This window comes from Schistocerca nitens, chromosome 4, assembly GCF_023898315.1.
Source record: "Schistocerca nitens isolate TAMUIC-IGC-003100 chromosome 4, iqSchNite1.1, whole genome shotgun sequence".
Lineage (NCBI taxonomy): Eukaryota > Metazoa > Arthropoda > Insecta > Orthoptera > Acrididae > Schistocerca > Schistocerca nitens.
The window spans coordinates 318889194-319170321 of record NC_064617.1 but is presented as its reverse complement, the minus strand read 5'-3'; the positions used below and the strand labels follow the sequence as shown (position 1 = coordinate 319170321).

The 281128-nt window shown below is 41.0% G+C and overlaps 3 protein-coding genes across 10 annotated transcripts in view; 2 read left to right on the top strand and 1 right to left on the bottom strand.

The window, feature by feature from the left end:
• Positions 1-50059: 50059 nt before the first annotated feature.
• Positions 50060-184432, bottom strand: LOC126251756 (sialin-like). Of its 3 annotated transcripts, XM_049952372.1 has the most exons (11): positions 184378-184432; positions 184130-184258; positions 149394-149605; positions 145977-146210; positions 126198-126282; positions 119171-119385; positions 109881-110033; positions 104989-105121; positions 93378-93619; positions 82940-83060; positions 50060-51023 (listed from the first exon to the last, which is right to left on the bottom strand). In XM_049952372.1, the coding sequence occupies exons 2-11, from the start codon at positions 184146-184148 to the stop codon at positions 50902-50904; spliced, it is 1536 nt and encodes a 511-aa protein (XP_049808329.1). In that variant the 5' UTR covers positions 184149-184258; positions 184378-184432; the 3' UTR covers positions 50060-50901. The 3 variants fall into 3 exon arrangements, with proteins under 3 accessions (XP_049808329.1, XP_049808328.1, XP_049808327.1); XM_049952371.1 differs by having other exon boundaries at positions 184130-184409; XM_049952370.1 differs by lacking the exons at positions 184130-184258; positions 184378-184432 and adding an exon at positions 172950-173194.
• Positions 184433-216327: 31895 nt separating this feature from the next.
• LOC126252276 (uncharacterized) lies at positions 216328-217278 on the top strand. Its single transcript, XM_049953149.1, has one exon. It carries the CDS (start codon positions 216328-216330, stop codon positions 217276-217278), a length of 951 nt encoding a protein of 316 aa, XP_049809106.1.
• Positions 217279-251072: 33794 nt separating this feature from the next.
• The window catches only part of LOC126252999 (zinc finger protein 143-like), a 129631-nt gene continuing 99575 nt past the window's right edge, over positions 251073-281128 (top strand). For 5 of the 6 annotated variants that reach the window (XM_049954035.1, XM_049954032.1, XM_049954034.1 and 2 more), the window contains exon 1: positions 251136-251180. The gene's annotated coding sequence lies outside the window, so the exon portion shown is untranslated. Of the gene's footprint in view, positions 251181-281128 lie in introns of all 6 variants that reach the window. The other variant, XM_049954033.1, reaches the window with a different exon arrangement.

The following is a 281128-nucleotide window of genomic DNA, read 5'->3' as shown; positions in this document are numbered from 1 at the left end:
TATTTATTTATTATTCAACCTGATCTGATTAGGGTCGTCAGACCGTATCTTACATCAGACCAGGATTTCACCAATACAATACCATTTTTACACCATCGTTTCCTGAGAAACAACAGTTTAAATATGACAAATAGTATTGAAGATATTTGAATGTCTGAAGAGGGAATGTGAGTAAATAAGGCTGACTATTACGTAATGAAATTAACTCTGACAATATTTGCACTAATGCAGCTGCTGCCACTAGTAGTGATAATATTATGAACAGCAATAATAATAATAATAATAATAATAATAACGACAATAATAAAAATAACGATAGTGGCAGGTATGAAAAGAATTTATAGGCATACAAGACAGATGTTTTCTGATATAACGAGTTCTTGGGAAAGGGAATTTGAGAAGACTGCACTAGCTAAAAATGCTGGGAAAAGAGGAAGATCTGGTTGGGAAGAAGGATGTAAAAGAGTAACAAGTGTGAAGAGGGGCAATGGTAATCATTATCGTTGCTTTAATAGATATGCCATTAACTGTCTTCTGAAGCTGGAGAGGAAACATCCAAACGAAAACTGCAAAAATAGCTGCACTATGCCTCTTAAATTAAGAAGGCTGATGTGCTGTGCATGAAAAATGCAAATATTATGGAAATGGAAGGAGTAGGAATCGAGAACTAACATGATACTAAAAAGTGTTCCATGTTTACCTTGAACAGCAGTATGTCTACTCCCGTGTACACTCATGAGTTTATTAAAATCGTAACATCATACTGACCCACAGTGCAGATACTTGATTGCTCCAATGGGTTGTCAATGCCTGCAAGTCAGAAATTGTTCCAGCACGCAAAATGCGTAGTCAGCAAGTTCAGACTTGCTGATGTCATTTAAGGAATTGTTATAGTTCACTGAACCGACTTAAATGAATTGTCTAGAATCAGAGCTAACTAACAAATACGTTGTGACGAAATTCCAAAATAATTTATAGAAACATCGAGCAATTTTTTAAAATATTTCGTCAACCATTAGTTATATCAATACCCTACATCCATAATGTAAGTAATGTTTGATTGTGGTAAATAATGTGGGTCTCATTAAAACACTCAACAACTATTGTAACTGTCCAATAAAAATTATCCTCTTGAATATGTTAATCAGAATTATTTTAAGTCTCAACTCCATGTAATTGCACTTCATCAAGAATCAGTCATTTGCTTTCATTTTTATCAAAATTCATCCATAGTATAAGTAGTATGGTTATGCACTGTTGTTAATTATGATCAATAATGTAGCATTACTGAAGCATCCAACGCCGATGGTCGTTACTGTCCAACGGTAATTTCCACTTGACTACGTCTATCGGAATTATTCAAGGTCTCGACTTAAAGTAATTGTAATTCATTAAGTATCAGTCATATCATTAACCTACAGCTGCAACGTAAGTAGTGTGATTGTTGCTTATCGAAACATCCAACACCAAAAATCGTAACTGTCTCACAAAAATGATCGACTTCAATATGTCTATCAAATTATTTAAAAAATCGACTCCACATAATGCTAGTTCATCAGGCATTAGTCATTCGCATTCATATCATTGTCCATCATCCATGATGTAAGTAAAGTGATTCTGAAGAGTTGCTGGTAGTGATAAATAATATAGCAGTATTAGAACATACAACACAGTGATAATCAATAAGGCCAACATCAACTATTCAGAATAGTGTTCTTCAATTTAATTGTAGTAGCTTGTTGGCTTGTCTGTAACAGTGACTACAGAGATAGCAGTCTCTGCATGTTCCAGTGTGTCTCTTGAGCTACAATTCATAAGTCTCAATGTCTGTCGGCTCTACTTGAGGCAGTCGGCCACATCTCTAATGCATTCTTTCAAATGCAACATGAGTGCTATTGACGTCTTTAGAATAAAAAAAAAATTCTTGAGGCTGCCTTATAAAATCGATTCATTACTGAATATAAATCTTTATTGCAACTCATTCATATCAAACAGTCTATAATACAAATGTGGAAATACTATAATGTCAATACCTTTACGCAATTTGACAGATGTTTTAGACATCGAACACTGAATTATTGATGATATCTTTACATACAGACATTTTAGATTTAATGCATCATTTCAGATAACACTGATGTAAAAATGGATTTGAGAAGTATGTGCCCTTTTACATGTTAATATCAGTTTATCGTCAATGTTGGTAAAGGTACTCTAACTTATGACATTGAAAGTAATGAAAGTGTAAAGCATAAAGGATCGTCAGAGATTAAATTTGCTGGTGGGTCAAAATTTTAGATACAGTGTTTCGATAAATAATACAAAAGAGGAAATACTGTAAGTTGCACCACTACTGTCTCAGACTGTCGTTATAATCAACGAGCAAGAAATTAAGGAACTGGAAAAATAATTGGCTATTGCGAACTGTATGAATGCTTTAATGATGCAAAAAATTGAAGCTATGAAGAAAATTAGAGAACAGGGCATAGCTTTCATAACATCTGTTCTTTAAAATAAACATGAAAGCATAAGGACGTAAAACTGTCTCAGGGTTATTCACAAGAACGTGTTTGGTGTCTACAAAAAAAAAAAAAAAAAATGACACTTGGAACTCAGTCGACATAGAAAATACCCTCAATTTGAGACTTTTATCATCAAAATCATGTGCTTATCGGAGGGGAAAGATCTTCAAAATCGAATGATTGTTTGGGGAGAAGATCCTTTGCCCCACCGATTAACACTCCAGAAAGCGACAAAACAGTTTAAATGTCAACCTATATTTTAATGGTGTTAGGTTTAGTTAAAGCTAGTCCAGCAATATTTCACCAAAATAAAGCAATCGCTGTCCTAAGCTTTGACGAAAAGAACATCAACAGTAGTGTGAACCGCAAATCATCCTACAATATGATGCCTTGGGCACACAACAATGTTCAAGTATCCATGATCTGAAGTTTATTTTTAACATGAGTGCAGATAATACATTTTACTTTTGAGGCCACAAAGGCAAGCACTGAATTGCAGGCAATTATAACAAAATTTGAAGCATTTGGGGTTCCATGTTTTCTTTATTAAATGTAATACGAGAGCGAAAATTTCCAAAGTGTGGAAACCGTTTATCTTCAGCTACTGCGTGTTTTTCTAGTCCTGTGGGCAATAAAAGGGAAAAAAAGCTATGTCTTTTTTTTTCAATGTTCTGCATTTACTGATACTATTTTGCAACCATTCTCTTGACAAGAGGAGCCCCCTGCCTGATGGTACCAGGTTTACGAAAACTGTAACAGATCTTCTGGAGCACCAAAGATATAATCTGTCTGCTATCCACCGAATACCAAAAGCTCACCTCGGTGTCAGTGGATGTGCGTGTCACAATGGTTCTACAGAAAGCTAGTGAGGGAAGCTCCATCGAATTTGTGAACAACGTTTTCAATATGCTGAACTGAGCTACACCCAAAATTAGAAAGCACCACTAAGAAGTGGGTGAGGCTCAACCTCAGAAGTTAGGAAAATTCTCTGAAGAGATTAGAGGAAATTTATCCAAATATGAGAGTAGCGAAAGAAACAGTCTTAGCGTTTCAGACAGGATTTCTCAATTCCATTAATTAACTACGAGGGTTGGAACTTAAACAGTGGCAACTAATTATTAACAACCGATACAAAAGAGTTACATGTTTGCATCTGTTACTGTACTTCTAAGTAGTCACCAGCGTTGTGTGGAACCCGTTGCCAGTGATGTAGAAGGCGTAGTATACCGTTAGCAGATCCTGTTCTGTTGATGGTGTGAATGGAGCGGTCTACTGCCTGTCGAATCTCTGGAACAGTTCTGAAGCGAATGCCACGAAGTGGTTCCTTCATCTTCGGAATCAAATCAAAGTCACAAGGACTTAAGTCCGAGGAGTATGATGGATGGTACAGTACTTCCCAGTCCCTGCGACCGAACAGAGCAGCCACAGCTTGCGCTGTATTCGCCCACGCATTGTTGTGCAAAATGATGGGTGCGTTGCTCAGAAGGTGTCGCCGTTTCTTTCGCAAAGCTGGTCGTAGGTCATGCTCCAAAAACGAACAGTAATACTGTGCATTGACGGTCTGTAGTGGAACATAATGCGTTAGGATAACACCATCACAGTCGTACTCGAGAATCACCATAACTTTCACCATACGGGGGCTCTGACGCACTTTCGACTTTCGTGGCGACCCGTAATGACGCCATTCGTTGGCTCGTACGATGTGGCCCATGTCTCATCCAGTGTTACGATACGGCGTAAGAAAGCCTCTCCTTCGCGCTCACAGCGCTCCAAGTGCGTCTAAGCAGCATCGTAATGCATGCATTTCTGCATTTCCTTCAAGTCATGAGGAACCCATCGTGATGCAATTTTTCGCATGCCCAGGCGTTCCTTCGGGATGCGAAGCACAGTCGTATGTGCTAATCCGGTTTGGTGGGCGAACTCACGAATCAGATGCGTTCAAATGGCTCTGAGCACTATGCGACTTAACTCCTGAGGTCATCAGTCGCAAAGAACTTAAAACTAATTAAACCTAACTAACCTAAGGACATCACACACATCCATGCCCGAGGCAGGATTCGAACCTGCGACCGTAGCGGTCGCTCGGTTCTAGACTGTAGTGCCTAGAACCGCACTCTCACGAATCGTATGGCGTCGATCACTGTTCGCTAACGCGGCAACAGCATGCACTTCTTCTTCAGAGACGCTAGGACGACCTGCCCGACGCATGTCTACCACAGTTCGCCGACCTTCGTTCAAGGCATTTACCCAACGTGCCACTGTTCTGTACGGCAATGCCGATTCCTCGCAAGCATCTTGAGGACCTTGATGACACTGTCGTACTGCACTGCCTCTAGCACACTCAATCTTGATCCAGCTCCGTTGTTCCAGTTTCTAAAACATAGTGACACCGTTACGTTAGACCGCTCGTTCACAAGTGACTGTGTTTCCCTCGACTATGCGCACGCCGGTGACGTGGAACGGGCGAGTCCATTTACTTGTAGGTAAGGTAGGTATGTAAATAACGTGTGCTATCAGCGGCAATAGTAGATTCCATTGCATAGTGTCTCCACAGTAGTGTTTCCACTATTTAAGTTCCAACCTACGTATTTCGTATTTTCACGTATGTGGAAATTGGCGAGGCAACGTGCATACTGACTGAATTAAAAATTTGTTTTCCAGGATTCATTGTCTTGGTGTGTTTTATAATACCGTCCTCCTTTAAATGTGAAAAACAGAATTAATCAACTCCTACAGACTGACAAAGCGAGAAATATACACTTGTGTGAAAAAAAAACGAGGAAGGATGAGAATTTTATGTCAATTGAACTGCACGTCATAAATACTGGTAACTTGTATGGCAAAACTAAAGATGAAGATTACTTACTTTGAGACTGGGGACTTGGTGATTCAGTAGGCCCGGCAATGACGTTATTAAAAATGCCTTAAAATATCAAGCAGGATACATCATATTATAGTGCGAAAATAACGACAATTCTTCAGACAATACAACTGCAAAATGTCATTTCAGCACAAAATTAACAGAAAAACAAAACTTTATAACAGTACGTAATAATAATACACTGAAGCGCCAAAGAAACTGGTATAGGCCTGCGTATTCAAATACAGAGAGATATGTAAACAGGCAGAATACCGCGCTGCGGTCAGCAACGGCTGTATAAGACAAGTGTTCGGTGCAGTTGTTAGATTGGTTATTGCTGCTATAATGGCAGGCTATCCAGATTTAAGTTTAAACGTGATGTTATAATCGGTGTACGAGCGATGGGACAGAGCATCACCGAGGTAGCGATGATGTGGGGATTTTCCCATACGTCCATTTCACGAGTGTACCGTGAATACCAGGAAACTGGTAAAACATCAACTCTCCGACATCGCTGTGACCAGAAAAAGATCCCGCAAGAATAGGACCAACTACGACTGAAGAGAATCGTTCAACGTGACAGAAGTGCAGCCCTTCCGCGAACTGCTGCATATTTCAATGCTGGGCCATCAACAGTGGTAGCGTGCGAACCGTTCAACGAAACATCATCGATATGGACATCGGAGCCGCTTGCCCGCTCGTGTAGCCTTGATGGTTGCACGACACAAAGCTTTACGCCTGGTCTGGCCCGTCAACATCTACATTGGACTGGTGATGATTGGAAACATGTTGTCTGGTCGGATGATCCACGTTTCAAATTCTATCGAGCGGATGGACGTGTACGGGTATGGAGACAACCTCGTGAATCCATGGACCCTGCACGTCAGCAGGGCACTGTTCCAGCTGGTGGAAGCTGCGTAAGCCAAGCGCAAATTGAGGCGCGTATAGCACGTGTGACGTGACGCGACTCTACAGAGCAACACTCACGCTCCGTTCATGTCGTGCTGGTCTGGCGCATATTGCGACGCGTACACACACTTCGCACGCGCCTATTGGCGACGCTCTGCGCTGACAGAACCGAAGCCCGCGCACCCTGTTATCTTACTCAAAAGATTTTACAGAAACTATTCACTGAAAATATTTGTTTCTTGCCTTACTTTGTGTATGTCAGCTTCGTGGCAAAGTGCCCATCATCTTGCTAATGATCATGATTATTGTGATGTACACATTTCAGTAAGACACTACGCAAAACTCAAAAAGTTTGCAATGAAAAATAGGGGTCGCTATGATTTTGCGTTTGGTGCGATTTAAACCATATGTTTCTGCGTATGAAATTTAACTAACATGTTGAATTTTTGTTTAGACTTGGGAGGAGATCTCTATCTGTCTCCGATCTCGAGAAAATGGATCCTATATAACGCATTCACTCCCGATCTCACGCCCACGGGAATGAATTAGTCTTACATCCCTCACATCTCCTAAACCGAACGAGACATTTAAATGAGATTTTGGCGAATCATGGCACACAAGGACGAGAGTACTTTGTCAATTCGTAAGCACACTGAACTTTCTTATCTATGACGATATGTCAGAAGTTGTACTTTCTATTTTATTTTTCTCATTCCAGTGACTGTAATTCTTGGAGTTATCGACAGCTAGTGAGACACGAGTTTATTAGTATGAAAATAAATATGTAATTTCTTCTCTTATGCAACCACAGACCGACACAATGAAGTTATTCGTAAGCTATTGAGTTCTGTGGTCGCCAATTACTTGTTTACTGAGACACTCTGTTTCAGAATTCTGTCACAACAGCTGCTGCAAAAATGACTTTGTGCACCTTACATCGTGTTTTAGCAAAAGAAGTACTATAAAAACTGTCAACAAGACAAATGTAACCATTACTCGTAAATGGTGATGCTTCTTCCAATGAGAAAAGGATAACAATTCACACAAAAATAAATCGCCAGTTATCTTGGAATTCTGGTTGAATTTCCATTGAATTGTTAACACTGAGCGACTGGAATGGAAACTTACTAAAGGATTTTATTACTGTTCTTCATCTGATCAGTATCAAAGTAATGACGAGCATATCCTTCAGGCGGAATGACACAAACATGCCTGATGCTGGTTACTCACCTATGCCTTGCCAAGCTGTCAGTAGGGGGACAAGGGCGACACCACTCCACATTACATTGTTGCGAAATTTCTTCAAGATGGTGGATCCAAGATGGCGGCGATAGATGGGGCAATGTTGCAATGTCGTCATCGTGGGAAGTTCAAATTTAGGTGGGAAAATAGGTCGATTGAGCTACCTCCACAAACCTATCCCCTCCTCCCCTCCCCTCCCCTCAACCCCCCTCCCACCAAGAAAATGGTGGGAAATTCAAATTTTGGTGGGAAAAAGGTAAATTGGGCTACCTCCACTAACCTAAGTTGTCCGACCACCACCTCCTCCTTGGAATTGATGGGAAAAGGAATCAGTATGTGCTGAGTTGCTGGATAGTATGGACATAAATATTTTGCTAGCAGTGTTTATTTAAAAAATTTGAGTTGTTGTAGGCAGTAGCTCCATCCAGTGTGTCCACCATGAGGTCCAGAGTCCTACTGATCTAGTACACAGTACTACCACCAGAGGGACTGCCGTCCCATAGTGGTCTGGGGAAAATGTTGGGAAAAGGACTCAGAGTCCAGCTGCTGAGGAGAGGAAGGAGTATACTTGTATTTATTTTTTCAGTGGCAAGTTGGACAACTTATTTAGGGATGGATTTCACATAGCATATTTATTACACTGATACAAAACACTCACCCTGATATGCTTGGGGTCACAGCAAATAGCCTAAAGACCTGCAAACTACGCATAAATGACCGAAATAATGCAGTACACTGATGTACAGACACAAAAACAACTCGTAAATTCTCAAAATAATGCTTGTAGAATGCTATGCAAACATGCTCACTAATTACAAACCATCGAAATAATGTCATGCACAACCAACAGACCTATTCACAAAATAATGCAACATCCATGTCCACTACTAGTGAAACCGTCAAAAAATAATGCAGCAATAAAGCTATGTAAAAAACATGCTCACAACGCTTAAAAATCCAAAAATAGCACAGGACAGAAACACTCATTGCACATAAAAAACGTTTTCGAACTATCATTAAGAAATTCAACCACAAGCTATCAGCGAACTGTCAACTAGAGAGGCCCCAAGGCCCTCACACTGGGCACAAGCACGTCTGTCCAGCCTAAGAGATACCTCTGGGCTGTGCACATGTGTTTACCGTTGCTGGTGCGATGATGCATAGCCTTTGAACCTGTGGTCCACCAAAAACCTAATTGCTGTGCGACTCACCACTGCAAGTGCAGCTAAAAGGTTCTCAATGTGATATTGATGTCAGACGTCTATGTAAATAAGAGCCAAGTCTTCCTCTGGACATGCTATAGAAATCTTTTGCAGTGCTTCCCAGAATTGCACAGGATGCATTGTTCCTAGAAAAATTTGAGAAGTTGTATATGGACATGTTTTTGCGCTGGACCACTATTCCCTCCAATTTAAATTGTTCGGTTGACTGCTTCTGCACACATCCTGTCTTTATATGGTTGAGAGAACATCAATTGTTGTGTGCGCATCTAGCAGATGAAAGACAGGTGGAAGACATGTTTGCTGTTTCTCTAGACATGAGAAACACCTTAATTGAATTTGTAAATTATAAGATGATTTGGAATCTGTCATATCACCAACATCGGTATACGCAAGTGGAAATATCAGTTTTCTCTATTTTTTTCGAATTTTCATGTAAAGATCTTCACAGACGGGTAAGTTTCTAGTTACTCAGTGGTTTACACCATACTGCGCCTTGATAAAGTTTTGAGTTTCTAGAGAAATACTTTCCAGTCTATACCTTCGGAATTATACTGTGCAAGCGATTGGTAGCATACTGCTATGTGCTGGATATGGAAAAGTATCGCGAAAATGTTGTGGTAATCAGGTAAACCCAAGTGAAAATACGTGGTCGTGATGCCTGGGTGTTGTGTGATGTCCTTAGGTTAGTTAGATTTAAGTAGTTCTAAGTTCTAGGGGACTGATGACCATAGATGTTAAGTCCCATAGTGCTCAGAGCCATTTGAAAATACGTGGAGATCGGTTTCACACTGAAATATTCAAGCTTCTGTCATCAGTGGCAGAGCAGTGCAATTGAGCAAGTGTCTTTCTATATTTGACGATCTGTAGACCAGTGAAATAGGGCGATCTGTACAAAATAGTTTTGCTGCTGAAACTCTCATCTGCAGAAACAAAAGGCAGACAGTGCTCCCTCAGTGGCAGCAGTAGTTTGGCGAGTAAATTCAGTAAGAGCCAGTCAGAAAAATCCATTCATTCACAAGACATTCTTTGCGCTGGGACGTCAGAGCATCTACATAGCTGTGTGAACGTTTACCATTTCACAGATGTTTGTTGAAAGCAGGACGTCACGATTTCCAGAAAGGGTAGCATGGAATGTCTAATTAGCAGCATCAGGAAGAATGCATTCGGTGTTATTCTGAGCTATTTTCTTAAACAGCTCCTGTTAGGGCAAGAATTTCGATGCAGACAAGCAGAGACATCACAAAAGCTCCTACAACAACAACAAAAGCTATCATTAACATTTCTGTCACACTTTACGATTTCTGTGAGGGGTTGATATGAGATGGACGAGGTCTGTCGTTAGGAGCATCAGGAAGAATGCATTCGGTGCTATTCTGGACTATTTTCGTTAACAGTTTCTGAAAGCATTGCAAAAGATTTCTATAGCACATCCAGAGGGAGACTTGGCTGTTATTTACATAGACATGAGCCATCAGTATAACACTGACAGACTCTTAGCTGCGCCTGTGCAAGTGAGTTGCTACACCAAACATCTCTCGCTTGGCAATTAGGACTCCACTGGACCCACAGCTCTGAAAGCTATGCATCAGCCACAGTAAACATGTACATGGCTAGACGCGTCTCGCATGTCCCGTAAGGATAGCTAGCAACAATGCATCTTGTATTATTCAGGGAAGCATTGCAAAAGATTTCGATAGTGAGTCCACAGGTAGACTTGGCTCTTATTTACATAGACATGTGATGTCACTATAACATTGAGAACATTATGGCCACAGTTGTGATGGTAAGTCTCTCAGTAATTAGGTCTTTGCTGGACCACAGGTACCAAGGCCAGCAATGGTAAACATGTGTGCGCAGCCCAGAGGCGTCTCACAGACCGGACTGACATGCTTGCGCCCAGCATGAGAGCCTTGGGGCCTCTGTAGCAGGCAGTTTGCTGATACAGTATGGTTGAATTTGTTAACAATAGTTCGAAAGCGTTTTTTTCTAGCAATGAGTGTTTGTGCCCTGTTTATTTACGGCAGTTTAAGCATTTGACCATTATGCATGCATTATTTTTGACAGTTTCATGAGTAGTGGTTGTGTCTGTTGCATTGTTTTGTGAACAGGTCTGTAGGCTACGCAATGCATTATTTCGACAGCTTATAATTAGTGAGTGTGTTTGCGTAGTGTTTTACAAGCATTATTTTGATAATTTACAAGTTGTTTTTGTGTCTTTACATCAGCATACTGCATTATTTTCGTGATTGACGAGTAGTTTGCAGATCTGTAGGTTATTTACTGTGACCCCAAGCACATCAGGATGAGTGTTTTGTATCAGTGTAATAAATATACTATGTGAACTCCATCCCTAAATAAATTTTTCCAACATCTCACTGAAAAAATAAATAAAAGTACACTCTTTCCTCTCCCCAGCAGCTGGACGCAGACTGAGTCCTTTTCCCGCCATTTTTCCCCAGACTGCAATGGGAAGACAGTGCCCTCTGGTGGCAGTACTGTGTACTAGGTCAGTAGGACTCTGGACCTCATGGTGAACACACTGGATAGAGCTACTGCCTATGTCAAGTCAAATTGTTTAAATAAACACTGTATGCAAAATAAAGAGTTACATCCATCCTATTCAGCAGTGTAGCACAAGCTGAGCCCTTTTCCTGTCAATTCCAAGGGAGAGGTTGTGGTCAGACAACTTATGTTAGTGGAGGTAGCCCAATTGACCTTTTTCCTGCCAAAATTTGGACTTCCCTCCATTTTCTTCGTGAGGGGGGAAGGGGGAGGACGGAGGAGGTTAGATTAGTGGCGGTAGCCCAATTGACCCGTTTTCCCACCAAAATTTGAACTTCCTGCCATGACATCATTGCGACGTTCCCACATATAATGCTGTCGTCTTGGATCCGCCATCTTGAATAAATTTGGCAACAGTGCAACATGGGGTGGTGCCACTGTTGTCTCCCTACTTCTGACACTATGTAATTCGCGAATAAAATAATTGTTACTGATAAAAATAAACAATTGATACATGGCGCAACACAATGGTCAGTGTATCGTCAGCAGCTGAAAATAATGCATGTGACAGGAATGCAGAAGCTAGCCAAGTGTGCTTTGTGAGAGGAAGAGTTCACGTCATTCGAAAAACATTGTCATGAAAGCAGATCTCCCTTTGTCAACATACATTTCGACAAAATAAATATATCAAATCACAACAGTCTTTCAGGATACTCATACTTTCGGAATAATACCGACCACTGCTTCATTTGTCTAGCCTGTTGTGTAATTAGTTTACTAATGCTGACAGTGTGTATGCAACCACTGAAATGGTTTTTCTCGTCACGACGAGTCGATTAAAGCATCGTCATTCGTGATGGCTTCTCGACTGTTTCAAGCTTGAAGTGGAAATGGGATGTCCACATATACGTAGTATAAAGTCTCTTATTACATCCATATCCAAATAATGATAGTTAAACTTGTGTACTTCGTATCTTGGGCGCTTTTTGCCAGGATCACGAAGGTTAGCAGTAACATAAAAGAAGAAATTTCATGTTTATTTTCATACTAGTAAGCTCTTGTTTCGCTGGCTGTCGATAACTCTTAAAAAATTACAGTCACTGGAGTGAAATAAATAAAAAGGGAAGTACTGATATATAGATAAGTACTGATATATAGATAAGAAAGTTCCGTGTGTTTAAGAATTGGCAAAACACTCTCCTCCTTGTGTGCTATCGTTCGCAAAACTTTCGTTTCGATGTCTCGAGCGGTTTAGGAGATATGAAAGATGTTGCGAGCGTTTCATTCCCGCGGCGTGAGATGGGAAGTGAGCGTGCTACATGGGATCCATTTTCTCGAGATCGGAGGCAGATAGAGACCTCCTCGCAAGTCTAAAGAAATTTCATATGCAGCAACATATGGTGTAATACGCACCAAACGCAAAATCATAGCGACCCCTAATTTTTATTGCAAACTTTTTGAGTTTCGCGTAGTGTCTTACTAAAATGTGTACATCACGATAAGAATGGTCATTAGCGAAATCATGGGCACTTCGCCACGAAGCTGACATATAATGCTACAAGTAAGGCAAAAATCATATATATGTTCAGTGAATAGTTTCTGTAAAATCGTTTGAGGAAGATAACAGGTTGCGCGCGCTTCGGTTCTGTCAGCGCAGAGCGTCGCCAGTCGGCGCGTGCGAAGTATGGTGTACGCGTCGCAATATGCGCTGCGCCCGCGTGACTCGTGCGGCACGTGCGTGTCGCGCTGTAGTGTCGTGTCACGTCACACGTGCTATATGCGTCTCAATTTGCGCCTAGCCTAGTAACATCACTGGTAACATCACTGGTTCAAATGGGATCTGTGCGATGTTACAAAAACGCGCGCTGCGCTGCGTCGCGCCACACGCGCTATACGCGTCTCAATTTGCGCCTTCGCCACGCGACCTGGCCAAGGCGCGTGTCGCGTCGCAGTCGCGTCGCGGCGCAATTTGCGCCGTCCCGTTTGAACCTGTGAAGTTACAAAAATACGCGCTGCGCTGCGCCACGTCACACGCGCTATACGCGTCTGATTTTGCGCCTAGCGTAAAGCTAGGCGCAAATTGAGACGTGTATAGCACGTGTGACGTGAAACGACACTACAGCGCGACACGCACGTGCCGCACGGGTCACGCGGGTCCAGCGCATATTGCGACGCGTGAACCATACTTCGCACGCGCCGACTGGCGACGCTCTGCGCTGACAGAACCGAAGCGCGCGCAACCTGTTATATTTCTCAAACGATTTTGCAGACACTATTCACTGAAAATATATGATTTTTGCCTTACTTGTAGCCTTATATGTCAGCTTCGTGGTGAAGTGCCCATCACCTCGCTAATGATCATTCTTATTGTGATGTACACATTTTGGTAAGGCACTATGCAAAACTCAAAAAGTTTGCAATGAAAATTAGGGGTCGCTATGATTTTGCGTTTGGTGAGTATTACACCATATGTTGCTGCGTATGAAATTTAGCTAACATGCTGAATTTTGTTTAGACTTGGAAGGAGGTCTATATCTGCCAATCTCGAGAAAATGGATCCCACGCCCGCGAGAATGAAATACTCGCAACATCTCTCATCTCTACTAAACAGCTCGAGACATCGAAACGAAAGTTTGACGAATGATAGCACACAAGGAGGAAATCGTTTTGCCAATTCTTAAACACACGGAACTTTCTTATCTATATATCAGTACTTATACTTCCCTTTTTATTTATTTCACTCCAGTGACTGTAATTTTTTAAGAGTTATGGACAGCTAGCGAAACAAGAGCTTCCTAGTATGAAAATAAATACAAAATTTCTTCTTTTATATTACTGCAAACCGACACTATGACGTTTTTCGTAAGCTTTGGAGCTCTGTGATTGCCATTTACTTGTTTAATGAGGCACTCTGTTTCGGAATTCTGTCTCAATAGCTGCTGTGAGATGAGTCTGACAAATTACACTGTGACAAAGGAAGTACAATTAAACCAGTGACCAAGAGAAATGTGGCCGTTACTCACAAACGGTGCTGCTTCTTCCAAAGAGAAAAGTTTAACAACTCACACAAAAATAGATTGCCAATTCTGTTGGAATTTTGGTGGAATCCCCGTAACCCATCGTATTTTTAACACTGAGCGACTGGAATGGAAACTTACCAACGGATTTTATTCCTTCTCTTGATCTGAGCAGTATTAAAAAAATGACGAGCGTTCCTTCAGGCGGAATGATAGGCACGTGCCAGATACCGGTTACTCACCTACGGCTTGCCAAGCTGACAATATGTGATCGCGAATAAAATAGTTATTTACAAAAAATTCGACTAATCTGTCTAACAACACAATGGTTAGTGTATTGTCAGCAGCGGAGGATAATGCGCGCGACAGGAATGCAGAAGCTAGCCATGTGTGCCTTGTGAGTTGGAGTCCGAAAAATATTGTCATGAAAGTAGATCTGCCTTCGTCATCTGTACATTTCAACAAATTAAATATATCTAATCACAACACTCTTTTAGGATATTCCTACTTTCGTAATAATACCGATCATTTTCTTCATTTGTGTAACCTGTACAATTAGTTTATTAATGCTGATAATGTGCATGCAACAAGTGAAATGCTTTTTCTCATCACGGCGAGCCAATTAAAACATTGTTATTTGTGACTGCTTTTCGACTGTTTATAGCTTGCAGTGCAAATGTGATCTCCACATGCATGTAATACAGTGTGTCGTATTACATTTTTACATCCGTATCAGATTAATCACAGTGAGACTTTTATACTTCTTGGACGCTCTTTACCAGGAGCACAAAGGGATCACACCTGTGGAGATTATCCCTTTCTAAATTTTTGTAACAGATCGTACAGATATGCCAGCATACTAGGCAGCGAGAAGATAACCTTGTTTTACTTTCCTGCCTTGATTCTTAATTACACGATTTTATAATATTCCTTGCTTCCTTATTCACGACCCACTGTCCGTTCTTGCGATCTGAAAACATCGCGGAGGCATATGATTCATTCCAGCGCCCAATGGCTCATCAGTTACTGAAGTCTGCATTTTTCTTGACAGAAGAAAAGCAAAACAAAACAAAACTATACAGATATAAATAACAGAAAAGTATAATGTACTAAGAAAGCTAGAGCGTTTAAATGGCGAAGAACGAAACACTACCCTTCCTATGTGAGCATATGGCCGGGCTACTCTGCCGCTCCCCGCCTCAAATTTCCCACGGTGCTAGCGAGGCACGCGCGACGCGCGGCACGAGAAAATGTACCTCAACCACAGCGCCGCGCGACCTGGCGCAGGCGCGTGTCGCGTCCCAGTCGTGTCGCGTCGCAATTTGCGCGGTCCCATTCGAACCTGTGATGTTACAAAACACGCGCTTCGCTGCGTCGCGCCACACGCGCTATACGCGTCTCAATTTGCGCCTACCTATGTGGAGCAAAACGAGGATAATGCAATGCAGTCGAATTAAGTCGGGTGATGCTGAGGGAATTAGATTAGGAAATGAGACACTTAAAGTAGTAAAGGAGTTTTGCTATTTGGGGAGCAAAATAACTGATGATGGTCGAAGTAGAGAGGATATAAAATGTAGACTGGCAATGGCAAGGAAATCGTTTCTGAAGAAGAGAAATTTGTTAACATCGAGTATAGATTTAAGTGTCAGGAAGTCATTTCTGAAAGTATTTGTATGGAGTGTAGCCGTGTATGGAAGTGAAACATGGATGATAAATAGTTTGGACAAGAAGAGAATAGAAGCTTTCGAAATGTGGTGCTACAGAAGAATGCTGAAGATTAGATGGGTAGATCACATAACTAATGAGGAAGTATTGAATAGGATTGGGGAGAAGAGCAGTCTGTGGCACAACTTGACCAGAAGAAGGGATCGGTTGGTAGGACATGTTCTGAGGCATCAAGGGATCACCAATTTAGTATTGGAGGGCAGCGTGGAGGGTAAAAATCGTAGAGGGAGACCAAGAGATGAATACACTAAGCAGATTCAGAAGGATGTAGGTTGCAGTAGGTATTGGGAGATGAAGAAGCTTGCACAGGATAGAGTAGCATGGAGAGCTGCATCAAACTAGTCTCAGGACTGAAAACCACAACAACAACAACAACATATGTGGAGCATGTGCAGTTGGAGTGATATAGGACCTCTGATATGTCTAGATACGACTTTGACAGGTAACACGTGCTAAAGATTCTATCTAATCACCTGCATCTATTCATGTCTATTGTGTATTCCGACTGACTTGGGCAATTCCCATAGAATAGAAAGGAGTCTGTTACTAAAGAAATAAGAGAAATGATAGAATGGGGAATTATGAAGCTGCCCCTTTCACCTTACAGCAGTTCGTAGTTGGAGTGGAAAAAGCTGGAGGAAAAATCAGATTAGTTCTAGAAGCAGGGATATCAATAAAACCATAGTACTAGCACGTACCATACCAGAGAATCTGGAGGAAAAATCGAAAAAATTTCCGATGTAAAGTATTTAACATCGAGCGATTTAAAATCTTCGTACTGGACGATCCTATTTTCTGAATCCTCAAAGACATACTCAGCTTTCATTTTTTACGGAAGTAGTATGAGTGTTGAGCGTTTCCCTTTAAGCTCAGTGTGAGCGCAGGCGTATTCATTACTGCATTAGACGCACTATTACGCCCAGAATTCTTGGACAGAGTCACTATGTATGTGGTGCGGGTACCCTCCGTCATGCACATTAAGGAGCTTGTGGAGTGTCCATGCAGGTATAGATGTACACGTAGACTAATTCCTATAAGCAGCCCAGTCACGGGAAGAGCACATCGACATACTAGAGAGAGTTCTGCGAAATTCACAGAAGCAGGCGTGATTGCCAACTTAGAGAAATCGAAGCTTGGCAGAGAACAATAAAATTCCTGTTCTTAAGAACACATTAATTTCGCCCTTAGAAATAGTGCTTGATCCAAAAACGGATGTAAGCAATTGAGGAATTCCTATAGCAAAGAACTAAAAAAACTGATAAAGCCTTTTATAAAATTAGTATCATTCTTCCAGTGTTTCGTGCCATACCAGATACTCTACAGCGATGTATTATCGAGTCTATTACGCAAGATTGTGCCTTGGGTTTGGTCAGCGAAATCCCAACATCCGAATATGCAAACGATTAGTTCCAAGGCGCAACATGCATTCGTAACTATTAAACAGACATTGTTGAAATCAAACATACTGTACCATCCGAATATGTCAAACGATTGTTGTTTGGCAACGAATGCGTCCTCGTACGGTTTGAGATCATGTTTATTCCAAATAGAGGAAAAAGGTGATACTACAGAGATAAGAGTGATAGGTTTTGCAAGTCGTGTGCTTCAGAGTTTTGAACTATCTTATTCTCTTACCAAGCTGGATGCTTTGTCATCATGAGCTGTTAAGAAGTTCGATTTTTATATTTACGGTAAACAAGTTAAAATCTTCTGCGACCATCAGGCCCTGAGTTCCTTGCTCACCTGTAAACTGCTACATGACAGGTTGGCCTGGCGCGCATTGACCTTACGGGAATATCGGTTGCAGATAATGTATATCAAAGGAAATGATAAAGTGATTGCCGACGCATTATCATGTCTTTCACAGGGTTTATCTGAACTCACAGGGTTGATTGAGCAAGCCTCCGAGTACAAAATATTGTTGGTAAAAGACCAAGTATACAGACAAACGTTTTTGCTTGTGTGCAACAACATAGTGGGGTTGCAAAAACCTAGACCCTACTTTGAGTGATGTTAAGAAATTTATATCACAATATCAAACCAGTGGGTTGAGGGATAAGTACAATGTAGAATATAATGTCTTATTTTAAAGGTAGAGTGTAGACTCTGAGGTGTTGTGTGTGTGTGTATTCTGCAGTCGTGTGTAGAAAATTATATCTGGTATACACACCTCACCTGGGGGCATGCAGTCATTGGAAATCGTGTGCAGTCATAAAATGATATTGTCATGTCCCTAATTTAAGACGCCGAGTACAACAAATCGTGAGAATCTGTGATATTTGTCAAAAGGTAAAGCATGTAAATAGGTCCTGCAGAACTGATCTACATGCTGTAGTCCCCACAGGTCCACTACGGCTAGTTCTGTAGATGTAACTGGATGTTTACCCAATGCAAGTCGCAGGTAAAGTATATGTTACCTGTGTGTGACACGTACTCTACGTATATAAAACTCTACCCCCTTAAAATCTTTACAGCGGGTCCTATCGTCAACAATTTCTTGAAAGAATGCATATCTAAGGTAGGTAAGCCAAAGGGCATTGTCTCAGACAATGTGACATACTTTACTTTATCACACTGCCACCCGGAATCAAGACCAGTGGAACGAATACTTAAAGAGTTCAGTAGATTCATTAGATCCTGTATTCCTAACCAGCACAGTAAATGGTTAACTTATGTAACTGTTTTCGAAAGAATACTATATAACCTAACTCGTGCTTCGATTGACTACACACGAGCAGAAGTAATGTTAGACAGAGGGGAAAGAAACGAGTGTCTTATTCCTTTACCTCGATTGCCATGACCGGCAAGAACCAAACAATAGACATTAGAAGATATTTTTTGGGAATTTAATGAAGTGTGCTCAGATTAGGAAATAAAATATGACAGATGTGTGAGTAATGAACAACAATTTCAAATCAACGACTTAATATTACTTCGGATCTACCCCAAAACGTCAGCCTCAACTACGAAAAATAAGAATTGGTAATCTCTAGATACCGAATTATATCCATCAAAGAACCTTAAAATATGCATGCAGTTATACGTGAAAAACGCTTAAAATTGCAGGAAGTGTCGAAGTATGCAAGATTAAATAACAGAAAAATATGGTAGTTACTGCGTGCATTATATCTCAGAGTCGAACCTGTGCATATCAATTCGAGGAAGAGCGCCGGACAAGCAAAAAATCGATACATTTAGAACGCTGATATCATTTTCTGAATACTTTCTGACAGAGGTTAGGAAGGGGGCTTTCCTGGGATTATTTTCTAAAAATTTGCAAAATGGGGACGCCTACCGTGTTTCAAGAATTGTTCCTTCTTTGCTATTCTTGTCGGTAACAAGCAGATACGATGCGAATGAGTCACAGCGAAATAGTCCATATTTACAGGGCCAACTTTAAGATATATCGCACGCAGAGTGGCACGCTCAAAAAATTCCGTAATATTTTATTTAAAAAACAACATACAATCATGATTTTTTTTGAACAGCATTAACTTTTAATTAATGCTATTGGACCAAAGCATCATTTACAATTTATTTTACATTTTTCTACTATTGCAAACATGAACGACCAAATACGGTTCCAACTGTTCGGTACTAAGATTGTGTCTTCGATCACTCAAAACATTTTTATAAGCAGAAAAGGACCGTTATACATCAACTAAGGTAACTGTGCAGTATTTGAATTTGGGTGCTATGTTGGCAGTTATTGTTTCTGGTAAAAGTTCACCCATCCTATTAACAAAACTATCAATTTGGCACAAGGGTAAAAAGCTTGAGTTATTGTTCAAAATGTTTACAAATTTTTCTTTAAGTTTTCTTGGGAATACCTCCTCCGGCAATGAGGAGTTCACTAGAATAATTTTATTCATTAACTGAATAGACTCATTCAACGCCAAGCCTTGAGTTTCAAGGTTATTAATGCTTTCAGGTACATGGGAAAAATGAGTGCTAATCACAGCAATGTCATTTTAATTCCGGAATCATTAAAAGCTTCCTTGCACTGACAAACTGCCAAAGCCTCTGCACTGCCGAAGCCGTTTGCTACCCCTCTAATGGCCTCTAAATATTCATTGTAGAACAACACATCTTCGACCCACGTACCCCAGCGAGTTACCACTGGTTCAGGAGGTAAAGGCACATTAGGTAGTTTTCCTTTGTAGATCTTGATGCGAGCAGGATCCTTTAGAAACACACTCTTTGTGGATGAAATCAGTTTATTTACATTCACAAACGGGGAACGTACTTCTTCAGCACGACGATGAACCCCACGAACAAAGCATGTCACATGAATCAAATTGTGATCAAATACTCGGAGGACTTTTCCTGCTTTGATGAAATAGAAAGTATCATATGAAATAAACACAAACACCCTTTCATTTTAAGAAGACTCTGGAATTATTTTTCTAATACCCTCATTCACAAATCTTTTCAAGTTCTTTGCAGGCCGCTAAACAGGAAGAAGAATGCTCTTTTTTTAAAGCACCAAGAATTAGATTTGCAATGTAATGGCCACAAACGTCTGTAATTCCGTCAACTGAAGTCCAGATAATGCTGTCGTTGAGTTCATTGTGTATTTCTTCCAGAACATTTACGTAAGTTGTCGGTATGTAATTTTTACGCAATGTTGATTCACCTGGTATATTTTGATTTAAGCAATATTTGCGCAGGAAGCCTTTCAGGATGGTGTTGGTAAGTTTGGGAAGAGGAATATTGCTTATAATGAATGCTTCACATCGATCCACGTTAAACCGACTTGTTTGGTTACCTTTGGACGAAACCCTGCCACTGCACCTTACTGTTGGCAGAAGTTGTTGTCGTGGTCCTTTGTGTGTGTGTGTGTGTGTGTGTGTGTGTGTGTGTGTGTGTGTGTGTATGAATTCCTAACGGACCGAACTGCTAAGGTCATCGGTCCCTAGACTTAGACACTACTTAAACTAACTTTTGCTAAGAACAACACACACACCCATGCCCGAAGGAGGACTCGAACCTCTGGCGGGAGGAGCCGCGCAATCCGTGTAATAGTGCCTTAAACCCCGCGGTCACTCCGTGCGGCCGTTGGTCATTCTTCTGCATTCCTGCGATATGAAGACTTGTCTTGACATGCTAGTCTATTTGTAACTGTTTTTGTACCAAACGTTTTTCTCGCAAACCCGACAAAATATAAAACAATTCCATCATTCGTAAATGTTTCAGGATGATCTGCTATCCACGAAACGACATTTCTTTTTTCGGATGCCAAGGCGCACAACACCTTACACACTACACGCTGTAAATACGTTCAACTTTGTACAAGTAAATAGAAAGCTAAACTGAAACAATGAACGTGCGACTGCAAGCTTGCGTAGTTTAATTTAATTGTTGCCGACGTGCACGGTATGATAGCAGAGGGGATTAACAGGGGGCGCGGGGGCAGGAGCATTACTCTGTCTGTCTGTTCCTGTTCCTCTTCTACAATGATTTCGCTAAGCAGTGGCCTCTCGGTTAGCGATTGCACGCAGTTCTAGGTGGTGGGCAATCTGTGAGACACGAAAACTAGGTCGAGCTGGAGACAGCACGTCAAAATTTTAAAAATGTTGTAACCATAGAGCGGAAATATGCATCGTCACTAGTTTTTAGTTAAAATATGCAATAACTGGTGGAAAATAGCCAAATATGCATATGCAACATGCAAATGCATATAACCGATCTCTAGCAATCTCTATATGCAGGGCCTTACGAGATAATCAGTACCCCACAGGGGAATACTTATTTACTAGCTGGTGTAGAAGGTAGTAAACTCAAGGGTTTACACCTGTACAAGGATTTGAAGAAGTATTCACACTGATGGCATATATATATAGTAATTCTAAGTTTGAAGTATAGTACTTGCAAGTAACGTTATTATGCTCAAACCTGATTTTGTGTAAGAATATAATTATGTTGCTGTCAATATGTTTTAATAACATGTATTGATTATGCAGACAAGTTTGCACTGCATTCTGCAGTATACTAATGAATATTCAATTGAACATACTATACAATTTGGAGATACATAACTAAATAAGCTTTAAATAGAGTAATTTTCTTAAAAATCAAATAACTTCAGTAATTAGATGTATTGCTATTATAATTTTTTTGTGTTTCTATAGTGAATATTTATGAGTTTTTTGTATTTTATGTAATAATAGTAGAGATGGGGACGACTAAAGATAATAACTTATCAGAACAAACTTGATGGGAAGAATTAGTACAGAATGCACCATCAGTGGTCTCTGTACTCTCGCTTGAAATTGAAACCGTATAGGTGTGCTCTACATATACAGCTGCCTTGTTGAAGCCCTGTTTACAGAAACTTCTTCTGTAACTCAGAATCGGGAAGCTTGTTTTGACTTACCTATATGAAAATGCACTGCCGTCCTCGAAAATGTAATCTCAAATGAGAACAAGTAACCATTTTCTTTCGATAAACTACAAATGAAAGTCAAACGCTATTATAAAGTCAGGCCAGGATCTGCAAGCCAGATCCAGTGATCGATTACTTGAAATGACGTGACATAAAAGAATTAAACAATGTATACTACTGTTTCATATACACACCTGCATGCAGAAACGTGTTATACACTCTCTTGAGTAAGAGTCTTGTGAAGTGCACTTTCTTGTAAATTTGTGAATATAGAGTACGCTAATATGAGCTTTGTAAGGAAATGTGTTTGTGTCTCAAAATCGCGTCAAAAGGATGCTAACCAAGACTCCACAAACAGTGTTTAGTGAACATGGTGCTATATTGGACGTTTTCTGGGACACCGTAATATGAGCACAATGAAAATGACAACCTTGGTTTCAAAGTTGTAGTGAAGTAACATTACGAAATGTATGGACAGTGGTTTGATGCAGGAAGTCCGCGGTCATTTCTTTTGGAACTGTTTCGAGTCTGGTGCAGTCAACAATTAGCACTTTCAGACAATAATAAATAACCACCATACGTTTTTCCACAGCGTTAATGTCAGAGCCAGCAGAGAGTGTAATGCCGTATTCTGCGATTATTTCCTGCACGCGTCTAACGGAGCACTCCAACATAACCAGAGTACCACCAGGCGTGAAAGAGACGACGCAACACATGCCATCTACGCCAGCAGCCAAGCAGACAAACAGCTGAGTGTCCTGGATTCGATGTCGTGCTCCAGCCAGGCGTACTCCACACCACCTGCAGCACACTCTCAACGATGCGACGAGACAACAACAGCCACCTCGGGGACCAACTACATGCGGCGGAGAAGACTTTCACAAGAGTCAAAGTTTGTAGTAAATTTTCTGATCCGAACAATGAAGAATAATTTGTATATAACGGAAACTACAAAAACTATTCAAACATAACCATAAAACTTGTACAACTTTACAACAAGACTATTTCTTCATGCAGTACTTATGTAAACGCTTTACTAACACGTTTTGAATGCTTACTCCATGAAACTAAGTATTTCTTAAATTTTCTACATAGTTCAAAGTAAAACCTAGAAGAGAAAGTAGTACGGGTACAGAAGGTCACGGCTGTGGTTTTCTTGGGGTTCCCATTGACCTTCGCCCGAATGGGGAAGCCATACAACAATATATTGTCCCAGGCAAGTGAATAAAAATCTGTATCCATAATCTATCACGTAAGAAAAAGCAGCAATAAATCTGCCGTCCACCAGCAATAATCATAATGTAAATCTTTCTAAAGCATGACATTAAATGAATGTAACAAATGAACTTATATGAATTTAAGCTGATAACTTGAAAACTGAAGCATAACTACGGACACTAGTGGAACAATGACGAGAGTACCGTAGTGCAGGTACTCTCGTGGAATGCCAGTAACAAACACTAAAAATTTGTGCCCTTAGCATTCAAGGAGGCCAAATAGCGTCTTTATATCAATATGTAACAACAATGTTTTTTGCAAGTGAAATGAGACGTAGAAAAACTACGAGATAAACTCGTGTGACTACAAAATGCTTAAGGACAGTGTTTTATAACTAAAAAAATAATAGTTTAAAAATCTAAGACAATAATGATATATCTGAAAAATAAACGATATAATTGTAATGATAACAGGGGTCTTCAACCGATTTATATATGCAAAGATTCTCTCTCGCGCGCGCTCCCTCTATGGTTGTCTTCCGAAGCGTTGTTAAGTACGCTGCAAAATTATCCAGGTCTGGAATGTAATGTAACTTTCTTTACTGAGCTGATATCAAATAGATAATATGTTGAAGTGTGAGTTGAGTTTTATCTGTGGAAGTTAATCCCAGTTTTCAGAATGATAGCATTGTCTGCAGCGGAGAGAAAACAACATCGCTGGAGCTATCCATTCCGCCGCCATTACGCGTCACATTTATGTAATTTTCATTGTTGTTTCAAAGGCGTGTTACTGTCAGCACCGATTATTTAATAATTTTTCTTCTAGCAAAGCTAGAGACCTGGATCAGGCAGTTTAATGACGAATTTCCCAGTCATTTTAAGATATTGTGTGTAATTAGACCGCGGGCTGAGCTACGTATAAAGGAGGACGAGATTCATTACAAAAAGTGAACAGTATACTTGACCCGCACGTTGAAATGCAGAGTGGCAGCTAAAAGCTTATTTATTTTCACGAATGATTATCAATGTGCATTTGGTTGTATTTTAATTTGTTCGTGAGATATTGATCGTATGTGGCTTAGAATCCACATAGCATTGCTAGATAGTTTTTACTGTTTTACCAATTGTAGCAGTATTACGCCACATGTAGACAATTTCTCTGAAATATTAATAACAGTCTTTAATTAGCATAATAATGCCAAATTGAAATAACATATTTTCAAAGAATATACTAAACCTAATTTAATGTGAGCACGGGCTCATTAAAACTGGATCAGCGTGGGCTTACTTCCCTATCACCCGGGAGGTCTGCTACAGTATCTGAGCTCTAAATTATTTGTACTTCTTTTCGTGGAACAAATATTCCCCATTGTAGACACATATGAGTCGTTATCAACTCTCTAATGTATTTAAGGTTTGCCGAATTGGAAAAGAAAATCATTGATTTATATGTCAGAACAATAATTTTTAATCCTCATAGCATATCTCAACAAAAGAGATAAGTGGGATGGGATACGATGAAGTGGGCTTCGACAAAAACAAGGCTTCTGCGGACTGCATTGTCTTCTGCACCACCAAGTTAAATTTTTTTGTGTCAACACTACAATGTACATCTTGTCACCAGTCTCATTACATTCTCGGAATATTTATCAGCCCAAGCACAACACAAAATTTGTACGCGTGAGTGATTATCATCGACAGCTATGTCTGCATGTTAATAAGGTTTTACACCATTTATAAACACGTTTAACGCTTTCTATTTGAAAATTTATCTTCATTTCCTCTTTCAAGGAATTCCATTAAACAGATGCTCAAAATGGAACAGGAAAAAGAAAAGCGAAAAACAGATTTAACGACCGGACTGGCACATAGATTCAGGTACATTACTCAGGTAGTTTGTTTTCTTTTTCGTCTGAAATGCTTTCTTTTCTTTAAAAAAAATAGGCAATTCCCCATTCACTTGTTGCTTCTAAAACAGGAGGAATTTGAAACAAATTACTTTTTGTTCCACGTTGTAGGCGTTTTCCGACAACGAAGTTGGAGTGACGATCGTAGCTGAATCTCCTGGAGTATCGGTTTGGTAATACATCTGTTCGAGTTATAAGAAGGAAGGAACATTCTATTCAACACCCCGTCCACATCGAAGTCATTAGAGACGGAGCACAAGCTCGGATTGTGTCAAGGATGGGGAAGGAAATCGGACGTGCCATTTCAAAGGAACCATCCCTGTATATTCCTGGAACAATTTAGGGAAATCACGGGAAACCTAAATATGGATAGTCGGACGCGGGTTTGAATGGTCGTCCTCCCGAATGCGAGACACGACTGCTCGAGTTCTGCTGAAGATAGCTTCGTATAGGAGCTCCTGGAGTACCAGCTTTGGCAGTACCCCTGCTTAGTAATTGTTGTACCGTGACTCTAGCTCACCCTGAGCGGTAGAGACTAATTCTTAAATGGTGCTATGCTGCTGACTTACTCAGAAACATTTCCACATTTTATAAGACCTAGGGGACCCAGTATTGGAATTTAAAAGAGCTTTGTGGGGTTTAAGACCATACCAGGAGGAAGGTATAGATAACATTCCATCAGAGTTCTAAAATCATTGGGGGAAGTGTAGAATGTATGAGTCTGGCGACATACTATCTGACTTTCGGAAAAATATCATTCACACAATTCCGAAAAATGCTAGAGCTGACAAGTGCGAGAATTATCGCACAATCAGCTTAACAACTCATGCATCCAAATTGCTGGCAAGAATAACATACAGAAGAATGGAAAAGAAAACTGAGGATACGCTAGATGACGATCAGTTTGTCTTTAGAAAATGTAAAGACACGAGAGAGGCAATTCTGACGTTGTGGTTGATAATGAAAGCAAGCCTAAAGAAAAATCAACACACGTTCATAGGATCTGTCGACCTGGAAAAAGCGTTCGACGATGTAAAATAGTGCAAGATGTTTGAAATTATAAGAAAAATAGGCGTAAGGTATAGGGAGAGACGGTTAATATTTAATATGTACAACAGCCAAGAAGGAATAAGAGTGGACGACTAAGAACAAAGTGCTCGGAACAAACAGGGTGTAAGACGGGGATATAGTCTTTTCCCTCTACTGTTCGACCTGTACATCGAAGAAGCAATGATTGAAATAAAAGAAAGATTCAGGAGTGGAATTAAGACTGAAGGTGAAAGGACATCAATGATACGATTCGCTGACGACATTGCTATTCTGAGTGAAAGTGAAGAAGAATTACATGATTTGCTTAACAGGACGAACAATCCAATGTGTACAGAATATGGATTGAGAGTAAATCGAAGAAAGACGAAAGTAATGACAAGTAGCAGAAATGAGAACAGCGAGAAACTTAACATCAGGATAAATGGTCACAAAGTAGATAAAGTTAAGTTCTACTACCTAGGCAACGAAACAACCAACGACGGACGGAACATGGATGACATCAAAAGCAGACTAGCACTGGCAAAAAGGGTATTCCTCGCCAAGAGAAGTCTACTAGTACCAAAGACCGGTCTTTATTTGAGGAAGAAATATCTGAGAATGTACGACTGGAGTACAAAATGTGTGTGAATTCCTAAGGGACCAAACTGCTGAGGTCATCGGTCCCTAGATTTACACACTACTTAAACTAACTTATGCTAAGAACAACACACAGGCTCATGCCCGAGGGAGGACTCGAACTTCTGACGGGAGGGGCGCGCAATCCGTGATATGGCGCCTCAAACCACGCGGCCACTCCGCGCGGCTCTGGAGAACAACACTATATGGTAGTGAAACATGGACTGTGGGAAAACCGGAACAGAAGATAATCGAAGCATTTCAGATGTGGTGCTACAACCGAATGTTGAAAATTAGATGGACTGGTAAGGTAAGGAATGAGGAGGTTCTGCGCAGAACCGAAGAGGAAAGCAATATGTGAAAAACACTGATAAGGAGAAGGGACATGATGATAGGACATCTGTTAAGACATGAGGGAATGACTTCCATGGTACTAGAGGAAGCTGTAGAGGGCAAAAACTGTATAGGAAGACAGAGTCTGGTATACATCCAGCAAATAATTGGAGGATATAGGTTGCAAGTGCTACTCTGAGGTGAAGAGGTTGGCACAGGAGAGGAATTCGTTGCGGACCGCGTCAGACCGGTCAGAAGACGGCTGAAAACAATAATAATAATCCCGTTTTAGGCGTTTCCCCTGTAAGAAAGTGGAAGGATTGGTAAGGGCTCTGGCAATACATCTGCTCGAGGTTTGCTGTACAATAACTTTAGCTTATATTGAGCGGTGCAGACTGATGTTTGAATGGTAATATACTGTTGATCTATTCAAAAACATTTCACAAGTTGCGCCAAATGTGCCGGCCGTTGTAGCCGAGCGGTTCTAGGCGCTCCAGTCCGGAACCGCGCTGCTGCTACGGTCACAGGTTCGAATCCTTCCTCGGGCATGGATGTGTGTGAAGTCCTTAGGTTAGTTAGGTTAAGTACTTCTAAGTCTAGGGGACTGATGACCAGATGTTAAAGTCCCATAGTGCTTAGAGCCATTTGAATTTTTTTGCACCAAATGTGGTACCAAATTCCTGTACTTCTCAACAAGAGTAGTATAAAGAAAATGTTTTATGTTTCACGTTTTAGCCGTTTCCATAGTATCGATGTGGAAGGGATGATCGTATAAGTAATTCCTTTGGCCGTACATCTGCCCGAGATTTGCTGTAAACTGGTTTTACCTCTCCTTCAGCAGTAGCACCGTTTGATTGGTACTCTACTGTTGATCTATTCATAAATATTTCGGCAACTGCATCAACTGTGGTGCTTCTCAAGCGAGAGCAACATGAAGAAACTGTTTTTGTTTCACGTTCTAGGCGTTTCCACAGTAACGAATTGCAGGGGATGATTGTACCAGAACTTGGTGGAATACCGGCTTTGGTAGGTCGTCTGCTGTACGGTGACATTTGCTCACCTTGAGCAGTAATGACTGACATGAAACTTCCTGCAGGTTAAAACTGTGTGCCGGACCGAGACTCGAACCCGGGACCTTTGCCTTTCGCGGACAAGTGCTCTACCAACTGAGCTACCCGTGCACGACTCACGCCCCGTCCTCACAGCTTTACTTCTGCCAGTACCTCGTCTCCTACCTTCCAAACCTTACAGAAGCTCTCCTGCGAACCTTGTAGAGCACTTGTTATCACTGTTAGCATTCAACCGCGATTCTTATACATATTTTAACAACGCGTTTCAAGAGACAATGCTCTCATCATCAGGTTGTAAAATCTGTGTCATGAAGTTAAACGGACTAAAAAGACAAAATACCATCACCAATAGTTGGTAAGTCCATAGAGTAAAACAGAATTAAAAGTATACTGGACTGTGGGTCCTCGTCTTACATTGAAGTTGTTGACACTAGTCAATGGCCGTCCCATAGCTACCAAATATGCTGTCGACTGCGCCGGCTCGGGAGCTGTTGTGGACTGACGTGCCTAGGTGTTGTGGCGTGGTTACAGCCGTGTGATTGACGGTAACGCTATGCTATTGGGCGCCTCATTTCCTTATTGCATTGGTCTGCCATCGTGAGCCTCTCGCAACTCCGTCGTTGGCATGCTACAAGTTTAAAGTCGCATGCCTGCCCTAAAATAATTCTAAAAACCCGCTAAAAAATCTCATTTCTTTAAAGTTATCTTGTACAAGTAGGATATTGCTTTGTTTCTTTTCATGGATAGCTATCTCGAATTCCTCTAGTAAATCAAGTTTCCTCCCTTTCTTTTCTACATGCAATATTTCTACGTTGTCTTCTATGCTATTAAGGGGATGGCCTGTTTCATATATATGGTTCGCAACAGCTGATTTGTCATAATTTCCTAACCTGAACGCATCTTTATGTTCTTTATACCGGATCGCGAATGATCTTCCTGTCTGCCCTATATATTTTGCATCACACGTTCTGCACTGAATCTTATAAACTCCCGATCTTTCAAACTTATTTCTCTTCTCGCCAATATCGTGCTTAAGGCTATACCTCACTAGGTTATTAGTCTGAAAAGCTATTTTGACATCGTATGGCTTAAAAATATTTGCTATCTTTTGTGAGTCTTCTCCGTAGTATGGCATCGTGATAATTTTCACTTTCTCTCCATCAGGTTTATTCTTTTTGCGCTTATTACTTTTCCGTAACAGTTTTTTAACCATATCTATTCGGTAACCGTTATTCATCGCTATTCTCTTAACGGTATTAATTTCAGTCTCCCTATCTTTTTCACTCATAGGTATATTGACGGCCCTATGCACGAGACTACGGAAAGCAGCTTCTTTATAAGCCTGCGGATGGCATGAATCATTCGGGATCACGGCATCAGTCGTAGTTTGTTTTCTATAAACGGAGAACGCATGTTTGTTGCCCTGCTTTTTTATATTCAGGTCCAGGAACTGTAAACAATTGTCAGTTTCATACTCCACGGTAAATTTTATTTTATTATGTGCGTCGTTGAACTTTTTTACTATTTCCTCAATGTCCTCACGGGAACCATCGACAAGTAACAGAGTGTCGTCTACATAACGTTTGTAATAAACAATTTTATCCATAATGTTATCGTCAGAATTTAGAACTTTATCTTCAAGATCATTGATAAAAATGTCCGCCATAGTTCCTGAAATACTGGACCCCATGGCTAACCCATCGTCCTGAATATAAAATTTGTTATTAAACGTAAAATAATTAAAACTTGTAATGAGCTGTAGGAGTTCAATAAATTCAATTGTCTCTTGCGTTGAAATTTTACCGTATTTCAGGAAATTTCTCTTAATGATTTCTATAGTTTCGTTAACCGGAACACTGGAGTATAAGTTCTTAACATCCAACGAAACCAAACGGGAAGTGTCAGTGACTGGCGTATCTTTAATTTCACCTATCATGGTCATACTACCACGCACCGAATAATTATTCTTATACACGTAAGTCTTTTTCAGAATTTGGTCCAACATTTTCGTTATCTTATATGCTGGACTATTTCGACCGTTAACGATCGGACGAACCGGATGCAGATCTTTATGTATCTTCACCTGTGATCTTAATTTGGGGGCCGTTGGATTCATGATAACACATCTTCTTTTTTCGGCTTCTGTCAGCAGGAAGTGCGTGCGTTTAAGAACATTTTTTAGTTTAATTTGGAAATTGGCTGATCGTTTGAAAGATCGTTTGAAAGATCGGGAGTTTATAAGATTCAGTGCAGAACGTGTGATGCAAAATATATAGGGCAGACAGGAAGATCATTCACGATCCGGTATAAAGAACATAAAGATGCGTTCAGGTTAGGAAATTATGACAAATCAGCTGTTGCGAACCATATATATGAAACAGGCCATCCCCTTAATAGCATAGAAGACAACGTAGAAATATTGCATGTAGAAAAGAAAGGGAGGAAACTTGATTTACTAGAGGAATTCGAGATAGCTATCCATGAAAAGAAACAAAGCAATATCCTACTTGTACAAGATAACTTTAAAGAAATGAGATTTTTTAGCGGGTTTTTAGAATTATTTTAGGGCAGGCATGCGACTTTAAACTTGTAGCATGCCAACGACGGAGTTGCGAGAGGCTCACGATGGCAGACCAATGCAATAAGGAAATGAGGCGCCCAATAGCATAGCGTTACCGTCAAGCACACGGCTGCAACCACGCCACAACACCTAGGCACGTCAGTCCACAACAGCTCCCGAGCCGGCGCAGTCGACAGCATATTTGGTAGCTATGGGACGGCCATTGACTAGTGTCAACAACTTCAATGTAAGACGAGGACCCACAGTCCAATATACTTTTAATTCTGTTTTACTCTATGTACTTACCAACTATTGGTGATGGTATTTTGTCTTTTTAGTCCGTTTAACTTCATGACACAGATTTTACAACCTGATGATGAGAGCATTGTCTCTTGAAACGCGTTGTTAAAATATGTATAAGAATCGCGGTTGAATGCTAACAGTGATAACCAGTATAACGACAACTGCTACCTCGACTCCATAATGGATTATATCAAATCGTTAGTGTCAGGCGAGACATTGAGGTTAGTGTATAAATACAAAAATTTAAGACGTAAGGTATTAAAAACTGCCGCAAACATAAACTTTAATAAAGAATGTGTTAAGAATCATGTTATCCCGAATTACGTGAAGTTGAAACTTCGTGATTGCAAGTCATGGGCGGGACGACTAGCTGTTGAAAAAGCAAAAAAGTTTTGGATACGCGCAGAAATTAAACATCTGTATAAAAAGAAAGACTTAATTAAAAAACAAATAGTTCAAGCAGAGACTAACGTCAAGGAAATATTACCGATGAACGTATGGGAAGAGGTTACATGTAGACTTCACAAAATACTACAGAAGGAGTTTATAAAGAAAAAAGAAAAACAAGATAAAAAACTTCGTAAATTAAATAATAACACGCGCGAAGACGAAAAAGATCAACAACAAAGCCTTTCGTCTTTAGGCTTTTACCCACGGGTGGTTAACAAAACGGATATTGTATTTGATAATACAGAAGTAGAAATGTTAAATAAGGCATTAAAGTTTAATATTGAGCCGTCATTTAACAAGAAGGTCGCGAAAGAAGTAATTGCCCTCACTAAAATGACAACAGAAATTGCTAAATTAAATAATAATGAAACAGGGCATCCATGAACCTACTACGGTGTCGTAGCAGGCGGAGAGGTGATACTCCGACGTGGCGCGTCCCAGGTGGCGGATAGGGGGGTCCTCACCGGTTTACCGGCGGACTTGAGCGAAATAAAATAGCTCTCGCGGACCAAACACTAAACAACCTCTACGGCTAACAACCGCAGTCGTAACTCGGAGCTTGCTCCATACAAGGTTGACTACCTTTGAAAGTCAAACATGGAAGGAAATCTTTCAAGGAATAATCCACCGCTTGGCAATAACCAAGGAAGACTGCACTCGGATACGGTGGGCAGTCACCTGAAAGATAACTTGGATGAGTCGGAGCATCTGAAAATACCCAAAACGGACAGACGACCAAAACTCAAGACAGGACAAATAAACTACATTGCGACACACAATATAAATTCCCTCATACAACCAGGCAAACTCAAAATTCTGACGGATGAAATGGATCGCAATGGAATTCTCATAACCGGACTTCAAGAAATGAGAAATACCGATCAGGAGCCGATAGAATCACAAGGATATAGGATTTATAAGGGAATACCAGGGAAAAGAGTCATGAAACAGTGTCCACAATTTGGAACAGGATTCGTGGTGAGCCTGAAAATAATAGAGTCCATAATAGAATTTAAAGCACAATCTCCCAGGCTCTCGACATTAACTCTAAAAGCTGCAAATAAAATATACACAATAATAAATGCCCATGCCCCGACAAATGATAAAAATAATAAAAAAGAACACAGAGAAGAGGTAGAAAAATTTTGGGAGCTCTTAGATCAAACGACGAATAACATTAATAAAAATCACATCAAAATTTTAATTGGAGGACTTCAATGCCCAGTTAGGAAGGGAAAAGAGATATAGAGACATAATAGGGAAATGGACAGCACAAAGAAGAACAAACAAAAATGGCATAAGACTAGTGGAATTTTGCAGAAACCATGACATGATCTCAAAGTCGACGTATTTTAAGAGAAGACCAAGTAAACTTAAAACTTGGAAACATCCAGACTGGAAAAAAGGAGAATGGCAACTGGACCATGTCTGCATGGATAAGAATTACCACAAGGAAATTTACAATGTGAAAGTACTGAGAGGGACAGATACCGGATCAGATCATTACATGATAAAAATTAAAATTAAATTAACCCCATTAGCAAAGAAAAAATCCCACCAGAAGAAGAAGAGAACCTATGACCCTCATAAACTGATACAAAATGAGGATTATGAAGCACAAACCAGGGATATAAAAATAACAGATGATCTGGAAGAAATAATTCCCAAATTGAAACAAATAGCTGAACAAGTTGCCCCTATAAATCCAAGGAAAAAACACCAGTGGTGGAACGATGAATGTGATGAAGCAGTGTTGGATCGACACCAAGCTTGGTTAAGGCATCAAAATGAAAAAACAGAAAAATCATATTTGGAACTCACAAAACAAAGGAAGACAACACAAAAAATAATAAGGAGAGTTAAACGTCAGTACCAAAAAGATATACTTCTAATGATAGAAACAAATAGTGAAAAAACAAACTCAAGAGACTATTACAAAATATTTGGCAGACAATTACAAAGATATGATCCTCCAACATTAATGTTAAAAGATAAAGATAATAACCTAGCCCATAGCAATAGTAAAAATACAGAAATTCTAGCAGAAACATTTAACAAGTTACTAAATTGTGAAGATCCCCCAGAACTTCTTCAGATAAACACAGAAACCCCAATTAAAACACCAGCAGAAAATACAAATCCACCTACAATTAATGAGGTCTACAGAGCTTTGAAAGATCTCAAAAACTACAAAGCAAGTGGAGAAGATCAAACGTTTGCTGAACTTTGGAAATATGCAGCAGAACCAGTAAAGATAGCATTACACCAATGCATAGTAAAAATCTGGAATGAAGAGAAATTACCAGAAAATTGGACTACTGCTGTAATACATCCATTACATAAGAAAGGAGAAAAATCAAATCCAGACAACTATAGAGGAATTTCCCTTTTGGACTGCACGTATAAGATCATGTCAAGAATACTATACAACCGCTGTAAAGATCAACTAGAACTGGAACTGGGAGAATATCAAGGAGGATTTAGATCCTGGAGAAGCTGCCCAGAACAGATAATCACCTTGAAGTTAGTTATGGATGTCTACAAAAGAAGGCAAAAACAACTAGTCATAACCTTTGTAGATTTCAAAAAGGCGTATGATTGCATCCATAGATCTTCAATGATGAAAATATTAAGGAATTTTGGACTTCATCCTAAATTAATAAAAATGATACAGTTAACCTTAACAAACACCAAATCCAAAGTAAAATTTAGAGGAGAAATATCTGAACCATTTACGGTTAAAACAGGGTTGAGACAGGGAGATTGTTTATCACCATTGCTATTCAATTGTGCTCTTGAATATGTAATGAGAGAATGGTACAAGGAAAATCCTATGAATATTAAAATTGGAACTAAGAAAGATAAAATAAACCTAAATTGCTTGGGATTTGCTGATGACCTAGCATTACTAGCTAATAATATTCAGGAAGCCACGAAACAAATAACAAGCTTACAAAATATAGCACAAAAATTAGGACTCCAGATATCATTTGAAAAGACTGAAATAATGGTAACGGATCCACTTGTAATAGATCACATCACAGTGAATAATAGGGAAATTAAAATAGTGAAACAATTTAAATACCTGGGTGAAATTATAACACATAAATTGGACGAGAAACCTTCATGGCGAGCAAGAACTAATAAAATGATAAAAGCTCAAAAACTAACATGGTCTACGTACAATAAAAAATGTCTATCAATTAAAACAAAATTAAAACATTACAAGTCGGTCGTTCAACCAGAGGTTACATACGGAAGTGAAACTCTTTTTAAAGTCACCCAGAAAAACAGAATTGACAAAATTTTAAAAGTAGAGAGAAGAATTGCTAGAACATGCATAAATAAGAAATATCAAAAAGCTGGGCAATGGCGGATAGTTCCAAATGAAGTGGTATACAGAGAACTGGAGCCCATCACTGATACTATACGAAAGAAAAGGATCTCTTTTTGCGGTCACATTCTGAGGACACCAGAAACCAGATTATCAAGGAAAATTATTCAGAAACTCTGGAAGTTGAAACAACAAGGAGGATGGCTTAAGGAAATAAGAGAGGATATGGAAGAACTGGAAATAACCCTGGATGATTTGCAGAACAAAACGCCAAATTTAAAGAAGTTGAGGGACACAGAAATAAGATTTAAACCAAAAATTGACAAACGACATACAATGAAAAGGGTATTTACAGATAAGGAACGACGAAAAGCATCGGAACGAATGAAGAGATACTGGGCCACTCGGAAGGGGAAAATACCAAAGAAGAGGACCAGAAATGATTGACTGAAGTGGTCCAATGAGGCCGTAAAAGCAAAAGAAGATGAAGAAACAGGGCATGTCGGTCATAAGCTACATAAAATAGTAAAAAATGAACTAAATAAGAGAAATAGTGTTAATCATAAGACTAGAGCAGACCGACTAACTATCGCTTCTATAAATAAAAAGCTTAATGAAGTGAAAGCTATTACCACGAAAGCGGATAAGGGGAATACGGTCGTAATATTAAAAGAGGAGGAGTACGTTTCGAAGACCTTAGCGTTTTTTGTCGAAAATAGCATTACGGAAATTCCGAAAGACATAACAGCCAATTTCCAAATTAAACTAAAAAATGTTCTTAAACGCACGCACTTCCTGCTGACAGAAGCCGAAAAAAGAAGATGTGTTATCATGAATCCAACGGCCCCCAAATTAAGATCACAGGTGAAGATACATAAAGATCTGCATCCGGTTCGTCCGATTGTTAACGGTCGAAATAGTCCAGCATATAAGATAACGAAAATGTTGGACCAAATTCTGAAAAATACTTACGTGTATAAGAATAATTATTCGGTGCGTGGTAGTATGACCATGATAGGTGAAATTAAAGATACGCCAGTCACTGACACTTCCCGTTTGGTTTCGTTGGATGTTAAGAACTTATACTCCAGTGTTCCGGTTAACGAAACTATAGAAATCATTAAGAGAAATTTCCTGAAATACGGTAAAATTTCAACGCAAGAGACAATTGAATTTATTGAACTCCTACAGCTCATTACAAGTTTTAATTATTTTACGTTTAATAACAAATTTTATATTCAGGACGATGGGTTAGCCATGGGGTCCAGTATTTCAGGAACTATGGCGGACATTTTTATCAATGACCTTGAAGATAAAGTTCTAAATTCTGACGATAACATTATGGATAAAATTGTTTATTACAAACGTTATGTAGACGACACTCTGTTACTTGTCGATGGTTCCCGTGAGGACATTGAGGAAATAGTAAAAAAGTTCAACGACGCACATAATAAAATAAAATTTACCGTGGAGTATGAAACTGACAATTGTTTACAGTTCCTGGACCTGAATATAAAAAAGCAGGGCAACAAACATGCGTTCTCCGTTTATAGAAAACAAACTACGACTGATGCCGTGATCCCGAATGATTCATGCCATCCGCAGGCTTATAAAGAAGCTGCTTTCCGTAGTCTCGTGCATAGGGCCGTCAATATACCTATGAGTGAAAAAGATAGGGAGACTGAAATTAATACCGTTAAGAGAATAGCGATGAATAACGGTTACCGAATAGATATGGTTAAAAAACTGTTACGGAAAAGTAATAAGCGCAAAAAGAATAAACCTGATGGAGAGAAAGTGAAAATTATCACGATGCCATACTACGGAGAAGACTCACAAAAGATAGCAAATATTTTTAAGCCATACGATGTCAAAATAGCTTTTCAGACTAATAACCTAGTGAGGTATAGCCTTAAGCACGATATTGGCGAGAAGAGAAATAAGTTTGAAAGATCGGGAGTTTATAAGATTCAGTGCAGAACGTGTGATGCAAAATATATAGGGCAGACAGGAAGATCATTCGCGATCCGGTATAAAGAACATAAAGATGCGTTCAGGTTAGGAAATTATGACAAATCAGCTGTTGCGAACCATATATATGAAACAGGCCATCCCCTTAATAGCATAGAAGACAACGTAGAAATATTGCATGTAGAAAAGAAAGGGAGGAAACTTGATTTACTAGAGGAATTCGAGATAGCTATCCATGAAAAGAAACAAAGCAATATCCTACTTGTACAAGATAACTTTAAAGAAATGAGATTTTTTAGCGGGTTTTTAGAATTATTTTAGGGCAGGCATGCGACTTTAAACTTGTAGCATGCCAACGACGGAGTTGCGAGAGGCTCACGATGGCAGACCAATGCAATAAGGAAATGAGGCGCCCAATAGCATAGCGTTACCGTCAATCACACGGCTGTAACCACGCCACAACACCTAGGCACGTCAGTCCACAACAGCTCCCGAGCCGGCGCAGTCGACAGCATATTTGGTAGCTATGGGACGGCCATTGACTAGTGTCAACAACTTCAATGTAAGACGAGGACCCACAGTACAATATACTTTTAATTCTGTTTTACTCTATGGACTTACCAACTATTGGTGATGGTATTTTGTCTTTTTAGTCCGTTTAACTTCATGACATAGATTTTACAACCTGATGATGAGAGCATTGTCTCTTGAAACGCGTTGTTAAAATATGTATAAGAATCGCGGTTGAATGCTAACAGTGATAACCAGTATAACGACAACTGCTACCTCGACTCCATAATGGATTATATTAAATTGTAGAGCACTTGCCCGCGAAAGGCAAAGGTCCCGAGTTCGAGTCTCGGTCCGGCACACAGTTTTAATCTGCCAGGAAGTTTCATATCAGCGCACACTCCGCTGCAGAGTGAAAATCTCAGTCTGGTAGTAATGACTGACGTTTGAATGGTACACTACTGTTGATCTACTCAGAAACATATCGGCAACTGCAACAACTGTGCTATTAAATTGCTCTTCTTTCTGAGACATCAGCAGCATGATAAAATATTTTCTCTTGTTTCCCGTTTTACGCGTTTCCGAGGTAATGAAGTGGAGGGGATGAATGTTGCAGTAGTTCCTGAATTACCTGCTTTCATAGTACATCTGCTCAACATTCCCTGTACAGACACTTTAGCCCAGTTGGGCAGTAGAGATCGATGTTTTAATGGTGCTCTACTGTTGACCAACTCATCATTTTGGAAGTTGCACCAACCAAACAATGAGATTTCTTTTGCTTCTGAAGCATAAGGAGCATAAAAAATCTGTTTCACGTTTTCGGCGTTTCCCCGGTAAGAAACTGAATGGACTGGTCACAGCAGACTCTTCTGGAATAGTTGCTTTGGCAATACATCTGCTCGAGCTTTGCTGTATGGTGACTTAAGCTCCTCTTGGGCAGCAGTAACTGACGTATGAATGTTGCTCTGCTGTTGATCTTCTCAGAAACATTCCGACAGCTGCATCAACCATGGTAGGATATTACTATTGCTTCTGAAACATGAGCGGCATGAAGAAGTTGTTTCTTGTTTCACGTTTTAGGCGTTTCCACAGTAACGACGTGGAAGGAATGGCCGTAACAGAAGCTGCTGGAGTACCGGCTTGGCAGTACATGAGCTCGATCTTCGCTGTACTGTAGCTCTAACACCCCTTGGGCAGTAGTGACTGTTATTTCAATGTTGCTCTAGTGTTGATCCACTCAGAAACATTTCGGCAGCTGCACCAACATGGTACGCAACTGCTGCCCTCAGAAACATGAGCAGCGTGAAAAAAAATTGTTATTTTCTTTCATGCTTTAGGCGTATCCACGGTAACGAATTTTAAGGGAAGATCGTAGCAGTAATTCCTGAAGTACCAGCTTTTCCATTTCATCTGCTCAATGCTTGGTGTACAGTAACTACAGCTCCCCATAATTAGTAGCGATTGACATTTGAATGGTGCTCTACTGTTGATCAACTCCAAAAAATTTAGGCAGCAGCACCATATTGCTATTGCTTCTGAAACGTTAATAGCATGAAGAATTTTTTTTTCACGTTTTAGGCGTTTTCACAGTAACTGTGTGAAAGAGATGATTGTAGCAGTAGTTCCTGTAGTAGAACCAAACCACCATAGTACGAATTGCTGTTGCTTCTAAAATAAGGCAACATGAAAATATTTTTGTTTCTCAAAAATGGTTCAAATGGCTCTGAGCACTATGGGACTTAACTTCTGAGGTCGTCAGTCCCCTAGAACGTAAAACTACTTAAACCTAACTAACCTAAGGACATCACACACATCCATGCCCGAGGCAGGATTCGAACCTGCGACTGTAGCGCCTAGAACCGCTCGGCCACACCGGTCGGCTTTTGTTTCTCGTTTTAGACGTTTCCACAGCAACGAATTCAAAGTGATGATCATAGCAGACACTCCTGCAGTACATGCTTCGGCACTGCTCCTACTCGTAGTTTGCTGTATGGTTACTTTAGCTCCTCTTGGACAGTAGTGATAGGCGATTGAATAGTGTTCTACTGACGATATACGCCGAAACATTCCGCCAGCTGCACCTGCTGTGTTACAAAATTGCTGTTGCTCCTCAAACTTGAACAGCATATTGAAATTTGTTTTACGTTTTGGCCGTTTTTACAGTAACTATGTTGAAAGGATGATCATAGCAGTAATTCCTGGGGTACAGAATTTGGCCGTCCATTTGCTGAAAATTTGCTGTACAGACTGTAGCTTCCCTTCGGCAGGAGTGACTGACGTTTAAATGGTGATCTGCTGCTGATCTACTCAGCAATATTTCGGCAACTGTACAAACCATGGTAGGAAATTGCTGTTGCTTCTGTAACATGTGGCCAATGGCCTCGCCGCATTGATAATATCGGTTCCCATCAGGTCACTGAAGTTAAGCGCTGTCGGACTTGGCTAGTACTTGGATGCGTCACCGTCCAGGTCTGCCGAGTGCTGTTGGTAAGCGGGGTGCACTCAGCCCTTATGAGCCCAGTTAAGAAGCTGCTTAGTTGACAAGTAGCGGCATCGGTCACGAAAACTGATAACGGCCGGCATCATGGTGTGCTGACCAAATGCTCCTCTGTATCCGCATCTGGTGACGCTCAAGGGTCGAGGATGACACAGTGGCCGTTTGCTACCGTTGTGCCTTCAAGGCCCGCTCGGATGGTGTTCGTTATTTTTTTTCTGAAACATGTACAGGATGAAATAATTATTTTTGTTCCACATTTTAGGCATTTCCACGTCTATGAGCATAATACATGACAGTGGCAACCATGGTTTCAAACTTTACGTGTGTGAAACTACTGGTAAGTGACATTACGTAAAGTCTGGACAGTGGTTTAGTGCGTACAGCCCACAGTCAGTTCTTTTGGAACTGATGGCACAGTCCTCGCCAGCAACAGATGCGTCGGCGTGAACAATTCAGGATCGCGGAGCTGAATATTTTCCAAATTGAGATTGCAAACGAACAGTCATCAGTAGACAGATGCTAAATGGGTGCCCACTTGCATACGAGGTGCGACAATAAAGTAATGAGATTGATTTACTTTGCAAGATGTGGCAACCCTGCAGGCTTGCGTAGGCATAATATCTTTGACCTTGGTCTATAAGCTGCTTCTAGTCCAAGTGGCACATCGATGCAACAGCTCAGTTGTGAGTTATGCCGTAATAAGTTAACACATGTTTGTGTCTCTTGTCACGGAAATGGAACCGCATAATATTGCGCAACGGTATGCCATTTCTTTTTGCGTTAAATTGGGTGTTATCACTGGTGATGAAAGTTGGTTTTTTCAGTACTATCCAGAGACAAAACATCAAAGTTCGCAATGGTGTTCAAAGGGATCACCCAGACCAAAAAAATCTCACATGTCAAAGTCAAAAGTGAAAAGTATGCTTGTGTGCTTCTTTGATTCCAAGGGAATTGTTCATAAAGAGTGGGTGCCTCCTGGACAAACAGTTAACCAATATTACTACAAAGAAATTTTAGAAAGACTTCATGAAAGAGTTCTTCGTGTTCGTGCCAACATTGCTGATAATTGGATTCTGCATCACGATAATGCGCGCCATCCCATACTGCTCTGTCAGTACAGCAAGTTTTAACCTCAAAACAAATTTCAGTACTACCACAGCCACCTTACTCCCCAGATATAGCTCCGTGCGACTTTTTTCTATTTCCAAGAGTCAAAACGGCGGTCAAGGGATACCATTTTCAAACAACACAAGGTGTCCAAAAATCTGTGACGTGGGTCTTGGAGGGTATTACAGAAGATGAGTTCCAGAAATGTTACCATCAATGACAGAAGCGCTGGAAATAGTGTGTGCAATCAGAAGGGAACTACTTTGAAGGAGACAACACTAAACTTGACTAAAACGGTAAGCAACTTTTTTTTCACATTAGTCTCATTACTTTACTGTCGCACCTCGTGTAAACTGTTCGTCTGTTTGTTTATTTATACGCAAGATGCAAAACTATAATCAAGAACTGTGAGATAAACTTACCACAGAATGTCAATATACAAGACTTACGAACCCGTGGCACCCAACTCAATTAAAAACTTTCAGAACTAGTCCTGTACCAGACAATAATAACTAACCACGATGCGTTTTCCCCACAGCGTTAATGTCAGAGCTAGTGCAGAATATAATGGTTTACTCTGTGTTTATTTCATGCACGCATCTGACGGAGTTGTCCACCATAACCAGTTTACCGACAGGTGTGAACGAGACGACGCAACATGTGACATCTACTCCAGCAACCGAGCAGACAGCAGGTGAGGGTCCTGGATTCGATGCCGTATTCCAGCCAGGCGTACTCCACGCTACCTGCAACACATTTAATGTGCCCTTCGTGAAGCAAAGCAGGGAGGTGGTCAAGTCGACTTGCAGTCATGGCACGCGGGGGCTTTCTGACAACATGGATCATCGGTTCGGGAGCAGCAGACGGACTTTTGCTTCGTGGATCCAGGAAAAGAAGTACGGCAAGAAGCCTAATGTTGTCAACTGCTGTGTGGTTTTGGCTACGACAGTTAATGGAATTTTTGCCTATTATGACAAATGCAGTCTTATAGCGCAGATGAATGTTGGGGCTGTTCAAATTTAGTTATCAACAGATCACAATTTTCAACTACAACAGGCAACTGCCAGGCCTATGTTTGTAAAGTTGTAAAAGTTTATTTTATTATTGTCATGGTAAGTGAAAAGTTTCTGTCTTGATGTTGCATTCACTGTTACGTTGCTCTCACTTACTCCGCCCAGCAGTGACTAACGTCAGCTGTACTGAGGATTCTTGCTCCTTGTCGGTTGCCTGTTTAGCGTTAGCTATGATGTCGGCTTTTGTTGGGTATGTTTTAGGCTTTGCTGTTCTACCAGTATGCATAAAAAAGGGATCTTCCCGAGGCTCATACCTTGGGTTCTATTGGTGATAGAAAGGTAGAGTGAAGTGTTTTTGATAGTCCTTGAGCTACGGATCACTTGTATGCCCAACTGAAGGATCGTCTTATAGTAACTAACCTACAATACAGGGTCAATTTTTGAATTTTACACACTTCCTCCAGCAATGGAGCAAATCAGTTGGTTCTTTTTGCATTAGATGCGGTCTACGGTGCGCCTTAAGTGGTTTATAGAGACACCATTCACTTTGTGGACAGTTTCTTAGAAAATCCCAAAAAGGCATTTTCCACCAATTGTTTGCCGTCAGCAGCGGATATCTAACAACTAACCACATAAAACTGCTCAAATTTTGACGGTATACTCTCTAGTTATTTATCTAGGAGCGCCTTCTTCGCGTTTTCAAAAATCTTTACCCGTTATCGAGATACACCCCAAAAACATGATTTTTGGATAACGAAACCGAGCCGTGGATTCCAAGACGGCTATGCGGAGCAACCAGCTGTACTTTTTACGAGACATTTCTAAGATGCCGATCTCGAACAACTTTTGAAAATTTTCTTGATATCTTTATCCGTTTTCTGGACACAGAGTTTCAAAGTTACGCTACCTGTACACGTAAACTCCGGTATGAGGTATAAAGTGGTTTACAAAGTGACATAGTACGGGGACATATGCTGTGAAGTGTCTCCGTTATCGTCAGAAGAGTTCTGGGAACTTCAAGTTGCAGAACATGCAACATTTTTGTGCACATAGAAACAGATCGCACCAGAAATATTGACCCTTAGACAATGTGTATGATAGTGTATTTTAAATACGACAGTATGCCATCTTCGGCACTGTATAACATTAAAACACTTGATAATGGCATTGTAAAGCCGAAATCATGATCGTCTAAATGTAACACTGCAAATAAAAAAGAGACAGTCTAATGGCGGTACTGACTTTAAAGAAATATATTATGACTGTGGCCCCACATTATGAAAAAATTATTAAACAGATCGCAGACGTCAGGCAGTTAGCTTGGACCTCGGTCAACATAACCTCATTCAAACAATAGTCAACTTGTGTCTGCATCATAAAGTTGATCTTGATTGAAAATGTCAGTTAACGAGCCTAATTCTCGTCATTTGTGGGAGGTGTTATTGTTTTGTTTCAATATGAAGAAAACAGCGGCTGAGTCTCTTCGAATGCTCTCAAGTACGTATGGTAAGGACGCTATTAGTGAAAGAACGTGTCGTGGGTGGTTTCAACGCTTCAAGAACGGTGATTTTAAGGCCGTAGACCGGCATAGTGGTGGAAAGAGAATGTTTCCGAAGATGCAGAATTGGAGATTCTGCTGAGTGAAGACTCGCGTCAAACTCAAGAAGAATTGGCACGATTAGTGGGAGTGAAACAGCAAGCCATTTCAAAACATCTCAAGGCTATGGGCATGATTCAGAAAGAACTAACTTGGGTCCCGTGTGAGCTGAAACGAAGAGACGTTGAACGGCGTTTGTGTGTTTGTGACCAGTTGCTTCAGAGCCAAAAACGGAAGTGATTTCTACATCGCATTGTGACCGGGGACGAAAAATGGATTTAGTACGATAACCCTAAATGCAAAAAATCATGGGGATATCCCGGCCATGCTTCCACGTCGACGGCCAAACCGAATATTCACGGCTCCAAGATCATGCTCTGCATGTGATGGGACCAGCTCGGCGTCGTGTACTGTGAGGTATTAAAACCATGTGAAACAATCACAGATGCTCGTTATCTAACGCAGTTAATGTGTTTGGGCAGAGCATTAAAAGACAAACGGCCGCAATACAGCGAGCGGCACGATAAAGTGATTTTGCAGCACGACAACACTCGACCCCACGTTGCAAAAGAGGTCAAAACGTACTTGGAAACGTTAAAATGGGAAGTCCTATCCCACCCGCCGTATTCTCCAGACATTGCTCCCTCTGGCTATCACCTATTTAGATCAATGGCGCAAGACCTGGGTGACCTTCACTTCCGATCTCATGAAGAAGTAACAAATTGGATCGATTCGTGGATCGCTTTAAAACATGAACAATTTTTTCCACGCGGGATTCGTACACTGCCCGAAATATGGGAGAAAGTAGTGGTCAGCGATGGAAAATACTTTGAATGATACATGTGTAATCAATTTGTCTCTTTAAAGCCTCAAATGTTGGGGAAAAAACGGCGGAAGCAAAGCTGTACACTTGTAAGTAAACCGTCAAAATATTATTGACCCATGAAGTTCTTTTCATATGAATGACATGCCCTGCTACAGCAGGCAAAAAAAGTAAAGCAGCTGAAAAATGCTCCTATTGGATCACAAAGAAGGCTAATATGCTCCTGTTTGAAAGATTGACTGAAATGTAGGGTGCCACCTGCTTCATTCTATCTTCTTCAGCACCTTCAAAAATTTTACAAAAAATTGCGTGTGCAAAATATTCGTGCTTTATTGTGCTGAGACAGAAGTAGACTCTAGCAGTGGAAAAGAGACGGAAAAGTAATAAATACTCAAACAGAAGATAATAGACAGTGATTGTGGGATAGAAAGAGCGAAGGAGACGATGGCAGCGTGAGAGAAAGAGAGGGACACAGTGGCAGTGGAACAGAAAACTGCCAAGAAAAGAATGAAGAAGGCAGTGCCAGTGGGAGAGGAATCAAGAGAAGGAAAACGTGGAATTGGGAGAGAGCCAGTGATAAAGAGTGACAGTCTATGGCAATGACAACGAAGAGAGAGAGAGACAGAGAGTGAGAAGAGAAAGGAAGGAAGAATTGAGATATTAGCAGTAAGAGAGAGCAACAGGGAGACAGTGATAGTGAGGATAGGACAGAACGAAGGAGACTATGGCTATGAGACAGGAGGCTGTGCCAGTTAGGGAGACACAAAGAGATAATGACAATGAATTGGGCTGACTGAGTGAGTGAGAATGGGCACGTGGTAGTGGATGGGTATGAGCGACTTACAGCCATGGACTAGCGGGTGTGAGCGCATTACATTTACAGGAGCATGTGGGAGTGACACGTGTGTTAAGCGTTAAAAAGAAGGTGAATATGTTAGCATGCCAAAATTTTTGAGAAAATTCTTAAAGCTGCTGAGCAGGATAGAATGAGGCAGCTGGTATTCGACGTTTCAGAAGTATATTTTCAAAAATGGTTCAAATGGCTCTGAGCACTATGGGACTTAACTGCTGTGGTCATCAGTCCCCTAGAACTTAGAACTACTTAAACCTAACTAACCTAAGGACATCACACACATCCATGCCCGAGGCAGGATTCGAACCTGCGACCGTAGCGGTCACGCGGCTCCAGACTGTAGCGCCTAGAACCGCACGGCCACTCCGGCCGGCAGTATATTTTCCTTTGTGTGTTCCGATAGGAGCATTTTTGTGCTGGTTGATTGTTATGTGTTTTCTTGTTCTCCTTATTCTGTTGTTTAATTATTTTGGTACAGTATTTCTTGTCTCCTTTATTGTAAAGTTGGTGAATTCAAAGGTGCACAACAGTTTGTTGTGTCTTCTATTGTGTTAAACATTAAAGTTTGCTTTTTGGTAAACTGAATGCTGAATATATTACTTGTGTCATCTTGTGTATGCAATTGGAGTTGTTGAAATGGGCGAATAAGTATATTCAAAAATTATTCAGGATTTACGCCCACACAACACACAATCACTTGCCACTCCACAGTTTTCTGCACCATATTTTGTACAAGAGCTTAAAAAAAATGTTTCGTTGCCACCACTAGAGATTACGTTGACCCTAATGAAACTCCTGTTGAAAACGTTAGCCAAAAATAGAGAATTTTTCAGTTATCTCTGTGAAAGTTTTGGTTCCACCTGAGATTCGAACCAGTTTCAACCTTGTATCAAAACTGACTGCGTGAGAGGGACGGTTGACTGTATTTCATAGAGGCTGTTGCTAAATTTTTGAGTAATAAAAGGATTCATTACGTATTTCTGTTGTAGCTATTATGATGGAAAAGTTCAAAAAGACAGGCTATTTGGTGCACTTCAAGATTCACTTTTTTTATAGTCACCTTTCTTCTTCCTCGGAAATTTGCATGCTGTCAGTGACAAACAAGGTGAACACTTTTATAAAGATGTCATAGTGATAGAAAGACAGTATCAGGATTGCTGGACTACCAATACGGCGAGAATCGGCTGTTCGTCACTTCAACAACAAATGTAATGGGCAATTAATTTGAGTAAAAGAGCAATATTAGTTGTGAAGATGGAAAGGCAATATAAGCCAGCGGGCACATAATACAGAGTGGTCCATTGATAGTGACCGGACCAAATATCTCACGAAATAAGCATCAAACGAAAAAACTACAAAGGAGGAAACTCGTCTGCCTTGAAGAGGAAAACCAGATGGCGCTATTGGTTGGCCGGCTAGATGACGCGGCCATAGGTCACACGGATATCAACTGCGTTTTTTTTTTAATAGGAACCCCCATTTTTATCATATATTCGTGTAGTACGTAAAGAAATATGAATGTTTTAGTTGGACCACTGTATTCGCTTTGTGATAGATGGCGCTGTAATAGTCACAAACGTGTAAGTACGTGGTATCACGTAACATTCCGCCAGTGCTGACGGTATTTGCTTCGTGATACCTTTACCATGTTAAAATGGACCGTTTACCAATTGCGGAAAAGGTATATCGTGTTGATGTATGGCTTTTGTGATCAAAATGGCCAACGGCCGTGTGCTATGTATGCTGCTCGGTATCCTGGACGACATCATCCAAGTGTCCGGACCGTTCGCCGGATAGTTACCTTATTTAAGGAAACAAGAAGTGTTCATCCAAATGTGAAACGTCAACCACGACCTGTAACAAATCTGATTCCCAAGTAGGTGTTTTAGCTGCTGTCGCGGCTAATCCGCACATCAGTAGCAGACAAATTGCGCGAGAATCGAGAATCTCAAAAACGTCAAAATCGCAAAAACATCGATTTCACCCGTACCATATTTCTATGCACCAGGAATTGCATGGCGACGACTTCGAACGTCGTGTGCCACTGGGCACAAGAGAAATTACGGGACGATGACAGATTTTTTGCACGCGTTCTATTTAGCGACGAAGCGTCATTCACCAACAGCGGTAACGTAAACCGGCATTTGCCACTATTGGGCAACGGATAATCCACGATGGCTGCGACAAGTGGAACATCAGCGACCTTGGCGGGTTAATGTAATGTAATGTAATTATGGGAGGAAGGATAATTGGCCCCCATTTCATCGATGACAATCTAACTGGTGCAATGTATGCTGATTTCCTACGTAATGTTCTACCGATGTTATTACAAGATGTTTCACTGCATGACAGAATGGCGATGTACTTCCAACATGATCTATGTCCGGCACATAGCTCGCGTGCGGTTGAAGCGGTACTGAATAGCATATTTCACGACAGGTGGATTGGTCGTCGAAGCACCATACCATGGCCCGCACGTTCACCGGATCTGACGTCCCCGGATTTCTTTCTGTGGGGAAAGTTGGAGGATATTTGCTATCGTGATCCACCGACAACGCCTGACAACATGCGTCAGCCCATTGTCAATGCATGTGCGAACATTACGGAAGGCGAACCACTCGCTGTTGAGAGGAATGTCGTTACACGTATTGCCAAATGCATTGAGGTTGAGGGACATCATTTTGAGCCTTTATTGCATTGATGTGGTATTTACAGGTAATCACGCTGTAACAGCAGGCGTTCTCAGAAATTCACAAAGGTACGTGTATCACATTGGAACAACCGAAGTAGAATGTTCAAACGTTCCGTATTTTAATTTAAAATATCTACCTGTTACCAACTGTTCGTCTAAAACTGTGAGCCATATGTTTCTGATTATTGCAGCGCCATGAGTCACAAAGCGAAAAAAGTGGTTCAAATAAAACATTCATATTTCTTTACGTACTACACGAATATGTAATAAAAAATGGGAGTTCAAGCTAGACAAGTTTCGTTCTTTGTAGTTTTTTCGTTTTACGCTTATTTCGCGAGATATTTGGCCCGGTCACGATCAATGGACCACCCTGTATACAGGGTGAGTCACCTAACGTTACCGCTGGATATATTTCGTAAACCACATCAAATACTGACGAACCGATTCCACAGACCGAACGTGAGGAGAGGGGCTAGTGTAATTGTTTAATACAAACCATACAAAAATGCACGGAAGTATGTTTTTTAACACAAACCTACGTTTTTTTAAATGGAACCCCGTTAGTTTTGTTAGCACATCTGAACATATAAACAAATACGTAATCAGTGCCGTTTGTTGCATTGTAAAATGTTAATTACATCCGGAGATATTGTAACCTAAAGTTGACGCTTGAGTACCACTCCTCCGCTGTTCGATCGTGTGTATCGGAGAGCACTGCAACATACATCGCGTTTCTACAGAATGATCTGCCAACGTTGCTCGAAAATGTCCCACTGGAGACGCGTCGACGTATGTGGTATCAGCATGATGGTGCAGCTGCACATTCCGTAATTAACACTAGGCTGACCCTTGACAGGATGTTCGACGGGCGTTTCATTGGACGTGGAGGACGCATAAATTGGCCAGCCTGTTCTCCTGATCTTACACCTCTGGACTTCTTTCTGTGGGGTACGTTAAAGGAGACTGTGTACCGTGATGTGCCTACAACCCCAGAGGATATGAAACAACGTACTGTGGCAGCCTGCGGCGACATTACACCAGATGTACTGCGGCGTGTACGACATTCATTACGCCAGAGATTGCAATTGTGTGCAGCAAATGATGGCCACCACATTGAACATCTATTGGCCAGACATGTCGGGACACACTCTATTCCACTCCGTAATTGAAAACGGAAACCACGTGTGTACATGTACCTCACCCCTCATGGTAATGTACATGTGCGTCAGTGAAAAAGACCAATAAAAAGGTGTTAACATGTGGACTTAATGTGCTGTTCCAGTCTCTTCTGTACCTAAGGTCCAACACCGTTCCCTTTGGATCCCTACGTAATTCGGTGCTCTCCGATACACACGATCGAACAGCATAGGAGTGGTACTCAAGCGTCAACTTTAGGTTTCAATATCTCCGGATGTAATTAACATTTTGCAATGCAACAAACGGCACTGATTACGTATTTGTTTATGTGTTCAGATGTGCTAACAAAACTAACGTGGCTCCATTTTAAAAAACGTAGGTTTGTGTTAAAAAACATACTTCCGAGCATTTATTTATGGTTTGTATTAAACAATTACGCTAGCCCCTCTCCTCACGTTTGGTCTGTGGAATCGGTTCGTCAGTATTTGATGTGGTTTACGAAATATATCCAGCGCTAACGTTAGGTGACTCACCCTGTATATATATCGAAGAAGTATTTTAATGTTTATACTTCAACAAAAGCCTTTGTTCACGGTGGAAACTTCAACTTTTTTTCAAATTATTTTGCTAATTTTATAGTTTATTACAAACTCACAGTGTCACATACATTTACATGATACAAAAAAAAAGTCAGACACAGATTCAGTGCCCGAAAATAGTGACGTGAAACTATTACCTGACAGAAAGTAATAAAAGAACACTTTTCGTTGACCTGTGGTGTTAGTCTGATTACACTGTTAGCGACGAACCACTAGAAACACCCGACAACTTTAATAATCTTGGAATAACTGAGGGAGGCGAGATAAAATTAGTTGTACGGGAAGCACATGCCAGACCGATTTATTAGAAGATTCCTTACGGAATGTAATTTTCCCAAGAGAGGGGTAACTTACAGAACACTCGTCAGTCGGTCTCTTAACATATAGAATTAATAAAGAAGACGGAGAATATACAAAGAAGATGAGAATTCCGTTTCACCACAGGTTTGTTTATGTAGGGCAATAGCGTAACAAGCGTACTCATGCGACTTGAGTTGCAGATACTACAAGATGGGCATTGTGCTTTGCGGGGAGGTTTACTGCTAAAATTCCAACGTACAAGTATTACTTCCCAGAGAAATGACCGTCACTCAGAAATTCGAGTCATGCGGTGTCTTATCATAATCGCTCTTCCCGCTCTCCATCCGCAGTTGGTATAGGAGAGAGTTGAAACGGAAGTGGTAAGCTCAAGCACACTTTTGGTCTGCGGAGGAGCTATAGGTGTGGACACTGAAAACAGACCTAAATGGAGAAGGCCTTTGCAGGGAATGTCAAACGGTTGGTGGCATTGACGATCTCCTTAATTTACGAAAATAGAATATAAGTGCCTTATATGCGTGCATGTCTCTCTTAGAGACTCAGTGTCCAAGGAACGGACCCTACGGTATAACAGTTCTCCGATGACCTCTCTGTGTTACTTCTTCGTCAACCGCTTGCATCACTCCTTCATCAAATGCGGTGTTCTCGATTCCCTCACTGGTGTTCGCTTTGCGTGCTCTTTCTGAAACAAAGAGAGACAAAGGATTTAAACATTATGAAACTCTATATGAAGTTTCACTACACATTTGTTGCTAATTTTGGCAATGTATTCATCTGAAATACAATTTACTGCTGTGATCGAGTTCGATAATATTATGTTGATATCATGACCGCTACTCCTGGCAAGAAAAGTCAACGAAAATATTAGATAACATATAAATAGAGGAAAAATGGGAATTACTGATATGTCCTTCTGGTGTACTCGTCTGTTGAAATTCGTTGAGACTCGAGCTTCTACATAGTTCGTATAATATTTTTGGTGTGATGTAGTATTTTCCATCACAAGCATTTCTAGGACATATTTGCGTTTTTCATTTGACCTTCGATATTTTTGTCGTTATGATAGGAAATATTATCCTGATTTTGATGTATTGAACAAAGCCCATCTTACTTGTAGATAACAAAAGGCAGTGCCGAGTGGAAAGTAAGATCACTTCTGAGTATTCTTTATTTTAGTTTAGTAGTGGAGCAAAGGCATTTTAGGAAGCCCTAAACATTAGTGTCGTTTATGGCAAAAACAATTTGTTCTTTCAAAGAGAGTCTCATTCTTGTAAGTGATAAGCCACGTTCAGGAAAATGTAAACACAGAGAACGTTCCATAAGTTTGAAATGTATGTCCTACATGGTTGAACTGAAAACGACAGAAGTTCACTGCAGAGCATTTCTGCATTTACTCTTTTATCTCATAAGAAATTTGCACAAACTCTGTTTCTTTTTATCGTATTATGAACATGTATTCTGCCTCATATCTTTCTCCGATCGTTAAGTCTGGAAACCAATGCAGAAACGTTCCCATCAGACTAAAATTCTTTCTGTCCAACCTCCAACCCCCCGTCCCCTTCTCTACATCCTTTTCAGTAGCAGGAACCTGCCTCTGGAATGATATCCCTCACTACACCAGAGAATTGAATGACGTCTCCAGTTTCAAATGAGAGCTAATGACATATCTACTAAAACAACAATTTTAGGGAATTTGTGGTAAGTTCCTACGGGACCAAACTACTGAGGTCATCGGTCCCTAGGCTTACACGCTACTTAGTCTAACTTAAACCAACTTACGCTAAGGACAACACACACTCCCATGCCCGAGGGAGGACTCGACCCTCGACAGGGGAAGCCGCGCGAACCGTGGTAATGCTCCTGAGACCACGCGGCTACCCCGTGCAGTAAAACAACAATAATGACTGCCATTCCTCTATATGTATCCCCTACTTCAGGGGTTTCGACTTTGCGTCACGGCTCCCAGGGGCGTCACAGTCTTGCAGAAGGGGGCGTCGCGTGGTTTTATAAGAATAATGAATTGATTATTTACTATCAAATCGAAGTTCGTTTCCCCATCACTGCTTCAGTTTTAGAGCTTTGTGAAGCAAGAGTGTCCGCAGGTGGGTAACATGACCCAACCCATTTTGGTAAATTTTTCAACATCCTACTTACGCGAGGTAGGCTTTTCAGTATTTTCAATCACCAACACGAAAGACAGATCATAAACGAATGTAGAGAAAAAGATGGATTCCGCAATTTACAATTTTCTACCGAGATTTTAAGAACTGGTGATGAAGAATGAAGCTTATCTTTGCCAGTGATTTTATTGCAAGAATAAGATGTACTAACATTAAAAATTGGTTGAAATTGGTGTGTCAACTGTTCATAAAGCAATAAATAATCTTATTTATTTTTTTCGGAACGTAAGTTTATTTACCTCACAATTCCAGTGGAGTGTGTTATGCGAAAAGAACTGTGAGTGATTATGTTTAAATCAAGGGGGTCGTGGACCCAAAAAGTTTGAAAATCACTGCATTATCTCATCACAACTTTGTATCCTTCTTTGACACCAGAACGTCTTCATTTCCCGAAGTTCCTAGCGGGTGAGGTCTATCTGACATTTTTTTTTCCTTCGGGTCTCACTAAATTAAAAACTATCATTTTCGTACACACATAAATACGATCTTCTACTGTCACTGTTGTTATTACTACCACTAGGAGTATTATCGCTAGTAAGGGGTTGCTGCTTAAGTTCGTAGCGTTTATCCATGAACACAACAGATACCTATAAAGATACTTTAATTGTCAGTAATATATTCTCCTTCCCTATTTACAACAGTCTGCTAACGCTAGAGTAACTTTTCGATTACACGACTGTAGAAAACTTGTTTTGAGGCGAAGAACTCGTCGAGCCATGTTCGGAGCACATTTTCATCCGGAAAGAAAATTTCTTGAAGGTTGTTCGATAGAGAGCGGAAAAGATAAGGTGGATGCTGGATGACTTCCCAATTCAACTCCTGTATAGCTTTTTTTTTTTTTTTTTTTTTTTTTTTTTTTTTTTTTTTTTTTTTTTTTTGTATAGCAGAATGCGAGAGGGAGTTATCGTGGAGTAGCATCACTTAACGCAGTCTTCCTGGTCGTTGATCTTGTACTGCGTCTTCAGGACGTCTCAGTTGTTGACAATAAATGTCAGCAGTGATGGTTACACATCGGGGAAGCAATTCGTAATACACAATACTGTCGCTGTTCCACCGGACGCATAACATTATCTTTTGTGGATGAGAGCAGCTCTTTATACGGGGAGTTTGTGATTGGTTTAGGCTTAACCGTTCCTTTCTTTTCCTTATGTCAGCATAAAGACATCATTTCTCGTCACCAGCAACGATACAGGATACGAATTATCGGTGTTGTTCAAGAGTCAATTGATGACGAGCAAGCAGGGATGTACAGTCGTGGACAAAACGAGCGAGACCCCTCGCCTTTTCGTTATGCTGATCCGCACGGCTTTAAAGTCTGCTACACAGCATAACAGGCAAGGCGACGAAGTGCTACCAACATACTATGCGCAGGCGTGAAATTGACAAACTATCTGAACTTTTTTAGACTGTATTCCATAATTTGTAAGACTATATTAATGCTGATTAGTGTGTTAAATACAACACGTAAACATAAGACAGAACTGAAAGAAGAAACGCTAATTTGTATGAAACGGACGAATAAAAATGAATTTCAGCTTATCCAGATAACAGACAAAGAACCCCAGACCGTTACGAATTAGCAAAATATTATCCGCATTCGCCCGCGAAACGGTCTGTGTCAACGTTCAGACCAGTCATACTGGATTACCATTGCTGACCTACCATGAAAGTGTGCAAATTTAGCAATGCGTGAAGATTCATAACGAAATTCACTTAAACATCATTCAGTGCCACACTTAAGTCAATTCCATTATTGACAGAAGCGGAAAAAGGAGGCAGTATCATGTATGAAATTCTACAAGAGTGTCATATTGACATCCACAGAGCGCCAGTACAGAATAAAGGTAGCGATAAATCGTATTGGGTGCGCGAGAATTTCTTAAAATTGCTTTACTGATATTCTACCTGCCTCCATAGAGATTAGAACCGAAAACAAACCAGACCTTCCTTTCACTATGCTAGCAGACAACCTAGGCAAACAGCCCTCTATTATTACCCCAGACATGAACAAGCCGGCAATTTCGCAATAAAAATCTGCAGTTTCTGTTGCATAGAGCTTTCTGGACTCAAAAACATGAATTTTCTTCCTTTATGTCACCACTTATGCGACAATCATTCGGGATGATTATCGAAATAACAAATTACTGTTATTAGAGAGTAAATTTTGTAGGATAATTCTGCACCACCCCAGGAAATAAACGGCTACATAGCTGCCAAACGTATTCTGCATTGTTTCGAATTCTCCACTAGACTCGCCACAGCCAGAAAACGTTCATTAGCAGAAGTGTTTCTTAAGCTAGCTAGCAATGAGAATGTTCGTACTTCTAAAACGCGGTGGCATTAATACTGGGATGTGAATTACCACGTGTATAGGCAAATACATTCTATTTGCATTCCTGTAAACGTGATTTGGATCGAAAACGTAGCTACGACTAATATGCTTATGTATCGACAGCAACTAGAACATTTCGAATAAAGAGTAGCGGGTGTTATTTATGCGGCCCTCATCTTCAGTGTTTTCGTTGTTAGGATTTCGTCACCTAAACCGGTAAAAACGGAACCCTACTAGTCTCACTTTCTTGACCGTCTATCGGTCTACCCAACCCTTAAAACCCGTTTACCTCCAGAACGGGTGGACATAATAAGCGGAAATGTATCGCACTTCTTGCTGTAACCGGTCCCTTGCTGGTGTAAAAAAGTGAGCTTCTATGTCAACGCAATCAAAAGATACGACGGTTTATGTAAAGAAAATTTACGCGAAAGGTCAAAAAATGGCTTCAAGAACTATGCGACCTAACTGCTTAGGTCATCAGCCCCTAGACCTAGAACTACTTAAACCTAGCTAGCCTAAGGGCATCACAGACATCTATGCCCGAGGTAGAATTCCAACCTGCGACTGAAGCAGCCGTGCGGTTCGTCACTGAAGCGCCTGGAACCGCTCGGCCACCGCAACGCGGCGAAACCCTACTCACCTCATGTATAATGATAATATATACTGTCTAGTGAGGATAAACTGTATTCTCCAGCAACTCAGATCGTTTGATCACGGAACTTTTACGAAGCTACATTCAAACTTTGTCGAAGTCGTCTGCAATATCCATTACAAACACCCTAGGAACTTCGTATGCGATATCCACTTCTGAATACGCTGGCAGATAATGCAGTACTATAACAAGTAGGTGGGAACTTATTGTTATTGGTCCATGCATGACACTTTATTTCAATATCACTTTAACGCGCCTAGGTGTTCGTATATGGCTGAAATTAATGAACAAAAAGTAAATAAACAGTAAACAACTTCGATGTTCAGATCAAGTGAAAGTCACATGTCGTAATTACAACATAATTTCGTTGTTACATCTACATGACTACATCAACAGGATTTCTTTGCAATCCGGACTTACGTGCCTGGCAGAAGGTTCGGATTATTTCTCTACCGTCCCACTCATTAACAGTGTGCGGGAAAAGGGACTACTTAAATCTTTTCTTGCGAGCCTTGAATTACATTATTACTATGGTTTCTTCTTGTGTAAGTACCCTAGGAAATAATGTTTTGGCATTCAGAACATATGGTGGTGATTGAAATTTCGTGAAAAGATCTCGTGGTAACGAAAAACGCATATGTTTTCATGAATGTTACCCCAACTCGATTATCAAATCTGGGATCCTCTCTCCCCTATTTCGTGACATTACAAAGCGTGCTACCGTTCCTTGGACGTTTTTGCGTGCACAGTCAATCACGTCTGTCAAGGATATTATAGCAGTGGACGGACAAACGTAGTGTAGGCAGTGTTTTCAGTTGGCCTGTTGCGTATTCTTAGTGTGCGGCCAATAAAACGCAGTCATTCGTTTGCCTTCCCCACAAAAGTATGTTTTCGATCTTTCCAGTTTAAGTTTTACTGGGTACTGAGATGAACTGACAGTGCTTCGACTTGTGTTTTGTCATGTAACCGAAAGTTAATTATTGTTATTGGACGCAGCTTTCGTGTTTAATGTATTCCTCAGTCAACAACAGTAGACTCCTCGTACACCACACATAACTGTTTCAAAGTATTAAATTGTTACTGATCTTACCATGTTGCAGTGGTCATCTTAACTTGCCGTTTTGAAAAAAAGGAAAATATTTTAGCGAAATGTAGCAACTAAGAAGCGGAGTATCCAAACAAACAAACGTTTCCGGTTTAAGTAGTTGCAGTAGGTCTACTACACAGTAACGTAAATTAGGAGCAAAGTCCATAAGTAGATCCTCATCAGGAAAACCAGCCCTCATAATGCAAAGTGCAACTACAACAAAGAAAGTTTCCAAACATGTCAATGAGTAGTCGAGGAAAGTGGACGCATTCTGTCTACTGAATCCCAACGCACGCAATTTACGAGGGGGCACGCCAAGTGTCAGACCCCGATCTTGCTTTTAACTACGCTCATTGAAAGAGGGGACAAAATAAGCTTAAACTCTACCGCTTCTGAGAAAACGACGGTCAAAGTGTTCAATGCGTTGTTGCTATAGTGTAGATACCGCTTAGCGGTTAAGGATTCAACTGAAGCGGTGGCTCTGCGGCTACCATAGCGACTTCGGAACTTTGCGCTGCGAGTTCGAAACCCGGTTTTTCCTTTTTTCCCCCCTCACTCTCTGAATTATCTACGAATGTTTATTCCAATTTATGATGAAACACTGTTGTCGTTATTCGTCAGTTAATTTACTGTGTAAAGAAATAAGTTAAAAAGGGAACACACAGTGCGTAGTGGGGCGATCACTCTGTTGTAGAAATAATTCAGAAGCCAAGATCGCTTAAATACTGTCTACTGGATAACCGGTTTCAACACACTAAAGGTGCCATTATCGGATCTAAATGTAGATTAACATTGATAAACCATTTGGATATAACGATACATGAGGCAGACGAGATGATTTTATATCAGCTTGTCTCATTCGTTTATTATTTTTTTTAATTCATTAATTACACATAAAGTTAATTGTCGAGTAATGACAACATTATTTCAACATAAATTAGAAAAAAAACATTCGAAGATAATTCTGATAGAGAGGCAGGAAAATAAAATAATTAAAAAACCCAATATGGTCTCGAACACGGGAATCAATGCTAAGAAGGAACGACGGTAGCCACTGAGCCACCGCTTCAATTGCGTTCTCGGCTGCAGAAGGTATCTACACTAGAGCAACAGCGCGTTGATAACTTTGGCCGTCGTTTTCTCGGAAACGGTCGAGTGTCTGCAGATAAGCCGAAACACAAGTTCGCTTATTTTGTCCTCTCCTTCACTGACAAGGGGAGGCCGCCAATTGTGAAATTCAGATTCGATTCATACTGCGCATAATAAAAGCTCATGGCCAGAGGTGTAATGTGGCAAAGCACCAAGATGCACTTCTCAGCCGTTGTCGAGAAAATCGACAGTTAGAAGAAACCGCTGCGGTGAAATACTCTCTACGATTCATAATTTTCTACAGCGTCGTGGCGCAGCGGTAAGCGCTCGAGTTCGTAATCCGAAGGTCGGCGGATCGAATCTCGCTCCATGCAACTTTTTTTTTTTTTAGTATTTGTTTTTTGTAATTCAAATGTGTGTATAAACACACACACACACACACACACACATATATATATATATATATATATATATATATATATATATAATTCCCGGCAACAGGTTGCAACAATTATGCATATAATAAGTTGTTGAAAGTCGTTTGTCGTGGAAAAACTGGCGACTTCGAACATCATTATGTTTTCCGCAAACAAATTTGTATTTCACAAATGTTATTAATTGTCTTCATAATGTTAACCACGTATAGTTAGCGGAAGACGTAGAAACGATATTCCGAAACGAATACGTATAGCGTAAGTCAAACGTTCGAATTAGAATAGAAACCCCACGAACAAAAATTTGCTGTGGCAGGTATGAAATATAAACTCCGTTAATCGCTCGTTACACTTGAAGGACAGATGTTGAATGGGCCGAAACGAGCCGCCGCATAACAGCGTAGTTGCCTGCTAACTTCGAAAGAAGGTAGATGCGGTCCCTAGCACAACTTATAACACCGTCGAAAATCAGTGCGGACGTGAGAGCTTTGGTACACCCTGTTAAACAAACGGTAAAATGGAGGCGGTACAATTGGAGAGCGATCCGCCTTCACCAACACGCATAAGCAATTCATTAATAGTTTATATATATATATATATATATATATATATATATATATATATATATATATATATTTGAATTACAAAAAAATAATAATAATAAAAAAATATTGCATGGCGTGAGATTCGATCCGCCGACCTTCGGATTACGAACTCGAGCGCTTACCGCTGCGCCACGACGCTGTAGAAAATTATTAATCGTAGAGAGTATTTCACCGCAACGGTTTCTTCTAACTGTCGAGAAGTGCATCTTGGTGCTTTGCCACATTACACCTCTGGCCATGAGCTTTTATTATGCGCAGTATGAATCGAATCTGAATTTCACATTTGGCGGCCTCCCCTTGTGAGCAAAGTTTCGGGACAATTAGCCTATGACACTTGGCGAGTTCCCCTCGCTCGTCGAGTCGCTTCTTACGCCCGGCGAGAATTATGTATGCCTCCGAGTAAACTGCGCCACCTGGAAACACGGCGAGCGGGGATAAACACGTTTTCCTTCTTATAAGGCAACCCTCTACAGATAAAATTCATGAAGTGTTCTTCAGGTTGCCTCAGATATTTCAGAAATGTTTCTTGCGTCAGGCCTGCCGCATATGCAAAACGTAAACATTTCATTTCATGTAATATTTATCAGGATAAGACATGACAAGAGTGGACCAGTCCCTTCTGAGAAAAATTAGAGATTTTAAGTTGCTCCACTATGTAATGACACGGGTATGGGCTTGCGATCTCTCTTTTATGCCATCGATTTCCGTGTTACACATACTTGGCCACTGCGTTGTGGCTGCCATCGTGGAGGAGGCAGTCTGTTTCCTGCCAGCGCTGTTTCCGCAGCCAATATTAACCGCGACGAATCATTCAGTCAACGCTAAATGGCCCATCTGGCTGAGGCAGACAAGGGCGCTATAATAGAACTCCATGCAGAGGGATCTTCAAATGCCGACATAGCAAGAACTATGGGTCTTCACAAGTCGACGGTAGCCAGGTGGATCAGACGAAAGGAAGAGAGTGGTAACTTGAATGGGAGGCCTCATGGCCGTCGCCGCAAAACAACAGCAGCTCAGGATCAGCAGATACGCCGTTTCAGTGAGAACCACCCATTTGTCAACGCACGACAAATTCAGCAAACTTTGGGTCTCAATGTTAGCAGTAAGACCGTCACTCCTCGTGTAAGGGAAGGTGGACTGAGAGCAAGAAGCGCTGCAGTGAAAGAGACATTGACTGTTTCCCAAAGAGAAGCTTGCCTTGCTTTTGCTACTGAAAATGGCGACAAACCTCTCCAGTTTTGGAGGCGAGTGATTTTCACGCACCAAAAAGTTTTCTCTACGGCATCATCCGGAAAAGTACTAGTTTACCGGCCTAAATGTGCTAGGTATAATCGAAAATATATTTACAGTTGCCGAAGGAGTGGCAGGTTGTCGGTGCCGGCCGGTGTGGCCGACGGTTCGAGGCGCTTCAGTCTGGAACCGCGTGACCGCTACGGTCGCAGGTTCGAATCCTGCCTCGCGCATGGATGTGTGTGATGTCCTTAGGTTAGTTAGGTTTAAGTAGTTCTACGTTCTGGGGGACTGATGACCACAGATGTTAAGTCCCACAGTGCTCAGAGCCATTTGTAGTCGGTAACGGTATGGGCGTGGATATCGGCCGAAGGGTGTGGGCTCCTGTGGGAAGTGGAAGGAAGATTCGATGCGCGCAATTACATATCAATTCTGGAGAACGTGATGTTGCCTGCTGTGGCAGCAAGATTTGGCGATGATCAGATCATGTTCCAACAAGATCGCTCGTCTATTCATATGGCACGTGTGGTTAAGAGGCGGGTCGACGACCATAGTAATATTACTGTAACGGAATGGCCACCTAAAGGAGCTGACACGAATCCCATTGAGAATATCTGGGCAGAAATGGTCAGAGTAATACGAGAAAAGGGCAGTCACCGTCGACTCGCCGACAGCTTTCTGATGTGATTCATGACGCTTGGAATGAGTTACTTGAATCTCCTAGTTATGTGGCTCGAGTTGTGGGCTCAATGCCCAACAGACTTCGAGCTGTTGTGGAAGCCAAAGGAGGCTTCACCAATCAGCTGTTTCAAGCTTTGTTTCTTTCTTCTTCGTCTTTTTTTTTTTTTTTTTTTACTTACAGACGTATATTTTATATAATTTCAAGGAAACGCAGTAAATGGAATGTGGACTGATTTTTGAGGCTTCATTTTGTGACGGCTAAACAGTGCTGCATCATGGGACCCGCTATTTGTCCACATGTGGCTGAACATCAGAGGTGTAAAAAATTTTGAGGTGCCGAAGTTCTCTGGAAGAATAACGTCTTTTAGACAAGGAGATGATTTTTAGTTCATTTCATTTTAACCATTCACACTATGATTTGACATTCTAATCTTTGATTTCATTTTATTATTATGTATCTTTTCTCCAGTGAAAGTCAACGGTAGTAAGTTTCAAGATATGAAGAATAACTGGAAGTTTCTAATTTGTGGAAAGCGTATTTAACAGTTAATATTTTCGACAAATCTGTAGTTATAGGACATATTAAGAAGCGAGTCAAAAATGGCATTGTGGAATGATCAGGTTGGTCTCTAAAGGGTAACGACGATAAAATAGCAAATATGAACCTATGGGTAACAACTATTGTTGATGGTGAGGAGCCATAATCGATATGTCACTTTTCCGTAATTGTATTTCTGAAGTTTATCGTCAATCCTAGGACTGACACCGATACTCTGTTTTACGTAAAGAATACAACCTTCAAAATTTATTTAGCAGCGCAGAATATTAAATCACAGTTTATAGATCAGGAACCTAATCCAACTGCCTTTAATTTTATTTTCACGGATGACATTGAGACAGTAAATAACAAGAGAAATAAGAAAACTCTCAGAATCAATATAGAGAATTCAAGTATCATGTGAATTCAAAAGTTTGCTATAATAGCGATTAATTGCTTTTTACAGACCCCTTCATGCCTACGTTTTCCGTCAGACAGACAATGTTTGAAACTAGGACTAACGAGGTAAACAATTTTTCCACAAATTGTCAAATTGGAAGTCGGAGAGCCAGTTACATAAATTACGATGACAACAAACGTTTTTCAAGTAAACTGATCACAGGAGGCATCCAACGCATTTATTGTGAGTTACATGCACAGTATGTAAACTGGCAACGCCACCAACACACAATACCACTAACAAGGGAACATCCCCATCGCACCGCCCTCAGATTTAGTTATAAGTTGATACAGGGGATAGGCCTTGAAAAACTGAACACAGATCAATCGAGAAAACAGGAAGAAGTTGTGTGGAAGTATGAAAAAAATAAGCAAAATATACAAACTGAGTAGTCCATGCGCAAGATAGGCAACATCAAGGATAGGGTGAGCTCAGGAGCGCCGTGATCCCGTGGTTAGCGCACGCAGCTGCGGAACGAGAGGTCCTTCCGTCAAATTTTCCCAGGAGTGAAAAGTTTAATTTTTATTTTCAGACAATTATTATCTGTCCGTCCGTCCGTCCGATGCGAGGTAACCGCGCCGTAGTATGATGACGCTACACCTAAAAAACATCGAAAGACATGACGTCAGTCGACTATAGCGCACGGAAGAGAGAGTATTCCTGCTAATGAGGCTCCCTGGCTGGCAGTTAACTGTTCGCTACTTTGGACGAGAGTGCATTAAATACGTGCGATGCATTGCGTGGGCAATATGAATCCAGCAAATATAGCTCGTGACTCCAATAACAATGTCAATGAATATTTTCCGAACTGTAAGGCATCGGAAAGTTCCTTAAGGGATCGAACGATTGTCGAACATTTGTATGATTATTTCCTACATTTGTTGAATAACAGTACGTGTGGTGATGATTGTCTGAAAATAAAAAAAATCAAACAACTAACCCGAGGGAAGCCTTAAACCAACGACCTCTCGTTCTGCAGCTCCTCACGCTAACCACGCGACCACTGCGCTCCCGTGCTCAAGCTATCCTTGATGTTGCTTATCATGCACACGGACTACTCAGTTTGTTTGGTTTGAATATTTTTTTCATAGGTCCACACAACTTCTTCCTGTTTTTCGAATGATCTGTGTTCAGTTTTCAAGGCCTATCCACTGTGTCAACTTATAACTAAATCTGAGGAGGGTGCGATGGGAAGGTTCCCTTGTTAGCTATGAAACAACTGTAGCAAAACGGAGCATCCTCGTTATCCATGTGATGGATAAGACGACTAATTCGCAACATAAATGTCAATGTAAGCATCAGTTTCTGTTGGAACGTGCTTCCCGGACCAAATAACATACATTTCCTACGTCTTCAATGCGAATCATGTAGCAAATGTAATTTAAAGGACATAAAAATATCGAGTGAATTTACTAAAATAATTATGAACCACTTGAATTTGCATTCAACAGGCAATGTTCAGAAGTCTGGTGTAGGAGTACTGCATGCTCTAATTCGAAACAACAAAAATCAACAGAGTAACTATTATTGAACGTCATCAGGTCACTCATCGAGCATTCCTATGCAGTACTGTTACTGGTGACGTGTTATGATGCCTTTATCGTTAACTTCCTAAGAAGAAATGAAAGGCTGAGCCCCACCAAAAGACGTAAACTCGAGGAAAGAGTTGCGTGAACATATTATTTTACATCTGATAAATCCAAAAGTGTGTTTTGGGCTACGAATTCTGCCCCCAGGGTGTGTGCAACACAGCTGGGATTTGTTGCCAACAACTGAGACACCTTTCGGTCACAGTGTAAGAAAATCGAGCAACAAAACTACATCACCTGTGCTACTGCATGATAACGCACTATGTTGATTTGAGAAACAAAACTATCCAGGAGATTGATAGGAAAGTCGTCTCTCAGGCACATTTGTATTGATAGGGAAGTCCTCTCTCAAGCACTTGTCCCTCTCGTCATATATTTGTAAAATTTTACCTTTCCCACTCTAGATCGATCAACCGTCAAGGCAATTCATTTCTAGACGAAAATACTTTTAAAACTACTCTTGTTTATTGACATCGTTAGAACAAGTAGGTTTCTACAGGCGTAGAATTTGTAAACAACTTTAGCATTGTCATATCGTTTTAGATATCGTGAAAGAAAATTCTGCTGCTAATTAATTTCTCTTTGATAATTACTGTTGCGTTTAGTAAACTAATGGAAAATGCAATTAAAATATTCACTGTACTAATACAAACTAAAGTCAGCTTAATACAGAAACATCACGACGGCAGTCTATCTTAATAAAGCATTAAGTTTCTGTGAGACAATTGGGCTTATTTTAACACGAATTAGTAGGATATTACAGACTTTACACTTAGAAAAGATCTGTATTTATTTCATTTCCTGTACCATTCGTAAGTGTTATGAAAATGGGGCTTTTCATAGATAAAATTATGTATTCACAACAACAAAAAAATGTCGGCAGAAAACAAAAGTGGCATTATGAATCTGGCAGTACCGTAAGGTTTTCACTCTGACACTAAGAGTTACTGAAAGTAGCAAGAAGAATTTTGCTCGAGCGTTGTCTTACGATTCCCTTATTAAGTTTTTATCTGCCTGCTTGTAGCTGTGCTACAAAAGAATTAAAAATCTGGCTTTCAGCAAGTCTCGAAAGGCGAACAAAAGCAGCTTGCACCTGGTTACTAAGCATGTTACCTGGGGACTGGTTTTTTCTTAAAGCGGGAAGACATCCTTTTGTGGTTCAATTGGCAAATGTCAGTCAGACGTGTGACGTTAGTCTAAGCGTTTCGGTGTGTTGAATTTGTACCAATGATTTTTCTACACGTTTTTTCTGTCCCAAATAGAGTTGAAGTCTCCCATTAGTATTTTCACGTCATCTTGGTGAATTTTGCTCATGGTATTTTCGAGTGTGTTCCAGAATGTTTCAACATTGTCGGTGTTTTTCTTATTTTCGATGTTGGTGGGTTCAAATGGTTCAAATGGCTCTGAGCACTATGGGACTTAACTGCTGTGGTCATCAGTCCCCTAGAACTTAGAACTAGTTAAACCTAACTAACCTAAGGACATCGCACACATCCATGCCCGAGGCAGGATGCGAACCTGCGACCGTAGCGGTCGCGCGGTTCCAGACTGTAGCGCCTAGAACCTCTCGAACACTCCGGCCGTCGATGTTGGTGGGGACACGTGCATTGATGAGTGTATATGTTTTACTGGGGCTCTGAATGACCATAGTCATAAGTCGCTTGTTGACGGGCCAGCCGCGGTGGCCGAGCGGTTCTTGGCTCTTCAGTCCGGAACCGCGCGACTGCTACGGTCGCAGGTTCGAATCCAGCCTTGGGCATGAATTTGTGTGATGTCCTTAGATTAGCTAGGTATAAGTAGTTCTAAGTTCTAGGAGACTGATGACCTCCACTGTTAAGTTCCATAGTGCTCAGAGCCATTGGAACCTTTTGATTGTCGATCGGTGTGATTTCTTTGACAGAGTTGATAGATCGGTGTTCGAGAAATGCAATCCCGAAGATTGGTACGCCTTTCGTTACCTTTTGTTGTATTCTGCTCTTGAAGATGCAATGGTTTCCCTAATGCACGGTTTCATTGTCAGTTAGTCGTGGTTCTTGAAGTGCAAGGATGAGAATTTTTTGTCGGTCCATTTCTTTTGTGAGATTATTTAGTTTTCGTGTTTGGATCAAGGTATCGATGTTTACTTTTAAATGCATGTTTTTTGCTTGTAGGGAAATTTACCAGAGATCTTCGATATTCTCTGTCGTGCTAACCTGGACTCCCCAGAATCCGAAAATCCAACTGCCGCCTGTCGACAGCCGGGTTGTGTACCACCTGGGATAAAGTTGACTTTGCTTGCATAGTTTACGTTTGCTTGTGTTTCATTGGTTGTGCTTGGGTGATACCAGGACCGGACAGGACCAGAGGGTGTTGAAGCCTTTGAAAGCAAATATTTTCAGCCAAGCTCATTGAGCTAACACGGTGACCAGAGTAACGGTGATTTTCACTCAGACGTGTCTGGATTTTGCGTTCAACGGATTGAGTAGCCGTTCAGGATTGTGTTAGTATTTGGTTCACCCCTAGTATTTGATTTCCTCGGTACCACCCATATGGGGGAGGGTTTCCACTATCCGCCACACGCGATTATTATTATTATTATTATTATTATTATTATTATCGTCATTATGTCTCAGCAAATCCCATATGGTGTATCTTCCCACCACTGAAATAGATGTGTATTGTTCGATTCAGTATTTCCATCACATAAATGTGGTTTATAATTACGTTACATTGCTACTAGTAGACATATTTCTCACTTTTTCTTAGACAGTTGCTACCTGTTACTCCATCATAGGAATTTATGTGCGAAGCATTGTTGAAATACAGACGTTCAAATTATCCGATTTCTGTAATTTCATTTCGATACCAGATCGTTCTAATCGGATTCAGCCAGGTAGTCTTAATGTGGATATCCGACCACGACTGTCATCATATGATAGACTGTGTAAACCACATTCTTTATCGGACTGTTGAATATAGATCACTTATCTATGACAGGACCTGAATTCTTAAACACTGTGGAAAATAATAATCCGATGTGCTTATTACAAATACGTTATTCCAATATAAATATGTGAACTAACGAGATAACAGTTTATTTACAGGAGCAGAACTAATGTTCAAATGTTCAAATGTGTGTGAAATCGTATGGGACTTAACTGCTAAGGTCATCAGTACCTAAGCTTACACACTACTTAACCTAAATCATCCTAAGGACAAACACACACACCCATGCCCGAGGGAGGACTCGAACCTCCGCCGGGATCAGCCACGCAGCTCATGACTGCAGCGCCCCTGACCGCTCGGCTAATCCCGCGCGGCTACTAAAAGTATACTCGTCCACAAAACCCATGTGGACAATTATCTGATAATCGGTCAAGCTTTGCTTTGTCGCAGCTCTTTAGGATACAAGTCCATTTACTTTCAGGCTCTTACATACAATTCTTGCAATGCAAGGTAATTGAGAAAACTCATCCACTCGACGCCAACTGAGGAACTGACTGGTGCATGTGTTGTTCAACACACAGTAGTTGTCACCCTCACTGGAATCAATGAGTGTGTGCGTGTGTGTGTGTGTGTGTGTGTGTGTGTGTGTGTGTGTGTGTGTGTGTGTGTGTGAGTGAGTGAGTTTTCGTGTTAATGCACAATCTGAATCAATACTATTAACATCAGACAGACAACCGGGCATCAAATATGACTGTAAAGTATGTTAATGCGATGGGAAGTTACAAACTGAATTTTCACCTAACCCACGTCCTGCATATTACGTTAAGTAAGATGTATTAACTCCATAGTATCGTTAGCAGAGAGTGCGCTCTTGTTGTCGAGGCCTGCGACAAGCGCAGCGATCAGCACTGCCCAATGCCGCCGCGATTTGTTTATGTTGGCTGAGCGTGGACACTGCAGCAGACGCTTCGCCATAAACAGAAAGAAATCACCTTGGCTCTGACTGCAGTGAGCGGATATCACTGCCTGCGTGTTCTTATAGTAACCAACGTGAGACTCTACTCACAGGTGCCATGGAGCAATTGCAACGGGTATCATGTCATTAGTCATGAGAATATTAACCAGTGATGAAATGTCCACTCTATTTGAATCCTAAGAAAATAGGAACCTTCTCACAAAGGAATGTGAGGTGATATCAAAATTTATCCAACATACAAAAATTAACTGCAGGGCTTTCATGTATGCAGTAGTAGCACACAAGGAAATAATATGTCTTGGAAGCGTATATTTCATTTCCTCTTCTCATATTAACGTCCTTGTTTTAGAATGAAGTGAGAAAATTAACGCGAAAAACTTAAGTTCCTGAGAAGCATATAAGTCATTTCCTCGTCTCATATCATAGCTTTTGTTTTAGTATGAGAAGAAAAAATAAACAGTTTACGGCTCTGAAACATAATATGACACCAGATTCTTATCGTAGGCGCTATCGGAAACGCAAAAAGCAGGGAGCTGTCCATTCTTTTGTCCTAAAGAGCTGCGACAAAGCAAAGCTTGACCGATTATCAGATAATTGTCCACATGGGTTTTGTGGACGAGTATACTTTTAGTAGCCGCGCGGGATTAGCCGAGCGGTCAGGGGCGCTGCAGTCATGAGCTGCGTGGCTGATCCCGGCGGAGGTTCGAGTCCTCCCTCGGGCATGGGTGTGTGTGTTCGTCCTTAGGATGATTTAGGTTAAGTAGTGTGTAAGCTTAGGTACTGATGACCTTAGCAGTTAAGTCCCATACGATTTCACACACATTTGAACATTTGAACATTAGTTCTGCTCCTGTAAATAAACTGTTATCTCGTTAGTTCACATATTTATATTGGAATAACGTATTTGTAATAAGCACATCGGATTATTATTTTCCACAGTGTTTAAGAATTCAGGTCCTGTCATAGATAACGATCTGGTATCGAAATGAAATTACAGAAATCGGATAATTTGAACGTCTGTATTTCAACAATGCTTCGCACATAAATTCCTATGATGGAGTAACAGGTAGCAACTGTCTAAGAAAAAGTGAGAAATATGTCTACTAGTAGCAATGTAACGTAATTATAAACCACATTTATGTGATGGAAATACTGAATCGAACAATACACATCTATTTCAGTGGTGGGAAGATACACCATATGGGATTTGCTGAGACATAATGACAATAATAATAATAATAATAATAATAATAATAATAATCGCGTGTGGCGGATAGTGGAAACCCTCCCCCATATGGGTGGTACCGAGGAAATCAAATACTAGGGGTGAACCAAATACTAACACAATCCTGAACGGCTACTCAATCCGTTGAACGCAAAATCCAGACACGTCTGAGTGAAAATCACCGTTACTCTGGTCACCGTGTTAGCTCAATGAGCTTGGCTGAAAATATTTGCTTTCAAAGGCTTCAACACCCTCTGGTCCTGTCCGGTCCTGGTATCACCCAAGCACAACCAATGAAACACAAGCAAACGTAAACTATGCAAGCAAAGTCAACTTTATCCCAGGTGGTACACAACCCGGCTGTCGACAGGCGGCAGTTGGATTTTCGGATTCTGGGGAGTCCAGGTTAGCACGACAGAGAATATCGAAGATCTCTGGTAAATTTCCCTACAAGCAAAAAACATGCATTTAAAAGTAAACATCGATACCTTGATCCAAACACGAAAACTAAATAATCTCACAAAAGAAATGGACCGACAAAAAATTCTCATCCTTGCACTTCAAGAACCACGACTAACTGACAATGAAACCGTGCATTAGGGAAACCATTGCATCTTCAAGAGCAGAATACAACAAAAGGTAACGAAAGGCGTACCAATCTTCGGGATTGCATTTCTCGAACACCGATCTATCAACTCTGTCAAAGAAATCACACCGATCGACAATCAAAAGGTTCCAATGGCTCTGAGCACTATGGAACTTAACAGTGGAGGTCATCAGTCTCCTAGAACTTAGAACTACTTATACCTAGCTAATCTAAGGACATCACACAAATTCATGCCCAAGGCTGGATTCGAACCTGCGACCGTAGCAGTCGCGCGGTTCCGGACTGAAGAGCCAAGAACCGCTCGGCCACCGCGGCTGGCCCGTCAACAAGCGACTTATGACTATGGTCATTCAGAGCCCCAGTAAAACATATACACTCATCAATGCACGTGTCCCCACCAACATCGACGGCCGGAGTGTTCGAGAGGTTCTAGGCGCTACAGTCTGGAACCGCGCGACCGCTACGGTCGCAGGTTCGCATCCTGCCTCGGGCATGGATGTGTGCGATGTCCTTAGGTTAGTTAGGTTTAACTAGTTCTAAGTTCTAGGGGACTGATGACCACAGCAGTTAAGTCCCATAGTGCTCAGAGCCATTTGAACCATTTGAACCCACCAACATCGAAAATAAGAAAAACACCGACAATGTTGAAACATTCTGGAACACACTCGAAAATACCATGAGCAAAATTCACCAAGATGACGTGAAAATACTAATGGGAGACTTCAACTCTATTTGGGACAGAAAAAACGTGTAGAAAAATCATTGGAACAAATTCAACACACCGAAACGCTTAGACTAACATCACACGTCTGACTGACATTTGCCAATTGAACCACAAAAGGATGTCTTCCCGCTTTAAGAAAAAACCAGTCCCCAGGTAACATGCTTAGTAACCAGGTGCAAGCTGCTTTTGTTCGCCTTTCGAGACTTGCTGAAAGCCAGATTTTTAATTCTTTTGTAGCACAGCTACAAGCAGGCAGATAAAAACTTAATAAGGGAATCGTAAGACAACGCTCGAGCAAAATTCTTCTTGCTACTTTCAGTAACTCTTAGTGTCAGAGTGAAAACCTTACGGTACTGCCAGATTCATAATGCCACTTTTGTTTTCTGCCGACATTTTTTTGTTGTTGTGAATACATAATTTTATCTATGAAAAGCCCCATTTTCATAACACTTACGAATGGTACAGGAAATGAAATAAATACAGATCTTTTCTAAGTGTAAAGTCTGTAATATCCTACTAATTCGTGTTAAAATAAGCCCAATTGTCTCACAGAAACTTAATGCTTTATTAAGATAGACTGCCGTCGTGATGTTTCTGTATTAAGCTGACTTTAGTTTGTATTAGTACAGTGAATATTTTAATTGCATTTTCCATTAGTTTACTAAACGCAACAGTAATTATCAAAGAGAAATTAATTAGCAGCAGAATTTTCTTTCACGATATCTAAAACGATATGACAATGCTAAAGTTGTTTACAAATTCTACGCCTGTAGAAACCTACTTGTTCTAACGATGTCAATAAACAAGAGTAGTTTTAAAAGTATTTTCGTCTAGAAATGAATTGCCTTGACGGTTGATCGATCTAGAGTGGGAAAGGTAAAATTTTACAAATATATGACGAGAGGGACAAGTGCTTGAGAGAGGACTTCCCTATCAATACAAATGTGCCTGAGAGACGACTTTCCTATCAATCTCCTGGATAGTTTTGTTTCTCAAATCAACATAGTGCGTTATCATGCAGTAGCACAGGTGATGTAGTTTTGTTGCTCGATTTTCTTACACTGTGACCGAAAGGTGTCTCAGTTGTTGGCAACAAATTCCAGCTGTGTTGCACACACCCTGGGGGCAAAATTCGTAGCCCAAAACACACTTTTGGATTTATCAGATGTAAAATAATATGTTCACGCAACTCTTTCCTCGAGTTTACGTCTTTTGGTGGGGCTCAGCCTTTCATTTCTTCTTAGGAAGTTAACGATAAAGGCATCATAACACGTCACCAGTAACAGTACTGCATAGGAATGCTCGATGAGTGACCTGATGACGTTCAATAATAGTTACTCTGTTGATTTTTGTTGTTTCGAATTAGAGCATGCAGTACTCCTACACCAGACTTCTGAACATTGCCTGTTGAATGCAAATTCAAGTGGTTCATAATTATTTTAGTAAATTCACTCGATATTTTTATGTCCTTTAAATTACATTTGCTACATGATTCGCATTGAAGACGTAGGAAATGTATGTTATTTGGTCCGGGAAGCACGTTCCAACAGAAACTGATGCTTACATTGACATTTATGTTGCGAATTAGTCGTCTTATCCATCACATGGATAACGAGGATGCTCCGTTTTGCTACAGTTGTTTCATAGCTAACAAGGGAACCTCCCCATCGCACCCTCCTCAGATTTAGTTATAAGTTGACACAGTGGATAGGCCTTGAAAACTGAACACAGATCATTCGAAAAACAGGAAGAAGTTGTGTGGACCTATGAAAAAAATATTCAAACCAAACAAACTGAGTAGTCCGTGTGCATGATAAGCAACATCAAGGATAGCTTGAGCACGGGAGCGCAGTGGTCGCGTGGTTAGCGTGAGGAGCTGCAGAACGAGAGGTCGTTGGTTTAAGGCTTCCCTCGGGTTAGTTGTTTGATTTTTTTTATTTTCAGACAATCATCACCACACGTACTGTTATTCAACAAATGTAGGAAATAATCATACAAATGTCGACAATCGTTCGATCCCTTAAGGAACTTTCCGATGCCTTACAGTTCGGAAAATATTCATTGACATTGTTATTGGAGTCACGAGCTATATTTGCTGGATTCATATTGCCCACGCAATGCATCGCACGTATTTAATGCACTCTCGTCCAAAGTAGCGAACAGCTAACTGTCAGCCAGGGAGCCTCATTAGCAGGAATACTCTCTCTTCCGTGCGCTATAGTCGACTGACGTCATGTCTTTCGATGTTTTTTAGGTGTAGCGTCATCATACTACGGCGCGGTTACCTCGCATCGGACGGACGGACGGACAGATAATAATTGTCTGAAAATAAAAATTAAACTTTTCACTCCTGGGAAAATTTGACGGAAGGACCTCTCGTTCCGCAGCTGCGTGCGCTAACCACGGGATCACGGCGCTCCTGAGCTCACCCTATCCTTGATGTTGCCTATCTTGCGCATGGACTACTCAGTTTGTATATTTTGCTTATTTTTTTCATACTTCCACACAACTTCTTCCTGTTTTCTCGATTGATCTGTGTTCAGTTTTTCAAGGCCTATCCCCTGTATCAACTTATAACTAAATCTGAGGGCGGTGCGATGGGGATGTTCCCTTGTTAGTGGTATTGTGTGTTGGTGGCGTTGCCAGTTTACATACTGTGCATGTAACTCACAATAAATGCGTTGGATGCCTCCTGTGATGAGTTTACTTGAAAAACGTTTGTTGTCATCGTAATTTATGTAACTGGCTCTCCGACTTCCAATTTGACAATTTGTGGAAAAATTGCTTACCTCGTTAGTCCTAGTTTCAAACATTGTCTGTCTGACAGAAAACGTAGGCATGAAGGGGTCTGTAAAAAGCAATTAATCGCTATTATAGCAAACTTTTGAATTCACATGATACTTGAATTCTCTATATTGATTCTGAGAGTTTTCTTATTTCTCTTGTTATTTACTGTCTCAATGTCATCCGTGAAAATAAAATTAAAGGCAGTTGGATTAGGTTCCTGATCTATAAACTGTGATTTAATATTCTGCGCTGCTAAATAAATTTTGAAGGTTGTATTCTTCACGTAAAACAGAGTATCGGTGTCAGTCCTAGGATTGACGATAAACTTCAGAAATACAATTACGGAAAAGTGACATATCGATTATGGCTCCTCACCATCAACAATAGTTGTTACCCATAGGTTCATATTTGCTATTTTATCGTCGTTACCCTTTAGAGACCAACCTGATCATTCCACAATGCCATTTTTGACTCGCTTCTTAATATGTCCTATAACTACAGATTTGTCGAAAATATTAACTGTTAAATACGCTTTCCACAAATTAGAAACTTCCAGTTATTCTTCATATCTTGAAACTTACTACCGTTGACTTTCACTGGAGAAAAGATACATAATAATAAAATGAAATCAAAGATTAGAATGTCAAATCATAGTGTGAATGGTTAAAATGAAATGAACTAAAAATCATCTCCTTGTCTAAAAGACGTTATTCTTCCAGAGAACTTCGGCACCTCAAAATTTTTTACACCTCTGATGTTCAGCCACATGTGGACAAATAGCGGGTCCCATGATGCAGCACTGTTTAGCCGTCACAAAATGAAGCCTCAAAAATCAGTCCACATTCCATTTACTGCGTTTCCTTGAAATTATATAAAATATACGTCTGTAAGTAAAAAAAAAAAAAAAAAAGACGAAGAAGAAAGAAACAAAGCTTGAAACAGCTGATTGGTGAAGCCTCCTTTGGCTTCCACAACAGCTCGAAGTCTGTTGGGCATTGAGCCCACAACTCGAGCCACATAACTAGGAGATTCAAGTAACTCATTCCAAGCGTCATGAATCACATCAGATACCTGTCGGCGAGTCGACGGTGACTGCCCTTTTCTCGTATTACTCTGACCATTTCTGCCCAGATATTCTCAATGGGATTCGTGTCAGCTCCTTTAGGTGGCCATTCCGTTACAGTAATATTACTATGGTCGTCGACCCGCCTCTTAACCACACGTGCCATATGAATAGACGAGCGATCTTGTTGGAACATGATCTGATCATCGCCAAATCTTGCTGCCACAGCAGGCAACATCACGTTCTCCAGAATTGATATGTAATTGCGCGCATCGAATCTTCCTTCCACTTCCCACAGGAGCCCACACCCTTCGGCCGATATCCACGCCCATACCGTTACCGACTACAAATGGCTCTGAGCACTGTGGGACTTAACATCTGTGGTCATCAGTCCCCTAGAACGTAGAACTACTTAAACCTAACTAACCTAAGGACATCACACACATCCATGCGCGAGGCAGGGTTCGAACCTGCGACCGTAGCGGTCACGCGGTTCCAGACTGAAGCGCCTCGAACCGTCGGCCACACCGGTCGGCACCGACAACCTGCCACTCCTTCGGCAACTGTAAATATATTTTCGATTATACCTAGCACATTTAGGCCGGTAAACTAGTACTTTTCCGGATGATGCCGTAGAGAAAACTTTTTGGTGCGTGAAAATCACTCGCCTCCAAAACTGGAGAGGTTTGTCGCCATTTTCAGTAGCAAAAGCAAGGCAAGCTTCTCTTTGGGAAACAGTCAATGTCTCTTTCACAGCAGCGCTTCTTGCTCTCAGTCCACCTTCCCTTACACGAGGAGTGACGGTCTTACTGCTAACATTGAGACCCAAAGTTTGCTGAATTTGTCGTGCGTTGACAAATGGGTGGTTCTCACTGAAACGGCGTATCTGCTGATCCTGAGCTGCTGTTGTTTTGCGGCGACGGCCATGAGGCCTCCCATTCAAGTTACCACTCTCTTCCTTTCGTCTGATCCACCTGGCTACCGTCGACTTGTGAAGACCCATAGTTCTTGCTATGTCGGCATTTGAAGATCCCTCTGCATGGAGTTCTATTATAGCGCCCTTGTCTGCCTCAGCCAGATGGGCCATTTAGCGTTGACTGAATGATTCGTCGCGGTTAATATTGGCTGCGGAAACAGCGCTGGCAGGAAACAGACTGCCTCCTCCACGATGGCAGCCACAACGCAGTGGCCAAGTATGTGTAACACGGAAATCGATGGCATAAAAGAGAGATCGCAAGCCCATACCCGTGTCATTACATAGTGGAGCAACTTAAAATCTCTAATTTTTCTCAGAAGGGACTGGTCCACTCTTGTCATGTCTTATCCTGATAAATATTACATGAAATGAAATGTTTACGTTTTGCATATGCGGCAGGCCTGACGCAAGAAACATTTCTGAAATATCTGAGGCAACCTGAAGAACACTTCATGAATTTTATCTGTAGAGGGTTGCCTTATAAGAAGGAAAACGTGTTTATCCCCGCTCGCCGTGTTTCCAGGTGGCGCAGTTTACTCGGAGGCATACATAATTCTCGCCGGGCGTAAGAAGCGACTCGACGAGCGAGGGGAACTCGCCAAGTGTCATAGGCTGATTGTCCCGAAACTTTGCTCACAAGGGGAGGCCGCCAAATGTGAAATTCAGATTCGATTCATACTGCGCATAATAGAAGCTCATGGCCAGAGGTGTAATGTGGCAAAGCACCAAGATGCACTTCTCGACAGTTAGAAGAAACCGTTGCGGTGAAATACTCTCTACGATTAATAATTTTCTACAGCGTCGTGGCGCAGCGGTAAGCGCTCGAGTTCGTAATCCGAAGGTCGGCGGATCGAATCTCACGCCATGCAATATTTTTTTATTATTATTATTTTTTTGTAATTCAAATATATATATATATATATATATATATATATATATATATATATATATATATATATATATATATATATATAAACTATTAATGAATTGCTTATGCATGTTGGTGAAGGCGGATCGCTCTCCAATTGTACCGCCTCCATTTTACCGTTTGTTTAACAGGGTGTACCAAAGCTCTCACGTCCGCACTGATTTTCGACGGTGTTATAAGTTGTGCTAGGGACCGCATCTACCTTCTTTCGAAGTTAGCAGGCAACTACGCTGTTATGCGGCGGCTCGTTTCGGCCCATTCAACATCTGTCCTTCAAGTGTAACGAGCGATTAACGGAGTTTATATTTCATACCTGCCACAGCAAATTTGTGTTCGTGGGGTTTCTATTCTAATTCGAACGTTTGACTTACGCTATACGTATTCGTTTCGGAATATCGTTTCTACGTCTTCCGCTAACTATACGTGGTTAACATTATGAAGACAATTAATAACATTTGTGAAATACAAATTTGTTTGCGGAAAACATAATGATGTTCGAAGTCGCCAGTTTTTCCACGACAAACGACTTTCAACAACTTATTATATGCATAATTGTTGCAACCTCTTGCCGGGAATTATATATATATATATATATATATATATATATATATATATATATATATATATGTGTGTGTGTGTGTGTGTGTGTGTGTGTGTGTGTGTGTGTGTGTTTATACACACATTTGAATTACAAAAAACAAATACTAAAAAAAGAAAAAGTTGCATGGAGCGAGATTCGATCCGCCGACCTTCGGATTACGAACTCGAGCGCTTACCGCTGCGCCACGACGCTGTAGAAAATTATGAATCGTAGAGAGTATTTCACCGCAGCGGTTTCTTCTAACTGTCGATTTTCTCGACAACGGCTGAGAAGTGCATCTTGGTGCTTTGCCACATTACACCTCTGGCCATGAGCTTTTATTATGCGCAGTATGAATCGAATCTGAATTTCACAATTGGCGGCCTCCCCTTGTCAGTGAAGGAGAGGACAAAATAAGCGAACTTGTGTTTCGGCTTATCTGCAGACACTCGACCGTTTCCGAGAAAACGACGGCCAAAGTTATCAACGCGCTGTTGCTCTAGTGTAGATACCTTCTGCAGCCGAGAACGCAATTGAAGCGGTGGCTCAGTGGCTACCGTCGTTCCTTCTTAGCATTGATTCCCGTGTTCGAGACCATATTGGGTTTTTTAATTATTTTATTTTCCTGCCTCTCTATCAGAATTATCTTCGAATGTTTTTTTTCTAATTTATGTTGAAATAATGTTGTCATTACTCGACAATTAACTTTATGTGTAATTAATGAATTAAAAAAAATAATAAACGAATGAGACAAGCTGATATAAAATCATCTCGTCTGCCTCATGTATCGTTATATCCAAATGGTTTATCAATGTTAATCTACATTTAGATCCGATAATGGCACCTTTAGTGTGTTGAAACCGGTTATCCAGTAGACAGTATTTAAGCGATCTTGGCTTCTGAATTATTTCTACAACAGAGTGATCGCCCCACTACGCACTGTGTGTTCCCTTTTTAACTTATTTCTTTACACAGTAAATTAACTGACGAATAACGACAACAGTGTTTCATCATAAATTGGAATAAACATTCGTAGATAATTCAGAGAGTGAGGGGGGAAAAAAGGAAAAACCGGGTTTCGAACTCGCAGCGCAAAGTTCCGAAGTCGCTATGGTAGCCGCAGAGCCACCGCTTCAGTTGAATCCTTAACCGCTAAGCGGTATCTACACTATAGCAACAACGCATTGAACACTTTGACCGTCGTTTTCTCAGAAGCGGTAGAGTTTAAGCTTATTTTGTCCCCTCTTTCAATGAGCGTAGTTAAAAGCAAGATCGGGGTCTGACACTTGGCGTGCCCCCTCGTAAATTGCGTGCGTTGGGATTCAGTAGACAGAATGCGTCCACTTTCCTCGACTACTCATTGACATGTTTGGAAACTTTCTTTGTTGTAGTTGCACTTTGCATTATGAGGGCTGGTTTTCCTGATGAGGATCTACTTATGGACTTTGCTCCTAATTTACGTTACTGTGTAGTAGACCTACTGCAACTACTTAAACCGGAAACGTTTGTTTGTTTGGATACTCCGCTTCTTAGTTGCTACATTTCGCTAAAATATTTTCCTTTTTTTCAAAACGGCAAGTTAAGATGACCACTGCAACATGGTAAGATCAGTAACAATTTAATACTTTGAAACAGTTATGTGTGGTGTACGAGGAGTCTACTGTTGTTGACTGAGGAATACATTAAACACGAAAGCTGCGTCCAATAACAATAATTAACTTTCGGTTACATGACAAAACACAAGTCGAAGCACTGTCAGTTCATCTCAGTACCCAGTAAAACTTAAACTGGAAAGATCGAAAACATACTTTTGTGGGGAAGGCAAACGAATGACTGCGTTTTATTGGCCGCACACTAAGAATACGCAACAGGCCAACTGAAAACACTGCCTACACTACGTTTGTCCGTCCACTGCTATAATATCCTTGACAGACGTGATTGACTGTGCACGCAAAAACGTCCAAGGAACGGTAGCACGCTTTGTAATGTCACGAAATAGGGGAGAGAGGATCCCAGATTTGATAATCGAGTTGGGGTAACATTCATGAAAACATATGCGTTTTTCGTTACCACGAGATCTTTTCACGAAATTTCAATCACCACCATATGTTCTGAATGCCAAAACATTATTTCCTAGGGTACTTACACAAGAAGAAATCATAGTAATAATGTAATTCAAGGCTCGCAAGAAAAGATTTAAGTAGTCCCTTTTCCCGCACACTGTTAATGAGTGGGACGGTAGAGAAATAATCCGAACCTTCTGCCAGGCACGTAAGTCCGGATTGCAAAGAAATCCTGTTGATGTAGTCATGTAGATGTAACAACGAAATTATGTTGTAATTACGACATGTGACTTTCACTTGATCTGAACATCGAAGTTGTTTACTGTTTATTTACATTTTGTTCATTAATTTCAGCCATATACGAACACCTAGGCGCGTTAAAGTGATATTGAAATAAAGTGTCATGCATGGACCAATAGCCGGCCGAAGTGGCCGTGCGGTTAAAGGCGCTGCAGTCTGGAACCGCAAGACCGCTACGGTCGCAGGTTCGAATCCTGCCTCGGGCATGGATGTTTGTGATGTCCTTAGGTTTAACTAGTTCTAAGTTCTAGGGGACTAATAACCTCAGCAGTTGAGTCCCATAGTGCTCAGAGCCATTTGAACCATTTTTTTGGACCAATAACAATAAGTTCCCACCTACTTGTTATAGTACTGCATTATCTGCCAGCGTATTCAGAAGTGGATATCGCATACGAAGTTCCTAGGGTGTTTGTAATGGATATTGCAGACGACTTCGACAAAGTTTGAATGTAGCTTCGTAAAAGTTCCGTGATCAAACGATCTGAGTTGCTGGAGAATACAGTTTATCCTCACTAGACAGTATATATTATCATTATACATGAGGTGAGTAGGGTTTCGCCGCGTTGCAGTGGCCGAGCGGTTCCAGGCGCTTCAGTGACGAACCGCACGGCTGCTTCAGTCGCAGGTTGGAATTCTACCTCGGGCATAGATGTCTGTGATGCCCTTAGGCTAGCTAGGTTTAAGTAGTTCTAGGTCTAGGGGCTGATGACCTAAGCAGTTAGGTCGCATAGTTCTTGAAGCCATTTTTTGACCTTTCGCGTAAATTTTCTTTACATAAACCGTCGTATCTTTTGATTGCGTTGACATAGAAGCTCACTTTTTTACACCAGCAAGGGACCGGTTACAGCAAGAAGTGCGATACATTTCCGCTTATTATGTCCACCCGTTCTGGAGGTAAACGGGTTTTAAGGGTTGGGTAGACCGATAGACGGTCAAGAAAGTGAGACTAGTAGGGTTCCGTTTTTACCGGTTTAGGTGACGAAATCCTAACAACGAAAACACTGAAGATGAGGGCCGCATAAATAACACCCGCTACTCTTTATTCGAAATGTTCTAGTTGCTGTCGATACATAAGCATATTAGTCGTAGCTACGTTTTCGATCCAAATCACGTTTACAGGAATGCAAATAGAATGTATTTGCCTATACACGTGGTAATTCACATCCCAGTATTAATGCCACCGCGTTTTAGAAGTACGAACATTCTCATTGCTAGCTAGCTTAAGAAACACTTCTGCTAATGAACGTTTTCTGGCTGTGGCGAGTCTAGTGGAGAATTCGAAACAATGCAGAATACGTTTGGCAGCTATGTAGCCGTTTATTTCCTGGGGTGGTGCAGAATTATCCTACAAAATTTACTCTCTAATAACAGTAATTTGTTATTTCGATAATCATCCCGAATGATTGTCGCATAAGTGGTGACATAAAGGAAGAAAATTCATGTTTTTGAGTCCAGAAAGCTCTATGCAACAGAAACTGCAGATTTTTATTGCGAAATTGCCGGCTTGTTCATGTCTGGGGTAATAATAGAGGGCTGTTTGCCTAGGTTGTCTGCTAGCATAGTGAAAGGAAGGTCTGGTTTGTTTTCGGTTCTAATCTCTATGGAGGCAGGTAGAATATCAGTAAAGCAATTTTAAGAAATTCTCGCGCACCCAATACGATTTATCGCTACCTTTATTCTGTACTGGCGCTCTGTGGATGTCAATATGACACTCTTGTAGAATTTCATACATGATACTGCCTCCTTTTTCCGCTTCTGTCAATAATGGAATTGACTTAAGTGTGGCACTGAATGATGTTTAAGTGAATTTCGTTATGAATCTTCACGCATTGCTAAATTTGCACACTTTCATGGTAGGTCAGCAATGGTAATCCAGTATGACTGGTCTGAACGTTGACACAGACCGTTTCGCGGGCGAATGCGGATAATATTTTGCTAATTCGTAACGGTCTGGGGTTCTTTGTCTGTTATCTGGATAAGCTGAAATTCATTTTTATTCGTCCGTTTCATACAAATTAGCGTTTCTTCTTTCAGTTCTGTCTTATGTTTACGTGTTGTATTTAACACACTAATCAGCATTAATATAGTCTTACAAATTATGGAATACAGTCTAAAAAAGTTCAGATAGTTTGTCAATTTCACGCCTGCGCATAGTATGTTGGTAGCACTTCGTCGCCTTGCCTGTTATGCTGTGTAGCAGACTTTAAAGCCGTGCGGATCAGCATAACGAAAAGGCGAGGGGTCTCGCTCGTTTTGTCCACGACTGTACATGTGGCCACCAGCCGATTTTTGTGATTTTGGCTTAGAGAATACGGTATCCACACAACAGATTTTTGAACCCGCCCCCTTGGTTGCAATGTCACTCGATGGTCGAATGATCACGCTTAATCATATTTGCCTGTTTTCGAGTACGGTGATGTGGATGCATAAATGCGTTTTAACGATTTTCATGAAACCCCAAATATCTTCCTGAACGTGGAGAGTCACTAATATGAAAAAGATCTTCCTTAAAGCGAGAAAACCATTTTTTTGTTGTGTTCTGTCCAATGTCATTATCTCCGTACACGGCGGTAATGTTTCTGGCTACCTCCATTGCTGTCACTCCTCTACTGATCTCAAACAGAACAATATGTCGGAAATGTTCCGATTTCTCCGCTTGGCATTCCGTTTTGTAGCGTCCACAGCTGCACTCACTATCTCCCAATGACAAAATTACAGTACGTAAACTAAAACAGCAACAGCGAACAACACATAAAAGATGACAATCAATAAATAAACCCATAGCAACCGGAATACCAACATGCAGAACAAAAAAACACTACGAACGTATGCACCAACCTAATATTAATTCTATTCGTTCTTACCTGTATTACTAAGTACTAACCAGGAACCCGATATCAGTAGCAGGTTGACTATGTAACGGTTTGCAGTGTCAACAAAATATTTGTTTTCAATATTTCTCGTAATTATTGGCCAAATTTAAAATGCTGTCATAATCCGATCATTAAGAGGTATAATCTTGAGTTAAAAGTTTTAAACAATAGGACAAGCATTATCGTTCAAACTGTGTTTCTTGAGGCAGTGTAACTGATGGCGCGCAAATACCAATATTTGACACTGAAAGCGTTTTATGACTTCCAACAAGCTTTACACATAATTCCAAATCTTTACGAACTTTTTTTCGCCGCAACCTCCCAAAACGATGAAAGGAAAGAAGTTTATATCATAAGGGAAAGTTAAATGAATACTAGACAAATGGAAAAATAGCGAAGCAAACTGTTTGCTGTTTTAAAAGTGATACCATACCTGTTAATGCACTTATACCACTATGAGACAAGACGGTCAATGCCCTCATGAAAAAAATGTTTGCGGTTGTCTGCGGAACAATGATTGTACTATGGCGTCCACCTCTTTGTCCGAAGCAAATAGACGAATGACTTTTTTCAGTGATCCAAAAATATGGTATAGCGTGAGGAGAGATAGGGACTATATGGAGGACGTGTAAGGGCTTCCCAGCGAAACTTCTGCAGCGTAGTCGAAACAACGTTGGCGACGTAACATTGGTACACTTTTGGATCCCAGAAGACAGACATTCGTGGCCGTCGATATACTTCGGATGAAGAGGTGTACGCCGGCGTATAATCATGATTTTGTAGGAAACCACAAACATTTTTCCATGAAGGCGTTGGCTGTCTTGTCTCACAGTGTGGTAAGTGCATTCCGTAGGCAACTGCAATCATTTTTCCGCGAAGGTACTGACCGTCCTGTCTTGCAGTGGAATAAATGCATTACCAGTTATGGTGATAACTTTTGAACTAATAAACGCTTTCCTTATTTTCTTCCGTCTGTCTCACTTCCATTTGACTGCTCCTTATACACTTTCGCAATTCATGCACTAAAACTTCAGCATTTGACATGAAGTTCTAATTTATTACTTCTTTGCTATCGATTCTATTCGCAGCACAGTTTTCAGACGGTATCCACATATACCGCTGTATGTACCTGTAAAATTATATCACTGTACGACACATGTTTCAGGATATTTTACGTCATAAACATCGAGATGCGTGAAAAACTTGCTTTGCTTAGAATGGAGCGAAAAATAACAACACTATGTTCATCCAGTGTTTCATAATGAGAGAATTTAGCGACTTTCAAACTCTAAGCATAATTTCAAACCTTCCTAAACTTTTTCTTGTTTACATAATTAACATCAAATATTTAACACATTACCTCATTTGTAAATTAATCAGTGATTTTTAGCTGTTTCCTATATGGAAGTTCGATTCTTTAAGTAACTGTGTGTTTATTGGTTAAGTACTGTTATCTTGTATGCAAGAGGTACATTTAAATCTGGTGTCAATCAGTTTTTAATTCTATTGTTATAACTTCATTATCATGTATCATATTAAGATTATTATAATTCTTTAAGGGACTGTGTTGTAAAAAGTATTGTATATGTTAAAATCTGATCCAATGTAATAGAGGCTCTGAAAGCCCTTATATGACTAAGTTAAATAAATAAATTAAATAAAATATAATTAACTGTTTACTTTTCAGCACTTACCTGATGGTGGCACATTCCACGGCTGCTCTTCAGTCGTGGTGAACACAGCATAGATTAAGTACGACACAGTGGCCACCCCAGCCGACAGGTAGAAGACAGCATTCCAAGCTGCTCGTGTTTGCTGTAGTTACAAAAAGAAGGCTATACTTATTTTCTATTTGATGCATGCCGTCTCAAGATGGTATCTAAGGATCTCAAGTAATGCCAATATATGAATATCTGTCAGGCTCTAGGTTTTAGCTGGTTTTACATCATTCTGGCACATTCATAAATTAGTAAAATAGAAGTTACAGGCTTCATATTAACACAACATTATGTTCTAAATGCATTAATCACAATCACATCTGAAATATGGACATACAAGAACCCAAATGCCATCCAGCTGAAAAGCTTGTACCAGAAAACAAATCACAACTACATTATGAAACCCTTTGTGAAGGGTCAGCTTTGTAACTTGAGTGTTTTATGGAGGTGATAACTAGGTCAAACAATGAACATGAAGTTATTGTGTTATAGAATGAATAAGGAAATTCGGGACACAATGAGTAGATTCTCGATCGGTTAAGGCATCATTTCCGGTGTCAGATTACAGCTGATGCAATTGCACGAGTTATATCCAAAGACAACCAGTCCCCTCCCCACCAATTCCCCTCCTCTCTTTCCCACACTCCCCAGTCCTACCCCTCCCCTACCCCTACCTCTCCTATTCCCTCCATCTACCCCTCCCCACAACTCCCCATTTTTCTCTCGCCCAATTGCTCATCGATGTCATCATGCTCTTGGCGAATAGAAGCAGGGCTATACTGCTCTCAGGCAGTTTCTCATCATTCAATATCTATGCTATATAGTGAGAGGCCCATAATTAATTTGACACCAAATCTGGAAACTGATAGGACAGATTGTTAAAGTCGGAAGGGTATGCTATAAAATTGCCAGGAGGTTGGTTGCATAGGCACTAAAAGCGCCATATTGGAGAGACAGGCCGTAAAATTGGTAAGGCGATGGTAGGATAGGCAGTAAAATTGGCAAATTCGCCAGATAGGCCATAAAATTGGCAAATTGTCATGGCAGGTAAAATGGTGTGACCATCACCATCACATGTGTCTGGGAAGGACTAGGCATTCATGATTGACAAGTATCACAGTGCATTATTTAAACAATAAAGATTTTTAATCAATTGAAATCATGCTACAGTCTTGGAAATTAATATATATACTAATCTGAAACTTAGACTTATTGAAACAAAAGCCTACACAATCTGACATTTACTAAGAGGAGGAGTCCATGTACTGTGTACTTGTAAATAACAATTGGCAATTAGGATCTACAGTCACATCAGACACACACACACACACACACACACACACACACACACACACACACACACACACACACGAACGCAGACTTTCCTAAACACACACATACATACACAAATGCAATACATCAGGAGATATCACTTAGAAAGGAATGTGGGAGGCAGTATGCACCGTTCAGTGATCATTTATTATGGGATAACCACTTACACTGTAGCTCACTGTGGGGTAAAAATGGTACAAAGATTTTATCATGCCAACTAGAGTCCAGATCACACTGGCCAATGACTGGGGCTGCCCAGCATGGGTCACACATGGTGCACAATGTGTCCACAGTGGATGCTGGCTCAGTTCTGAGCTACAATACACACATGTCTTCCACAGAGGCAGCTCGCTGTCCCCCCCCCCCTTCCCACACCATAGCGTGACCACCAGCCAGCCACATAAAGTTACACAACAATCAGCATGTCTGTCGTCACTCTGTGCACCAGAGAAATTAGAAAAAAACTTATTTGACAACCTACTTTCATCTTAGTGATATGCAAACTGCATGGACTATACATGGTCAGAAGTATCTGGACATTAATACGAGGTCTGTGTAACGGTAGAATCAGATGCTGTGTTCCACTAGCACATTGCATGCAATCAACCAGTGCTCTCAGGTAGAACAAAAAAGATTCAGAAGGCATACAAATACAAATAACCTACCACAACTCGATAGCTAAGTAAATAAACTCTTGCTGTATGCCAAATCTACTTCATCCTTACATTATTAACAAGTGTATGACGCCATAGTTTGTCTTGAAATGAGTGTGTTGTCCTACCAACAGGATGATTATAATTTAATGATGTCTTCTTGTTGTCTGTAAGCACCACAGATCATGGCAACCTCCCAGTATTCCAAAACATATGTGCACATAAGAGAAGCACACACACACACACACACACACACACACACACACACACACACACACATACATGCACGAGCGTGCACACACACACACATATGCAGACACACACACACACACACACACACACACACACACATATACACACACACACACAAAGAGCAGGGTGCTGATCGCAAAACATTCAGTTTGTATCATCCATTAATAAGTGGTATGCAGTGTGCATATAGTATGCCAGAAGAGCGATACAGATGTTGGGCTTCCTCTATTGTTCGGCGTTTTGCCTATTTTTAAGTGATTTATCATAATTTTAGCCATTTTTTCGGTTTTACTATATACATAGTAATTTACATTATTCTTTCGACATGAATGACATAGAAGAAAAGTTGTTTTTTTGGATATTCCTCAAAGAGGTACACATTTGCAGCGTGTTGCAGAGATCTACAGTAGTCTGTACAAATACTTTTCATATCACATCATTTCGTCGAACGTCAGGGAAGTCTTCATCTGATAGTGCTCTCAGTCTGGCAGCCAGTGTGTGTCTGTCTGCACCTTATGGTTTAATATTCACCACCAGGTATTATTATTATTATTCTTTCTTCTCTCAGACGTTATGTCTGGTCAAAAATGGAAAGTGACGCGGACCTTGATCAAGCGTGACTTCCTTTTAACTGTACGGTATATGTTACATTGCATTTAGGAACTTTCGGGTAATTGAACATGTATCAATAATTACAGATTTCTGTAGTTGTATACAGGGTGTTACAAAAAGGTACAGCCAAACTTTCAGGAAACATTCCTCACACACAAAGAAAGAAAATATGTTATGTGGACATGTGTCCGGAAACGCGTACTTTCCATGCCAGAGCTCATTTTATTACTTCTCTTCAAGTGACATTAATCATGGAATGGAAACACACATCAACAGAACGTACCAGCGCGACTTCAAACACTTTGTAACAGGAAATGTTCAAAATGTCCTCCGTTAGCGAGGATACATGCATCCACGCTCCGTCGCATGGAATCCCTGATGTGCTGATGCAGCCCTGGAGAATGGCGTATTGTATCACAGCTCTCCACAATAAGAGCACGAAGAGTCTCTACATTTGGGACCGGGGTTGCGTAGACAAGAGCTTTCAAATGCCCTCATAAATGAAAGTCAAGAGGGTTGAGGTCAGGAGAGCGTGGAGGCCATGGAATTGGTCCGCCTCTACCAATCCATCGGTCACCGAATCTGTTGTTGAGAAGCGTACGAACACTTCGACTGAAACGTGCAGGAGCTCCATCGTGCATGAACCACATGTTGTGTCGTTCTTGTAAAGGCACATGTTCTAGCAGCACAGGTAGAGTATCCTGCATGAAATCATGATAACATGCTCCATTGACCGTAGGTGGAAGAACATGGGGCCCAATCAAGACATCACCAACAATGCCTGCCCAAACGTTCACAGAAAATCTGTGTTGATGACGTGATTGCACAATTGCGTGCGGATTCTCGTCAGCCCATACATGTTGATTGTGAAAATTTACAATTTGATCACGAAACTAAAATGACCTCTAACATGGAAATTAAGTGTTTCCGGACACATGTCCACATAACATCTTTTCTTTATTTGTGTGTGAGGAATGTTTCCTGAAAGTTTGGCCGTACCTTTTTGTAACACCCTGTATATAAGCTTGGATGTAGCTGTATTGCGTTGATGTACTGGTGGACATTGTGTGGTATGACTCCCGTAGTTGATAGTATAATTGGTATAATGTCAGCTTCATCCTGATGCCACATGTCCTTGACTTCGTCAGCCAGTTGGATGTATTTTTCAATTTTTTCTCGTGTTTTCTTTTGTATATTTGTTGTATTGGGTATGGATATTTCGATTAGTTATGTTAATTTGTTCTTTTTTTGGTGAGTATGATGTCAGGTTTGTTATGTGGTGTTGTTTTATCTGTTATAATGGTTCTGTTACAGTGTAATTTGTATTCATCATTCTCCAGTACATTTTGTGGTGCATACTTGTGTGTGGGAACGTGTTGTTTTATAAGTTTATGTTGTAAGGCAAGCTGTTGATGTGTTATTTTTGCTACATTGTCATGTCTTCTGGGGTATTCTGTATTTGCTAGTATTGTACATCCGCTTGTGATGTGGTCTACTGTTTCTATTTGTTGTTTGCAAAGTCTGCATTTATCTGTTGTGGTATTGGGATCTTTAATAATATGTTTGCTGTAATATCTGGTGTTTATTGTTTGATCCTGTATTGCAATCATGAATCCTTCCGTCTCACTGTATATATTGCCTTTTCTTAGCCATGTGTTGGATGCGTCTTGATCAATGTGTGGCTGTGTTAGATGATATGGGTGCTTGCCATGTAGTGTGTTCTTTTTCCAATTTACTTTCTTCGTATCTGTTGATGTTATGTGATCTAAAGGGTTGTAGAAGTGGTTATGAAATTGCAGTGGTGTAACCGATGTATTTATATGAGTGATTGATTTGTGCATTTTGCTAGTTTCTGCTCGTTCTATAAAGAATTTTCTTAAATTGTCTACCTGTCCATAATGTAGGTTTTTTATGTCGATAAATCCCCTTCCTCCTTCCTTTCTGCTTAATGTGAATCTTTCTGTTGCTGAATGTATGTGATGTATTCTATATTTGTGGCATTGTGATCGTGTAAGTGTATTGAGTGCTTCTAGGTCTGTGTTACTCCATTTCACTCCTCCAAATGAGTAGGTCAATATTGGTATAGCATAAGTATTTATAGCTTTTGTCCTGTTTCTTTGCTGTCAATTCTGTTTTCAGTATTTTTGTTAGTCTTTGTCTATATTTTTCTTTTAGTTCTTCTTTAATATTTGTATTATCTATTCCTATTTTTTGTCTGTATCCTAGATATTTATAGGCATCTGTTTTTTCCATTGCTTCTATGCAGTCGTTGTGGTTATCCAATATGTAATCTTCTTGTTTAGTGTGTTTTCCCTTGACTATGCTATTTTTCTTACATTTGTCTGCTCCAAAAGTCATTTTTATATCATTGCTGAATACTTCTGTTATCTTTAGTAATTGATTGAGTTGTTGTTTTGTTGCTGCCAGTAGTTTTAGATCATCCATGTATAGCAAATGTGTAATTTTGTGTGGGTATGTTCCAGTAATATTGTATCCATAATTTGTATTATTTAGCATGTTGGATAGTGGGTTCAGAGCAAGGCAGAACCAGAAAGGACTTAATGAGTCTCCTTGGTATATTCCACGCTTAATCTGTATTGGCTGTGATGTGATATTATTTGAATTTGTTTGCATATTAAGTGTGGTTTTCTAGTTTTTCATTACTATGTTTAGGAACTGTATCAATTTAGGATCTACTTTGTATATTTCTAATATTTGTAGTAACCATGAGTGGGGTACACTATCAAAAGCTTTTTGGTAATCAATGTATGCGTAGCGTAGTGATCTTTGTTTAGTTTTAGCTTGATATGTCACCTCTGCATCTATTATCAGTTGCTCTTTACATCCTCGTGCTCCTTTGCAACAGCCTTTTTGTTCTTCATTATAATTTTGTTCTGTGTTGTATGTGTCATTAATTTCTGTGTAATGACTGAAGTTAATATTTTATATATTGTTGGTAGGCATGTTATGGGGCGATATTTTGCTGGCTTTGCTGTGTCTGCTTGATCTTTAGGTTTCAGATAAGTTATTCCATGTGTAAGTGTATCAGGGAATGTGTATGGGTCTGCAATGTAATTGTTAAATAATTTAGTTAGATGTGAATGTGTTGACGCGAACTTCTTTAGCCAGAAATTTGCTATTTCATCTTTTCCAGGGGCTTTCCAATTGTGTGTAGAATTAATTGCTCGGGTGACTTCATGTTGCAAAATTATCACTTCGGGCATTTGTGGTATCATTTTGTATGTGTCTGTTTCTGCTTGTATCCACCGTGCATGCCTGTTATGTTGTACAAGGTTTGACCATATCTTGCTCCAGAAGTGTTCCATGTCTGTTATGTTTGATGGGTTGTCTATTTTAATGTGTGTGTTATCTATTGTCTGATAAAATTTCTTTTGGTTTGTGTTGAATGTTTGGTTTTGTTTCCTTCTATTTTCACTTTTCTTGTATCTTCGAAGTCGTTTGGCCAATGCTTGTAATTTCTGCTTCTATTCATCTAATTGCTCTATCGCTTCTTGTTGTGAGATTTCACCTAATCTTTTTCGTTTTTTGTCTGATATTTCATTTCTTATAAATTGTGTTAGCTGTCTGATGTCTTTTCTCAGTTTTTCTATTCTGATCTGTAGCCTGTGTTGCCATGCTGGTTTTGTGGGTTTCTTCTGTGTGTTGGTTTGTTCTGATCTCTGCCTAGTGTGTATATTTAGTGTTGTGAGTGCTCCTACATAAACCAGTAGTTGTAACTCTTCCATAGTTGTATTTTCATTTATTTTGTTGTGTATGATTGTGTTGATAGTTGTTATTGTTGTTTCGACTTGTGGGTTATTTGGTGGTCTATGCAAGAATGGTCTAATGTCTGTATTTGTGTCTTTGTATTCTATATACGTTAGCTGAAATTTTTCTTCTATATCTAACATGTGTGTCACTTCATGTTCTGTTTGTGCTTGTTCTGGTGGCCGTTTTAAGATGTCGTTTTCCTCTGATTGTTTAACTGATGTGTGGTGTTCTTTGTTTGTTTGCTCTGGGATGTTTGTGTCCATTACTGTATTTTCTTCTTCTTCTGATTGCACATTATTTTGTTCCAGTATTTGTTGTACTTGTTGTTTGATGTTTTCTAATTCTGACTGGGGTATCCAGTTATTTTTGATTATTACACGGATCTGATCAGCTAGTCGTTGTTCTGTTAAAAATTTTAATTCTGGGTATCTGGTAATAAATGTTGTGTATACTTGTGATCTGTATCCAGTTGTGTTGGTTCCTAGGTTTGTTGCTTGGTAATAACAGAACATGAGGTGTCGGTTAACTTCATCTGACCATCTCATCCTCTGTCTTTGTTTTCCTTCTAGAGTGGTTGCAGGAAGCATATCCTGCAAAACACCTCTATTTGGATTTAAATCATTTTCCGTGTGGCTAGCAGTGTCGTTACCATTGTGGACGGGCATAGGGTTCAAGCGTCGTCCCCGACCATGACAGCGCTTGTCCGAGGCTTCATTAGTTCTGTCCTGAACCAACTAATCACACTAAAAGAGGGGTTAGCCCTATTAGTGGTTTGTTCTTTTCGTCGCCTTTTACGACTGGCAGATCATACCGAATGCCTATTCTTTTCCCGGGCCTCCACGGGGTATTATTATTATTATTATTTTAAACAAACAAACACGATCTTGCTACAAATTGGAACTTCTCGGCGTTAAAATGAGTGTTTTAATGGAATCTTGTAATAGCTTTGAGTATGACACGTGTATTATCCATAAGTGCCATATTATTATTATTACTATTATTCTCATAAAAAGAACGGGGAAAACATTTTAGGCTCCATCTACACCTCAGCAAGGTTTTTAAAGCACTTACTGCATATGACTAAGTTGCATTTGACAGGCAGGGATCTAATGCAAACTATTATACACGGGAGATTTTTTTTTATTGCATTGATGAATGCACACTTGTATTCTCTCTTTTAAGATGGGGTATCCACGATGCAGCACACACAGTATAGTGTAATTGAGCTAGGAGTTTACAATTGGATTACAAGTACTATCAAATTTAGAAGCTATGACCAGCAGATCATATGACTGAATGCTACATCCTGGGTATTTAGAGTGTAAGATGTATGTGTTACAAACTGTCACTCTGCAATTTTGTCTACTGGGGGAATTCTCTCTCTGCCTACAGTTCTAGTCTTTTTCAGTAAATAAAAAATAAATCTGCTCTCTCTCTCTACGTATATTAACTGAAGTCAGCTGTTCACTTCTTTTTGTATGTGTGAGCTAGTCTCAGAAACTACTGTAGAAAATTTGTTACGGTCTTGATATTCCCAGAACCGATATCTTGCCAGTACCGGTATACATAAAAGCTAAAAATCTCAAAGATTCTTGATTCCCGACATGGATGAACCATCTACACACACAATTAAGTTTGTACAGAACCCGCAGTGCGCTAGTCCTGCTTGTACTTGGCCAACTATTAAAAAAAATCATGTCTGTGTTTCGAACAGAATACACTCCCAATATTGATGTCTACTGTATGTAAATTGAAGGTGGAGAGGGGAAAAGGAAAGGAAAGGAAAGGAAAGGGAGGGCGTCACTGATGTAGCTGCATTGGGACATTACGCGGAATCGGCGGCGACGAGTGAAAATGTGTAGGACGGAACAGGTTTCGAAACCGGGATCTCCTGCTTACTTGACAGGTGCGTCAAGCACTGCGCCATGCGGGACACAGCGTTATCGCTTCACGCGGACTACCTCGGCACACCTCACGGCCGATCCACACTCCTATCGAGCACCACCTATCCGCTGTCCCTGTCCATTTTCTCCATTACCTCTACTCTGAGATTCCCACAGGAGGTCGGACATACTTGTGCATCCGCACTGAAGAAAGCGGATCCATTGCCTAAAAGAACAGACACCACGCATTCATATAACTGATTGCCCTATCTGGGCAATAGATCCAGGCAGTTTATAAATGATATAAAAATAACATGAAGGTGGCCGTAGAAGAAGTCAAACTTCTTGCAATGACAATCAGGAAAGCGAGTCAGAAGTATTCAGTTACAAGGGGTCGTTAGGTGACAGACGTAAGGCTTATGAGAAAGCAAATAGGTAGCCGTGGACCCTGTTTGAAGAAATAATGAGTTTTACCAGACAATATTCAGTGACAAAGTGGAAAGAGTATTGGACGATCATGTTAAAAATTTAGATAACCAGCTTAAGCCTTTTTAGTAAATACTGGATGTCCGAGTTCGACATATTGTTATATAAAATGTAACAAATTGAGATGTAATTGAGATATTTATTGGCTGTTTGCTTCTACAATAATGGTAACTCAAAATTTTTTTATACGTCTAATACACCTCGATACTCACAACGTAAGTGGCCCAACAGATATCTAATCTGTGTTCCACTTCTCTCCAAGTGTAACATCTGCGATAGCTGCACGAATGCGATGACGCCGAGCTGCTAAATCACGAAATGGTATTTGATACACTTCATTATTGGTAAACCCCCAAGGAAAAAAAATCAAGTGGCGTAATGTCTAGGCTTCTACGGGACCAAGAAATCAATGGACTACCTCTCCGTGTCCAGCTATCTGAGAACTCATGATACATAAAATGCCTCACAACGTTCGCAAAATGGTATCGTACGTCATCTCGCTAAAAGATCACGTCAAGAAGAAATTGTAGCACAGTATACCGAACACCTTCTGCTATGAAGTTCATATGGCTACTGACGCGCGTTTACGTGAACAAAGCAGTTAAGCGCATACACATGCAGTATCAACTGCTGCAAACAAACACGAACCAAACCTGTAGAAGAAAAGTGCCAATAAATACTCAATTACGTAAATAAATATCTCAATTACAACTCAAGTTATTAAATTATATATTATTATACGTTTATCCTGGACAACCTATATGCTTTATTAAATCTAGTTTACAAAATGCAGAGCAACTGAAAGTAAAACATCTGTTAAAAATAACAAAAATGAAATCGGGTAAAGACTTTTACCGTAATTGTCTGTAAAGGCATAAGAACTCAACGCTAAGAACACCTGAATCCCAGACTTTGCAGCAAGCAGCAGGTTTGAACAAGAAAAAAGTTGACAATTTCTTCAAAAAACTACGTGATATGATGGACTAGTTAAAGTTTAAAAGGATTTACCATCAAAGTAAAACTTTTTTGCAACAAAAATGATTTTTCCGCACATTGCGGTTTTCATGTCCGATACAGTGCTCCAAAAATTTACACGACTGAAATGCAAAGGGTAAAAAAATATTAAAAAAAGTCAACGAACTATATTGTTATTGTACTGAGTTTTATAAATCTGTTAAATAAGATATTTTAATAGTATTACTTAGGTGAAGAATGTTTCAGTAAAATCTTCAGGAATTGTTATAATTTCTACACCCTTGTAAAATCGGATTGTTCTTTCCGAAATAGAAAATTGTAGTTCCAAGCGTAAGTTAAAACTCATCGAAAGCTTCTATCTCCTTCCATGTGATGGTATAGTCTTGTGAATCGGAAACATCTTCTTGAAATGCCATATGTTCTGTTTCACGTAAAGGCGCATATACTTACGTTGGTATTGGTGAAAGCACCAACGATGTAAGGGACTGCGATGCCCGTCAGATTGGCGAACATGTTGACGATGCCGACGATGGTGCCCGCGTAGTTGGGTGCGATGGCCTGCATGTTGAGGTAGGAGCCCGTGCAGTCGGTCGCTGTGCAGAAGCCGCTGAGCGCCAGCATCGCGATGATGATGGTGCTGTCACAGCCCACCAGCGCTACCACCACCATCGTAGCGGCGGGCACTAGGGTACCTGTATATTAATAGATGTGATTACAGAGCTGCAGTTGACCTCTGGCTTTGAAAAGTCGGTATGGTGTTAAACATGTGCTGTGAGCAGAGAGTCTAAGCGTCAGAGCATGGAATTAAGGACAGAGTGGATATCGAACTTTAGAGTTTCCCACGTCTAGAATCTCATTGATTGGGCTCGAATTGTCTTCAGTGATGAGCCCCGCTTCGAACTGAGTCTCGATGACAGCAAAGACCTGTCTGGAGATGCTCTGGACAACGATGGGAAGCCAAGCTGACTGTCGCCCACCATATAGGCCAACGTGTTATTGACTTTCTCAATTTTTGAAGCTCTTTCTCTTGACTAAATCATCTAGTTTTTTTCTGAAATTGTAGTCATTTGTTAGCCTGTACATGTACATCACATCTACCGATCTCCGTCGCGTTCGGATAATTCCTTCGTGGTGGGTCTTTGTATATACATAGTATAATTCGACAGGCGACGATTCAAGTGGGTGTTCAGGCCAGGGAACTAATGACAAAAATTGTTTTTCCAAGAGAACTGTGTCTTATGCCAGCACCAGGAAAGAAGCAACACTGAAATTCAATCATCTATAAAGCAAACACACACGGTGAAAATTATTGAACCATATGAAATAAAATCGTCATAACTTCTGCAAGGTGCGTTAGGACCTTCAAATTGTATGGTTGGCGGCGTGGCGTGATGGAAATTAGTATGCGCATTGTTGTTTGGTTTAGCAACGAAGTCCACTTTGATTTGGATGGGTTCGTCAATAAGAAAATTGGCACATTCGAGGGACTGACAATCCGCATTTCGCGATCGAGAAGTACCTTCACTCCCAAGGGTGACTGCGATGTGCAAACTTCAGTCACGGAATAATCGGTGCGACATTACTTGAGGGCACGGTGACTACCATTATCCATAGTAATCCTGATTTCGACAAGATGTGGTTCATGCAAGACGGAGCTCGACCCCATCGAAGGAGGAGAGTGATGTCCTGGAGGAGCACTTCGGAACCGCATTCTGGCTCCAGAGGGCACTGGCATGGCCCTCGATTGGCCGCCATATTCTCTGGATCTGAACACATGAGACACCTTTTTGAGGGACTTTATTAAAGAAAAGTGTACAGCAATAACACCAAAACCATTGCTGAGTTGAAAACAGCCATTCAGGAAATCATCAACAGTACGATATTCCGACACCTTAGCTAGTCATACAGAATTTCGCTTTTCGTCTAAGCCACATCATTGTCAATGATGGCAGCAAATAGAACATGTCGCAACGTAAATCTGAATATCTGTAGTGACGTGTACATGTTGAGTAAAGTGTGCGCTCGCTGCAGTTTGTAACTAATCGAGGCTTTTTCATATAGTTCAATACTGTCACCCGGTACATTAAAGACTAGACTGGATATGATGAAATATCAAATGAACTTCTAAAGGCTGGTTCACCACTCATCCGAGTTGTACTCACTCTCCTATGCATTGTGTTTTTCGTGGCCACTCAGCTTACAGACCTACACCTTCATCTATACTTTGTAATCTACGTCATCATGTGTGGCGGAGGCTACTTAATGAACCCTTTTCACTTTCTCCTCTCTCCCAGTTGCTAATGGTGTGCGAGAAAACTCCGTGTGAGCTCGAATCTCTTTAGTTTCACCTTCATGGCGATTTCGCGAGACGTGCATTGGAGGGAGCAATATGTTGGCTGTCTCTTTTAACAACGTACACTCTCATAATTTTAGAAGTAACCCACACCGTGTTGCACAATGCCTCTCTTGTACTTCTGTACCTACACACACTATGTGATCAAAAGTATTCGGACACCCGCAAAAACATCCCTGTAATTGACTGCTGGCCGGGGTGGCCGAGCGGTTCTAGGCGATATACAGTCTGGAACCGTGCGATCGCTATGGTAGCAGGTTCAAATCCTGCCACGGGCATGGATGTGTGTGATGTCCTTAGGTTAGTTAGGTTTAAGTAGTTCTAAGTTCTAGCGGACTGATGACCTTAGAAGTTAAGTCCCATAGTGCTCAGAGCCATTTGAACCTTGATAATTTTACAGCCATGTAAAATGAACTGGGTGAACCTTGCGGACCTCACTATAGGAAACGCATATGCCGTACATTCGTTAAGCCTATTGAAGGCCACAAAAATAATTTTCTTTTGAGAGAGGGACTGCTTTGAGTGAACTGAAGAGCAATGAATAATAGAACTACTCGTAGCTGGTTTTCTAAATATGTTAAAGTGAACGTTACTGTCCTGCACGAAATTTCCAGACCTAAAAATGAGAGTGTAAAGCCAGAGTGGTATTCTATCGTAAACTTAATCTTGGGGTGCATTTTTTTAAAGTCGTGTTGAAAAAGTTGCTGCTGCGCGTCGGTCCCATTATGCAAAAGTATGATGTCATCGACATATCTTTTGTAGCATACCACTCTTTGAAGGTGTTGGTGGGTTGAAAAAAACTGATGTTCAATGTGATTGATGTAAATATTTGCTATTATACTGGCAATTAGATTTGGAAATGAGACACTTAAAGTAGTAAAGGAGTTTTGCTATTTGGAAAGCAAAATAACTGATGATGGTCGAAGTAGAGAGGATATAAAATGTAGACTGGCGATGGCAAGGAAAGCGTTTCTGAAGAAGAGAAATTTGTTAACATCGAGTATTGATTTAATCTCAGGAAGTCGTCTCTGAAAATATTTGTATGGAGTGTAGCCATGTATGGAAGTGAAACATGGACGATAAATTGTTTAGACAAGAAGAGAATAGAAGCTTTCGAAATGTGGTGCTACAGAAGAATGCTGAAGAGGAGGTATTGAATAGAATTGGGGAGAAGAGGAGTTTGTGGTTCAAATGGCTCTGAGCACTATGCGACTTAACTTCTGAAGTCATCAGTCGCCTAGAACTTAGAACTAATTAAACCTAACTTAACCTAAGGACATCACACACATCCATGCCCGAGGCTTAATGCACTTTTATCTTATTTCTTGTAATTTTACGTAATTTTATTGTTGTTTTTTCATTTTAAATGTAAACTAGTAGTTCAAATTGTGAACTGCCGGGCTACTCTCCGTCAGCTCTTTTGCCACTCTGGTTTACCAATCTGCTACCTCGTTCGCATCCGCAACTCCCTGTTCTGCGCTCATAGGTAGCACACCGTGCCCAGTGCACGTCTACTGCGACGCTCGGGGCCCACAGCACAGTGTAAGTGTCCTGCTATTATTTGTATATTTCCCCACCCAGGCAGTCGTCCGTAGTACTGTCTAGTGTCACTTCCGCATTGACGTAGGTTTCACAGCACCTAGCCCGACAGGCGGTTTTGAAATGTTTTCTAAAAGTTTTTTTAACTTTTGTATTAATTTTTTTGTTTTTATGTGTGTTGTTGTGTGTGAAAATTATCTCCCGTCTCTTGCTATTTCCACTACAACACCTGAGGATGTACTTATAAGAGCCCGAAACCGGTCGTGCGAAAATAAAACAAATTTACAACTGAAGCGCTATTTTCAACCCCTGGCCAATTGAAATTATTTTGCGATCGACAGATTGCTCTGGTGTGGGCAGTGTTGCCGGTGTACACACAACCATGCTTCAGGAGCTGCTCGTGCCCACAAGACAGACAACACAGGGAGTATGTGGCGCTCAATAAAGGACTGCAATTGGACCGCGGCTGGCCCCTACCACTCGACCCGCAGAAATGTCAACCACAAAGTACTTTCCAATCGGTGTGTTGGACGCAGCAGTCAGTTTTATACTTGCTTGGCTCGTTTCTATTATGACAAGGTGCCACAGCTCAAAGAACTGTGACTGACGCCCGAACAACAGGGAACTTACATGCATTGAGACTAGGAAATAGTGCATTGATAATGGCTAAGCACTAGCCGAAATCTCGATTTGCCAAATAAAACCTGCAAAAAAGGACGACTGATAGCTGAGTTGTATAATTTATAACTCAGATCACAGTCGCTGAGCGCACCCACGTTCCTAATGGAAGGTAACCTGATCAATGTGTCCAGTCTGTGTAATACAACTTTCACTTCTGAACAAATTGTGAGTACAGTAATTATTTTCTGGAGTGTTTGAAACTAACTAGCTCTTATTTTGGGGTTGTCTGCATGTGCAAAAATCGCGAAATACAGCGAAAACAATAACACCAATCCAAATAGTAAACCCATGTTTTTAATACTGCACACAACTTGTTCAAAGTATTCGAAGTTAGTTAACACGTATCGTCAATATTCAGTTTCTCCAGAGCTGAACTAGAGCACATCGTGCATTTTCAGGTTCTTCTTTATTAAAAACGTACAGTTGTCACCGGGGATAGTTCTGTACCTGGTAAAGCACCTCTCCACATCATAGGATGTCACAGGATCGCATTCGAAGGTGGCGAGGTCACTGCATGCCAACTTCGGTTCATTGTCTTCAAACGTTATGCCGTTCCCACAAAGACTCACTAATTATGGACATTGTAGAGTATCCAGGATTCTGCTGAAGAATACCTTTCAATTTGTTGTTAACTTTGTCAGCCACATGACCACGAGCTCGACCCAACTCGCTCTGCACACGTTGCATAATATCCAGTGCATCACACAGTTGATTACCAGCAGCTTCTATTCTAGTGACAGCTTTTGATACGACTGAAAAGTTGGGGTTGATGTAGGTCAAGTTTCTAGGCAAGGTATCTGTCATGACCTCTTCCACAGTTCTGTTACTATATGAATCATCGCCATCAAGCTCACAAGATTGTCTTTATTTTGGTGTAATTGGTGCAGTAATACTCAGCAGCGTTAAGCCAAGAACACTATGTTGTAAGAATAGGCTAATGGGGAGGTGGGGTTGGCGGGGGGTGGGTGGTGGAGGGAGGTGGTGGGGGGCAGGGAGGCAGCGTAGGCATTTGTTCCGTGAATTGCCAAATGAAATTAATTTGTATACATGAAGATAATTTGATCATAACTCTTCTGCAACTCTGAGTAATGCTTGAGCAAGGCACTTAACGTACACCGTACAGGGGTAGAGGATCTGAAGCCCCTTGGCTGCTTTAGACGTATGAAGCACCATCCGCTACTAGCAAGAAACCGTTGTCTCCGTTCACACCATCCGGCCTCAGTAGCTTCACATAGTTGTCAAACAAAATGACAGTTGTCGAGTTCTTTAGTGTCTCGAGAACTTCACACGTCAGGAGGACCATTTCTCCAGGCCCGTCAGATTTTAGAATACCAATAACATTTGCAACATATCGCCAGCCCGCATCGGTGGTTTCATCTTTGGACACCCAGACCTTTTGGTCAGAAACTCTAATTCGTATTACGGTTAACATCTCAACATAGATTCATCTCGAACTGAATGTGTTGTGTGCTTCTCCAACAACTTGAATTCTGCAATGGGATGTTGTAAGACATCGCCAACTCACACAAGTACTTGAATAATGATTGTACAGTTGAAGATGGGCCTCTCTGCTCAAATAACAGTGTCTGTCTGCAGTCGCTTTCAGCACTTCTCTTCACAGAACTGCTGTGTTTGGCGGTATTACAGTGTTGTTGCACAATAAAGCGCTTTTCTGCACTACATTAATTTCATATAGTTTAGAAAATAATATTTCCCCGTCACAGCTGAAAAACTTCTCTCCTAAATCCTGAACAAAACCTTGCAACTTCCTGCTGTTGGAGCACTTAACTTTCGGTATGTTGAACGAGACTGAGTTTGTATTCAAGCAGAATAGCGTGACCACGTGTGCGATGTTCATTACGTCGGAAGCCGTGTTTGTTGGCTTTGAGAGCGTTTTGTCGACTCCGTGTTACAATGTCTTACGTAGTGAACCGATTATAGTACTACGCTGCTTGCCTACTAGTTCTGGCAAATAAGGCTGTCAAGTAACGGTTTTTTTCATTTGGAAAATATCGTCTGATACATTGTCATGTCAGCAATTTTTTCATATTCTTATTTTTATGTCCTGAAAGAAATGACTAATATATGCTTTTGTGGCAAAAGTTGGCCGAAATATGACCTATTATGGCAAAGCTGACCGAAATATGACCTATTATTACAAAACGTGTAAGTATGTCTTTATATGGTCAAAATATACATTTTTCTACACTGTGCGTGCATAAATCGTAATATTCAACCTAAAGTTGTCATACCCTTTTTCTAAATTAACTGCATAAGCGACCGCTCCAGGGGTGAAACGACGCGACGTAGTAGAAAATTATGTGAGCGTAATCTGTGACTCTTCAAATGTGAACTAATGTCTGTTGAAACAAATGATCTCAGTTTCCTTAGCGAGGGTTCTTGTCTCCCTCACTCTCTTCCGTTTTAGCTTCCGATGTAGACTCACGCTTTTATAGGAGGCGCGGTGTTTTTGATGTTTGCATATTTTATGTCAATATATCGGTTAAACTCTGATATGTTCTTGTTAAAACGAATCATTGTATCTACCTTGTCCTAATTCATATTTATCTGTTTCAGCATTAATTTGAGACGAGGCGACGTGGAAATCTTGATATAAGATGGCGCAATTGATCGGCCGCCATTGTAACAGCATACATGCAAATTTGCCTGATCAATCACAGAACCTGCCTTAGTACAGGACATACAGAAAATAGACACATAACAGTGGAGAGAGCAGCTCTCCGTGTATTTGACTCGCGTGATAGATACCCAATATGGACAGATGTCTACACCATGATAAACTTCAATACGTGCGCGCAGTTCATTGTAGTCGCTGCCGCAAACTGCTCGGGAAGGCGTGACAGTAGCTTGTTTCAGTAATCTGTTCACTTGGTCGCTTATTTAGAGGCGCGAACTAATTCGAGGTGATAATACGGAGTGGATGATTTTTCTACATGTTCTGGCATGCCTGCAACTACGCAATCGCGCGTATTAGGAACTGAAAATTAGAGAGACGTTCTATCCACTGATACGTGCCATTATACCGTTAGCGTTGTATTTCTCATGCAGTCATCTTCTGAAAACCTGGAGGTACTTACGAATAACCCTGTACGGTGGACAGTAAAGGTTCTGGAAATTTCTGACAAGTTACAGCAAAGTGCAACCTTAACAAGGCTTTTGACCGTGAGAGCTGTGACAGCCTAAGGAGTATTATACCTGAATGTGCATGTCCTTATCGCATAATAGAGGTAGTGAAAAGTCTTTAGAAAAATACACACATTGTAATAAACACATGTAGAAATCGGTTAGAAGAAATGGTTCAAATGGCTCTGAGCACTATGGGACTCAACATCTTAGGTCATAAGTCCCCTAGAACTTAGAACTACTTAAACCTAACTAACCTAAGGACATCACACACACCCATGCCCGAGGCAGGATTCGAACCTGCGACCGCAGCAGTCCCGCGGTTCCGGACTGCAGCGCCAGAACCGCTAGACCGCCGCGGCCGGCGGTTAGAAAAAATAATTACTAACCGAGGTGTTAGACAGGGGTGTGGATTATTACCCGCCCGTTTTAATATTTACATTGTCTTTATTCTTCGAAAATGGAAATGTAAGGTAAACAAAAAGGATTAAGATAACGAATGAGTAACACCTGAATGTAGGAACATGCGAGGCAATACGACCCAACGAGTTCCCATATAAGATAGGTTAAGGAAAGGCAAACCTACATTTATAGCCTTTGTAGACCTAGAGAAAGCTGTGGACAATGTTGACTAGAATACTGTCTTTCACGGCTAAAATACAGAGAACGAAAGGCTGTTTACAACTTGTACCGGAGTCAGATGGCAGTTATAAGGGCATGAAAGAAAAGCAGTAGTTCAGAAGGGAATGAGACAGGGTTGCAGCCCGTCCCCGATGTTATTCAGTCTGGACACTGAACAAGCAGAAAAGGAAACCAAAGAAAAATTTAGAGTAAGAATTAAAATCCATGGAGAAAAATAAAAACTTTGAGGTTTTCCGATGACACTGTAGTTCTGTCAGAGACAGCAAAGGATTTGGAAGAGCAGATGAACGGAATGGACAGTGTCTTGAAAGGAGGATATAAGATGAACATCATCAAAAGCAAAACGATGTCAATGGAATGTAGTCGAATTAAATCAGATGATACTGAGAGAATTAAATTACGAAATTAGACACTTGTAAATAAGTCTTGCTATTTGGGAAGCAAAATAACTGATGACTGTCGAAGTAGGGAGGATATAAAATGTAGACTGGCAATGGCAAGAAAAGCGTTTCTGAAGAATAGAAATTTGTTGACATCGAGTATAGATTTAAGTGTCAGGAAGCCTTTTCGGAAAGTATCTGTACGGAGTGTAGGCATGTATGGAAGTGAAACATAGACGATAAATAGTTTGGACAAGAAGAGAATAGAAGCTTTCGAAATGTGGTGCTACAGAAGAATGCTGAAGATTGGAGGGGTTACATCACGTAAGTAAGGAGAAGGTACTGAATAGAATTGGGGAGAAAAGAAATTTGTGGCACAATCTCACTAGAAGAAGGGATCTATCTGTTGGTAGGATACATTCTGAGACAGCAAAGGATCACCGGTTTAGTACTGGAGAGAGACCGAGAGATAAATACAGCATATTCAGAGGGATGCAGGTTGCAGTAGTTACTCGGAGATGAAGAGGCTTGCACAGGATAGAGTAGCATGCGGAACTGCATCAAACCACAACAACAACTTTGGTTTGCTGATGATATCGTTATTATTCAAAGGAATGAAAATTACCTCCACATGTCAGTATACCAGCTGAACGAAATATGCAAAAATACAACTGTAAAATTTCTAGTAATAAAATGAAAATAATGGCACTCCGAGGAAAATATCCAGTCAGATCAAAAATTGTTTTGGACAATTGAGTTTTAGAACAAGTCTCTCAAATCTCTTATTTAGGCTGTGCTATAAGTTTTGATTTTCACTCTGACACTGGAAATCAAACACACAAGTACCAAGCTGTCTGTGGTACCATTAGCAGAACACTGGGCCATAAAACATGAACAGAGACTATCATGAAATTCTGTAAAGTGATGGCGGTTCCTGGGTTATCCTAGAAAATAAAATTCAAACAGCAGACCTGAGGTTCCTAAGGAAGATGAAGGGCTACACAGTAAGATACATGATTAGAAATGAAGATATTAGAACATAATTAAATATTTTCAACATGAATGAAAAAATTCAAAAATATTGTGAAGATCGTAGACAATACCTCATGAGAATGGTCAGCAAATTCCCCAGAAGATCCTGAACCACAAGCCGAATGGCAAAAGAGATATTGAAAGACCTTGAAAGAGATGGGAATGATTTTGTTTCTGAGTTCGGTACAGGAAACATCTCAAGACTTGAAAGGAAGGTGGTGATGATGACGCAAGAACGGAACTCCAGTTTGGATGTTTCCCTCTGTCGCTGCACTCATTGCGAATTCACTTAAAGCTTTCATCTGTCACTGGTTCCTCCCTTCCACTCCTCCCCCCGGTCCATAGTCAACAGATGCGCTAAAAATATCTGCACTAAAGAGTAAAAAGTTTTCATCCCAAAGTCATCACAGAGACTGTCGCTAAGTTGGCGCAAGCAGAGTGGCGTAGTGTCGAGTGACTGGTGCCGTATTCAGGGGGAAGGCGGCTGAATTCCCCACGTTGCCATCCAAATTTAGGTCTTCCATTATGACTCTTCATCCATTAAGACGAATGCTGAGGCGGTTCCTTTGAAAGGGTATAGTCGATTTCAGTTCCCATTCTTAACAACTCCCAGCTTGCGCTCCATCTCTAAAGGTACCTCCACACCGAAAACCAACTCCAACAAACTCGGTTGACAACTGGCTTCAGCTTGAAATTTGACTTAATTTTCAACTGTTGTCAGTGGTTGTATGAAGTAGCGAGTTTGAAAAACTAGTTGAAAGGAGTTTTGTCTCGAATTTGTACTTTACAGTCAGTGAGAAAAACACGTCAGAATTGAGTGACTGACGTATGCACAGTACCGTGTCGTCTGCTTTGAATCTTTTTTGTGTTTATACAACGGAGACTCCTGAGAGATCCATAGAAGTAACTGTTCAGTTTTTATTAGAAACTAAACTTAGGAAACCTCTGTTTGATCATTCGGATTCAATAATTCTATGGATAAAATATAAGTGTAAGGCAGTGACATCTACTAAGTTCATTTCTGGTCTTAAAATATATTGTGGTTTCAGAAGGAAGTGCTGGTGACATATAGTGTATCTGAGTGTAGGTGCATGTATTTGAAGAGTTTCTGCAACTTACAATTTTTAATGAAAGATTGGCGTACCTGCCAGCTACTATGGTAATATAACACCTTAACAATAATTTTCTGTTCCTTACCTTGAGACAGTGGGATATTGTGAAGAAATTGAATATGTGTTACGTGCCAATAAATTTGCGTATTAATGTGTAAAGAATGTATAGATAGTAAAATAACAGTACTTACTTTTACAAAAAACTTGAGTACATTCACGGTAACTCAGCTCGCTCTAGGCACGGTTTCACTAATCGTAGCCAGTTACATTCAGTCAGAATACATTAAACTTTCTGACTGTCACCAAGTGCCAAAAATCGGTTATTACAAGAAGTGTTTGTTGGTGACACTGCAGCTATAAAATTCAACAACGTTGAATATGTTGTGCTTTACTAGCCTCAAGAGTTCTTCGAATCGTCCACAAGTCATTCTGACAAAACTCTTGAAACCTTGTCTGCGTTCAATACAGAGCTTCTCCAACACAGCATTAAAAGCTCCGTGAGTTTCTCTTTGTAACAAAAATCTTCTGGGGCACATGCGCATTTTGGAGTTGATTCTCGTGATAAACAATTACAGCAAGTAGTATACCACTAAGTGCTAATGCACCTTCACAGCCGGAATCCATTTTCTTTTCCGTAAAAAAAGCAAGTATGTGTATTTACAACAGTTTGAAACTGTTGTCGACATTTTGCAACAGTTGTAAGTTTGCTGAACTCTCAACCGTTGCATGTTTGCCAAACTTAACGATTGTGTGCTTCTGTTTGTTAGAGTTGGTTTTCAATGTCAAGATACCGTAATGGCCTCCTCTTTGATGGAATATTTTACCCAACTTTCCTTTCTTCCTTCGTTATGTCGGACTCTTCACTCTACGCCTTTTCCCAAAGAACATGAAGCTTATTTTGAGCTTCCAACTCCCGGTGGCCAAATTTAGAAGCACTACATCGTCAGGCAAATGCTACCTATCAGTGTTAACTAAATTAATTTTTTTTTCAAAAGGAGAAATGTGGTTGCTTGTCCTGTGCAAATATTAGTGACTATAAACAGAAAGTTCCAGAAGACTGAGACACAAGATTGTAAGTTGCAACAGACATGTTAATGTCCTATGTATACATCTGCACTGTTCTGAACATCGACGTAAGCTGTTACTGAAATCTGAGATTTTAGCCAACCTGTACTTACCTAATGCATTTATAACACGGAAACTCCAGATTTTGGACATGCACTCTTTCCGGAGCAGGAAGTCAGTAAACCACACAAAAGCCAAACTTCCAACACCACCAGTGATGTGAGGAATGGCTGATACGATCCCATTCTGTCGAAAAGCAGGAAAACAGAGCGTTATTATAGTTCCAGTTCTCAGCTAAGTAAAGAGTGTGTGCCCCATAATACCATTATAACATAAAAAGGCTGGTAATGAAAAAATAAGTTTTCAAATTTCTCGTAGAGTGATATGAAGGATTAAGAGGCTAAATGCCATTTATTCAGAAAAGTTGCATAATCGCCATTCCACGTAACTTTTACCACAGCTTACTCCGTATACCCACATCTCACTAACATACTGTAGGAGTGTGGCAGACCTTTTATAAAACGTATATTAATATTATCCATTATGAATATCTTTGAACACCGTGACATTATATTAAATGAATTATGGTTGTGGGAAGTCACTTATGTAACATTACTTTATTTACATTAAATAGTTTTTGGGGAACTCAGACTCATCCTCAGATGCGGCGTAGAGAGGGCGCAAGAGAGGGCACCTGCACCTCCCTGTCTCTCTGGAAGCTGGCGTATAGAATTTTTTCATACATTACAGATTTTCTTATGCTCCAAGAAATGACTGCCAATGTTCTAGACCGTAAGGCTGAAGAACTATATTATTACTTGATTATATTATTACGTGTACGACCACGGCCAGGAGTACCGAGGCTGTAAGAAGTGCTGCATAACTTATGTTTCTTTGGTTGTCACACGGTCATATGAAATTACTCCGTTTTTGTCGGTGGTGCAGCGTCTTTGTGCTGTACTGAACATTTGCAGGACAACCGCGCGGGGTAGCCGTGCGGTCTAGTGCGCCTTGCCACAATTGCGCGGTTCCCCCCGTCGGAGGTTCGAGTCCTCCCTCGGGCATGGGTGTGTATGTTGTCCTTAGCGTAAGTTAGTTTAAGTTAGGTTAAGTAGTGTGCAAGCCTAGGGATCGATGACCTCAGCAGTTTCGTCCCTTAGGAACTTATCACAAATTTCCAAAAAAAATTTGCAAGACAGTGTTGAACAGAGTCCTCAGTCTTTTCTGTGGCAATTCACGGTACCCGCTTCTGATGGGTAGAAGCCGGCGCAGGGTTATTCATTTTCACGTGGCACACCGTTGTACTAACCCTGAAGAATTCGGTCATGTTACAAAGTAGGTGTGCTTGCTTAATTTCAGCAAAGTCTTTTAGTCCAAGCATTCTGTGACAGCTTAATATTAAATTTGTAAAAATTACAACATGCACACAAAAAATATGAGCGTATAGGAAATTAAATTTTAAATAGAGTTTTTCTTTCGTTAAACTCGATCCAATATGGCGAAAATGGCCAAAAAAAGGCAAAGTTGCGAAAAACAGTTTTTCTTAAAGTAATGAACAGTAGCTCCGATGATTATAGCACAGGCTCTTATCAACCTTATAGTCTAAAGTATGCACGGCATTGTCGATTTTGTACGAAACTTTAATTTTTCTAGGTTCTAAGAAAATTTTGTCTTTTAAAATTTGCTATAAATACACTCCTGAAAATTGAAATAAGAACACCGTGAATTCATTGTCCCAGGAAGGGGAAACTTTATTGACACATTCCTGGGGTCAGATACATCACATGATCACACTGACAGAACCACAGGCACATAGACACAGGCAACAGAGCATGCACAATGTCGGCACTAGTACAGTGTATATCCACCTTTCGCAGCAATACAGGCTGCTATTCTCCCATGGAGACGATCGTAGAGATGCTGGATGTAGTCCTGTGGAACGGCTTGCCATGCCATTTCCACCTGGCGCCTCAGTTGGACCAGCGTTCGTGCTGGACGTGCAGACCGCGTGAGACGACGCTTCATCCAGTCCCAAACATGCTCAATGGGGGACAGATCCGGAGATCTTGCTGGCCAGGGTAGTTGACTTACACCTTCTAGAGCACGTTGGGTGGCACGGGATACATGCGGACGTGCATTGTCCTGTTGGAACAGCAAGTTCCCTTGCCGGTCTAGGAATGGTAGAACGATGGGTTCGATGACGGTTTGGATGTACCGTGCACTATTCAGTGTCCCCTCGACGATCACCAGTGGTGTACGGCCAGTGTAGGAGATCGCTCCCCACACCATGATGCCGGGTGTTGGCCCTGTGTGCCTCGGTCGTATGCAGTCCTGATTGTGGCGCTCACCTGCACGGCGCCAAACACGCATACGACCATCATTGGCACCAAGGCAGAAGCGACTCTCATCGCTGAAGACGACACGTCTCCATTCGTCCCTCCATTCACGCCTGTCGCGACACCACTGGAGGCGGGCTGCACAATGTTGGGGCGTGAGCGGAAGACAGCCTAACGGTGTGCGGGACCGTAGCCCAGCTTCATGGAGACGGTTGCGAATGGTCCTCGCCGATACCCCAGGAGCAACAGTGTCCCTAATTTGCTGGGAAGTGGCGGTGCGGTCCCCTACGGCACTGCGTTGGATCCTACGGTCTTGGCGTGCATCCGTGCGTCGCTGCGGTCCGGTCCCAGGTCGACGGGCACGTGCACCTTCCGCCGACCACTGGCGACAACATCGATGTACTGTGGAGACCTCACGCCCCACGTGTTGAGCAATTCGGCGGTACGTCCACCCGGCCTCCCGCATGCCCACTATACGCCCTCGCTCAAAGTCCATCAACTGCACATACGGTTCACGTCCACGCTGTCGCGGCATGCTACCAGTGTTAAAGACTGCGATGGAGCTCCGTATGCCACGGCAAACTGGCTGACACTGACGGCGGCGGTGCACAAATGCTGCGCAGCTAGCGCCATTCGACGGCCAACACCGCGGTTCCTGGTGTGTCCGCTGTGCCGTGCGTGTGATCATCGCTTGTACAGCCCTCTCGCAGTGTCCGGAGCAAGTATGGTGGGTCTGACACACCGGTGTCAATGTGTTCTTTTTTCCATTTCCAGGAGTGTAGATTATAACAGTTTTCTAGATGATTTTTCCCTTTTTTCAACAACATAAACACTGAAGGGCCACTGGAGCCGCCATGTCCTATCAGACTATAATAAACCAGTTACGAGAAAGGAACTTACAATCCAGACGTCCTGTTCTAGTACCCCACTTGACACGACAACATCTTGCAGCTCACCTTCAGTTCTGTCATTCCCATGTGCACCGACAACTTCGTCACTGGCGAATCGTGTTATTCACACCTGAGTCCAGATATCCTCCGACGCAACGTGATAGCCGTGTTCGTATACGAAGACCCGTAGCGAGAGGAACCTGCCAAAGAGTGTCCAGTAAATCGACAGATTTGCAAGGTTCTGTAATGTTGTGGAGAAACTTAAGTGTTGACAGCCATACGGATCCTGTCGTTGTCCATATTCGCCTTAACGTCAGGCAGTGCATCCAACAGATCCTGTTGGACCATGTGGTGGCTGCTGTATACGGTGGTGGCTCTGAATTCCTCCTAATGCCAGGACCCAGTCGGCGGGCATCAGTAGGAATGTGTTGCGAAGCCTGGACATTGAAGTAATGGAATGGCAGGCGGTGAGTCCCTTCTTACGCACGTGGTTGACAGACGTGTACGTGGTCGTCGTGTTCCACCACAAACTCTCGAAGAACTCCCATGGGCCCTCACTGAAGAATGTGAACGGATACCAGAGGGTGTCTGTAGAACTATATAGAGCATGGCACTTAGGCGTCAGGCTGTAAGAAGTGATCACGAAGTGCAAAGAAAAGCACCCAGGATGGCACGATGAATGATTTTTTCCACTTTTTCTTTAACTCAGTGTGTCATTTATGCTCTCTTAGGTGTAGATGCACTAAATACTGTCAGAAATCATTTATTACCAATGGATGTCATACGATTTCTATTGATTCAGCTGTCCTGTCTACCGCCTCCGCAAAAGTCTTCCTGGAGTGTGCATATAATGAGTAAACAAACCTCTCACACCTTAGAAAAGCATATAAGATGTGGGGCCTAAACTGTATTCAATAGTATGGTTTAGAGACTTCTGAAAGGGAGATGCTGATTACCAAAACAACTGGGTTACGCCTCGTTGCCAACTTCACAATTGTGATAGTCGGCATACCACAAAGAGCGGCTTTTTCTCCACCTTCCTTTGTTGAACCATACAGCAGCGAGTTCAAAACCATGAGAGTGGGAATGACTCACAAAGAAACGAAATCTACGCTCTATAATACAGTGTCTCGGCTTACACTTTATCACCCCATTGTGAGGAGGTGCTATTCCTTGAGCTATAGCTTGTAACTTTTATTAAATAGACTCGCCTTTCTTATATTTGGAGCAGGTTTAAGAAACATGCGGCCACCTGGTACGTCCAGCTGAGACGAGTGACAGAGGCGCCTAACTACAAAATCTTTGAAGGACTTACCAAGACCTCATCGGCAACTAATGTTTGAGGGAGGGGATTGAGGCACCAAATAATATGTCAGTAGTGTGGAAAAATATTCTCTAACCCGCGCTGCTTACATTCAAACTTCAACAAAATGTCAAATAAATGCTTGATGTCTGGGATCATTAGAACAGTGTAGGTCTAGAAGTTAACCAGTTCTGTGAGATGCAATAAGTTCTCTATGTCTCCTATAAAAGTGAGTTCTTGTATTATGATATATATCCTAACTCGCCAACTGGGTTACTCAGAAAACGCCACTCTAGAGTCTTGGACCTCTCTCCGCTAAGGTAAATTTCTGCGAACGTCCGTGAAAAGTATATTAGCATTATTCATACATTTTAAAACAGAGATCATCTTGCAGAGCGGAAACAGTACGATATATAAGTCTGTTTTACTCCGGGTCACTTTTTCAGTTATGGAACAAGTAGTGCTAGAACACTCACGCTGCGGATATCGAAGTGCAAGACTTGGGCGATGTACTGTGGCAGCGACGTGATGAGAAGGTAGAAGGTCCAGTCGAAAGTAACCATGATAGCGACGAGAGCCCAAATAGCTGGCGTTGACATAATGCTCTTCCACGGCACAGGTAGGTTCTTCTGCAACACCAAAGAAGCAACACACTCCACTGTCCGCTCCTCAGTAATGCTCGTATGGTTCTAAATTAAAGTACAACTGAACGATTTTCTGAGTTCTGGTTCAACGCATCGAGCACGGCAATGCAATGGTTAGCACAATGAACTCGGAGAACGGTGGTTAACAGCAAATGCAGGAATGGTTTCTTTGAATAGGTCGCGGCCCATTTCACCAATCAAATTTTGAATGATCTGAATAACCGAACACCACCCATTGGGATTTTTTGTGATCTCTCAAAGGCTTTTGATTGTGTAAATCATGAAATTCTGCTAGACAAGCTCAAGTATTGTGGCATGAGTGGGACAGTGCACAAATGGTTTAATTCGTACCTAACTGGAAGAGTGCAGAAAGTTGAAATAAGCAGTTCTCATAAAATGCAAAGATCAGCACATTCCTCATACTGGGGAACTATCAAGAATGGGGTTCCACAAGGTTCAGTCTTGGGTCCTTTGTTGTTCTTAATATATATTAATGACTTGCCATTCTATATTCATGAAGAGGCAAAGTTAGTTCTCTTTGCTGATGATACAAGTATAGTAATCACACCTGACAAACAAAAATTAACTGATGAAATTGTCAATACTGTCTTTCAGAAAATTACTAAGTGGTTCCTTGTAAACGGACTCTCACTGAATTTTGATAAGACATAGTACAAACAGTTCCGTACAGTGAATGGTATGACGCCATTAATAAATATAGACCTTAATCAGAAGCATATAGCTAAGGTAGAATATTCCAAATTTTTAGGTGTGTCCATTGATGAGAGATTAAATTGGAAGAAACACATTGATGATCTGCTGAAACGTTTGAGTTCAGCTACTTATGCAATAAGGGTCATTGCAAATTTTGGTGATAAACATCTTAGTAAATTAGCTTACTACGCCTATTTTCACTCATTGCTTTCATATGGCATCATATTTTGGGGTAATTCGTCACTGAGGAATAAAGTATTTATTGCACAAAAGCGTGTAATCAGAATAATAGCTGGAGTCCACCCAAGATCATCCTGCAGACATTTATTTAACGATCTAGGGATATTCACAGTAGCTTCTCAGTATATATACTCTCTTATGAAATTTGTTATTAACAACCAAACCCAATTCAAAAGTAATAGCAGTGTGCATAACTAACAATACTAGGAGAAAGGATGATCTTCACTATTCAAGATTAAATCCAACTTTGGCACAGAAAGGGGTCAATTATACTGCCACTAAAGTCTTTGGTCACTTACCGAATAGTATCAAAAGTCTGACAGATAACCAACAAGTATTTAAGAAGAAATTAAAAGAATTCCTGAATGACAGTTCCTTCTACTCCATAGAGGAATTTTTAGATATAAATTAAGAAAAAAATATAAAAAAATAAAAAAAACACACAAAAAATAAAAAAGTTGTTATATTAACCTAAGTATGTAGTTAAATTAACTTAATTATGTCATGTACTGGGAAATTTGACTCGTTCCACATCATTACGAAATATCGTATTCATGATCCATGGAACTAGTATTAATCTAATCTAATCTAATCTAATCTAATCTAATTTCCTCTCTCATCCTTCCATGACCTAAGCTCCTGCTCTGTTTCTAATGACCACTTTGTCAACGCGACCTTAAACTGAAATGTTGTTTTCTTATCCTTTCTGGTTCGATATGCGTAATTACCGATCATGTACACCATTTGAGAGGGACATTTCCGTGTGGTTGATTCGTTGCCGTTTTATGACACCGCAGCCCAACAGCGTATTTAAGATGTGTCCTCTGAGCTGCGGTGGAGGGGAAGGTGAGGGGGGGGGGGTAGGGGGAAGGGACTCGTGTTAGTTTCATGTTGTGAATGGTGACGAAACGGCTTTTGGATTTCACGTCACCGTAAATTCCTGTAGGTTAACTAGCTAAAAGTGAACATCCATTAGATGTGCCAGTTTTCTTCAGTGTAATATTGAATTTATAAATTTGCTCGGGAGAGCAGCATGAATTTCAGGCCGCAAAGATTTTTCTTTCTAGTAAGTGACGTGGAGGTGGGAGGAGGAGGAGGGAGTTGCCCTCCCCTGTCGCTGGCTATGTTCTCCCTCGCCGTCACCTGCGACGTTCAGCACTGATAGTTAAGGTGGAGCAGTTCGAGAGGAGGGTAAACAGTCACATTTCGTTCAGTCGGCTACATGACTCTCAAACCTGAAGAGCTATTAATTCGAAAAATGTCTAGAGGTATAATCTCGAGAAACCTAAAGACATGGTATTGGTTTAGGGGAAAAAGAAGCGGACATAGATAAATACGGTGGAAACAAACAGCCTTGTATGAGACATGCAAAGCCACCTGTTTCCGTATCCCTTACTTATGAAGTCATATCGACATTATAGAGACTGAAAAGCTACCGACATCGTTCCTGCTAAATGTAGAAGACACACTAGTTCCTTTGGTTTGCCAGAAGGCTCCAAGTTGTGTGTCTGTTTTTGAGTTATGGCGGTATTTTCTACCGTTGCCAATATTCTGGTGTAACAGTAAGAAAGTTGTTATGTGTTAAGAACAAGATTTAGAATGCCATTTTGAGTGCATTGTACGGAAAAAGGATTGGCAAAAGATTTGGGTTTAATATCCCAACGACGACAAGGCCACTAAAGGAAGAGCACAAGCACTGTATGGCCAAGGATGGAGGACAGGTCATCTTCAAAGGGACCTTCCCAGCCTTGACCTCAGTCGACTCATGTTAACCATGTTGTTGTTGTGGTCTTCAGTCCTGAGACTGGTTTGATGCAGCTCTCCATGCTAATCTATCCTGTGCAAGCTCCTTCATCTCCCAGTACCTACTGCAAACTACATCCTTCTGAATCTGTTTAGTGTATTCATCTCTTGGTCTCCCTCTACGATTTTTACCCTCCACGCTGTCCTCCAATGCTAAATTTGTGATCCCTTGATGCCTCAGGACATGTCCTACCAACCGATCCCTTCTTCTAGTCAAGTTGTGCCACAAACTTCTCTTCTCCCCAATCCTATTCAACACCTCCTCATTAGTTACGTGATCTACCCATCTAATCTTCAACATTCTTCTGTAGCACCACATTTCGAAAGCTTCTATTCTCTTCTTGTCCAAACTATTTATTGTCCATGTTTCACTTCCATACATGGCTACACTCCATACAAATACTTTGAGAAACGACTTCCTGACACTTGAATCTATACTCGATGTTAACAAATTTCTCTTCTTCAGAAATGCTTTCCTTGCCATTGCCAGTCTACATTTTATATCCTCTCTACTTCGACCATCATCAGTTATTTTGCTCCCCAAATAGCAAACCTCCTTTACTACTTTAAGTGTCTCATTTCCTAATCTAATTCCCTTAGCATCACCCGACTTAATTCGACTACATTTCTTATCCTCGTTTTGCTTTTGTTGATGTTCATCTTATATTCTCCTTTTAAGACCATATCCATTCCATTCAACTGCTCTTCCAAGTCCTTTGCTGTCTCTGACAGAATTACAATGTCATCGGCGAACCTCAAAGTTTTTATTTCTTCTCCCTGGATTTTAATACCTACTCCAAATTTTTCTTTTGTTTCCTTTACTGCTTGCTCAATATACAGATTGAATAACATCGGGGAGAGGCTACAACCCTGTCTCACTCCTTTCCCAACCACTGCTTCCCTTTCATGCCCCTCGACTCTTATAGCTGCCGTCTGGTTCCCGTACAAATTGTAAATAGCCTTTCGCTCCCTGTATTTTACCCCTGCCACCTTCAGAATTTGAAAGAGAATATTCCAGTCAACATTGTCAAAAGCTTTCTCTAAGTCTACAAATGCTAGAAACGTAGGTTTGCCTTTCCGTAATCTTTCTTCGAAGATAGGTCGTAAGGTCAGTATTGCCTCACGTGTTCCAACAATGTTAACCATCGAAAACATAATACGGGTGAGGGGGCGGCGATTTGAGCCACAGTTATCTTGAACGCCAGACCAGTCGCATAGCAATAGTCCCACCCGGACCAACGGCGTGGCCGTGGAAATAAACACACACAGGTCGTGATGACACAGTATCTTATACCACTTTGCCTGAGCTGAGGGGAAATTCTTCAATTAAATTGTCAGTATATGACATGGTAGCGATTTTATATAACTTGAACCTATACTAGTACTCCCATGATACTAAGCTTGAAAATTCCTGCCTAGGTTTCTAATAAGATCACAAAAGAGATACGTTGTTGACCACCTACAATCTTGTCACTTCATATTCTTTCTTTAGTTATCTCTTTTTTATGCTTAATGTTCTTGTAACATAAAACTACTTCGTCTTCCTTCACATGTTAGGCATTTGCCACTTATGTACTTTGTTCAGTGTCCCTATTGTCTATGGTTAGTTTCTATTTCATCTCCCCACATTCTTACTGGTCAACCTATTGGTCTTTTCTTTGTTGGAGTATAATCCGTTATTTTGTACGCATTTTATTTTCTTTCATTCTCGTGAAATAATCTCTGAATTTATTTATATACTCCTTGATCTTTTCGTTTATGCTTTTTTATGTCCTAGTTCTTGTCCGATTAAAGCTCATTGTGGGCTAAAATGAAGTAATGACTCACTCAAACTCAAGGCTTTAATGGCAATAGTTTAGTACAAAAATGCAAAACAGTTCCACATTGTATTATTAGAAGTACAAAAATCGTAATTTACGTTCATATTTGCTAAGGGAACATCAGCGGCGTCAGATAAACAATAGAACGCGTTTGGTGCATACATAACAAGCACATGCAAAAGAATAATTTATTCCATTTTAAATATCAACTTTAATATTAAAATATTTCTTTAAAAAGGTAGATTACATAGATTTCTAGATTTAAATCGTAGTGGCACAACAGAATCTGCACTCAATGAAAACTGACAGCATAATGCTCAATATTATGTTCTTGATAAATTAAAAACGTTATCTTTATTTTTTGCCCTATCGGTATCATGTAGAAGCTAATGTAATTAACATTTTGTAAAGTGCAGTTTTTAAAACCAGTAGGTGTCATTTTCTACCAACTGGCGGGAAAGGCTGCCGGAAATTAAAACTCATATCAATGATTCATTTAATGATATATATTTTCTTTTAAGATACAAGGAACGAAAATAAGCGTTTAACCAGAAAACCCTCAATTCTTTTAAGAATCCAACTCCCATGTATAAAACATCTTCAAACGTGTCATTACCTTGCAAGTGAGTTAATGTATTTCATACTTGACGTCAAGCATGTAAGTGAGAAAAACTTTAGAAACGGTTTGAAATTATTTTTAGTGTTCGTTGCAGGTCGATAAATCCGCTCATTATCAAGCAGTGGGTGGTTGGTTATTGTCTGGGTAATTTCCGCTTCGTTTCAAAGAAAAGCTAGATTTTCATGTATCTCAATGCTTATGACGTAATACCTGCAAAACAATGTGTCGTACTATGACATAATTTTACAGCTACAGTCAGAGATATATGTGAGTACTGTCTGCAAAACTTGTTGCGAATAAAGTTAGTCGTAAAGAAGTAATATATCAAAACGTCATGCTTGATACTGCAGTTTTAGTGCACGAGCAGCGGAAATGTGGTAAGCCATATTTTTTTTTTCCTTTCATTATGCTGTGGGGCCGGCCGGAGTGGCCGAGCGGTTCTAGGCGCTACAGTCTGGAACCGCGCGACTGCTACGGTCGCAGGTTCGAATCCTGCCTCGGGCATGGATGTGTGTGATGTCCTTAGGTTAGTTAGGTTTAAGTAGTTCTAAGTTCTAGGGGACTGATGACCTCAGCAGTTGAGTCCCATAGTGCTCAGAGCCATTTGAACCATATGGTGTGGGGTGGGGCGCGGGAAGGGGGAGGGTACCAGCGACAAAAGGTTTAGTAACGGTTTAAAATTTTGTGCAATATTTGTTGGAAGTTGCACTTAGCTCTCATTTTCTGATATTGGATTAATACACACTGCTTGATAGTTGCTGTCCGCAGCTCGTGGTCTAGTGGCTAGCGTTGCTGCCTCTGGATCACGGGGTCCGAGGGTTCGATTCCCGGCCGGGTTAGGGATTTTCTCCGCTCTGAGATTGGTTGTTTGTGTTGTCCTCATCATTTAATCATCATTCATGAAAGTGGCGAGATTGGACCGAGTAAAGATTTTCATGTATCTCAATATTTATGACGTAATACCTGCTAAACTATGTGTCGTACTATGACATAATTTTACAGCTACAGTCAGAGAACACTGGTAGCAGTTACTTCTGTAAAATATCTGGGAGCATGCGTACGGAACGATTTGAAGTGGAATGATCCTATAAAATTAATTGTTGGTAAGGCGGGTGCCAGGTTGAGATTCATTGGGAGAGTCCTTAGAAAATGTAGTCCATCAACAAAGGAGGTGGCTTACAAAACACTCGTTCGACCTATACTTGAGTATTGCTCATCAGAGTGCGATCCGCCCGCATCTCGTGGTCGTGCGGTAGCGTTCCCGGGTTCGATTCCCGGCGAGGTCAGGGATTTTCTCTGCCTCGTGATGGCTGGGTGTTGTGTGCTGTCCTTAGGTTAGTTAGGTTTAAGTAGTTCTAAGTTCCAGGGGACTGATGACCATAGATGTTAAGTCCCATAGTGCTCAGAGCCATTTTTTAGAGTGCGATCCGTACCAGGTCTGGTTGACAGAGGAGATAGAGAAGGTCCAAAGAAGAGCGGCGCGTTTCGTCACAGGGTTATTTGGTAAGCGTGATAGCGTTACGAAGATGTTTAGCAAACTGAAGTGGCAGACTCTCCAAGAGAGGCGCTCTGCATCGCGGTGTAGCTTGCTGTCCAGGTTTCGAGTGGGTGCTTTTCTGGATGAGGTATCGAATATATTACTTCCCCCTACTTATACCTCCCTTTCTCATCGGGAGGTATTCGAGCGCGCACGGAGGCTTTCCGGCAGTCGTTCTTCCCGCGAACCATACGCGACTGTAACAGGAAAGGGAGGTAATGACAGTGGCACGTAAAGTGCCCTCCGCCACACACCGTTGGGTGGCTTGCGGAGTATAAATGTAGATGTAGATGTAGATGTAAAGATTGGGACTTCCTACGCGCGCTGATAACCACGCAGTTGAGCGCCCCACAAACCAATCATCATCATCATTATCATCATCATCATCATCATTGATAGTTTCTGAGGAACAACCGACAATTGCTGCGGAACACCGGACCAATGACAGCAAAAGGAAATTTGGAGGGCAGGATGTGTTGACAGCAGCGAAGCCTGTGCACGAATGCTCTGTATGCATTCGACAGTTCATACAGTACTGTGTTTGACGGAGGTGATTGTAGAACCGGTTACTACATTTTCGTGTGATATGACAAGTCTGCAAGACGTCGTTTGAGTGTTTACGATCATGGAAGAGCATTTGGGCGCCTCGAAGCTGGTCAAAGTGTCACTGCTGTGGCCTCTGCAATGGGTGTGTTGTGTCCAAAAGTGTCATCTCGAGATTTAAAAAAGGCCCCTGAAGGTGGAAATGCTATGCAAAAGCATGGCTGTGGTCATAGATGTACCACCAAGCAAGAGGATCGATGCGTAGCCCTAGTGGCGAAAAGGAACAGACATCTCACTCCCAGGCGGATCACTGTAGCCTTGCAACCGCTATCAGTACACTCGTCTCTGGCAGAACCATTTCACGGCGATTAAATCAGGCAAGTTTCTATGCTCGGAAGCCTGTTTAATGCATCCCAACGCTGTCGTCGAGAAAGAGTTCGCTGGTGTAATGAGTGTGTTGGATGCGGTCAGCAACAGTGGTCCAGAGTGCGACGAATACTGCTTGACTGTGGCATGTGATTCTGGCCACCAGTTAGTGTGGAGAGAGACTGAGAGAGTGGAACACATTACACGTCTTATAATGTTTACGAACGTCAATGGTATGGCCTAGACGTTATGGTCCATCTGTTTTGTTTACAGGGGGTGGGTGGGGAGGGGGGGATGGAAACGGACGGTAGGTACCGGTTTTTTGTTTACGGACGACTGCGGCCGCTCACGCAGAACAGCTGAGGAGTCGGACGCATTGGAAAGTGAAGATATTGAACGTATGGAATGACCTGCGCACTCCTCAAACCAAAGCGCTATAGGCATTGAACATGCCTGGGATGCTTTTGGCAGACGTGTTTCTTAATTAACACCTCTACGCCGAACAGTGCAAGAACTGAAAACCGCCTTGGGAAAGAAGTAGTACAATATCCGCCGTCCAGCACGAATAACAGGTGTAAAATGTGCATTAATGCCAGAGGAGGACATATTCCTTACTGAGAGTCCGATATCGATCTTTATTTTAAAATTCTGACCTGTGTCAAACACGAACGTTATTTATGTCTGTTCCCTGCTTTCCCATATGATGTAATATATATAATTTTTCGTGATAAATATGCCACTCCACCTCTATTACGTATTACTGTATTTCATATCATCCATCATTGTTTGTGATTATTTCTGTCCAACAACGACTCTGTTCCTCTGCGACTGTCAAGCAATGTAGTGTGGGTAATTTGTATGCAGTCAGTTAAGCTGCGTCAAGACATAAACACAATTCCTAAGTCTAATACTTGTCTTCTGTGTTACAAGTTTGACATAAGATTATATCTCTTAATGAGTGGATTATGAAAGCATTCTAAAGTTTTAAATGCGCTCAATAATTATATAAAATATCGAAAGACTAATTTTTGTTGCCCCTGGTAGCCGTTAGGTAGGCAACTCGTAACTGAGGTTATGCACCGTTAATACATGGCAGTCACGATCTTCTTGACGGTGGTCTTGTTACAAGGCTGTCAAGAGTCTGCGAAAGTAGTCTGATTAGGATAACAATAAATACAAAAATAATGATGAAGTTCAAGAAAGTGGAGCTTTTTTAACTAACTTCAGACTTTTTAGTTGGTGCTTACAGCAACACAAGTACAGAATAGCGGGTGGTTCTTGAATTTGTGGTATATTTTTCTTGCAATTTCAAAAAGTATTTTTTAAAGAATGGAGTGGAACACCTTGCGGTAGCTCTCACTACTATCAGCCACCGTCACATACGACTCCTCAAGACCAGCGTCGCAGCAGGAAGACTACAACGTCATTTAGTAGTCACTTATTTTATGATACAAGAAGAGCTAGTGAATGGGTATGTTACCTTAGCAGCTGACCGTATCGTAGCCTTGATGTAGTTACGTTCGGCTGGGTCGATGTACGGGTGTTGCGACGGCGAATCCGCAGCCTGGGAGAACCAAGGCACGCACCACAGCAGTCCGACGCCTCCGAAAAAGTAAAAGGAAAGCGGCCACCCACCGACGGTCTCGCACAGGACGCCCGTCACCACCATGGATACGAGGGTTCCGATGAATATCCCTGTCGGCAAACAAATGTCGCAGCAGATCAGTAACAACAGGAAATATTCACTGCGCAATCGAATCAAGCGTATGATTTCTTAGACGTACTCGGTAAAGTCTTGTGGAACTACAAGGAACAGCCAGAAAGTAAGTTCCAAACGCTGTCAACTGAAGTACAGACAGTATTGACTCGATTCACATCCATTTCAGATAGCGAGGCACCACTCAATTAGGACGTCCCACACGTTATAACCACACGGTAACAGCCGCTTGACAAGCTCGTCATCCAGGAATCTGTTGCCACCAAGAGAAGAAAGAAATACGGGGCAAGATCGCAGACGATGGAAGGAAGAATTGTTTGACTGTTAGAATCACTAATGAGGTGTGGCACTATGGCTGCCGAATGAGGATGAGTATATCTGCAGAGAAAAATAGCGCCAAGTCTCACCTAGACACGTCCTTTGTTTTATATAGCACGAAGCAATTTTCACGGACTCCAGAAAATTCCATCGGCAATCTACTTTGCCAGAAAACACCAAGAACAGGCGCCTACGAATAGTGAGAACTGGTCTAACTCTGGTTTCCGCTGACGGAGACAAGTGGTTCCATTCCATGGGCTATCGTCTTCTGTCCAGAGCTCCTGAAATATCTACGTCATGTTCCTATCAACCATACTAGTTAAAAATTCGCCATGTTAACATTATGGACACGAGATACTGTTTGTTGAGTCAGTCGAATATTTATTCAGGATACAACACACAAAAAGCCATTTCAAACTCGCAACTACGCGTTTCGAGAGTCACGTTCTCCCTTTTTAAACCATCAAACCGACTTACTTGCATATGCGATGTACGAATCATGAAATGATGCTTTCATTTGAATAATGCTGTATGGCACATTTCGTCCGACATCAGACCTTTGGTGGTACACTACTTTTACGACATGTTCGTACGCTAGTGGCAACAGTTCTCATGCTACCCGTCTGAGTGCAGAAGCCAAGCCGTCATGTGTTGTGCGCGTTATACGGCAGAACACCGCTGTATACCTCTACTGTAGCTGACGGCAGCGTTCATCTCACACCCAGTAACAGAAAATGTGTTTTAACGTACTACACTCCTGGAAATTGAAATAAGAACATCGTGAATTCATTGTCCCAGGAAGGGGAAACTTTATTGACACATTCCTGGGGTCAGATACATCACCAGATCACACTGACAGAACCACAGGCACATAGACACAGGCAACAGAGCATGCACAATGTCGGCACTAGTACAGTGTATATCCACCTTTCGCAGCAATGCAGGCTGCTATTCTCCCATGGAGACGATCGTAGAGATGCTGGATGTAGTCCTGTGGAACGGCTGGCCATGCCATTTCCACCTGGCGCCTCAGTTGGACCAGCGTTCGTGCTGGACGTGCAGACCGCGTGAGACGACGCTTCATCCAGTCCCAAACATGCTCAATGGGGGACAGATCCGGAGATCTTGCTGGCCAGGGTAGTTGACTTACACCTTCTAGAGCACGTTGGGTGGCACGGGATACATGCGGACATGCATTGTCCTGTTGGAACAGCAAGTTCCCTTGCCGGTCTAGGAATGGTAGAACGATGGGTTCGATGACGGTTTGGATGTACCGTGCACTATTCAGTGTCCCCTCGACGATCACCAGTGGTGTACGGCCAGTGTAGAAGATCGCTCCCCACACCATGATGCCGGGTGTTGGCCCTGTGTGCCTCGGTCGTATGCAGTCCTGATTGTGGCGCTCACCTGCACGGCGCCAAACACGCATACGACCATCATTGGCACCAAGGCAGAAGCGACTCTCATCGCTGAAGACGACACGTCTCCATTCGTCCCTCCATTCACGCCTGTCGCGACACCACTGGAGGCGGGCTGCACGATGTTGGGGCGTGTGCGGAAGACGGCCTAACGGTGTGCGGGACCGTAGCCCAGCTTCATGGAGACGGTTGCGAATGGTCCTCGCCGATACCCCAGGAGCAACAGTGTCCCTAATTTGCTGGGAAGTGGCGGTGCGGTCCCCTACGGCACTGCGTAGGATCCTACGGTCTTGGCGTGCATCCGTTCGTCGCTGCGGTCCGGTCCCAGGTCGACGGGCACGTGCACCTTCCGCCGACCACTGGCGACAACGTCGATGTACTGTGGAGACCTCACGCCCCACGTGTTGAGCAATTCGGCGGTACGTCCACGCGGCCTACTGCATGCCCACTATACGCCCTCGCTCAAAGTCCGTCAACTGCACATACGGTTCACGTCCACGCTGTCGCGGCATGCTACCAGTGTTAAAGACTGCGATGGAGCTCCGTATGCCACGGCAAACTGGCTGACACTGACGGCGGCGGTGCACAAATGCTGCGCAGCTAGCGCCATTCGACGGCCAACACCGCGGTTCCTGGTGTGTCCGCTGTGCCGTGCGTGTGATCATTGCTTGTACAGCCCTCTCGCAGTGTCCGGAGCAAGTATGGTGGGTCTGATACACCGGTGTCAATGTGTTCTTTTTTCCATTTCCAGGAGTGTATAAAGCGAAATTAACACTGACTCGTGGAAAGACATTAAAAGGAAGAGAATCAACGATGGCAGTTTGAAGCACACATCAAGAAAAAAATTGCAATACCGGCGAAACAAACTCTGAGAAAAGAGAGGGGAATAAAGCTTTAAATAAATACATTTAATGTTTCTGTCTCTACGAGAAATTTTCGTAATGCAACAGAGTGATAAATATGTGCTGCAAAGAATAAAGCCCACGTCCAAAGACAAACATGTAGGTCACTAACTCGAACACAACCGCGAGCACAAACGAATGAAATAACTTATGAAAGACGTTCAGTAGGTAATATAACACATTTTCTTCTCGCTAATTTCGGTTGAAAAAATATGAAATTTGTTGTAGGACGTCGTGGAATATTCCCGCTTCAGTTTCTTTAGTTTCATGAAGTTCCAATAGGTGGCGGCTCCAATAAGTTGCCTTAAAAATGGTGCCTGTAAGGAAGGTGCGTTCCAAGCCCAGAGCTAGCATTGAGTTTCTTTTGATGGAAAACCAGAGCATCGCAGATATTCACAGACGCTTGCAGAATGTCTAGAGAGACCTGGCAGTGAACAAAAGCACGGTGAGTCGATGGGCGAGGCATCTGCTATCACCACAACATGGTCGCGCAAACCTTTCCGATCTCTCGCGAGCTAGCCAGCAGCACACATCTGTGACTCCTGCAATGTTGGAAGGTGCGAACATTCTCATTCGAGGTGCTCGACGGAGCACAATCAAACACTGTGCTACACAAATGGACGTCTCCTTTGGTAGTGCTGACACATGCGCCCACCAGTTGGGGTATTCAAAGTGAAACATCCCCTTTGAACAATTATACATGACTGTGCTTAAACTGACACACAATATTTTTCTTTTTTTTTCGCAACGCAATCTGACTTTCAGAAATCCCTACACAAGAATGGCCCTGACTAACATTAACCTATACCTTTCACAAATCACTTACCTCACAAAAATCTTCGTTACTCGAACTACTGCAATACAGCGAGCGCCACTACTGCCAGCTAAATAAAAGATTCAAACTACGGAAGGCACTAACTACTGATAGGCATAGTTAGCAAATGAAAGATTTTAATAGAGAACAAACAATGTATTTACCTTAATAGTCATGATATATATAGCAGTTCATGCCATCCAGTCTTACAAATTTCAAAACTCCGCCATTTCTCTCCCCACATCCACCACTGCTGGCGGCTCACCTTCAACTGCGCAACGCTACGCGCTGTTAACATCCATCTGCCCAACACTACAATGGCAGACAACAATGCAAACCAGCCACAGACTGCACAAAGCACAGCCAATGATTTTCATACAGAGGTGGCGTTACCAATAAAAAAAAAAACCTAAACAGCCTACTTGCATAGCCCCCATGCTCCCCACAAAAAATTTTACAAATCGTTTTGGGCAGTGGTCAATACAGATTTGAAAAAATTTTTCATATTTACAATAACAAAGAAATCAAATGCACACACTTATTGATACAATGTTGGTCAAAGTCCATAAAGACACTCCTGATCGTTCATCACAGTAAAATTGCAGTGTTTTTCTCAAAGTCTCAGCAGTAAAAGAAAATGCACATGGAAGTAGTGGATTTCCATGCAGTCTTGAAGAAGTAGCGGTGTCCTTCCAACGGAAAGATAGTGCTGACTCTCGACATGCAGACAGGTAATGGGCCACAACAGAGCAAACCCACAGCAGAGTCAGTCGAAGTTTTGAAGAATATTGGTAGGTAGGTCATCACAGAGCAGACCACTGTAGTCTTGTTAGAGATTACGGTATTGGTGGGCCACCAGAGGTGCAGACCCACTGCAGTCCTTGTAGAAATAATGGTGTTGGTGAGTCATCAAAGGTGTAGACCCACTGTAGTCCTTGTAGAGACGGCCAGCAGCCATCTGTTGCGACTGTGCAGGTGTACAATCACCATCGAAGAGTCTTGCGGACAATATAGAAAGTCCATAAACCACCACTTGTGCACTCACAAAAAAAATTTTTGAAATGTCTTTGGAACCAGCAATGCTGTTATCCAGTCCCTTGCTGAATTATCAACACACGTGCAAGCACTAACAGTCCCAACTTCTCACATACTGTGCATATATTACGACCAACAGAAACGTGTGCAGTGTAATGATACTTAATTTGAAGAACTGGTAACAATTACAATTTGATAACATAAAAATACAATAACAAAGGTACAAAATACATCATTAAAGAACATAACAATACAGATAACATTTGTAGTAACACAGGCTTTACAAAAGAATAGAAATAAACACATACTTCAGCAGTGTTACAAATATAAACACATAATCACATTCCTCATATAGCATCAGCTTATTGATCATAAACATACCTCAACAGCATAATACACATTGTCATCGTAATAATATCATAACATCTCAGTCAATTCTCAAAATCGTCGTAGCTTCCTCCAATAATTTCAAAACCTTAATAGCGTTGAAAAGTCATTATATATATATATATATATATATATATATATATATATATATATATATATATATATATATATACATCAGTCCATGATATCCAATATTAGAAATTTACTCTTTCTGATGGACACACGTCCAGATCGTCCGCTCCCAAAATTCCGCCATCTCTCCCCCCACATCCACCACTGCTGGCGGCTCACCTCCAACTGCGCAACGCTACGCGCTGTTAACATCCATCTGCCCAACACTACAATGGCAGACAACAATGCAAACCAGCCACAGACTGCACAAATCACAGCCAGTGATATTCATACAGAGGTGGCGTTACCAATAAAAAAACCTAAACAGCCTACTCTTACAAAAGGTAGGCATTGCGCATTGAGAGGCTGATCGCGACAATTTTTTATCGAACGTTGTCACAGGAAACGAAACATTAGTTCATCAGTTCGAAATGGAAACAAAATGGCAATCCATGGAATCGCTCAACATCACCTCCCCTCCAAAGAAAAAATTGAAAACCGCACTCTCAGCCGATAAAGCCGTGGCGACGGTCTTCAGGGTCTCTGAAGAAGTTATTCTGTTTGATGTTCTCCCTCATGCTGCAATGATCAACTCTAAAGTATATTGCGCTACCCTCAGAAAATTAAAGAACTGACTTCAGCGTGTTCGTCGCCATAAAAATACAAACAAACTTCTCCTGCTCCGTGACAACGCAAGATCTCACATAAGTTTGCGCACCCGAGATGAGCTCACGAAACTTCATTGGACTGTTCTCTCTCATCCACCCTACAGCTCGAATCTCGCACCTTCCAACTTCCATCTGTTTGGCCCAATGAAGAATGCACTCCGCAGGAAGCAGTACGTGGATGATGTGGAGATTTTTGATGCAGCAAGGCTTTGGCTCCGACATCGACCAATAGAGTGGAACCATGCGGGCACTCAGGCCCTCTCATTAAGTCGGCGTAAAGCCGTCGAGTTGAACCGAGAGCATGTTGAAAAGCAGAGTTTGTAGCCGAGGTGAATAATATGGTATATTGGAATTCTGAATAAAACCAACCTGCTCTCAGAAAAAAAAAATATGATGCATTACTTGCTGAACGCTCGTCGTACATCTGTTTCAAAATTTGGTGGACATCTCATATCATTTCGGTTTTTAGGCTCGAGTCTGTAATCCTAGTAACTGCTTTAAAAGTATATGTAAATACAGTACATAACCCGTGAAGTCAAGTTAAAGCAGTACTGGGAAAACAATGGTTTGAGTTACTATGAGCACTCTTTGCACAGGAGCAAATGAACTAGGTAGATGGAAGAAATCTCCGGTACACTGGACCAGGCTCAATGTGTGGGCGTTGAGGACAGTGGGGAAGATCCCAGATTACGTCTCCGTAGATGGGATGTGTTGCCGACATCCATTCGCCTATTCTGTTGTGTATGAGTATTCACAATATTAATGACACATCAAGGATTAGTAATTCAATAAAGTGAAAAGAATAACAGAACAACAACACAAGTATTGGGTGAGCAGCATCCCATCAACGACTTTGTCGTGCATCTGTGGTTGGCAAATAGATCATCATTTAGTAATCACTGAGTTTAACTCTCTAGAAAATATCCAGCAGAGCAACATTATGTTATTAGTTATACGACTGTGTTGCTGAAAGCACATATCGTCAACAACAATTTAATACCACATGCTTATGGGATATATTATGTTTACTGAAAGAAAGTTACAACACGGTTTGTTGACACTTAGGAAAATAACGGAATCCACGCTCCTTCACGCTTACCTAGGAAAATAATGGAAAACAGGCTCCTTGACGCTTACCTAAGAAAATAATGGAGAACAGGCTCCTTTCGTGGTCTGGTGCCCACCTACAAACAGTCGTCTGAATAGCTGGTATTATGCCACCCTGTAAACGAAAAAGACATTATTCAAATTTGATCTGCCCTAGTCAGGTAAAAAATGAAAAATAAATAAATGACAAAGATACCGTAAGATGCCGAAATGCTTTAATTGCATAATGGAGCTGTAGTGAATATAAACTACACAATTTGCTCTTAATGTGCCTGGCTTAATTATGATTTTCGTACTTTGAGATGTGAGTAAGAATGAAAGAGAGATCGAAAAAGCGAGAGAGAGACAGAGACAGAGAAAGAAATGATTTGCAGGTCCGTGGTAATGACAAGCAATCAGCAGCACGCAGTGCACATACAGTGTGTAAACTTTTAGATGGCAGACCTCTCCCTAGTCCTGAATCGGTAGAAGTCGGTAAACGTCAGGAGGCTTCGGTAGGCAGGCAGTTTCGACTGCTGCCAACATTATGTAGCTGACTGTGTTGTACAAGGTAGCCATTGTCGTCTGCTTCGTTATTGTTTTGCGCTGTACTGTTCTGCGTGTTTTTATTGTGCAGTTGTGCAAAACATTATCAAAATGAGTGAAGAGGCAGTTGCTGGCCCATCTCGGGAGTCGCCAACAACCCCTAACGGTAGAAGGAAACCAGTATTACGTAGCGATGCTCGCAAAATTATATTGCGTGCGATTGAATGCTGCGAAAGGGGAAGGGAGCAGAAAAAATTGCTTCACCCCATTTACAAATCTTCAGTGAGAGCTGCTACATACACAGGACAAAGCATGCGTAGCATTGGAAGATTCAAATAGTTTTCCAAGAATCATCCTGGCGTATCACCAGAAACGCCTAGAAAGAAAAGGTGAGTTTCCATTGCATATATTTTGTTTGCGATCACTTTGAAGGAGCCCCCTATTTCGTCCGAATTACCTCATATTTCATTTTTCCTTGCTACCATATTGCTTTGTATGGAAACACCACTGATTACTGTATTATTTCGAAACACATTCATATTACAGTACATTTCCAAATTCAAAACGCACACAGGGCAGACATACATACATTCATTTGTATATATAGAGATTGACAGTTACGTTATACTATATGACCTGTTTAAGTATATTTAAATTTTATAATTAATAGTTTAACATTGCGGGGGATGAAATAAAAAATTGCGAGCAGTGGGAATCAAACCCCGGTCCGCTGCATGACAAGCCTTTACCTAATCAATTGCACTACGCATGCAACAGTAACCTAACTGTTGAAACATTGTCTATTACTCTTTTCGGGCGTTCGGAGAACAACTCACCAATGTTTCATTGCAATCGGATGAATGGTTTGTGAGTGCATAGTAGACAAACATACATACATTCATTTATATAATTTACATGACGATTTCAGTTTCGTTTACGAACAACATTTAAAGCGAGTTTTACTTCCAAGCCATTCGTCTGCTTTCGTGTAAGCATGACGCGCAATTTGTAGTGCCAGCACTGCAACTGGTAGGCGTGCCTTGTCCCCCCTCCCAACGGCTCCTCTCCCCTCGCCAACCAATGCTTGCTTCCTCCTCTCCCCGCACTCCCCTCACAACTCTGCCGTCTTACAGTTAACACACTATAGTTGTATCTTAATTTATGCACGTGAACTTTGAAGAGAATTGTTTTCAATAATGCATTACTTATTGCAGTTATCAGCAGCGGTGAAGTAGAGAATTCCAGTAGAATACGTCGCGAATCGATTGTGTAACATACCGGTACTGTACAGGTAGATAACCAGTAGTCCAAGGCACTTTCAAATAGCCAAAAATGTTAAATATCATGTAAACTGAAGTTGGAGGAGGGGAGAAAGGTTAGGAAATGGAAGGAAATTTTGATGTCAGATGCATTGGGATTTCATGCGGAACCAGCGGCAACAAGTGAAAATGTGTATCGGACTGGGAGTCAAACCCGAGGCAGTTGCATTAACCATTGCGCCATACGTACAGAGTGCTTATTGTCATTTCTAGGACTATCTCGGCACGCCCCTCGGCCCACCCATGTTCCCACCTATAGAGCAGTTGTCGTCCATGTCCACCATACTCACCACTTTGAGATGTCCACGGGAGGCCGAATGTAATTGTGCACCCGCACTAGAGGTGGTGGGTTCATTGTGCATTGAGGCGCATCAATTATAAGAACACATGATGTCTATTGCTTCCGACATGTCCGAAAGAACAGACACCCACACATACATGTTAGACTGGTTTGATACAGTACTCCTCGTTAATCTGTCCTGTGCATGTGCGAGACGCTTCATCGCTTCATTTACAACTGTTGCAACCTACTTCCATTTTAACCTACTTTCTTTATTGACGCATAGGTCTCTGCCTACAATTTTTCTCGCCCATACTTCCTTCCATAGCCAAACTGGCTATTCCTTGATGCCTCTGTGTCCTATCTTTTAGTGACGTTTTGCCATAATCTTCTTTATCCTCCATTTCGGTTCAGTACCTCTTCACTAAGTATCCGATCTACCCATGTGATTTCAGCATTATTCTATAGCACTTCATTCACAGAACTTCTACTGTCGTCTTGTGTGAAGTGTTTGTCGTGGACGTGTCACTTCCATATAAGGTAGCACTTCATGTACGGAGATTTTCGCCTTAGGTAATTGCTATGTGTTAGTTCAACAATGATCTCTATTTTCTTCAATGTATTTGTTTTCAGTGCGAGGTTAGTACCTGCCGATTTTGTTCATACGAATTTAAAATATGAATGAATGTATCCGAACGTACGAAACTTTATTTGTAAATTTAATCTTTTAATTGTACTTTTTAGTAATGTTTATGTACGCAATGTAAATTTTATGATATGTGTAACTGTCATGGAGATTAAAAAAGAAGAGGGATGGCGCTGTAGATTTGTAAGTTGTTTTGAAGCCAAAGTGGTCAGGGTCTGCCGACGTCTTAAATAGCCCAAAACATTAGCAGACTACTGTTTACGATTGCTTCTTGTTCTTTCTTTCCCTCGTATACATGCAACAGCTGTTTTAAATACTAAAAATTACAGTGCTTACATGAATCACATAGTGTCAGGAAGATAATTTCAAACGTTTTCCTGTTCTTGAATGCGTATTTTCTGCAGTGTTACGACGCGTTTGGGCTCGTTAATGTAATTTGTTTTGTGTGTGTGTGTGTGTGTGTGTGTGTGTGTTATATTTCGAATAACCAAGAAGAGAAGGATGACATTTGAGAAGGAGACTTTCGCATTCCATTTAGTTCTACTGTATTTGTATCGATAGCAAAGGAAACTGGAACTCCGAAACCAATGCTTGATTGCTTATTGGTACTGCTTCTTGTTCGCTACATTTGCAGCTTTCAGTACGTATGCACTACATGTTTAATGTTTACGTTTGTAAAAAACTTTCCTACGTGATATTTGTTAGCCCACAAACGTGTGTAGTGAGGAAAGAAACAAGGCATGCTATCGTATCTCATGGACAGCAACACAGTGAACGATTATTGAAACGTCACAGAAACATAATTTCATAGAGATATACCTTCACACAGAATAGAATTCCTGTTTTATTTGATTGTCAGTACATTATTTTCACTGTAGTTTACACATACGCCCAATTTGAAATCTTACCTATGATGTGTCATTCAGTGTGCGACCAATAACAGTAACAGCGTAAAAGAACGATATAATTTTTTTAAACACGTTCCAACATTGTGCAGTACTATAAATGTTATTAAGAGAAAGATCTAACACGTTTAGACCCCGTAAAATAGATATTTTGCTTTAACATGTATGTAAGTCTTTTTTGGTAATGGTGTCCTAAGCTGCGTAACATGTAGGCCTACTGTTCGAGCAGTAGCCTATTTGCTATTTCCCAGAATATTTCTCGCCAGTAATTCTATCAGTTTTTCAGGAATAACCAAATATATCACAACTGGAATGTATGTCTACTTTGATCATCTGGTTGATTTTACTTTTGAATTTCATTTTGAGCTTTTGAAAGTGTATACGCCTATAAAACTTACACCATGCTCTGTGATATACTAATAGTTAGTTAGTTTCATGTGACGTGTATCATTTGCACGATAAATAGTACTGATACGAAACGAGTCATTTTATAACATTTCTTCCACTCAATTTTTGTAAATATGCTTCCGTGATGGAAGCTTTTTTGGATTTTTTTTATTAAAGATACACACATTAATCTGCAATTCCTATCCATCACCATTTACGAATGAAATGTGATTTCTTTCAACTATAGATTACGATCGGATCGTTAGTACTCCTATAAACGACGCAAGCTGGCATTTTTTATGAAGCAACTACGTCTCCACACAATCAAAGCACCAGATGATATTTGTGGTAAGACCACGAAAGTCGATAGATACCTCAACGGTAAAAAATGGACACTGGCATGCCAGGGTGATGTCACGGGGAAGTATCTCCACTGTGAACCATGGAGGTATAAATGCTGTGGACCTAATGTTTTGGGCTATGTAAGATGGCGGACGTCGCCTTTAAGTTTGTTACGCAGTAACAATTGCCTTTTTTTTTACTTCCATGGTAATCAAATACCATGCCCGTTAGGTCAAAATTAATACCAGTGTTTCATAATCGAGGTAGGAGACGGAAGACAGTTGATAGTGCGCTGATGGCGAATAGATGTTGATGGAGGTAACGAGAAGAAAGAAATACTTTGAAGCTATGTTTAGACCGTGGCGTGCGGAGAAGAGTGCTGAAGGAAATATTGCAACTGGAAGGAGGTGAAAGGGAGTTACTTTGGGAACCTGTCAGTGAAATGAAGATTGTATCAGAGACTGTGTAATGGCGTCATAGTAGAACGCGTTGGTGTACTTTTCCTTAGGAAAGTTTCGATATAAATTATTCAAAGACTATGGAGATGTATCAAGAAAGTAGAGAAGCCGACTGAAAGACAGAAGGATCGGAATTAAATTTCTGATTTAGATTTGCAAGATGGAGAAAGAACAGAATAGATCGAAAATTGTCCAATGGCGGACGAAACTATGTCGAGTCTGAAGAATTCTGAATAACTTTTTGGAATGATAGGAGGGTGTAGCGGATAATGAATTTCCGCGTTATATTATTCGTCACTGAAGGGAAAGGCGTACGTGGACTGTAGGAAATAAACATACATAATTTTTAATATTTTTTTGCAGCGACAGCAACTGAAATTGTTTATATAAGAATATACAGCCAACAGTTGCAGGTTAACTTTATCGTTTACCTAGGTTTCAACGTTATTAATAACGTCTTCTTCAGAACGTGCAACAAGTTAACATTATAATGGGCTAGAAAATTATATTAGGTAAACGATAAAGTTAACCTGCAACTGTAGGCTGTATAGTCTTATATAAATAAACATACTGTTCAACTGAATCAGTGACTATTGCGTTGACTTTCGCAGATAATGGACTATGTTTAATTTTTTATTAGAGTATAGTGCGTGATTTGCGGAAAGTGAATTTTGGGATGAATGCGCACCCTGCCAACCAAATACACATAATAGTGAGGGTTTCGTTGTCGTCATTAACATTTGCACTTTCTACAAAATACCTCATTAAAACCAATCAAGGACCCTCCCACGTGTTCTATGAAATGTTTACTGTACGACGAGCTATCGTTTGGAGCGGAATCTTGGTCGCATCAATTCTCAACTCAATTTTATTAAATATGAAGTGCAGAAACCGAGATTTTCCCAGCCGTTTCACAAACAGATCAGCGAGGAAGCGCGGTCCAGAGATTTTCACATAGCGTTCTGCTACCGCCCAACTGCCTTCAGCCATAAGTATGTGCTCAGAAATACGTCTCTGACAGCAGACAGGTACCAATAACGAAAGCATACTTACAAACTCCGATTGTCGCGATTGTCATTAAATCTAGAGAAGCTAATTAATTGAAACCCAAAACACTAATATGCAGTAGGAAATGAAATAACAAAACTAAAATTAAACTTGCACTGCAAAACTGTGTAGAACAGACTCAGATTAACGACAGATAGACTGACTTTAATTGTATGCACAGGCACTGTAATTTCTATTTAAATTTCACAACATACAATTTCTGTATATGTCTATCCAGTTAATTCATTTTTTTTTTTTTGTGAGAATTTTTGAAGATTATTTGAATGTTTAGTAATATACATTTATGTTAGACTCGATTTAATTATTCTCTTTCAGAGATGTTTTTCTTACTGTTGCTAGTTTGCACTTTATATGTCCTCTACTTGCACCATTATCAATTGTTTTACTGCCCACATAGCAAAACCCGTATACTACTTTTAGAGTCTTCTTTCCTAACCAGATTCCCTCAGCATCGCCTGATTTAACTCAGCTACATTCCATCAACCTTGTTTTAATTTTGCCAATGTTCATCTTATGGCCTATTTTCCGTCGGCTGTTCATCCAAGTCCTTTACTCTCTTTGAAAGAATTACAATGTCATTGGCAAACAATGTTTTTATTTCTTCTCTCTGAACTTTAATTCTCCTTCCAAATATTTCCTTGGTTTCCTTTGCTGCTTCCTCGGTTTCACGTACTGTTTGCTCAAGGTGCAAATAGAACGTCATATATTCTATCATGATAGGTGCCCCACTGATGATTTAACCTCTGGTGTGGCTAACAAACAGGCAGTGGTAACTGGTTCATTTAGGAGATCGTTTTGTAAAAACTGCAGTGACAGAGAAAAGGACACATTTATCAAGATAACGATAATATTGTGAAAAGGAAAATGAAAATTTGTCACGGGATGATATTTTATTGCATGATAAGATCTAACAGTTTCAATCAAGTATATGGATTCTGTAATTAGAGCTCAGGTAAATAATAGAATATCAAGTGAATTCTACCATGCTACAAACCGTTCGATTTATCGCATTCTGGGGTGCGTGCATGTCAATGTTCTGCGTATTTATTCAAGCTCCTCCTCATTTGCATTCATGAGGCTGAGGAAGGCACATTCAACACATTCCCATCCCAGACAGCCAGAGGTACCAGGAATCGACTTTGGGATCTCATCGTTCGGTGTCAGTCACGCTGATGACAAGACCATTGGAAGCTGCTCCAGAGTGAGATGAGTCTACACTGCGGAGTCTGGCATGGGTATTTGTAGACTATGGCTATTTTCATATTTAGGAACAAAGTTATTAAATTATCTAACCGTTTTATTGTGAAAACAATTTTCATGGAAGACACAACTTTTGTTGGTGTAGCTCACTGCAAGTCCACAGAAGTATTAAAGCATTGCAATGTACATTCCTTGAGCATATTTGTTAGACTTTTGGGAATATACAGCAAGAAAATAATCAAAGAAAGTCAGTAGGTTTTAGTTCGCAGCAAGTCCTAATCTAAAGCAGATGACAGGCTAACTGACTGACGATTATTCTCCACAAATTCTTCATTTATAAGCAACAATACAACTACTATGTAGCGATCGGCTCTGACATCCGGCAGACAGGGGCCTTTTTCACCACCTCGTATTCCTATTCTCACAGCGAGTACTGCAATTCAAGACATCGCAGGTTTACTATCTTATTAACGTTTTCCAGTCTCCACTAAGCTGGGAATAGTACCAAAACCAAAGTAGTATGGTGTTACAAAATGGTTCATAACCACTTGTGCCCAACAGAATAGGCAAAGGAAGAACAAAGTATCTTACAGTGGTAGATTATGCTGTTACATCATGATTTTTTTATTGGTTATGTAATTACTGTCGATGACTCTCTGTACCTCCTCCATGTCCGAACAACATCATCGCCTTGGTTCGCTCCGAGACGCCTGGCCACTTCCCCTGTTGAGAGCCCTTCCTGGCACAAAGTAATAGGACCGCGGTATTGACCGTCTAGGCATGGTTAAACTAGAGACAACACGAGCCACGTTCCTCCTTCCTAGTGGAGTGACTGGAACTGATCGGCTGTAGGACCCCCGCCGTCTAATAGGCGCTGCTCATGCATGGCTGTTTACATCGTTGGGCGGGTTTAGTTACATCTCTGAACAGTCAAAGGGACTGACTGTGTCTGTGATACAATATCCACAGTCAAGGTCTATCTTCAGGAGTTCTGAGAACCGGGTGATGCACATCTTTTTTAGATGTGTGTAATAACTGTAAAATTACAACCGGCTTTCACAGTGCCATACATCCGCGTTATCCATACTAATATTATAAATGCAAAAGTAACTCTGCCTGTTGTGCTTTCACGACTAAACCACGGAACTGATTTTGTTAAAAGCTGGTATGGAGGTAGCTCGAAAGCTGAGAAAGTATATAGGCTACTTTATAATGTGTGTAGTACAACATATTTATTGATTTGAAGACTATAACGCGCAATATGGAACAATAATTACTCTTTGAAGGACCTATTTACTCTTTGTCTTTTGAAGTTTATCATATTTGTGAAAATGCTTTCATTTTTTGATATGTTCTATGTAACACGACTCAACGTAATGAATGAAATGTTCATACAATCCTCTACAGCGTATATTCCAGTACTTCCTTTACAATGTTAGTCACAAACACGTCACATTTTAGCCGCTGAGTGTCATGCTCCTCGATTAAGTTTTTTGTTGCTTTAAAATTTGCGTGTGACGGGAAAGTTAGATTGCATACAGTGCTGCCTGTACTTAATAAGTGCTCAATCACACGCTGGGAATATGGTTGAACAGTTTTATTAACTCGAAAACAGTACGGAAAAAAATCACACAGGGGGATGGATCAAAAATGTAGGCACCATAACGCATTAAAATGGGAGGGAGAAACTGTTGGTATGTGTTGCTCGGATGGCAAATTCTCACAACCAGTACGAAGCGAGCTAGAGAAACCTCTAAAAACTTTACTTCTGCGTGAATTAATGAATCGAGATTTTTTAAATATAATTAGATAATGCATGCTTTCAGATTCGATATACATCAAAATAATAGAAACACGTACACTATGTACCTGCATACCGGCATTGCATACATTTTTTGTACATACGTCTCTACACCACTACATACACAGACATCTCGTAAAATTACTGGCTTACTTACTCATCATCACTCATAATTACCATCTACTGATACGCGAGCGAAGCAGCGGGTATCAGCTAATTTATTATACACTATGTGTGTGCATGGTATTTTCAAGGGTTACAATCTTTTTAAATTCACATATTCTTATATTTCATTTTATATCAACTCTTACATTAATTCTTATATTTTATTATTATGTTTATTCTCTAGGAAGGTGCGTTCCCTTGGATGATACCGATTGTAGAAACCTGCTAAGAATAGAAATTTGGAATACCACGAATACTGCGCAGAGCCAGGTTTGCCGCAGTGATATTTCTTCATATGAATCTCACTCGGGAAAGCAATATCGTTAACGTTGCTAAAGATCTCACGCGTTGGCAACAATGTCGCGCCAAACCACGCATAACGGATCACTTTACCGAAAACTGGCGGTTGCAACTGATTATGAATCAAGATACATTATAGAAGTTTCAGTGGAAACAATTTCAAATAATTTCTCATACATTTATTCTTTCTTTTTTTCTCTTTTTTCATTTTTTTAAATTCTTTCACGAGACATAGAACTGCTAGGCGAATAAGGACAACGTTATATCAATATACAATGGAAAACATTAATTATCTTGTGCGGACATAGGTAGATCTTATAGTGTATTTCGTAGCTCACAGAATATCGGAACGGCAAAACAATGAAACCCAACAGCAATGACTGTCTGATTTTCACTACGGAAATTTCCTTCAAGCAGTGTTCATTCAGTTGAATACACTACGCCAACACCGGCCTCCTGCGTTTCACCGCGTAATCAATAGGCAACTCAAGTGTGACAGCCCTGCATCACTCGTATGCACTACAGTCAGTACTTATCATAGCGAACACACACTTCTCTTTGTATCATGCCAGGAAACCTGCCATAGCAGCCAGCTCTTCGCTTCTGGCTGCGCTATATTCCTTGATTCGTGAAGCACAGCACCGTCCGCTGTTCCAGCCGGAACGATGCCCCATGTTGACAGCAAATGCCGTATCAGCCTCGGCTCTTCGTCCGCCAGGCTGCCTCGCTGCAACGCTACAAGCTCCCCGATTCGCTCCCCAGGAGGCGGTCTTCGCCCTGCAAGCTGCTAGTAGTGTTCCGTTTTCCGGACGATTCCCACCTCCAACTGCTCCACCGTGGCTGCTTGTAGCTGATGACGACATTAGCCACCTGCCCTACGCCATAGGGACCCACACTGACACCGATACATCCTGGGCCAGCTCTGCCTATAAGAAACAAGCTCGGCCGTCGCGCCAGTCCATAGTCTCCGGCGACGTCCCAAAGTCTTGTCAGCCACTTTCCACCGCGGCCCACCGCTGGCTCCCTCCCAGAAGATGTGGTCGATTCCATTTCGGACGTCAGACAGCCATCGGCTCTGCTTGGACCAGAGGTGTACAAATTCTCCTTCCATCCTGCCTGCCCCGTGCCCGCCGCAACCAGTAAAGCAGTTCAACCTGCCGCACCAGAGAAACAAGAGTGCATGTGTACTAACGTGCAGTGGTCAAAGCAGACCAGCCTGGGTTTCCGCAAGCCTGGCAAGCATCACTGGACCCGTTCAGTCAGATGCCTCTGCCAACAGGTTGAGCTATCAATCCACTAGCCAGGCGTATGTATGCGTAGGAATTTCCACTGAAGCTCATTTATCGTAGCGGTGGGAGCAGCAGGATGGACCATCCAAAGATAAAGGAGATTGTAGAGAATTTAAGAATTGAGAAATTGAGAGGCACCCACATGCCTTGCTCATACTGTGGCATCAAGCAGTCAGGCCTGCAAGATGAGTGGTCTGCCAAGCGAGTGGATTAATTCTTATTTATCGAGTAACATGAACTCTCGTACTCACAATTAAGTTACCAATTATCCTCCTATATGAATAATACGCAACGGAAACGCACATCTGACCAACAGTAATTTACAGAACTCTGACTGTTCACTACGCAATGGCAATACCACATTTTCTTTTTTTTTATTTAACGGCTTTTATCAACACGTGGCCATCGCACTGAATATGAATGGCGCACACATTATAAATTCTGGATATCATGACAACATACAATTCGAAGGAAAAGGCCACCAATCTTTTTCTTTTCACTATCTTATTTATTCCGATAAATTCTATAACCTAAACACAAAAATTCTATAACCTACAACAATAACACATGAGAAATTCCGCCCAGTGGGCATGGCTTTACATTGGTGATTCTCTATCTTATGGTCTCGTAATTATTTAACGCTACAGTGCACTTTCTGGATAGGATGGTGGATCTTTTATTATATCTCACACTTCGACTCTCACAATCATCATCTCGAAACTTTCCTCCCGACCGAGCGGTACAAAAGGAACACGCATAACCCACTACCTCTCAAACTACCTTGCTACTCTCCCATGCAAACCACACAAACTTAAATTACATGACATACACCACACTACAACATGAAATACAACACAGGGAATAGTCACAACATTACCACTTTCAGCTTTCCCACTTCAATTAATATTTATCCCAGTTTCACACGACACTGCCCCACTTCATAATTCTACTTTCCTACTATGAACTCTGGAGATATATGCACGTCTTCCTGTGCAATGCAAGCCAAGTGGCGTTGCTGGATAGACGGCTGACTCACCTTGCTTCTCTCTCAGAGTATTATGGTTTGAATCAAGCGTCACACGGAAACATATGACGCAAAGTAATATTAAGAACATATTCATCACACACACGAGTCCTCAACTGATACCATGGACGAGTACTTCTCTTTATCCTTTGTCTCATACACAGATTGAGACCCACACAGTACTCACCACGTGGAAGTACTCGCCTCTAATTTCAAGTCCTGTACACGCTATTTCTTAAATATTTCAACTTATAGTACACACGCTAGTAATTCAGCTTAACTTAAGCACACGGAAGTATTTCAACTTATTGCTACACGTGGTTTCATTGTGACCGTTGGTCACTTCCAAAGATTACTACGATCCCATTAATATTACCTGCCTGACATTTAATTCTCCCCACAAAAGTTCCTGAAATAGAGAATTTATTATTTCAAACTACTCTTAAATATTCCACATGCATACCATGTCTCCACTCTTTTGTCTTTACGGAGCACACCCAAGACAGGTCTTAACAGCACAAGATCCAGCGGCAGAGTGCTGAAACATGGCCGTTCTTCAGGTCCTCTCGCACCTCTGCTGAAGTGGGGGAGCACCTTGCTACCGCATTGGTCAGCCACATTTCAGGCGCTCAAAGCTCAGGTAAATTTCATCTCTTTGGTCTCACCAAAGGGGGCCAAAGGATCATCTCAAAGATGATCATATATTCACATTCACTATCTGTGGTTATCAGACGACCATACATTCATTCATTTCACAGATCTCACCAAACTGGATGTAGGGATTTATTTTGTGGGAGTGCACATGTGATCAATTAAATAAATAAATTGTCATTCTTTCCCACACTGGTATCCGGCTTCGCTGTATTAATTGAAATTGAGTTATTATTAGAAAAAATATGTTGTTCAGACAAGAATAATGAAGTATGTTGTACCTATTTTCAATGTCGGGCGGTACTGTACCCTTTCAAAATATATACTAGTCACGAGACAGAGCCTAAGCCCAGCAAGCGAAAAGCTGTCGTTTGTTAATGAGGCAGCTTAAAATAAATCGGTAGGTGTCTCACAATGCAAATGCTGTAAAAAAGTTGCTAAAAACTCATTCGGAAACCTTGACATGAATCTGATCAGCAATGTCCTAGCGCGCAAATATTTTGAAAGAGGACAAAGACTTAGTGACAGCCAAGTGTTTGGAAATGTGTGCTAAGGACTTGTGGCCATTTATCAGTCAGTATATAGTCTTTCTAAATCAGGGCAGACATTGACTGCAATAGGAAAAAAGTATGACTCAGTGGATATTAAAAACCACGATCTGGTGATATGCAACGTAGATGCGAAAAAAGCTTAGTATGAAAGGAAGGCTTCTTCTCTCAGACATATAACATTATATGAAAAATGAATTTCGTGTTTGCTAAAATGCATTTGGAGAATTAAAAAAATGAACTATTTTGGCTATTTAAAATGAATCCAGCGAACGCGCTTTGCACATCCTGGAAAAAGTAATTAAAATAGGTAACACTGAGGTCATATTTGGCTGGATCACACTAAGGTTACAGAAAATAGACTTCCAGAACCTTACTTTAGTTGGCCTCGCAGTATAATACATATCTTCAGGTTCTTAGATGCAGTGGAGCTCGACTTTTTGGAGGCGGTTCTCATTTCTGCAGAAAACATGTATTAGAGGTGACCTGATCATGGTTCGAACTGAAAATAGCCAGTACTAGTCGAAAGAGGGTGAAGTTGCGGAGAAAACGGTTCATATCGAAATAAACAAATAAGTCCGATAAAAGCCGAAAAGAAAGAAAAGGACAACTAATATCCACCATTTTCTGGCCTACGGTGAAATACATATATTTCATTCAGCCTCGTCTTGCGACATACGAGTAAATAAGGACTTTTCATCTGCCTCCGAACCCTACTCATGACATCACAATGAAAGTGTACAGAATAAGCTGCTACTTAGCTGACAGCGTGGGGCAGCTTGCCTGCCTGGCTAATAGGCAACCTTGGCAGGCTAAAAGCGGAAGCTGTACACTTCTGGCCTGGACACCACTCCTCGCTTCCGAGTGGCGCTACCATTGCTGCACGAGAGACATTCGCTAACGATATAGTGCACAGGATTGATGACGGCGATATGCATGTGGGCAGCATTTGGTTTACTGACGAAGCTTATTTTTACCTGGACGGCTTCGTCAATAAACAGAACTGGCGCATATGGGGAACCGAAAAGCCCCATGTTGCAGTCCCATCGTCCCTGCATCCTCAAAAAGTACTGGTCTGGGCCGCCATTTCTTCCAAAGGAATCATTGGCCCATTTTTCAGATCCGAAACGATTACTGCATCTCGCTATCTGGACATTCTTCGTGAATTTGTGGCGGTACAAACTGCCTTAGACGACACTGCGAACACCTCGTGGTCTATGCAAGATGGTGCCCGGCCACATCGCACGGCCGACGTCTTTAATTTCCTGAATGAATATTTCGATGATCGTGTGATTGCTTTGGGCTATCCGAAACATACAGGAGGCGGAGTGGATTGGCCTCCCTATTCGCCAGACATGAACCCCTGTGACTTCTTTCTGTGGGGACACTTGAAAGACCAGGTGTACCGCCAGAATCCAGAAACAATTGAACAGCTGAAGCAGTACATCTCATCTGCATGTGAAGCCATTCCGCCAGACACGTTGTCAAAGGTTTCGGGTAATTTCATTCAGAGACTACGCCATATTATTGCTACGCATGGTGGATATGTGGAAAATATCGTACTATAGAGTTTCCCAGACCGCAGCGCCATCTGTTGTTGAAAATTGTAACTACTGTAATTTCGAAAGTTTGTCTGCCTGAAAATGTACTGTTGTCCCAAGCATATTGCAACAAACGGTGTATTTCTATCGCTGCTCGTTTAGTTTCTATTGCCGTTTCAAATATACCGGTCATTTTTGAAACACCCTGTAAATTCCTTTAGAAAAAAATTCTTTTGGTAGGCCGCGCAACCACTCGTGCACCGCGTGGCGTACCTCTTCATCAGAACAGAACTTATTTCCTCCCATTGCGTCTTTGAGTGGTCCAAACATAGAGAAATCACTTGGTGATGAGGAATGGTGCCATTCCTTGCTCGGTCTCTTCGTTTCCGGTTGGTGGAAGTGAACCCAGGTTTCGTCCCCAGTAACGATTCTTGCAAGGAAGCCCTCACCTTCTCGTTCAAAGCGCCGAAGAAGTCCTTCACAAGCATCAACACGTCGTTCTCTCATTTCAGGAGTCAGCTGCCGTGGCACCCATCTTGATGACACTTTGTGAAACTGAAGCACATCTTGCACAATGTGGTGTGCTGACCCATGACTAACCTGTAAACATGCTGCAATGTCATTCAGTGTCACTCGGCGGTTTTCCTTCACTATGGCTTCAACTGCTGCAGTGTTCTCTGGAGTCACAACTCGTTGTGCCTCACCTGGACGAGAGCCTCTTCCACTGAAGTCACACCATTTGCGAACTTCCTACTCCATTCGTAGACTTGCTGCTGTGACAAACATGCATCACCTTACTGAACGTTCATTAGTCGATGAATTTCGATACGTTTCACACCTTCGGTACGCAAAAACCGAATAACTCAACGCTGTTCTTCCCTGGTGCAAGTCGCAAGTGGGGCGGCAATCTTTATACTGATACTGCGACGGTATGTGTGCATCTGCACTATGCTGCCACCTACAGGCCATTCTGCACGCTGTTTGTAGCACTCTTACCAACTTACAGGATAACGGCATGAATTTTCGATTTGTTATTAGAAATTTAAGGTTTTCATTTGACTCACCTTCGCATTTATCTTAATTCATGAACGAACTAAGAGGATATGATTTTTTGACATTCTATCTATTGTGTTAGGTACTAGTGTATTATTGTTGAATTCTTGAGTCATTTGTGCCCCCTTATTGTAACCTTTATTGAGTCTGTTGAGGAATGTCATTAAATGTGTTTTGTGTGCATCAGTCCTTAAGTCATACTTTGTTTCTCTGGACGCTGAGGTCTTTGGCCGCTGCTTATTTTGTATGCGCTATGGATTGTTTGTACCTATTTAAACGTGACAATAAATAATTTCGGTGCCAGATGGAATATTATGATCTCTATAGACAAACAATAGATATGTTGAAGTTGATCTTGATTTGTCACATTCTGATATAGGCCTATTTACTTTTTCAGCGTTGAATAAAGTTTGGGCAGAGGGGAGTATTTCCGTTCATTATTTAACAATAACCATTCAAGTGAAAAAACCGCTGTACGTCATTACTATTATAGTCCTGTGGCAACTTTTACTGTAGGAAAGGCGAAGGAGTTTGACAGCTCTTCGAGGTTGTAAAAGGAGGTAAGTGAAAACGGAATAATTCCTGGCTGTCTTGGACTGTGTAGAAATGGCCGCTTGCGCGGTACGTAACAATTGAGAGAGTGATTCTCACCCTTTTCAAGAGCTTGCAGTCTTTAACTATGCGATTTCACTGTCAGAACATAATACGAATGATAATTTTCTCCAGGTCAGTTCAACAGGGAAGCCCCCTACCTCCTACATATCGATCTAAAGCGAGACAGGTTTTCCTTTTTCTTTCTTTCTTTCTTTTTTTCCTAGAGCGTGAAACTAACCATAACCGTGGAATGTGGTACTAGGAAATAACCCGTTCGTACCTCCCTCGCTAATGTAAATCCCTTTTCTGTGCTACGACTAACGATTCCCTCGAGAATAATTCTCAAATTGTGGGCGTATCTAGTTTTCAAAATTATCAAATTTTTGCTGTCTCACTAAACATTCAATAATTTGTCTGTGCAGGTCAGTAAATGAAAGTCACACAGGAGCATGTTTTACGCTGTTGATAAACTGAACTGTTTTTGCTTAATAGGGTTGGGTTGGGTTGTTTTGGGGAAGGAGACCAGACAGCGAGGTCATCGGTCTCAGCGGATAAGGGAAGGAAGTCGGCCGTGCCCTTTGAAAGGAACTATCCCGGCATTTGCCTGGAGCGATTTAGGGAAATCACGGAAAACCTAAATCAGGATGGCCGGACGCGGGATTGAAACGTCGTCCTCCCGAATGCGACTCCAGTGTCTAACCACTGCGCCATCTCGCTCGGTTTTTGCTTAAGAATTTTCGACAACGCTATCCCCAGCCTCTTACCACTCTCAACAGTTCATGTGGCACATTTCCGTGTTACATTGAGTTACAGACCTCATTGTCATCCTTGCTAAAACTTATACATTATGTTTTATGTAGTCTGCCTATGTTCCGACTAACACCTCTTGGTAACTGACATAAAAGTATCTTCCTTATTTGGGAAGTCTACCAGGTAAGAACTAAAGAATATCAGTTGTGTGACCAGAACATGTGCAGCTGAAAATTTTAAGCCTTTATTTGCATTTCATGTTCTTGTGTTAATCCTTTTACAGTGCTTGAAACCTGGTTGGTAGGTAACCAGAGAGCGCATAGGATAAGTTTAAGGTCGTGGATGGGGCCACAAACAGCTACTGTGGGTAGCACAATCAAACTCACAACTTTATTTTCTAAGAACCACTTACTTACACATTGGCTTAAAAGATCACAATTAAACAATGCGGCAGAAGGCTTAGTTAAAGAAAACTTGAGATGCTTGCCGGGCTTAAGGCCCCAAAACCACAGTAAACACAAGAACGACTGAAGGCCTGGCTTAGAAATCAAAAGCAACCAAAAGTAGTATGTAATTTTTTTTAATGCTGAAGGCCTACACTACACGTCTGAAGGACAACTGTAATTAAAGCAAATTAAAAAAATTTTCTAACCAAGAAATTTCCTTTTGAATTTACAACAGAACAGCCGGAGCCCGATTAAGGAAATATTAACATATTGCACAGCTGAAGGCCACAAACAAATTTGAAACAACGGCTGAAGGCCTAGACAAGAAGTCAGATAAATAATTTTGAATTAATACAAATTTTCCTTTAAAGAATACACACGGCTGAAGGTCTTATTAAGGGGTTCATGCAAATCCTTGGCTGAAGGCCACGCATAACACATGGAACAATTAACGGCTTAGGGCCTGGATTACAAACAATTTCAGATAGAACAATTTTAAGAAAAAATTTTTTTATTAATCAATGCTCAAAATTTTAATTTAACACAGCTGAAGGCCTTTATGTAAAATTTAAAAAATTGAATTAATACACTGCGGAAGGCCTCGTACAATACTTCAACTAAAATGAAAATCACAATATAAACAAACAGAACAAATGTTGCCCAGAAGTGTTCCAAGGGTCGGCCTGGGAAGGTAGCTCAAACGTAAGGTGAGGTGAGACAGGCAGCCAAGAGTTAAAGTTAGGTAATCGGATGGCAACACAAACTTGGGACAGCCCAAGGACCGACCAACAATTTAACCAATTCCCTTACGTCCGACTAACGCCACAACGATGGAAAATGCTGGCTGAGGACGACGAGAAAACGAACAGCACTGCTAGCCCGAACGGCCCAGGGGCCAACAATCCGCAGATGAATGCAGAGATGTCACAATAGTTGAGGTTTCATAACAGGTTAACTAGTCACTCAACTTCAGCGTCCAGGTTCGGTGGGCAACGAACTTTGTCGCTCTCGCAGCTAGCACATCATGATTCGACAGTGCGTGCAATCCATCAGCGGTCCTGGTCTGGCCTCACGACGCAGAGACGTGCCTGCTGCTCCGTCCCAACTGAATCACTCAATCCAGCATGCAGACAGCATTAAAATAACTGCCCAGTCAAAACCACACAAGCTACACACCGTTCTGTGTAACATGTCCACAGACAACTCGAACAATACTAAAACCAGTCACTGTGGAACAACAAGGACGAATCACAAGTCGGCACACCGAGATCGTCCCTACTCAAGTCATGTGTGTTGACAACAGTCGGGCGAATCATGGCTGTCCAGACCTCACTGCTACTTTGTCCCGACTGAACTCCGGATGCATGCCGACCCAGAGACACTGGCTCGGACCCAACCATGCAGGGGTAACACCCAACATCTCCGCACAAGCAAGGAACTGACGCACGTCCCACAAGATGACCAACTGAAGGGGCCCAGAAACGGTCGGGCAAGTACTCGCTGTCCGGACCTAACTGGTGCTCAGTCCCAACTCCCTTGATGTCTGTTCGCAACTTGGACACACGACGACCCGGAGACACAGGCTCAGACGCAACCATGCAGAGGGAACACTTGCCCATTGGCCACCCGACATCTCTGCACAAGGAAGGAACCGACCCACGTCCAGCAAGATGACCAATTGAAGGGTCCCAGAAGCGATCGGAAGACCAAATACACGTCGCCTGATGAGACGACCGACCGAATGGCCAACCAACGGTCGTCCCTGCTCAAGTCTCCCTCTGTCAGACAGTGCATGTGTGTCGCCAGCGGTCGGGCGAGTACTGTCTGTGCAGACCTCACTGGAGCTGCATCCCGACTCCCTTGACGTCCATTCACAACTTGGTCACACGACGACCTGGAGACACTGGCTTGGATCCAACCATGCAGAGGGAACCGAGCCACATCCCGCAAGATGACCAACTGAAGGGGTCCAGAAGTGGTCAGAAGACCAAATACACGTCGTCCGATGAGACGACCGACCGAACGACCAACCAAGGTCGTCCCCACTCAAGTCACGTGTGTCGGCAATGGTCGGGCGAGTCATGGCTGTCCGGCCCTCCCTGGAGCTCCATCCCGACTCAACTCACGACACACCACGACCCGGAAATACTAGCGGTCGCTTCAAATAGTAGGACAGTGCTCTTATCGATAAGCGCTGCTGATGCCACTCACTGGCAGGAAAGCCAGCAACTCAGTCACATCAGTAAATCGAATAAGAAACGAGACGGCAGTACCGCAAAAAGATGTCAAGTAATAAATGGCACGAACACGAGCCGCGCACGGCTCAGTGCTGAGAATTTTTGTCTGTTGACGTTGGTTTGTTATTATTTTATGGATAAAATACTAACAAGCCAACGTCAGACAGACAAGTTATTTATTGGTATGTTAAGGCTATCTAAAGCTCTTGCCTAGATCAGTATCACTACTCAAGTATTAGGCACTGATGAAGTAACTGAAGAAGAAAAGGAGTGTAGGTACCTGAGCTAGTCCCTGGAGGACTCTGTTGGTAAACAGTACGTAGTAGCCAGCCCACGCAGACAGCGGTGTCAGAATAGTCAGAATAGATGAGACGAGAATGCCGAACAACAGGACGACTTTACCACCGAAACGATCAGCAAGCACGCCGCCTGGTATGTGCCCAACCGTATAGCCATAGTAGAAGCCTGCGAGGATCTCTCCTTGCATATGCTTATCCCACATGAACTCTCCATCCTGAAATAAAGATACAATGAAAATGTTTCTGATATGTTTCTTTGATATTGTACATTAAAACTTTACAGATACACCACACATGAAATTCAGCTAGAATGTTGTTGTGCAATGTAAGATACCCAGAACGGGTTTCATTGATGTGAATGATTGTTGACGGGATTTTGTGCGTGACTCACTGTTCATCGTTAAAAACAGTCGTCAATTTCTTGAATAATGCAGGAATTTAATGCGCTACTGGAGTGTAACCTGCTATCAGCCGTTTATCCAACATAAATTAGTCAATAATATTGAAATCTGGCGATTCGCAAAAATAGGCGTTATTTCAGAAGCACGATTATCACATCAACATCAGACTCAACAAGCGTGTGAATGGATACGTCGTCATGTTAGAACTAAATCCCCTTTAGAGAACATCCCTTTATAATGCAATGATCACTACTGCAAAATGGTATGATCTGCTGATAATTACTCTGGAGAACCAAAGAAACTCGTATACTTGCCTAATATCGTGCAGGGCCCCCGCGAGCACGCAGAAGGGCCGCAACACGACATCGCATGGACAAGACTAATACCTGAGGTAGTGCTGGAGGGAACTGCCACCATTAATCCTGTAGGGCTGTCCATAAAACCGTAAGAGTACGGTGGGGTGGAGATCTCTTCTGAACAACGCGTTGCAAGATATCCCAGATATTCATGTCTGGAGATATGGTGGCCAGCAGAAGCGTTTAAAACTCAGAAGAATGTTTCTGGAGCCATTCTATAGCAATTCTGGATGTATGGGGTGCCGCATTATCCTGCTGGAATTGCCAAAGTCCATCGGAATGCACAATGGACATGAATGGACGCCGGTGATAAGACAGGATGCTTACGTGCGTGTCACCTGTCAGAGTCGTATCTAGACGTATCAGGGGTCGCACATCACTCGAACTGCACACACCCCACACCATTAAAGAGCCTCCACCAGCTTCAACAGTCCCCTGCTGACATGCAGGATCCATGGATTCATGAGGTTGTCAGCATTCCCGTACACGTCCATCTGCTCGATACAATTTGAAAAGACTCGTCCGACCAGACAACATATTTTCAGTCATCAACAGTCCAGTGTCGATGATGACGGACGCATGCAGAGACATAAAGCTTTGCGTCGTGCAGTCGTCAAGGGTACACGATATTTCGTTGAATGGTTCGCATGTTGACACTTGTCGATGGCCCAGCATTGAAATCCGCAGCAATTTGCGGAAGACTTCTGTCACGTTGAACGACTCTTTTCTGTCGTCGTTGGTCCCGTTGTTGCAGGATCTTTTTCCGGCCCCAGCGATGTCCGAGATTTGATGTTTTATCGGATTCCTAACATTCTCGGTACACTAGTCATATGGTCTTACAGCAAAATCCCCATTTCGTCACCACCTCGGAGAGGCTGTGTCCCATCGCTCGTGCTCCGACTGTAACACCACGTTCAAACTCATGTAAATCTTGATAAAGTGCCATTGTAGCAGCAGTAACCGATCTAAGAAAGGCGCCACACACTTGTTGTCTTATATAGGCGTTGCCGACCGTAGCACCGTATTCTGCCTGTTTACATATCTCTGCATTTGAATACGCATGCCTATACCAGTTTCTTTGGCGCTTCAGTGTATATGCCCGCGTGAAACATTATACTTTTTGCAAAAAGACAGGTATGAATGCTCGTTTTTCCTGGTGTTCTGCAGATAAAAAAACATACTTCGTTAGGACGTAATGTAAAAGTAGAATAGTCAGACGGTCCCGGCGGAGGTTCGAGTCCTCCCTCGGGCATGGGTGTGTGTGTTTGTCCTTAGGATAATTTAGGTTAAGTAGTGTTTAAGCTTAGGGACTGATGACCTTAGCAGTTTAGTCCCACAAGGCTTCACACACATTTGAACATTTTTTGAGAATAATCAGACCACAATAAATTTCATAGGTCGACAGTCCATTTTTACGCTTTTTGCATCACTGCAAGCTATTCTTTGCATTCACATTGCTCATAAGAGTTTTTGCATATGCAGCTCTACGAGAAAAGCTTCGTGTGTCCACCGCACTGTCTTCGTTGATAGTGTATTCTATAAAGTCCTTGAAGTCAGCGTTCTGTTCTGTTATAGTGGTCTTTTAGTTGCAGGTAACAATTTTCGTAGAACCCTCCTAATCACACAAGGAAGTTTAGTTTTTCTTTCTTTCAGATTTGAAACTGTTGTCAGAGATTGGCTTATCAAGAGGAATGCAAAAGGTTGTCCTCGTCGGGGTCTCAGGTTTCATCATTATGGTAGTTCAACTGAATACCAAAAAGATAAAAGACCTAATACCGACTTCCGCTTTCCATTTGAGAAATTCATGCCGAAATTTATCCTTTCCGTTAATCAAAGCTTTATTAGGCACAATCTCATCCGGAAAGAATGCGTGGCATGCGTGACGAACACATGCTCGTGTAACAATCGTACCACTATTTCGTCCGACTCCGGTAGCTGAGTGGTCAGCGTGACAGAATGTCAATCCCAAGGGCCCGGGTTCAATTCCCGGCTGGGTCGGAGATTTTCTCCGCTCAGGGAGTGGGTGTTGTGTTGTCCTAATCGTCATCATTTCATCCCCATCGACGCGCAAGTCTCCGAAGTGGCGCCAAATCGAAAGACTGGAACCCGGCGAACAGTCTACCCGACGTGAGGCGCTAGTCACACAACATTTACATTTACCACAATTGCAGTCATGTCACATCCACAAGACAGGCCTCATGAAACGTGAATTCTGGTAAGTTCCTACTCAACAATCTGCTCATTTACCAGAAGCACATCATCATCCATTTGCGTTATACAGCTCTGCTTAATCAAAACAGTATTAGAGTTTACATTTTCTCACACACAATTGTTGTTCAACTTGATGTAGAACTTCCAGTCATTTACATTTTATCACTCTCTGCACTTTACTTAGATACTCTCTTAAACCTTAAAAGAAATGTTAGATGAAAGGAGGTCCCAGTCTCATAGGGACAGAAATAATCATTATAAATATGGGTAAAATCTACTCCCGACAGTGAATGACGATGTTGGCGACGCCGTAAAATCAAAGAAATGGTCCAACGTGGAAATCAAAGAAAATTTTAAAGACCTTTAGAGCCCCTTGCTAGAGTAATTCGACTTCCTGAGCCAGGGTACATTTACGTCAGCCGCAACTTACCTTGCGCCCGCCGGGACCCTCGAGCACCAGCTCGCCCGGGCAGGAGTCAGGGTCGCGGACCAGCTGGATACCTCCAGTGGCGTCTCTCTCCTGTAACGCCGTCCCGTTGACCATGTCGACGATGGCCACCGAGATGTTGACACGCGTCGCGTAGCTGATGGCCAGCCCCAGTGTATTAAGTAGCAGCATGGTGTAGCGCGTCTTCCAGAAGCCTGCGTCATGAACCGAAAGGTAGTCACTTCATATCATTTGAGGTCGATAAAGGGTTGTTTCTGCTAGCATTACTGTGCTATTTCACAGTTGAAATTTCTTAACGTCTGTATGTTTGTAAGGGAAAATAATCAAGACGAAGCAGTATCTAAGAATGACAAGATGTAGAAAAAGCAGACACTCATTCACAGTTTTCTAAAAAATATTTCATATCATTTAATATCGGTGCCGTCTTATTTCGTCAAATAATTGCATTATTGAAGAATTGTTGCTGTTACGGGATACAAGTTATAATTTCCTTTGAATTTACTTTGCTGAAAGGGCAGCGCGACCGGTTTCGAATTTATACAGTGTTCGTCACACTGCTTATACGCTTGTGTTAAATTACGTGGACGTCGGATGTAGGTGAGGTACCATGAAATTATCTGTAACATTCGGTTTCATAGTCTTTCTTCAACGAATAACACTCAAGCTGTTTTTCATGGCTTCACATACACCCATTGCGGTCATCACTACTATTCAAGTTCGTTAGGCAACAACACAAACTATCTTTTTTTGTCATTCGTTTTGACATCATTCGTTGGAGAAAGACGATGAAAACAAATGTTCCAGACTTTAATTTCACAACAATTTACTTGAAAACCCATGTCCATGTGCTTTGTTATAAAACATGTAAGCCGTCTGATAAAGAAACCTGAAACGCTTTTTTTTTTTTTTTTTGCAATGAAGTAAACCAAAACGTGATTCTGGCTGGTTGATGTTGTACACTATCAAATCAACAATCAAAATTCAGCGTTTCATTAAAGATGTTTTAGTTCACTTGGTTGGGGATGTGGAAGTAAATTGATCACGGCCTTGTCAAAGTTAACAGCCCGGAATCCCAGTGAGATTTTTTTTTTCCGACAAAGAAAGAAAATTTAAATTGTGTTGGCTGGATGAGTATTAGGACCTTAATTTTCGCGAGTACCACTTCAGTGACTTAACGATTATACCACATCTCTGAGTCAGAAAGAAAGTAGAAATTATGTCTGCCAAATATATTTTAAAATCACTTTAAAATCCTCTCAATGGTTAAATGAGGTGAAAAGACTTCTTTTTACCTGTAGCAAATTTTTAAAGAACAGCCGTGTTTTCTAAACCGTGATAAACGATATCATCCTTCCAGAGTTACACAGCTATTTAGTGGTTTCACGACTGCTACAACTCGATGCTAGGGATTCTTTTTTCTGTCCTGTGTAATTGACACGGAACTTACCATAAGCGCTCTGCGTTGAAATTTTCTTATATAATGTGAGACAGAATCATGAACATATTTTCAGAAAGTGGTGTCTCACAAATCGAAAGTCCTTGAAAAATGTCATGGTTACCGCCTCGAAATGCTCGACAGACCATCGTCAGGTTCTGAAAAGCAGTTGTAGTCTCATATTAGGCGATTGTAAAATCACGGACGTCATCAGATAATAAAACCATAAAGTTGTCTGTTGTCACATCATAATATAAATTACATCGTCAATAAACAAACTGTGTTGTGCAGTATCCATAAATACTGATTGCTGATGTAACATGAAAGAGTTCACTGTCTACCACAATTTATAGTATACTGACAATGTAATTTATATTACGAGGGGACAACAGTGACAGACTCATGATTTCATTAGTATATCTGATGTCAATGATTCTATATTCGCCTAATATAATGCTGTAAATGCTTTTAAAAACCGAAACTGCTTGTTAAATTAAAGATTTTATCAGCAGTTTGAGCCGGTAATCATGACATTTTTCAGAATGAGGATTGTGTTTTCTTATTTGTTGAGCTTGACACAGAACTGTTTAGTTAAGACTCCTATTTCCCATGTTAGAAACCTTGTGAGACATAAAGCAGCTTTCTGCAAGAAGCAATATGTTAATATATGCTGTATATCAGTATGTAATTTACGATGATTAAAACTAGAAAATATTATTTTATTGGGAGGGGGAGAAGAACTCCTTAGTTTTTTATATAAGAAGAAAACATAAACTTCATGCAGACTTTTGTAGTGATACGCGAATATACTTCAATAAGGGGTTGCAGTATCTTCGAATGTTTTAAACGTCTGACCGAGCAAGTAGTTTTGAATATCAACTTTTCACTACAGATCACTGAGCTTCCACCATGAGCCGCTTTTAGCATTAACAGTGTGCTGAATGTGACATTCCGATGGAGTCGAACGTGTGCCTCAGGTGGGGTGCATACGGACGTGTAATAGTATTCATAAATGGGAACATGAAACGACATTCACTCGAATGCTGTAACAGTGGTAGATCTAGATGTACTACACAGGGCAACCAGTATCAAAACGAGAACAGAGGACACGATAACTATTCAGCTTAACAACAATTTGAAAGTGCTGTTTGAAACTGGTACAGAGACTAACGCGGTGTAATACGCGTCTTGTGTTAGGAAATCAACACTATCTGGCGCTACGTTAAAACATGTGCAAATAGGCGACGGTTAATTTATCTGGGAAAGTTCCAACGTGAGAAGAACATCGTTGTAACTCACGTGCTGAGATATCGTAAAGACAAAACTTTTTCTCTGTGTGACTGGGGACTTTATCACGATGTTTACTGTATGTGACCTGCTGATCCTCGGCTGATAATAACAGTTAAATGGCAGTTTTGAGCACATGTGCATTTGAAACTGAACAACTACTAAATATTTATTGCTGTAACATTTTTTCTCAGTTTATTGTGAAGACTCATCAGTGGAAAAATGTACGATACTCACGCACAATGTATAGTATCCCATTTTCAATTTGTAAGCAATACACACAAATAGAGCCCTCAGCATAATCCACAAAGTCATACAACATGTTGAAGGGGGGTGTGGACGAGCAACGAGGTCTTAAGTTGAAGCTGGACGGGGATTGTGATCGATGACAGAAAAGATGAGTGCTGTTGCCAACTTGGTACTAGCCGGTACCATTTGGAGATGTACTGTCCTCATTGGACATTAATAACCCAACATCCGATTGGAATAACAACAGTTTTTTAAGCTGTGACTTCCATATTTTCATATTCTTTTACAAAGGAAGATCGAGCAATACAGCTCCCGTTTAACTCTTGCATCGTTTTACAAATATTTGACATAAATATTAACATCAGTGTGATCGGAAAGCAGTTGAGATCACTAAACTTGAACAAGATCCCAGGGCGCGATGGAATCCCTGTCTTACTCTGTCTGGAATTTACACACAAGTTAGCCCTTCTCTTAATCATAAAATATCGTATAAAGGCACAGGTCACAACCTCTTCCGGCAGCTGAAGTGATCCACAAAACGACTGCCAAAAACCATTAACCTCCATCTGTTGCAGAATGTTAGAACATATTCTGAGCTCAAACGTAACGAGATATCTCGAACAGAATGACCTCTTCCACACCAATCTTGAGGAACCTAACTCGGACATTTCGCATATGCCGCCATGAAAGCAATGGATCAACGCAGTCAAGTGACTTAAGCATTTGTTGATTTCTGAAAATCATTCGACTCTGCATTACATCAACTCCTATTAACGAAAGTAGCAGCGTAAGAGGTATCAATTCGTGTCTGGATAATGATTTTGTGGGGGAAAGTCATCGATAGTGTAAAAGTTGGTTAAGATGTCCCCTTAGAAGAGTGTTGGAACACTTGCTGCTGGCATACTTCGGTTTGGTAGTAAGATACGAGGAAAATGCAGTCAGCATACCAAGGAATTTGCTTACAAAACACTCATGATGTGCATCATACAATATTGATCAAGTGTGTGGGACCAATACCACTTATATTTTTAAATGGGTACACAGGGCCCCACAGCCCCAGTTGCAAGTCGCCTATCTAATGGCTTCCAGGGGCTACAATTTTAATTTTCAGTATTTCAAGTAATTATTGACCAAATTTAAAAATTTAAAACGTTTTCATAATCTATTCATTAAGTGGTACAATCTTACGTCAAAGGCTTAACACAGTAAGACAACTACTCCAGTTAGAAACTGTTTTGTCTTGAGTCAGTGTAACTGACGGCACACAGAGTATCCACAGTACGAGGTGCATTCAAGTTCTAAGGCCTCCGATTTTTTTTCTCCGGACTGGAAAGAGATAGAAACATGTGCATTGTTTTAAAATGAGGCCGCGTTCCTTGTCAATACATCCCAGAGATGGCAGCACCATACGGCAGATGGAATTTTACCGCCAGCAGCGAGAATGAGAACTGTTTTAAATACTTAAAATGGCGACGTTTTCCTTACTTGAACAGCGTGCAATCATTCGTTTTCTGAATTTGCGTGGTATGAAACCAATTGAAATTCATCGACAGTTGAAGGAGATATGTGGTGATGGAGTTATGGATGTGTCGAAAGTGCGTTCGTGGGTGCGACAGTTTAATGAAGGCAGAACATCGTGTGACAACAAACCGAAACAACCTCGGGCTCGCACAAGCCGGTCTGACGACATGATCGAGAAAGTGGAGAGAATTGTTTTGGGGGATCGCCGAATGACTGTTGAACAGATCGCCTCCAGAGTTGGCATTTCTGTGGGTTCTGTGCACACAATCCTGCATGACGACCTGAAAATGCGAAAAGTGTCATCCAGGTGGGTGCCACAAATGCTGACGGACGACCACATGGCTGCCCGTGTGGCATGTTGCCAAGCAATGTTGATGCGCAATGACAGCATGAATGGGACCTTCTTTTCGTCGGTTGTGACAATGGATGAGACGTGGATGCCATTTTTCAATCCAGAAACAAAGCGCCAGTCAGCTCAATGGAAGCACACAGATTCACCGCCACCAAAAAAATTTCGGGTAACCGCCAGTGCTGAAAAAATGATGGTGTCCATGTTCTGGGACAGCGAGAGCCTAATTCTTACCCATTGCGTTCCAAAGGGCACTACGGTAACAGGTGCATCCTACGAAAATGTTTTGAAGAACAAATTCCTTCCTGCACTGCAACAAAAACGTCCAGGAAGGGCTGCGCGTGTGCTGTTTCACCAAGACAACGCACCCGCACATCGAGCTAACGTTACGCAACAGTTTCTTCGTGATAACAACTTTGAAGTGATTCCTCATGCTCCCTACTCACCTGACCTGGCTCCTAGTGACTTTTGGCTTTTTCCAACAATGAAAGACACTCTCTGTGGTCGCACATTCACCAGCCGTGCTGCTATTGCCTCAGAGATTTTCCAGTGGTCAAAACAGACTGCTAAAGAAGCCTTCGCCGCTGCCATGGAATCATGGCGTCAGCATTGTGAAAAATGTGTACGTCTGCAGGGCGATTACGTCGAGAAGTAACGCCAGTTTCATCGATTTCGGGTGAGTAGTTAATTAGAAAGAAAATCGGAGGCCTTAGAACTTGAATGCACCTCGTACATCCATCCAGTGTTTGAGAATGAGTCTTCCAACAATCGTTACGCCTAATTTCTAAACTTTTCGTAACTTCTTCTCACTGATACCCACTCCTCCCTACTCCTTGCACTCCATCTCTCACTCCGCTCACCCATCCCCCTCCCGCCCCTCCCACTCCCACACAAAATAATGAATGAGAAAAAGTTTGTCTATTTCATTTTCGCAGTTCGCACTGTAAAACTTCAGTTTCAGGCATGATGTCTTAATTTTTTCAATTCTTTATTAACTAACTCTATTAGCAGCATATTTTGCAAACAGTATCCACGTATACCACTGAGTGGAACTGCAAAATCATGTCATTGTACGACACACAAACGTTGTTATTCGTTTTTCACTGGGAGTCTGAATCTTTAAAGCAACGGTTGTCAAACTATTTTGGCCACAGAACGCTTTTACAGACTCCTAAAGTAAACAAAACCTGGTTTTGCGAACCTTCTTTAATTATAATAATTTAATGAAAATCATACAAAAAGGTACATCATTCACTACTGACCTCTACAACAATATACAAAACAACACATACTAACCTAATACACAAAATAACAATGTAATGATTCCACTTTAAACTGATAAGATAAAATTGCTTCCATTTAATGGGAGGTATGAAACTATTTGTGAGGTTCGATACAAAAGAACTGAAGACACATGTCAGGTTTAGCATTCAGTCTATTGTGGTATTTTGTCTTTGTAGCTGCATATGCTGAGAATTACGTTTCACACAAATATGTTGTTGCGACGGGAGAAGAACAGAGCCCGTGTGGAAAGTTCTGAATGTTCATCACGAACCCAGCACAAAAAATTATTAAGTGACGTTGTTTTGAACAATGATTCCATGTCTGAATCTCATATTATTTCTAAAAGGGATTCATAGGTTTTGTTTGATATACACTCCTGGAAATTGAAATAAGAACACCGTGAATTCATTGTCCCAGGAAGGGGAAACTTTATTGACACATTCCTGGGGTCAGATACATCACATGATCACACTGACAGAACCACAGGCACATAGACACAGGCAACAGAGCATGCACAATGTCGGCACTAGTACACTGTATATCCACCTTTCGCAGCAATGCAGGCTGCTATTCTCCCATGGAGACGATCGTAGAGATGCTGGATGTAGTCCTGTGGAACGGCTTGCCATGTCATTTCCACCTGGCGCCTCAGTTGGACCAGCGTTCGTGCTGGACGTGCAGACCGCGTGAGACGACGCTTCCTCCAGTCCCAAACATGCTCAATGGGGGACAGATCCAGAGATCTTGCTGGCCAGGGTAGTTGACTTACACCTTCTAGAGCACGTTGGGTGGCACGGGATACATGCGGACGTGCATTGTCCTGTTGGAACAGCAAGTTCCCTTGCCGGTCTAGGAATGGTAGAACGATGGGTTCCTTGACGGTTTGGATGTACCGTGCACTATTCAGTGTCCCCTCGACGATCACCAGTGGTGTACGGCCAGTGTAGGAGATCGCTCCCCACACCATGATGCCGGGTGTTGGCCCTGTGTGCCTCGGTCGTATGCAGTCCTGATTGTGGCGCTCACCTGCACGGCGCCAAACACGCATACGACCATCATTGGCACCAAGGCAGAAGCGACTCTCATCGCTGAAGACGACATGTCTCCATTCGTCCCTCCATTCACGCCTGTCGCGACACCACTGGAGGCGGGCTGCACGATGTTGGGGCGTGAGCGGAAGACGGCCTAACGGTGTGCGGGACCGTAGCCCAGCTTCATGGAGACGGTTGCGAATGGTCCTCGCCGATACCCCAGGAGCAACAGTGTCCCTAATTTGCTGGGAAGTGGCGGTGCGGTCCCCTACGGCACTGCGTAGGATCCTACGGTCTTGGCGTGCATCTGTGCGTCGCTGCGGTCTGGTCCCAGGTCGACGGGCACGTGCACCTTCCGCCGACCACTGGCGACAACATCGATGTACCGTGGAGACCTCACGCCCCACGTGTTGAGCAATTCGGCGGTACGTCCACCCGGCCTCCCGCATGCCCACTATACGCCCTCGCTCAAAGTCCGTCAACTGCACATACGGTTCACGTCCACGCTGTCGCGGCATGCTGCCAGTGTTAAAGACTGCGATGGAGCTCCGTATGCCACGGCAAACTGGCTGACACTGACGGCGGCGGTGCACAAATGCTGCGCAGCTAGCGCCATTCGACGGCCAACACCGCGGTTCCTGGTGTGTCCGCTGTGCCGTGCGTGTGATCATTGCTTGTACAGCCTTCTCGCAGTGTCCGGAGCAAGTATGGTGGGTCTGACACACCGGTGTCAATGTGTTCTTTTTTCCATTTCCAGGAGTGTATTTTCTGGCTTCTGCAAATTTGGTACAAAAGCATTCTGAACCAATGAATTCATTTTGAGTTTCGTATTCTGTTCTTCAGGAAAATACATCTGAAAAGACGCGTGCATATCATGTAGACATTGGTCGAATTCTTCAAACATTTCATTTGGTAATTCTGCTGTCTCACCAACGAACACACTCAATGTTAAAAAGCTTTCTAGTCCGCTTTTGACAACATAATCCAAAAATCTAACTTTTAAGGCCGTTTGATTTATTATTAATAATGAAAACTGCTGTCTATTTCTCTTGTAAAGATAATTTCAATTCATTAATGTTCCCAAACATATCTGCCTAAAACGCTAGTCTGAACAACCAAGTCACAACGCTGAAACAGTTCTTTAGTTTAAAAGAAATGTCAGTGATAAAAGCTTGTAATTCAGCTCTTAGTCCAAATAATCTTGGTAGTCTTGTTCGATATATCTGCGAGATCGTTGATCCTATGCGAAACAATGTAGCTCGAAAGTGGCGTTGTAGAAACATGCTTTGCAGGTTTTTCATTGACGATACATTGTGTTACGTCTGCCACATATGGTTTTATTAAATTCTCAGCTATATTGTGCTCTTTGCGCACTTGGGCAACGTGATGTTGACGAAATACGATGTCTCCGTGGCTTTTTCATTCATACTTTGAATCGCATCCTTCGTAGTTCTTCTTAATAATTGTTCTTTCTCATGGATTAAAAATTCTTCATCTTTGTCTTTGCAGTTGTGGTGTATAGTTTCTAAATGTCGGCGCATCTTAACAGGTACCATGGAACTATTCGGACGTAGCTTACTACATAATTTGCAGAGAGTGAGCCGTTAAAATCAACAAATATGATACTGATGTAAGATTCGCCGTACTATCTTTTTCCACCTTTAACGGGTCATTAGATATTTTACTGCCTGAGACCATGGAGCTTGGAGTCATTACATCACCTTCTTGAATCTCATAGTCTTGATCGGATATCTCTGAGGTTGATGCCACATCTTTCAAGCAAACCACCTTTGGTCTTTCCATGCAAGTTTTTGTTGCAATACCATTAAGACAACGCTCCATTCTATCTTTTAAAATCAACAATGTAATTTAACAATATGATATACATGGAATAATATTACCAAAAGGTATTGTATTTTACAACCGTACTCACTAACAAATATGAATCGAAAATACTGCGGCCCGAGAGTGGTTTGCAGCTACTCCATGCCGAATAGGGCTGTACACTGCAGTCGCAAGCTTCAGTATTGTAGTCTCTGCTGTGCGGCTCGGGTTTATGCAGTCCTGCGTAATGAAGCACAGATAACGAAGTGACGAAATCCTTTGAGACTGTCCGAGGTGTTTGTGCAGACGAGAGAGATGGAGACAGCGCAGTGGAATGTTCGCAACGTGTGTAGATGAGACAGCATGCAGAGGTAGATGGAGAAAGTGTCAGAACGACCATTGCGTGCATCTGTAATAACGAGTATGGAGTCGACACATACCTGCTCGTACAAGTTAAATTCTTTTATTTGTAGTTTTTGATCGTCGCATAATTGTAGATTTATTATGCTGCTTGTCGCCTCAGTTTCGGCTGTTGTGCGCTGAGAGGAAAAACTAAATTTTACAAAACCATTGCCGGTATTATATTTATAATGGTTGGTTTTCTCAGTATGTGACAACATTTGGTGAGATTTTTTCTTTAGGTTGATACACACATCAAAAAACGTTTTGCATCACCTCGGTTCTGAGAGTTCCGGAACCGGTACAGAAAATTGGAATTGAGATCAACATAAACATCATTTCCACCCTTTTTATTGCTCATGCAAACTACACACTGCATGTTCTTCCACCAAACAGCGGGACATTCAGAGATGGTGGTCCAGATTGCTCTACACACCATTACCTCTAATACCTAGTAGCATGTCCTCTTCCATTGATGCATGTCTGTATTCGTCGTGGCATACCATCCACAAGTTCATCAAGGCATTGTTGGTCCGATTGTCCCACTCCTCAACGGCGATTCGGCGTAGATCCCTCAGAGTTCTTGGTGGGTCTCGTCGTCCATAAAACAGCCCTTTTCAGTCTATTCCAGACATGTTCGATAGGCTTCATATCTGGAGAACATGCTGCCCCTCTCTTCGAACGATGCCGTTCTCCTGAAGGAAGTCATTCACAAGATGTGCGCGATGGGGGTGCGAATTCTCGTCCAAGAAGACGAATGCCTCGCCAGTATGCTGCCGTTATGGTTGCACTGTCCGTCAGAAGATGGCATTCACGTATCGTACAGCCGTTACAGCGCCTTCCATGACCACCAGCGGCGTACATCGGCCCCACGTAATGCCACCCCAAAACAGCGGGGAACCTCCGCCTTGCTGCATTCGCTCTGGACAATGTGTATAAGGCGTTCAGCATGACTGGGTTGCCTCCAAACACGTCTCCGACGATTGTCTGGTTGAAGGCATAAGCGAAACTCATCGGTGAAGAGAACGTGATGCCAAACCTGAGCGGTCCATTCGGCATGTTGTTGAGCCCATCTGTACCGCGCTGTATGGTGTCATGGTTGCAAAGATGGACCTCGCCATGGATGTCGGGAGTGAAGTTGAGCATCATGCAGCCTATTGCGCACAGCTTGAATCGTAACACGACGTCCTGTGGCTGCACGAAAAGCTTTATCCAACATGGTGGCGTTACTGTCAGGATTCTTCAGAGCCATAATTCATGGGTTGCGATCATCAACTACAGTAGTAGCCCTTGGGCATGTCATCGACAGTTCCTGTCTCTCTGTATCTCCTCCATGTCCGAACAACATCGCTTTGGTTCACTCCGAGACGCCTGGCCACTTCCCCTGTTGAGAGCCGTTCCTGGCACAAAGTAACAATGCGGACGCGTTAGAACCGCGATATTGACCATCTAGGCATGGATGTCCGTGATGTCCTTAGGTTAGTTAGGTTTAAGTAATTCTAAGTTCTAGGGGACTGATGACCTCAGATGTTAAGTCCCATAGTGCTCAGAGCCATTTGAACCATTTTTGAACACTTGAAAACAGACGTCAACTTTCCCGCGAAAAACAATTTAAAGGACTTTAAGAAGCAGTATTAAGAGAGGTTTCTAGGAATATTCTACAGCCCCCGACATATTGCTCCTGTACGAACCACGAATTAGTATAGACTAAATACAGAGATCACAGAGGTGTACAAGCAATCGTGCTTTCCCTTCCTCATACGCAAATGGGACTGGAAGAACCCATAATACATATTCTGACGGGTATTATCCACTGCCATGTACTTAACGGTGATTCCCAGAATCTGTCATATCTTTGGTTGCAGACGAGACGCTGTCAGTTTTCAATGCGGTAAAGATATTAATCCGGTGTTTGCAGAATAATTGAAAGCGAAAAGTTCGTAAGAATGGGAATCGCACACTCATATTTAAATTTGTTTACGGTAAACATGGGATAAACTTTGGCTTGATTTATTTGTTTACGTTTCTGTTTCGTGTAAAAGGAAGTAACTAGTGTTTATACACAGAAATTTACGTAGATCTGATTTCGCTGAAATTTGTGTAATTTTATTTAGTGCTGGAAGTCGCCATCGGTCGGCTTGATTTTTTTATGTATTTCCGCCAGCATAAACACTACTGTATAAGGTCAGTAACATGTTCCAACACGTAATTTCGTGTAATCATATTTAATAGGACGAGCATGTGTGACAATGTGTATGCTGCCACAGGTAATTTAATATTTTGGAATTGGTGGATGGGGATTGTGAATTGCGCTTTCACTGAGGCGAATGCAGTGGAATAAAAGAAGGGATTCATAGTGAAGCTCTCCGATGAGCGTGTAGGTTATGAGTGAAAGACAGGAAAATCACAGAAGAAAAGGCGAAGATTTGTGCCTTCAAGCAGAGGCTGAGGCCACGAAAATTGATTTGGAGCAGCTGAGGAAGAAAAAATAAAGTGTAATGTGTGAAATCTAAAACGAATGAGGCGAAAACGGAATAGTTCGGATAATTGTGTTATCATTAATCTAAAAAATAGCTACAGCACGTTACGTATTGAAGGGTATGAGCCCCATTCAGCTGTCGAAGAAAGTAGGGAGAGAGCTAAGTTCAGTAGAATAACACACACAGGTCCTGTTGCAATGCAGCAGTTATTGGAAGGGTGCAGCTCAACAACTGCATGAAAAACCAGGATAACAGGATTAGTGCACCGGGTCAGAAGTATTGTAAAACCTAGTGACATAGTGATATCCTTGACTAAGTCGTAGAGGATACTGAGGCACTGACCAGGGGTCTGTGTAACGAGGACAAGGCACTGGTAATTGGGAGAGCAGGCAACAGTCTGGTCAAGAACAGAGAATATAGTATGTTGCTATGTGCAGCAACATCTCACTCAGATGTGGGCTTTGTTTAGGTTATGTACCGTCATGATCAATCCTGAATTAAAAAAAAAAAGCCAAGTGATAGCTAATCAGGCACTGCTGCTGACTTCGCTTGGGGCTCACATTGGTATTTTGACATCTGTTGCTACTGAGAGAGGGTGATACAAACGGCCTACATCTTAACTAACAGGAAGGGGCAAGACGAATCAAATGAACTGATCGCTGCAAATATAAATAGGGCAGGGCTACGTCACCAATTACGGAATTTATGTGATTACAAGTGTGAAAGATGATCACCTTTTAGGTTAAATACCTCATTTCGACAGACTGCTTTAAAATATGTCCAGATAAATGATATGCCGTACCAAAACATAATCTTGTTTGTATAAGCTTATCATAACGTAACAAAATGTTAGAGGACTGAAAAACAAAGTTAACGAATATTCATTCATCCATCGGTGTTGCTGCTTTACAGATGTACTCAGTGGGTATAAGGTCGGCCTGTTATGCAAACTGCTTTATAGTATAAACCCCAACAATTTTCTGCGCCTTCGTACTATCATCAGTGGATATCCTTTAATCAAATTTGTAAAATAAGAACATATTTTAAATGATGATTATTCTACGAAAATTAGGCCTAAAACAGTTTTTGACTTTGTTATTACGTAATTTTTCTACGTTATTTTATTATGTAGGAACCTCTCTACCTTATCGGATACCTGTAGTTCGTCATCTTTCACTAAATGAAGTTAATGTGAGTTTGGTTGGAAAGTTAACACATCTGTTTACAGAGATACGAAACTTTGTTATATGAAAATATATTCTAAGACAAAAAAAGGACGCACCACCAAAGAATTATCCGAGTGGGACGGAAATCGGTAGATGTTATGTATATGTACAGATTAATGAATAATTACAGTTTAAGAAAAAATGGATGATTAATTCAAGAGAAAGAGCTTCACAAACTGCGCTAGTCAATAATGCGTTGTCCCACCTCTGATACTTAAGCAAGCTGTTATTCGGCTTGACAATGATTGACAGAGTTGTTTGATGTCCTCCTGAGGGCTATTGTGCCAAAACTTGTGCCAAATTAGATCGTCAAAATCCCGAGATGGTTGGAGGGCCCTGCCCATAATGCTCCAAATTTTCTCGATTGAGGAGAGATCCGGCGTCCTTGTAGGGTTTGAAAAGCAGGAAGACAAGCAGTAGAAACTCTCGCCGTCTGTGGGCGGGCATTACCTTGCTGAAACGTAAGCCCAGGTTGGCTTGTCTTGAAGGGCAACAAAACAGAGCGTACAATATTGTCGAAGTACCGTTGTGCTGTAAGGGTGCCGCAGATGCCAACGAAAGGGGTGTTGCTATGAAAGGCAATGGTACCCCAGACCATCACTCCTGCCAGTCGGTCCGTCATGGTCGGCGCCAGCAACTTTGGTATCCTACCATTGCCCAGGGTGTTCAAATGGTTCAAAGGGCTCTGAGCACTATGAGACTTAACTGCTGTGGTCATCAGTCCGCTAGGACTTAGAACTACTTAAACCTAACTAACCTAAGGACATCACACACATCCATGCCCGAGGCAGCATTCGAACCTGCGACCGTAGCGGTCGCGCGGCTCCAGACTGTAGCGCCCAGAACCACTTGGCCACTCCGGCCGGCTGCCCAGGGTGTCTCCAGCCACGTCTTCGTTGGGCGTCGGGGCTCATTTCGAAGCGGTACTCCTCAGTGAAGACATTTCTGCTCCAGACAATGACATTCCAGGGCGAGGACTTTTCTCTTCTCAGTAATGTGGTATCATGGAAATCACAGACATTATAAATAAACAGACAGTTTCAAGGTACACACACAGGAAGCTGATTGGAAGAATGTATATAGTGTGGCAGATGTCAGTTCCAAATTTAATATACCCCCCATCACCCCAAAACGTCTCGAGACTATATTAATAACAAATAGAGAAACTTTAAGACTGTTGTTTTAATGCTTCATATGTTCTACGTAGTCTCCCCACACTTGAGAACAACGCACAGGACCGATGACCTAAGCAGTTTGGTCGCATAAAACTTACCACATCAACGCACAGAACGTTCGTACAACGATACACAGCACTCAAAAAACACCTTCTTTGGGATACTGTTAAACTCGGGGATTACATTGGTTGGAGTTGGAATGTTGATTACGTCGTCAAAGCGTTGACCCTCAGTGTGAATTTCTGCGCTTTGTCTTTCTTTTCTCTTTTTAACTAGAAAGGATTGTAAGCATTAATTTTTAGCTGCAATCAAATCATGTCTGACGTCCAGATCGTTATTTGTGTTCGGTAGTCAAGGAGTGTCGGACAAACTTTTCTCCGGGCGGAGTGGCCATGCGGTTCTAGGCGCTACAGTCTGGGGCCGAGCGACCGCTACGGTCGCAGGTTCGAATCCTGCCTCGGGCATGGATGTGTGTGATGTCCTTAGGTTAGTTGGTTTAATTAGTTCTAAGTTCTAGGCGACTGATGACCTCAGAAGTTAAGTCGCATAGTGCTCAGAGCCATTTGATTTGAACAAACTTTTCACACAGTTTAGTTTGCTTCAAATTATTATATAGAATGTCTCTAACATTTGATTTAGGGATGTTACTCCATTGCAATTTGTGACACAATAATGTTGACACACTACAGCCGAACGTCTGCTGTTTAATATTGCCTATTCACAACTCACTGGTCAAATGCACAGCTGTTGTTTACAATTGGTAGTTCAAGCTACCACTGTAGTTACTGCGCTTAGGTTGCTTATACGCTAGGAATAAAAATCAGTCTCAGAACGTTTTTGACAGACGGTGTCTACATAAAAGGACTTGTATCAGTCTTAAACAGTTGCTTCCCAATGAAAATAATAAAGACTGGTAGTAATAAAACATTAAAAATGAAATCAAAATATCATACACAAGGAAAAGGAAATTATTTGAAATGTTTAAGACCGACTGATTACATATTACAAGAAATATTGTTCTTTCTTAAGGAAAGTGATTTTTTTATGGAACTTAACTGCTAAGGTCATCAGTCCCTAAGCTTACACACTACTTAACCTAAATTATCCTAAGGACAAACACACACACGCCCATGCCCGAGGGAGGACCCGAAACTCCGCTGGGACCTGCCAAGGAAAGTGATTAAAAAATCACAAAATCCCCCTGTAATATCTAAAATCAACAATTCAGATAATAATAATCGACAGGGGGATTCTGCGAAATGTGGACCAATAGTAGTAAGCGATCCCTAGAGAACAAGGAACAAAAGATGTCATACGGATACAGGGCCGTAAATGCATGGTTCATCTGCTACAGCATATTTATTAATTCATCGTGTACAGTACAATGGAGCGCACGACATGCTGTAATGAGACCAACGTTAGACAAGGCGTCTGAAGTGCCTTATACTGGCCTCTAAGCATTTGCGAACATGGCCCAGCAGCGACTGTTGCACACATTCAGATGTGCCACCCTGCAACCGAATGACGTCAAAGACAACATGAATGCGTTGTTGCAGTGTCTGCACATTCGGGATGGGCCTCGAATATACGATTTTGTCCAGGAAGAAATCTAAATGGCTGAGGTCCAGCAACCAGGTAGGCCATGCAATTGGACCATCAGCCGGACTAGATGTTGTCGAGATGCCTCCGCACAGAAATGCGGAACTGACCTGGAGCACCGTCACGTAGTATTAGGGCTTAAGTGCAAGGAGTGTGGTGGGTGGTACAGCACTTCCAAGCCCCCTCGATCAAACAAATCGGTCACAACTTGCGCTGTAGACGCCCGGCCACTGTCCTGCGAAATGTGGGCAGGCTCTGCAGAAAGTGTCACCGCTTCTTTCTCTAAGCTGGTCGCCGGCATTTCTGCAGGATTCGCTCATTATTTTGCAGGAGATACTTCGGGCGCATGTGGCGCAAATTGTGACCGATTTGTTGGATCTATGGAGCCGGACTTAAGCCCTTGTGATTTCAGAGAAATTTAATATTGAAGGAAGTACTTCATGGCATTCGCTTCAGAACTGTTACACACATTCGTCTGGCAGTAACAGACTGCTCCACTAGAACTATCAGCGCATCTGGCGCTGTTAAGGGCATCTTACGACTAGCACATTGCTGGCAATGGGTTATACACGTTGCTGGGACTACATTGGAGCACCGTAAAACTTTGAAATATGTATCTGGTTTGTGTAAGGCGAAAACAAATATTTGCCACTATTAAAGTTGCAGCCCTCGTTGTTTCGCATATTAACTGAATTATTCATTCCTTCTTTTCACATGAAACTAGTTTGTATTTTTTCTGTCAGTTCAAAAGTGTATTCATTCTCTCAACTGAAACCACTCTTTAATGCCTCAGCTGGCTGACCTATCCATTTATTGTTCAGGGAGAAATCAGTCTGTAGTACTTTCATTAGTTATACTAATGGTGTGGCATATAACAGGCATGCATATGCCCCCAGAGGGTAGCCCTAGCAATAATGGTACGTAAAGACATTTCAGCAGTTACGCCAAACTTAAAATAGGAGTTATACATATTTAACTATCTACTGAATAAACAAATTCTTCGTTTCATGATTTAAATGGCTCTGAGCACTATGGGACTTAACATCTGTGGTCATCAGTCCCCTAGAACTTAAAACTACTTAAACCTAACTAACCTAAGGACATCACACACACCCATGCCCGAGGCAGGATTCGAACCTGCGACCGTAGCAGTCGCGCGGTTCCGGACTGAGCGCCTAGAACCGCTAGACCACCGCGGCCGGCTTCATGATTTTAAAAAAATGGTTCAAATGGCTCTGAGCACTATGGGACTCAACTGCTGTGGTCATTAGTCCCCTAGAACTTAGAACTACTTAAACCTAACTATCCTAAGGACATCACACACATCCATGCCCGAGGCAGGATTCGAACCTGCGACCGTAGCAGTCGCACGGTTCCGGACTGCGCGCCTAGAACCGCGAGACCACCGCGGCCGGCCCATGATTTAAAACTGACTGATATATTCCTGTATATTAAGTTCTTCCAGGTTCAGTTAACATGTAACTAGTACAGCTGATTAGTGGTTGGGGTATAAAATTGATAAAATTGAGCATAAAAGTGCCCTTAGGGGTATGTGCAGAGAAAGGGAACATCACTAAATTTTGGCGACTGCATTCCATTTAGCTGAAAAGGTGTGATGATGTCCAATAATTTAAATTCATTTCAATCTAGCTCTTAAACAATAATTCAGCCATTTGTGCAGAAGCTAAACATATTATGCAAATCATCAAAATTCTAAGGAAATTAATGAATTATGACAAATATTTCTCGCGAAAAAATCTCTTCCGACAATTGACAGTATATGCTTAAAAAGCAAGCGAGGAAATCATCAAACAATTTAAAAATGTATTATGTCTAATATTTCTTTTGATACCACCTCAGTATTTGCCGAAAAAACATTGTAGGTGATTCGTACAAATCGCGGGAAGAGAGACATGGAGGTTCAATAAATTGAAATAAAAAAGTAATTGTCCATTTATTTAAACATGAATTTATAATGTAGCACCAGTTATTAACCTTTCAAAGCCAACCAAAAATCCATTTTTAATGTCAGATGTAAGTAAATAAACACAAATTTTGAAATTTTAAGAAATGTGCCTTTTATACATTTCTCCTTGAAATAAGACAATTTATTTGTCTCCAAAACAGTTGGCCGTCCTAGGCATGGTTCACATATAACCGGAAAAATTGGAGTAGTACATCAGTGAAATCACTCAAACCGGAGAAACGGGACCGCGCCTGCTCGTCATCAACGACTTCGCTCAAGTTTATGGCATGTACAGGGCTTGTCCAGAAATAAATGACAAAAGTGGGAGCTCAAGACGGCCAGTCATTTAGAAATAAATAGTATTTTTGCTAGAGGCTTGGCAAGATACGAGCTATTTATGTTAACTTCTTTCCCAACCAGGGGTCGGCAAAGCGGAAGGAATACAGGAAGTTAATCCTGATTTATATGCCAACTAGCTCCGCAGATGATGAGGGGATTGAAGAACTGTATGACGAGATAAAAGAAATTATTCAGATAGTTAAGAGAGACGAAAATATAATTGTGATGGGGAGTTGGAATTCGATAGCAGGAAAAGAAAGAGAAGGAAAAACTGTAGGTGAATGAGGACTGTGGGAAAGAGCTGCCTGGTAGGACTTTACACAGACCATAATTTAATCATCGCTAACCCTTGGTATAAGAACCACAAAAGAGGGTTGAAAACGTGGAAGAGTCCTGGAGAAACTGGAAGGTTTCAGATTGATTATATAATGGTAAGACAGAGAATTAGAAACTATGTTTTAAATTTTAAAACATTTCCAAGGGCAGATGTGGACCCTCACCACAATTTATTGGTTATGAACTGTAGATTAAATCTGAAGAAATCGGAAAAAGGTAGAAAATTGAAGAAATGGGATAAGTTGAAAGAATCAGAGGTTGCTGGGAGTTTCAGAGGGAGCATTAGGCAACGTTGACCACTACAGGTAAAAGAATACAGTAGAAGACGAACAGGTAGCTTTAAGATATGAAATATTGAAAGGAGCAGAGGATCAAATAGGTAAAAAGAAAAGGCCTAGTATAAATCCTTGGATAACGCAGGAGATATTGAATTTAAGTATTGATAGGCGAAAATATAAATATTCAGTAAATGAGGCAAACGAAAGGGAATACAAACGTTTAAAAAATCAGATTGACAGGAAGTGCAAAACTATTAAGCAGGATTGGCTAGAGGACAAACATAAGGTTTTAAAAGCTTATTTCGTTAGAGGAACGATAGATATAGCTTACAGGAAAATTAAAGAGGCCTTTGCGGAAATGAGAAGCAGCTGTATGAACATCAAGAACTCAGATGGGAAACCAGTCGTAAGCAAAGAAGGGAAAGCTGAAAGGTGAAAGGAGTATATAGAGGGACTGTACGAGGGAGATAAACTTGAAAGCAATATTACAGAAATTGAAGTGGACGTAAAAGAAGATGAGATGGGAGATGTGATACGGCGAGAAGAATTTGACAGATAAAAGTCGAAACAAGGTCCCAGGAGTAAACGATATTCCGTCATAACTACGATAGCCTTGGGAGAGCCAACCATGACAAAAACTCTTCCATCTGGTGCGCGAGATGTGTGAGACAGGCAAAATACCCTCAGACTTAAAGAAGAATGTACTTATTCCAATTCCAAATAATGACAGGTCTGAAAATTACTGAGCTATCAGTTTAATAATACAAGGTCACAAAATACTAACACGAATTCTGTGCAGAAGAATGGAAAAACTGGTAGAAGCCGACCTCAGGGGAGATCAGTTTGGATTCCGGAGAAATGTAGGAACAATCGAGGCAGTCCTGACCCTACGACACATCTTAGAAGATAGGTCAAGAAAAGGAAAACCTACGTTTATAGCAGTTGTAGACTTGGAGAAAGATTTTGGCATTGTTGACTGGAATACTCTCTTTGAAATTCTCGAGGTAGCAGAGGTAAAATACAGGGTGCGAAAGGCTATTTAAAACTTGTTCAGAAACCACACTGCAGTTACAAGAGTCGAAGGGCATGAAAAGGAAGTAGTGGTTGAGAAGGGAGTGAGACAGGGTTGTAGCCTATCCCTGCTGTTATTCAATATGTACATGGAACAAGCAGTAAAGGAAACCAAAGAAAAATTTGCAGTAGGAATTAAGGTCCAGAGAGAAGCAATAAAAACTTTGAGGTTTGCCGAAGACATTGTAATGCTGTCAGAGACAGCAAATGACTTGGAAGATAATTGAACGGAGTGGACCTTGTCTTGAATGGAGGATACAAGATGAACATCAATAAAAGCAAAACAAAGATAATGGAATAAAGGCGAATTAAATCAGATGACGCTAAGGGAATTTGATTAGAAAACGAGACACTTAGAGTAGTAATGAGTTTTGCTATTTGGACAGTGAAATAACTGATGATGGCCGAAGCAGAGAGGATATAAAATGTAGACTGGTAATGGAAAGAGAAGCACTTCCAAAGAAGAGAAATTTGTTAACATCGAATATACATTTGAGTATCAGGAAATCTTTTCTGAAAGTATTTCTCTGGAGTGTTCCCATATATAGAAGTGAAACATGGACGATAAACAGTTTCGACAAGACGAGAACAGGAGCGTTCGACACGTGGTGCTACAGGAGAATGTTGAAGATTAGATGGGTAGATCAAGTAACTAATGACGAGATACTGAATAGAAATTTGTAGCACAATTTGACCATAGGAAGGAATTGGTTGATAGGACACATTCTGGACATCAAGGGATCACCAGTTTAGTATTGCACGGAAGTGGCAGTGGTAAAAATCATAGAGGGAGGCCAAGAGACGAATCAGTAAACAGAAGAAGAGGCTCGCACGGAACAGAGTAGCATGGAGAGCTGCATCAGACCAGTCTTCGGACTAAAGACCACAACTAAAACGTTACTTACAGTGGAAAGGAACCGTAGTAATACTCCATAAATTGCATTTATTAAGATTTTCATAAAAGACATGAAAGAAAGGCAAAGGAAAATTTGAAATTGCGAATATATTTCCAGGGAGGGACTGTAAGGCATACACAAGATTTGTGTATAAAATTACATTGTTTTATTATTTTGTAGTTGATGATTTACACGTACTGAAGAGATATTCATCGTAGAAACAGGGAAACAGTAATTTTCTCACCATCTTGCACACGTTTTTAACTCCCACATATTTACAATTACGTTCTTGTTTTAAAGTATTTATAGAACAGCAAAATGGTTTACATTTATAAAAGGTCATCTCTCACCGCACAGTTTGGCACCAAACCATGCGTAACGATTCTGATGTTCGTTGGAATGTATTGTGATACAATTTTCTCAGAATTCCATTACATACTTTTTCTCTCTCTATGAGATTACAGCAGTTTTGATGTTTTTGACCAAATTCTTGTACCTGACGTTGGCAGAATTGCACTAATGGAGCACATTTGAGGGGAATCCTACATTGGAAATTTACTCGCAATCCAAAATTTTCGTTTGCTTTTTCTTTTCGTGCTTTTTATGAAAATCTTAATAAATACAATATACTGACACTATTTCGATTTATTTACAGTGTGATTAAAGCGTAAATTGAAAAGGGTTCTGAATAGGGATTCGAACCCACAACCCTCGAATTACTGTTCATTGCGCTTCCCATTGTGATAACCGCTGGCTGGAAACGAGGTTACCGTAAATAGCTGGTGCTTGGTCCGACCTGCGCCAGGAACGATGATTTTCTCTAAAAACTTGGTCATCTGGAGCTCCCACTTGCATGACTTTCGTTTCTAGCTAAGCCTTATGCATACAATAAATTTGGACAAATCGGTGATGACGAGTGGAAGCGGTTCCCTTCTGAGTGAAAACATTCAAAGAACTGACGCAGCCATCAGAGACTTGTCAGTCGGTTTCCTCACACTGAGTGAAACTAGTCAAACCTGGCGAGTGAGTGAAAACATTCGAGGAGCTGACGAAGCCACATAGACTGGTTTCATTGCGTAGTTTTATTCAACTGAAAAGACCGAGTGAACAGTCGAAAAGCCAATCGGTTGGCGCATCACTAATCAAAAGTAGCTGTTGAGTTATCTCGCAAATTTCACGCCAAGCGCTGTTCAGCTAGTAAGGAAATCTGGTACCACTATCCAGTACGCGTGTTCATTTACTGAAATTGAATATGATTTCATTCAGAATGAACAGCAGCATATATTCCGTGAAGACTTGAAGGAATAACGATTCGAACATTAATCACACTTGTATGAATGCATGGTTTCGTAGCGACATGAATTAATAAAATTTTCTCGGGCTTCCAGCCGCGTCAGGTGGTTGAAATTCCACGAGCTTTCGACCGATCTCTCCTCAGTCACTGTCAAGTGGTAAGACCTGACTGGTCTGGCAGTCAGTCTTACCACTTGACAATGACTGGGGAGAGATTGGTCGAAAGCTCGTGAGATTTTAACCACCTGACGCGGCTGAAAGCCCGAGAAATTTTATTAATTAATCACACTTCATTATCAATTAAAGATATGTACGATGCTTATTGTTCATTTCCTGTAAACACACAACAGTAGTGACAACAACAAAAAAAAGGCCAAGTACGAATAGGGCTCGCGCGCTAAGGGTTCCTTACAAACTTAATTCCATATATAATGAATTCATCCATCCAGAGAACCGAGAACCTCGACCGCTTTAGCCTGTTGTCGACATTAATAATGGTAAGATATCGGTCCTCGGAATTCCAAGATTTTCGAGAATATTTTAATGTTAAGGTTGTAGTCGGCTAACAAATGGCAGAGGAAATATTTTTTTGTATAATATAATTACAAATTAATTTTTATCTCATTTTTTCTTTACTTGTACTGTGAAACTTTGCTTCTTGCCAAATTTTATTATGTTAGGTCAAAGGGAACTACCATAGGTGCTGATGAGCGAGTTTCCGAGTATCAGAATATGTGACACATTTAGCCGTATATTTTGACTGCACTGACTTAGAAGCTTCAATTTTTACACCACTGAGAGAATGTAGTCCTTAGTATTTGACATAAATTTCAGCTTGATACGTCGAAGGTCTAGATGTTCCCGAGAAAAATGGTTTCTGACTGTCGGACAGACAGGTAGACGAACAGCAAAGTGATCCTATAAGGCTTCCGTTTTTACCGACTAGGATATGGAATCCTGAAAAGAATGGTATATCTTTCAAGTAGCAAGCCTGAGTTATATGTCCGTACAGATCACTTGTAAATGAGGATAGACGGCATAAATCAGCTGACTGTGTCAGAACTGTAGCGAGTAATATTTATAGCCAAATAAATGTCAATTACGTCCCTTAATAACTGTATACAGCCTACAGATCCCAGTTCTAAGTAACTGTGGAAACGTAATAGTATCTAACGCTATCAGTTCCAAGTAGGTAACATGATTTAGCTAGAGGAAACGAGGAAACTAGTGTTTATTTACAAACAATCACAAAAGGCAGCATAAGAAGTCTTGGAAAATGACCAACTACGTGCCCCCTCACGGATAATTTTCATATGTCAGTTGGCAAGGAACGGTTAGCAGAATGGATGACAATGGATTATTGCAGAAATTTTGCGATGTTAAGAGTAAAAACGGTCATCCCGAGCAAGTTCAAAGTGCTGTTTACATGAGCAAAACGAGCGAGAAAGTAAGAGATAAGGAAAAGTCTCTGGTGTAAACATGATGCAAACAAAGTCTCACCGGCCCTGTCCTGCGGCGCCGCCGTGACAGCTCCTGTCATCTTGTTGCTGAAGTAAAACACTCGCCTGCTGAAGGCCTCTGCCGCCGCCACCGACTCCACGACTCTATGGCAGTGCGCCTCGTTTTATACTCTCCCGCACCTCCAGTACAAAATACGAAGAAGAACGAAGGCGTAAGGGGAGAGGTGTATTTTAAAAGACGCTGAGACACTCCAGAAATCACTCAACACTCCCCTGTTGCTGTTGCGTGTTCTGTGACAGTTGTATTACGTCACTTTACATCTGAGCTTGTCTCCCTGCTAGGCCGTATGAATCTCCTGTCCTCCTGAAGGCGAAGCTTAATGCGTACTAAGCACGGCGCAAACAACTTCACGTGGCAGGCGGCTCACACGTCATAAAGAGAGGAGTTTGCAATACTGGACCCGCGGAACGCTGCCCGTAGGTTTCAGTCTTCACTAACACAGAAAGCGAAATATATGGAGGAAATGTTGGTTTACGAGAATGGTAGCTCGTACACATCGAAATCAAACATGACGTAGGACAACGCGTGTCTCATACCCGCCAGTCCTATCGAGCTTGTACTTCCACGCACTAAAATGGCTCAAATGGCTCTGAGCACTATGGGACTTAACTTCTGAGGTCATGAGTCCCCTAGAACTTAGAACTACTTAAACCTAACTAACCTGAAGACATCACACACATCCATGCCCGAGGCAGGACTCGAACCTCCGATCGTAGCGGTCGCGCGGTTCCAGACTGTAGCGGCTAGAACCGCTCGGCAATCCCGACCGGCTCCACGCACTAGATTTATATAAACAATTCCTTGCTTTCTTAATGTCAGTTTACTCGTAGATATAAATTTGGCAAGGCACTGTACGGTGGTGGAGGGTACTTAGCACCAATCTTATCGTCCTTTTGTCCTGTATCATTCGCACATTCAGAGAGGAAAAAATAAATGTCTGTATGCTTCTCTGCACGCATCCTAATTGTCTTGTCCTGTCTCTCGATTCGTACGCGAGATATCCAATGGTGGCAGCATACTGGTAGCGCGATCTTCTTCGAACACCGGTTCCCTATGTTTATCAAAATAATTTCGCGAGAACTGCGTCGGCTTCCTTTCAAAAATTTCCTATTACTTCTAAATTTCGTATTTTCATAATATGGGCTATAAGCACAGTTTACGATTCTAGTAGCGCGCCTTTGGTTTAATGCCTACTCGTATTTTCGTCCCTAGTTCATAAGGACTCCAACCAATGGATCATTACTCTAGCGTCATGCATTCGGTTTCCTTTAAATATTTACTACAGCATTCCATAATCTTTCTAACAAATCTATGCATTACGTGATAAGACTATTAAGTGACTGCCCATTTCAACTCACTTCTGGTATCACAAATGGTTCAAATGGCTCTGAGCTCTATGCGACTTAACTTCTAAGGTCATCAGTCGCCTAGAACTTAGAACTAATTAAACCTAACCAACCTAAAGACATCACACACATTCATGCCCGAGGCAGGATTCGAACCTGCGACCGTAGCTGTCGCTCGGCTACAGACTGTAGCGCCTAGAGCCGCACGGCACTCCGGCCGGCCTGGTATCACATCTAAATACTCATTCGTTATAACATGCTCAAGACTGTCACCACAAATTTAGTAATCCGGTATACCTTGTTATTTCTCTTTCTTATAGGCATTATTTTACATTTGACAACGTCTAAACAGAGCTGCAATTCATGACATCAGGTGGAACTCTTGACCAAGACATATCGTCCAGCGGCGGTACTATGCTAGTCTTTAGCATCGTCGGAGAACAATGTTATAATATTGCTGATGCTTCTCGTATTTAATAAATTGTTTGTTTGTTAAGAATTTACAGTGCAAATTATACTTCCTTGGGTCACAACCGTTGTTATCTATATCAATATATATATATATATATATATATATATATATATATATATATATATATATATATATATCAACTATACTCTGAAAACCACTGCGATGTGCGTGGCAGAGGATACTCCCATTGTACCATTTATTAGTGCATTTTCCGTTCCATTCACGTGTGGGGCGCACGAAGAATGTTTAAACGCCTCTGTGAACGCTGTAATTGGCCTGATTTTGCCCTCTAGACGCCTACAGGGATGTTGCCACGCACATCGCAGTGGTTTGCAGAGTATAGTTGTAGATATAGATAACAACGGTTGTGACCCAAGGAAGTATCATTTGCACTGTAAATTCTTAACAAACATAAACAATTTATTAAATACGGGCTGTAGCATATTCCTAACTTCATCACTTAAGTTGGATCTATGAACTTTGTGAGTGTGCTTTCACGGAATCAAATTTGGTCACAGGAAATCCGCAACTGATCTTGGTAGACTCAGACAATAAGCCGCATCAGTTGTAAATAGTTTTATTGGTTCGATCATGACAATTGAAGCGGTTTATTATCTGATTTCTTGGAATAGTTTGAGTCTGTGCCAGTCAGTTTAGTTCTTTCAGTATCTGAGTGACACTCTCGCTTGGCGCAAACAAATGTGTGACTTGGTGCTGCCCTCCTTCGTATTCCTTCAGTATCCGCCGTCAGTCCTATCTAGTATGAGTCCCAAATATTTGAAGTAATACTCTAGGATGCGTTGCATGAGTATTTTGTATGCAATTTCCTTTGCAGATTGACTGCATTTCCCTAATACTCTACCAATGAATCGCACGCTTCCACCTGCTTAAATACGACTGAGCCTATGTGATTGTTCCAGTTCACATTCTTAGCAGTAGTTACACCCAGATATTTGTATTAGTTCACCAATTACAGCAATGAGTCTTTACATTATAGCCATAGAACACTACGTGAAGTGCAATATTTTAGTTCTGAAAATTTAAAGAAAGTTACCGATCTTTGCACCACTTTAAAATCTTTTCCAGAGCTGACTGAATATTTATGTAGCTTTTTTCCCAAAGTGTTTCATAATACGTAACTGAATCAACTGCGAAAAGTCTGAGGTTACTGTTAATTTTGTCTGTAAAGTCAGTAATGTACAACATAAACAGCAAGGATCCCAGTACACTTCCTCGGGGCTCACCACTGATTGCTTCTACACCTATCGATGACTCTCCATCATAGATAACGGGCTGTGTTCTCCCAACCAACAAAGCCTCAGCTCAGCCACAAATCTTACCTAATAGCCCATATCATCGTAGTTTCGATAACAAGAGAGTGTGTAATTCTCACTCAAACGCCTTTCGGAAGTCAAGTAACGCTGCATATGCCCGACTGCCTTGATCCATGACTTTCAGGATGTCATATGAGAGAAGTGCGATCGACATTTCCGAAATTCATACTGGCTGGCATGGAGGAGATCACTCTGTTCGAGATACCTCATTGCATTCGTTCCAATAGAATATTCGGTGTAGTATAGTCATACCAATTACTCGAATACTCATCAAGCCAAACACGTATCCCACATTTGCGAAGACATCCCGCATAATTAATGTTGGTTAGAAGACAACGATATGTTCAGTGTCTGACGCTTGTCGGAAGCCAAGGAAAACGGAATCGTTACGTACTCAGTAGCAAATCATTGCGTCACGGAACAATGAGTGGTAGAGCGTTATGGGTATTTCTGTTATCTCCAAAAATGTCATAGTGCAGGCTATGGCATTCAGCATTATCATCTATATTTTAATCACTGTTCACAAGAACTTCACCGTTCTAAATGTAATGTCCAGTGAAGGACAGTACAGCAATCTTTTCACATGCCAGTTATTGTGTTTAGTTAAAAAGCACTCTATCCTAAATAACACTGAGTTTTAACCACTACGCGCTGCTACAACGCGTAATTGTGAATCTTTCTTGTTGTATCCCTCATAATCCGTAAACGATTCAATATTTCGAAAATGTTTCCTTCGACTGAAACACGAAAATGGACATTTTCTATTGTTAACACTTGAACCTTTTTAATTGCCTGTTATGGTGAAGTACAATTTTTTTTTAATTAAGCTGTTTACTTTTACAACATTGTATTACTATTTAAAAGAGGCGTGCAATAACATGTTGTTTGTTAAAATTCTCTCCACTTTGCCGAAAGTCTTAACAATTACAACTTTTCCAGTCTACTTTGAGAGTATTTCTGTGCAAATTTCACAATTCGTCATGTTATATATTGTCATTTCAAGGATTCTCCAGTGGCATTAAAACACAAAATCTGTTGTTTTTTATAAGTAATTGGTGTATCAATATCTCAGTAAATAACAAAATTACAAGCGTTAGTTGCTCATCAATGTATACTTCACCTCTTTGTTACCACCTCTCACAGACGTTGTCCTGGTATTTTGTACTTTTTATGGATTATGAAGAGCATTCATTGATAACGCTACACTCGCTAATGTGAAAGTAAGAACAGTCGCAGCTTCGTGAAGACGTCACGTAAAATGCACTTAATATGTGACACAAGTACGACATACTAATGCATATTAACTATGCACCACAACCTGAGAGAAACTTAAACAATTTTTCGTACAATGATGATCATTTCCAATGAGACAGTTTTGAATATGCTGGTACGGAATCATCGACGTGATTTATTTGCTTCTGTGATGTACGATGCAATGTTGTTTCCTCCAAATACAGAGCTCGTTGGTAACTACTTTTAGAGAACACTGATGGGTGAGTTATCAAGGGATTATATCATATAAAATTGCGGATACATTGCTACGAAATCTCCAAGACGCTATACAAGGTATCGCCAGTTATCATTCTGTTGGAACACATTTTTATAAATATACGGAATGAATGACGTGACGCGTCCAGTAATGCTTTACTGTGAAACGGCTTGGGTCTGAGAGTTAGAGAAACTTACTTGTCGATATCATCCATGCTTTACACTTCTTCACGAAGTTTACTCTCGTCGTTTAAATTAGGATTCCTACAGGTTTCCAATTTAACATCCGACTTTCAGGTTCATAATCCTATATCTGGCCACCATGACAGGACTTGAATTTTATGTAATCTTCGAAGAGTTAATTTAAAATAATGAATCGCATTCTCGTCATGGTAGGGCCATCATTTGCAAAAATGCTGGAGTTGCTAATTAGGTGGATAATTATCTTCAGTGTATACATAGGCCTTATGTAGCTTAGATCCCCCACTGCAGCGCCGTTGTAAGCCAGCAGAGTCTACATGTGGACAGATGGTAACTAGTTCCATCTGTAGTTCACAAAAGGCGAGCTTTTCTGTGTGGCGGTGCTGCGAGCGGCCAACAGTTACAGAGCCCCGCTAATTTATACGGCCTTGCGTCGACAGCAGTCGAATAGGAGCAGTTCATTGGGCGGACAAATGAAGCTGGTGCTACTGACATGATTTATCTAAGTCACACGTCTGTAGAAAAGACAAACTTTCTGAGGTACCAATACACTGCCGCTAAGATAAATGGTCTGAGTGGTAACGATGTTGAAGATACATTGGAGGCTGTTGTTGAGGTCTTCAGTCTATAATGCACTCCCTTACTTATAATCCATATATTACGAAGCACAATTATTACATTGTAATAACTACTTATAGTTTAAACAACGTTAAAATATATGGTAAGAGCAAAAACGCTATATTTGCAGATCAATAGTACTTGCAAAGCTGGTCTCAGTGTCAGGACTGATTCCTTTGTTCCTGTTATCACTTACTGAAAAGATTTTTGCCCAGGGTCTTTTAAATGACAAGTTGCTGGAACATTGTGTTGCTTCTAACCATTTTCTTCTTTTAGTTGCATGTACTTGAAACATAATTTATTATCACGTATTTGACACTTTTCAGATATAAATCGTGCAACTTGCTTCGGCCATACATAGAGCAAAATCGACCAGAGAACAACATGTACCAATTCTTTCGCAATCTGGCCCTACTATGCTGTGCTTCGCGTCGAAACTGCATTATATATTACGAGTACAGCTTCGGGTACCTTCCAGAACAGGATATAGCCCAAATTACCATTAACATGACTGTCTTAATGGAAATTATTTTTCAGATTTAATTTATATCTTGCTTTCTGAAAATAATTCCTTAAATGAAAATTTATAACCTTAGTGGTTAACAACAAAGGTTACAAATTTTGACAACATGAAAAATAGTAGCTGCCTGTTATTTCATAAAATCTATTTCATAATCGATAGTAAAAGTAGCAAAATTACAAATGAAGATAGAAATTTTGTTTACATGAAAACTGAAGCGTAAAGATATTACGAGGGCGGTTCAGAAAGTAACCTCCGATTGGTCACAGTGCGGGTTGTGGGGGGAGTAGCGACGCCATCTGTGCGTTCACGCACTCAACAGGTCAGTCGGCATCAAGCCGTGGTCGAGTGAACGTCGTACCTGCGCTAGTTTAGTTTTTGTGGCAGTTTGAAATGTGTGCTGCAATAGAAAACCCCGCCAAATGTGAAGTCATTGGTTTTTTACAGCCAAAGGATATTCTGCAGCAGCTATTCATCGTGAGCTTTGTGCCGTGTACGGTCCAAGAGTTATGAGTGAAGGAGTTGTCCGTGAATGGGTACGTTTATTTAAAAGTGGACGAGAAAACGTTCATGATGAAGGAAGTGGTAGACCATCATTGGTGACTGACGAACTCGTTCAGACAGTTGATGCAAAAGTTCGTGAAAATCGACGTTTCTCAATGTCGGAGTTGTCTACTGGTTTTCCACAGATTTCTAAGACTCTCTTGTACGAGATAGTGACAGCAAGATTGGGTTACCGTAAGTTCTGTGCACGATGGGTGCCCAAAATTCTTACCGACCACCACAAAACTCAAAGAATGGCCTCTGCATTAGACTTTCTGTCACGTTATGAGGACGAAGGAGAACCATTGTTCAACAGAATCGTGACCGGTGACGAAACCTGGATTAAGTACGTGAACCCTGAGACAAAAGAACAATAAAAGATGTGGGCACATTCAAATTCGCCTACCAAACCAAGAAAAGCCTCGCAAGATTTTTCTGCCAGAAAACTGATGGCAACGGTGTTTTGGGATGCCAAAGGGGTGTTGTTGGTTGAATTCATGGAACGTGGTACGACCATTAATCAAGACGTGTACTGTGAAACAATAAAAAAGTTACGACGGGCTATACAGAACAAACGCCGTGGTATGCTGACTTCCGGTATCGTTTTTTTGCACGATAACGCCCGTCCTCACTCTGCTCGCAGAACAACGGCCCTTCTTGAGTCCTTCAAGTGGGACGTTATCAACCATCCACCTTACAGTCCAGACCTGGCGCCAAGTGAATATCACCTCTTCATGCATTTGAAGAAATGGCTCGGGTCACAGCGGTTTGATGACGACGAAGAGCTCAAAGATGCGGTCACAGGCTGGCTCCAGACACAAGCGGGTGATTTTTATGCAGAAGGAATTTCAAAGCTTGTGAAGAGATACGATAAGTGCCTCAATCGCTATGGAGACTATGTAGAAAAATAGTGCAAAGATGTAGTTGTAAGATGTATATATTAAAATATTTTTATTTAACTTGGTGTATTTTTTTAAATCAGTCGGAGGTTACTTTCTGAACGGCCCTCGCACATTTACCGTAAATTTGTTTTTTTTTATCATTTAGGTTGCCAATTGTGATTACTAATTGTGATGGTACAAGATCGATATTACGAAATTGATCGATATGAATAATGACAAATATATTACCAGAATTATAGGTTTTTGGCAATCAGATATGTTGAGAGGTATCTTCAGATGAGAAATATAAAATTTAAGTCAGAAAATTAGCCCAAGTTTGGCCACAATACATATGGAATTGAACATTTCGGTTAACATGCAGAAGTTCCAAGAAGGCAAGGTTGATTTTAAGTGTGAAGATTAGTTTGATGCAGCTCTCCACGCTATTTTACCCTATGAAAGCCTCTTCGCCTCTGCATCCTGCATCCTTTTGAAGCTTGTCCCTGCAGTGAACCTTTATCTCTTTCTGCAACTATACCCTCGCCCCCCCCCCCCCCCTCCCTGCTCCAACACACACACAATAACACCAGCCAAACTGACGATTTCTTGATGCCTCATAACGTATCCTATCAACCAGTCTCTTTTTAGTCAAATTGTGCCACAAGTTTATTTTTTTCCTCAGTTCTATTCAGTGTATTCTCATTAGTAATCCGATTTACCCTCTCATCTCCAGCACTGTCCTGTAGCAGCATCTTTCCAAAAGTTCTCTTCGCTTCTTTTCAGAACTGTTTATCGTCCATGCATCACTTTCATACAAGGCTACACTCCTGATATTTAAATTTATATTCGATGTTAACAAGTTTCTCTCTTTCAGAAATGCAGATCAACAAAACTATTAAACGAAAAAGGAAGAAGAGATAGACAAAATTCCTTCGGAATTTCCAAAAACATTAAGGAAAGTAGCAAACAAACGACCATTCAGATTGGTTTGTTGAATCTGTGAGACTGCAGACATACCACCAGAATTTCGGAAGTATATAATCTACACAATCATGAAGATAGCAAAGGCAGATATGTGCAAAAACTGTGGTACAATGTGCTTACCAGTTCATGCACCAAAGCTGCTGACAAGAATAATGTACAGAAAAATGGAAAAGAAGATCTGTTATGGGATAGTCTGTTCGGCTTCAGGAAAGGTGAGGCACCAGAGAGGCGGTTCTAACGTTGGGCTTTATAATGGAAGCAAGACTTAAGAAAAATCTAAAGATGCTGATGAGATTTGTCGTCCTGGAAAAGTGTTAGACATTGTAAAATTATGCAAAATGTTCTGAATTCTCAGAAAAAAATGGTGTAAGATGTAGTGAAAGATAGGCATTGTACACTATGTACAGAAACCAAAACGGAGTGATAAGAATGGAAGACTGTGAACAAAGTGCTTGGATTAAATTGAGAGTAAACCAGCGATGCACTAGCCCACCATTGCCGTAATGAACAGTCTAATGAGTACAGAATGAGAATTAAGGGTGAAACGAAGAAAGACAAAAGTATGAGGAAAAGCAAAAATGACATCAGCGATAAAATTAAGATCAAAATTGGTTGCCAAGATGTAAAGGAAGTGAAAAAGTCTGTTGTCGGGTGAATGATGAAAGTATCGAGGTGGCACCTAATTCTACCGCCTTTTTATCTTACTCAGATAGTACTTCCAACAGGAAACTGTCGGGTTCTGCGAAAACGCCATGATCTGTGTTTTTCCACGACCATATAAGATTAGGGCCCTTTTTAAGGCCTGTAAAGGATGATCTTCGTTTGCGTAAAGCGGCCGCTACCAAATTCCTTGCATTTGTTGCCTGTCATACATTGGTCAGGCTATCAGGACTGACGACGATCTGCGTATTGAGAATAAGCGTCGTACACGCTAATAACAGCCGAGAAAATCTACTATCACAGAACACTGCTTTGTCACCAGTCATCCTATGGAATATAACAACACAGAGATCCTGGCGTGCACTTATAGCTTTTTGGACAGTACTAGTAAAGAAGCAGCTTAGGTGAAATTTGCAAGCACCTTATAAATAGATATTGAAGTTTTTCCGCAAATTCTGCTGGAACGCTGCTGTTTCCTGGTCAAACAAAAGCCTCTCAGAGGTAATGCCACTTGACACTGAAGTTTTTCACGGCGACATACTTGGGTAAAAGCTTGGAGGTGTTGAGCTGACGTCAGATCAGAGTTAAAACTCCAGCTTTCGCAGATTATCAGCATCTTCTTCATCAGAAGATGGCTGTGTGCCGGGAGCAAGGTCTACTTCCTTTATAGTGACTTTCAAGCTTGCCATAGGTCACTTGACGTTGCTTTGAATTCTGATTTCTGTTGGCTGTGTGACTTCACCTGCACACAAATACAGAAAATCGACAGTGTGGCAGAGTTCCCCATCACATCCATTGGACCGTAATTGACTGGCGACGGATTCTACCTCCTTCCGTCCCTCAATCGCGTGTCGATGGGGAAGGGGAGGAGGCACTCTGCCACATTGTCTTCTTCAATTTGCCCATGTGAATCCCGCCCTCCAGGTGATGTCACACCGCTATTAGCACTCAAAATTCCGAGCGAACTCATCCAACCAATGACAGACTTGAAGGCCACTATAAAGGAAGCAGATCCCATTCCTAGCACACAGTCATCTCTTTATGAAGAAGACAATCTTCGAAAGTTCGATTTTTAACTCCAATATGACATGGTCTGAACACCACGAACATTTTACACAATTAATGTTACTTGCTCACCAGGTGGTGATTAATATTCTCTATTGATTACTCATGTATCAGTCTTATTTGGTTGTGTTGTGGCTCTAGTGTTTACAGTGCGTGTGTTGTCTTTCTGCACATGTATCACATGCTAAGGTTGTTCGACACTCTCTCATTGCATTTGTGAAAAATTGGAAATTTGTGGTAAGTTCCGATGGGACCAAACTGCTGACGTCATAGGTCCCTAGGCTTACACACTACTTAATCTAACTTAAACTAATTTAGACTAAGGACAATGCACACACCCATGCCCCAGGGAGGACTCGAACTTCCGACGGGGGCAGCCGCGTGAACCGTGGCAAGGAGCCTAAGAACGCACGGCTGCCCGCGCGACCTGCATTTGTGACTTGAAAAGTTGATCAATATTTTATGCTTTTTTAAACATTTGGTACTGTTAAGCTGATAACATCTTTTAAGATGTTCCAAGGTCAAAATCATGGACACAGTTGAAACAGGTTTTATTTGAAGGCTTAAGGATTATTTTAAAAATTGAGAGAACAGAACAATGCTGATCATTAAGAGTGCTCAATGACTGTTGTTGTGACTTCCGTGATGAGCTTGTTTGATAGATCAGAGTAGAAAGCATACAGTGCTTATGCTTCCAACGATAGTAAATATTTATGGGAATCTATCACTGAGAGCCACTTTATCGATAGCATAATGGTTAGGCTAAAGAGAAAAACAGAGAAAAAGTGAGAGGTTAGAAACGAAATAAGGGAGTCTTTATTAGATTTGTTAGAGCAATCTGATATGCTTTAATAACTGGAATAATAATGTTACATAAGGTTGTGATCGTGGAAGGATCAATTATCGGAGTAAGGACAAAGTATTTGAGTTGCCAAAACTCGTCAACAAAAGCAGAACTGTAGAAACAAACCTCATATGCCATCTGCACTTTCATAGTAACAGAAGAGGGCCTACAGCCCGATTAAAATTACTTGATGTCTCACTTACCACTGTAGTGTTGCCACATCGGCTGCCGGCTAGCGCTCAGTTTTAGGCGACATATAAAAACAGAGGGTCACTTCACCATTGCAGTTAATGTGCAATACGGAGCATTGTAGGAAGCGGCCACCGACAGGTCTGCTAGAAATTCGAGATGCACGGTCAACAACTGATTTTAAGTGACCAGTGATTGAACAGCGGCAGACATCTCATTTTGTAGCGCTGAATTTAAACTCATGTCCTAAGCTAACCATCACCTCTGTATGCGCAAAGTATCCAAGAAAACGGCGATCAACAATCTGCGACAGAACTAAAATCACGATTGCTTTGTTCATGACACTTAAGGCTAATCTCTACGAGGAAACACAAGACAGGAAAAATCCAATTTCAGTGGTAATTCTGGTTATCATTGATTACGTGAAACTGGCTACGCAAGCTGCTGTGTTACCAACTGATAAGCAATCCTGGCTGGGACCTTGTCGCAGATCATGGGTGACACATGCCGAATCCAAATGAAAAAAGAATTATATGAAGAAAAATTAGAGCAAATACAAAAGTCTATATGATGATGAAAATGACGTGGCCACAAAGTTAAAAATAATATATATAAACAAATTAACTGAATAAAAATAATAATCGATCTCTTCTGATCATATTTATAAATAGAAAAATCGTAACGTTTGAGAAGATTCGAACCTACGACCTTCTACACGTGAAGTTTATGCGCTATACCACACGACTGCATTATGTACTTATACTCATGACTGTAGTGACCCAGTCACAATGCTGAATGTACAGCCTCGAAAATTCTGCTTCACACAACGTGCAAAGCTCATTTACCGTAAGACGATCTCTCTGATTAGGATAATTGTACACATCACACAGAATTGTGTCTTGTGTAGAAGTATCCAGTAGTGTTTAGCTTGTGCTGTGTATGAAAATGTGTATTTCATTAGCAACGTTGTGTGCATGTGTGTGTGTGTGTGAGTGTGTGTGTGAGTGTGTGTGTTGGTTTTGGTGCACTTACCATATGTGATGAAATTTAAAGCACTCCGTCGTTAGGCCACGAGTGGCCTATAGGGACCATCCGACCGCCGTGTCATCCTCAGTGGAGGATGCAGATAGGAGGGGCGTGGGGTCAGCACACCGCTCTGCCGGTCGTTATGATGGTATTGTTGACCGAAGCCGCTACTATTAGGTCGAGTAGCTCTTCAATTGGCATCACGAGGCTGAGTGCACCCCAAAAATGGCAACAGCGCATGGCGTCCAGGATTGTCACCCATCCAAGTGCCGACCACGCCCGACAGCGCTTAACTTCGGTGATCTCACGGGAACCTGTGTATCCACTACGGCAAGGCCGTTGCCATATGTGATGAAATACGAAATAAAAGTGCCAGATCCATGATTTGGGATACAAACACATCAACAAAGAATGCTGGACAAGAAACTGGAAGTAAGTGAGCTGCCCAATTACTGTGGCGGTTCGGCAATGGTGGATGGTTCCGGCTTGGTGTTGAGCACCCTCATAGGAGGAAACCAGCTCCAACGCGTGAAGTGTCAACCATCGAGTAATTTTAACTGGACTAGAACATCTACGGTATTAGGAAAAAGAAAAATTTAAGGCGTTGATAGCGACTGACAGAGAACTTGACCAGCAATAAACAGGCAGAAAAGATTGAAAGTAGACAGAGTTATCTTTGGATTTAGAATCTTTTTTGTTTAATAATTAACGATTTTACTTCAGTTAGGAATAAGATAATCTGTGTTGTCAAGCAAAACTTTAGTTGTTGAGCACATACAGAGTGTCCCAGAAATGCTTCAAACGAACTTCGAGGGTGGTGTGTTTCTTGTGGGGTGGGTGTCTTGAGGGAAGGTAGGAACCCATGTCCAGATATGTCATCCAGCGACGTTACAGAGTGTCGAAGTTACAGGCGCAAGCACCTGCCACTATGCCACCCCTTCGGCAGCAAACACGACTTTGTATGCTGACAGACTATAGGCGGAACGTCTCGCAATGTTGTTTTCCGGTGATCATAACTGATAGCCACGATCGCCAGTGCAAAAGATGTACCTAGTTGCTTCATAGACAGGCCTTGTCACCTATGAATGCGTTGCTCTGTTGCGTTGGTGGATGACGCTTTCAGGCATGTGTTTCCATTTGCAGGTTTTTTTTTGTCCTACATATCGAAAAACGTTGGAGATTTTAGAGGGATCCAGGAGAAAAATAAACTGCTGATGGAAACCCGTATCCGAAACCATCATCCACCGGGCAACAGATCATCACATTCATAGGAGTTAAAGCTAGCTCCATCTTCTCCACTGGAAATCGTGACAATCAGTCGTAATCACTGAACAGCCATTAAAATTGCGAGACGTTCCGCATATGGTCCGTCAGCATACAAAGTCACGTTTGCTGCTGAAGGTGTGGTCTAGGGTAACATAATTTCTTAGGGGCTCCCGATGCATCCTGAGGGTGGTAGATTCTTCTCAGAATGACGAGAGAGAGCCTAGGTGAGACTGCCGATTTAAATAAACCTGTGAGAGATCCTGTAGGGCTCCTGAAGCCCTCACAATTTGTTCAAATGCCCGAATGAGCGGTAAACATGCATCCAAGGAGACGTCATCTAATTTCAGTTAGCCATTTATAAGGCTCCAATTTAGTGAATGAAGTAAGAACTAAGATCATTTCCACACCATCGAGTCCACATATAATTATTTACAGTTAGGGTTTAAACACTGAAATCTGCAATCTCTAGACATACCGGCAATTGTGCGATCCACTGGTGATAGCTTTGACCTTTCTTCTTATTACAACTAAACAAATTATGGCATGCTGCTGCCACATGAAGGTGAGAATCAAATGATTCCATTAAATTGGTTTCAGGTGTTATGTGTATTAGTTCATTGTGTTACACCTTAGAATTGACTTGCTGGAGCAATCTGTACACTTGTGCTCCTGAATATGCTAATAAAAAGGCTCTCTGCTGGATGTCACCTGTTATTCCATTGCTATTCTAAGCATGCTATGTAGTTCGTTCATGGTTCTAATTTTTGTCAAACCTTGGGAAATATAGCTGTAATGCAGGATCCCTGTTACCATGATGACAATCCTGGAGAGACGACTGGACAGTTCCAATGCTTTAGTGATGCCTGGAAACCTCTCCAAGTTTAGTTACTAGGCCTGTTACATCGTTTTCTGGGACCGTTGCATAGTTTTCGCCAACAAAAGTACATGAGTAGTCTTATCCCTCTGGATGAGGCTATATTGCAACGAGAAACATAGAATTAGTATAGCATAAAATTGTGCAGCTAAATCGCACTTCAGTTCCGAAAGTGTCTTTGTACACAGTAACTACACTGGAGAGATACGAATATACAAGAGTTATAACATCTCGTCATCATTATGCTCGAATGTGGCATCCCAAGCAGAACCATCCACACATGTAATGTGCTTCCCAGTTACTATGCAGTATGTACTTCATTCAAACGCAACACAAGCGTTTAATTAATAATAAGTGTCCGCCGGAGGACACAATTACAAGTAACTCTGAATAATACAGAAATAACCATCTAAATAGTTTTCACAAAGAAAATTAGACAGTTAATGGTATGCCAGTTCACTTGGATTAGCAACACAATACTTTTTCTAAGTACAATTTTGGTAAACATTTTTTTGGAATACAGTGACCAATAGATTATTATATTTTGACTAAAGTTCAGTCTTGATCACACCATTTATGTTTCAATGACATAGGTAACCGGTTTCGGTTATTTTTACATAACCATCATCAGACCCATGGCTCCCTTAGGATGGTAGGCGGAGCTCTCCTCAGCTGCTACGAAGTCAACTCCATCCTACTTGCGGAATGTTTCTTAAATAACTTTAATGTTTCGATGTTTTATGTATTTGACAGTATTTAGCATTAGTAGACTTGTGTGGCAGTGGCAGCAGAGGTGGACACACTGTCTTTTCCTACAAAAACGTTCACGGTTTGGGCTAATCTAGGGAGGGAATTTTGTCTCCAGGGAAGAAACCATCCTTTCAATATGTGATTTTCTTTGTTCAAATGAGATTATCATGTTCTGTGATACAGTTATTTGGGCGGATTCATGTTTTTCTTGAAAGCCTTGTACAAAACATTTGGTTGCATTGTGCATGTACTTATATTTGCAAACTGATAACGTGTAAGTTTGAAAAATGATTTATAGTGGCTGTTACGAATGAGTTGGATTATATATTCTCTTCTGAACTGTTTGATTGTTTATCTGAAGAATATGATGCCTACTGTGATGTGATGACTCGTCTAGGAAAACTTTCTTTTGCAGCAACATAATTGGGTTGATGTAATATTGAATCTAGTTTGTCTTTTATTTCACTTAAATGGTCATTTCGTCTGATGCAGAACTGAGTCTGCCTGCTACTGCCAAATTCAAGTAGAATTTCATTATTAGTCTGGAAAACAATACCGGCTATTTCTAGTCTGCCTATTTGGTTAAATTAACAATACAAAACAGTTGTCTATATTGTAGGGATGCTGTAGTATGTGTAGATGGTGGTTTGCAGTAATTCTATATCTGGCAGTAGGACATAGTTTTATAAGCACCTGCCATTTACTGTGGGTCACAATTTACGAAAGCACGGTTAACAAATATTGTTCCCTGTATCCTTGCAGCTTTCTACTCCTTAAGAAAAGGGAAAAAAAGACACAATCTGACAATTTTAATGCAAATGCCTCCTAATGTCAAGATTTATACTGTTCAAAAGTAAATCCGCTCAGTTCCTTCAACCAGGCCATTAACCGCTTTTGCCCTCACTCCTGTGACATTTTCCTTAATTTTAGCATCTATTTAAACGGTACTAAAGAATTTTTTAACTCCTATAATGTTTTACATTCTGTTAATCTCCCTGTGAATTACACATTCCCATTACTGGTATATTCAAAATGTTCGCAGTTACAGATTTTCCGATCTTAACACTGCTTAAATAACATATGGCGCGTTCTAAGCAAGTATTATTACGTTGCAGGTTCCTAAGCAAAGACATGTGTTCGACAAACACACACCTGAAACGAAATCAGTGAGATTTAATGAAGAGGATGACCAGCCATTATGTTCCCGGAAAGACATGTGTCAAACTACTTCACAGTGGTTCCCAACCTTTTGTTCTCCTGTGGAGTTATTTTTTAAATGATTTACTTTTGCAGAGCTCCTTCAGCCTGATTTATACCTCACTTGTTAATCTTGTTTCAGAGTATTGTTACAAAGGCAGGAAGCAGAGGAGACCCAGTTTTTATTTATTTTACAGTAGTGGTTACAAAAATCCTGGGAAGTGCATGCAGAATCCTTAGAGTTCTGTGGAGTATAGGTTGAGAACCACTGCCAAGTTGGTAATAATTTTTGTTCATCAAACACTTGTGTGACATGCTACTTTAGTAATTTTATGCATCTGTTTGTTTTCTAGCGTTGTCAAATTATCTGCCTCTCCCTAATACCCACCATCTCATGACAATGTTGCTTGCATCAAGCGAAAGTTAAACATTGTGTCTGAGGCAAATACGCTGCATAAGAAGAAGATAAAACTCCACCAGCCAAACTGTCATCAGAAAAAGCATATTATTGGTTTGGCAGACACTGCCAAGGCTTTGCAGAAGAAGAACTACTTAGCAGAAGAGAGTATTTCTGTGCTTAAAAGTGTGTGAGGCGTAAATGAAGAGTTGTTGTCTCGCCAATATGCCAAGACCACAGGTTTAGCCATTCCCAGAAAATTCGTTTCAGCTTTAAGGTCTTTTGCACTAACGCTGAACTGCTATTCACCATAAGCTTACAATTAAATGAGGATTAACTCTGACACTTGCTTGCCACATTCTAGAACAATAAGTAAATGGTACCAAAGTGTGAATGGGACTCCTGGATTTACAACTGAGGCCTCTGAAGTTTTGAAAGTGAAAGCTGCCTCATGTCATTCATATTTTCCTATGCTTTGCAGTCTTTGTCAATACAACAGCGTGTAGGGTTTGACAGCCATCGGTACTTTGCTTATGTTGATATGGGATCTGGTATTGATTCAGATAGTTTGCCAGAAGCAAAAGAAGCATTGCTGTTCATGTTTGTGGGCGTAAATGACAGCTGGAAACTCTCTGTTGGTTATTTTTTAATTGCAGAAATGAATGGATCCCAAAGAGCAAACTTCGTGTGCTTGCAGAGTCCGTAGGTGTCAGAGCTATATGTTTGACATCTGATGGTGCTGCATAAAATCTCACTGTGGCGACTTCACTAGATTGTTGTCTTGTAATGTCAACTTTATGTACTGCCTTCAGCGTTTCCGTCAAACACAATTCTGAATCACTTGTGCTGGATCCACCACACATGCATAAGTTGGTACAGAACACTTTAGGGGACAAAAATAATTGATTGCTTGTACCGGTAAAACAATATCATGGAACTACATTGAGCACTATATACGTTTCATGAAATGGGGGTCTTCATTCAGCTAATAAGTAGTGGCAAAGCCACATTAATTGGATTAAAAATAAAATGAAAGTCTCACTTGCCACACAGCATTTTAGTGATACAGTAGCTGATGCCCTAGAGGAAGTATCTTCACTAGGAATTTCGACTTTTGTTGAATGCTGTGCTACTGTCAAATTTATAAGTCCGATGAATCGCCTTTTTGACATTATGAAATCAAGGAGCGTGGTGCAAGCCAGATAGAAGAAGCCAGTCTGTGTCAATAACAATGACAAGATTCATGAGTTCCACATTGAGGCAGGGCAGTACATTCTTGAATTCTTGTACTGAAACTGAAGGGCACTGGTGAACTGGTCATTCACTCAGATAGAAAAACTGGGTTTATTGGGTTTCTAGTTCCCATCTCAAGTTTACTGTTTGTACAAGGAAGTGTGTGAACACCTGTGCTTAAGTATTTATCTCTTTATAAATGTTCACAAGATCACCTAGAAATTATATTTGCAGTTACTAGGTCTCATGGTGGTTGGAACAATTTACTACTAGGCAATTTATGGGAGCATATAAGGGGATTCTAGGGAAACATGAACTGAGAGAATTTGGAAAAGAAATTTCGAGTCTTGTGCTTTTGGAAGTCTTACTGATTTCATGAAGTTGATGGTTATTATATTGTCTTTTATTTTGTCTAATTTTGATACTGAGAGAGGTGGCACAGTGGTAACATACTAAACTTGTATTCAGGAGGATGGAAGTTTAAATCGCCCTCTGTCATCCATATTTAAGTTTCCTGTGATTTCCCCAAGTCGCCCCAGGCAAATGCCAGTGGTTCCTCTGAAAGAGCACAGCCGATTTCCTTCCCCATGCTTAACAAAGCAGTCTGAGCTTCTCCTCTAATGCCCATGTTGTTAATCAAATGTTAAAACAAAATCTTCCTTTCTAGCGCTGATGTTTCTTTTCTAACTTCCAAAAACGTTTTGTATGTTGATCGATTTTATTACTGTCCCACTCTTTGAATGCTTTATGTCGAGAATATTACTGTGTGCGACAAACATCATCCCACCAAGGATGTTTTCTGAATTTTTATGAAGGGGTTAAGTTCGATTTATTAATTCATCTACAGACATTTTTCATGCTATTTCTGTTGCATTTTTACAAAAATTGTATAGCTGCATGATAAGTTAGGCAATGTGAACATGTTAAAGGAATATATATGGTTTATACTAGACACATGTAATAATCGTTAGATATAAATGTGTCATGTAGAATGAAAAAAGGAGGAACAGTGCATATGACACAATACACAAGCTGTGCAAATCATTGTAACAAATATAAAAGAGATATGCTTGATACATGTCAGTCATTAAGGTCATTAGGAAAATAAATTACAACACTATGACATTAAACGTTTTATGAAAACCTTGAATAATATAGTGTTCAGATCATATAGCAGTTTTAGTAGATTAGGTCATTTTTATTACAAATTTTAAATTCTTTCATTGTATAGAAGCTTTTTTGTTCAAGCAACCATTTTGTAATGTTTCTGAAGACATTCAGTGATACACTGCATGCTGTATTTTGCAACATATTAAATAATTGTATCTCTACCAAAGTGCAACTATTTTGGGTTTTTTAAGCCTAGTTACTATGATATCAATTATGTGCCCTTTACAAATGTGATACTTATATATAGACTCTTGCAGTTCATCGCTGTCTTGGTTTTCCTTAATATGCACCAAGCAGCTGATTATAAAGAGATGCATCTGTCAATATTATTGGCTCTTTAAAGTATTCCTACATGATATGTGATTTCTCACTCCAGCAATGCGCCTCTTGGCCTTATTCTGTCAGATAAAAATTCACTAAGTTTTGATGCAGTTCAGTATAGGCTTTTTAATTATAACCATGCACCTTCATGGTCTGAAAGAAAATGAGTATTGAACACCCCTTAGGCATATAGTTATTTTTCAGTTAGTGATATATTATCAAGACAAGTGGCTGCCTTGTTGGATTGTTATTAATCCAATGTAGCTTGTGTGATCTTAGCATATTAAATAGGAAAAGCTGCTTTGAAGTCTTTAACCTTATATCAATATGTATATTGGCAAAGGTAAAATATTCTACGTTTCCACAGTTTTTCAAAGTACATAATCATTTTTTGTAAGAATTATTTAAATAATTGACTCTCACTATGTGGAGTATGGCACACTGATACTATTAAGAGTTTTAATGTTGGGAGTAGCAATGTCACTGCTTCAGGAAAATCAATCAGAAATGTTAAATACTATATTACATATCTAGCCATGCTTTTTTCTTCAGATCTGTCTTTGCACTTTGGAAATTGTAAAGTGTCTTGCATTTAAGGCTTCAAATGTCTTTTGTCGCATTCTTTGAGCAGTAATAATGTTTTGAATCCAATTACTGGCTATACATGCTTGATTGTAAAATAGCATGGAAGGTCTGTTTTTGTGTTAAAGTTCTTGACAATGTTGTAATTTTTTATTGACCTCTTCTGGCATGGTCGTTTAATTTTTGTGGTGTTAGGCTTTGATTATAGTGGTCCCTTTTTTTAATAATTACTGAAAGTTTTAATTTCAGTTTGATTCTGGTTAGGTGGTTGGCTGTGTGAATTTTGGCTCCTTTTCTAGCCTGGACAGTCTTGGTTTCCTTGTAACTGAAAAGTGAAATCACTGCCTAGTCAATTTGTAATATACAAATGTATGTGTTTGGGGACCTCCATTTCTTTTGTTTTGTAATTTCCTTATTAAAATTACAAAGTATCACTAATCTTTTTTCTATTTTAGTTGGGCAGTTTATGTACAGGGGAACCGCCAGTTTTTTTTCTTTCTTTCTTTGCCATTAATAGACTATAATTATTTATTAATGTGATTTTAAATGTAAAAACCTGTGTGAGTGCTGCTGTATTGTTATTTTGTTGTGGAAAATAAAGTAAATATGTGATGACAATATACTGGATACTCTTGTATTGTAAATAAAATGATTCTTTGAGCTCATACCCCAATTTTCCTCCTAAGTTCTTTTACAGATTTCATAGAGGAATATATATTCACAAGTAAATGTAAAGTCAAGGCATAATTGTGGTTGCTATGTAAAATTCCAACATGAAACTGGTTGTATGAGGAGTAAGCTGTGAGTGTAAACCCAGTTAGCCCTTGAAATTCCAAAGGCGAGCTGGTGGAGCAGTATTCATTTTCAGTGAGAATAATTAATGGTGAGGAATCTGAAACAATAGTTTCTATGCAGTCACTTTAAAAGATCTTTCGAATGACAGTGAACTAGATATGTGATAAAAAACATTGGTTCCAGTGAAGTTTACATGTTGGCTATTTTTGCAAGACATGTAGACGTTGGTAATGTTGTAATGAATCATGGGAAAGGAATATGGTCAATAATAGTTGCAGTCTTGCTGGTCACAAATGTTTCACTATTCTCTAAGCATATATGAAGATTTTCGAGGTTTAAGTTAGGCAGGAACCTAAAGCATTGCTTAAATTATTGTGAGTGAAATGAACAGCAATCATTTGTTAAGAAAGTAAAATCTCATTTGCATCATTCATTGTGATGATACCAACATCTACTTGTCTTGTAAAAACTGCCAAAATGTACACAGCACTTTTACTAGTATACTGTGTAAGTAGGTCGTTTAGGTTTTTATGTTGGTAACACCACTTAGCGCTCTGTATGAAAATCACTGACTGTGTTATGTGCAGTCTGTGGCTGGTTCGCATTGTTGAAATATTTGCTATTGTAGTGGTGGGCAGTTGGATGTGAACAGCACATAGCGTTGCGCAGTTGGAGGTGAGCTGCCAGCAGTGGTGGATGTGGGGAGTGAGATGGCGGAGTTTTGAGAGCGGATGATCTGGACGTGTGTCCATCAGAAAGAGTAAATTTTTAATACTGGATATCACGAACTGATATATATATTATGACTTTTGAACACTATTAAGGTAAATACATTGTTTGTTCGCTATCAAAATCTTTCATTTGCTAACTATGCCTATCAGTAGTTAGCGATTATTATTATTACTTAAGGAAAGAAACACATAAATATTAAGCACAGAAAAGCTACCAGAGGCTATACATTGATGGTGCCCCATATGTAGAGTGAAAGTTCCAAATTGTGTTCCATGAAATACACGAATTGATAAAGCTGTCAACAGAAGGACGTCACAGTCAGTTCGATTCAGATGCAACATTTCTGCACGATAGTATTCCCTCTAATATAGCTGTAGGGTATATGGTAAAATGAATTGTAAGTAGGCACATAAATAGAAGCAACTGTGAAATGCGGTCTGCTTTGTGAAATAGTTTGTCTTTATAGTCTCTCCAACAAACTGTGACAACATAGGCATCATGGAGATTGATTTGACTGACTATCTTGCTCTTGTATTTATGTCTTAGAATGATGTATTCATGACAGCAGCAGTGGATGTTATACAGAAAATATCTTTGCTAAATTATTGAACAATATTTGTGCAGCCACTTTTGCAATTCTTCGGCATATATAAATCATGTTTCTGTGATTCGATTATTAATTATATTGAGAGCATATATGAAGAATAAGATGTCAACATTTACAATAAGCGTTCATTATCTTTTTTAAAGTCTTGTAGTGGAAGGGTACCTATGGTACATACCAAACTGGAGGCTACTGTTATTGTATCTCACTATAAATGGTTGAGAAACTGTTTCATAGATAATTTTGGGTTGTGCATTCATCTCTAGCACCTGTATGTAATCTGGAGGGAAAGGGAAATATCCAGAAACCTGGCACCTTCACTGTGTTCTTCCTTCTTTTCTTGTTATCCCAGTTTAGGATTGTCAATTTTGTTTTTGGAATAGCAATACCTGTTCTAAAATGTTAAAGAATTAGAGTTGCAGATGGTGCTGCATCAAAAGTACCATGACAAGAACCAGAGAAAGGAGAAAGAACTGTACTGCTTAAAAAAGGATCTTAAATCTCAAAATTAGGATTAGAAAATAAAAATTTATATTAATGACTTCAGGGTAAAAATATATTAATCCATTTTATTTTATTTTATTTTACATCTGAGTACTGGAATAATTAAAAACTGTCTCTTCTGCATGCTGCCCAGTGTCATGCACATCCTTTTAATGATCATGCTTGCTGTCCTTTTGCAAATACCAATAAATTCTCCAATGGACAGAAAGAAATCACCAGAGGCAAAATATTTGAGTGTGTGTAGTAACTGGTCCATTGGTAGAACAGAGCCATTTTTGAAAGAAAGAAAAGAATGAAGAATAACATGAGACAATTCACGATTCCTGTTATCTGAGGGAAGTACCTATGTTCTTGCCACACACAGATAATTACTTTATGATAAATATGTATGTGGTTATGTGAATAATATTAATAACTGAGAAATACATCAGCTGTCTCCTATAGCTTTCTTTTTAAAAAAAATGCTTTCCTATTGATTTTACTGTGTTAAACTTAGCTTTTGTAAATACAAATAATTTACATCTTTATAGGAATAATGTTAGGTGATGCACTACTTTGTTGCTCTGAGGCATTCAGTAAAAGATCGAATGTTATCGTCCCAATAGGATACAGGAGTGAACAATATTTTCTGCTATAGATTTGGCTGAGTGAACTATGGACATTAGTGTGCTACCAAACTTTTTGTTACATTAAACAATCGTAATATTACATCAATTTCAGGAAAATGGTACCTAACACAATTACAAATTAAGATATTTCACTTTAAATTACCTTCAACTAGCTAAAGTCTGACATAAAAGAGAACACTGAAAATAACTTTATATTCAAGGAAATTTAAAAACATAACATTCCAGGCACTCTTCCCACATGCTACAACTACGCAGATTGCTAGATTCCTTTTCTGTTCTTATAGCATAAAAATACAGGTACTATTTTATGATAAATATGAGTGGGCGTATGTGGATAATACTAATAACAGAGAGTTGAGTAAGCATCACTTTAAAAAAAAAATCTTACTTTCCTCTTAATCTTACTGTGTTACACTTAGCCTAAGTAAGAACTAATACAGTAGTTCACTGGCGTCGGTAAATAATGGCAGGTGGGAGACAATCGTCTTGCTCTGAAGCATTAATGGGCCTGTGATCCTAATATTTTCAATAAAAGGTGGAAAGTTGTTTTGACACTGTTGTGCTGTTTACAAAATGGGGCATTCCCAATAGAAAACAGAGTGAACAATATTTTCTGCTATTAATGATATTGGGACACTACTGTTTTGTCTAAACGTTTTGCAATTAAAAAAATTGATGTTTCAGCAAAAACAGAAAAAGCTGGTAATGCAAATTGTACACATAATTGGTGTGGTTTTTCAATTTGGTTAAGTCTGTTATGACACTATCTGCTAAATAAAACGAAACAGTGCTTTTCAAATGTGTGTGAATTCCTAAGGGACCAAACTGCTGAAGTCCCTGCTCTAAATGTCATTATTAGGGCTACAGTGTCTTTAGAAAGGTGCTAATGTCGACCAATTGACTGGATTACTGAATATGAAGTAGTTGTTGACTGGTGGGGTATCCTATACATCCAAAACATCTCTGGTGGGCATAAAGAACAGCCAAGTTGTTCAATCTCTTCTGTCACAGTGTTGATCGGAGTTACGTCTTCAGACGTCTAAGGGCGCTAAAATGACCGTTCTGCTGTTGCTGCCGTGATTAGAACTTTTTGGAGAAGCTTAATACACTTCACTACTTAACATTTCTCCAACTGCAGCCTCTTGTGTAATGTACTTACTTACATCACACATGTTTTTTAAGACCAGCTGTTTCTTATTAGCAATATCGGCTAACACATTCAAGAGTAAATGCAGTCTCTCAATGTCATGTCATTTTTGAAAATCTCAGTTGATTTTTCCAAATTTGGTTTCACCTTTTTTGCTAAAAGCAAGCACTCTAGTTCAACTGCAATGACCTGTGTGAGTCCAGTTGAAGCAGACTGCTCAGTAATGCAAGAGTGAACCGATTCACAAACTTCAATGTAAATAGTTTTGTAGTATTACTTTGGTGTTTTTAAAGTGTGCAATGAGCTGGCTTCGTTGTTTTCATACTTCTTTGGTATACTTCGATTCCGAGTAAGCGAAGTATCATCAACTTTAACCTATATTTTAAGATAAATCGTAGTATCAGCACCTCCAGAACCAAGACTAATCTTCCCCAAGGTCGGCTTCCACCAGTTTTTCCGGTCTTCTTTAAATAATTGGTGTCTGTATTTTCCAACTATGTATTATTAAACTGATAGTTGATATTATTCACATCTGTGGGAACGTGCTTTTTTTAAATTAGAGTTATTATGTTCTTCTTGAAGTTTGAAAGTCTTCCCCCCCCCCCCTCCCCGTCTTCTACAGGTGGAATGATTCTGTCACGGTTGGCTCTCCTAAGCACATCAGTAGTTTTGAGGGAATGTCAACTACTCCAGAGGCCTTATTTTGAATGAAGTCTTTCAGTGATTCAGTCTGGAACCGCGCGACCGCTACGGTCGCAGGTTCGAATCCTGCCTCGGCCATGGATGTGTGGTATGTCCTTAGGTTAGTTAGGTTTAAGTAGTTCTAAGTTCTAGGGGACTGATGACCACAGATGTTAAGTCCCATAGTGCTCAGAGCCATTTGAACCATCTGAACCATCTTTCAGTGCTCTGTCAAATTCTTCTCGTAGTATCATACTTTCCATTTCATCTTCATCTACTTCTTCTTCCCTTTCTATAATGTTGCCTTCAAGTTCATGTCTTTTGTACAGTCCCTCTACAATCCTTCCACCATCCAGCTTCCTTTCTTTGCTTAGTACTGGTTTTCTATCTTAGCTCTCGATATTCATACAGCTTTTCTCCAAGCACCTCTGTAATTTTGCTGTAATCGGAATCCATCTTTCCCCTACTTATACATGCTCCTAAAGACTTGTTTGTGTCCTCTAGCCATTGCTTCAAATGGTTCAAATGGCTCTGAGCACTATGGTACTTAACATCTATGGTCATCAGTCCCCTAGAACTTAGAACTACTTAAACCTAACTAACCTAAGGACATCACACAACACCCAGCCATCACGAGGCAGAGGAAATCCCTGACGCCGCCGGGAATCGAACCCGGGAACCCGGGCGTGGGAAGCGAGAACGCTACCGCACGACCACGAGATGCGGGCTAGCCATTGCTCACACGCACATTTTTTTGGACCTCTGTATTGACTTTCACCTGCTACATTTGTTGAACTTTTTATACTTTTACCTTTCATCAGTTATATTCAGTATCTCCAACGATATTCAAGGATTTCTACTAGGCCTTGTCGTTTTACCTATTGTGTCCTCTGTTGCCTTCATTAAAAAAATTACACGCCCTCAACCAACTTCGTCTTTCATTCATATAGTTTGGCGGTCTAGCTCATCACACACGCTGTCATACTTGCAACACACATTAACATACAATCTCTGGACAACATAGACTAATTTAAAACTACTGCAATTGCGTATTCGATCTCACAGTTCCAGCACACCTCTGTGTGAAGTGTCGGTTGCAAAGTGCATTTTATTGATTCACCATCCACAGCTCTGACCTGACTGTCATTGGTTACTGGTAGCGTTTGCCACTTCAGATGGGAATGTCAGTCAATAATACGTGCTGTCTCGATGCTGCAGAAAAGGATTGTCGCTGCTGCTGCCGTTGCAAAGTACTGAAATCAGGACATTCCACAGAAATATATTTCAGGATTTTGAACAGAAAGTTTCCACATTATAGAAGAATAATTAACAGTACCAGACTACTGAGTGCACAAATTCTTGGCAAAACTTCGTTAGACTGTCATGTTAGAAGAAGATTGGAGAGCCGTAATTGGACACAATTTTAATACGACGTAGAATGGAACTATGGATCATGAAAGCAACAGAAGGGCGAGAGCCATAAGATCAAGTGGAATAGATACACGACAGAAAAACTTTGGACAGACAGAAAGCAAATGAATAGCAACGCGTGTGATGTAGATAACGGTGGATGATATAGGGATACGTGCAACAACCACTGGTACCAACTTGACTACCACAACGACACTAACATCAGAGACGGACAACAATGTTGTTGTAATAATAACAACCGGAATGATGCGACCGAACAGACTAATAAGATTCGAAGTGAAACGAAGGAAGGTGGACTTATCACGATCGAGAAAACTAAAGACCATCAGACGTAGTTCAAAGGTACGAGAAGGGTCAGGATAAAATAAATAATGCTTTTACGATATAACAATGGAGAATATATTGAAAAAGAATTAAGAACTGAAACAACAAAATGTAACATTCAAGAAAGCAAGCTACCAGTGATCAATGTGAACATAAATGGAAAACAGGTTGTATAGCTTGTGCACACAGGTGCAGATCCACATTTAGTTTCCGCAGATTTATTTTGCAGGCTGAATGAAAACAAGAAAACATTAACATTGCCAGTCAGCAGCCTAAAGCTGACAACAGCTGTCTGACAAACCACTTTTAGAATTACTGTTGAGTGGATTCTTCCACTGGAACGTATGTTTTTGGTGGTTGGAGAGTTATTACTCGCCTGTATTTTAGGAGATGATTTATTACAGGAGTAGGTCGCATGGAACGACTTCTCTCCCAGTAGGTTATTTATGTTTATTGAAGGAGATTTCATAGAGCTTGATTTGTAAAAAGCGCAAGTAGAAACGTAAATAGAAAATATTGGTAATAGGTCACAACTAGAAGCATGCAAGACAGAACCAGCTGAAACAAATGCATACGAAGATAAGATAAATGTATCAGATTATTTACACGTCACATACAAGTAAGAGCTGGAGAAAGCACTGAGTGAATACTCACAACTTTGTGGGGAATAACACGAAATAAACTATATAAATAAAAATATAAATGCTTGTTTGTTCGCCGGCCGCTGGTGGCCGAGCGGTTCTGGCGCTACAGTCTGGAACCGCGCGACCGCTACGGTCGCAGGTTCGAATCCTGCCTCGGGCATGGATGTGAGTGTTGTCCTTAGGTTAGTTAGGTTTAAGTAGTTCTAAGTTCTAGGGGACTTCTGACCTCAGCAGTTGAGTCCCATAGTGCTCAGAGCCTTGTTTGTTCGAAATCTTAAATCTCCGAAAGTTCTTCACTAGTTGCTTTGAAATTCGGACACGATATGGCATTCAAATACACGTGCTTTTTATGTACCTACTGAAGCATCATCTGTTGAATATATATATAAACACCAGAGAAAGAGCTTCTGACGTCTCTTAGAAGAGACATTACATTGATATCTGAAATGTAGATAGAGTCATCCCAAACAAACATTGCTAGTCACGTCTTTCATGCGACGCCCAGCGTCGACGGAAGGCATCGGTTTGTTTCCTGTTACAAAGCAAATGATTTTTAAACCAGAATTTTACATGCTCATTCGACAAAGTAGTCCCAGATTGGTCTAGTGCGATATTCTTTTTACAGTCGTGTATGAACAGCAACAGTAGAACGAGGAGAATAATCATTACTCCAGGAGCGACAGCATCACCCTGGCCCACAATGCCTGCTGCCCCCATGCAAAAGAACTGCTCACTCGGTGCTGGAATACTAGGGAATTCTTCGCGTTTTACTGACTCTGATAATACATATCGGTAAAATGAATATCGTCCCAGACTAATTTGGGACCGCACTGTTGAAAAGGCATGGAAGATTTCCATTTAAATATCATTTTGTCTGTAACAATAAACTGGGTGTCGCATGAGAGACGTAATGAGTCATATTTTTTTGGGCTGATTCCAGCAACACCCTACAAGAATGAAACTGCAAAAATCTTCGGAAACTGCAAACAAACTGCGCCTGACGACCCATACGAAAGATATTCGGTATAAATTTGTACAGAGTGACAATTATTGAACTATATGGAAAAAAAACGTAAATTAGTTACAAACTATGGCGTGCACACACTTTATTCACGCCATTACAGGTATTGGGATTTAGGTTATGAGATGTTCGATATGCCTGCCGTCATTGGTGATGGTATGGCGCAGACCAATAGCAGAAATTCAGCATCACCCGCTGAAGTGTTGGAAAATCGATGCTGACGATGACCTCCTGAATGGGTGTTCTCAGTTCAGCAATGGTTTTGAGGTTATTGCTTTACACCTTGTCTACAATATAGGCCCACAAAAAGGAGTCGCGCGTGTTCAGATCCGGAGAATATGGCGGCCAATCGAAGCTCATGCCAGTAGCCGCTTTGTACACCAGAGCCAGAGCCAGAGCCAGAATACGTTCCCCAGAGCGCTCCTCCAGGACATCAGACACTTTCCTGCTTCGGTGGGGTCGAGGTCCGTCTTGCATGAACCACATATTGTCGAAATCAGGTTCACTTTGGACAATGGGGATGAAATCATCTTCCAAAACATTCACGTACCTTTCAGTAGTCACTGTGCCATTGAGGAACATCGCACCGATTATTCCGTGACTGGACACTGAACACCACACAGTCATCAACTGAAGTGAAGAAACTTCTCGATCGCGAAATACGGATTCTCAATCCCCCAGATGCGATTTGAAGTGGAATGATCATATAAAATTAATTATTGGTAAGGCGGGTGCCAGGTTGAGAGTCATCGGGAGAGTCCTTAAAAAATGTAGTCCATCAACAAAGGAGGTGGCTTACAAAACACTCGTTCGACCTATACTTGAGTATTGCTCATCAGTGTGGGATCCATACCAGGTCGGGTTGAAAGAGGAGATAGAGAAGATCCAAAGAAGAGCGGCGCGTTTCGTCACAGGGTTATTTGGTGAGCGTGATAGCGTTACGGAGATGTTTAGCAAACTCAAGTGGCAGACTCTGCAAGAGAGGCGCTCTGCATCGCGGTGTGGCTTGCTGTCCAGGTTTCGAGAGGGTGCGTTTCTGGATGAGGTATTGAATACATTGCTTCCCCCTACTTATACCTCCCGAGGAGATCACGAATGTAAAATTAGAGAGATTCGAGCGCGCATGGAGGCTTTCCGGCAGTCGTTCTTCCCGCGAACCATACGCGACTGGAACAGGAAAGGGAGGTAATGACAGTGGCACGTAAAGTGCCCTCCGCCACACACCGTTGGGTGGCTTGCGGAGTATAAATGTAGATGTAGATGTAGATTTTGGTTATTGACGAACCCATCGAAATGAAAGGGGACTTCTTCGCCAAGCACATACTAATTCCCATCATGCCACGTGGCCAACCGTACAGTTTGAACTTCCTAACGCACACCGTTCAGAAGTAATGACGATTTTATTTTATATAATTCAATAACTGTCACCCTGTATATATATAATATGTAAAGAGGAAACTTTTTTAGCTAAAATCACGAAAAGGTCTTGAGTGATTAATCTCACGACACTCTAATAAACGTGTGGATGGACATGTTCTACATATTTTTAACATATACAGCACATAAACATATCTATGGTACATAAAGAAAAAGCATTGTTATCTATATAACATATATATTGCGCATAACATATAACAGGGATACGTTGTTAGAAAAAATCTCGAAAAGTTTGTGAGCTATTTACTTCAAACTTTTGCACTCCATTACTCTAATACTCTAATAAACAATGGAACAGACATAGGCCATATATTTTTTAAAGTAGCAACTGCGAATAAGAAAATTTTGTGCTATGCTGTTCTGCTGAAATGTGTGGTTTTGTTTTCTTTCCCACAGTCAGTTTATCTTCGTTAGCAGGGCTTTTAAAATATTGCACAAATTGTTTCTCCCACATATATTCGTTTTCTTATATGTAATTTTAAACATAAATTGTCCACTGAACAGTGTACTATTTTGCTTTCTTCTACACATTCGGTTTTAACGGCATGCATGAGAGTTGTATTTATGGCTTGTCTTTATTTGGTTAGAATACTACTAAATAGTTTGAATCATGTGAAAGAATTAATCCTATGCGTTTGTAGATTAAGAATATGCAACATACTGTCGTTGAAGCCACTTACTCACTGATCCAGCAACCAATAATCCCAAATCATTTACCCATTCATTCTAAGGGACTTCAATTCCCAATCAAGGTTTGGCTTGCAAAAACAATAAACTAGGCTCAAGATCAAAGAGAGGTGGGAAGAGGAGATGGACAGAGAGGGAGAATGGACATACAGAAGGGGAAGGAGGAGACAGACTGAGAGAAGAAGAAGATATGGGCATGCAGATGGGGAAGGAGAAAGCAGATGGAGAGCGAAACAGGAATGGACATGGATAGGGAAAAGGAGGAGATAAGCCAGAGAAGGAGATAGACAGAAAGAGGGGAAAGAAGAGGAGATGGACAGAGGAAATGAGGAGAGGAGATGGCTTGAGGGAGGGGGGGAGGAGAAGATAAGTACATATAACCAATTTCCATATTCCAATGAGTATTTGGCAATTGCAAAGCATTGCTAGTTTCACTATCTGAAGAATAAAAATGTAACCTTGATGTAAAACACATTAAACTTTTTGACTTCCCACATACCCTTACATACCCTTTACCTTGGGCAAAATGATCAGAAGTAAACAGATAAATTAAATGTTAAATTTTCAGCTTGTTGAAAATTCAAGGATTCTGTATTGTAGCCCACTTTCAGTTCTATTAAAACTATGAAGACTAATTCTATTAATTTTGGATGCAGCATTCACCAACGTTGTTCTAGTGCTAGTAACAGAAAATTCTGAGGAGTATTTAGAGAGATTTCATTAGACAAGTATAGATTTGTGATAATCTAATTGACAAATCATTGTGATCAAAGAATCATGGAAGTATGTAGCATCTAGATATGCTGAAGACGGTTCCATTTTTAAAGTTGTACTATTTTGGTTGAATATAAGTTCAAGTGTATCCATTGAAGAATTGTACAAAATATTAAGAGCACAGTTGTTATATTTACTTCATGTTTATGTTGACAGTTTTTTATCTCCTTCTGCAAGGGAAGAACATCTGAAATTAATAAAAAAGTACTAGAACCTGGAGTAAAGGCAAATGTTAAAAACTGAAAGTATGTGATGAAGGAGATCAAGTTTCTCCAAAGCAACATTACAGAAATACAAAATTTTCCTACATCACGTAACGAAAAATAGCTAAAATCTTTTACATGACTGGACAGTTTTTACTGACATTTACCCCAAAGTAGATAGCCTTAAACCAGATGTTAAAGAAAGATACTGTATGGGAATGGACAGTAATAAGTCAACTAGCTTTTGAAGTAATTAAACAAGAACTGAGTCAAACCAGGATGCTGTATCACCCAAATTTAAACCTAGATTTTGACTGAACCATTTGTGCTTCATTTATTGTGCTAGGATACTGTTTATTTCAGATTCTGTTAATGGAGAACCGAATTTTTGCTCCATAGGATCCACATGCAGGGTGTTAATAGATTATAAGAAGTCATATTCCATCACCGATTTTGAAGCTTTAGCCATAGTATGGGAACTGAAGGGATTTCAATTCTATTCAGTATGCCACCATGCCAAAATATGTATGGACCACAAACTACTAAATTTTCTACTCCACTGTAAACTACTGTATGCACAGTTAGCATGTTGGGTATTATCACTACTAGTACACAGTGGATATAATTCATGTGACAAAAGAACAGAACATAGTCATAGATGTGTTATCATCTTTACTGGGAGGATTAGAAGAATCGTTTTTGTGTAAGGAAGAGAGTGGTAACATAAACGTTCAGTAGATGAGAGACGAATCGTATGGCAAATACTTTCTGGATATGTGTAAAAATGTAATAAGATGCAAGACACATACGCTATATGGGCAGAAGTTAACCAAATATCTGAAAACTTTTCCAAACAGCTAGCTTACTGCTCACTATATCCTTGAGGGAGAAATATTTTTCTAGAGAAGAAGGTTTGACACGGATCAGTAGTTAGCCTGCACTCATTTTGAGTCTGAAACAAAACTGATCTGGCGTACATACTATGTGTCAAGACATCATGGTGTCATAAAATGTGCTGATAAGTTAAATGACTACTGTTCCTCCCATGACATAAGAAGAAGAGCATAGGATGTATTGAGATTTTGGTTACTGTGCTGAAAAACTAACCTGTAAAAGGAGTGTAGAATCTGACCCCAAGATAAGATAAGAGTGGCAAGTGGTAACGACATGGTGCTGGCTAGAACACTCTTTATTTGTCATACAATGTGAATACAAAACCACAACACCCTTTTTGGCAGTCATAGAGGGAACTAAGTCCACCTTATAAAGATATGTTTGACAAGGATGCAGTAGATGTCAGAGAGGTGGCATCCCCATAGAGCCTTCCCCCACCCCTTACCCTGTAGTGCACTTAGGGGAAGATAGCCATGATTCATTGTTGTAGTGAAAGAAGAGCATAAACGGAATGGCGGTAGACATCTGATGTCAAGCTGGGAGTGATATGGACCATCAGTGAAATGGAGGCGTCGGAATCCATTGGAGTAGATCAATCTGGCCCAGTGTCCTTGGGGTCATTATAGCGAGGGAACCATCAGAGGATAGGCGCGATGTGATGGCACCTGGGTGCCCTACATTAGGTAGTTTGTAGCTGCCAGAGAGTTAACAGGTAATGAATCCATTCTCAATTTGTCATTCGCCATGCTGACTCTTGACAACAAGGTTTACATTAGATCATCTGACAGAAAATGTTGGACATCAAGGAATACTTCAAAAACGTTGGACGTAGAAGAGTTGGCAGCCATGGTGGCTGATTTTGAAACCATGGACGAGGCTCTGTGATTCAAAACAGGTGGTACATCGTCGATCGATGTGTTGATGGCGTCCAGCTTTTTAGCTGGAGACTGACTACATTGCTCGAAACAGGTGGTGCACTGTCGATCGAAGTATTGTTGTGTAAGGGCTACACTGACTTGACCCAACTGATCATTTCCATCATAGGCTTACCGTGAATAAAGTGTCAAACGTGTATACACTGCATTTAAGAACGTGAAGAAAGTGTCAAACGTGTATACACTGCATTTAAGAACGTTGTGAGTGTCTGTATACGGTTGCTAGAGTTTTGGCCAAATGGTGAGGTTGCGAAGCATGATAAAATCACAGTCGGCCCACATGTTGTGAACGAAGGTTCTTGGAGTGCTGTGCAACTGTGGAGGAGGCACCTGAAGGCACACGTTGTGCTGTGTGGCGTGTTTGACGAGGGTGGGCAGATCAGTGGCCAATGTCGATGGTGCCTGGAGCACAGAGTCTGCCAGTAGAGCGAGCGCTTCGCCATGTAGGACCTCCATCCAGGACATCCTTGTGCATGGAGCAACCAGCGAACAATACCAACAGAAGGGCCTGGGTCAACTGACCCCCTTGCAGCATGAGAGCAGCTTTCAAAGTACAATGCCAGCATTTGATGAGGCCATTTCTTGGCTGGTGGTTTGTGGAGGTATGGTACTGACGAATGCTGCAGAGACTGCACAGTTGTTGAATAATGCCATCCTCGATCCACTGATATTTCGGCCGTGTATCGTCCAGCCATCCTTAGAGAGTGAGTTGCAAGACTCTTGCGATTCATCGGGAGGATGGCCGGATGATACACGACCGAAATATCAGTGGAAGAATTTTTATTTGCTTGGCTGCATGCCTGATGGACTAGCAAATATTGTTCACAATCTTGATTGCTTTGGATTGAGAATTAATTGATTCGGATTGAGCATTAATTTTGGCAGTAATTGATTCAAACTGAGAATTAATTTTAGCAGTAATTGATTCAGACAGCGTTAATTTTAGATGTAATTCATTTGGACTGAGCACTTATTGTACTGATTACCATGCCCAACAAATAGTTTATATTTCCAGCTATTACTGGTTTTGAGTGTAACTCTGGTTCTCTCTTCATGGTTTCCTTGTATCCACCGTCACTGGATTCGGTTTTGACTTTTATTCCGAATTCCGTAGCAACCTTCAATGCCAGGAATTCCATTTTCCTCTGCTCCTGTTTTTCGGCGGTAGCGCTTGTGATGCTTGCCTCCGGTTCCTCAACAATGGTTTGCAGTGCCTGCATTCTCCTTTGTTCTACCGATTGTTCCCTGTTAAGTACAATCAAGTTATTAGTTTCGTTTGTGTCCATCATATTGCCTATTTTACTGATTAATGCTAATTTAGAAATTTTGTGGTTTATTTCCACCACTTACTGGTTCCGAACGTGAGCGACTTTATTCGTAGCCGAAGGGTTTAATTCACTACAAATCTGCACAATGCAAAATTCGTGCCAATAACAATACCAAATTGATATTGTCCTGTCACTAGCGGCGCCCCGTGTAATCATCCCATTCCTAATCGGCCTACTGGATCGCGATATAACTGACTGTGATCGCATATTTCTAATGAAATTCTACTGTGTGTAAGGCTATCGTTACCGAAGGAAAACAACACCCGTTAGTTGGAGGAAAGTGTACAACAGACTCTCGCTCACGAACTGCACGGGCGGGGGGCGGGGGGGGGGGGGGGGGGGGAAGGTACCATGTAACATTCCCTACAAAAATTACTGATAACACAAAGAAAAGACTGATTAGCTAAAAAAAGGGATAATTAAACAGTCGCCAGCCCGCTAGGGCAATGAATCTCCAGAGTCTTGAGAAAGAAATTTAAGCAAATAATCACTGGTGTGGCAACAGAAGGTTGTCATGCTTCTCCACAGCACAACCGTTCACGAGGAAATAAACGAATCAGAAAGCACTGAGTTTGCAGTTACTTAGTCTGAAATACTAAATTTTGAAAGTAACGTTAAATGAAATTACTGGTTAAATAAATGACTCGCCTAACTTGAACTTTATTTTTTTTTAAAAAAAGTACCTTTCAGTAAGCTCAGTGTAATGTAACGCAAAATTTAGGAAAAGACAAGCAATTTACTTTTGGTTATTTATGACTGAACTGAATTTACTTTAAGCAATCAGCAATTGGTTTTACTTTTAAAATAACAACAATAAAGTACATACCAAGCCAGCAGAAGTCATTCGCCTAGCTATATACCGAATAAATGAGATTTCTCATTCTTAATTTGTACAGTATCTTTAGTTGTTAGTTTTGCAGTAAAATTTTACTCTACTTTAAGTAGACACTGTTATGCAATATAAGAATGAACAGCTACTGTGGCAGAAAAGTGTTCTTTAGACTGAAAGTGTTCTTTAGAAAGACACAAACTGGCAGTAAATACACTCCTGGAAATTGAAATAAGAACACCGTGAATTCATTGTCCCAGGAAGGGGAAACTTTATTGACACATTCCTGGGGTCAGATACATCACATGATCACACTGACAGAACCACAGGCACATAGACACAGGCAACAGAGCATGCACAATGTTGGCACTAGTACAGTGTATATCCACCTTTCGCAGCAATGCAGGCTGCTATTCTCCCATGGAGACGATCGTAGAGATGCTGGATGTAGTCCTGTGGAACGGCTTGCCATGCCATTTCCACCTGGCGCCTCAGTTGGACCAGCGTTCGTGCTGGACGTGCAGACCGCGTGAGACGACGCTTCATCCAGTCCCAAACATGCTCAATGGGGGACAGATCCGGAGATCTTGCTGGCCAGGGTAGTTGACTTACACCTTCTAGAGCACGTTGGGTGGCACGGGATACATGCGGACGTGCATTGTCCTGTTGGAACAGCAAGTTCCCTTGCCGGTCTAGGAATGGTAGAACGATGGGTTCGATGACGGTTTGGATGTACCGTGCACTATTCAGTGTCCCCTCGACGATCACCAGTGGTGTACGGCCAGTGTAGGAGATCGCTCCCCACACCATGATGCCGGGTGTTGGCCCTGTGTGCCTCGGTCGTATGCAGTCCTGATTGTGGCGCTCACCTGCACGGCGCCAAACACGCATACGACCATCATTGGCACCAAGGCAGAAGCGACTCTCATCGCTGAAGACGACACGTCTCCATTCGTCCCTCCATTCACGCCTGTCGCGACACCACTGGAGGCGGGCTGCACGATGTTGGGGCGTGAGCGGAAGACGGCCTAACGGTGTGCGGGACCGTAGCCCAGCTTCATGGAGACGGTTGCGAATGGTCCTCGCTGATACCCCAGGAGCAACAGTGTCCCTAATTAGCTGGGAAGTGGCGGTGCGGTCCCCTACGGCACTGCGTAGGATCCTACGGTCTTGGCGTGCATCCGTGCGTCGCTGCGGTCCGGTCCCAGGTCGACGGGCACGTGCACCTTCCGCCGACCACTGGCGACAACATCGATGTACTGTGGAGACCTCACGCCCCACGTGTTGAGCAATTCGGCGGTACGTCCACCCGGCCTCCCGCATGCCCACTATACGCCCTCGCTCAAAGTCCGTCAACTGCACATACGGTTCACGTCCACGCTGTCGCGGCATGCTACCAGTGTTAAAGACTGCGATGGAGCTCCGTATGCCACGGCAAACTGGCTGACACTGACGGCGGCGGTGCACAAATGCTGCGCAGCTAGCGCCTTTCGACGGCCAACACCGCGGGTCCTGGTGTGTCCGCTGTGCCGTGCGTGTGATCATTGCTTGTACAGCCCTCTCGCAGTGTCCGGAGCAAGTATGGTGGGTCTGACACACCGGCGTCAATGTGTTCTTTTTTCCATTTCCAGGAGTGAAGTTAATCACTTTTCATATTCTTACGACACTCGGTGTTTGCGTGGAAAGGAAAGGGACCCTACTTGGTTAGATTAGATTAGTTTTTCGTCCCATAGATCCGCGCTGAGGAGATCCTCGTGGATGTGGAACATGTCACTTTTTTTAAGCTGAAATAACATTACTAATAGTATGAGTATATACACTACATCATTTTTAAGCTGAAATAACAATACTAATATTATGAGTATATACAGGGTTATTACAAATGATTGAAGCTATTTCACAGCTCTACAATAACTTTATTATTTGAGATATTTTCACAATGCTTTGCACACGCATACAAAAACTCAAAAAGTTTTTTTAGGCATTCACAAATGTTCGATATGTGCCCCTTTAGTGATTCGGCAGACATCAAGCCGATAATCAAGTTCCTCCCACACTCGGCGCAGCATGTCCCCATCAATGAGTTTGAAAGCATCGTTGATGCGAGCTCACAGTTCTGGCACGTTTCTTGGTAGAGGAGGCTTAAGTACTGAATCTTTCACACAACCCAACAGAAAGAAATCGCGTGGGGTTAAGTCGGGAGAGCGTGGAGGCCATGACATGAATTGCTGATCATGATCTCCACCACGACCGATCCATCGGTTTTCCAATCTCCTGTTTAAGAAATGCCGAACATCATGATGGAAGTGCGGTGGAGCACCATCCTGTTGAAAGATGAAGTCGGCGCTGACGGTCTCCAGTTGTGGCATGAGCCAATTTTCCAGCATGTCCAGATACACGTGCCGTGTAACGTTTTTTTCGCAGAAGAAAAAGGGGCCGTAAACTTTAAAGTGTGAGATTGCACAAAACACGTTAACTTTTGGTGAATTGCGAATTTGCTGCACGAATGCGTGAGGATTCTCTACCGCCCAGATTCGCACATTGTGCCTGTTCGCTTCACCATTAAGAAAAAATGTTGCTTCATCACTGAAAACAAGTTTCGCACTGAACGCTTCCTCTTCCATGAGCTGTTGTAACCGCGCCGAAAATTCAAAGCGTTTGACTTTGTCATCGGGTGTCAGGGCTTCTGCTTTAGCCTTTTCCGTAAGATTTTCCAAACCGTCGGCTGTGGTACGTTTAGCTCCCTGCTTGCTTTATTCGTCGACTTCCGCGGGCTACGCGTGAAACTTGCCCGCATGCGTTCAACCGTTTCTTCGCTCACTGCAGGCCGACCCGTTGATTTCCCCTTACAGAGGCATCCAGAAGCTTTAAACTGCGCATACCATCGCCGAATGGAGTTAGCAGTTGGTGGATCTATGTTGAACTTTGTCCTGAAGTGTCGTTGCACTGTTATGACTGACTGATGTGAGTGCATTTCAAGCAAGACATACGCTTTCTCGGCTCCTGTCGCCATTTTGTCTCACTGCGCTCTCGAGCGCTCTGGTGGCAGAAACCTGAAGTGCGGCTTGAGCCGAACACAACTTTGTGAGTTTTTCTACGTATCTGTAGTGTATCGTGACCATATGTCAATGAATGGAGCTACAGTGAATTTATGAAATCGCTTCAAACATTTGTAATAGCCCTGTACAATACATCATTTGTTTCTATTAAAAAATTCGTCAATGGAGTAGAAGGAGTTGGCCACTAGTAATTCTTTCAGGCTCCTTTTAAACTGATCTTTATTTGTAACTAAATTTTTTATGTTTGCTGGCAAATTATTGAAGATGAGTGTTCCTGAGTAGTGGACCCCTTTTTGAACTAAAGTAAGTGCTTTTAAGTCCTTGTGCATATCATTTTTGTTCCTGGTATTGTATGTATGAACTGAGCTGTTTGTTGGAAAAAGAGATATATCATTTAGGACAAATTTCATTAAGGAGTAAATATATATTGAGAGGCAGTAGTTAGTATACCCAGTTCTTTGAAGAGGTTTCTACAGGACATCCGTGAATTTACTCCACATATAATACGTATTACACGCTTTTGGACTCTGAAAACTTTTGTTTGACTTGAAGAGTTACCCCAAAATATTATACCATATGACATTATGGAATGAAAGTAGGCAAAGTATTCATGCTTTTTCATTTTTATGTCGCCTATGTCTGCTGACACTCGAACTGCAAATACAGATTTGTTAAGGCGTTTCTGCAGTTCTGCGGTGTGCTCCTCCCAACTGAATTTATCATCAAGTTGTAATCCCAGGAATTTAAGACAGTCAATCTCTTCTATCTGCTCTTCTTCATTCTTTATGCATATGCTGGGTGGAAACCTCTTACAGGTTCTGAATTGCATATAGTGAGTCTTTTCAAAGTTTAATGTCAGTGAGTTGGCTTTAAACCATTTATTAATATCCATGAAAATATCATTAGCAGATCTTTCTAGAACTACACTTGACATACTATTTATTGCAATACTTGTGTCATATGCAAACAAAACGAACTCTGCTTCTGGCAGTGTAACTGATGACAGATCATTAATGTACACAAGAAAAAGCAATGGCCCTAAAATGGATCCTTGTGGGACATCACATGTAATTTCTTCCCATTCTGATGATGACTTAATTCACTAGTGCCTTGCACTGACAGCCTTTGTTTTCTGTTAGTGAGGTATGACTTGAACCATTTTGCAGCGCTGCCCACGACACCATAGAATTCTAATTTATTTAAAAGGATGTTGTGGTTCACACAATCAAATGCCTTTGACAAATCACAGAAAATACCTGCTGCTTGTATTTTGTTATTTAATGAATTAAGTACATTTTCACTGTAGGTGTAAATAGCCTTCTCTATATCAGAACCCTTCAGAAATCCAAAGTGTGTTCTTGATAATATGTTATTTGTGGTCAGATGGTTGAGAAGCTGTCTGTACATTACTTTTTCTAAAATTTTTGAGAATGCTGGCAAAAGTGAAATCGGTCTGTAGTTTGATGGTATCTCTTTATCCCCTTTCTTGAATAGAGGCTTAACATCTACATATTTTAGCCAGTCAGGAAATGTCCCAGTTATAATTGATTGGTTACACAAGTAACTTAGAATTGTACTAAACTCACAAGAACATGCCTTAATTAACTTTGTTGATATTTCATCACAACCACTAGAATGCAATGTTTTTAAAGTGACATATTCATGTACCTGAAACTATTTGTAAAGGCTAGTTTCAGATATTCAAGGGCATTATTTACTGATCCTGACAATCTCATTCTATCAGTAACAGATGTAAAGTACTTGTTAAATAGATTTGCCACACTATACCCATCGGTTACTAATGTGTCATCTACCCTTAATGCTATTTGCTCCTGTTCCTTTCTGGTTCTACCTGTCTCCTCTTTCACTATATCCCATATCGTTTTTATTTTGTTCCCTGACATTGCTATCTTCTTCTCGTAGTGCATTTGTTTAGATGTCTGAATTACTTTTTTTAATATTTTACAGTAGTCCTTGTATTTAGCTAAATCATCAGCATTGGAACTATTCTTGGTCGACAGATACATTTTCCTTTTTGTCTTACAGGAAATTTTTACTCCTTGTGTAATCCATGGTTTTATTATAGACTTCTGTTTAATTTGAGTAACCTTTAGAGGAAAACAGTGTTCAAACATGGTACTGACATTGTTCATGAATGTGTTGTATTTTACATTCATGTCATGAGTACTATAAACGTCTTTCCAGTTCATATATTTGAGCAGTTTTCTAAAACACTCAATTTTTGTGATTCTTTCTCCCGGCGTATTTGACAATCAAAATGTCCACGGGTGTACTGCCGGTGTACAGTGTCCAACGGGCACAATATTTCGGCGATCATAGATGTCGCCACCATCAGGTGAACTGACTGACTGAGCTCCTGTGAACGTGCCGGCACGGAGATCCGTACGCTATGGCTGCTCAGAGGGAACTGGGTTCGGTCGCGGCGGCGGCCGATTTTAAACCCTCCGCCCGCGGCGCGCTCCCTCCGCTGTCCGCGCCCCGCGCCACGGTCGCGCCGTGGAACAGATTGCGACGGCGTCTGAGATGACGTCGGGGTGATGGCTCTGTCCGCCGTGGTCGTCACAACTATACGTTTGCTCGATTTACTCTTGATTAACCCAATCGCTGGGTCCCAAGCCTTGCTAATATTATAGTTGAGACCTTTCTGCAAAACCGAGACCGCATCATCATCGCTCCCACCCATAAGTTCACCCCGGTCGCAGAAATTGTTAGTGCTGTTGAACAGTTTGCAGCTCGACTTCCGCCTGAATCAGCTGAGGAAATACGTCGTGAAACTTGTCGTGCGTTGACGAAATCCAAGCCGATGAAGTCAAATATCACCAGTAAAGAGAGGGCGGCCATTCGTGATCTGAGGGAGCGCTCTGAAATTGTTGTCTTACCGGCTGACAAAGGCAATGCTACAGTTGTTGTCTCCCATAAGGACTACACTGATAAGATGCAGAGCCTGCCAAATGACGATTCCTACCGGAAGATCAGCGTTGACCCTACAAAGAAGGTGGAGAACAAGACTAGGTCGCTTCTCAAGGACGCAGATTTACCGGAGGGTGACGCAAAGAAATTGTTACCCCAAGGTCCGGTACCGCCTAGACTATATGGACTCCCGAATGTTCATAAAGAGGGGGTACTATTACGCCCCATTGTCAGCAACATCAGGGCACCTACATATTTGTTGGCCAAATACCTGACGGGAATATTAAGTCCTTATGTGGGTAAATGCCCTCATCACATCCGTAATTCCGTGGATTTTGTTAAACGCCTTGATAGCTTCAGGTTGGATGAGTCAGATATCATGGTGAGTTTTGACGTTGTTTCCTTGTTTACGAGGGTACCCCTGCGAGAGTCACTAGAATTGATTCGTCAGACGTTTGACGAGAAGACCACTGAACTTTTTAGGCCTGTCTTGACTTGCACGTATTTTCTTTTTAATGGAGACTACTACGAATAAACGGAGGGAGTCGCCATAGGTAGCCCACTCTCACCGGTGGTAGCGAATTTGTACATGGAGAACTTGGAGGAGGAAGCCCTGTCGTCATCCGAATGGAAACCTACTTGCTTTTTCCGTTACGTGGACGACACGTTCGTCATCTGGCCACATGGTATGGATAAACTCCTTGACTTCCTTACACATCTAAACTCCATACACCCCAACATCAAATTCAATATGGAGACTGAAACGAAGGGTAAATTACCTTTCCTTGACGTCTTGGTCAAGAGTGGGGCTGACGGCACCCGACGCCATGGGGTGTATCGGAAGACAACGCAGACTGATCTGTATTTGCACGCAGACAGCTGCCACCACCCTTCACAGAGGAATGGGGTACTTAAAACTCTAGTACATAGGGCGCGCACTATCTCTGACGCAGAGAGTCTACCCCAGGAATTGGAACATCTGAGAACTATATTTCGAAAAACATGGGTACTCAGAGTGGCAGATTCAACGTGCTTTCCGCCCAACCACTGCAGCACAACCTGTGGAGATGGATGAAATCACGAGGGAGGAGGTAGGCACTGCGTTTATTCCATATGCAGGCGCACTCTCGGGGAAAATCGCCCGCATTTTGAAGAAACACCTGGTGGGAACTGAACTGCGTTTTGTCCTCCGAATAAAACTCGTGCACTGGTGGGGAGCGCCAAAGATGACCTCGGTTTGAGGAAGGCCGGCGTGTACCAGATTCCGTGTCAATGTGGCAAGTCGTATATTGGTCAGACGATGCGTACCGTCGAGGATCGATGCCGTGAACACCAGAGGCACACTCGACTGATGTATCCGAACAAGTCGCTGGTCGCTGAACATTGTTTGTCGGAAAATCACGTTATGGAGTATGAACGCACGAGGATTCTGGTACAGACGTCGAGATACTGGGACAGCGTTGTTAGAGAGGCCACCGAAATTCGCACCAATGACGACCTCATAAACCGTGACTGTGGCTATAATCTTAGCAAGGCTTGGGAACCAGCGATTGGGTTAATCAAGAGTAAATCGAGTATACGTATAGTTGTGACGACCACGGCGGACAGAGCCATCACACCGACGTCATCTCAGACGCCGTCGCAATCTGATCCACCGCGCGACCGTGGCGCGGGGCGCGGACAGCGGAGGGAGCGCGCCGCGAGCGGAGGATATTTAAATCGGCCGCCGCCGCTACCGAACCCAGTTCATTCCGCTGCTCGACTCGCTGCGGCTCACTTCGTCACAGTCACCGCGCAGGCCAACGCCATGGCTGTACGGAAAGGGAAGCAGATTGCCGCCGCACTGGAAGCCCTCATTCACGCGATGGGGTTTAACGGTTGCCGCCAACGGCAGCCAAAGCGCAGGCAGCAGAACAGCAAGATCCTGCAGTGCTACAATTGTCAGCAGCTGGGGCATACTGCGCGCGAGTGCAAGAACGCCGTCGCGTGCTTGAAGTGCGCGGCGGCTCACGACACCCGCAGTTGCACGAAGCCTCGTGGGGTGGCCAGCAGCTGCGCGGACTGCGGCGGGCCTCACGCCGCCAACTCGCGTAGCTGCGGCTACCTCAGGGAGTCACACCGTCTAGCCGCCGCACCACGCCCTGCGGCGGCGTCAAGCGCCACGACGACCGCCCCGCCCCCCCGCTCCGGCGAGGGGTGCGAGCCGCGCCGCCTTGAAGCCGCCTCCGACCAAGCTATGGCCGGCTTCCAAGCTGCCTTTGCGGCCGAAAGGGCCGCACTGAAGGAGGAGCTCGCAGCTGTGCATCGCCAGCTCCAGCAGCTGCGCGATGAACTGCGAGCTATCAAGAAACAACCGCCGGTTCCCGCCGCGCCCCCCCTCCCCCCCCCCCCCCCTGCGAGTCGACCGGTGGGGGTCGATGCGGCCACGCAGTCGACCGACGCCCCGTCCCCCGCAGCAGTGCGGGAGGCGGCGCCAATGGATACTGACGACGTGTCGCCTGGGCAGCCCCCCAAGGAGGCAGCTGCACGCAAGTGTGCTACCGCGCCTCCGGACTGCTCGCAAGTTGAGCAACCAAAGAAGAAGAGGAAGCTGTGGCTACCATTCCCAAAAGTGGACAACGTGCAGGAGCTCCTCAAGTGCATTGCCTCGACACTGCCAAATGGGTCATTCCCCTACTCAGATCTCCCATACCCCTTCACCCTATCCGGCCAGCCTAAGCCTCCCCTCCCCCATCAACCGTTCGACCTACGCACATAGAGATGGCGTACCATACTAGAGGAAGCAGTCACGCAGAAAGAGTTAGCCACGATTAACTCATACCCTATTTTCACGCCCTCCCAATGGGACGACCTAGTAGACGTCATAGAATCGTGGGTGTGGGAAGAGCTCCGGGCGGGTAGGAGGACAAAGAAGAGGCTTCCCGACGACATATTTGCCAGGGAAGAAATCAGACAAAAATCAGGGAAATAATAGGGCCATATCCAGTGATGATCACCATGCAAGGCCATCACCAGACGTAGCGGAGACTTGCTGAAACCACCGGCCAGCCATTTAGGCCGTTCGCCTTCTACTTCTCTCACTATCCCTCTTACTATTCTTTGATCTTTCTCTTATATTTTTTTTAAAAAAAAGCACAAAGTCAAGCAAACACGATACATCCAAGAATTTCTCTCCCCAAACCACCATGTCAGAAGGAGAAGCGCTTCGCGCGCTAGAACTTCGTTCCCAGTCGAGGATATCTTCCTCCCGAAGTGTGCACGCGCGCGACCGAACCCAGTTCCCTCTGAGCAGCCATAGCGTACGGATCTCCGTGCCGGCACGTTCACAGGAGCTCAGTCCGTCAGTTCACCTGATGATGGCGACATGTATGATCGCCGAAATATTGTGCCCGTTGGACACTCAATTTTTGGTTGATTGACTACTCTCCTGTACTCAGATTTAGCAATCTTGATAATCTGCTTAGAATTTACATATAAAACAAGGAGCTGCATGTCATGATCTGATAGTCCATTTATTACAGTTTATGATTTTGTCCCTTTGATTTGTCTATAAAAATGTTATCAATGGCTGTCCTTGAGGATTTAGTGATCGTAGTTGGAAAGTTTACAGTGTGAGTTAGATTGAAAGACAACATTACTAACTGCAGTAAATGTTTACTGGAAGATTACATTAGAAAATCTGTATTAAAGTCACCAGCAATGAAAATTTCTTTGTTTCTTCCTGTTAAATACCCCAAAAGAGCTTCTAGATGATTTATGAATAGATTATAATTTCCTACAGGTGCTCGGTAGATAGTTACTATTATGTAGGATACGTTATGCAACTCTACTTCTGTTGCACATGCTTCTAGATGCTGCTCTAAACAGAATTTATTAATGTCAATGTTCTTGAATTTATGGCAGTTTTTAATAAATGTGGCAACCCCTCCTCCATCCTCCTCTGTCTGAAGACAACGAATGACAACACAGGTATCCTACATGTTTTAACTATTGCAAGTTATTATTCAAGTTATTCATACTTTGTGAAAGATGATCAACTGGGTAAAACCCCTACATTTCTGTATCTGTCAGTTAACAATCTTACGGTGTTGTAGCTGTGCTGACGACGAAGAATGTAGCTGACGACAATGATGAGCTGCCGTTGTTGCTGCTGCTGCGGCTCGATGAGAATCCCTAGCCGTCTCCAGAGCCACGGATAATTACGGGACAGGCAATGGTTAGAATTGGAGCTTCCTCAACCTGTCCACTCCTACCGTGCTCTCAATATCCGCGAATTAACAAATCATGCGCGTCTACATTGGTGCGCGCATGGCTGCACACCGAGTCTGCGGGAGCGCCCAACAAAACACTTCAGTGCTCTTTCATCACTCAAGCTGCTCCGCTTCCTCTCTGCTCGCAACGCGACAAGAGATTCTCCTTACAAAAAAATAAACGACGGCACAGCTACTACAATTTCTTTGTTGCTATAGGTACATTTCAGTTAAGCTCCCTTAGCTATTAACCAGCAACTTACAATATTTTCATTGTAATTACAATCTATTATATGCAGTCAAAATTAAATACACCAGTAGATCGATTATGGATTAAATATAGTTTCTGTAATACAGCTTACAGCTTCAGAGTCAAAAGTACAGTGCAAGTTATCAACGTATATTCAACAGCGAAAATTTTGGATGGTGCAGAAAGTATTTTATCTGCATTTTGGGTGTTACAAGTCAACACGGATTTAGAAAACATCGTCCTTGTGAAACACAACAAGCTCTTTACTCACATGAAGGGTTGACTGCCATTGTCAAGGGATTTCAAATCATTATTATTATCCTCGAGTCAGAAATATACAAATTTACAATTGCCATACATCATTATATTTATGTTACATGTGCCCAGTACTTGGGAAAGATCAAAAAGGGCTCCAGTCTCAAAGCGTACAGGGTAAAGAAACGACGAGAATCGACCAAGCAACAATCGGAATTGTAGTTGTAAATTGTCGTAGCTGTGTTGAAAAAGTCCCAGAGCTTCAAGCGCTGATAGAAAGCACTGAAGCTGAATTCGTTATAGGAACAGAAACCTGGCTAAAGCCGGAGATAAATTCTGCCGAAATTTTCAGAGTCCCAAACCGTGTTCATAAGGGATAGATTAAATAAAGTAGGTGATGGTGTGTTTGTGTCTGTTGGTAGTAGTTTATCTTGTGAAGTTGAAATAAATAGTTTCTGCGAATTACTATGGGCAGAGGTTATACTCAACAGCCATACCAAAATAATAATTGGCTCCTTCTACCGACCCCCCGACTCAGGTGATATAATAGCTGAACGCTTCAAAGAAAACTTGAATCTCATTACAAATAAATACCCCACTCACACAGTTGTAATTGGTGGAGACTTCAATCTACCCTCTATTTGTTGACAAAAATACGTGTTCAAAGCCGGTGGTACACAGAAAACATCTTCCGAAATTGTACTAAATGCTTTCTCTGAGAATTACTTTGAACAATTAGTTCATGAGCCCATACGAATTGTAAATGGTTGCTAAAACACATTTGACCTCTTAGCAACAAATAATCCTGATCTAATAGAGGGCGTCATGACGGATACAGGGATTCGTGAACACAAGGTCATTGTAGCAAGGCAAAAAACCATATCAACCAAAACCATTAAAAATAAACGCAAAATATATCTATTTAAAACAGCAGATAAAAATTCGCTTCGTGCCTTCCTAAGAGAGAGTCTTCATTCTTCCCAAGCTAATTATGTAAGTGTAGACCAGATATGGCTGAAATTCAAAGATACAGTATCGACAGTAATAGATAGATTCATACCGCATAAGTTAATAAGAGACGGGACTGATCCATCATGGTACACAAAACACGTCAGAACACTGTTGCAGAAGAAACGAAAAAAGCATACCAAATTCAGAAGAACGCAAAATCTCCAAGAGTGCCTAAGTTTCACGGAAGCTCGAAATTTAGTGCGGACGTTAATGCGAGATGCTTTTAATAGTTTCCACAATGAAATATTGTCTCACGATATGGTAGAAAACCCGAAGACATTCTGGTCGTATGTGTAAAGTACACCAGTGGCAAAAAAAAACAGTACTGTCACTGCGCGATAGCAATGGAAATGTTACCGATGATGGTGCCACTAAAGCGGCGTTACTAAATACAGTTTTCCGTAATTCCTTCACGAAAGAAGTCGAAGTAAATATTCCAGAATTCGAAACCAGCACAGCTGTAGGCATGAGTGACATAAAAGTAGATATCTTAGGTGTTGCGAAACAACTCAAATCACTTAAGAAAGGCAAGTCTTCCGGTCCAGATGGTATACCAATCAGGTTCCTCTCAGACTATGCAGACACAATAACGCCTTTCTTAGCAATCATATAGAACCGCTCACTTGACGGAAGGTCTGTTCCTAAAGACTGGAAAGTAGCACAGGTCACACCAATATTCAAGAAAGGAAATAGCAGTAACCCATTGAATTACAGATCCATATTACTGACCTCAATTTGCAGTAGGATTTTGGAGCATATACTGTACTCGAACATTACGAATCACCTTGAAGAAAATGACTTATTCATACATAACTAACACGGATTCAGAAAATATCGTTCTTGTGCAATACAGCTAGCTCTTTATTCACACGAAGTAATGAGTGCTGTCGACAAGGGATCTCAGATCGATTCCATATTCCTAGATTTCCAGAAGGCTTTTGATACCGTTCCTCACAAGCGGCTATTAATCAAATTGCGTGCATATGGAGTATCGTCTCAGTTGTGTGACTGGATTCGTGATTTCCTCTCAGAGAGGTCACAGTTCGTAGTGATAGACGGTAAATCATCGAGTAGAAGACAAGTGATATCTGGCGTTCTGCAAGGTAGTGTCATAGGCCCCCTGCTGTTCCTGATTTATATAAATGATCTAGGTGATAGTCTGAGCAGCCCCCTTAGATTGTTTGCAGATGCCCCTATGATTTACCGTCTAGTAAAACCATCAGACGATCAATTCTAATTACAAAATGGCCTAGAGAGAATTTCTGTATGGTGCGAAAAGTGGCAACTAACACTAAACAAAGAAAAGTGCGAGGTCATCCACATGGGTACTAAAAGAAATGCGATAAATTTTGGGTATACGATAAATCGCACAAAGCTAAGGGCTGTAAATTCGACTAAATACCTAGGAATTACAATTAGGAGCAACTTAAATTGGAAAGACCACATAGATGAATGATATCGTGGGGAAAGCGAAGCAAAGACTGCGCTTTGTTGACAGAACACTTAGAAGATGCGACAAACCCACTAAAGAGACAGTCTACATTACACTTGTCCGTCCTCTGCTGGAATATTGCTGCGCGGTATGGGATCCTTACCAGGCAGGATTGACAGAGGACATCGAAAAAGTGCAAAGAAGGGCAGCTTGTTTCGTATTATCGCGCAATATGGATGAGAGTCTTACTGATATGGTACGTGAGTTGGGGTAGCAGTCACTGAAACAAAGGCGATTTTCTTTGCTGCGAGATCTACTTACAGAATTTCAATCACCAACTCTCTCTTTCGAATGCGTAAATATTTTGTTGACACCCACCTACGTAGGGAGAAATGATCTCTACATTAAAATAAGAGAATTCAGAGCTCGAACGGAAAGATTTAGGTGTTCCATTTTCCCACGCGCCATTCGAGAGTGGTATGGTACAGAAGTAGTATTAAAATGGTACGATGATCCCTCTGCCAGGCACTTAAGTGTGAATTGCAGAGTAACCATATAGATGAAGATGTAGATGTACTTGTAACCTCCAAGGGGCTTGGAGTGGCTTGCAGGAGATCGTTCTTCGTGCAGATTGTAGCACACAAAGGGCACTGAAGCACGTGGCTTGTGGTTTGTCCTTGTCCACAATCACAGGACGTGTCTTCTGTTATGAAGGACCCTCTCTTCAGGTTGTCACTGGATCGTCCAACTTCTGATCGTAATCTGTTTAAAGATTTCCACACCAGCCAGCTTTCATTGTGTCCAGGCGGTAATTTTTCAGCTTCTGGCATCCATTCGCGCAGGTGAGGTGTCGACTTCTTCCAATAACTCCAGCCTTGTATTCTCTGATGAAACAGTGAGCTAGCTTCTCGGATGTCCTCAGGAAGCTCTTTCGCGAGCTCAGCCGTTGCTGTGGTGGATTATGTCCGTGCAGAGGATGGGCACTGTTCTGTTCCATTTCCAGTCTCTCCTTGTTGGCAGCCACTGCTCTGTGTAGCCGTGGTGGCGCCATTCCAGCCACGTAGAACTTATCGGTCGGGATAAATCTTAAGCAACCTGTGATCAACCTGCAGGTTTCTTTGAGAGCAGTGCATAGTTGTCTGGCAGGAGATGACGTGCACCAGACTGGGGAAACAAATTCGGCAGTAGAAAAGCACAGTGCCATTGCAGACGAGCGAATAATTTGTGGATCTGAGCCGCAGTGCGTCCCCGCTAGTTTGCGAATTAGGTCGTTTCGAGTGAAAATTTTCATTTTGGTGCTCTTGCAGTGGGTTTTGAATGTCAGAGTTCTATCGAGAGTGACTCCCAAGTATTTGGGGGTGTGATGATTCTGCAATTGAATGCATGACCATTCAACATGTAGCTCACGATTAGCTTCCCTGTTCCTTAGGTGAAAGGCACACACGTGTGTCTTCAAAGGGTTTGGTCTGAGATGGTTCCGATTGTAGCAGCTTGATAGTCCTTTTCAGGACCACAGTTGACCATCATTTCAAATTGATTCTGTATTTCTAGATTTCCAAAAGGTTTTTGACACTATACTATGCAAGCGGCTTGTAGTGATATTGCGTGCTTATGGAATATCATCTCTGTTATGTGACTGGATTCGTGTATCTTGTCAGATGGTCACAGGTCACAGTTCGTAGTAATTGGCGGAAAGTCATCGAGTAAAACAGAAATAATTTATGACGTTGCCCAAGGTAGAGTTACAAGCCCTCTGCTGTTCCTTATTTATATAAACGATTTAGGAAACTATCTGAGCAGCCGTCTTAAGTAGTTTGCAAGTGTTGCTGTCATTTTTCGTCTAGTAAACTCGCCAGAAGATTAAAACAAATTGCAAAACGATTTAGAGAAGATATCTGAATGGTGCGAAAATTGCCAATTGACCCTAAATAATGAAAAAAGTGAGGACGTCCACACAAGTGCCATAAGGAATCCGTTAAACTTCGGTTACTAGATAAATCAGTCTAATCTAAAGGCTGTAAAATCAACTAAGTACTTAGGAATTACAATTATGAACACCTGAAATTGGGAAGAACACGTAGAAAATGTTGTGGGGAAGGCAAACCAAGGACGGCATTTCAGTGACAGAACACTTAGGAAATGTAACAGATCTACTAAAGAGACTACCTACACTACATTTGTTCTACCTCTTTTGGAGTACTGATGCGCGGTCTGTGATCCTTATCGGATAGGATTAACAGAATACATCGAGAAGGTTCAAAGAAGAGCAGCACTTTCTGTATTATCACGTAGTAGGATAGAGAGTATCAGTGACGTGATACAGGCTTTGGGATGAACACCATTAAAGCAAAGGCGTTTTTCGTTGCCGCGGAATCTTCGCACGAAATTTAAATCACCAACTTTCTCCTCTGAATGAGAAAATATTTTGTTGACAACGACCTACATAGGGAGAAACGATCATCCTGATAAAATAAGGGAAATCAGAACTCGCACGGAAAGATATAGGTGTTCGTTTTCTCCGAATGCAGTTCGAGAAAGGAATAATAGAGAATTACTGTAAAGGTGGTTCGATGAACCCTGTGCCAGGAACTTAAGTGTAGTTTGCAGAGCATCCATTTAGCTGTAGATGTAGAAATCTCCCATAAAAACTCACCATAAATAAAAAAGATAGTTCGATCTGCAGACTGTACACTACTTATTTAACAGCTTCTCTATGCAATATAGCGCATTAATAAGCAGTCATAAGTAGGTACCATTTACACAAGCATCTAGACTGCTCTTAAGGGGACCATACCATGGTTGATGACGAAACAAATCGATTTTCGGTTTTCATCATTTTTCGATAGATTAATTTGTTTAAGTACGCAGAAAAGGATTTTGCTAAAAAAAAATTTTTCGAGCATTTAAAGACATTTTCCTACCAAAAGTGTTTATGTGCGACACCCACTTTTCTGTCACTCACTTTTCTGCATATATTTTAGATCTTTAATCCCCTACATTGCCTGTTAGGGATTTTTTTTACTCCCGGGTGTGTTGGCTATCCTTGGAATGCAACAGTCGGTATTCTTTTGTTTCTGCTGTTTGTAAACAACACGCTTTCAAACATGCGGTTAATTTTGTTCAAGTGTGATTGCGAGTAGTTGTTATACTTACGTTTGCAGTGCTTTTTTACGTGTGTTTTGTTGTGTTTATCGAAGATGACGACCGTAAAGGCATTTTCGAGAAACGACAATTTAGAGGAAACAAGTTTAGAAAGCTTTCTGTTCAAGAGGTTATGTCGCCTGGCAACGATGTTTCTAATTGTAATTCTTCTACAAGTGCATCACCATAGAAGCTCTCACCATTTCAAGAGAGTTACAACGAATTTAGTGTGACAAGGGATGCAGTAACAGTATTATAAATTTGAGAATATTATCAGATGTAATTTCTAAGTTTGGCTTTGGATTTAATGCGCACTAAATGCTCAGCTATGATTTCATTTATGAGTTCTTCAAAACCAGATGCAAGTGCCCTTATGAAATCAATACTATATTAGTTTATGCCTTACGACCCATTGGCAAGGGCATGGGTGTAGGGAGAACATTTTGTTCAGTGATGAACTTACATCAACCACCAAATAAATTTGAAAAACTGACTGCAATATTAGAGAAAGCTGTATGTGAGGTCAGTGAGGAAAGGATGAAACTGGCTGCTAGGGAAGCAGTGGAAGAAAATGATGAATGTTTGGATACTGCAGTTGCACTTGATGGATGTAGGCAGAAATGAGGACATACTTCTCTGAATGGAGTAGTGACTGCCACGAGTGTAGACTCTGTTAAAGTGTTAGATGTGGAGATAATGTCTAAATATTGCAAATGTTGTTAAGTCAATGAACTTAAAGAACACAACTGTGTGGCTACTTTTAGAGGAACAAGTGGTGGTATGGAAGTTCATGGAGTACAACAAATATTTCATTGCTCCGTCGAAACAAGAGGTGTACGTTACACCAAATATTTGGGCAATGGTGACAGTAAGGCATACAACAATGTGGTGAACTCAAAGCCATATGGAGATCTCATTATTAGCAAAATAGAATGTGTAGGCCATGTTCAAAAAAGTTTGGGAACAAGGCTGAGAAAACTAACTGTTGATATGGGCGGAAAGAAATTAGAAGATGGAAAATTGTTGACCGGACAGGGTCAGTTAACTAAAACTGAAATAGCAAACTTGCCGGTATACTATGGGCAGGCAATTAGGAGAGATAAAGAAAACCTGGAGGCAATGAAGAGAGATGTTTGGGCCACATTCTTCTGTAAGTCTACTGATGATAAGCCATGTCATGGATTGTGTCCATCAGGAGAAAATTCGTGGTGCAAATGTAATAGGGCTCAGGCAACTGGAGAATCTTATTCTCACCAGCATTCCCATCCTGCTGCTGTCATTACAGCAATTAAACCTATTTTCAGAGACTGGGCTCATCCTGACCTTCTAAGGAAATGTCTGCATGGGCAGACACAGAACCCAAATGAATATTTCAACACCATAATTTGCAACCGCCTTCCTAAAACTGTATTTGTAGGCATGCATACAATGAAACTAGGAGTTTTTGATGCTGTTATTACAGTCAGTTGTGGTAATATTGGAAAGTGTTGGGTACTGAAAAAACTAGGAATTAATCCTGGTGAAAATATGATCACTGGGCTGCAAAATTGCGAGAAAATGAGGATAGCCAATGCAGACAGGTCTGCATCTAATGTGGCCAAGAAAGAAAGACGAACATCCAGAAAGGTGATAAAGAAGCTGGAAGACCTGCTAGAGGCCAAAGCAGGGCCATCATATGCAGCAGGACAGTAAGTAACAAATTTCAAAAGTTTTTTTCTTTAAAGTCAATTTCCCACAAACTAAAATTTTCAGTACATATGCCCCATTATATCAGAAACTATCATAGATACATGAATGAAATTTTCAGAGACTCTGCATAACATAAAAAGCCACCTCTGGTATTACTTTCATTAATATTCCCCCATTAGGAAGTTCACAAAAAAATATTTACTGCAGAAAAAACTTAATATTTTTTGTTAATAAATTTAAAAAACTATTTCTTAAAAACTATAAAATGGGCAAAGTAGATATATACTAAGATGGTATCTGTTCTTTCGGACATGTCCATAAGAACAGATACCATCGGTGACCATGCAGCTCGTTAGAATGAAATTACAATGAAATGAACACCCTTAGCTGCTTACAGGCGTTGACATACATCAACGGGGACAGATGAAAATGTGTGCCCCAACCGGAACTCGAATCTGGGATCTCCCGCTTACATGGCAGATGCTCTATCCACGTGAGCCACTGAGGACACAGAGGATAGCGCGACTGCAGGGATTTATCTCTGGCACGCCTCCCGCGAAACCCACATTCTCAACGTATTGTCCCACCTACATTCGTAGATTAAGAGTAAGAGTTCAGGCACTGTTTGTGCATTCGCACAGAAGAAGAAGATAGTCAAGTGGCCGGTGAGCCTTAACTATATATTTACTAAGATGCTATTCCATAGTAGTAGACTTTTTTTAATCATCAGTATTAACACAAGCTCCCATTAAAAAATGCAAATAAAAATTTCCAGATCTTCTAGTAGTGTTTATTTATCACACATCCTTTTATTATTAGGTGGTACATATAACACTTCAAAGGAAAGTGTATGTGGGGGGAACATAAAAAAACTGTAAAATAAAAGACAAAAACTCAGAAACCTGGTACTAGCATACGAATATCTTGAGCATTACTCGATGAATTCAACTACAATATTTCCATTTACCAACAGAATTACTTTGTGATCTGCATCTACATCTACATTACTGTTGTGCAATTTATATTTAACTTAAACAGTGTATGAGGAAAATAAATGTATACCTAAATCTTTCCATATGAACTCTTACTGCTCTTATTTTATTACAATGATCATCTCTCCTTCTATAGATTGGTACCAATAAAATACTTACGTATACAGAGGAAAAATTTTGTGATTCAAATTTCGTGAAAATATCTCGCTACAATGGGAAACGCCTTTTCTTTAATGATTACCATTCCAGGTCGCTTATCATATCCGTCCCCTACTTTCTGAGAGTATGAAATGAGCTGCCCTTCTTTGAAGTTTTTCTACGTTCTACATCAATCATATCTGTTTAGGATCCCACACTACACAGCAGTACTCTAGCAAAGATGAAACGCATTGTGTGAACAGTGTCTTTAGCAGACCTGTTGCATCCTCCAAGTGTTCTGCCAATAAAACGCAGGCTTTGTTTTGCCTTCCCCACAACATTATCTATTTGATTGTTCCAATTTAAGCCGCTTGTAACTGTAGTTCCTAGGTATTTTGTTAAACGGGCAGCCTTTACACTTGCTTGATTACCTGTGCAAACTAAATCTCTCTTAGCACTGAAATGGAATATCTCTCACTTTTCCTCATTTAGAGTCAATTGACTCTTTTCACACCATGCAGATATCGTGTCTCAGTCATTTTACAATTGGTCTTGATCTTCTGACGACTCTACTATAGGATACATGACAGCATCATCTACAAACAATCTAAGATGTCCTCTCAGATTATCTGTTAAATTGGGTATATACTTGGTGATTATAATTAAAGTTAAACTTTCAAGCCGCTGTAGAAATAACACCACTGGTCAAAATGAAGTCATATTCCAATGGAATACTATCGGAGAAGGTGGAAAACGTATGGCAGAAGAAAAATAAATAGTTACAAAATGTACCAATAGATGGCATTATGAGCATCATAATCGAATAGTGGCCGACTGCAAATGATAAACGAATCATACAACAATTCCTAAGGTGTACGTCTGATGTTAAACAAATTGCACTACTCACTGTGCATAGGTGTACAGGTGTAATTGCACTACTCACTGTGCATAGGTGTACAGGTGTGATGCTGTTATTTACGTAAGCCCATCCACCATGGCAAGTTCATATCACACTGGATGAAAAAAATCGGTTTTTAATTGTCCTGAGGCCAAATCCGCATAAAAAGCATCAATCAAAATCAAATCGGATTTTTAATTTCCGTGTGACTGGCGCAAAACATGCTCAATAAGCTGTCCACCACTTTTTGCAACAAGTTGAAATCGAGGAACAGCACGTTCCACAGCTGATCGAAGTGTTTTCGGGGTCACTTCACAATGTGTTGCACAATGTGTGCCTTCAATGCAGCTAAGTCGGCAATCGGAACACTGAACACAACATCTTTCAGATAGCCCCACAGCCAGAAGTCACGAGGATTAAGATCAGATGATTGCGGCAGGCAGGCTGTAGGGGAATAGCGGCTGATAATTTAGCATTTCAGAAATGGCGCTTCATCACCTGCTGAAATGGATTTGCAATGTGCAGAGCTGCGCCAACTTGCATAAAAATGATTCCATCCACACATCCACGCTGTTGGAGAGCTGGAATGACATGGTTGCGCAAAAGATGCTCATAGCGCTTACCAGTGACGGTACAGGTAACAGGACCGGAAGTACCGTTACCTGCCCCCTCGAAGAAATATGGCCCTATGATATATGATGCCGTAAACACACACCACACAGTGACCTTTTCAGGATGAAGTGGTACTGGTTGATTTGCGTGTGGATTTTCTATTGGCCATATTCGGCAGTTCTGTGTATTGACATATCCTGTCAGATGGAAGTGGGCTTCGTCTGTCCAAAAAATCTCCTACGGCCAATCATTGTCCACTTCTATGCGATCAAGAAATTCTAAAGCAAAGGTCTCTCTTGCTGGCAGGTCAACGGGAAACAACTCGTCAATATGGGTAATTTTGAATGGATAGCAAATAAGGATGTTTCGTAGGATTTTACGCACCGTGCTCACAGGTATATTCAATGTTCGGGCAGTTCTCCGTGTACTACACATTTGCACACCGCCACTCGTCTCCTCCTGCAATGCCGTCGCCACTGCTTCCACTGACGTCGAAGCAGTTCGTTTCCTCCCTCTACCAGGTTACACACCAAAAGAACTCGTCTTTTCAAATTTCCGAATAATTTTCTCCAGTCATCGGACCGACGCCATTTTTCAAACCCTTCATTGTCCTAAACTTCTGCAGAGCGACTTGTGCACAGTTATCATTCTTGTAATACAGCTTTACAAGCAGAGCGCGATCCTGCATTGAGGCAGTCATGGCGAACGTCGCAGACGCGAAAGGAGTAAAAGCCGTGTACCCGGCGTGTTTATACCAACTTCAATGGGGTGTGCACATGACAGATGTTTTCATTTACGTATTCGGACACATACAGTGTTATCTAATTTTCACACCATTTTTTTTTCTTCTGCCATATGTTTTCTTCTTCTCCGATAATATTCCGTTGCAATTTGACGTAATTCTGACCAGTGGTGTTATTTGTACAGCGTTTTGAAAGTTTAACTTTAATTATAATCACCCTGTAGATTAGGAACAGCAGGGGCTTATAACACTTCCTTGTGGAACCCCAGATATCACTCCTGTTTTACTCAATAACTTTCCATCTATTATTATGAACTGTGGGCTTCCTGACAGGAAATCATGAATCCAGTTACACAAGCGAGACACCACTCCATAGGCACGCAATTTAATTAGAGGATTGTGGGGGACAGTGTCAAAATCCTTCTGAAAATATACAAATATGAAATCAATTTGAGATCTTCTGTCGATAGCTCATTACTTTGTGTGAATATAGACCCACAAGAATGATATTTTCTGAATCTGCGCTGACTATGTGTCAATAGACCATTTGCTTCAAGCAAATTCATAATGTTTCAGCACAGTAGCTCCATATGTTCCAAAATTCTACTGCAAATTGTAATTCACTGAAATGTTCGTATTTCCTTTCCTGAGTATTGGTGTGAGCTGTGCAACTTTGTAGTGTTTAGGTACAGATCTTTTTCTAAGTGAATGGTTGTATATGATTGCTAAGTGTGGAGCTATAGCATCAACATTCTCTGAAAGGAACCTAATTCATATGCAGTCGGGATAAGGGGACTTGTTTAAATTAAGTAATTTAACTTCCTTGCTACACTAAGGATATCTACTTGTAAGTTACTTATGTTGGTACCTGTTCTTAATTGAAATTCTGGAATATTTACTTTATCTTCTTTGGTGAAGGAACCTTTGAAACCTGCATTTAGTAACTACGTTTTATTTTCGCTGTCATTGATAACATCACCATTGATATCGTTCTGTGTTAACACTGCAATCATATTGCAGTTATTAAACACTTTTCTTATTAGCATAACTGTGATTTGAGTCATAAATATAAACTGACCAGTGTGTTTTGAATTAAAGGCTGCTTCTAACAAGTTATTTAATTGTCATTCATTTTACACAGTAGAAATGGTCACTTCAAATGAATTTGAATTTAGTAATATTTTGAACTGTCCTAGGCTATATCGTTATTGAGCCTATTGAAGGGATCTGATTGTGAGCGAATTTTCTGTGGTTGATCATACTAATGTTGCTACCTGTTTCTCAAAAATCATTGTTTTGCACAAATCAAACCAAATTTGAAACATGCATAATGTCGTATTTTCTTCATAGTATGTTACTTATGTCTCAGTACTACGGTTATCACAGTAGAAATCCACTGAATAGTATGTGATCAAGAAAACTGGCATTTAAAAAATTGTCTAAATATTTATTACACCCTTTATTTGATCTCCATAATTTTGGTTAATTCTAATGAAAATTATATATTTAATTGCTGTATCAAGTTACATTGATATAGATGAATTAGTTTGAAAGAAAATTGTAGCTAAGGCTAAAAATTTCGTACTTTCACAAAACTGCATTTAAAGATTTTGATACAATTTTTTCAACCTACATTCAAAGTTTAAAGACTCCAGGTCCATAACTGTAGTCATTTGATGTTTTTGCATCATCCATTCTATACTTGGAGACCCTCTTTTGAATTATGGCTGATTTTATGATTCATAGTGCACTCATCTCAGCCTCCCACAGCCTCAGCTGGTCAATTGACAGAATCACATGCTTCACGTTCACCCCATGGTCTATGGCCATATCACTCAACACTTTGAGCCTGCTGATTGACCCATCAATGAAACACAACACTGCACCCACAATTATTGTTTTAGTCAAGCATTCTCACATTCAGTTATTGAAACTTTCGTTGGGCATCCATGATACCAGATTTTAGGGTATTGAGGCCCGCAAATACTGTTTAAGCAATTATTACCATAAAAAGTAACTGAAACTTGAATTGGAATCTATAGTTCTACGTAGATGCATTTAACAAGCAAGTGTATGCTAGCTATGCTTCTACTATAACGTCTACTAGTGAAACTGATTGTGAATTATTATGTCTGTATTCACCAACACTCAGACTAGCCCTCCGATATTTACATCATGACTCAAAACCCTTTGGACAGAGAGGACAACAGAGGTCATCATCCATAGCAATCCTGTGAAAGAAGATGGCCCACACATCTTTTTTCTCATTTCTTGTAAAACTGTATGAAACAAATGAATAGTGGAAGCCAGTATCTTCCCTTTTTCACATTTTCATATATTGTCACACAGTCACTGTTGTCACATGATTTGCTTTATCAACAACTTTTATCAGGTTAGATAAATGTGTGCCTAATAGGAGTGTAATGTTCTTACTGGCACTGCTAAGAATATCCTATGACTTCCACATCGCTGGCAATGGGTTATACACAAAGCTGGTGAGTACAAGCTGTAAATAAATAGTTGCCACTATTAAAGTTCCAACCCTCATATATGCATGGACTCCACATTATATGAGGATGACAATATATAACTAGTTAACATATTTAATATGAAAATTTTAGAAACAAGGCTGCAGCAAAGACTGTAGGAAAAATGCTACTATTCAATAGAAGAAGTCACAGAGGATGAAATGATAATTTGAGCAAGGGGTAATTAAGTGTTAGATTTTATTGTACACCTGTACAACAAAAATGTATAATGATTATGATGCTGTATGTTAACGTCAGCTGTTCTATGTTTATGGTGAAATCTTATCACAATTTTGACATGTCTCCTGTACCTGACTCAAATGATTTAGATTATTTATGATGTGACATTAATAAACCGTAATTTACAACTGCACTGAGTAAAATATACACAAAATGCACACAGAATGTTCAACTGTTACCTACACTCTCTTAGCACCAGTTTGACCAAACTGAAAAGCAGTGGTCAAGGAACGAATAAAGACCAAGAAAGTCTGCTGCAGCAAGGATAAACACAGCTGAACTGACAACAGACAGCATGGGGCATGTCATTGTTTATAAAATGCTCTCTTGCCTATCAGTGTGCATCAAACAGACAAAAACCATATAGATTCTTGTTCCAGATTGACTGGGGTACAACTTAGCACAATTTAGAAAAATCTTTATTTGACAGATTTTTCATTTCCTTGTTCTCTTAATCACTTACTGTACAGAGTGTACTATATGCTGTTCAACTAATCAATTTTGGATGTTATGAATATGATGCTTTGATGATAAACAATATTATAAAATGTTTGGTGACAGTATATTTGATGATGGTATGAAAATATTTTCCTACACACATTTAAAACATGCAATAATGCTTCAGGGTGGTTTCTTCATGATATTCTACTATCTATTTTGAAATGTGTCTTTCACAAAAAGTTTTTCCGTGTAGCTCAAAAACAAAACTTATATGTACACATGTATGCTGTCAGACAGACTGGATGTTTTAACAGCATCATATTCAAAAATCCTACATGTGGCGACATATTCAATCAGTTTTTACAAATGAAACTTATTCAGAAACATCTTATCCTTACAGTGAAATGTTTGCAATTAATCTTCTTGTTACCAAGTGTTAATTTATACATTTGAAACACTTTTGCAACAAGCAATCATGTGTAACTATTGTAAACATTGAATTATCAGTTATAATTATTATAGTGTCTAGCAAATTATTATCATTTGCTTCCTGTTTAAAGTCGTGGTGTGTTTATATGAAACAGTATAGGAACAAACTTTAGAAAATCCTGCGGCCTCAACAGGCAGCCACCTACGAGATGTTGGAATAAGCAACCACTAAGGAGACTTCTTCATTCATGTTAATAATATGTAGCAGAAAAGTACAAGGAAAATAATGTCTAGTTCTCCAAACAGGACTCTTTGCTAGACTGGAGAAAGTACATTGTTTCTAAAGGTATTATCCTCACACACGAAGTTAACCAGAAATGTTACGTGTATTTTGTGACCATAGTGCTTCATTTAGATGAAGCAGTTCCATGGAATATTTAAAATGTGCTCTTTTTTGTATGAGCTACTTACTTTTATGTTCTGACTTGTCATTTGTGGGCTACGGAAAATTTTCAATAGTTCCATGAATATGGTTTGCATAAAAAGTGATAAGCAATTATTTAATTCCTTGAAGCATTATCTGTTCGTCATTTGTATTTCCATATGCACTGATGGGGAAAAAACGCAACACCAAAAAATAATTAATGCAGAGTCATGGAATCTCAAGGATACATTTGTCTAAGTAACACGTTTAAGTGATTAGCGTTGCAAGATCACAGTTTAATGTAAATGTGAAATACGCCATTGAAAATGTGAAATGCTGTTTCATTAATAACCAGTGTAACTCCCAGAACGTTGAATGGAAGCATGCTGACATGCCTGCATTTTGTTGTACAGGTACCAGATAACAGTTTGTGGGATGGACTTTCATGACTGTTGCACATGGTTAGTCAATACAGGGATGGTTAATGCTGTTTGTGGGTGACACTGGAGTCGTCATACAATGATGTCTCGTATATGTTCGACTGGAGACAGATCTGGTGATCAAGCAGGCCAATGCAATATATTGACACCCTGTAGAGCATGTTGGGTTAAAACAGCAATATGCAGGCAAGCGTTCTCCTGTTTGAAAATACCCCCCAGAATACTGTTCATGAACGGCAGCACTACAGGTCGAATCACAAGATTTACATACATTGTTTCAGTCATACATACGGCCATCATTGGCACTGAGACAGTACCAGCTTTCAGTGGCCTCTCGTTTGACACCACTGAAGTCGTAAATGGTGGTAGTTTGGCGTCAGTGGAATGCACACTATAGGTCATCTGGCTCAGAACTGTCCTTGTAGTAACCGATTTCTAGCAGTTCGTTGTGACACTATGCTGCCAACTGCTACTCCAACTGCTGCTGCAAATGCAGTATGATGCACCAGAGCCGTACGCCAAACACAATGGCCTTCCCTCTCACTAGTGCCACAAGGTCTTCAGAAGCCTGCTCATCTTGCGACTGTATATTCTTGTGACCACAGCTGCCAGCAATCATGCACGATGGCTACATTACTGCCAAGGCTTTCTGCAGTATTGCACAGAGAACATTCAGCTTCTCATAGTGTTATGACATAATCTCGTTCAAACTCAGTTAGTTGTTGATAATGGAGTTTTTGTCACCTTGAAGTCATCCTTGAGTAACATCAACTCACCACATCCAATCTCAAAGGTAACTAACGCTCACGACCGTTTCAGTGTATTTTTAAGCAAACCTGATTTGCATACTCATAGAGGTGCTACTAGCATCACCCTTATAATGCTGGAGAGATATCTTAATAGATGTAGAAACACACCTACCAACTTCTGTTTATGTTGCACAACTGCTTCTTGGTGCTGCGATTTTTATTCCATCGGTGTACATACTGCTGCGCAAAACTTAAGGACAAAAGTAGCTTTTTCATGATGTGTCACTACTCTATGAAACTTGGACCATACACAGAAAGAACTGCTACATTATAGCACAGTACAGAAGATAACTGAGAACAATAGATAATGAGTTGAATAGATATGATACTTTTATTCAAAGTAGCCGCAATTCATGATGGTCCTTGGCCATTAAAAAGGAGGAACATGGTCCTTAATAGGGTATATGATCGCCATGGACTGCATGTATGCTCTGCAACGCACTCCCACGCTGGTCACAAGGTTTGTAAGGTGTTCTCGTGGAAGGGCGTTTCATTCCTCCACCAGCGTTGTTGACAATTGCTGGATAGTCGTTAGTGCATTTGGACATGCTGAAGCTGGTCAAAGCGGCCGAGCGGTTCTAGGTGCTACAGTCTGGAGCCGCGCGACCGCTACGGTCGCAGGTTCGAATACTGCCTCGGGCATGGATGTGTGTGATGTACTTAGGTTAGTTAGGTTTAAGTAGTTCTAAGTTCTAGGGGACTGACGACCTCAGCAGTTAAGTCCCATACTGCTTAGAGACATTTGAACTATTTGACATGCTGAAATACATCTCCCTAATGCATCCCACACGTGGTTCTGCATTGTCACCCATAGAAATTAAGTTAGATCGAAATGCAGCCCTGAAAAGACACACATGCTGAGAGAGTAGTGTCATAATACTAGCGACTGTTGAGTGTACTGTGTTCAAAGACTTGGACGCTGGTACATCCATACAGCATTATGCCTGTCCATAACGTAATACCTGGACTACCAAACGATCATGTTTTGACAATGTTGCTGGGTGCATTACATATTTTCACCTCTCGTCCTTTGAAGGTACATCCAGCACTTTCAAACTTGATGGTTTTGGTGGTCCAGGTGCTAGGTTTGGGGAGGCACAATGTTGCATGGGAGTACTAATCTCCAAATCTTTGAACATGGTACATTCACCAGTCAACATTATTGTAACACTGTAATTCTTCTCCATGTGCATCTTTTCAGGGTGCATTTGGCCCTGCCTTAATTTTTATGGATGACAGTACACGACTGCATCAAACAGCGAAGGGATAGGAGCTCTTGAAACGAGACAGTATTCGGCGAATGAATTGGCTTACCCGTTCTCCTCTCTTAAATCTCACGAGCGCATTTGGGATATGTTGTGAGATGAATTGCAGCCTATTCACATCCACCAATGTCCATCTAGCACTTATCTTTTGTGAAGTTCAGGGGACTATCATGAATTACAGTGACACCAGTGTAACAAGTGTCTTCGAATAAAAGGTTTCATTTTTGTTTGTCTCATTTCATATTTCTTTCCATTACGTTTTGTACTATAACGCGGTACTTCTTTCAATGCATGATTCAAGTTTCATTGAGTATGTTACTTGTCAGTAATACATAATGCAAAAGATACTTTTGTACTTACGTTTTGCACATCACTGTACATGATGTTTCAGAAGTGATGATCAATAATTCACAAGTGGAAAGAACAGGCCAAAGGTATCTCAAAATCTCCAATAAACATGGCTCCACAAATCAACCGTTTTCGAGATGCAACACATTTTCTGTTGCCGTTCATCAGTGTCTAGGAACACTTGGCATCTCTAAAGGTTAATGTAGTTGTTCGAAATGTTGTCCATGTGGCTGAATGCAACATTGAACACGTCTCTGAAATGAGGTGTGAATCCTCTCAGTCAGTCCTGAGAAATTCTGTAAATGCTGGAAGGCCACTTCAATCCGCAAGGGTAATTCCTTAAGAGCGTTGACCTTGGCAGCGTAGAGCAAGCTTTTGATATGAGGCCACACACAGAAATCTATGGGATTTAAATCGAGAGACCTTGGAGGCCATGTCACAGGCCTTCCTTTACCTATCCAGTGTTGTCCATTCGTCCGAGTTAGAAGCTGGTGCACTCATAAATTAAAATGTGCTGGAGCACCGTCATGCATGAACCACATGTTCAGGTGTTGATTCAGTGGGATATCATCATATACATCGGGAAATACAGTCCTCAGAAACCGCATGTACTGCTGTGCAGTTAATCTCTGTGGTAGGAAGCACGGTCTAGTTACATGGCCTCCGAGCAGTCCTGCCCAGACCTTCAATGAATAACCCTGCTGATATCATGATACATGTGTTGCATTAGGATTGTCATCAGCCCAAATGTGACAGTTATGGTAGTTAAAAATACTATCATCGATAAATCCAGCCTCATCCATAAACAGAATACCACTTAAAATAGGGAATTCAGGGTACACTGTTTTGCACCCATTTGCAGAAATTCTCTCTACGAGGGAAATCTGCATTTTTGAGGGCTTACACTTGCTGGAGATGATATGAATAGAGTACCTGCCAGTGTAAAATCCGCCACATACTGCTATGACTCAGGACACGGTCATGGGTAGCAATACTCCTTGTTGAATTACTCGGACGTTCGTGTTCAATGTATAATACCCTTTCCTCAACATTGGGTGCTATGGATGTAGGTCGACTTTCTCATACATGGTGTGTGAAACTCGCGGTTTCTCTAAGACGCTGATGGAAATGGCTAAATGTACGCCTGTCTGACTGCCTGCAAAGAGGAGAAGCTTCTTCATACGATCGTGCAGTCTCAAGGACACTGCCATTCATTTTTCCGTATATTAAGTGCTTGTCAGCATACTCTTCATTGGTGTAACGTCTGTCCATGGTGCCTTCACGTTCACAACTGATTGTGGGTCTGGTGCAGCACAGTGCACGGAAGGAGAAAGGGAAGTAGATGTGCATGTGTAAACAAACATATAGTCAATCCCAAACATTGAGATGCCAACGTAAATAACCTCGATATCCAGGGGCATTTACAGTTGGTTTCCAACTCGAATTAATGCGATACCTTGGCAATGGTCAATTTGTGGACCCGTGTTTATTGGAGCTTTTCAGCTACTTTTCGTCTGTTGTTTCCACGTGTGAATTATTGACCATCACTTCTGAAACACCCTGTATATACTGCTATTGACCCCAATGTAGGTGGAGATTTTAAAAGATCCCTTGCTGACTCACAAGTAGATAGGGAACTATGGGTCAACCTGTACAAAGTCCCTACTTCCTTGGTAAGCCTTATATAACTATGGATACATTAGCTGTCCAGGCATTGTCACTGGCGACTATTTTGCCTAAATTGCTATCTATCCTATAGTAAGTAGCATACGTTGAGAATGAGTTTATTTTTTTATAGAGCTTTGGACCATGTTCTTGTTGCAAGTGCTTATGCTAAGATCCCTGCTGTGCATGACACAAAACATGACACCGCCACACTAAATGGTCTTTGTTGAAGCATCCTTTGAGATACCAGTTATGAAGGACTGGTGACACTCCGAAACAAGGAATCTGAGCTCCACAAGGTACTCTACATTAAGCATGACCTCTGAGACAAGTGAGACTCATCGAATACCACAGATATGGCGAATGTACTTCCTAAACCATCTTGCCTATTTTGTGTTCCAATATGATTTTATTCAGAAGTTGATCTCCTTCTAAAACGCGGTATTATTTCGTACAAAGATATCTGCGCTATGTCGCCCAACCATTTTTGTACAGAAACGCATATAGTTGCACCCATGTTCAAAAAGATTTACAGTCATTCTCAACTAGGGTAGCCGATTAAAAACGTCTTAGTCAGTGTCGCCACTTTCATTGTGCGAAGTGTAGTGAGCTGTATTCAGACACTCTCATTCGTGACGTTTGATTCAGTTTCCTGCCGATTCAGAGATTCATGCTCAGGCATTAAGAAAATCCAAAGTCATTATGGGAAGAAGTATCTTTATAATTGCTCGTGAAGTTTTTGATGCAGCCCAAGACAAATCGCCTGTGAAATACAAAGTGGTTTAAGTGTGAGAACGACAGGCCCATACCCAGAAGTACTGAACTAAATACACTGAACAAGGTGGGATAGTGGTTGGCACACTGGACTCACATTCAGTAGGATGGTGGTTCAAGTCCTCCTTTGCCCATTCAGAATTAGGGTTCCCGTGATTTCCCTAAATTTCTCCAGGAAAATGCCAGGTGGGTTCTTTGAAAGGGCACTGTCAATTTCCGTCCCCATTCTTAACAAAACAATCCAAGCTTGTGCTCCACCTCTTATGACCTCGTCGCCGACTAAATGTTAAACACAAATATTCCTTCCTCCTCTCCTTGAGCTAAATACAGACATTTATCGTTGTCTTCCTCATCTTCCGATTCTGTAACCTCCAGGACAGTGTTCGAATTCAAGAAAGTTTAATGGCAATAGCAAATGAAAGTCAGAAGTGTAAATGGAATGATCAACAATCAGCATAATTTTCTAAGACAGTTCAGTCATGTGTGGGTTCTTTCCACGCTCACCAATGTGGAACACATACACACCATAGTACAATTTGTTTCTGTTGCTGCAAACCTGATCATGCAGCCCCATTCTGTTTACAACAATCTGGGAAAACAAGTACTACTTCACCTCACCAGCAGTCTGTGACTCTTTCTCTCTTATAACTGACAACTCAGGTTATTAGTGATGAAATGTCGTTACACATAGAAAATCCTAAAGGTGGAAAGTTGGATACCTTCTTTTTGTTTTTATTCTGGCTTACAAAGTCATTCTATTTACATATCTGAAATCTCTTTTCCAAATTTATAATGTTTCTTTGAGTTTGCGTTAGCTTGTATCAACAATTTTGAAGTTCATATAACAATAACAATGAACCCTCATGCATTTCCAGTACCACATTTCTAAGGACCAAGAAAAATCCGTGATCCATGTGGAATGACCTAAAGAAGTCTAAACCAACAGCATGGACAATAACATCACTCGTATTTCTTCAGACCATTAGGCTATATCTTTGTTCATAATGCACAAGTCAAACAGATTATTAGGAATCTGTGACAATTCTGAATTTACAGTAAACGCCCAATCTGAGGCAGACACTTGCCCAACTTATGTTTGTCTCTCTGTGAAGACTCTAAGAATTCAAAGACATTAATATACATTTCGCTCCCTACCAATTAAACTTCTTATAGTACCATTTGGAACTTCAGTTGCTCCAGAGAAATTTGAACACTATTAGAGCAATTAATTCACAACATTTCCCTGTGTGTTAACTATATTGATGACATCACTATAACTTGTGTCACTCAAGAATGTTATCTACAAAATCTGAAGAGTCACGTCGGCAAATTTTGTTTTGCACATTAAAAAACAATAATATAAAGAGTATGTTGAACAATTTTTTTTCAACCCACATTAGAATTTATGCACAGCAAGAATGGGTTAAGAGTGACAGCCAGTTGAGGCAAATGATATAATATCTGTACCTAAAAATCACAAAGATACACTATCGTTTTAGGCAGGTTCGATTGTAATAGAAAGTAAGCAGCTAAAATCATCCAAATTAGCAATTGTCAAATCTCATAAGCAAAAAAGGTGTAAAATTCATATGGTCTCAGAAATTTCAGAACATATTTCTTATACTAAAAAATTCCTCAAAATCAGCCCTCATCTAGCCACACACAACCCAAAAAAGGTTTGGTTTTGGGGACAGATATGTTCCATTGCAACATCACAGTAGCTCTTTCATACAAAATCGAGGATGGCTCGAAATAGCCCAAAGCATATTATGCATAAAAAATGCTAATAGCAACACAAATTAATTGTTCTAAAATTGAGAAAGAAACTTTAGTCATCATTTATAGCATTCAAAAATTCAAGGTGTTCTTGTTACCATGGTCTGGTGTAGGAAAGGCCTGAAGACTAATCTGATCAGGTTAAATAAATAAATATTTGGCTCTAAATGCCATTTGGAAACAGGTTATTAGCGTCTTACCAATCTGTGTGCCCGCTCATCCATCTGCCAGGAAGAAATGATGTGAATATTGTAACAGAGGTCGCTGTATTTGAGCAATTTCCAAAACTGAGTGATTTATACCTTCGTGGTGTAACAGCCCACTACCAATGCTTTATAATGCCTTCGAGTGGGATGAGATGAAGATTTATGCCAGAAAAGTACTTTGCTTTCTTTTACATCAAACTTTACAGCAATCACTGAAAGATTTTCCTGAAGTAGTGATTGCCACCATCAAGGAATCAGTACTACGATAGGTCTGTACTTACACCCTGCAGGGTTGACCACATGTCTACCTGCAAGTGCCCCACATTTTCTACAGATATCCTTCTCACTGCACATCAACATACTGTACAGCATCCTCTTGCTGGCTACTAAATCAGCAGACTACAGGCTGGTCACCCCACAGTCCATCCAACAGCAGCAGCTGAGGCTGCTTCATTGGTCACATTGGGGCATGTCACAGTTGAAAAACTGAGGAAGTCATTAGGTATATTGGGTGGCCATCAACGTAGAAATGGAGGATACAATCAATGTGTGTACACCCTGTGTGCAGAAACAGTTGGTGCCACCATGCCACTACTCACTGTGGGCATCTCTGCACCGTCTTTAGGAGAAAATTTCGGTATACTCTGTGGGCTCTAGATGATGGGCAACTTATCCAGTTTCTCACAATATATGATCAGTGTTGTGTACACTACAAATGTAGCGATCATCAAATCCCTGGAAATCATTTCCACTATTAAAGGAACCTCTGACATCATGTGTCAGATAATGGTCCTCAATTTACATCAGTCCAGTTTGCATCTTTCTTCTGCAGGAATGTAATGTAATGCACGACTACATCATTTATTCCATGTCGAAATTTGAGATTGAGTGGTTCATGACAAGGGCACTACAGATGACAACAAAGGAAAAGTCTTGACATGTTTCTTGGCAATCTAAGATCCACATCCACCACTGAATGCAGCCCAGCTAAGATTTTGCATGTCCGTGCCTTCTCTTCCCAGAAGACCTCTAGTGCCAGCTTCCTTCAGTGAGACCAGTCAAGAAATTATTTGTACAAGTTCATGTCGCCAGTGTGTGCACTGACTTTTGAATCCAAGCTAGGATGGACACTGTGCACTATCACTGCTCAAGAAGGATGTAAAATATTCTCTGTCATAGCTTGTGACAAAATCCTGGTGCACCACTAGAGCCACTTGAGACTCTGATCATTAGATGACATCTCTACACCACAGCTAGCACTACTTCAGGACCTGTGTTGGTGCACATGTGATACTGGCCGCACATCTCTAAACCACACCTACCACTACTTCAGGAGCAGTGTTGGCCCACATGCCACACTGGCCTGCCATTGGCCCACCATAGTGTCTGTATGACCTGAGTCCTAAAACTCACTATCCCACCACCATCACCTACTCTACTAATGCCTCGGGGCAATGACAACCCACCACAACAGGTGTGCACTCAATTGACGTCTTAAATAATAGAACCCAATATGTTGTCCTCGACAATGAGTGCTCATCAGAGACAAGGGTATCGTCAGAAGTGCTCCAGGGAAGTACGATACAGCTGCTGCTGTTCTCTATATACAAAAATGTTTTGATGAACAGTGTGGGCAGCAATCTGCGATTGTTTGCTAATGATGCCATGGTTTACGGTAAGGTGTCGAAATTGAGTGACTGACAGAAGATACAAGACAACGTAGACAAAATTTCCAGTTGGTGATGAATGACAGCTAGCCATAAATGTGGAAAATGTAAGTTAATGCAGATGTGAAGTAAATTCAGACCTGTAATTTTCGGGTATAGTATTGCTAGTGTCCTGCTTGACACAGTCTCTAGTCGTTTAAATATCTGGGCATAACGTTGCAGAGCGAGATGAGATGGAATGAGTATGTAAGAACTATGGTAGGGAAGGCTGGTGTGACCTACTCTCGAGTACTGCTCGAGTGTTTGGGATCCGTACCAGGTCAGACTCAAGGAAGACATCGAAGCAAGTCAAATGTGGGATACTAGATTTGTTACTGGTAGGTTTGTACAACACGCAATTGTTACAGGGATGCTTTGGGAACTCAAATGGGAATCCCTGGAGGGAAGGCGACATTTTTTTCGAGAAACAGTATTGAGGAAATTTAGAGAACTGCCATTTGCAGCTGACTGCCAAACGATTCTACGGTCATCAACATACATTGCGCGTAAGGACCACGAAGATGAGATACGAGAAATTAGGACCCATATGGAGACATATGGACAGTCGTTTTTCACTCGCTCAATTTGCGAGTGGAACAGGAAAGGAAATGATTAGCAGTGGTATAGGGCATCCTCCGCCAAGCACCATACAGTGGATTATGGAGTATCTACGTAGGTGTATGTAGATGTAGACTGAAGGCACAGCCATTTCCACCACATCAGCCCATGCCTGCAACCCCATACCATTGACTGCAGTGAATCTTCAATACCCAGCAGTACTACCTTTTGTGCATACATCAGCTCTGGTGGTGATCTCAGCTGATCCTCTCCTCGCCAGCAGTATAAATTCTGAGCTGGCCAGTCCTGTGCTACGGAAAGATTGACAGGGGAGGAATTTGATACTCTCACTAAACAGCAAAATGGATCTCACAGCAAAGGGTGCTGCCAATGTGCGGTACCAGATGCTACAATAATTACCATCCTCATCACTTCTTGTGTGTTATACCACTGGCACATAAAGGGACCCACAGCCTGTGTTGTGCTTACCGTGAAAGTCGTCAACATCTACATCTACATGATTACTCTGCAATTCACACTGAAGTGCTTGGCGGAGGGTTCATCGAACCACAATCATACTATCTCTCTACCATTCCACTCCCGAACAGCGCGCGGGAAAAACCTTTCTGTTCGAGCTCTGATTTCTCTTATTTCATTTTGATGCTCATTCCTACCTATGTAGGTTGGGCTCAACAAAATATTTTCGCATTCGGAAGATGAAGTTGGTGACTGAAATTTCGTTAATAGATTTCGCTGCGACGAAAAATGCCTTTGCTTTAATGACTTCCATCCCAACTCGTGTATCATATCTGCCACACTCTCTCCTCTATTACGTGATAATACAAAACGAGCTGCCCTTTTTTGCACCCTTTCGATGTCCTCCGTCAATCCCACCTGGTAAGGATCCCACACCACGCAGCAATATTCTAACAGAGGACGAACGAGTGTAGTGTAAGCTGTCTCTTTAGTGGACTTGTTGCATCTTCTAAGTGTCCTGCCAATGAAACGCAACTTTTGGCTCGCCTTCCCCACAATATTATCTATGTGGTCTTTCCAACTGAAGTTGTTCGCAATTTTAACACCCAGGTACTTAGTTGAATTGACAGCCTTGAGAATTGTACTATAGATCGGGTAATAGAATTCCAACGGATTTCTTTTGGAACTCATGTGGATCACCTTACACTTTTCGTTATTTAGCGTTAACTGCCACCTGCCTCGCCATACAGCAATCTTTACTAAATCGCTTTGCAACTGATACTGGTCTTCGGATGACCTTACTAGATAGTAAATTACAGCATCATCTGCGAACAACCTAAGAGAACTGCTCAGATTGTCACCCAGGTCATTTATATAGATCAGGAACAGCAGAGGTCCCAGGACGCTTCCCTGGGGAACACCTGATATCACTTCAGTTTTACTCGATGATTTGCCGTCTATTACTTCGAACTGCGACCTTCCTGACAGGAAATCATGAATCCAGTCGCACAACTGAGACGATACCCCATAGGCCCGCAGCTTGATTAGAAGTCGCTTGTGAGGAACGGTGTCAAAAGCTTTCCGGAAATCTAGAAATACGGAATCAACTTGAGATCCCCTGTCGATAGCGGCCATTACTTCATGCGAATAAAGAGCTAGCTGCGTTGCACAAGAACGATGTTTTCTGAAACCACCTGATTACGTATCAATAGATCGTTCCCTTCGAGGTGATTCATAATGTTTGAATACAGTATATGCTCCAAAACCCTACTGCAAACCGACGTCAATGATATAGGTCTGTAGTTCGATGGATTACTCCTACTACCCTTCTTAAACACTGGTACGACCTGCGCAATTTTCCAATCTGTAGGTACAGATCTATCGGTGAGCAAGCGGTTGTATTTGAGTGCTAAGTAGGGAGCTATTGTATCAGCGTAATCTGAAAGGAACCTAATCAGTATACAATCTGGACCTGAAGACTTACCCGTATCAAGCGATTTGAGTTGCTTCGCAACCCCTAAGGTATCTACTTCTAAGAAACTCATGCTAGCAGCTGTTCGCGTTTCAAATTCTGGAATATTCCATTCGTCTTCCCTGGTGAAGGAATTTCGGAAAACTGCGTTCAATAACTCTGCTTTAGCGGCACAGTCGTCGGTAACAGTACCATTGGCACTGCGCAGCGAAGGTATTGACTGCGTCTTTCCGCTTGTGTACTTTACATACGACCAGAATTTCTTCGGATTTTCTACCAAATTTCGAGACAATGTTTCGTTGTGGAACCTATTAAAGGCATCTCGCATTGAAGTCCATGCCAAATTTCGCGCGTCTGCAAATTTTAGCCAATCTTCGGGATTTCGCGTTCTTCTGAACTTCGCATGCTTTTTCCGTTGCCTGTGCGACAGCGTTCGGACCTGTTTTGTGTACCACGGGGGATCAGTTCCATCTCTTACCAGTTTATGAACTATGAATCTCTCAATTGCTGTTGCTACTATATCTTTGAATTTGAGCCACATCTCGTCTACATTTGCATAGTCAGTTCGGAAGGAATGGAGATTGTCTCTTAGGAAGGCTTCTAGTGACACTTTATCCGCATTTTTAAATAAAATTATTTTGCGTTTGTTTCTGGAGGATTTGGAAGAAACGGTATTGAGCCTAGCTACAACAACCTTGTGATCACTAATCCCTGTATCAGTCATGATGCTCTCCATTAGCTCTGGATTGTTTGTGGCTAAGATGTCAAGTGTGTTTTCACAACCATTTACAATTCGCGTGGGTTCGTGGACTAACTGCTCGAAATAATTTTCGGAGAAAGCATTTAGGACAATCTCGGAAGATGTTTTCTGCCTACCACCGGTTTTGAACAAGTATTTTTGACAACATATCGAGGGAAGGTTGAAGTCCCCACCAACTATAACCGTATGAGTGGGGTATTTATTGGTTACGAGACTCAAATTTTCTCTGAACTGTTCAGCAAGTATATCATCGGAGTCTGGGGGTCGGTAGAAGGAGCCAATTATTAACTTAGTTCGGCTGTTAAGTATAACCTCCACCCATACCAGTTCGCACGGAGTATGTACTTCGACTTCACTACAAGATAAACCACTACTGACAGACACAAACACTCCACCACCAATTCTGCCTAATCTATCTTCCCTGAACACCGTCTGAGACTTCGTAAAAATTTCTGCAGAACTTATTTCAGGCTTTAGCCAGCTTTCTGTACCTATAACGATTTCAGCTTCTGTGCTTTCTATTAGCGCTTGAAGCTCAGGGACTTTCCCAGCACAACTACAACAATTTACAACTACAATTCCGACTGTTCCTTGATCCAAGCACGTCCTGTATTTGCCATGCACCCTTTGAGATTGCAGCCCACCCCGTATTTTCCCGAGGCATTCTAACCTAAAAAACCGCCCAGTCCACGCCACACAGCCTCCGCTGCCTGTGTAGCCGCCAGCTGAGTGTAGTGAACTCCTGACCTATTCAGCGGGCCAAAAACCCCACCACCCTATGGCACAAGTCAAGGAATCTGCAGCCAACACGGTCGCAAAACCGTCTGAGCCTCTGATTCAGACCCTCCACCCAGCTCTGCACCAAAGGTCCACAGTAGGTTCTGTCAACGATGCTGCAGATGGTGAGCTCTGCCTTCATCTCGTAAGCAAGACCGGCAGCCTTCACCAAATCAGATAGCCGCTGGAATCCAGAGAGAATTTCCTCAGATCCAAAGCGACACACGTCATTAGTGCCGAGATGTGCCACCACCCTGTGCTCTTCATGGCATCCAGAAGGACCCTTTCCACATCAGGAATGACTCCACCCAGAATGAACACGGAGTGCACACTGGATTTCTTCCCTTCCTTAGCCGCCATATACCTAAGGGGCTCCATTACATGCCTAACATTGGAGCTCCCAACTACCAATAAGCCCACCCTCTGTGATTGCCCGGGCCTTGAAGGCTGAGGATCATCCTCTGAAACAGGGCAGGCAGCTGCATCTGGCTCAGCCAGAGACAGTACCTGAAACCTGTTTGACAGATGCACTGGGGAGGCTTTCTGATCAGCCTCTGGGGACGTCTTTCGCTGCCTGCCACGCCTTGGAACGACCTCCCAAACAACCACAGGCGAGGGCTCAGCCCCACTGCAGGCAGCAACCAGGGCAACCATAGCGGCAGACCGATCTGGGGACAGACGGGGCGAGGTTGACATCCCCGTGATACCCAAGTCCGGCTCCCCACAGTGGTGCCCATTGGCAACAGCCTAAAGCTGCGCAACCGAAGTCAGCGCCACCTGCAGCTGTGAGCGAAGGGATGCCAAACAGTCCCTGTCCATTCTAATCGATGGTGAACAACAGTTACTGAAACATGAGTCCGTGCGTATATAACGCAAGGGAAACACGCAAAGAATGTATGAAATAACGTGTACAAATGCCTAACGACTGCGCTACAATCAGCTTGAATTTACGATTACAGTAACTAAAACTCGAAATCACACCTCATATACGAAACTTACACGCAATGTAAGTAAGAATCTACTAACAAGGGAACCTCCCCATCGCACCCCCCTCAGATTTAGTTATAAGTTGGCACAGTGGATAGGCCTTGAAAAACTGAACACAGATCAATCGAGAAAACAGGAAGAAGTTGTGTGGAACTATGAAAAAAATAAGCAAAATATACAAACTGAGTAGTCCAAGCGCAAGATAGCCAACATCAAGGAGAGTGTGAGCTCAGGAGCGCCGTGGTCCCGTGGTTAGTGTGAGCAGCTGCGGAATGGGAGGGCCTTGGTTCAAGTCTTCCATCGAGTGCAAAGTTTACATTCTTTATTTTCGCAAAGTTATGATCTGTCCGTTCGTTCATTGACGTCTCTGTTCATTCTAATAAGTTTAGTGTCTGTGTTTTGCTACCGCACCGCAAAACCGTGTGATTAGTAGACGAAAGGACGTGCGTCTCCAACATATTGCCCACGGAATACATCTCACGTATTTAATGCAATTTCGTCCAAAGTAGCGAACAGTCAACCGCCAGCCAGGGAGCCTCCTTAGCAGGAATACTCGCTCTTCCGTGCGCTGTAGTCGATTGACGTCGTGTGTTTCGATGTTTGTTTAGGTGTAGCGTCCCCATACTACGGCGCAGTTACCTCGCATCGAACGGACGGACAGACAATAATTGTCTGAAAATAAAATATTAAACTTATTCACTCGAGGGAAGACCTGAACCAAGGACCTCTCGTTCCGCAGCTGCTCACGCTAACCACGGGACCACGGCGCTCCTGGGCTCACACTATCCTTGATGTTGGCTATCTTGCGCATGGACTACTCAGTTTGTATATTTTGCTCATTGTTTTCATAGTTCCACACAACTTCTTCCTGTTTTCTCGATTGATCTGTGTTCAGTTTTTCAAGGCCTATCCACTGTGCCAACTTATAACTAAATCTGAGGAGGGTGCGATGGGGAGGTTCCCTTGTAAGTAAACACAGTAAAGAAGCTATATACATATCTTTCTGCGCTGTCGATGTGCACCAACTGGGAGCTCAGGCCACACTGGTCCCTGAGAGCCCACTAGACAGACAAGTGCCACTGACGTACCAAAACAAAACAAATGCCTAACGACTGCGCTACAACCTGCCTGAATTTACGATTACAGTAACTAAAACTCGAAATTACACCTCCTATACGAAACTCACACTCAATGTAAGTAAGAATCTACGAAGTAAACACAGAAAAGAAGCTATATACGTATCTTTCTGCGCTGTCGATGTGCACCAACTGGGGGCTCAGGCCACACTGGTCTCTGAGACCAGATACTTATTGTTACCCTAGTTATCAGACCACTGCAACAAACGTGTTTTTCCTTGTACTGCTTTTTAATTGTTTAATCGTAATTCTGCTGTCTATACTTGTTCCGCAGACCGATTTTCCTTGGGATGTTCCCAAACTTGCATTCTCATTTGCCTATAATGATTGTGCATCTCTGTGGTTAGCATTGTTTTTATTTTCATCGGTTCTCCAGAGCTCGTGTAGTGCTATTGTGATAGCCTTTATCAGTTCAAACACAAATAAAAGTACAAAGAAAGCAAGGCAGAAACGTATGTTCAGTAAATATCAAGTATCATCAGTTAAGATATGAAAATGAATTCACAACAATTGTTCAAAGCTGCTTAGCCAACTTTAGGATAAGTATTAAATGTCATAGTAAAATACTATGTATCTTATCGAGTGGCCATGAAGTCGTTCTATTATCGACACTTGTGCAGTTTTCTTGTCTCCTAAGTCATTGCCGATTTATTCCCGTGTCTTTATCGTATAGACATTTTTTAGTAATTCCATCAAATATTACCAAATATGGTTAGAACATACAAATATGATATCTGAAAATCACATTTTCATCCTGTTCATTTCGTCAGGTAAGTCTGGATAAATAATTATTCACCAATGCACAATGTAGAATGAAGTGACCTCCAGCTGATTGAACTCTAGTTTATCAGTACCAAGCATCAATTGAAATCCTTTCAGTGATCAGAAATGGACCTGAGTTTGTTGATACTGATACAAAGGAGTAGAGCGAAAAGAGAAATGGACTAATGATGTAGCGGCATTCATTAACTATTCCCAACCAACATTCAGCTGAGCTGACATGTTTGTAGACCAAGGTTTCACGCCTGGATTTATGAACTTGTATCGTTTCCATCTACGTTGGACGTTACATCGTCAAGAATTCGTGTGTTGGTAAGAAATATTTATATAGGTCACAGGAGTTTAAAGATAAACGAAAAGTTTTGTTTTTCATTTCCTAGACCATAATGCAGCCATTTAACAATAGGACCAGAAAATCTCATTGGTGTACTGATAAATTTTTGGCGGATTATCAGATACGAAGTTGCAAAGTAAACTTACAGATATATGTATTAATTGTTGCAATTTTTGCTAGTAAAAAGATTTAGAATTATCATTTTGTATTTCACTTAAGTAACAGTACAGCAGTGCATATAAATGCTGCTCTGTCAATGCCGTGAAAGATTTAACATTTATAAAAACTGAAGATAAATTTAATTAGCTGAGCACCTACAACCAAAATGCATGTATTAGTACCTGAGTTTACTTGATATCTGGAAAGAAATTAAACTGGTAAATTTCAGTTTAATTTGTATCGCTTAATAGTTTAGAAGTGATGATAACGTCGAGATTAGCAGTTATCATGCTTCACTGTTAAATCTCATGGATACAAATATTTATGACTTCATAGATGTTTTGTTTGATGCAAAGTTACAATTGTTCCTATATTATAACAACACGTATTTGTGGACTGAATTTGTTATAAACGGTAATACTGTACTCGTCATTAATAACTCGGCTCATGGCTTTGTTTACTTTAGGTCTCGAATTACGTTAGCAAAATATAGATATTTTCTTAATTATTCTCAGTAGATTCTGTTGCTGAGGAGTTTCGAAGTAATTTGCTCACCCGAGAGAAGTTATGGTAGTGGCAAATTAGTTTGCTGCCTAATTAATGTTGTCGTGTCTGGAGAGTTTCGAAGAGGTGTCAGATAAAATTCTTGGGGTTTTCAGTTTTCCGAAACACTTATCGAATATCGTTTGTAAGTGTTACTTTGATCATAGTGCTTCTTACAACTGCCGCATTGAATGGTGGGTGAATTCTGAGTTCATGGGTAATTTCCCAAGATTCTTTAGTAGAGCAATAAGTGAATGGTGGTAAAGCTTTGAAATTGAGCTGGATTTAAATTATTGTTTACTGGAAACACGTGATGTCGCATATGAAATTTTCTCTGTTTATTTTAAACTAGAGGCTTTTCTGTGTGCCCTGTTGTAACACAGCTGTAAAACTCAAAGCTTTACCAAACGTTCATGACTATGTTCCTAGTTAATATATGTACTAAATTAATAAATGGAACAATATCTGTTTAGTTTTTGAAGCACTGTGCTTGTTACACACACACACAAACTCCTTTTTTTGCCGTTAACTCCGTCGGATTAATAATTTCTTGTTAAAGCTTGCATGCGTTTCTACGGTCGATGATTCCTTGACTTATTTATCAACTTGAAAATTTCTATCAAATTTGTCGTTTGGTTGTCGTTGCTGCATTCATAGAGATGGTGACATAAATAGTAGTTTCAGTATGTGCCCTGTGGAGGAAATGTTTGAGTAGCAGTAGAGAGTATCTAATAGAGTTTGTGGCGTCATATTTGAATTGTTTTCTTCTGCCACAAAGAACAGAAGATAATACGCGTTATTTACAACTCTTAAAGGGTTACTCTTCGAAATTCGCAATTGGTGTGTCTGGATGTATTGTAGGCTACTTCAGAAATGAAGTCTTAGTTTGCATTTTCTTCCGAAATATTCTTCAAGAAAGATGAAGGTAGTAACTTCGGACTGAAATGATTTAAGTAATCCAGTGTTACTAGACATTAATAGTAAGTATATATTATCAAAAACTGAGACAGGCTTGTGTGGGTTTATTAAATTGGAATATCTCGTCGGATTAATCACGTGTCGGGCATTCTTAAATTACAATCCTGGTGCAGTCTCATGAATGGAAGATGTTAGTTTGTGATTTAATGCGACCTATCAATCAACAAGTAACCGGCCAGCGATTAAGTTACTTTGAGCAAATGATAGCTATGAATCATACCCTGGAGACATGCTTATTTGTTGAGGTCTCCATTAACAACTGTAGCACGATGTTTTATGGACTTAAAGTACGTGTATTTGTTGTGTATTGCATGACTGTATTAGTCTGATTCATTCTGTTGTTCAGGCTTCATTTTATGAAAAAAGTTGTCCTTTTATATTATCTGCTGTTCATTCTCTCGGTTGTTGTTTTTGGCAAGTGAACACTTGACTATTTCTGCTTTCTATCTTTTTGAAGATATACATTTTAAAGTGTTAATTGCATACTTCAATATTCACGTTACTACTAAATTTACGAATAGGTATGTCCCCATAACTAAAGTTTTACAGGTACTGCATAAAGGGTTAGGATACGTGGGTACAAATGTGTTCAACAGCCTGCCATAACACTTTAAATCCCTTATTCATGTGATAGTAGAGTTGAAAACCTTTTTTGGACACCCTGTTCTGACCCACTGAAAATTATTTTGCAGAAACTTTCAATTAATGTATTAAAGTATAATTACTAATATAATTGTGTATCATAATGTTATATAAAGTTGTGTTACTGCATTATACTTCACTTGAATAAAGTCTACTGCCTTGACCTATTTCCACACCTCAGAGGCTCCCCTCCACTGTGTCGGGGAATACAACTCATTTAATGTGCTGCTTGCGGGTGCTGGATTTGGCTGTGTGATGAAGTTTGTTATTGTTTTGATCATGACTGTTGTTAATAATACTGATATTTAATTTTTCTCCTCTGTCATTGTTCTTAACTCAAACAGTTATAGTTCACACACAATCTTACAGCAAACATGACTGAAAGATCTACTACAAGAAAGATCCTTAAACAGAGCAGCAGTCAATTTCCTAGCCTTTTTGACTATTACAGGCAATTGCTCTGTTTCTAATTACTTCAATAGGGTGTTAAAACATGATCTTCTGATGTGTATGCAAAATCAGGTATTGTTTTCTCATTCCTGCTGAGAATTAAATGTAAGTTGAGATGGGACTGCTAATGAGAAACTCTTCTTTGTCTTTGAACATCTGCAGATTTTTAATTTCCTGTATGATGGAACCTGTTATCGACTTTTACACCGCAGTATGAAACTTCATTCTGAACTCGAGTTAGGGATGCATAGTCTACATGAAAATTATTACTACTTCTAATCTTGTGGCTTTGAATTGAAGAGTACACTCTAAACTTGCTATTATTATTAATTATGAATACCATTAGTGAGTTGTATACAGGGTGTTTCTGGAAGAATGGTCAACATTCAGGGATATGACAAAAATGATTATTCAAAGCAAAACAGTCTAGTTAACATAGGCTCTAAAATACATACCTTAAAGGTTATGAGCACTTGTGGTGTGCACTCTAGAGCCCATGCTTAATGGACATTTTTTCTTATTTTGGCTGACACTACCTCCCCTGAAAATGTAGAAAGCAAAAATGTTGCAGTAGAAGAGATTTGTTTCTCAGTATCGAAGATGTAGTGGTGCTCATAGCTCTTAAGATATGCAGTGTATAGCCCATGTTTATTAGACTTTTCTGCCTGGAATGATCATTCCTGTCATACCCCTGAGTATTGGCCATTCCTTGTGGGACACCCTGTGTATTGGTATGAACATGTACGGATCACTTAGGTTTCTGAAGAGGCTTTCGCGAGACCTTCTGTTTTCAATATTCACAATATTTTTAATGCTTACTTTACTACAATAAAAACTTTATTGATCTTAGTAACATTGCCTCCAGAAGGTGTGGCATATCACAGTATGAGGTGAAAGTGTGTTAATAGTCCTGTCCACAGGTCAACATAGTAATAAATTTCTAAATGTAAAACTAACAGAATCGTGCTTATGCATCCTGTATTTATTTACTTATTTATTCATCCAAGGATCATCTCTCAATGATATAGGAATTGGCATGGTAATACAATGCCAATCAGAAGGCAAAAATATAACACAGCATTCATAACATGCTTTAAGAGGATGGAACTGGTAGCCTAGGGGGATAGGGCAGGTGGCCTGTCGTGGCATTAAGGAACCATCCTGGCATTTGCCTTAGTGATCTAGGAAAAGTCAAATGAGGATGGCTGGACAGAACAGTTCCATCCTCCCGAATATGAGGTAATTGTCATAACAACTGCACTGCACTGCATTTGGTAATTCTCTATTGTATAATGTTCCTTCGTTTACACACATTGTTGCAGGCAAGTTGCAATATAAAATATGGTTTCCCTCTTCACTGCTCACACACTGATGATTCTCGGGCTGTTTCCAGTCACTTGTACTGTAAAATATTATTCCCCTCTTCACTGCTGCTTGCACTAAGACAGTCACCCAACTGCTGGCCTGAGAAGATGCTGCTATGCCCCTTGCCTCAATTACCAGACTCCATATTCAGCTGTGTGCAACTGTCTACCTGAAAAGCTAAGCCAACTGACATTACCATCTATTCAACTATGCGCCACTGTCCACCTGAAAAGCTAAGCCAATGGACATTATCATCATGCATTGTACATCTTTGCACATTATCCTAGTGAGGGCAATAAACCATAATCATCCGAAACATGACAAGGTGAAGTAGTTAATCCCTTTTGTTATCATCCACTACTCTTGAGTTCTCTAAGTAATCTTTAATTGTGTAATATGCATTACTTGTGAAGAACATTCTAGTTGTTTCTAAACAAATTTGTTTATTAATCATTTTCACTTCATTTTATTATTTATTATACAAATTTATCCTCTGATAGAAACGCTGTTTTGACCTTTTTGTTTGTTTTTCCTGGTTAAATACAACTCAGAAGTGGCTCATGTTCCATGATTATGTATAGAACGAAGAGTGCAATATTTAGTAATATTTTCCCTGATACACACTACAGATAGGTATATGAACTCTTATGGTGCAGTAAGGATGCCTAGTGTTTTAAATAGCTCTTTACAATGAGCCCAACTACTAGTTTTAATTAATATTCATGGCCCTTTTCTGGAGTTTAAAGATTATGTCCATGCTTTGTGCCACTGAGAGATGTAGTGCAGCAGTTAGCACACAGGACATGCATTTGGGAGGACAATGGTTCAAATGCACTTCTGGCCATCCTGATTTAGGTTTGCTGTTATTCCCCTAAATCACTTCAGGCAAATGCCGCGATGGTTCCTTTGAATAGGCACGGCTGATTTCCTTTCCCATCCTTCCCTAATCTGATGGGGCTGATGACCTCGCTGTTTGGTTCCCTCCCACAAATCAACCATGCTTTATGCCTTGAGTCCACAGAAGAGAATCATATAGCTAAGGCGTGTGTGTGTGTGTGGAGGCATAGTATGTCCTAAGACATTGTCAGTTACAAACTGATGTTAACACCCCAAGAACATGGCCTGCAGATGACATTCTTTTTGCCAGTATCTTTGTATGTTCACTCCATGTTAGTTGACAATCAATGTTCATTCCTAAAAACTTTGTCTGCTACACATCTATAGATTTATCATCTATGTTTAAAGTGACAGCATTCCTTTTTTTCCCCTGAAGTGCATACTGTTCATTTTTTTATGTTCAGCATTAATTTATTACATACAACCCAATTGTAAACTTCCTGGAGGGTTTCATTTGCTTTCTCCAATAGGAGCTCTGGCGTTTTATCAGTGACAATGATGTTGCTGTCACCAGCAAAGAGAAGTTTCTCTCCATGTCGTACAGTGCCAGTGCCTGGAAAGTCATCGATATATATTAAGAACAGAACTGGAGCAGAACACTACAGGGAGGAAAAAACACACACACACACACACACACGTGTGTGCACATGTGTTTTTTTTTTTCTGACAATTGTGTTACTAAAAATTTATCATTGGCAGACATGAACAATCTCCACTGTTTGCAACTAAGATTGAAACCATGAGTTCGATGTTCCTTTTATACCTAGTGCTTCTAGCTCTGTCAGTAATATTTTATGGCCAACAGTGTCAAAAGCCGTGGACAAATTCAAGAAAATGCCAGTAGCACAGTCATCCCTTTAAGAGCTCAAAGAACCATCTTTGTGGACTCTGAAATGGCCGATATTGTAGGTACTACTACCACTTTTGAAGCCAATCTGAGCTTTGTTAAAGAGGCTGAATTTACTTATGCAAATTGTGTCTCTCATTCATGATTGTTTCAATTATTTTTGAGAATGAAGACAGCAGTGAAACTGGCCTATAGTTTTCATTTCTTTCTGCATTACCTTTCTTTAGTAAGAACACCATTTGTGCATGCTTTATGTACCCTGGGAAACATCTGAACTAATGACTTCATTTATTATGTTTGTTAATGGGGTTTGTGCGCCATCTGTGCACACATTCAGAACATAGACAGGAACCTCATCTATGCCCACTGACTACTTATTTTTTCAATTGTTGTACTGCCTTCCTAACTTGAAGCTCTGTTTTGGGAAACATCATTGTGTTCCCTGTTTAAGACTTTGCGGGTGCTACATGTGTTTTAGCAAGATATTGCTGCAGCTTCTCCACAATACCAAACAAGTAATGATTTAAAAATTTTGCTGATTCCTGAGGATTTATTGTTATTCTATCCCCATCTCCGATTTTTATTAGGTCTACAACTTTGCTTCCGCCGTTTTGCAATAGAGGGCAGCCGTGAAAAGTAGTGGTGTTCAAGTCGTTCGTTATAAGTACCATACAGTAAGCTTAGGCATTTGAGAACATAACGCCATCAAAATATCAGTCTATTTTTGATTGCATCATAAGGTTATTTTCGACTGAATACGTCAACTTACAAGCCCACTTCTCGTCATCTGCGGGAGGTTTTAGTTTTCTGCTTTGATATGAAGAAATCTGTGGCTGAGGCTCATAAACAGCTGGGTAAGACCTACGATGAGATGCCTGTTAGTGACAGAATGTTGCAGAAAATGTTTTTCATGCTTCAAGAATGGTGATTTTGACATTGAAGACCAGCATGGTTGTGAAAGAGCGAAAGCTTTCGCTGCTACTGCAGCCGACGGGAACAATCACAGGAGATTGTTGTCGAAAGCAATTGATGTGTTTGAGACGAGCATTGAAGGACAAACGGCCACACTACAGTAATAGACATGAAAAATAGATTTTGCAGCATGACAGTGCACGACCCTATGTCGAAAATCCCGTCAAAACATACTTGGAAACGTTGAAATGGGAAGTTCTATCCCACCCACTGTATTCTCCAGATATTCCTCCCTCTGACTGCCACCTTTCTCGATCTATGACACATGACCTAGCCGACTAGCACTTGTGGTCATATGAACAACTGCAAAATTGGATTGATTCATGGCTCCCCTCAAAAGATGCCCAGTTATATACTGTGGGATTCGTATGCTGCCCTAAACCTAGGAGAAAGCAATGGCCGACGATGGCTAGTACTTTGAATCACAAATGTTTTGTAAGTTTTTCACAATAAAGTCTCGAACTTCGATAAAAAATGGTGGAAGCAAAGTTGTAGACCTAGTATGATGTTATACTTGCTTCTGCATTTTCCAGTTTCTGGTTTCATAACATTCTCTGACACTTTATTTTTGTTTTATGAATTACTTATTAATTTGTCTTTGAATGATGGTTTTTTGCTGCAAGCAGTATCCTCCTGTATATAATTTTTTATACCTGTTGTAGTACTTGAGGAACTATGGATTAGTGCAGTGCTTTTGCAAAGAACAGAGAAATTTAAGTGTTTATGAGGACTTCGTAATACCCACTGTTATCCACATATTTTCCTTAGCTAGTGCAGTAGAATTGGCTTCTGTTACAAACGTCAGTTCAAACATTAATTTAAACAACATGCAAAATTTAGAGAACTTAGCTCCTACATGTACACTTTTCACTGGTTTGGTTTTCCAGACTTCTAGAAAAAGTAGGTTTCTTATGATCTGAGAAAATCTTTTTGTAGGCATGCAGTGTTGTAGTTTTCACCGAGCCTGTCTTTTGCTGTATTAGCCAGCAGTAATTATCCGAATTGCCAAGATCTCTTACAAATACTTTACAATTTTTCCTGTCAGCGTCCATAAGTACATTGTCTAAAATTGAAGCTGAACTTTTTTAAACCCTTGTAGCAGTGTTTACCCCTTGTGCCATGCTAAAAGTGCTCAGAAAGTTTAGGAAATTATGGCTAATTTCACCCTCAGCATCTATGTTAAAATTCATGTCTGCAAATATTATTATGCCAGTTCTGGGACAGCCGAGACCCTTTCCATGACTTCAGTAAATTTGTTGAAGTAAGTGTCCACATTACGATCAGGTGACTGGTAACGACACAATCATTGGCTTATTGCAGTCATCTAGCTTTGTTAATTCAGTGACTGACAGTTCAAAATGTTTACCTGCACAAAACCATGGAAAACCTATATCAGTATGGCCAGATGGCGCAAACTCCATCCTCCCAAATATGAGGTCAGTGTCTTAGCAGCTGCACTGCCCCATTTGGTTGATCCCAGTTATACAGTGTTGGGTAATTTACACACAATTTGCTTTAGAGAACTTATAAATCACAGCTCTGCTCTTCATCAGTGCACACACTAAGGTACCTACTGATGACGTCTGGGCCATGAAGGTGCAGCTGTGCCCTCGAACTAACTCCAGTCTGTTCACAAAACTGACTCCAGGGCCACAAACATTCAACTATGCCCCATATTTAACTTCCTGTCCTCCCCTGTGCCCATCTGAAAAACTGAGTCAATTACATGCTTAAGAACTTCACACTTAGAGCCTTAACCAGTGTGTACTCATTGATCTCTGCTTCTGGTTCCTCGGGGTCATTATTATTTGTTTAGAACTGCTTGGTATGAATTTTTAAGATCAAAGAGTTGTTGTTTGCTGTGCACCAGCAGTAAGCCTGTTCTGTTACTCGCCTGGCTATCTGGTATGGATTTTTTTGGGCCATTTATCAATATTTCTCTGTTTCTTAGCATTTATCCCACATGTGCACAGTCCACTTGTTTGACTACATCTCCATTCCGCTCTTCGATGACATCTTCACATTTTTAAACCAATGTCACACATATCAGACCTGTTGCCAGTCCAGTACTTTGTTGTTCTTCCAGGTGGTTGTGTGACACCTTGGTGTAATTGAGGACCTTTTTTTGTAATAGGATTGCCCTGATTTATCATTGCTGGCCATACCAACATAGACCTGTTCCCTAATTTCTTATGTGACCATATTAAATAAGTCTGTGAGCATAGTCATCTCTATTCTTTGAGTAGTCTACTGATGCTGCTTCGGAAGTGGTTGACATTCTGCACCATAAATGGCTGTAGAGCATACTGTGGTAATGTAAATTGTGGCCTTTAGATGTTTGAGCATCTTTCTCCACTTGAGAAAAGTTGCGTTCACCCTTGGCCAGATATCAGAAGTGCCATCACAGTTTGAGGTTACTATGGATCTTAAGTATTTAAAATGGATCATGCTCTGCAGGTGTTGATAATTGATTCTGATAGTACTATTGGTTTAGGGGCCACATTCCAGGTAGGCCCCTACGCAGTCTTCTGGGTATTGAGGCACAGACCAATCTCAGCCCATCTATCTATCCTGATGTTGGAATTCAAGGTGTGTGTCTTTCGCTAGGATAACATCATCCATGTAAAGAAGTATCCATGGATGTTATGTGTCTTTGTTAGCTGTGGCTATATCCATGCAGAGGATTAGTAATAGCAGTGACGGAACAGAATCTTGATGGACACTGATAGTGATATCAATAGGTGGAGAAATTACTGTTGGACTCTGTAGTACACTGGTGTACCAAGTTTACATATATCTCTGGGCTTTTATGACATCAAAGAGTTTGGCAGATGAGGTCATAAGGGGCATGATGAAATGCTCTTCTGTGGTCCCACACATCTTCATTTGGTGGTTTCTTTGTTGTCATGAAGTCCCAAAGATCTGTGTATACTGGGTACAGCTTTTACATCACAGTGCCATTAGTGTGGCCCTTTTATGAAAATCTTTGTGTAAAATAGCCAGTATGTATAATTTCGTAAACTATTAGTACCTACATATGGGGAACTACCAGAACTATGAAGTTGTCATACTCTGTTTCGTAGGTGTTTAATGACCATTGGTTAGTGGTTTACTTTATTGGCTTGGTCAGTGCCCATTACAGAGACAATACTTATTTCATTGCCCTCTTCCATTAATAGGGCCAGTTTTCTCTTTGCAATAAGTTACACTCTTTCTTGTTGAAATTTCCACAAGGGACATGATCGTTTCTTTGCTTTTGTTGTCAGCTAGACCTATAGTGCTCAATCATGTTCCATTGTTGGTTTGGATAAGTGCAGTGAAAGAACTGTCTAGATCCAACGTGATGTATCTGCATCAACATTAATTGATGAAGCCCAGTTTAATAAAGTGGAATCTAGGTAGTTCTTCCTTTGTATATGTGCACCATGATTTCTGACCTCTTTCAAGACTCTTATGTTTTAATGCCAAAGTCGGAATGAACAACAGGCAATAAAAAGAACAGCTGCAGCAGAACTTTGGCCTCTAAGATAATCACAGAACAGACTTCTGCCAAATATATCAGTGCCTGATGATGCCATTTGGAATGGGATAACGTTGTTGGAGGGGCCAAGATATGAAATAGTTTAAATTAAAAAAATGGTGGACCTGTGTGGGGACTGCAAAGACAAGGTTTGGCTAATTACAGTGTGCACAGAGGCATTTAAGCAATCATTTTTCCCATACTCTATAAGCAAATGGAATAGGAAGAAACCCTAATATGTAGTAAATGGGAAGTACTCTCCGTGTTGCACTCCACAGTGTTGCGCAGAGTGCATGTTAAAAAAAGTAGCTTAAGAAATTGTGAAAATGATTAACAAGTTGCCATATTTTTTACAGAGAAAGTGAGAGGTCACAGATGTGATTCATGATTCACAAACATGCAAATAACTATGGATGTTTCTAACAGTAATGGAAATACCTGGATGGAGCAATATGTAAAGTAAGGGAAAGACAACCACACACCTAAAACTGGTCAGTGTGTGCCACATAGTTACAGAAAGCAGCATCAACACAAACTTCTGAGCGCTAGCTTTTTTTCCAGCAATGGTACACATGTTCACACTCAGGCACCCTCACACACACTCCCATGGCCATGGTAAGATTAATTATTGGTTATTTCATTAGGGCTTCTTCCCGTTCCATTCATATATGGAGTGTGGGAAGAGTGTTTAAATGCCTTTGTGTGTGCAGTAATACTCAATCTTGGCCTCACAATCCCTACAGGGGCGACACAAAGGGAGTTATAGTATATTCCTAGATTCATCTTTATAGCTAATTCTTGAAACTATGTAAGTAGGCTTTTTCAGGATAGTTTGTGTCTATCTTTAAGTGTCTGCAAATTCAGTTTCTTCAGCACTTCTTTGACACTCTCCCACAAGTCATACAATCCTGTGACAATTTGTGCTACCCTTCTCAGTAGTGGCATGTTCCATATCCCCTGTAAGTCCTATTTGGTACAAGTTCCACACATACTTGAGCAGTATTCTAGGATGGGTTAAAGGTGTTTTTAAGCAATCTCTCTTGTAGTGTGATTGCATTTCCATAGTGTTCTACAAATGAACTGAAGTCTGCCACCTGTTTTATCTATGACCAAGCCTATGTGATCATTCCATTTTTTCCCATTTTGTGAAGTGCACAATTTACATTTCTGAACATTTAAGGTAAGTTGCCAGTCTTTGCAGCACATTGAAATCTTATCAAGATCTGACTCAAAAAATATTTGTGCTATGAAGTATATTCCATTTTGAAGATAAAACCACTTCAGCTGTAAGTGCTTTATTTATAACCACCACTTGTCTTGCAGCATGTTAGTTACACCATCAAGTGCAACAAAATCAGTTCATGTTCTGACCAGAAAAGAGAATGGGATGAGCAAGTGTTCATAGTCAGCAATTTTTCGCTTTGTAACAGACATCAATTATGAAACAACATAGAACACTCCAATTATATCAGGAATTATCTGGAGAGTTAAAAGGTCCTCATAAACCAAAAAAGTTATGAAAAGTGGTCATATATGATCATCTATGTTAATATATAAAATTAAGCAGCACCAGTCCATTATTTACCACTGCAAGCGTGCGCATTGGCAAACTCATAATATGTTATAGAAAGGTTCGTTGGGTGGCAGATTGGTTGGTTGGCTGGCCGGCTGTACAGGTCACTCATCAGAGAGGTCATCAGTGTCCTTAGTAAACGAATTTGAGACAGTTATGAGATTTTAGTCCAATACACTTTTAATCACATCCACGTGTACAAAATATGTAAGACTCAGTCTACAGTCAATTTGTAAAGTCTGTTATTAAAATACACAAACTCTATCTATATATTAGTTAAAATGCTGTAACAGAGATTTGTGACTGGCTGATAGTTTTGGGGGGGGGGGGGGGGGGGAGATAAACCAGCCACCCTGAAAATACACACACACCTTTTCCTATAACCTATGTAAGAAGTCAGACATTACACAGAATGTTGAAACATGAACAACATTCATTTCTTCATCACATAAAGCAGAAGTCAGATGAGCTGCTAAGCCAGTTGCAGCTTTCATATCTTGGTATAAAACACATTATGTTAAAATATGGCGTACACCAATATATACACTCCAAGTGCTGCATACTGGTGGGTCCTCTCCCCAGAGGAGGAACCCAAGGGTCCGAGGAGAGCGTCCTCCGGATGTGCATTAAAAATACTTTCTCTTTCCTCTGTGGCCAGGAGAAGGAATGCCACGGCCATGTTATTTGTTTCCCTGGCTGCAGCCTACACAATCCTCCATCCCCACAAACATATGAACCTTGTGTCTCAACAGTGAAGTAATTTCATGTATAGAACCAGCACATTAGAGAATTATATTTATACAGGCATTCTTAGCTGCTTCATTACCTTCAGTCACAGCATGCCCTGGTACCCAACAGAATGACATCTCCTTGTGCTGCCTCGTAGGTGGGAAAAAGTGTTGTGGATCATCTGGATATGTTATATGTAATGGATAGTGTAAAGTGCACTTAAGGAGTCAGTGCAGATAAGGAGTTTGGTAACACGGTGACATGTCCTCTGCTTTAGGGTCACTCAAGATAATTCGGCATCATATACTGTGAATGAATGCACCAGGTGAGCAAATCTTGAGGACATATTCAGGAAATAACACAACACAGCCAATGGAATTCCCCTGCATAGAAACATCAGCATAAACTATAACATAATTGCAATTCCCAAATTAAAACACAGATTTAAAATTTCTTTCTGTACAGTGATAAATCTACAATAATTCTGGGGTTATTTGTTAAGCATGGCAGTGAATAACTCCAGCCCTGGTGATCTAATCTAATCTAATCACATCAAGTGCCATTGGGCACTGGATCTTGAATGGCCTCATTGCCCTATTGGAAACTCACAGTAATAGATTTTTTTGTTTTCAAATGCTGTTTTTGAAAGCCATTCTCTAGAAAAGTCTTAAGAGTGTGAATGGCAAGTTTTCAGCTGTAGTGTCATTCTCAGCTGATGTCTTTCTGCTAGTCTGATATTTTTCCTTAGTCTTGTTATTGTTGCAAATTTCTTCATCTTTGAGGAGGAAAGGGGGGGGGGGGGAGAACGACGACTGTAAATGTTTGGTTGCAGTAAAAGATCTCCATCACTCAGAACTGAAAACCAAAGGAAAGGAAATGGATATATTACTCTTTCTCCCACATTGTTGTTTACATGATTCAGCAAATTGTCTCAGTTGCTGACACTGATTTTCTATGGTTTCCACAGATCATTGTTGACAAATGATGACGAAGTTTCTTGGGTCAGTTTTGTTTGTTATTACTTTCTTCCAGTCTGTTATGCAGTGTCTGCTGTGTCATGCGGATGACAAATACATGATTCTACAGTGTATTAGTGTTGTGAATAAAAGAAATCAAGCAAACAAGTGAGATACTGACACACAGCATCCTCTTATCAAACAGCAGCACATGGGCTACAAAACATAGTGTCCACATCTGATGATATGATCACCATCAAAAGTAACACATATCCTCACTTAATGAGTGATCCAGAAAGGAATGTTAGTGTAATATCTTATGTTCAGAAATTTTATGTGTCTTAAGAACTTTTAAGTAGCTTATTCCACATTTCCTAAATCATGTGTATGATATCTATCGAAATGATGTGGGTTGAGTCAATGTACAGACTATTTAAATATAATTTGTTTGTGTGGAAGGCTACATGCCAGTTGTTTACAACTTGTGAAGTATTATAATGCCTTAACTTTAATAAAGACAAACATATTCATATGACATTAGTGTAAGCCAAATCTGTTTATATTTAACATCTCAGAGTGCTCACGACTCTTTTGTAATTACGTGCATGGCGAGCACAGGGTTGCAAGCTATTGCAGCACATGCTTCCTTTCCTGTGCTGTAATCTTTCACCTCTATCCTCCTCCTCCTCCTCCTCCTCCTCCTCCTCCTCCTCCTCCTTCTCTTACTCTCTTTCTCAGGGTGGCAGATTTGATGTCAACATGGCTATTCACTAGGTCCTGTCTTTCTTTCTCAGAATAATCGTTTGTTCATCACCTTTTGTCTGAAGTAATTTTTGGTCCCTTTCCGGGTCTGACGTTCATTTTCCAAGTATCTTTTTCTGCAGTGTGGACCAAAGAATATCTTAAATAGAGCCTATTGCATGCAGCGTTAAAGATCATCTGTGCACAGTACCTGTGTGGGCTTTACAGGATGTGTCTCCTAAGAGTTGTCAGGCTCATTTCTCTGGTGTTTCACCAGATATTTGCAGTTTTTTTTAATGCATTGTGTAGCTGGAGTCAGCCCAAACAAATAATGCTCATCATGTTTTTCATGCAGTGTCAAGTGTGTACAGAAAGCATCAGTTTGTTTCCTGTTACAAACAAAATAATTTTTAAATCAGAATTTGACATGCCTGTTTGATAGAGCACTCCCAGATTAGTGTAGTGCAATATTTGTTTTATTGATATGTATTAACAGGGACAGCAAAACACAAAGAATAAACAGCAATACAGCAGCGAGTCAGTAGCACTGCATGCTTAGCGGTAGCAGTCAGCGTAGGGCAGGCAGTGCTATCATTGCTGGAGTACTAGTTATTCTTTGAGTTGTACTGTCCCTGTTAATATAAGGGGCATTCAAAAAGAAATGAACTGGAAGCATAATTACAGAAACCAGTATCTGTATGTTGGAAGCATTGACCCTGGCTGTTGAGAGACTTGTTCCACTGTGACACAATGGGGTGAATGGCTGTCTCTCAAAATTACGGGGGCTGCGATGTTCACCAGTTCTGCATGTACAGCTGGACGTCATCATCCAAGGTGAATTGTTTGCCCTTCAGAGTCTTTTTAAGGGGACCAAAAATGGTGTAATCACATGGCCATTTGAGGCTTTGTATTGTCGTGGAGCAGAATGACCCCACGGGTGGGATTACCGGGTCATTTTGATTTGATCACTTGGCGAAGGGTGGTCAAGGTTTGTGAGTAATACTGGACATTCACTGTTGTGTCCCGTGCTGCAGGAAGTGAATCAAAGGGGGCCATCTTGGTGAAAGAAGAACGTCAGCATAACCTTTCCTGCACTTGTGTGGACGACGACGTCCAGCTATACGTACGGAACAGGTTAACATTGCAGTGCTGGGAATTTTATGAGACAGCCATTCACCACCTTGTGTCACGGTGGGAGAAATGTCTCAACTGCCAGGGTCATTACTTCTAACATACTGGTACTGGTTTCTGTAATTATGCCTCCAGCTCGTTTCTTTTTGAATGCCCCTTATACATATTGATAAAACAAATATCGAACTAGAGTAATGTGGGCCTACTCTTTCATATGGGCATTTAAAATTCCACTTTAAAAATAATTTTGTTTGTAATGGAAATAAACTGACTCTTTACATCAACACTGGGCATCGCATGGAAGACATTATGAACACTATTTGTTTGGGCTGACTCCAGCTACACATTGCAAAAATGAAATTGCAAATATCTGGAGAAACACCAAAGAAAATGCACCTGATGCCTCTTAGGAGAGACATCCTGCATACTCATATGTGTGTCAGAGTGAACGTAGTAGCCAACTCGACGTGGTGGGGTCATTGTGTATCCTTTCGGTTAAGCCCAATGGCAACACAGGGATTACAGTGCAGATGCCTGAGATTCTAGCATCTCGTGTATGCCAAGGTGTAGATGCTCATCTTCCTGGAGGCATCATGACTCCCAACAATTACCACGTGCCAGATGGCCTTTGCTGCGGATAGAAGTGTCTTATGGGGAGAGCCCTTGATCAGAGCAGGTGGCTTAAGGGTGGATGTTTCGCATGTAAAACGTATTAAATTGCACTGAACCACTGACCATTCTGAACTGGCTATCTCATCAGACAGGTGTAGGAATTTCAGTGTGGATGGTAATAACCTTACTTCCTTCCCTACCCAATGGAAAAAGGAACAAACCAGACATCCAGTAGTGAAACAATTTATCCAGAACTTTGTGTATACATGAATTTATGGAGATACTTTTACATTGACAAGTATTTTTCTGGACCATATTGATAGTAAATTGACAAAAATATGCCATGGATTACTCTTGATTAGAGCCTCCCATGCTGCACACACAGTAGCTTTTCAGGCATGCGAATGTTTTGGTATCCTTCCTTGCTACCGCCAGGTGAACTGGTTACTATGATAGGTGCTTCAAAGAGCCAAGTGTCTATTCTCTGTTCGGTTTACCTCCTGCCCCCCCCCCCCCCCTCCCTCCGCACTGTCTGTCTGTCAGACTGCATCAGTAAAGCTGTGCGAGACACCTCCAATGCAATCACCCACGCCATTGGAATTGTTATTCCACTTTGTACAGGTCACATCTGTCACCAGCCAGTGCCATGGCAGACCAAAGACATTGTAATTGTTGTTCAGGATCACCAAAGAACCCTGCAATGTTTCAAGTGATATCCTTTGCACACCAACCTTATCATTTAAGCAACATTGTGCTGAGGCTCGCTGTGTAATTAAATTCAGTAAGAAGGAATGCTGGGACCCCTTGTCTTCTCCCTGGGAATGTATGCCTCTTTCTCCCGGGTATCGGCCCAGCTCTGTAGCCTTCTGGACCACCGAAGACCCATCTTTCAGGATGGGCTCTTGCTGAATACTTCATGACCTACTTTGCAAAGACTCTGTGTCCTCTTCTTATGCAGCTGCCTTCTAGATATGTAAGTGACATTCCCATTTCCTTCATACCTTGGCATGCCGGATTATATAATGAACCTTTCACTGAGTGAAAATTGCTTCAAGCTCTTGCTTCGTCTCACAATATGGCCCCCAGCCCTGATTCCATTCACAGTCAGATGATACAACATATGACTGTTTCTCAACAGATAAGTCTCCTTAAGATCTTCACCCATATTTGGCTCGATGGTGTCTTCCCTTCACAAAGGTGAGATAGTATCATCGCCATAATTGTTAAGCCAGGCAAAATCCCAACATCCATAATCAATTACCGACAGATTAACCTCACCAACATGTTCTGGAAACTGCTTGAAATGATGATTGTTCGCCAATTATGCTGGGTTCTCGAATCTCGAGGGCCTTTTGTTCTATCAGTGTGGTTTCCAGGCGGTACAATCCACAACTGACAATCTAGTTTGTGTGGAAAGGCACTCTGACACTTTTTCTTAATACCAACATCTCATTACAGTCTTTCTTTTACCTACATAAGGCATACAAAACCTCCTGGTGCCATCACTTTTTACTTACAATCTATGACTGGAGCTTACGAGACTCTCTACCAATTTTCATTCATCATTTTTTATCCCATCAGTTGTTCTGGCTGAGAGCTGGTACTTCACTCAGCTCTCCATGGGTTTAAGAGAATGGCGTTCTGCAGGGCTCCATGCTAACTGCCATATTCTTTCTGATTGCCATCAATGGGCTAATGATCTCTGTGAGGCCATTGGTTGCCCCTGCACTGTATGTCAATGACCTCTGCATTTGGTACAGCTCCCTCTCTGTAGCCCTGGCTGTTAATGCCAGCTCCAAGGTGCCGTCTGATGGGGCTCTGTTTGGGGCAAATCTCATGGTTTCTAATTATCTCCTACAAAAATGTAGGTCTTGCATTTTTTGTCATCATACACCATCCATCCTGACCCAGAACACTTCTGGGATACACAGTACTTGGACATTGTTGCATGGTCTGAAGTTTTGGGACTCCTTTTTGGCAAGACTCTGACTTGGCTTCTCCATATTCATCAACTAAAGACTAGCTATTTGCAAAAGCTTAATGCTCTGTGCCTCCTTGCTCACACCTCTTGAGATGCAGATCACATTATTCTCCTTCATATCTGCCAGGCACTGGCCTAATCCTGCTAGGACTATGGTTGTCAGGTGTATGGCTTGGCGGCACCTTTGGCTTTGAAATTGTTAGACCTGCTCCATCATTTTGGAGTTTGACTGGCTGAAGTGCGGATATTCCCTTTTCAGTTTCGATGGTACCGACTCTTGCTCACCTATACAGTCTCCATTTTATAATCTCATGATCACTGAACGTACACTAATCTTTTTGCATATGAGGGGCACTGACCCCCTGACATCCACCCTGTGCTCCTTGTGTTTTCTCACACACCTCGCCTTGGTTGGTGCTGAGACTATGATTTAGGACCAATCTATTTTAATGACCTAAAGTCTCAGTCACCCCCTATCACCTTTCAGCTTCTACTCCCTTTAGGAGTACAGGTTGCTACCATCTTCTTCAATGACAGCTCTAAAACCATAGGTAGTACAGGCAATGCTTTTACATCTTCTGTTGGTCATAAATTTTCAATTTATCTCATTGGTTCTTCCAGTGCATCTGTTGCCCTTATTATTCTATCTATTTATTGCTGTATTTAGAAAGTAATTATTAAAATAGATAAATTTGTGAATAATCACTCAGTTGTATTTATTCTGTTAAATCATTATGCTATCTTGCAGAAAAGGCTTGTTGTCATGCCTCTCATTTCACAATATTCTGTACAGTTTTAGTTGTATTATCAGCGTGTTTAATATCTATCTTTATGGGCATATTTCAGGAGCTTTTAATAACTTTATTTTGCTACAGGTTTTGTATAAAGTGAGAGCTTTACTTTTGGCAGTAATTATATGAATTTCCATTTTCTGTTGATAAGATATTTAATCTGTTTGGTTATCAATGGGTATCTTTTTCTGCTTCCAAATACTGACACGACATTAACAAAACGACATTGAACTTGGCATTCTCATGCCTTTGAGTATTCGATCCAAATCTAACCTCTTAAATATTGTGTCTTTATATCATTAATAATGTTTGGCCTGGATATTTCTCAGATCTGTAGTTGTATTTTTGTTAGTTAACCATCATGGTGCATAGTCCATAATTGATCCCGAACACTCTACGAAAATTTTATCAATGGAAGTCGAGATGTTTTGTTGCACAGAAGTTGGAAAATTCACTACAAAAATGAAATTGAAGCAGCTGATGTTTCCAGTTCATTTTTCTGCCAGGATCTTTTAAGACATCTACATTGAAACTTTCTCAAATTATTAACTTTTTCATAGTGCATAATACATAGCTTAACAGTGAATTTTGATTTCACATAAATGAATTAATGCAGTCTTCATCAAAACTTACAGGCTTATTTTCTAGATTCTTCTTTGCACAGAAACTGTTGCCTCAATATTTTTGTACTTTATGTTTTCATCCTGGTCAAATTTAATGCTACAATGCAAGTAATTATCCAAAAACACAGTTATGTACACTGAAACTGCAATACAGAAAGGACAACAGAACACAAGGTGTTAAGGTGAGGGGGGCGGGGGAATAGTACTTATTTGCTGATAACATGAACAGCAAAGTGATAATGTGTCCTGGTCAGCAGGTGGATGTAAACATTAAGAAATATGAGGTGTGGCTATAAAATAATGGATTGATGCTGTAACAGAGTAAGTGCATATGCGCCAAAGGTGAACGACGAATGGCTATGATGTGTGAAGCCTTCTCAGTCCATTGGAGCTTCTCTAGTGTTTGTAGACAAATCAATATGGCCATGATCTTCATTTCTGTAAGAGCTTTATTTTGTTTTGCTGGAATAGTATGTGTAATAATAATAGAGCAACAAATTTTTGTGAAGTTTCATATGAAAGGTGGGAAATCTGCTGCTGAAACCTATCTCTTAATAAAAGGAGGATGGTGAAGACTGTTTATCATGGAAGTGAGTTTTTAAGTGATTCAAGCTTTTCCAATGTGGCCAAAAAGATGTTGAAGGTGACTCACATCCAGGACACCCTTCAACATCAAAACTGAATGAAAATATCAGAAAAGCAGATAATTTTATTTGATCTGATTTTTGGTTGAGTATTTGATCAGTTGCTGAAACTGTAGGAACTGGCAAAGAATGCTTAAGACAAATTTTACATAATCAATTTAACATCAGAAAAGTGTGTAAGAAACTGCTGCTGAAAATTCTCACAATGAAACAAAAATTAGTTTGTGAAAATGTTTGTACTAACATGACACTTTGAATACCATTGAAAATGATCCTAATTTGAAAAGAATGATAACATGTAATGAATCGTGGTTTACCACTTATGATACAGAAACAAAGTGCCAGTCCATGAGATGGAAAGCCCCAATTTCACCCAGAGTGAAAAAAGCTTGGCTGGGCAAATCAAGATTCAAAGTAGTGATGATTGTTTTTTTTTTTTATGTTAATGGAATTTTGTATCTTCACTGAGTTCGTGAATTTCAAACTGTTAATCAACATTACTACTACCTTGAGGTTCTTGCCCAGCTCCCATGAGAAAATAAGAAGAAAAAAGACCCAAATTATGGAAGAACAAGCCCAGGTTCTGCAACAAGGTGATGCACCAGCTAATACTGTGTCATCTGTTAAGAGGTTTCTAGCATCCTAGTATTAGACCACCCACTTTATTTGCCTGACCTAGCACCATATGATTTTAATCTATTCTCCAAGGTTAAATTTGCATTAAAAGGAACAAGATTTCAGTCTGTGAGAAAAGAAAAGTGGCACACGTCATTAAGGAGCTCACAGAGGAAGACTCTTAGCACTGTTTCCATAAATGGAAAATTAGGATGGAGTGTCATGGGGATAGAGGATGGGACTATATTGAGACAGAGAGTAACTAAATATGTATGTTTTTGAATAAAATGTTTTACAGCAACAGTCCTGTTATTTTATAGCCACACCTCATAGGCACTACATGGGTATTCACTTAAAGCTGGCATCACCTCAGAAAACGTAAAATGAGTAACAACTGACCTCTGCTATATTTGACTACAATATTAAACAGAACTTATTAAAACAATATTAAAATTAATTTAAACAATATGGACTGCTCTGAACAGTGATCAGATACTGATATTACAGCAAAGTGTGACTGGCAATAGTTTTTCTTTTCAGTCATCCTGCTCCTTCTGAACTAATGGATTATCTCATTGTCAATGAACATTATCTGTTATCTAGAGCTCTACCCTTCACATTCATGTTAAAAAATGTAAAAGATTGAAAGTGGTACATTTCTATTGTTTATTTTCTTTGACAAGTTACCAACATAATATTGCTTTCAAAATGGTTAAGTTCATTTGTAATATCTGCAGTCCAGAATGTCATCTAGTGGCATTGTAATTTGTAGAAACTTTTTCTGTTTCATATTCTTCTGTCAGTTGTAGATGAGACAATGTAAGCAAAATACATTGTTGGGCTTTAATAGAGGCATTTACTGACACGTGAGTATATAGATTTCAGTGTTGGTTTACTTTGCTCATAAAAATATAAGTAAACAAGTACTGGATGTAGCTAAGCTTCGAATTTGATCATCATCTTCTGCCACTAGTCAATGATTAGTTGATTGACTATAGCTACCATCCTGTGCAGTAAACAAGTATTTTTTTTAAACTAAGATCAATTTTGTATTTGGAATGAGTAAGGTATGATTAAATGTTGTAAGAAAGTTCTGGTAGAATGTAAATACTTTGGATTTAAGGAGGCCACTCGCCAAATAGCAGAAATGTTGGGTTGTCGATAGGAACACATGAAAATAAAGAAAATTTGCTAGCTTTCAGAGTAGTCCTTGTACGAGCTAGAGTAACACACACACACACACACACACACACACACACGTGGCGCTCAATGCTGTATTTCAGCCTGTGGACTAGATTTTGGTGAGGGTAGTGTTGAGTGAGTTTGGTAGAGGGAGACAGGAGGAAGGGAGAGGGAGATATAGAGGCTAGGCACGTGATGCACAGTTGTCGGTGGCAGTGGGGAGCAACACACACTGAAGAAGGTGCCTTGAAGACATGAATTGGGAGGGGGTGGCCGGATGGAGGAAGGGGAAACTGTATGGTGGAGGATGTGGGAACAATTGATTACTGGAGATTGAGGCCAGGATGATTGCAGGAGTGTAGCATGTGTTGTAAGGATAACTCCCTTCTGCATAGTTCAGAGGAGTTGGTGAAGGAGGGAAGGCTCCAGATGGCCAAGGTTATAAAGTTGCCGTTGAAATTGAGCGTGTTGCCCTCAGCTGCATGTTGTGCCACTCGGTTGTTCTTGGCAGCTGTTTTGTGGTGGCCATTCATCCTGGTGTATGGATGATTATTAGTCATACTGACATAGAACACCGTGAAGTGTTTGCAGCAGATATGGTATACGACATGGCTGCTTTCACAGGTGGCCCAGCCTCTGATGGGGTGGGATAAGCCTATGATGGACTGGAATAGGACTGGACCAGGGTGTTGAGTAGGTTGAGTGAGCTATGGAACACCACTTTTGGAGGGTTGGGAATGATCTTGGGAAGGATGTCCCTCATTTCAGGGCATGATGATAATCAAAGCTGTGACAAAGGATGTGGTTCAGTTGTTCCAGTCTGGAATGGTATTGGGTCACAAATGAGGCACTTCTTTATTGCTGATTCTTGGGGGTGGTGGGAAGTGGACTAAGTTTTGGGAGTACTGTCTGTCTGTGAAGGCGTTTGTAAGGCCTTCAGCACATTGGGCAAGGGAGTTCTCGTCACTGCAGATGTGCCATCTACAAGTGACTAGGCCCTACGGGAGGGACTTTTTGGTGCGGAAGAGATGGCAGCTGTTGAAATGCAGTGTGGGTTAGCATCCAGGAACATGGTGCTTTGGGTAATGGAGGGCTGGGTAAAATGGATGGGTGAGAAGGTGTCAAGTTTGTTACGGAAGAAGGATGGGGTGTCTTGCCTCTGGGCACAGATCATGAAGTTGTCGCCAGTAAACTTGAACCAGTCCAAGGGTTCGGAGTTTTGGAAGGCTGGGAAGGTTTCCTCTACATGACCCATAAGCAGGGTGGCATTGGAGGGTGCCACGTGGGTGCCCAAAGTCAATCCACAGATTTGTTTGTATACCTTTACTTCAAAGGAAAGTTAGACTGTTCGACAGTGGCAAGGCCATGGGCGCGAGGGATGTTAATGTGGCATCAATAGAGACAATTAGGGATCCAGGAGGTACAGAGGTGGAGATGGTGGAGAGCGGGTGAAGGAAGTTGGTAGCGTCTTTGATGGGGAAGGCTAGGTTTCAGGCAATTGGTTGGAGGTATTGGTCAACAAGAGTGGAAATTCCTTCAGTGGGAGCGCAGTAAGCAGCTACAGTGGGGCACCAGGATTCTTGGGTTTGTGGATTTTGGGGAGCATGTAAAAGATGAGTGTGTGAGTTGTTGTTGGAGTGAAGGGGGAGATGAACTTGAGGGAGAGATTCTGAGAAGAGCCTGTGGATTTCAGTAGGGATTGGACGCTATGTTGGACTTCTGGGATGGGATCAGTATGACAGAGCATGTAGGTGGAGTAGGCAGACAGTTGCCAGCGACCTTCTGCCGGGTAGTCACTGTGACTCATCATACAGCAGTGAAGGCCTTGTCTCCAGGGAAGATGATTAGCTAAGGGTCTGTATTCAGGTTGTTTATGACTGCCCTGTCTTTTGCTGAAAGCTTAGTGGTTTTAGGAAGGGACCTGGGAAAGGGGCCAAGTTGGGGTTACAGAATTCTTGGCAGGTTACCAGTGGATGGTTAGGTGGGAGGTGGGGGTCACAATTGGATGGTGAAATGAACTGGTAGAGGCAAGTTTCAGTGTTGGAATTTGGTTGGCTTTGGCTGGAGGGATTGGTGACAGAAACATTTCCACTGTAGGGATTGGAAGACAGAGAGTAGATCTTTGACAAGTCCATCATGGTTAAATTTGGGTGTGGGGCTGAAGATGAGACCTTTGGATATGACTGAAGCTTATGTGGGACTGAGGTTTTTGGTGGAAAGGTTAACAACAGTGTTTTTTGTGAATAGGTCAGCTGGGGGGGGGGGGGGGGGGCAGCAGGGGGTAGGAGGGGTCTGGGCACTAAGAGGACTGACAAGGGAGTTCACTGCAAGTAGGATGGATAGTGGCATCACAAGGCAGGAGCAGGCTGTCGACAGGTCAGATAATTTATAGAGGCACTGTCTGGAATGCTTCTCCAAGTACAAGGGTTTCCATTTTGGAGAAGTTGTGTATGTAGTAAGGATTGCACAGTAAAAATATCTTGCAGAGGGAGTAGGGTGGTTCTGGGATTAAGTACTCTTTTACTCCAAAAGTATTTATGTAAAGCATATTTAAAATTGATATTATTTCCAGCTGGTGATGCATGAAAGTATTTAAGTAAAATATGTATTTTACTATATTTATTGGTAAATGATTCATAGATGAGAGCATAAGCCTACAAGAGTTAAATGAGAGACACTGTCAAAGCTGAGAGGCTGGTATCATCTTTTGAAATTGATACCTGTACTTAATTTTAAAGGCGTCTTATTCAGTCTATGAACCATTAAATCCACTCAAAACCCTTGATGAAAACTGACAGTAGGCTTCATTTTTGATATCCTTTGCGTACACTTCACACACTCTGACAACAACTTGTGAAGACTCAAATCAGCTACTTCCAGCCATTTCTTTTGCATAAGCAAACCTGGAGAAACTCCACGGAACTTGATCATGGTTACAAGATAAATAAGCAAATTTTTGGACCTGAGTGAGTTACTTAGTTTCAAGTCCTGTGAATCATCTTAATGGTGTCGAATGAGTAATTTTTACATTTAAATTACACATTTGTGTGTAAATATGGCTACAAGTTGATCATTTCTACACATTGCAAAATTAGAAGTTGTTCTATGGGAGAGGAGGAGTAGTGAAAGGGAAACTTTTTCAGTTTCTTTTCAAATTTGGCTTTGCTGCTTGTCAGATATGTCATTGGGTAAATGATCAGAAATTTTGATGGCAGCATTGTACACACATTTTTGTGCTAAAGACCACCTCAGAGTGAAGTAATGAATTTCATATTTGTTTCTGGTATTATAATTATGTACATTATTGTTCCATTTGACTGCACTGGATTATTTACAAAAAAATTTTTATCAAGGAATAAATATACCGTGAAGCAGTAGTCAAACTGCTGAATGAACACTTTCTTTCTTAAATTTGAGTTACCCCAGAACACAGTCCACTGTTGAATGTAAGTCACAAAATATGTCAACTTACTGATTTCTCTCACCCCAAGATTTGCAATGATTTGAAGTGCACATATGGTTGAACTAAGTTGTTTTAGGAGTTCCAAAATGTTCTTTTTTTACAGTTTAAATTCTCACCTGAAAATTATGACTTTTTTCCCCCCTAGTCATTATTTCCTCACCATATGTTACATTTATCATTTGGTGTCATACCTCTAGATGGGCAGGACTGAATATGTTATGCTGTTTTGAAATTGAGAGTGAGACCATTCAGAGAAAAATCAATATACTTAAGAACATTATTTACAATTTCCTCTGTTGCTATATGTGTGATTGGACTGATTACAATACTAGTGCCATACACAAAAAGAACTAACTCTGCTTGTTGTATATAAAATGGAAGGTCATTTACATAACATGAGAAACAGTGGTGAATCTAAAATTGTGTTTTGTGAACCCCATATGTGATTTCTCTCCAATCAGAACAATTTCTTCTGCTTACATTGATTGAACTCGTCAGTATAACTTTGAAACAATGTAAACTCCAGGTTGGAATGTCAACAATGTAAAGAAAAAAAGATTGCTATTTACCATAAAGATGACGCGTTGAGTTGCAGACCAGCAAAATTAAAAAAGACATTTACACATTAACTGCTGACCACAACATTCATCAGGAAAAGAGAAAAAACACACAAACACACAAATGTGTAAATGTCTTTTAATTGTACCTCTCTGAAACTTAACACGCCATGTTTAAGGTAAGTAGCAATCTTATCTTTTCCTTGCATTGTTGGTGTAACTTTCTGCATTCATTTAGTTAGCTAAGATAGTCTCCATTTCTTTGTCATTCAATCAGTTCTGTAAAAGCTCAGTTTATCCATGAGAATACTGTAATTCACACATTCAAGTGCCTGAGATAGGTCGCAGAAAATACCAACTGTTGCTATTTTGAGACATATCTCATAGGAGACTTAATTTGTGGTGTCTGTTGAGTTGTCAAGATGGTGCAGGATCACATGAAAACAAAATTTTGGATGCTCTTTGATGCTTTCAAAGAGGCTGGGCTGGCAAACTACAAAATATCGACATGAAGTTACTATGTTGACCTTATCCACAACAATGCTAGTAATGTGGCACTAGTCATAAAACATTTGCACCATTCTTTTCTTGACATTTTGTGCTCTTTTTTTCCAATTAGCTGATGGGTTCTTCCCTGGGAAGACCCAAACACAATTGCTACTTTGTTTTCATTGTCAAATTGCTACAGCCAAGTTTAATCACCAGTTATGACATTAAATACAGCTTGTGACCACCTTGCAGTATAATTTTCTTGTATTTGCTGACACAGTTCAATGCACATCTTTTTAGTCAGGATTTAGATGTGGTTTAAAATGACTGCACATCTTAATTGAAGAATTATTATGCAGGACTTTATAAATCACTTTCTAACCTATCCTCTTCTTAGTAAGTGCAGCAGACATACAATTCAATTAAAATTCTTGAACTCCAAGATATTGGCTTCAGGAGTGGCCATTGCTGTCCATCCTAATCAGCTGGGAAAGGGGGGGGGGGGGGTTTCACTGCACTAAATATGTGATACGTTGCTTGTGTAGAAAAATGCTCTTAAGCCAGGTCTGCATAATTACCTGCCTTGCTTTTTCATACATGCACATCCATCCACCCACACTAAAAACAAGTGCTATTACTAATGATAAATTCTTGAAAATGAAACAGTCAGCAACAACCAAGAAAGTCTGAAAACTTTGCCAGCATCTCATTGTTAGCACTGTTCCGGGAAGTCTACCCTTCTTTTAGTTTGCAAAAAGACTTACATTAGTGATACTTATTCACTGGAGTATGAAGTAAGTAGCAAGTGAAGAGAGATGTTCCTTCAAAGTAATGTAAATATTTCAGAAAGACAGAGTGGCCATATAACTATAGACACAGTAACAGCTGTTATTTGACGCAGTAACAGCAGTTACTGGAAAAACAAAAAACTGGCTGCTTGGACAGCACAAAGGTAACTGTCAGAATACATTTGGAGTTTTTCATTAAAATACAGAAAAGCTATTTAATAATAAAATGAAATTTTTGTATACAGGAAATTGAAAAATCAAAATGTTTTTCTTCAAGTGCGATGCATCTCAAAGAAATTGAATTGATACACATTGATGGATATAAGGTTGTATCACATGAATGTAGGCATCATGTAAGGAAATTAGAAATGTCTGTGTACATAAAAAAATGAAATTAAGTGTTACTCATAAATTTGTACTGCTTTTAACAACTCTTTGAGTGCTGTGTTTCAGTAACAGGCTTGGAAACATACAAAGATACAGAATGGCTGGCCAGTACTTATCTTAAGGAAGCTAAATTCCAAGTGCTCCCAATAGGCTCACATAAAAGTAGGAAAAAACTTATCTTTCAGAATTGTTAGTGCCTTCTTAAGGAAGATATGGGGGCACATCCTCAGACTCCAGGTTGAGAGGGACCCACTCTTCACTACAGTATAAAGCAGCCAGAATTGAGCTTTTTGGTTGACATATCTTGGTGCTGGTGACACCTCAAGTTGTTCATTTGGGTGCATCCACAGCATTTGGTCAAGTGGTTAGCATTGCTACCTCTGGATGACTAGATCCTGGGTTCGATTCCTGGCCGAGTTGGAGATTTTCTCCACCTGGGGACATGGTGTCTGTGTTGTCCTCATCGTTTCATCATCATTCAGGAAAATGGTGAAACTGGACTGTGGAAAGATTGGGAATTTATACGGTGCTGATAACTACATCATTGAGTACCCCACAAACCAAACATCATAATCATCATTTCAATGCATGGGAATTACACATATGGAGTCTCATTTAGATTGTACTTATTGATCTTTATGTATGGTAAGCAAAGTAAAGGAAAGGCACAGGAACACATAACAGGAAACAGCATTCGCATTGGCTTTTGAGCACTAGTTCTTTTCTATTAATAGGACACATGTTGCATGGAGCACATTATTGTTTTACTTGTGGTAAGTAATTTTTATTTGTTTGGAGTTTAGTTGTTATGTGTTCCTGTAAAATTAAGACTTATGCTGTATACTGTGAACCATTTGTAAACCTGTTCCGTTACACTCTAGTCTTAAGGACTGAGTTCCGAGGAATGAACACAACTGGAAAACAGTTCAGCTTTGGTTGAGACATTCATTTTTGAAACATGAAATACTGTAAAGAGATAAGTATTACACAGTTATATAAAAACAATGAACTCAGTGTTTTCACTCATCTACATGTGTAAAAACAGTGTACTAATTTAAAACGATACTTCAGTTGCTGATACCATATCCCACCCCATTACTACCTGGATCCCTGTGTGTCCTGTTGGTTCCAAATCCACTACTTCATACCTTGTACACCTGTAAAATACATCCTTACCTGTAACTACTTCTCCTTTGAGGAGAAGATATCAAACAAATTTATGAAGCAGCCATGGACACCTGCATGGAACCATCTTACACTAACCTATTTATGGGCTATATAGAGAGCACATTCCTTGCCGTCGAAGGTCCCAAACCTCTTTTGTATTTCAGATTCATTGATGATATATTCATGATCTTGACCCAAGGCGCTACTCCCGTCGGAAGTTCCGAGTCCTCCCTCGGGCGTGGGTGTGTGTGTTGTTCTTAGCATAAGTTAGTTTAAGTACTGTGTAAGTCTAGGGACTGTTGACCTCAGCAGTTTGGTTCCTTAGAAATTCACACACATTTGACATTTGGACCCAAGGCCAAGACACACGATGCTCGTTCCTCCAAATTCTCATAACCCTCTCTCGCATCACCTTAACCTGCTCCTCCTGAGCAGTGCATGCTACCTCTATGTACACTGCCCTCTCCTCTCTGATGGTGCCATTAGAAAACCTTGTCCAGTTTGATAGCTGCCATCTGACTGCTTGAGGATAAAGCATCTGCAATGAGGAGCAATCCATTATTGCCCAGTATGCTGTGAAGGTCTTACTAGGGCTTTTGCAGACAGGCAGTACCCCCAAAACCTGGTAGGTTTAGATACAAAATTATTTCCTATATATCCACCCATCACTTCCTAGTTATGTGACAAACATATCCTAACCCATCAGAGTTAGAGTAGTCTGTGAAAGCAATTTTATCATATACCAGCTAAGGTGTAACCTTTACACAGCCTTTTATGAGGGCATGACCATCAACCAGCCATCTGGCTGGCCAAAAGCAGTGTTGACTATCCAATGGTGGGACATGCTTCAGAACATAATGTTCTTAATGCCAATTTCAGTGTCTGCTTTGTAGTCCTTGCCATCTGGATACTAATGGAGATCTAAAGGACATTGCGAAGTACCATCATTTTCCAAATTCGTTAACAGGTGAAGTGCACAGTGTAACTACTCATCTCACAGTGAGTAACACTAACTTTAAAGTAGCCTTTGATTTGGTCAGTAACAAACACAGAAATCCTCAGTTGATTGTATTGACACTTTAAAGATGCTTTAATGTTACAGTCAATGACAAAGCCGTGTGCAAGTGAACTTTGAGCACTATTGAATGAGGCTTCAAGCAATGTGCATGCAATGCTGGCATAAAATCCAGATGTCTCTTTGCAAGACATAATTACACCACAGCTCTTTACAGAAAGGGTGGAAGAGTCCATAAGAGCAGAGCTTGAAGCCACTCTTAATTGAAACAGATTTCCAACATTTAAAGAAATATGTGCTTTTCTCGAAAATAAATGCAAATTTTCGGAGCTTGTCAAGGCTACAGCACATGCAGCATGAACACAATGGCAAATATCAGTTAAGTACATCTAATTATTGTTCACTAAGGATCAGCCGAGGCAAACGAGTGCCCCTTGCGACAGCGAGAATAAAGTTGCAAGACTTGTCATGCTCTAATTAGATACTGAGTTGCATTCGCACTTCATATCAGATGCATGTGCATGATACCACAGACTTCAAAAAGGTGCCACAGCAGAGTAATGATTCAAGAAATATGTACAACCCACTCGGAAACAAAATGCCACATCTCTGTACAAGTGGATCCTTGCATAAGCAAGTATATGATGTCTGTCAAGTGTTGAGTTTTTACCATGGATAACTGATGCCTTTGCCATGGATAACAGCCAGAACAAATAATTGAGCAAAGTATGTGCAGCTTGCCAAATGCTCAACTCTTTGATCCAGAGTTTTGGCCACCTGGTAAGATCGACGTATTGCCAGGAGCCGAATTTTGTCCACACATTCAAAAGAGAAGGACCATCTCGATAGGAGCTGAACTCCCATGTACATTTCATGTAAGGATCACGAAGATAAGTTCAGAGGGATTAGGGCACGTGTGGAGGCATAGACATATTCATTTTTCACTCACTGTAATTGTAAGTGGGACAGGAAGGGAAATGACTAGTAGTGCTACAGGATACCCTCCGCCATGCAACATATGGTGGCTTTCGAAGTATGTATGTAGAGTTA

Bases quoted from the DNA above. Each gene is read 5' to 3' on its own strand.
- LOC126251756 (XM_049952370.1), bottom strand. From the start codon at position 172,989: ATGACAGGAGCTGTCACGGCGGCGCCGCAGGACAGGGCCG. The intron at 93,620-104,988 runs GTAAGTACAGGT...ATTAATATACAG, and splicing joins CCGTGTTATAAATGCATTAG to GTACCCTAGTGCCCGCCGCT. The intron at 83,061-93,377 runs GTAAGTATATGC...TTGTAACTACAG, and splicing joins GTGCTTTCACCAATACCAAC to CAAACACGAGCAGCTTGGAA.
- LOC126252276 (XM_049953149.1), top strand. From the start codon at position 216,328: ATGGCTGTACGGAAAGGGAAGCAGATTGCCGCCGCACTGGAAGCCCTC.